The sequence below is a fragment of the Orcinus orca genome, chromosome 11 (genome assembly GCF_937001465.1).
Source record: "Orcinus orca chromosome 11, mOrcOrc1.1, whole genome shotgun sequence".
Taxonomy (NCBI): Eukaryota; Metazoa; Chordata; class Mammalia; order Artiodactyla; family Delphinidae; genus Orcinus; species Orcinus orca.
In genome coordinates, this window is record NC_064569.1 from 40,222,386 (window position 1) to 40,509,334 (window position 286,949).

The 286,949-nt window shown below is 43.4% G+C and overlaps 7 protein-coding genes, 1 long non-coding RNA gene and 1 other non-coding gene across 36 annotated transcripts; 4 read left to right on the forward strand and 5 right to left on the reverse strand.

Annotated features, from left to right (window-relative positions):
* Positions 1-1,226: 1,226 nt before the first annotated feature.
* Positions 1,227-34,783, reverse strand: RACGAP1 (Rac GTPase activating protein 1). 14 transcript variants are annotated; one of them, XM_049694333.1, is made up of 18 exons: positions 34,665-34,780; positions 29,688-29,803; positions 21,268-21,352; positions 15,404-15,606; positions 14,244-14,380; positions 13,220-13,289; positions 11,495-11,548; positions 10,723-10,803; positions 9,827-9,944; positions 9,221-9,351; positions 8,409-8,573; positions 7,116-7,211; positions 6,830-7,028; positions 5,209-5,314; positions 4,901-5,033; positions 4,651-4,786; positions 2,679-2,787; positions 1,227-2,372 (listed from the first exon to the last, which is right to left on the reverse strand). In XM_049694333.1, the coding sequence occupies exons 3-18, from the start codon at positions 21,350-21,352 to the stop codon at positions 2,297-2,299; spliced, it is 1,899 nt and encodes a 632-aa protein (XP_049550290.1). In that variant the 5' UTR covers positions 29,688-29,803; positions 34,665-34,780; the 3' UTR covers positions 1,227-2,296. The 14 variants fall into 14 exon arrangements, with proteins under 14 accessions (XP_049550290.1, XP_033292226.1, XP_033292227.1 ...); XM_033436335.2 differs by having other exon boundaries at positions 21,268-21,356; XM_033436336.2 differs by lacking the exon at positions 34,665-34,780 and adding an exon at positions 34,218-34,301 and having other exon boundaries at positions 21,268-21,356.
* Positions 34,784-51,774: 16,991 nt separating this feature from the next.
* ASIC1 (acid sensing ion channel subunit 1) lies at positions 51,775-76,552 on the forward strand. 2 transcript variants are annotated; one of them, XM_004274348.3, is made up of 12 exons: positions 51,775-52,431; positions 53,271-53,648; positions 54,229-54,424; positions 70,913-71,063; positions 71,707-71,834; positions 72,130-72,280; positions 72,657-72,713; positions 73,180-73,333; positions 73,736-73,827; positions 74,025-74,104; positions 74,193-74,297; positions 74,454-76,552. In XM_004274348.3, the coding sequence occupies exons 2-12, from the start codon at positions 53,287-53,289 to the stop codon at positions 74,556-74,558; spliced, it is 1,581 nt and encodes a 526-aa protein (XP_004274396.1). In that variant the 5' UTR covers positions 51,775-52,431; positions 53,271-53,286; the 3' UTR covers positions 74,559-76,552. The 2 variants fall into 2 exon arrangements, with proteins under 2 accessions (XP_004274396.1, XP_004274395.1); XM_004274347.3 differs by lacking the exons at positions 51,775-52,431; positions 53,271-53,648; positions 54,229-54,424 and adding an exon at positions 66,989-68,447.
* A 940-nt stretch (positions 76,553-77,492) lies between these two features.
* On the forward strand, positions 77,493-89,233 carry SMARCD1 (SWI/SNF related, matrix associated, actin dependent regulator of chromatin, subfamily d, member 1). 3 transcript variants are annotated; one of them, XM_012534666.3, is made up of 13 exons: positions 77,494-77,876; positions 78,529-78,716; positions 78,998-79,040; positions 79,137-79,259; positions 79,746-79,868; positions 80,940-81,056; positions 82,348-82,449; positions 82,740-82,901; positions 82,982-83,079; positions 84,312-84,447; positions 86,041-86,163; positions 87,287-87,388; positions 88,638-89,233. In XM_012534666.3, the coding sequence occupies exons 1-13, from the start codon at positions 77,700-77,702 to the stop codon at positions 88,686-88,688; spliced, it is 1,545 nt and encodes a 514-aa protein (XP_012390120.1). In that variant the 5' UTR covers positions 77,494-77,699; the 3' UTR covers positions 88,689-89,233. The 3 variants fall into 3 exon arrangements, with proteins under 3 accessions (XP_033292215.1, XP_012390120.1, XP_004274390.1); XM_004274342.4 differs by having other exon boundaries at positions 77,497-77,876; positions 87,520-89,233; XM_033436324.2 differs by lacking the exon at positions 79,746-79,868 and having other exon boundaries at positions 77,493-77,876; positions 87,520-89,233.
* On the reverse strand, positions 89,148-99,814 carry LOC117203008 (uncharacterized). 3 transcript variants are annotated; one of them, XR_004485568.2, is made up of 5 exons: positions 99,658-99,814; positions 95,640-95,901; positions 95,153-95,338; positions 94,267-94,371; positions 89,148-93,852 (listed from the first exon to the last, which is right to left on the reverse strand). It is a non-coding gene; the product is annotated as an uncharacterized LOC117203008 (long non-coding RNA). The 3 variants fall into 3 exon arrangements; XR_007470032.1 differs by lacking the exon at positions 99,658-99,814 and adding an exon at positions 99,514-99,650; XR_007470031.1 differs by lacking the exon at positions 99,658-99,814 and adding an exon at positions 99,456-99,631.
* GPD1 (glycerol-3-phosphate dehydrogenase 1) lies at positions 92,076-99,173 on the forward strand. Of its 2 annotated transcripts, none has more exons than XM_004274344.4 (8): positions 92,076-92,209; positions 92,742-92,919; positions 93,748-93,888; positions 94,484-94,622; positions 94,862-94,974; positions 95,661-95,894; positions 96,119-96,225; positions 97,154-99,173. In XM_004274344.4, exons 1-8 carry the CDS (start codon positions 92,169-92,171, stop codon positions 97,248-97,250), a joined length of 1,050 nt encoding a protein of 349 aa, XP_004274392.2. In that variant the 5' UTR covers positions 92,076-92,168; the 3' UTR covers positions 97,251-99,173. The 2 variants fall into 2 exon arrangements, with proteins under 2 accessions (XP_004274392.2, XP_033292216.2); XM_033436325.2 differs by having other exon boundaries at positions 95,769-95,894.
* Positions 99,815-99,999: 185 nt separating the features above from the next.
* On the forward strand, positions 100,000-104,717 carry LOC101283419 (cytochrome c oxidase assembly protein COX14). Of its 2 annotated transcripts, none has more exons than XM_004274341.4 (2): positions 100,000-100,171; positions 104,308-104,717. In XM_004274341.4, the coding sequence occupies exon 2, from the start codon at positions 104,316-104,318 to the stop codon at positions 104,487-104,489; it is 174 nt and encodes a 57-aa protein (XP_004274389.1). In that variant the 5' UTR covers positions 100,000-100,171; positions 104,308-104,315; the 3' UTR covers positions 104,490-104,717. The 2 variants fall into 2 exon arrangements, with proteins under 2 accessions (XP_004274389.1, XP_049550096.1); XM_049694139.1 differs by lacking the exon at positions 100,000-100,171 and adding an exon at positions 100,223-103,634.
* A 13,363-nt stretch (positions 104,718-118,080) lies between these two features.
* Positions 118,081-153,311, reverse strand: CERS5 (ceramide synthase 5). 5 transcript variants are annotated; one of them, XM_033436323.2, is made up of 12 exons: positions 152,932-153,302; positions 151,969-152,116; positions 151,314-151,384; positions 128,780-128,885; positions 128,038-128,168; positions 127,355-127,412; positions 125,431-125,481; positions 124,648-124,740; positions 122,884-123,012; positions 122,676-122,782; positions 121,714-121,870; positions 118,081-118,966 (listed from the first exon to the last, which is right to left on the reverse strand). In XM_033436323.2, exons 2-12 carry the CDS (start codon positions 152,056-152,058, stop codon positions 118,790-118,792), a joined length of 1,170 nt encoding a protein of 389 aa, XP_033292214.1. In that variant the 5' UTR covers positions 152,059-152,116; positions 152,932-153,302; the 3' UTR covers positions 118,081-118,789. The 5 variants fall into 5 exon arrangements, with proteins under 5 accessions (XP_033292214.1, XP_049550081.1, XP_004274387.1 ...); XM_049694124.1 differs by lacking the exons at positions 151,314-151,384; positions 151,969-152,116 and adding an exon at positions 120,536-120,644 and having other exon boundaries at positions 152,932-153,311; XM_004274339.4 differs by lacking the exons at positions 151,314-151,384; positions 151,969-152,116 and having other exon boundaries at positions 152,932-153,298.
* Positions 153,312-156,327: 3,016 nt separating this feature from the next.
* LIMA1 (LIM domain and actin binding 1) lies at positions 156,328-239,452 on the reverse strand. 4 transcript variants are annotated; one of them, XM_049694097.1, is made up of 12 exons: positions 239,315-239,397; positions 236,654-236,687; positions 210,723-210,864; positions 198,791-198,836; positions 188,809-189,273; positions 177,682-177,766; positions 176,408-176,556; positions 173,444-173,551; positions 169,190-169,247; positions 167,537-167,649; positions 160,172-160,305; positions 156,328-158,670 (listed from the first exon to the last, which is right to left on the reverse strand). In XM_049694097.1, exons 3-12 carry the CDS (start codon positions 210,839-210,841, stop codon positions 157,662-157,664), a joined length of 2,286 nt encoding a protein of 761 aa, XP_049550054.1. In that variant the 5' UTR covers positions 210,842-210,864; positions 236,654-236,687; positions 239,315-239,397; the 3' UTR covers positions 156,328-157,661. The 4 variants fall into 4 exon arrangements, with proteins under 4 accessions (XP_049550054.1, XP_012390065.2, XP_033292211.2 ...); XM_012534611.3 differs by lacking the exon at positions 236,654-236,687 and having other exon boundaries at positions 239,315-239,452; XM_033436320.2 differs by lacking the exons at positions 236,654-236,687; positions 239,315-239,397 and adding an exon at positions 214,996-215,015.
* Positions 199,183-199,255, reverse strand: TRNAG-GCC (transfer RNA glycine (anticodon GCC)). Its single transcript has one exon. It is a non-coding gene; the product is annotated as a tRNA-Gly (tRNA).
* Positions 239,453-286,949: the final 47,497 nt, after the last annotated feature.

Genomic DNA, 286,949 nt, shown 5'->3' on the forward strand with positions numbered 1-286,949 from the left:
ATTTAATTAAGAAAGCCCTCGAAATTCAAGCTGTTCCACATGAAGTACTGTTAAAGAAGCTGAAGGTTGGTACATATTTCCCTCTGCCAATATCAGAATTATTTTCATGGCTAAGGTCTCGGCCTAGCCCAAAAACTGAGCAACTGGCTGCCAACACTTGACACACAGGACCATTTCCTTTTTCGTTAATGGGCCATCAGTTCCTGCATAGCATCATCTTGCCTTCACTGACATTATACAATCCATTTACTTCCTCTACATTAGTGACTTAAAATGCACCTTGGGGAGATACCACAGAACAGCAAATATGGAGCCAGGCCAACACTAGGCTTGCAGAGACATAGGAGATGGCATCTAGGACAAAGTTAAAAAAAAAAACAAAACGTAACAGTCCTGTGTGTGTGTGTGTGTGTGTAAAAGGGGGTAAGGGTCTCGAGACGGGACCCAACTTCTGTCAATTTGCTGAGGCAGATGGGCCCTGCTGCGAGAGCTGCCACCTCCTGGGAGAAAAGCCAGTAGGTTGCCTCCTCTCTCTATTAAGCCTGCCACTGTTTACGTTCAATCTCAGATACATTCTGTTCACCAGCTTCAGAGTTCCAAGTGCAGGTGCCCTCAGTTAATCATCCCAGCTCACTCCAGAGTCACTTCCAGCAGTGAAGGATGTTCCAGGCAGTGAGCCAGACAGAATCGTTTGGGTTGTTGCTGTTGTTGTTGTTTTTCTGCACCATTCTGATCCCTAAAGACTTGTTTAAAAAGTTTGTTTTTTGTTTAAAGTCATTTCTTCAAACAAGAGGGTAAGGGCTTCCCTGGTGGCACAGTGGTTGAGAGTCCGCCTCCCGATGCAGGGGACACGGGTTCGTGCCCCGGTCCGGGAAGATCCCACATGCCGCGGAGCGGCTAGGCCCGTGAGCCATGGCTGCTGAGCCTGCGCGTCCGGAGCCTGTGCTCCGCAACGGGAGAGGCCACAACAGTGAGAAGCCCGCGTACCGCAAAAAAAACCCAAAAAACAAGAGGGTAAGAGTCAGGAAAAATCTAGGACTTCAGTTTGGACAATGAAAGAGACTGAAACGAAGAAACAAACTCCTGGTGGTGGTGAAGTTGGGAGAAGGTGGTGATGGGGGAGGGGATAAATGAATGATAGACTCATGACACTTTGAGGAAAAATATTTCCTAAAAAAAGGAATTTAAGGTTACCTTCCAGGACAAGAAAACCAACCTTACATTCATTTTGAAAAAAAACTATTTACTTTTTTCCAAATATTATTCCAAATACATGTTTTATAGGCCACTATGGGTCATAAACATTCTATAAAAGAAAGCATTTTGATAGACATTGGAAATAATTTTAATAGAAGAAAAAGCTCATATTTATCTAGATGTAGCTATGTTACACAGGAAGATTTCAGTATCCAAAGTGCAAAGACAAAATGACTGTGGCTTTTCTTGCCACTCAAAATATTGACAATCCTCCCTTATAGCCTACTCTTAATTGTTAGTTGAGTGCCAAACAGATGGTACACTGACTTTTAGAAGCAGGGCTTCTAAATGGACAAGGGGGTGGGGGGTGTCAAGCATCAGAATGAATTCAACTTAAGAACAAACTGGCTTTGACCCCAACCAAACCCAAAGTCCAGCCAGAGGCCCATTAGAAATAAATATAAATTGTAGTATCACTTTTACAAGGTTGTGCCACTTAACACTATTAAACCTAATCAATCCAAATTAAAGCTAAGCACACTCCCACTATTAGTTCAGTCCTCACCGTACCCCATTTCTATGAAGGCTCCGTGTTATAGCTCAGTTCATAATGGGGGAAGGGGAATTTCCAAGTTCTCGAAGGAGCCATCCTAAATCTTCTGTCAAAACCTTTCTTTACCCTGCCCTCCCACTCCCCACCCTGAGACAAGTCAATCTTACCAAAGAGGTAGGGCTTCTACCACTGTCTCATGGAAATTACACCAGAGAAAGGTCATTACATGAGAGAATTTGGCTTTAAGGCAAAGGGATGTACCCCCAGCCCCCAAAAGAATCACAACGAATTTCATATCCCACTTCTACCCCTGTAAAGATCTCCCATCTAAAAGCTCCCGATGACAGCACAAGGTGTTGATATTACATTACTTGAGGAGAAGGAGATATAAATAGTTTTCATAAAACCCCCATGCACAATTAAACTTGATTAAAAGCCTGGAGAATGCTAAAAGTAGTAATGAGTACAGGAGGCTGCAGAGCAGAGAGTACAGGTGTGCCCTTCCTTGTAGTTGGTAAACGCTGGCAAGTAACAGGAGATGTGACTTCACTTGAGCATTGGAGAAGCAAAAAAGTTGCCTTGTCGTCCTAGGTTGGTGGCAGACTTGCTTTTGCTCCCAAATCTAAAGAAAAAGAGAATGAACTGGAAAAGTATTCTATAAAAAATGATAAACAACTGTAACATTACTTGACATAATCAGTTAAAGTAGGAAACCCTCAACAACTACTCTGTAAGCTATTCTTTGTCACCTGAGATGAGGGAGAGGAAACAGTAAAGACCTTCAGACCCTTTTTAAAAAGGGGCTTTTAAAGTCGAGCTGCTAGCTAAGATCTAATTCAATTTTTCTTTCAGTAAGCTTCAGCATGATGGGAAAGAAGTCTAAGGAAGCAGTCATTTTTTACTTCCTGAGCAGACCAATTTTGCATACCTGGGAGTGTTCTTGGTGAGGGTGGAGCGGACTCTCTGTGACAGGGAGCTGGATGAAGGAGTCTTGAGGAACTGATGCTCAGGAGTGGTCACAGGCCCCAGTAAACTCACTTCAATCAAAGGTAAGACATATTTTTAAAGGAAGGGAAAAAAGAAAGCACTCTTGCAGGCAGCCAGTATTAAGCTGAATATCCTGTGAAACACTTAAGAGCTAAGGTTAGAGACCTAGCAAAGTCCCAGAGGTCAGTTTTGTCATCATTTTATAACACACCAGTATATATATATATATATATATTTTTTTTTTTTTTAATTTTATTTATTTATTTATGGCTGTGTTGCGTCTTCGTTTCTGTGCGAGGGCTTTTTCTAGTTGTGGTGAGCGGGGGCCACTCTTCATCGCGGTGCGCGGGCCTCTCACTATCGCGGCCTCTCTTGTTGCGGAGCACAGGCTCCAGACGCGCAGGCTCAGCAGTTGTGGCTCACGGGCCTAGTTGCTCCGCGGCATGTGGGATCTTCCCAGACCAGGGCTCGAACCCGTGTCCCCTGCATTGGCAAGCAGACTCTCAACCACTGCGCCACCAGGGAAGCCCCAGTATATTTTTTGAACTATGCAAGCAACTGCTCAGTGAGTAGTTGACATTCATTTTCTGAGTTAAGCCATTCTCACACTCATTTTCTGAGTTAAGCCATTCTCACACTCCAAACTTCACAAATCTAACATCATTTGATTTTTCCTATACTAGAAAAAACAATATGCTCCCTTAAAAAGGAACTTGCGGGGCTTCCCTGGTGGCGCAGTGGTTGAGAGTCCGCCTGCCGATGCAGGGGACACGGGTTCGTGCCCCGGTCCGGGAAGATCCCACGTGCCGCGGAGCAGCTGGGCCCGTGAGCCATGGCCGTTGAGCCTGCGCGTCCGGAGCCTGTGCTCCGCAACGGGAGAGGCCACGACAGTGAGAGGCCCGCGTACCGCAAAAAAAAAGGAATTTGCAATAATGAAAGAATAGGTCTCCGAAGCCAGTGAAGTTGGAATGAAACCAGCCTCATATATTTTTGGTGGCAGTACAAACTGGCAAAAGCCTTTAAAAAATCAAGTTGGGGCTTCCCTGGTGGGACGGTGGTTAAGAATCCACCTGCCAGTGCAGGGGACACGGGTTCAAGCCCTGGTCCAGGAAGATCCCACATACCGCGGAGCAACTAAGCCCGCGAGCCACAACTACTAAAGCCTGTGCACCACAACTACTGAAGCCCATGCACCTAGAGCCCATGCTCCCCAACAAGAAAACCCATTGCAATGAGAAGCCCATGCACCGCAATGAAGAGTAGCCCACACTTGCCACAACTAAAGAAAGCCCGCGCGCAGCAACGAAGACCCAATGCAGTCATAAGTTTAATAAATAAATAAATAAATAAATACATTTATTTTTAAAGTCTATATTAAAGAAAGAAAGAAAGAAATCAAGTTGGTAAAACATACCAAGAAACAAAAATGTTTAAAACTTTTAATTCAGTAATTCCCACTCCTGGGAATTTATCATTAGGAAAAAAAAGGTACATACACATAATGTTGATGGCATGACTATATGTAATTATGAAAAGTTGAAAAACAACATCAATACCTAATAGAATATTTAAGCAAATTCTAGTTTACAACCATAAAAATGATAAATAAGATTATATAGTAACAGAGAAAGTTCTCACAAAATGCTAAGTAAAATAAGAAATAATTATATCTAACAGTCTATCTATATTTTTTAAAAATATCCATATGGGTAAAGAAAGGAGAATATGGAAAAGTGAAAAAAAAAATAGGATGGAACTGTACAAATTTTTCTTTAACATTCTCAAAATTATTTTAATTTTATTGAAGAATATACATTTCAAACAGCTCTAGCAAAGGCAAGGAGAGGGCACCTGACCAAAAACCAGAGAGGGAGTCAGGCCCTTTAAAAAGCACACCTTAGGCCTTGCCTTACCTTTAACATCTGGGGTCTGTGGTGTTGAAAAGGCATTTGAGTTTTCGATGACATGCATGGGGTCAATGTTCTCTTGTTCCACCATCATGAACTGACTCCAGTATTCCAGGGGTAGTGAAAGCAGGCGCTCTACCACCTAAATGCCATCAAATATGTTAGCAAACTTCCAATGCTCAGGGCTTTTACCTCTCACCATTCTCTCCTGTTATGTTACACAAGTTCACGTATATAGACATACATGCTTGCTTACCTTGGGTTGACGCTTGATGTCCTGTAACATTATCACTGGATCTGGATTGGGCACAGCATGGGCAACTATTGTAGGGCCAAAGACTTTAGCCAGATTGGCAACATCCATTTTAGTGCTTGGGCTCTGAGCCACTCTAAGTAAAAGAGCATTAAATTAGAAGACTTGTCCCTCTGCTTAAAAGCAGATCAAAATATAAGATCTATAGGAAAACAATTCAGCCCTCACATTCCCTCTCTAACACCCAACCCCATTCTCTTCCCCTTGGCAAAATTCCCTGACTCCCAGAGACAAATTTCTGCTCTACTCACCTCTGCAAGTGAATCATGAGGAAAGCTAATGTGTCTCTGTTGGCCTGGGGCAGTTCACCAACAGCCTGGTACATGGCAGCTATGCTGTTGTCCTCATCTGTGATTTCTATAAATGAAAAGAAAGTACCAAGAGGCCTAGACTTCTTTCCTTTGACAGCGGGCCTTCCAAGTTATCGATCACAAAGTCTCATCTATACAGTAAGCTTCTGAAACTTCTGATTAGGTTCATGACTGCACCAGACTCTAGTTTCATTAACAAGCAGGATATTGGCCAACAGCTCAATATTAGAAATCAGAACTCTTAAAAAACCAGCTCTTGCAGTTAGGAAAAGCAGCTGGAAACTCATGTTTCCAGGAATGCAGACATATAAGTGCAGTGACTACAATTATTAAGAAGGTATTCGTTCACAAAACATGTTAAGAGTCTACTATGTGCCAGGCACTGTTCTAAGTGCTCAGGATCAAGCAGAACTAAACAAAGGACCTTGCCTCATGCTACCGGAGGAGTCAGTCAAAAAGCAAATACCTATCAGACAGTGATACGTATAATAAACAGTAAGGCAGGCAAGAAACTAGAAAGTAATGGTAGCTGTTCTTTCTGACAAGGTGGTCAGGAAAGGTGTTTCTGAGGACAAGCTATCCAAAAAGAAACCTGAAAGGAAATAAAGGAGCAAATCACTCCAGGCTGAGACAACAAACATGATGGCCTCGATGGGAGTAAGCTTGGTTATGTTCTAAGAACTGCAAGAATTCCAGTGTAACTAGAAAAGAAGAAAGGAGGGGAAGGGTGTTGAAAGAAATGATGTTGCCAGGACCCAAATCATGTGGGGTCTTTGGGGCTTGTTAAGGACTGTGGATTTTATTCTGAGACTTTTGGGAAGACTTTGGAGAACACTGAGGACAGAAGGGACATTACCTAACTTAAATTTTAAAAGGACCACTCTAGCTTCTGTGTGAAGATTATACTGTAGAGGGCAAGAGTAGAAACAGGAAAACCAGTAGGTTCTTACATCACTCCAGGGTAAGAGAGGTCAAGATAATAATAGGAATGACACAGTTTAAATTTAAGATATATTTACAGGGCCTTTGTTGACATGATTTGCCAATGGATTAGATGCTGGGCGTGAGGTAAAAAAATCAAAGATGGCTCCAAGTTCAAAAGGACAACCTAAAACTTGACCAAAAACACAACACAAAGCAACAACAAAAAAATCTGTTAGGACCCTATACAGTTTAGACAGGAAGAGGATAGCCGTGGGGAACGTGGATAGAGTTATTCATCCATCAAAATATCTGAGCAACTGCTATGTTTCAGGCACGTACCAGGCAGGGGATAAAACAGAAAACAGGAAACAGAAAAGTCAAAAATTCCTGCCCCATGGGACTCACATTTAAGGGTTTTTTTTTTGTTTTTTAAATTCATTTGGCTGCACCGGGTCTTAGCTGCGGCTGCTGGGTGCAGGATCTTTGTTGCGGCACGCGGAATCTTTTAGTTGCAGCATGTGGGGATCTAGTTCCCTGACCAGGGATCGAACCCAGGCCCCCTGCATTGGGAGTGAGGGATCTTAACCACTGGACCATCAGGGAAGTCCCACATTTAAGTATTAAGATCTGCCCTTACCTGCTGCTTCCATAAAGGTCTTGTTTAGCCGAAAGGTCAGAAGGGGTTCTTTGAGGTTTCGAAGGAAGTCTTTCAGGAGGCTACAGATAGCATGGATGTCATCCACTTTGCTGAGGAGGGGTACAGTTTTCACTCTGAGGAATTTCTCTTTCAGCTCTTTTACTGTCCGGTCACAGCCTGAGATCCGATACAGGCCTGTCTATTATCAAGATGACACTTTCAGTTAAAAACCTCTTAATTACTGACACAAGTAACAAATTCACCCTCTCCAAGGGTGGACTCTTACCTCGGTCAGCCCTCTCTGCTCAATCTCATTTACACAGTGGACAACAATTGAAGGGATCATTGGAGAAGTCTGGGACACATAATCTGCCAGCATTCCCTGAAAAAGGCGAGTTTAAAATTAGTATTTACACCACTTAGACCAGCAGATGAAGACCAATGGAAAGAGCCATCCCCAGACTAATATTCAGGCTGGGACATCATGTTTACTTTTAAATTCCTCTTCCCAAAGCATGTATTAAAACAAAGACTCAATTATTTTCCTACCTCCCCACCAGGACTGATTTATGGTCACATATACCACACTCTTGCATGAACAAGTAATAAAAGACCACTAGCTACAACTCTGCCCCTGCTCCTCTTATAGTCAAGGGCATCAGAAAGAAAGCAATAATGAGATCACAGGTATGGAGTATAATATAAACTAATTTATTACTCTAAAAAAGAAAGCCTTTTCTATACTGTAATTATTCTTAGTAAGAAAAATTATTTAACACAACTAACTCACAGTTGATCATGACACAAACCTATCTGTAGGAGAGAACTCCATGGTTCTATATTAGAATACAGAAAATTTGTAAAAAATTACATGCATGGATAAGAACTCTTAAGATTAAAGAAAAGTAACCTTTGATTTGCTGGAGGCTGGGTAGCAGCATAGCCATTTTGTTTTGATTCTTGCTTCTGTTGCTTATAACAATAATTTCTTAATGAATCAAACTTTAGAAATAATCTAAAGAGCATAGTATGGAATATCTCTAACATAAGAAAAAGAATAGTCAAAGATGAAATTACATGATGGCTGGGATTTGCTTCAAAATAATTCACTGAACAGGGTGAAGAGTAGATGGGGGTATTAATAATCAAGACTGGACACGAATCAGTGATCGTGGAAGTTGAGTGATAGGAGCTAGGGTTAGTTATACTAACCTCTCTACTTTTGTATATGTTTGAAATTTTACAAAATCGGATGGGATGGGGAGGGGAAGGAGGAGGCAGAGAAAACGAAGCGGGGGAGGGAAGGGAGAAGGAAAATAGGATGAAAACAAGGAAAGGGAGGGAGAGAGAAAGGGGAAGGGAGGGAAGGAAAAGGAAGAGGAGTTTGGTTTAGAAAGGTTACTAAACAGACAGACAAACCCAAATAGGATTCTGCTGCAGGTTAACATTTTACAATTTCTATTCATTATTTGTGGGAAAAAATATACGTGGCATCATTAATTTTTGAAAAAAATGACCTAAAGCTTTTAAAAGCTAAAGAAGCCATAACACAATGATGGTTCCCACAGGTCATACATACTTCTCCGATCTTGACAGGTGTCCCTATCAGGGTAGGAATGCAGGGAAGGGGACAGCGGTCCCGACATTCTGGATGAGAGACCACACGACAGTCTCGACACTTCAGAGACAGCTTGCCAAACTTTATTCGCTTTCCACATGGTACACAAGATTCGGGTTTAATAACCTGAGGATGAAACAGGAAGTAGTATGAATTAGAAAATTATCATCATATCAACCGATGTTTATTAAGCACTTAGCATGTGCCAAACAACTTCCTCATCCCTTTACACATATTTACTTGTGTAATTCTCACAATAATCCTATAATTTTTCTAAGATAAGGAAACAGAAGCAAAAGGTGGCTAAGTAACTTGCATAAGGGCATCCAGCTGCAAGGGATCACTGTACAGTAGTGGAAAGAATTTGTTGGCAAGGAGTCAGAAAACCCCCATGTTAACTTTGCTACTTACTATCCTGTGGCTCAAACAAGTCAGTTAATTCCTCTGAGCCTCAGTCAGTTTGCTCGGGTTTTTAGGAGTAAATCAAGTGGGACAAAGTTAAAACGTGCCATGTTCAAGCATGAAATGTAAATACATGTCACTAAAAAGCATAAACAACTGCTTCTGAAAAGTTGCTTTCTTTTAATTTAATATTACTCACAGAACGGAAAGATACACACCCTCTGTAACCCTGGAAAGTGGGATAAGGAGGAGGAAGGAAATTCGACATTTAACTTTACAACACTAAAGTATTTAAATTTGTTGCTAGTAAATATTACTCCCACAATTTAAAAAGTAGATGTGCCCAAGAGCAGCAGCAATCCCAGATTTACCGTCTTAGAGACAAAGTCATGCAGGCGCATCCCTCCATTGCTTTGTGGAGTGCTGGAGCCGTCTGTGTCGGTTTTTGGCTCCAGCTGCCTGCTGCTCAAGGTGGAGTCACTATTCCAAGGCTGTAAAGTACCTAGAAAGCAGGCAACTCTAAGCTTTGTGTCTTAGGTATTTTGTTCCTTCTGAATTTTTTTTTTCTTTTTGTTGCGCTGCATGGCTTGTGGCGTCTCAGTTGCCCGACCAGGGATTGAACCCGGGCCCTCGGCAGAAAGCGCAGAGTCCTAACCACTGGACCACCAGGGAATTCCCCCTTCTGGATTTTTAACCCCAATTTTAATATAACTGGTAGATAACCAGTAATCTGTAACAATAATCAGAAATGAATACAATGGCTATGCAAAAAACTGTTTCCAGAGAAACAAGTTATATAGTGGTGTAGGCCAGGCTAGCAAGCCAAAGGCAGGGCATGACACAAACAGTGCTCTGGCCCTCAGTAAGCAACTACCCAAAACATCCAACCCCTGCCTCATGAGGGTTCTAAGAAACCAATTCTCCCCAGATTTTACCAGTTGTTTTACACAGGCAATTCAGCCACAAACCCAGCAGACCTGTTTTCCTTCGGCTCCTGGTCCAATATGGCATAGTCTCAATAGTGGACACAGCTTCAATGGGCCCGCCATCATTGGGAACAGTAACTGTAGTTTTTGCAACTATGGATTCATTTCCCTGAAACAAAGGTTGTAATGAGGGAAGGATAAATCTAATTTCCCCTCTACTATAGGTGTTTTGGAATAGTTAAAAAATTCCTGAGTCTCAGGAATTAGGTCAGGACTTAAGGACTTAGCTCAGGTCAGGACTTAAGCCCCCAGCCCCAAACACTCTTAAAGTTGAAATCTCATACTTTCAAATAGAAATACAGGTCACAGGAACACACATACAAACAACTAAGAACCACACATAAAGCTGACAGCTGTTTACTACTCTATTCATATGGATGATAAGGATCCTATTACACAGAAAAACGCTCACTGAACATCTCTCTCAAAATAACACTGCAATGTTGACTTAGGATTTTTAATGCTTGGGGCCGCTAAACTTTGATGTGTTCAAGACCACAATTCTCTTGGCCTGGCTATTCTTTTATGTATTTATTTATTTATGGCTGTGCTGAGTCTTCGTTGCTGCGCACAAGCTTTCTCTAGTTGCAGAGAGCAGGGGCTACTCTTTGTCGCAGTGCGTGGGCTTCTCATTGTGGTAGCTTCTCTTGTTGCGAAGCATGGGCTCTAGGCGCGCAGGCCTCACTAGTTGTGGCACTCGGGCTCAGCAGTTGTGGCTCGCAGGCTCTAGAGCATAGGCTCAGTAGTTGTGGCACACGAGCTTAGCTGCTCTGCGGCATGTGGGATCTTCCCAGACTAGGGTTCGAACCCATGACCCAGGGTTCTTAACCACTGGGAGATTCTTAAACACTGTGCCACCAGGGAGGCCCTGGCCTGGCTATTCTTACCTGGTCTGCTGTGGAGCCAATGGAACGAGTTTTCTTTACAGGTCCGGGGGGACCATCAATGAACTGTCGGCTACTAGAGCGCTAGAGACGGGGCAAAAACCAAGAACTTTAGTGCCAAATAGAAGATCTGAAGCACAAAAGATAAAATTATTCCATCGGATAACTTGGATGCAAGTCCTAGGTACCAGGACTGCAGGAAATAACAATGTGCACTCTCTCACTGCCTATTTCCACATGAAGCTTAAGTTGTACCAACACAAAAATGCCCTCAGTGCCCTATAAGAAACAAGCAAGCTTTGGAAAAATTTAGATGACAGCACCAGAAAAAGCAGAGTGGAATCCTATCGAAGGACATGAAGTCTTTGGAAACATATTAAGGACCCTCAACAAGCACAAAGATAGATCTCTGTATATCCCATTATACACACATTTCATCTGAAACTTATATCAGAGCACAAAAGTCCTGCATAAAAATTCATATGACAACTCAAACAAACTTAAATATATCCTTTTACTCTCCATGAATGAACTGAGAGCAGCCCAGAAGAGTGAAACAGGATGGGATCCCGTCCTGAGTTAGGACATCAAGGAACATCAATTACTGCCCCTGCAACATGGATTCTCTTGTAATCTGTGTTTAACAACAGCTAGAGCAACATGTCAGGAATGCAGTACAATGGCAACATTTCTGGAGAAAAGTCTTTTATTGTTACTTTGTAAAACCAAACAAACAAACACAAAAAAACCCCAAAACTAAACAAACCACACATACCCTCTTTTCTCTCTTCTTCAGTTTAAAAGTCTTGACCAAAGAAGAATCCCAATCCTGTTGACAATTAAACTGTATTAATTTCTTTCTTTGGTTAGTCCTCCCCTAAACCCTGTACAAATAAATTTACAGAGAATTTTAAAGGCCTCTTGAGTCAGAGTACCTAACTCACAATTTGGGGAGACAGAAAGGGAGGGTCTCAAATGTTATAGCTATAGAGCTGTAGTGAGTTAACATGCTTTCTTTCCAAAATTGAAGCTATTATAATAGAATCAGGAATCAATACCAAAGAGGCAAGAAAAGGTTAAAGAATCAACTTCTGTCGTGATTATCTTCGGTGCCCGGTCCTTTATTTCTGATTATTTTTGTAATTAGTTTTAGAACTTACAGAATGTTGGGCACTATACTGCTGGCGTTAGATGTGAGCCTTACTCTTAAGGGATTGCTATCGTCTAATCAGATGTTCTGTACAATGTAGCCACTTTAAAAGTTCTAATTTAGGTTTTACATCTCTCAATCATCCCTCCTCCTTGGGCCCTAAAAAAGACATTCATGTGGACACTGAAGAATTATTTGTCTTTCACTGTGGTCTAGTTCACTTCGCTCATTTTAACCATTTGCATTCATTTTTAGTAGCTACCTATGACCTCCTGATCCTGATCATCCCTGAAAACACAAAATCCAAAAACAGTCGTATATAGCTTAGCTAAATAAATTTAACCTCTCCAATTTATGGTCAAGTAATTTAGCTACTGGTTGTTTGATTCAGCTTCAGTTACAACAGATATCATATCATAGGTCTAGCTCTAAAATCAGCCAGTAGTATATTCTAGTTTTATTACATATCCCAGACTATGTCATTCCTTATTTCAAAAAGGTGATACCTAATACTAATATCTACAAAACGGCAATTATTTCCCTAGTCAAACTCTGACAATTTGGACATAAAACCCTGCCTATGTAACAAGTAGTTGTCATTTATTTTGCTATCATCAGAAAACCAACTACTAATAACCTCCTGATTTATTGTTTTGTTTGCTAGCTTCCAGCCAGTAAAATAGGAGAGATACATAAACCAATAAACTACAAGTCTCTGGAACATCAAAGATTGAAATATCAGGAGATGACCTTTTATGGAGAAACACCACCATAAGTTACAAGAAGGGTTCTGCCCCACAAAAGCAGGGTAACAAACAGCTTAAACAGGTGAACCACTGTTCATCAAAGCATTATCTAGTGCCTGGAAACTTTCATCAGTCTTCTGGCTGAAGTTTCAGGGCACTGGTTTCCTTCTAATTGTGAAGTATGTCTAAGTTTTCCTCAAGAACCAGTTTAATTTAGAAATAAGGCACAAGTCTATTCTCCCCAGAGCAGCAAATAAACCCTGGCTGGATAGAGTCTTGCTAATTATTATTATTATTTTTTTGCTAGCTGGGGTTTTAATAAGTCAAGATGTAGTAATCAATTAATACAGGCAGCTCACAGATCCGTTAAATAAATTTAACCTCATGCTAAATCCTAAATTCTATATTCTCACTTCCAAAAATTAAATATATAAGCCAGTCTCTTACAGCTTATATTTATATTTTTAAATGCTAGTCAGTATCTATAACATATCAACTAATAAAATAGTAATAAGGGAATTTTAGAAGAGAGGACAGGAGAGAGATTCCTGAGGGAGCAGGGTTAAGAAAAATAGATAACTCTCAGAAATCAAGTGTTCATTACCAGCGATTCATCAGTCTTGTCAAAGCTGATATCTGATAAAATGGAACCAGATTCATCAATGGTTGACAGTCTAAATGAGTGAAACAGTAGTGTTAGAAACAAAACTGGAAAGTAAAACCCACCAACACCAGAACAAGTCACACTTGTCAGGTAACATCAGCAATTTCACAGTAGCATCTTCCCTGTGGAGATAACTACAAGCTCAAACCCTAGCTGTGGTGGGTTGCTTTTTATGGTTTTCATGGGGGACTATGTGTGTGTGTGCAGGAGCACACATGCAGCACAGTTGCTATTTCAGCTAAGGCCTTATAACAGAAGTTGAAAGTTACATTCAGGGGTATGGGTGCTATTCCCTGCTGAGTCTGTACTACAGGCTACTAAAAATCCACAAGGCAGAAGAGCGAAGTTTAATTTGATCCCAATTGTGGTTGCTTTCTACAAGAGAGAGTATTACCCAGCATTAGCTTTTTAAGAAATTAAGCCTGTACATCTTCTTATTTATAAAGATTCCCCATAAAACAACCAGGCAACAAAATAAATAGCTCTAAAAGAGTGCTGACCTTTCCCTACGTATTGTATTGGGGGTGTTAAATTGAAAGCCTGGTTGAGACTATTCTAAATAGCGATGCAGTGGAACCAAAATTATTGTCTGGTCTTGGCTCACAGAAGGCCCTTCTAAACCAGAAGAGCTACGAGAGCTCTATAGAGAGTAAACACTGGAAGTATTGCTGAACTGCCACTTCCACCTTTAGGTTTCTTAGCAATGTGCAAGATTAGTTATTGATGTGCAATTCAGCATCAACATGAAATTTTACCCATGATGAAACATCCTAAGGAAAAATAAAAAAATAAAATAAAGAGGGAGGCCTCTGCGCCTTTATTTCCCACACACCCTTCCTCCAAAGTCTTTTTCTGCTTTATTCAGCACACATTCCAGAAGCAGTATATCTAAGACTTTAGATAACAAGAACTTATGACAGCTGTGTTGCTGATGATCAGATAACAACAGATGCAGTTCCCCCACCTTTTGTTCCCAGCATTGCCGCTGGATGGTTGGCCTCTGTTGAGAAAAGCCAGAGCTGATCTTTGCTCCTCGCTTAGTTGAATGCTGCCAGATGTGTCACACATGAGCATCTCTCGAATCAGCTGAATCTGTCTTTCCTACAGACCAAAGCAGAGTAAAACAGCCTAACTAACCAGGGGAGAAAGTTTCACCTCAAATTTATGGGACAGGCAGACCAGAAGACATTAAAATACAGCATTATGCAAATGAGCCTTCAAGAAGGCTGCTACACCAATAGCATATTAATTCACAACAAGCCCAGGTTGTGTCTCCGATTTCTGACTGGTAAAATGAACTCCATCTAGAATAGTGGGGTTTCTGCTATAGGACTTTTGGATCAAACCGCTAATCCAAGAGAAGACAGTACTGCAAAATGAGAGTCCCAAAATAGATTTCACATAGCAAAAACACTTTAGTGTCAGCTAATTAGGACAATTATTGGCTTCTTCTACAGCTCAAAGCAGCCACCCACCTTTCTAAATGGTGGAGCAAATGCATTAAAATGGATATAAAGCTGTGATGCACTGGAACCAGACAATTTGAGCTTACTGAGGCATCTAACGCTGTACGAAGATGAATTAGTCCCTCCTAGCAAAGGCTTGCCTTTGTACCATGACCCACCCTGGTACATCAGAATGATAATGCTCTATGTTCTAGTGTTCACATTGGTTGAATACATCTATCCCTTTACCCTAAATTAAGAGCAGTGATGAAGGAAAGACTTAAGAGTTGTCCTGCCTATATCAATGACAAAGTACTAGCTATTGACATCTTATATGAGGATGTTCTAGGTAGCACTTATAATCAACAATGAGACAGATCAAATATGCTAGGATTTATTTCTCTGCCTTTCCCCTTAATTTTAATTCTTTAAATTCTCATTTGAAATCTGTCTATTAAGTAAAAGTTTCAGGTCTAAAGGAGAAAAAATTTTTTAAATTTAAATTTCAGCCTATGGAGAATAGGATTCCTTGGCTGCAATTTCAGCTCCAATCATAGACAAACTGCTTTTAGTTCTTTAATGTAGAAGAAACTGGGTATACCTGGGCAAGTGGAAACATTACCCATTGATCTTCCCCCGTCCCCACTGTCACAGTTCTAGCATAAAAAACAATACACACCAGCTTTTCACAGTCAGCCTCAGCTCGCTGTCTCCGTTTGATCTCTACATCCACCTGATTGCGTGCATGCTTCAGCTTAACATCCAGAGCGCTACGCTCAGTCTCTACTTTCATCAAAAGATCCTTGTATTTGCCCAGCTCGTGATCTGTTCTCTGCCACTTTTTACGGAATTCTTCAAAGTCCTTGGCCAACTGGATAAATTCTAAGAAAAGGGGGAAACTTTAATAATTCAAGCACCAAACAGAGTATAAATGCTCTAATAAATGAGTCCTCTGGTTAGTTTTACTCCAAATGCATAATTAAGGGACCAGATGAACTATGGGCAAATCCATCTGAAAATAACCAGGAGCAGATCCTGGATATATGTCCATCACTCTGGATGAGAGCTTTGTGGGGAGCAATTCCTATTTCAATAGGCCAGTTACTTTTGGCTTAGCCAGTGGCATCAGCTATGGAATAAGTAAGTCATTAGTCACCTGGCTCCAGATATAACACTAACAGTAAAAGCTCCTGAACAGAAGGCAATCAAAGGGGATACCTTTGGGGTAGCTGTCACCCACCAGGACAGTTACAGCTATAAAACAAAAACAGTCTCCTTTAGAGTCACGCATTGCTGTGCCAGAGAGGCGTTAAACAGCAAATTCAAATGTAACTGTAGTATGCTCCAGTAGATATAGATTAATATTACAGATGTCTAGGCCTACAATTGCATTCAGCTATATAATTATACAAATACTGATTTGAAAGTAAAGAGCCAATTTGCCTTTGCTGTTTAACACAGCCCTGAAGGGTATGTAAACATTCCAGTTGGAAAGACAGAGGAAGAGAAGATCATACTAGCTTTGGGTGAGTCACTGATAGAGGAACGTGGACTCTTTTCAAATGTCTGCAAAGAAAGTATCCCTTCTAAGGAAGGCAGCACCTCAAAGCATGATAACCCTGGTGGCATCCGTTCTTATCACCTGCTACTGGCAAAGACTATTCTATAATGCCTTACTATTCTAGTTAACCTCAATCTACCTCTAAGCTTCACTCCACCAGCATCATGGAGGAACTTTCCAAGGTGTACATCTGCTGCAGGTGAAACTAACCCAGTTTACGGCTGAAACTAGGCCAAATTCACACAAAGCTAGCAGATTCTCAGGTAGTAAGGGTACTTTCCCCATTTGAATTTAACCTGAGAGCATAGAAATAATATAGTGCTTTTTTAAAGCAATTTTAATAATTTGACTAAATTTCAAACTTACAAATTAGGATAACAATTCAATCTAGAGAAACCAAGTCTGATACATATGGAAACAGGTTTTTAGTAAACAATCGATTTTAGCAAAACAGGATATTATGACTTAGTTATCTTAGACAACGCAAATATCAAGGATCTCAAAAAATAAAATATATTATTACAAAATTCAAATAGTTTTAAATGATATACTGGTTTAGTTAACAGTTTGGAACACATTACTAAGGGTTTTTTTCTCCTTAACTTAAACAAAAAGAAAACAAACAACATATCCTTTTGCAAATTTAACTATTTCAAAATTACAGATTCATAAGAAAAAATTAAAAACAAGAGCTGGTTCTTAGCCATGTTTACTCTCGCGATTCACCAAGCAATGCACTTATTATTTGTGTACTTTTCGATGTATGTGATACTTCCATTTTAAAGAATAAAGAACAGGAAACACACTTTTCAACTACACAGTCTGAAAACTTTCTAGCTCCACACTGTGGTCAATTAAATGTTTCTAAATATAGTGTTGCCTACACACTCAAATACTTACTGAATTGAAAAACAATTCTGAGAATGAAAAGATTTTCATTTGACCTAATTTTGCTGGCTTGCTTGGTCCTTAGGATACTCCTTGAAAAGTCTTATTAAATTGGGGTTTTAATTCCCATTCGTTAATTGGCATACGTTACAGGTCTAACTGCATTGGATAACAGAACTGAAACCAAATAAACTATCAGTTCATTTCAAGGAAGGAGTTCCTATTTTAATAGTACAAATGGTTAAATTACTAGTTTAGTTTGTTAGACCAAAACCAGAGCATTTGCATACATAATTAAGATATTACTTTTATGTACAATTCTGTTATGAACTAATTGTGCTAGCATGGGTCAAAAAGGCACTTCGGACCATAGACCAGGAAAAACTTTGATGCTGGCGATCAATAAACACAAATGGCATTTTTTTGGTCAGTGTGTGAATCACAATTTAATTTGGTACTAGCCCCTGTCATGAAGTATACATTCAAAAGGTTTATTAAATTCAAATTGTCTCTTTAAAAAAGTTATGTGTATATTAAATTACAAAATGCATCTATCAAAAAGGAGAAAGGAGAAGGGAAATTTCCTTAAAACAAATTAAGAATAATCCTAGATCCATTAAAAAAAAAAAATCAGGACTTGGTTCATAGTTCAGCAAAGAGATTAAAGCAGCTCCAGAAATCCTGTTTTTTTCAGCTCACTCCTGCTAAGGCCTTTGTAGAGGCTCTTGTCTTTCTCACTACCTTCTAAGCTTCTTAAGGGCAAGGACCCTGTGTCTCTTCTGCTTTTTTATCCCCAGGGCCTTACACTCTACCCAGCACATAGTAGGCACTTAAATATTAAATGAGTGACTGAGCAAAATTGTTGTTCAGATCAAATTTAAACTCCAGGCATCCAGGCCCACCTCACCAGTCTGATCAAACTTCCCATCACTACCCAATATCCTCTTTCTAGCTAAACCAATTTGTCCCTGCCCCAGGAAAGACCTGTATTCATTTCTGTCTTCTCACTTAGGATCAAGCTATGCTCTCCAAATGGAATGCCCTACCTACTCTTCTTCTTCTTCTTTTTTTTTTTTTGGCTGTGCCACGCAGCTTATGGGATCTTAGTTCCCTGACCAGGGGTTGAACCCGGAACCACAGCAGTGAAAGCACTGAGTCTTAACCACTGGACTGCCAGGGAATTCCCCACTCTTCTTTATGTACCCATTTTTCTAGTCCCAACTGCTCTATGAATCCTTTCCTAATTTGTTTGCTCCATTTTTCTATACTTCCCCAAAGCATACATTTTTATACTTGTATTATCTTCTGTTTCATGAGACAGAATCCTGTCTCTGAAACTTAAATACCTTAATCTTCTTGAAGACAGGCACCATGTCACATACACTTTAGTATCACCTACTGCATATAGCATAGCACCAACCTAGTATGGTGTTGGCACACAATAGGCACCTGATAAATATTAAGTTATATTTATTCCTAATTTACACACCAACGTCAAAAAAGTTCAGGCGTCCCATGATAAAAATAGAAGATAAAAATCATGTAGACTGGGGAAAACAAAGATAAAGTATCTAGGTTATTAAAGTCATTTTATTTGAATATTAACTTTCACTCTGATCTTTCGGTAACCTTGGACTTAGCTTGAAAAAAAAAAAACTATAACTATACAAAAAGGAGAAAGAGGAATGAAGTTATTATGATGAAAAGCAAGAGTAAGGAGTCAGGGGACACGGAGGGATGGGAGGAATTCCTAGGATCTAAGAAGAGGACATACTGGGGTGGTTGCAGAAAAGGAAATTCTAGAGTCTAGAAAACACTAAGCCACTTTAGTTCCTCAAAAGCCAACATTCCGGGACTTCCCTGGTGGTCCAGTGGTTAAGATTCCACACTCCCAATGCAGAGGGCCCGGGTTCGATCCCTGTTCAGGGAACTAGATCTCACATGCTGCAACTAAGAGCCCACATGCTGCAAATAAGACCTGGCAGAGACCAAAAAAAAAAAAAAAAAGCCAACATTCCAAGTTAGGGATTTGCAGAGGGGACAAAACGTACCGCTGGGCTTCCCTAGTGGGGCAGTGGTTAAGAATCCGCCTGCCAATGCAGGGGACACGGGTTCAAGCCCTGGTCTGGGAAGTTCCCACATGCCGGGGAGCAACGAAGCCCATGCTCCACAACTACTGAGCCTGCGCTCTAGAGCCCGCGAGCCCCAACTACTGAGCCCGTGTGCTACAACTACTGAAGCCCACATGCCTACAGCCCGTGCTCCACAACAAAGAGAAGCCACGGCAATGAGAAGCCTGCACACCTCCACAAAGAGTAGCCCCCGCTCGCCACAACTAGAGAAAGGCCGCGCGCAGCAACGAAGACCCAACGCAGCCAAAAAAAAAAAAAAACCAACAAAACCAACGTACCTCTATTTTATAACAGAAATCAAGGGAAGATAAAAATTTGCTTATAAAATAAAGGTTCTTGTAAAAATAATATCTTGTATTTTGGGGGGCATAATTATTTCAAAAGGTATTTTCACAACTAGTATCTCATTTATCTCGAAATCCTCATGGCAAAATTCCTTTTTTACAGATGGAGAAACAGACACAAAAATAACAGTTAAAAGCCAGCAAGAGTTACTGAGACTCCAAACCTCAGGTTCCTCCCTCTGCCCCCAAATACTATCAGCTGCCTCCTCCTAGAGATCTTAATCACAATCTCTTCCACCCATTTCTCCTTATTTCCACCTTCACAATCACCACTCCAGTTGGGGCTCCCCATTGCCTCTTTCCTGAGCTATGGCAACCATGTCCTAATCAACCTCCCAGCCTCCACTTCTGATGCAGCCTCCACCTCTGCCAGGGTAACCTTCAAAAAGCACGGTTCTGATTAAACCACTTCCCCTTACTCTTATTCCCCTCACACTCCACACCCTCTTGTCTCCACTCAGGTGGCTCCCCTGACCCTAAATGCCTTCTTTCATGTCTGTCTGTTGGGATCCTACCCTATACCTAATCTAAGGCTCAACTCAAACCCTACTTTTTTCCATAAAGCCATTATTTGCTGAGTGAACCTGAATTTTAAGATCTCTTATTCAATACTCCTCCCCACTAGACTCCAAAGCAATCCATCTTCTGAGATGATGTGACCTCAAAGAGAAGCCTAATTAGTATGCCATCATGGTTATTGAGTTGGTACCAGACGATAGGGTCATGCAACAGCTATTAGAGAGAGAAAAATAGAATATTGTTTTGAAAGACCTGTAAGTAGATGAGAGCTATCAAAAACATGAATCAAATTAAAGAAAATATTGAATGGCACAAGCAAGACACCATTACTAAGTACTATGGAGATTGTTTTCTTTTTAAGTTTAAGACACAGTTCTTGCATTACTTTTGTACCAATGAGACTGACTTAACAGCAACACCCGCTAAATTAGGTATACATGAAAACCTGAAATAGGAGAGCATGGTAACACAAAGAAAAGCTGGTAAAGAAAAATTCCCTTACATCACTTAGGTCAGTGCTATCAGCCCCACCTTTCTTTCTCACTAATCTACTTCCCAGAAGACTACTGTGTCACCACCTTTTTCTTCCCAGCTCTCCACCCAACCTTAACCCTTTATTACTAAGCATCAAATAGGTAGGTGAAAGCAGATGAACTGTCCCTCCTTCAAAAAGAAACTGTCATTTTTCTCCTCTTCAATTGAAAATGTTTTATAGAACACAGGGAAAACCCAGGATAAAAAATGTAGACAACTACTACTCTGAAGAAAAAAGGCAACATCCTTAGAAATTCAGTAGATTTTGCCCAGTTTGTGATAAGAAAATAAAACTGACGACTAATGCCAACTATGTAGTGAAAAGAGAACCCTGATAATGAAAAAAGTCTGGGTAAAACCCATTTAAAAACAACTACAGAAAAATAAGTGACCATTTAGAATGAGTGTCCATTAAGCTTTGACCATAGATAAGTGACCATCATTTTCTTTTTAGATAACTCAAGTGAAAAACAATTTTAGGATTGGAATACACTTTGGCTTTGCAGAAGACCGAAATCTGAAATCTGTTTTTTCTCTTCACACAGGCCAGCTCAGAATGACTTACGGACTTCATTTCCTTCACTGAGAATCTCCATCCGGCGTACAAGCTGCTCAAACAGATTCCGCATATTCAGCATCAAAGTATCCATCTTTCTGCCAAGAAATCAAATATACATTAGGGGTCCTGCCATCTCCCCCAGACAAAAGATTCAGGAGCAATCCAGTACAGTGATCAGTGACTAATATCTGGACTCTTCCATGTGTAGCTACCACTATGAGAATCTCGAGCTAACAACTGATGTTTTTTGTAATCCTTATTATAAAAACAAAGTTGGAATGTTTAAGACTCATTTGAAAATTACAAACGCATTTCAGTCCCCTGAATATAACACCCCTTCCTGCCTACTTCTTTTCCTCCACTCTGCAATCACTCTGGAGCTGAGAAGCAATTAGGGACAAGTATGTCAGTTGATTGCTAGGTGACCAACTACTTAGTCAAGCCTATCAATATAACATTTTTGCCACTTTAATCCTGCTGCACTTTGGAGACCTTCCATGTAACTTAAAAGGTTTATTTTTAATTTCATCTTTAGCTAGTACCCCTGTTGCAACTGTCTTTTAAAACGCAGTACATGGTCAGCACATTTCCTACCAACAGCGCAGATGACGTCACACAAGTGATTAAGTGGGGAAATTGCCAGCTCAGCAGCTCAAGAATTATTTCTGTAATGCAGGGCTCTCTGCTGGACTGCGTGCAGGGACTATGTCTAATAAATTTATACTAAGTATAGGCAAAGGATTATGTTGTACCATATTCTGGCATCAAGGAGACAATACACCACCTTCACAGTTAGAAGGGCAAAGGAAAAATCATTTGCTACTGTGTTCTGTAATAGTGAATTTCAGGCTTCATATTCCCCCCCGCAAAGACTTGCTGATATTACATTAAAAATGGTGTCCTTACAGGCAGTTCTATTCCAAATAGACTTTAACTGGGAACACTTTAAGGAACTAAGATCTTCAAAAAAGGAAGAAATCAGTGGGATTTTATGAAAATTATCAAGGAAATGAAATTAAAAAATCAAGTTTCATTTGAAAATTGAATGTTCTCAGAAACACCATTAAAGGATTCTTCTTATGTTTCTCCTAATCACCCCTTCAACATTCTAGTCCAGGCCCTTTTTTCATGCATCTAAATAAAATTTTAAGAACTCTTTTATGAAGGTTTAGTGATTTTACAATGTTTGTAAGATTGTACCATAAGCTATGAGGGCAAGAAAGGGCAGAAAAAACACAAAGGAAAAAGGAATATATAAACATAAAGATATTTTCTATTAAATGCTATAGACTTATTCATCTGTACTTGTATGATGGTTGCTCTAATAGCAAAAAAGCTTTCAATTCCAAGCTTGGATGCAATATATACATGAATCAGGGCTGGAAACCAAGATTTTCAAATGGCAATGTATCTGTTCCAAGCTACATAATCACGGCAAGCTGCTAAGCAACCAGACCAACAAATTTATTACAAAGCTCTTCCTCTAAACTAAGAACCAAACTAAAAGAATAGCATTAAAACTGGTAGGAAGAGATGTGGAAGTCATGGAGATGCCCATGGGTTTTAACAATATGACAAAAAAGGCAAATACTTCTAAGTGCTACAGGACAGAAAACAGGGGCAGGGCATTCAGTAGCCTATTCAAATGATGATTTCCTTTAGCTCCCAATAAAAATGAAAGACAGTGATCAGTTTTGTTTTTGTTTTTTTTTTAAACATTTATTGCATCCAGCATATTTTGGGGGGGCCGCACCTTGCAGCATGCAGCATCTTAGTTCCCCAACCAGGGATTGAACCCGAGCCCCCTGCAGTGGAAGCGCAGTGTCCTAACCACTGGACCACCAGGGAATTCCCAGTGATCAATTTTTTTATTTTTATTTTTTTGGCTGTGTTGGGTCTTTGTTGCTGCGTGCAGGCTTTCTCTAGTTGTGGCCAGTGGGGGCTACTCTTCATGTGGTGCACGGGCTTCTTATTGTGTTGGCTTCTCTTGTTGTGGAGCATGGGCTCTAGGCATGTGGGCTTCAGTAGTTGTGGCGCATGGGCTCAGTAGTTGTGGCTCTCATGCTCTAGAGTGCAGGCTCAGTAGTTGTGGCTCACGGGCTTAGTTGCCCTGTGGCACGTGGGATCTTCCCAGACCAGGGCTCAAACCCGTGCCCCCTGCAGTAGCAGGCAGATTCTTAACCACTGAGCCACCAGGCAAGTCCCCCCAGTGATCAGTTTTAATATGGGGTAGTATTGGTTTCTATCATCTCTGCACTCATCTGTATATTCTGAGACTATAAGACAGTGAGCTCAGTACATAGGGAAACTTTTATCTGTCCAGGAATGCAGAAAAGGAAAATGTGACAGTGCAACTAGGGAACTGAAAACTGGTTATTTTAAAAAAAAAGAAAGAAGGGACTTCCCTGGATGGCGCAGTGGTTGAGAACCCGTCTGCCAATGCAGGGGACACGGGTTCGAGCCCTGGTCCAGGAAGATCCCATGTGCCACAGAGCAGCTAAGCCTGTGCGCCACGACTGCTGAGCCTGCGCTCTGGAGCCCGCAAGCCACAGCTGCTGAGGCCCGCATATGCCTGGAGCCCGTGCTCTGCAACAGGAGAAGCCACCACAATGAGAAGCCCGCGCACCGCAGCAGAAGTGGCCCCCGCTCGCAGCAGCTGGAGGGCCCGCGCGCAGCAACAGAGACCCAACACAGCCAAAAAAAAAAAAATATATATATATATATATATATACACACACATATATAAATGGCACTACCCTTAAACACACACACACACAAAAAAAAAAATTCAGAGGGTTTTTATGTCTTAAATGACAATACAACAACCTGATTCCTTGTCTCCTTTAAGAGAAATCCCTCATTTTCTCAAGTTCCTCTATTCTTCTTTCCTATTTTCTTTGTGCATACCACTCCCTAGAGTGAGTGCTGTGGGGAGGTACTTTCTTGAAAACACAACCTGATTCCTGAAAACACTATAGACACAGAGTACCTACCTGTGGACATCTCACCATAGTAACTATTATCTCATAGAACTACGTCGATCTACATTGTTCTCCTATCATGATGCCTAGTACCTAGGAGAGAGCTGTTTGACTAAACATATCAAACTATCCCACCTTAGTCATTACATCTCTACAGACAACTCATCCATTTCTCTCTCCAGCCCTCAGCTCTCTCCTAAGTCAATCTTGTAACTCTCAATTTGTTTTGGATGCCCTGGATGTTGAGCTCGATTTTGAGACATCATTCTAGCCTTCCCCCACACGTCATCAACTACTTTACCCAATGACCTACCATACTCCCTCTCCTACCGACACCCAACTTTGATTTCCTTATTTTTATCATTCTCCCAGTCACTCAGTTCCAAACCTCAGAGTCACCTTAAGTTACTCCCCTTCCTACAAGTATAATCACCAAACTCTGTGGATTCTTCTCTCATGTGTGTCATACCCAGCCCATCATCACTTGCAGGTCATTAACATTCACTTCAACTGGCCTCCCTGGCCCCAGTCTTTCCCCAACTACTTTGCTCAATTGGCACTCAGACACCTTATACTCTAATTTAACTTTACCATGTTTCTATCCTATGTCCCAGCTAAACTGTAGATTTGAGAGGAGAAACCTTACATTTGGCACCGCTGTATTGCACAAAGACTCAGTACTTTTAAAAAATACTTGATAAATCGAAGTCAGAGAACAAACACATGAACGAACACACACACACACAGACACACACACACACAGACACACACACGCCCCCCCCATGATTCTGTCAAAAGAATTTCCATTGTACCTGAACATCACGTTTAATATAGATGAAAACAGAACAGTTAAAAGAAAGGTGAGGGGGCAGAAGCCCTAGGATATAATTTTAGTTCCTCTATTTACCCGTTGTATAACCTTGCGTAAGTCACTTAAATTCTGAGAAACATCTATAAATGGGAACGATAATACTTGTCCTATTTACCTCACAGAATATTACAAATTAACGTAGGTAAAAGTTTTATACCGTATAAATTGAACCTCATTATAAGAATATAGGGTATTGGACTTCCCTGGTGGCGCAGTGGTTAAGAATCCACCTGCCAATGCAGGGGACACGGGTTCAAGCCCTGGTCCAGGAAGATCCCACATGCCGCGCAGCAACTAAGCCATGCGTCACAAGTACTGAAGCCTGCGCTCTAGAACCCGCGAGCCACAACGACTGAGCCCACGTGCCACAACGACTGAGCCCACGTGCCACAACTACTGGAGCCCGCGCGCCTAGAGCCCGTGCCCTGCAACAAGCCACCGCAATGAGAAACCTGAGCACCACAATGAAGAGTAGCCCCCACTCACCACAACTAGAGAAAGCCTGTGCACAGCAACGAGGACCCAACGCAGCCAAAATTAATTAATTAAAAAAAAGAATATAGGGTATTATAGTGGGTATACATTTTTTGCTTTTGTTTTGGTCTGATTGTTGTTATTTACATCCCAGAACAGTGATTACCAAATCATAGCTGGAACCCAGATCAAAAAGAAGGGAGGAGATAGCAAAACTTGACCTTGTCTAGGCTCTTAAACAAGCTCTTCTACATGAGGCTCATAGCATCTGAGAAGAGTTAATTTTTCCTCTAACATAGATTTACTTTGGGCAATCCAAAAACAGCACTAGAAAATATAATCCTCTTCTCTTTATATGCTAAGGGACCATGCATTTTTATTAACGTGCTACAGAAGTGACTCTCAGGAATTATTTATAGATGCCAAAAATATCTTTCTGTATCAGTACTAACTCTGATATCTCAGCCAAATTGTAGCTTGAAAAGCTAAAATTTACTCATCCTATTCAATGTCAATTGAAAATGGCCTTAATTTTCCTGCTGGGTCACATTTTTTACCCTCATGAATACTTCTTTATTTCCCCCCCTTTATTATTTAGCTCATAGCTAGGAGATACACTAATGTGAAAGGAAACAAAAACAAAGTCATATTGCAGTACATTGCTTTGCAGCTGTAAAACAGATGTCACTTTTCCACTACAGAGGCGGCTGCCTTTCGGGAAAGCTGAAATGATCCTTGTGTGTAGCAAGGAAATCAGATTGTTGAGTGCTTTAAACAAAAAGGTGCTAGAGAATCTCAGCTGTTATTGATGAGAAGCCCCAGAGGTGGAGAAGTCACTGTGTTACAGATTCCCAATCTGTGAGTATCCCTAAGGGAGCAATTTGGCATCACCAGGAAAGAGTCTCAGCTTGATGTGATTGCTTTGAGTCCCCAATTTAATTTCAATCACCAGCCAAGAGAACAGAGATCATCCTTCAGAATAACAGACTATTACAGATCTTACTGCAGAGTATCCTGGGAAAAGTCTCTAGCCTCTTCTTCCTCCCCTTACAAACAACATTATTAAGAGACCTATACATCAGGCTTTAGATGCATTGAGGGTGTTAAATTCTGTCACACAAAGCAGTGCGTTTTTCAGGGAAGAGTTTTAATGAAAAACATTCTCACAAACATTACTAAATCTGGAGAGTCCCAAGAAATCAACAATACAGGTTCTCTGTTCTCTGCTGCCAAGAAAAAACATTCCCTAAGACTGTCTCAACACTACAAGATTCTTTCAAATGAAAGCATTTCGGAATAATTCTTTTTCCCAAATGTCCAGCTTCTGCTTCACCATATCAAAGCCTCTATTCAACTGGCAGGCAGAAGGAATATCTTGAAACCGAATGTTCTCATGAGCAAGTCAATTGCAGAAAGAGTAAATAGAACATTCTCAGTCCAACATGAATGAAGATTAAAGTACGGAATGGGAGGGAATTCCCCAGCAGTCCAGTGGTTAGGGCTCTGCACTTTCACTGCCAAGGGCCTGGTTCGATCCCTGGTCGGGGAACTAAGATCCCACAAACCCCTGCAGCACGGCCCAAAAAACAAAACGAAACAAAACAAAAAAACGAAATGGGACAAGTTGAATTACTATTTTTCAGAAAATGATTACCAGTTCGTTATACTAAGTTCTCCTCTCATTTTTTCTTCTGTGAATTCCTTCCATTCCAAACTGTTCCATTCCTCAGGGTCTAGTATAAGTCTTACCAACTCACTAAAGCATTCCCTAACCATTTTAGTCCAAAATAACCTCTTTATTATCTATAACACTCATTTGGTAGATATAAAACACTGCCTCATACTGTTAATTTTCTATGTTCAAAAAAAAAAGGACATCCCTGGTGGTCCAGTGGTTAAGACTCCGGGCTTCTACTGCAAAGGGTGAAGTTCGATCCCTGGCAGGGGAACTACGATCCCCGCATGCTGCAAGGTGTGGCCAAAAATTTTAAAAAAAGAAAAAGAAAAAAAAAGTTATTTAATGGTGAAACTAAAACCTCACCACCCTAAACAACTATATGCACCTCCCTATCTAATCTTTGCCCATTATGCACCCATATTTCATCGAATTGCAATCATAGATTTATATATAATTTTGTGTTTTACTTTTTTTAAATCATGTTTCCATTAAGTTACAAAAAGTTCATGAACATTTATTTAACTGTTCTCTTCCTTGGACATTTAGGTAATTTCGTTTTTCTGTTACATCTACTTAGAACCTCTCACATGGTCACTCCCTCACTTCCTTCAGGTATTTATTCAAATGTCATTGCCTCTTACAGATGGCCGATAGGCACATGGAAAGATGCTCAACATCGTTAATTATTAGAGAAATGCAAATCAAAACTACAACGAGGGGCCTTCCTGGCGCAGTGGTTGAGAGTCCACCTGCCGATGCAGGGGACACGGGTTCGTGCCCCGGTTCGGGAAGATCCCACATGCCGCGGAGCGGCTGGGCCCGTGAGCCATGGCCGCTGAGCCTGCGCATCCGGAGCCTGTGCTCTGCAATGGGAGAGGCCACAACAGTGGGGGCCCACGTACCACCAAAAAAAAAAAAAAAAGTCTGCAAATAAATGCTAGAGAGGCTGTGGAGAAAAGGGAACCCTCCTACACTGTTGGTAGGAATGTAAATTGGTGCAGCCACTATGGAAAACAGTACGGAGGTTCCTTAAAAAACTAAAAATAGAGCTACCAAATGATCCTGCAATCCCACTCCTGGGCATATATGTGGAGAAAACTATGATTTGAAAAGATACATGCACCCCAATGTTCACAGCAGCACTATTTACAATAGCCAAGACATGGAAACAACCTAAATTTCCATTGACAGATGAATGGATAAAGAAGATGTGGGGCTTCCCTGGTGGCACAGTGGTTGAGAGTCTGCCTGCCGATTCAGGGGACATGGGTTCGTGCCCCAGTCCGGGAAGATCCCACATGCCGCAGAGCGGCTGGGCCCGTGAGCCATGGCCACTGAGCCTGCGCGTCCGGAGCCTGTGCTCCGCAAGGGGAGAGGCCACAACAGTGAGAGGCCCGCGTACCACAAAAAAAAAAAAAAAAAAGATGTGGTGTATATATACACAAATAGAATACTACTCAGCTATAAAAAAGAATGAAACAATGCCATCTGCAGCAACATGGATGGACCTAGAGATTATAATAAGTGAAGTAAGTCAGAAAGAGAAAAGACAAATATCATATGATATCTATATGTGGAATCTAAAATATGGCACAAATGAACTTATTTACGAAACAGAAACAGACTTAGACACAGAAAACAAACTTATGGTTACCAAAGGGGAAAGGGGGTGGGATAAATTATGAGTTTGGGATTAGCAGAATCAAACTACTATATATAAAACAGATAAAACAACAAGGTTCTACTGTATAGCACAGGGAACTAGATTCAGTAAACTATAATGGAGAAGAATATGAAAAACAATATATATATAAAACTGAATCACTTTGCTGTACACCAGAAACTAATACAACATTGTAAATCAACTACACTTCAATTTTTAAAAAAGTCATTGTGTCATTCTTAACCACACTATTTTAAATTGCATCTTTCCCCCCAACACTTCTCTGCTTTATTTTGCTCAAAAGCACTCATCTCCATCTAACGTACTTATATATTAACTTACTTATTTTGTTTATTGTCTGTCTCCCCGATAGTTTAAGTTCCAAGAAGGCAGAGATTTTTGTTTGTTCATCGCTGAGCCCCTGGTGCCTAGAACAGTGCCTGACACTTGGCAAATGATTACTAAATATTCACCAAATAAATAAATTGAACATCACCGAGGACAGTGTTTTTCTTCAGGTGGCCATGTGCCTTAAAATGGATTTCCAAGGCTGGGATTACCAAGTCAGAGGATGAAAACCTCTTATGACTCTTGATAAACAGTGCCAAAATATTTTCTAAAAGGGCTGTACTGATGTACAGTACTCTCCACAGTGTAAAGGCCTACTAAAGGTAACACAATCTGTTACCTTTCTAAGTTCTATTAACCCAAATAAACTGCAAGCTCCTTTAAAGCCAAGTAAGATTGTCTTGTACTTACATTTTGCACTTAATAAGTGCCTGTTGAATGATTAAGCTATAGGAAAAGCGTCTTCTCTGAACACTTTCAATAACTCGAAAAGCTCACCTTCCACATTGAAGAGTATGATGACGTTTCTTTAAAAGAAAGAAAAAGAAAAAAAAGCTTATCTTCCCACCCACCCCACGTTCCTATGCACTCCCTCTGCCGAGGAATGAAATCCTGAAGAGGGATGTATGTGAAATGGCCTCGTTGTTACCAAGGCTGGGATTCAGGACGGGAAGGGCAAGATGTCACTGCCTACCTAGACACACACAGCCCACTAGGGAGAGGGGCACCACTCGGAGCCGCGCCGGCCTCTCAAACACCAGGGCTTGCTTTTCCCTTCGAAAAGGTCTTGCTCCTCTGTGGAGAACGGTGGTGGTAGCCCACCCACTCCCTAACTCTGTCTTTAGGTGAGAGCCACTTCTCTGGGGTGGCTCCTGCCTTGTTCAAGCCACCATCTCAAAGAGAGGCCCCCGGCTTTCCACAAAACACGGCGCCAAGAAAGAAGCCACCCACTTCCCAGCCATCGCCCCCTCAGGCCGCCCGCGCCCCCGGCCCATGGAGAGCCTTCAAAGGAGGGGCTGTAGATGCCGGCCTCCACCACAACCCGCGAGCGGGCCACGGCTTCACAACTGCGGACGCCTGCCTCCCACCACAAACCCAGCTCCAGAACCACCTTTTCTCGCAACTCCCAGCACCCACTTGGCCGGGTCCCCCGGGTCCCACCTGGGCGGACTTCCACTTCCCTCCGCGCCTCACCCAACGGCAGAGAAGCTCCTCGCCGCCAGCTCGTGTTTGAAATCCGGCACCAACCAATCACAGAGAAATTTATTCCTCCCGCGCTGTCCCCTTACGTTGCGACGCACGCGTCGGGGCCACGGGGTGGGGGCGGGGACAAGGCTGCGCATGCGCGTTCTGATAGAGCGAAGCCAAAGGCAGCCATATTGACTAAGGTCAACCTTTTTTGTTGTTGTTGTTGTTGTTGTTGTTGTTTCCCCCTTCCCCTCACCCCCTCCGGAGCCCTTTCCTGAAGCCATTCACGATACCATGTTGACTAAGGGCAAGTGATACTTCTTGAGTGCAAATTATTCTTGGCCTTACTGTTTTCTCCAGACTGAGAAATAGGACTTTTGGAAACTGTTAACTGAACAGTGTCTCATCTCTCGATTGAATAGGAAGAATTCCGGAAGGAGATAGAACAGCAGTCATTTACAACCATATATGCTGAGCTGTACACTGCCTTCATTCATTCCTGCATTCCAGGTTTTCATTTGACACATATTTATTAATTGCACCAAATTTGTAACAAGGACTCTCCTAGGAACTGGAAAAATAAAGATGACATATCTGCTTTCCAGTAGCTACACATCGGGAAAACAAAAATAAATATAAAATGAAAGTGCCATGATTTCATTTAATAAACGTTCATTTAGAACTTGGCATAGTGCTAACACGGGGCTTTCATACTTTCTTTTAATCCAAATCCACAGTGAGAAACAGATTTTACATTACAACCACGTAGTACAGAACTCTGCTTATCCTTACTCCATGAATGTATTCTGAACTATTTTTTTCCTATTCTCTTACCACCACCCCTGCCATGTTGGTTGTCCCTACCTCATTGAATTTATTAATGATTAGCTACCTGCAACTTGAAAAAAATACTGGCTAATGCATGCAAGAAGCAGTGTGGTTTAAAGGGAAGATCACAGGTTTTATAACCAGAAAACTTGACTCCATTTAAACAAATACTGTGGAGCACTTTTGTGCCTCCGCATACTGCTGAACCAGCCGCATCATCACTTTTTAACCCTTCTGTACTTCAATTCCTCCAGCTATAAAACAGAAATAACAGTATCAATCCTATCTCACAGGCTTATTCCTAGATCAAACAGGAGAGTATGTGGAACACTATCAAAGTTTACACTTTCTAAACTGTAATAAAGATTTTTATTATTAGGAAAGAGATGAAGAAATATTAACTGTACACATATTATCCCATTTATTCCTTCCCACAACCCTTCAACGTCAGGAGATCTCATTTAGTTGATTGCATTAGCCTCTGCCTCCTACACCTATAATACAGTTAAACATATACAAGAACAGAATATGTGTAAAGTGCTTTAGAAGCACAGATGAGGAAGCAATTAATCCTATCAGGGGGGCGGGGAGTGTTAGAAAAGCCTACAGAGACTTGTTATCTGAACTTGGACTTGAAGTATGAATAGGAATTTACCTGATAGAAAGGAGAGGCAATTCCTGCCAATGTGACCTCTCAGAAATGAGTCACAAGTATATATAATAAATACACAAGCAAAGGATTTGTGAAGGTTTAGTGCTGTGAAGGAATATTTACCTTAACATGCAGGTAACTTTGGGGGTTCAGTGGGTGTGACACCTCTTGTGCAGCTTGGGCCTGAGGAGGGGAAGAAGCTAGCAAAGAACGACCAGACTAGGAAAGAATGGGACTTTATCCTGTAATTGACAAAATGACAAGACAATGGGGCCTGGGTTGACTCCGACTATGTTTGCATTTTACATAGGTCGTACCCGCAAACGGCATGGAGGATTGTCTGGAGAGGGGAAAATCTGAAGGTAGAAAGACTCTTGCTTCATTGTTAGGGAGAGGACCTGAGCTGAATCAGGCCAGTGGCAGCGGGGATGGAAAGGAGGGGACGGGTGGGAAAGACATTCATGAAATCAAATGAATTTATTAAATGATTGGATCTAGCGGTTGAAGGAGAGAAGGGGGTATAAAATGACTCAGCTTTCTCCCCCTCCCTTTCACCCCTTATCCAATTACTTAGCGCAGCTCTTAAGTATCTCTTGTATGTACCCACTTTACTTCTTCCTACCTTCACCACCCTAATCCAATTCAGTGGCCAAGCCATCAGTGAATCTGTTTACCCCTCACTTGCATTCTTTACACCCTGAATGATCTTTTTTTTATTTTAATTTTTTAATATTTATTTTATTTATTTGTTTGGTTGCATGGGTCTTAGTTGTGGCATGCATGTGGGATCTAGTTCCCTGACCAGGGATTGAACCCGAGCCCCCTGCATTGGGAGTGAGGAGTCTTACCCACTGTGTCACCAGGGAAGTCCCCCGAATGATCTGTTAAAAATGCAATTCTAATCATGCCTCTCTTTTGTTTAACACCATTAATGACTTCAACTTCCTCCTCAGTAAAGACCAAAATCCTTAATAAGGCTCTCCTAACCTGGCCCTGGCTTGCCCCTTGAGCTGCATTTCCTGACCCTCTGGCGTTTGCAGTTCCTCTTCCCCACCCTTACAGCCTCTTTACCTGGCTAAATTCTACTCAGCCTTTTGGGCAGCTGAGAAGTTTTCTGCCTTGCTCAGGGAGGTCTCTGAGGCCTAGAGCCATGCTTTTGCTACAAGCTTCCCCATCATCCTCTTCCTCCCGTCACACATGTCAGCTCATCTGTTTCATCTTCCTGGTTCTTCTAGTCACCAGCTATATGGCCTTTCAGAAGTCATCTGTGCCTTTGCTCACTCGTCTATAAATGTAAATCATAATAATACCTATTTCATAGAGTTGTTGAGAGGAATAAGTGAGATATCCATGTAAAGCGGTTGGCACACAGGACTTCCCTGGTGGTGCAGTGGTTAAGAATCCGCCTGCCAATGCAGGGGATACAGGTTCGAGCTCTGGTCCGAGAAGATCCCACATGCCGCGGAGCAACTAAGCCCGTGCACCACAACCACTGAGCCTGCACTCTAGAGCCCGGGAGCCACAACTACTAAGCCTACGCACCACAACTGTTGAAGCCCATGCGCCTAGAGCCTGTGCTCCGCCACAAGAGAAGCCTGACCACAACGAGAAGTCCAAGCACCACAAGGAAGAGTAGCCCACACTCCCAGCAACTAGAGAAAGCCGGCGGGCGGCAACAAAGACCCAAACGCAGCCAAAAATAGGTTAAAAAAAAAAAAGTTCGCACAGTTCCTGGCACAGAGTAAGTGCTCCGTAAATATTCCTGATTTTCCCTACTAGACTGTAAACTTCCAGAGAACAGAGATGGTACTCCTCTCATTTACTGCTATCATCTCTTGCTTTTGCAGCTCCAATAAATAGTCCTTTGGGTGAGCGGAGGTGAGTTCAATAGGACGGTGGAAGCATTCCACTCCATCACCCAAATTCTGTCCCAAATGATGGATGAGGGTTGGTGACACTGCCCCCCCCCCAATTCCTCCCTCCATCCAAAGCACCACCACACCCCTCCCATTCCACTCAACCCCCTTCCCTGCTGCACCAGCCCGGTGAGAAGCACAGGAAAGGTGGGGGGGGGGGCGGGGGCGGGGGGGTCTTAAACCTCTTTCTTCCCAAACTATACTCTGGGTAGAGAGGCATCCTGGGGCTGCACCTGTAACGGAAAAAGCATGAGAACTGATGCCAGAAAGCATGGATTCGATTCCAGCTCGGCCACCTATTAGACACGAGATGTTGGCTGGTTTTTTAATCCCTCGCATTGGGAGAGCCCCACGCACCGGATGGTTCAGGGATGCCAGCGAGATAACGATTGTAAACGGGCCTCTGTCAGCCGGAACGCGCCGTCGGAGGATGCGTTAGCACCGCTGCGCCCGCCCTCGCCGCCGCACGAGGCAGAACCCTCACCCCACTCCGGCGCGCGGGAGCAGCTAATGGGATTTATGCTAATGTGAGGACGCGGATGACCGGCCGAGCGCGCCGCCCCGCCGCCACCCGCGCCCCACCTCTCGCCCGGCGGGCCGCCTGCCCAGAAATCGCTACCGGGGAACGGGCACCGTCGGTCGCTGGGCAGTGGGGGGCCTGGCGGGGCGGGGCGAGACTGGGCCCGTGGCGGCGGGCCGTCTAGTCGCCGCCCAGTGTTTGTCTTCATCCTCTCTCCCCCTATCGGTTTTTATCTCCCAGTTCCTTCTCATTTGCTCTCCATCTCTAGAGGTCTTCCACCCTACCTCCAGTCGAGAATTACTGTTCCCTCCGTCAGTTACACCAGGACGTCTGGAGCACTTCCGCGTTCCAGGCAGTGCGCTCAGCACCGGCGTGGGGTGGGGTACAAGCGGCGCAGAGTGCGGAGGTGGGGACTGTGTTCTGGGGATTCGGGGGAAGCAAGCCCATTTTTGGCTGGGAATCAGAGAGGAAGAGGCGTCAAACCGAGCTTTGAGGAATAGATAGGATCCCAACGGGGAGGGGAGTGGGAAGTGAAGTAGTCAGAAGGGTTAAGAGAAAAATGGAGGGGACAGCCCTGGTGGCGCCGTGGTTTGGGAGTCCGCCTGCCAATGCAGGGGACACAGGTTCGAGCCCTGGTCCAGGAGGGTCCCACGTGCCCCGGGGCAACTAAGCCGGTGGGCCACGACTACTGGTCATGGCCCTGCGCTCTGGAGCCCAGTGAGCCACACTACTGAGTCTGCGTGCCACAGCTACCGAAGCCCGCGCGCCTGGAGCCCGTGTTCCAGAAGAGAGGCTGGCAGCAGCAAAGAGTGGCCCCCCTCGCTGCAGCTGGAGAGGACCCGTGGGCAGTAGTGAAGACCCAAGACAGCCAAAAATAAATAAATAAAAATTTAAAATAAATAAAACAGGAAAACTGACATGAGACCCAGCAATTTCATTAAAACAAAAGAAAAAAGAAAATGGAGAAGTAAATCCAGCATGGCCGAAGTGCAAGGATCTTGAAGGGGGATGGTAAAGACTGGAGGGAATTTTGAAATCACAGTATGAGAGACCTTGAATACCAAGATGAATAAATTAAGATGAATTCTCTAGGCACTAGTGAGCCATTGAAGGTTTTTGAGCAAATGGCAGGTGAGTACTTCCTATTCTCTAAGAGAAGGAGCAAAGCATAGTGGTAAAATGCATGGGCTCTGGAGTTATACTGGCCCTGGCTCAAGGTCTATCTCTATCACTTATGACCTGTGTGATGGGCAACTTGATTTATCTGTGCCTCCATTTCCCTATCTATTAAATGGGGATGATAATTATAGTCTAAAGGGCTGTTGGGAGGATTAAATGAGACAGTGTTTGCAAAACTCTTAGCACAGTGCCTGGCACATAGTAAGTGCCCCATAAGTATTAGTTATTATTACTTTGTGTCTCCCTGTCTTCTCTGTTTCTTTCCTCTCTTTCTTTTGATTCTTTCCTCCGTCTCATTGAAAAAACAGAAACAAACAAAAAATCTTCCTGAATCCGTGGTTTCCCTGCCCCATGCCTAGGAATCACCCTCTCACAATGAATAAAACGTTCAATTAAATCAGACTCTAGTAGAACCAAGTCCCCTTCAGAAACACACCTGTGCCTCTCCCAGGTGCCCAGGCTCAGCAGAGCCTTGCTTGAGGGAGGAGGTGTAGTTATCGAGGTCCTGAACTCATCTCTACTAGATTCCAGGCTCCTTGAAAGTCGAGACCACAGCTCATCCACCCTAACCTCGTCCCACTTCTAACAACGTACCCGACGTTCAGTAGGTCCCTGCTGTAGACCAGTGGTTCTCAAGCATGCATCAGAATCCCCTCAAGGGTTCTTGTTAAAACAGATTGCTGAGCACCACTGGTCATTAGGTCTTTGGTGGGGCCTGAGAATTTGCATTTTTAACACATTTCCAGGTGATGCTGTTGTTAGTGATGTGGGTACCACACTTTGAGAAGCACTGCTCTAGAATGGCTACCTCCAAGAAAATAAAGTAGCTTCACCACCCCTTTCCTATGCACAGCTCGTCATGAGTATCCAAAATATGGATCCAAGGCCTAAAATCATGAAGAGTGAGACTCAGGAATTTTCTAAAAACTTCCCAAGTGATTCTGATGTGCAAACAGGTTTGAGTTCCACCAGCCTTGTATTGCCCCCCTGCACTCTCCCCCCGCTGACACTCCTGTATTCCCCTCCTCATTGTGTCCACCTCAGCTAACCCTGACCCAGCAAGGGCTACTGCCTGCCTGAACTTTACTCAGAGGACGCTCGGCTACTCGCGTTCAAGGTGGCTGGAACTGTAGGGAGACAGGCTGCGAAGAGGAAAGTAGCTGGTTCTGAAAAAAGACCAGAGATTTATGTAAATTGTAACAAGTAGCACTTACTACTAACTCTTAACCCTAAAAGTTAAGTCAAGAACCAGTGATCGGAGTCAGGCCTGGAATCAAATCTGGGCTCTCTCCCTCTCCGCTCAACTTCTGCTGTCTCCCGTGTTAAATGAGAATAACAGAACCTACTTCACAGGATCGATTTGAGGATTAAAAAGGAGATTATGGATGCAAAGTTCCCTTCCTCAGTTGTTGCTATTTATCCAGAATTTTCACACACATTTTATTAGATTCTCAACAGTCCTGTGAAGCAAGAAAGGCATTATTCCCACAGGGAGGGGAATGTTCAACTGCTAGTTCCCTCCCATATTACACATGAGAAAGCTGAGTCTCAGAGAAGTTAAATGACTTGCCTGGAGTCTGTGCGGTTTGGGTAAATAGGGGAAGAGCTGGAAGCAGAGCGGGCTGCTCCTCTCCACTTAACTCTCTGTTTGTTCCTTTGCCATCTCCTTCCCGTGGGCCCCATTTACATCTCCTCTAGGTGTGTTTTACCAGAGCTGAACGAAAGGAAGTGGGGGCGGAGTTCTCTCTGCACCTCTCGGGGATGGTCCTGCTCTCCCGCCCACCACCCAGCCCTCTGCCTGCAGCCTCCTCCCTATTTCAGCCCCTATAGAACTGATACTGGCAGTCTCTGTGGCAAATATCTACCCTGAATTCAAATTCTGGTGCAATCCCCTCATGAGTTGTGTGAATTTAAACAGATCTCTTCCCCTCTCCAGGCCTGTCTTCTCATCTGTGACAGGAGGAGTGGTTTAAATCCATGGTTCCCAAATTTAGAGGCCTTGGAGTGATCACAGGAGACTTAGCTCCTGGCTCCATAAAGACTGTGAGTAACCCATCTGTGTGTAATTAACTGACTGTGTAACTCTGTGATTGCTGGGGGATGAATAAAATACAAATGAGCTTTAATGATGAGATCCAGAGCTCAGTCATTATGTGTTTTCTCAATCAACAGATATCAAAAATACAACAACTGGAATTCCCTATCAGACCAGTGGTTAGGACTCAGCACTTTCACTGCCGGGGGCCTGGGTTCAGTCCCTGGTCAGGGAACTAAGATCTTGCAAGCTGCGTGGAACGGCCAAAAAGAAAAATGCAACTACTAACATGTCAGGGCCTTGGAAATGTTTTGGAATGAAAAAGTTTGGTAATCCTTCGGAGGCCCTTGGAGCTGCCACGCTACAAAGCTACAAAAAGAGAAGGGGCTTTCCGCCACCAGGGGGCGCTGCATCCCGGTACTACATGGAAACTGAGGGCCGCGCGTGAGAGGGTGGTTCCAAACTGGGAGAGGGTGTGGCCTTGGGTCTAGAGACCACAACTGAGACCTGTTACACATTAGGCTCTGTAAGGGAGTTGTACCTCCAGAGCTGGGGGAGGTAAGGGACCCAGAGGCGACTCAGCACAGTGCAGACACCTAAGTTCCATCTAGTTGCACCTTGAGCTCCAGTTCCTGGCCTGGCACATAGAAAAATTCTCACATTTCACCTCAGCTATCTTCAGGCAAGGGAAGGGACTGAGGAAAGAAAAGGTACCAAACACGGCACGGATGGCCATCCCGAGTGAGTGGTCTTGGCACGAACCTCAGGAGTGTGGGGAACAGGTGGAGATCTGTGGAGGCAGGGAATGCTTTCTGAAGGTGGAGTTGGGGGCAATCAGGGAGGAGCAGAAAGGTCAGCAGAGGCGTTCAGTCATAATCCCACAGATGGTAGCTTCAGGCAGAGATTCTAAGAAAGGAATCATTATGAGAAGACCTTTGCTGATATGTGGGCCTGCCTCGCCTGGCAATAGGAATCAGCAGCTCACAGCCAGAGGGGAGGACAGGAGAGGCCGGCACCCTCCTCCGCTGTCACCCTCCCGCCCACCCCACCCCAAATCTGCTGAACCCTGGGCAGAGTTCTGACCCAGCTCAGGCTCTCCAACCAGGAATTTCTCCCTGGCAAGGGCCAGAGAACCTTGAAGAGAGAAGTAGGTTCCCACACAATATACCCCAGAGGCTGAGGTCCTGTCACACTCATAAACTGTCAGGATCCAGAAAAGTTTCCAGCTCAACCTGAAGGTGCACACTGACAGACAGGTGCTCACCTTTACAAACTCTACCCTGCCCTGGGACAGACAGACAGACAGACACACACACACACACACACACACACACACACACACACGCACACACAAGCTCAGGCTTGATTTTAGCAGAACAAATGAAGGACCCAGAGCCAGGGCACTGCCTCACTGCCTCACTTCTCCTCCCTGGCCGAGCTCCACTTACCTGCTGTTCCCTTCTCGGGGCCGCCAGTGGGCTCTGAGCACCAGATTCCTTCCCACAGTCACTCAGCCTACCTGACCCCTTTCCCGCTCTGCCTGGGCTCTGGACACCAGCCCTGACCCCCAAGCTGAGTGTCTCTCAAGCACTACTCCTCCTGCCCTCCCACACCTCTGGCCCTCCCAGGATGCCTTATTGAGGTTGCCAAGCTTGAGTGCCCATCTAAGCAGGGAAGACCAGGGGGAGAGGCTTCTTGGGCAGCAGAGTGGACAGCAGGATGGACAGGGTGGACTGGCCACTCTGGAGAGGGTGGGCATGCCCTGCCTTGCCCCATCTCAACAGGACCATCTCCCAAGCTTACTCACACACACACACACACACATACCCAGGCCTGTCTGCTCTGCAGAAGTCTGTTTCCCTGGGGCTCTAGGCCCTGTTTCTTCATTGCCCACCAAGCCTTTCCCATCTGCTTTCCCAGGGGAACCCTCAGTGATGGGTCCCCCCGCAGAGATCTCCAAATTTTCTAGTCTCTTTCAGCCTTCCGGAGGAGATAAGGCATATCAAATCTGCGATCACTGCAGCTGCCCCATTACAACCCAGCCCCTACACTTCCCACCTCGGTGCCTCCCTCCTGCCTCATGAAGCCTTCAAGGCTGGGAGGGAGGTCAGAATGGAGCCCATCCTGGCAAAATGAGAAAAGATTAGAGCAATACATTTACTGTCAATGGCAATAAGGCTGCCTGAACAGGGGAGGAGGAATATTTGATTTCAGGCTCTCCGGGGTCTCGATAGAGGAGCCCTGGCAGCCTGCAGCCCCAGGCCTGATGGAATGGGGAGGGCTGGTCCCAGCCCCAGCCAAATGGGGACCCTGGTGCCCCAGCCCTCCTGTCTCTGTAAACGACCCCATCCTCCACAGTCACCTGCTGGGTTCCAGTTCCCTCCTCTCCCCTCCCATCATTTCTCCCTTTCCACTGCCAAACTTGTTTCCCCGCAGCAGTTCTACTACTGGCGCAGGGTGATGGAGCAGAAAGAACACTGCTCTAGGGGCTGGAAAGGAGACCTGGGCTCTAACCCCCCTACTGCATCCAGGCCGAGAGACTTCCTGCAAGTCACTGAGCATCTCTGAGTCTGGGAACAGAGTGGGCTGGGGGACAACATGGCATTTGACACCCTGAGGTCACTCAGCCATCCATGGCTTCAGTGGTCTTGGGCAACATCACTTAACGTCTCTGAGCTCCCATTCATCTATAAAGTGGGGGTGAAGCAAATAACAAGACCTAACTATTTCCCAGGGCAGCAGTGATATGAAAGCTGTAAACAATTGTGAGGGTTGCGATGTCTTGTTTACGTGGAATTCGTGGTATGTTCCCTGGCTGAAGAATGGGACTGAGCTTCGACCAGATGCTCCAGATGGTTCCTTCCGGCCCTAGGATCCTGGCTCTGGGCCCTGCCCTCCCCAGTGAGTGGAGGGTGTAACTTCTCTGGGAAGGCACCTCAGGCGATTTCTTGGTCAAACAGGTCTGAGCTGAGGGGTCAACTGTCCTGGACCAGTCCTGAAAGACATTCTGGAGGGGAAGATTTTAGAAGCAGCTGGTCAATAGTATCTCTTTCCTAGCTCCTCCTAGCCTTGTGTCCACATGTGAATGGCGCCCCCTGGAGTTGGGCAGCGTGGCACGTCTGCCTAGATGGGAGTGAGACAACTGCGGCCCAACCTCCAGGTGATGGACAATGTGCGAGGCAGGGAGGCTAGGGGATGGACTTAACATTTATTTCTAGGCTGCCTGGAAACACATGCAGTGTTTTTCATTTGATATGTGGTCTACACAGCAGCCTGAGAGGCAGGTCTAATTGACACGGAGGTTGAATAACTTGCCCATTGTTATCTGCTGGAAGGAACTCTGACTTGGGTCTGCTGGGTCCCATCACTCCACACTGCCTCCCGCTGGAGCAGAAGGCTCGAGGCTTCAGCCTCAGTCCTGGCTCGCCATGGCCGAGCTGGGAAACCGGGCAGATCTTTAAGAGAATGGCACGTAACCAACTTAGCACAGAGACTGCCTTGGAAAGTGTAGAGCTCAAATGCCTCAGACCTCCATGTGCTTCTTTTCTGGTTCCAACCTCATTTCCCACCCCACCTCCTCTGCGTGGTCCTCCCCTCTGGCCAGATCTCCTCACTTCATTTTCCACCTGACACGTCACGCTGATTCCTCTCTCCCCCTCCCCCTCTACCCATCCAGATCTCACCAATCCTTTGAAGCCTAGATTAGGGGCCTCCTCCTCCTTGAAGCCTTGCCTACCACCAAAAGTGGCAATAAGCATAGACTTCCTCAACTTACTAGTCACTTTTTATGAATGTGTCCTGATTCCCCAAGGGAGTCCCCAGCGGATTCTCCGAGGGCACAGACTATGTGTCCTACCTCTTTTTAATCTTGGGGCTTGCCTAGACTCTGGTACATATTGGGTGTTAAAAAGACTTTTGTAGCTGAAGGTGATGATTGTGGTGATGGTGCTTATGACAGAATTCACATTTGAGTTTAAAGTAGAGGTGGGGGGACTCCCCTGGTGGCGCAGTGGTTAAGAATGCGTCTGCCAATGCAGGGGACACAAGTTCAAGCCCTGATCCGGGAAGATCCCGCATGCTGCAGGGCAACTAAGCCCGTGCACCACAACTACTGAGTCTGCACTCCAGAGCCCTCGAGCCACAACTACTGAAGCCCACGCACCTAGAGCCTGTGCTCCACAACAAAAGAAGCCACCGCAATGAGAAGCCCACACCACAATGAAGAGTAACCCCCGTTCGCCGCAACTAGAGAAGGTCCGCGTGCAGAAACGAAGACCCCATGCAGCCCAAAATTAATTAATTAATTTTTAAAAATAATAATAAAGTAGAGGTGGGGATAATTGTGACAGTGGTGATGACTGTGACGGCAGTCATGGTGGTGAGTTTGAGAGCATGGTGGTGTTGGTAAGTGACGGTGGTGATATTGATGATTTGAAGATGGTGGTAGTGATGGTGACAGTGGCTGTACTAATTATCTATCGCTGCATAGCAAATTACTCGCAAAACTTAACAGTTCAAACAACACATTTATTATCTCATAGTTTCTGTGGATCAGGAATCCGGGCATGGCTTAGCCGGGTACCTCTGGTTTCAAGTCTCTCACAAGACTGCAACCAAGTTGTTAGCATGGGTTGCAATCTCATCTATAATCTCTACCGGCGGAGAATCTGCTTCCAAGTTCACTCATGATTTTTGGCAGGATTCAGTTCCTCTTGGGCTCTTGGATCTTGCCGGGTGTTGGCCTGAGGCCTCCCTCAGTTCCTTGCCATGTGGGCCTCTCCACAGGGCAGCTGGCTTTCCTCAGTGCAAGAGGGAAGCCACATCTTTTTGTAGCCTCATCTTGAAATAACCTTCCATCACCCCTGCTGAGTCCTATTCACTAGAAGTGAGTCATTAAATACAGCCCACACTTGAGGGGTTAGGATTACACAAGGGCATGAACACTAGGAGGCAGGGGTCACTGGGAGTCACCTTAGAGGCTGCCTACCATGATGGCTACGGAGGTGATGATGATAGTGGAGGAGGAGGGTTGGAGAGTGGTGGTACTGATGATGGAGAACGCGATTGGATCAGGATGGCAAGGTATCTGAGAGTGAAAGTATTGGTGTCCAGTCCATATCAGAGTTGGAAAGTAGTTCCTCCAAACAAGATCTGAGCAGAGGGGTCCAGCTGACTAGAGCCAGTTATACAAGACCCCTCTCCTCCACCACACTGCAGTCCATTCCAGGTCCAGGTCCATGTCCATTCCCCTAGAGTCCTCCTTCGCCATGACTTTCTTTGCCAATCACCCCACCCTAGGCTGATGTCCTTCTTTAGGCAATTAATGAGCTAAGTAATTGTCAAATGGAGAGCAATAACCACTAGCAATCGAAGGGAGGAGGGAAAAGAGAGTGGTCAGAGGCCCAAGGGAGACAGAGAGGTGCTGCCAGTTTGGGGACTGGGCTGTGGTTCTTTCAAGTTGGATAAAGCATCCACCCCATCCTGTACTGAATCCTCACGTCCTTGGTCTCCAGCTTCACATCCCCACAGGTCACAACCCACCACCACCACCACTTTATCTTCTCTCTCTCAATCCTTCACATAGGCTTTAGGCCACAGCTTCCCTGAGCCCAGGGCAGCCCATCCCCCTGCCTCCATCTCCTGCCTCTAATCTCTCCCTACTTCTGACTACCTGCTGTTTCTTAAAATCCCCCCAACATCACTCCTGTTCTTTAATAAGCACAGAAGGAGCTCACCTTTTTTTTTTTTTTCTTGACCTCGCCACGTGGTGAGGCTTGAGGGATCTTAGTTCCCCGACCAGGGATCAAACCTGGGGCCCTGGCAGTGAGAGCACAGAGTCCTAACCACTGGACCACCAGGGAATTCCCAGAGCTCACCTTTTCTGATGCTTCGTACCTTCAACGACCACCACCAAGCCCCTTAATCCAATGCCAATGCCAGGGTTTTCAGGTCTGGCAAGGCAAAATAAAGCTTACTTCTCTGGAAAAGTCTCTTTAGGCAGCCATGTGATACTGGGTGTCACGGGACCAAGTCCTCCTCCAGTAGGATCACCAGGTTGAGTGACAGGGATAAAATAGATTAGCTTGGGAGTCGGGAGACCGGGACTCTAATCCCAGCTTTGTCACTCACTAATCATTTATGCCACTTGGGCTTTCTGGTCTCAGTGTCCTCATCTGTTTCCTGGTGGTAGTTGAAGGTGAGGGGTGGATTAGGTGACCTCTGAAGACCCTGTCGGTTCTAAACTTTGATGCTTCCCATGAGAAGGGCGGAGGGTGAATGGATGGTGACAGCTATGCCGGAAAGCCTAGGGCCACGTGGCTGAAAAGTAGTTTCAGTTTGCAGAGGCTCATCAAACCTGGTCACAGTGGAGAACCTTCATCCTGTGCATTGTAGGAACCCAAGGCAACCCCAACCTTCCTTTTCTGCCTCTTCCCAGACTCCCCACCCCCAAGTGCACACCCTCTGCATCGCCAGCTTCCCCTCTGGTCCCTCTTCAGTACAACCAGGTAGTAGCCATCTGCCAACCCTTTCTATAACTCACCTCTTTTGTTTCCTCTCCCGCTCCAGACACACCTGTACTCTCCCCACCCTTATTCAGTCCTTTGCTTCTTCTCTCCTGGACCTCCGTAAGACACCTCCCACCCCCTTGGTCTATGTGACCTCTCTCTCTCCTGGTTCTTCCCTTTGACCAATCTTTCTCAGTTCCCTTTGTCTTTCAGCCTCCTTTCCTGCCTCCGGTCCTCCGTTCACCCCTTAAACTTGTGTGAATTCCCTAAGGCTTCGTCCTTAGCCATCTCATAAAGGTACCACAATAACAAAAGCAAAAACAACTAGGATTTAATGGTGCTTATACTGTTCAAAAGGGCTTTCACATGTATTTTCATTTGATTCTCCGAGGTAAGCCATTCTCTCCCATTTAATAGAAGTCAGTTTTGCCTTCACAGAGTGTCTGGAAACTGTCCTTTCTTTTTTATTCTCTTTGCCACTGCCCTAATTCAAGCCCTTAATGCCTCTTCTTAGACCCTCGCTTCAGCACCTAGCTGACAATAGTGTAGGTCTTAGCAGCCTATGAGAAGGAAAGGATGTAGTCCCAGTTAAACAACTGACCAAGGGCTTTAGACTTAACTGAACCAGACCAGGCCCCACTCAGAACACAGTGGGCTGTACTGTAAAGATAAGGCAGTCAGAACCAGAGTCATTTTGGGGAAGAGATTAGGGTCACACACGAAAATTCAAAATCTATGGTTGGCCCAAGTGTAAAGAGGAAAGTTCCTGATGAAACAAGCAAAGGGCTGCATAATGAAGTCTAGGAGAATCTCCCTGGAAGCCCCACCTCGCCAGGACCTTTGTGCCCGGTCCCAAATCATCTCTAATCAACCCAATCTGTGGCCTCAGCCTGCTGGAGCAGGTAAACCTTGACTCTCTAGTTTAAGTCAGGAAAATCCTACCCCAGGAAGGAAAAAGAATAAGAATAAAGAAAATAATCTCAGAAATATTGAACAAAGAAATTTAAATGCATGATATTGTTTTTGTAATGGCTTTTTGGGGCAATTGTTGTAATACTCTTCTTTTTGCCTGCTTTTAAAGATGTTTAAAGCTTTTAGGAAAACCTGATTTATGAAGAGTTTGATTTCGTTTGCAATCAAGGTTTAAATATTTGGGGAAAGATAATTTGCCAAATTTATAAGTTTTTGGTATATTGGTTGTATAAGTAGTAGGAGAATATTTAGGGGAATGTTAATAATTGAATAAAGATTAACAAATTGGACATCAAAGTAGAAAAAATAATGAGTATTTCTCTCCACGCCCCAAAGTGCCTAAGATATTAAAGAATTTATCATCTTAAACTTCCCATCTGTGATTTCTGCTGTCTTCAATCAATTCCCATTCTATAGCAAACACCTCTGTGACCCCATTTCCTCATCTATAAAATGGGATGGTATCATTACCTACTAAGAGAGTGGTTGTGAGGATTTAATGAGAGAATTCCTTCCATAGACTTAGAACAACACCCAGTACACAAACTCAGTAACGTTGGCTGTCTTTATCTTTCCCCAATACCACTTTGATCTTGCCACCTCCTGCTGAAAACACTTTAGTTGCTCCCCAGTCACCCCAGACAAATGTAAGCTCCTCTACATGATGTCAGGAACCTCTATGTCCTTGCCTCTCCCTGCTTTGCTATTCCCCCACACCTAACAGACAGACAAAGTTATCATCTCTTTGCTTCACCCTGGTCCCTGTCATCATTTCTTCCATACTGTTCCTATTCCTGAAATGCCATGCCTCCCTCCCATGCCATTACAGCCAATTCAGACTCCTACCCATCCTTCAAAACCCATCTCAAATGCTACATCTCTCAAGACACTTTCCTGGTCATCATCAACTCTCTCCCTGCCTGGAGCACTTTATTTATTGTTTCCTGGCAAACATCACATTCAGTGTCATGCATCAGAGTCAATTACCTATGTGTCTGGTCATCCCAGGTGGGCCAGAAGCTCCTGGAAGGCAAGATCCACTTCTAGGTGATCTTGGGGAACACACGGCTGCCCTGCCCAGGTCCTGGTGTGTAATAGGTGCTCAACTAACTAGAGGTGGATTCCTCTAGTTCTCGGTAGTTGTGTCAGCTAAGCAGAAGCGGCAGGGACCTTGGGGGACAGGAAACGGAGGCAGCCAGCAGTCTTCGTGGGCCAGGGCCCATGGGGCAGATGGAAAGATGGCAGAGCCAGATTCCAGGAGCATGTGGAGCTGTGTCTGCTTAGTTCATCAACATTTCCCCAGACATTCAGCCCCTCAGTCAGTCAACATTTTTTTTAGACTCCTCTGTGCCAGGTCCCGTGTGAGGTGTGGCACAGCCAAGACTGTTGCCACTTCCTGAAGCGGTACGCGCATGTGCCCGAGCTCCTGTGTGTACACATACATGTGCCCATGTGTGCCCCGCACGCAGCCTGAGTCCTTCCTTGCTCCTGACCAACCCAGCGTCTGTGAGCCCAGGCTGAGGGCCGCTTTCCCCCTGTTTCCAAACAACCCCCCTTTCAGCGCCAGCGCCTACCTCCTCCCCCTGTTGGGGCTGCCGCTGATGATGAAATCTGGCTTGCAGCACCCTCTTCCCCCCCTTCCCGCAGGCCTGGGAGAGGATTAAGCCGCTGGAGTCTGAAATCGGAAAGATCCCAGCTTCTGCTCCCCAGCACCTCACACGCCCCCTCCCCTCCCTGCCCATGCAAAACCAGAAAATTAATCTCCCCCTCTGCCTGTGATATGGCGGGCTGCATTACAAGCTGGGCGTCGAGATAAAGCGAGGAGCTGCGGGACGGCGGACCAGTGCTGGGGCCCCGGGTGGGGCCGGCCTGGGAGATAAGGGCCTCCCAGCCCCATGAATTATTCACCGGCACTGCCTCCTCCGGCTCGCAGGCTGCCCGGGGCGCTGAGATTGCGCCTTCCAGAGAAGCCTGGTTAAGGTGGGAGGAGGGTGGGGGGCAAGAGGGGAGAGAGGAAGACTGTTGTAAGCTGGGGACAGCTCAGAGACACAAGCGCCCTGCAGGACCAAGTGATGCAGAGAGAGGAAGATGTCTCCAGCCTAGGGAACCCCCAGACCCAGCCATGAGGAGTGCTCCTCATTCATGCAACTCACTAAACACTATTGAGCAGCTGCGACGGCCAGGCTCGGGCCAGGTCCCGACATCCCAGAGCTCGAGATGCAGTCCCTGCCCTCAAGGTGCCCAGGATCCAAAGCACATACTGAGTGTGGGCAGAGCACAGTCTATGGCCAATTGCCTGGTCCACAATCCTTCCCCTTCCCCTCTTCTGGAGGTCAAAATAGCCGCTGCCCGCTATGGGGGAGCACCCTGCCTTGGGAAGATGGTGTCAAGGGAGGACAGAGGACAGACCTGCTCCCAGAGTAACCAGAGCCCACAAAACAGAGAGAAGGCAGCCGGTGCAGGAAGGAACTGGAGATCAGGGGTGCGTAAAGGACTAACCCGGGAAGTGTCCTGGAAGAAGAAAACCCCAGGTCCTCTGTGGGTCTTTTGTTTCTCCTTTGTTCACTCTTCTCAAAGGCCCAGAATTTTAAAGCAGTGAGGGATCTTAGCAGTCTCTTCCTTATTTCCAATTCTCTATTTCTCCATCTCGTTACCTTTACTCTCTGTCTTAATCTCTCTCATCCTCCCTCCCCACATCTGCCCTTTTAATCTCTGCCTTGGCTCCAGTTTCTCTCCCTCCTTCTTGCTCTCTGCCTTTCTCTGTCTCCTAATCTATGTTTTCTCTTTGATCATCCCTTCCTTCTGAAGCCATGACTCCCCAAATGACATGATGACACACAATTTGGGACGTGTGATGGGAGAAAGGTGGCCATCTGCCGGACCCCCAGGGAGGAAAAAGAAGTGTCCATCGTAGTCCTGGATGTGCAGATGAACTGCCAAGACCCTGAGAGAGAGGCAACAGTAGAAGTATGGGGAGAGAGCCCCCAAAGGTGTACTTGTACAGGAAAGAGACTAGGCTACCCAGAGAACTGGGAGTGAGAGGTGCTGGGAGTGGGTGAGGATCAGAGGAGACCCCTTTCAGACAGCAGTGGTGGGACCCAGCGTAGCAGGCAACCTTGAACCCACTGATTCCTGTAGCAGATATGGTGCCCAGTGAACAAAGCACTACGTTCTGAGACCCATATTATGCTGGAGAGAGAGGGGTGATGTGGGGAGAGGGGGAAGGTGTGGAGAGTGAAGAGGGGCCAGAATGAGAGGAGAACATGGAGAGGAGAAAAGGCTGAGTCCCCAAAAGATGAAGAAAGCAGTGATTTGCGGGAGGGAAGGGAGGAAAAGCTAAGTGGGGCACGGGAGAGATTAGCGAGAGGAATGGGGAAGAAGAGAGGACAGGATAGGATAGGCAGGGGGTGGGGGGTAGGGTAAAGGCAAGGGTAGCAGAGAAATGAGGGAGGAGGTGACATGACCACGTGGACCAGGGTGAGAAGATGAGGGTCAAGGGGCAAAGTGGAGCCCGGAGGGGTGGGGGAGAGGTGTGTTGATGGGTCTCATCAGCCTCGGGTCCACAGCCCCTTCCCACTGTCTGCTGATTAACTCCTTAACTGTCTCTGCATTTGCTGAGCTCACAGATGTAGTGGTTGCAGACAGATGGGGGTATGTGTGATTTCAAGCACGGGGAGCAGAGAAGAGCTGACTAGGAGTCCCAGGGGGCCTTGCCCCCCCCTTTGCCCTCCCCCTTATCCCCCTGTCTCTGAGAGGCTGGAGGGTGCTTCTGCACCTAGAGCAGATGGGGCCATCTGCCAGGGAAGTGTCCATGGGGAATTTGCCCCATCAGCCTCTCAGGGATGAAAATAATACTTGCCACTATTGATGAAACACCTACTGTTTACCAGGCAGACATTTTTCATCACTGTGGGCATTAACCAGATTTTATGGTTTGTGGAGAAAGGGAGGCTCAGACAGGTTAAGGAACCTGCCCAGGATCACACAGTGCTGGTGTGACAGAGGTGGGATTTGAATCCAGGTCAGCATGATGCCAAAGCCCTGGGTGGGTCCTAGCCAGATGCCTCATGCAGTGGAGGGCGGGAAATCTCCAGGCCTATTTCTCTCTCAGCCCCAGGAGAGAAAGGGTACTGAGGTCTAGGGACTGCAGTGACCAGAGAGGAGGGAAGTGTGGACAAGAAGCTGGGAGGAGGCTGAAGGAGCTAGGATCTGTCAAGGCCTGAATAAGAGGTAGGTGGGCCCAGAGAAGCAGAAAGGAGCAGTGTGACACTAATCACAGCCCTTGGATCCCTCAAGTGTCATCTTACCAAAGCCAACTTCCCCTTTTCCTCATCCCTGTGCTGCAAACCCCTGTCAGTATGACTGGCCCCTCTGCCACTCGATGCTGTCCCATCCCTCAATTTCCCTCGGTTTTTGCTAGACTAGATTCAGGTGGGTGTCAGCATGTTCATCTCTCCTCTGAAACCGAGAGACTTTGGCCCATGTCTCTGGGGCCAATCCTGGGGCTGGACACAGGAAAAGCCTCAGTGGAGGTTTGCCGCAATGTACAGGGCAGGGATGGGGGGGATGTGTGCAGCGATCCATCTCACCTCAAATGAAAAGGAAACAATAGCAAAAGGGACTCAGGTTGTACCTGAGAAAGAACTTCTAAAGCTGGGGCCTGACACACCAGGAATCACAACTGAAGCCTCGATTGAGACCCGAGAATTCTGAAGATCAAGGTTTCTCAAGACTGACTGCTCTATATTACAGGTCTTGAAAAGTTGGGAAATCTGGGCCCCACCTCCGGAGATTCTGATTTAATTGGTCTAAAGCAGGGCTACAGCAGCAGCAGTTGAAAAAGCTCCACAGGTGATTCAAATGTGCAGCCTGGGCTGAGAACCGCTGTCAGATTCTGCCCTGAGTCGGCTGCACTGGTGGCTTTACCGCTAGATTCAAACACTAATGCTAATAATGATAATTATTACTTATTGAGGATCTACTAAGTACAAGTTAATGTACTAAGCAGTTTCTATGCATTAGCTCATGTAATTCTCAGAAGTTCCTGTGAAATAAATATTATCCCCATCTTACAGATGAGGAAACTGAGCTCAGAGAGGTCAAGGGACCTGCCCATGCTAATGAATGGCGGGACCAGGTCTGGAATCTGAGATTGCCTGATTCTCTCTTATCTTCCCCCAGACTCCTCCTGAGGCTGCTCCTTGGCCTCAATCAGTCCTTGCCTGCCTCCACCTCATCTCATCGCCTTCCTTCCTCCCCCGCTGCTCCCTCAGTAACATCCCAGGTGACTGAAGCAATTTGCAGCCATTTGAAGAAGCTCCATGTGTCATTCAACCTGCAAGGGTGGGGAGTTAGGGGAATTACAGATGCTCCAAAATGGTCCACCCCTCCTCCCGAGGACACTTGGAATTCAGGAATCAGACTCTGCCCAATGCTTCCTCAGGTCCCCCTGCTTGGGGCCCTCCCAGGCTGAAATCCCACTCCCAAATGCCCCTTTTGGTTGATTCTAAGTACCTGGGAGGGTGCTGCCACCCAGTGGCTACCCAGGGACATGGCAGCCCTCCGGAAAGGCCTGGTGCTGCTGGACAGCTCCCCAATTCAAGAGGAGAACCTAAGATCCTCCCTTCCTTTTTTGGTAGCGCCTTGCCCAGGTACCTAGTTAATGGATCCTACTCTCCCTCCTCTGCAGCCCTAAGCCACCCCTCCCTCGAGGGATCTCCAGCTCCCTTCCCTGGCTTCCCATGTGCCCCGTGGCCCCAAGCCCTCACAACTTCTCTTCCAAATTCTTTCTACTGTGCCAGCCCCTTCTCATTACAGGTTCTCATTCTAACTTAAAACCCTGGGAACACACCTCTCACCTTCCTCTCCCTGAGCTGCACCAGCCCGCAAGTGGAGTGAAGGAGTGGTTAGAGATAGAATTCTGGTCCCGCCGGCCCCCCCCCATCATCTGACACCATCAGACCTCGACGGTCTTCGTGCCAAGAGCCCCTAATGAGCATCAGCAAATTAACAACTTCCCTTTGATTGCTCCTTCTCTGTTAATTGGATAGGGAGGGCCCCCCAAGACCTCTTAGAGAGGGAGGAGGAGGAGAGAGGTGCGAGCTAGAGGAGAAGCACCCCTACCCCCAGGCCTGGTCTCAGTGCCTCAGAATTCAGCTCCATCCCTGAGTACAGCTCCCCCTTCCATCCCTTCCTCATCCTGTCCACCTCCCCCCAACCCTACGCCCTCCTCCCGCCCCGCGTTCCCTTCCCTTTCCCTGTTTCTCGACTTCAGTCCAATTTTCCTTCACCTCTGGCTGTTTCTCCCTCCTTCTCTCTGCTCCTTCTTTAGAGGTTTGGCAGTGAGGAGCTGCCAACCCGCCCTCCCCAAGTCAAGGCCAAGGCTACAAGGATGGGGTTTGGGTGGCCGAGGCTGCGTGTTTGTTTATATATGTACATGTGTGTACAGTGTCACATGTAGGTGGGGAGCAGGGATAAGCGCAGGTGAATACTTGTAAGCTCTTGAGCTCCTGCCCTGTGGGCCAGGCTTCTGGGGTGTGTGGGTGTCTGTGGGAGGTGCGTGGGGCTGTGAGTGACGTGGTGTGACTCTGGTCTGTATATGTGTGTGTGTCTCCACACGGGCAAGTGCTTGAATCAGTCAAGTGTGACTCGGAGCTTGCCTCTGTGTGTGTGTGTATGTGTGTGTGTGTGCGCGCGCGCGCGCGTGCCACCAGAGGAAGCAGCAGCAAGAGGCAGGAGCATCGATCCGAAGGAGACAGCGCAGGGAGGGGGACGCTGGGGGCAGACACCTTCCCCCCCGCGCGCGCGCGCGCACACAGACACCACACACAGTCACACACAAGCCATAGGGCCTCGCAGGCAGGGGGACGGCTCCGGGACCGAGGGAGGCAGCGCCGCCAAGAGCGGCCGGGAGGAGGGGGCGAGACAGCGGGGGGAGCCCTCGATCCCGTTCCCCGGTCCGGGGGCCCCGCGCGCACACCGGCCCAGAGACAGCCTCGCAGACACTCGTAGGCGCGCACGCGCACCCTCTCCCTCCCCCTCTGCCTCCCCTCCCGCCGCCTCCCGGCCGGACGATGGATCCCTGCAGATCCCGGGGCTGAGAGCACCGCACACCGCGCACCACGCCAAGCCCGGGCGGACCAAGCCAAGGCGAGCGAGGGAGCGCGCGCGGCGGGCGTACGGAGCCGAGCCGAGCCGGGCCGGGCGGGCCGCTCCCTGCAGGGCTCTGCGCGGCGTGCCGCGGCGGCCGCCGGCTCCCGCTCCGGGCCATGAGCCCCTCCGAGGCTAGCCGCTGAGCCCGCGTCCGGCCCCGCGCCCCAGGACCCGCCGCCGGTTGCCGGGTTCCCGAATCCCCCTCAGGTGGGTCTCCGATTCCCCCTCCTTTGGCTGCGGGACTCCCCAGCGCCCCGAAGCCGGGACTTTCCTCCCCTCTAGCTTTCCCCAGCTTCTGGGGCGGCTCAGTGGCTGGGGAGGGGGGCGGGGGCCGAGCAGGGGATCTGGCTGCGTCGAGAAGCTAGAACGGGGTGGGGGAGCGTCCGGGGCGGGGACAGCTCGCTGTCAGAGGGAACCGCGCCCCCATCTCTGTGCAGCCACCTCGGGTTGCCCTCTGTCCCCCCCCCCCACCCCCACCCCAAACATGCACACATACAGCCTGCGCCGTTCAGAGAACCGGAGACACCCGCAGGTGAGGACTCGGGTGGGCCCCTCCCCACCTCCCTGGGCCCCTCCCCACCTGCCTGGGGGGTTTCTGGCCCAGGTCTAGCTCATGGGGGCGAAAGCCCAGTCCTGGGGACACCCTTGACCGGGAACTCTTGACCCCGGGTTCAGCCCATTTGGGGGAGTTTTCCTGTCCAGGATGGGTGGACATTCCTGTCCCAGAGGGACCCCACATCTGGAGGAAACTCCTGTGCCTGCCTGGGGGAGCACTGGGACTTCCCTCTCACCCTCGGGTGACTGCATCTGGGGTCTCCCCTGGCCTGGGAGTCTTCCCTGCGAGAGCATTCTCTTGGCCTAGGCTAACTCCCAAACCCCTGCATTCGGAGGAACCCTCTTCTGAGAGTGTGTCCCCCAGCCAGCCACCTCTGGGCTTGCACACCAGAGACAGTGACCTCTGGAGATGGGGATGGGCACATCTGGAGGGATGCTGTGTGTACTCTCATCCCAGGACCATGACAGACTCCCCCATCCCCTTCCCCCAGGATCCCCTCGGCCAGGATGGAACTGAAGGCTGAGGAGGAGGAGGTGGGTGGCGTCCAGCCGGTGAGCATCCAGGCCTTCGCCAGCAGCTCCACGTTGCACGGCCTGGCCCACATCTTCTCCTACGAGCGGCTGTCTCTGAAGCGGGCGCTCTGGGCCCTCTGCTTCCTGGGCTCACTGGCTGTGCTGCTGTGTGTGTGCACCGAGCGTGTGCAGTACTACTTCCACTACCACCACGTCACCAAGCTCGACGAGGTGGCTGCCTCCCAGCTCACCTTCCCTGCTGTCACGCTGTGCAACCTCAATGAGTTCCGCTTTAGCCAAGTCTCCAAGAATGACCTGTACCACGCCGGGGAGCTGCTGGCTCTGCTCAACAACAGGTGGGAGGTTCCTACCCATCCCAGCTGCCAGACCCTCTGTCAGGGTGCTTCCTCTCTAAGCCACCATACAGCCCATACCACCCTGCCCTCCAGCCCCCCAAACCTGCCACTCACAGCAAAGAGATCGGGGTACTGCCAAGCACTCAATTAAGGGCACCCAATCTCTGACCCCAGCTGTGAGACATGGCCACACTCCCTGGAGTGATCTCTGCCCACCCTCCCGCCACTATGTCTCGATATTCTCCTCCCTTGGGGGATCCGGGCATACCATCTTTAAAGGGTAGAAACTATGGTATAAAAGCCATAGTTCCCGCCCTGATCTCTCTGCCCACCCATGCTTACCCACGTGCTCAGATGCCCAGCCCCTGGGCAGCCACTGCCATCCTCTGCCTTCTCAGACCCCACGGGGCAGATCCTCTAGACACCGCCCAGCTCTCCTTTCATGCCTCTGTCCAGGGCTGGATGCTGCCCTCCCCGCAAGGTTGGGCATGGGACACCGGAGGCCAAATGGAGGCAGGAACTGAAGGTCCTGCCGATCCATGCACTGCTCACACCCCCACCACACCCCACCCTGCTCCAGGTATGAGATACCAGACACACAGATGGCAGATGAAAAGCAGCTGGAGATACTGCAGGACAAGGCCAACTTCCGCAGCTTCAAGCCCAAGCCCTTCAACATGCGCGAGTTCTACGACCGCGCGGGGCATGACATTCGAGACATGCTGCTCTCCTGCCACTTCCGGGGGGAGGTCTGCAGCGCTGAGGACTTCAAGGTGGTGAGTGAGCCCCCTGGCTGGTGTGGGGTGTGAGTCAGCCAGCCCCCAGAGGAGGAGGAGACTAGGAGCGGGCGGACCTCTGGGGAGGAAGTTGTGTGTCCCTAGGGTTCGCTTCTGGCAGGGGGGTACTTTGTTCAGCTCAGGGACGCATTTGCTCTTTGTGAGGTCCTCGGCTTCAGCCTTGTGTCCACGATGGCAGGAAAGAGAGGCTATAGTGCGCGCGCGCGCGCGCACACACACACACACACACACACACACACACACACAGCCTGGCAGGGCCCCTGACCCCATCAAGCTTACCTTCTGGGCCACAGGTGTCAGAGCTGGGGGTGGTGATGGGTAAGCTGCAGCCTTGTTACTCAAAATGAGGTCCAAGGACCATCATCTGGGACCTTGAAAGAAATGTAGGACTTTGCCTCCCCACTTCTCAAACCTACTGAATTAGAACCTGCAGTTTACAAAATCCTCAAGTAGTCTGAATTAAAGTCTGAGAAGCACCATGAAACATGGGAAGTAAGGGAAGTTTTCTCTTAAACGACTGGACAGGTAATTCTCTCTGTGCCACCCGTCCCCTACCCCAGCCATTTTACACACACACACACACACACACACACACACACTGTCTGATTGGGTTCCCCCCTTGCCAACCCACAGAGTCAGGGTCTGAGGAAGAAGAGATGACTTGGGGTACACAGTCATGGCTGAACTGGAGACTGCGTCTTAAAATGGAGATGCCCCACAGATACTCATGCCCTCCACACACAGATGGGGCTGCCTCAAAGCCAGCACCCCAGGGAGGGTTAGGGGAACTGACTGGCATCTCATGTGCCAGGTGATCATGGGCAAGTCATACAGGTTCTTGGTGGGTTAGAAACAGGCAGGGACTGTGGAAAGGGGCCAGAGGACCTGCAGCCATGTATGCAAAAGTATACCAGATGTGAGGGTGATGCTTGGAACTCTTCCAAATGCTTTCTAGACTGTCCTTCAATCCCCTGGATGAATAGTCATATTATCTCTATTTAACAAGCTGAGACACAGAGGTAGAATGAGTTGCCCGAGCTCGCAGAGCTGGTTAGTGACAGACGCAGGATTAGAACTCATGTCTCATTCAGTCCCAACGCAGTGTGCCCTTTGCGTTAATACTGCTGACCCTGGAGTCATCATGTCCACTTCCAGTTCTGGCAATTGCTCTCGAAAACCCAGGCTCCCCTAGGACTCTTTTTCTGTCCATACCTGCCCCCAGTTCTCCACTCTCAGATCCTCCCCTTTTCTCCCACACTTGCTTGCTGCCTCCCTAGCATTATGGGAGCATGAACTGCATTTGTCTGTGTAGAAAGGCTGGAACCACAGTTATGCTTGTTTTTTCCTGCTGAAGTTACACACGACTTCCCAATCTCTTTAAGCCTTTATCTGAGACCAGTTTCATGGGTCAATACTGCTGGACAAAGTTTACATAGCCACGGTCCTTGCTAAGCGAAGCTCATAGGGAGCTTAGCATGATGCAAGAGCCATTTCCTTCCCACTTTTCCTTCCTCAAAACAGGAGAAGGCTGGATTCCCCAGGGCCCAAGACCAAAGTGCTCCCAGGCTCACCAACTATATTCCCAAGGGTAGTAGAACTGTAGTTGACGGTGGAGGTGAAAGCCAGAGCCCTCCTCCTCTGCAGCATACCCCACACGCAAGCAGAAGGAACCATCAAGAAAGATAGAGAAAACCCATTAGATTGAATGGTTTGTAGTGTTTGGATGAGGAAGGGAATTGCTTGGCTCGACCTGGGAAGGGGCTAAGGAACAAGGTGGAGTTCATAGAAAGTATACAGTTGAGGCTCCATCTGTCCCTCACATCCAGAAAGATTCCAAGTGGTGATGCTAAGATATGTTTTGTTCATGGAAATGGAGACCCTGAAATGTGATTGGTCCATGTTGTCTGAGGGGACAACCCTACACAGTCAGACGGAGATATGATTGGTTCACAAAGTTCTGGAGCAGTGTGAGTTCTTTCTCTTGCTGGGGGAGAAATACATGGCTAGGCTCCCACAGGCCCAACACTGGCGCTTCTTGGTTCTGGGTTGTCAGGGACCAGGTTTTTGCTGTCTCTGAGCCCATGTCAAAGGCCTGACCCTGAATGTAGCTGGACCCAAACCTCTCAGACCTTCCTTCTGCCCTCTCAGGTTGACCTCAACAGCCCCTTTCTACTCTGCCCATAAGAGATGTCCCTACACAGATGGGAGTCTCATTGTGAGTCCATGTCTGACATCTCCCTGGTGGAGAAGAAGAGTGCTGGCACTCTCCTCCAGCTCCCTGGTCCTAAGGGGCACAGATACCCCTTCCCTGACGCTTCACCTTCTCCCTCCTCTCCCTGGTCCCATAGTTAACATCTGCCTCTCCATCCTTGCTGGTCTCTGCTAGGACACGAGGCGTGTGTCTAGCCCCTGGACGGATGAGGCACTGACAGAAAACATCTCTCTCTCAGGTCAGAGCTTAGGGGAGACCATCTTGGCATCTTCTGCTGCCTTGAGAGCAGAGGTTCTTAACTGGGGGTCCGAGTCCAGCTCAGCGTGTTTGCAGAATAGAGTGTGCACAGGCACACGTGGACTCTTTTGTGGGTTCCAAGTGCGACCATCATCCAACAATAGGAATCTTGCTCCTGGAGGACAGTGCAGGGGGCATAGGAAGGGCATCCTCTGGTCCCTTAGACACCTCAGCTCCCATGGTGGGGGTCAGCAGCGACACACATTCCCCGCAGATGTGCTTCTGAATCCAGCTGAACCTCAGGGGATGAACATGGTCCAAGAGGTGTTTGGCCAGGTCCATCCCCCAGCTGTGGCTGGGTCAGCTTGGGAGAGTGGGGGGAACCTGGGCTGAATCTGGGAGAAACTGGCTTGAAAACCCTTTGGGACTGAAGAGGCAGAGGGCAATGGGAAGGGTGTCCCCCCAGCAGCCCAGTTGGGTGGGCCTCAGTAGCTCTCTCCTGAGCTACCAAAAGAGCTACCAAAGGCCCACCCACAGGCCCCCTCTTCCCTCCTCTTTCCCTTCTCGGTGGGGTGCTTGGTTGCCAGGGCAACAGGGTCTGAGGATCCACTCTCCCACCCCGCTTTGAGGCCAGCCAGGCCAAGGCAGGATAGGGGTTCCATGGAGGGGGCCCAGGGGTGCAGCTGTCTGCCGAAGCCTGGGTAGGGGTGGGGTGTCAGGGGGGTGAGCACAGTCGCAGCTGGTGCCAGCCTCCAGCTGCACCTTATCTGTCCCTGGCAGTGGGAGCTCCGATGTGGCTTGAATTCTGAACAGCACCAAGGGGAGGGGGCTGGCAGATGGTGGCCTAGTCTGCCCTGTGCCACCCCCTCTTCCAGCTGAGTCCCAGAGCCTTTGCCTGGGGGAGAGAAGTGGGAATTCATTTCTGAACCCTGGAAGGGATGGAAGGGGAGGGCAGAGAATGGAAATCCTGGGGGTGGGTATGCAGTGGGGATAGGATTCTCTCAGGAGAGGGTGGAATTGGGGGACAAGGGATAGGAGGACAAAAGTCCAGGGGACCCTGGAGTGGGGGCAATCTCCCAGAGGAGAGGTGGGCAAAGAAATCCCCCCAATGTTCTGGAGGTGGACAGGAATCTTCTGGAGCACCTGGAGGAGGTGAGATGCTGATAGCAAAGAAGGGTGATCCTGAGACCCAGAAGTTGGAGGGAGAGGTCATCTTAAACAAGAAGAGCCAGGGATGGCAGGTCCCAGGGAGAGCCAGGACTAGCAGTGGGAGCTTCCTTATCACACCACCCCACAGCAGCTCAGACCTGGGGAGGGCCCGACCTCACTACCTGCGTCTGTTCCCTCCAGCTAGGCAGGGAGTGGAGGGGCTGCTGAAGGGAAGGGCTGCCCACACTGCTACACACAGAGAAGAAAGGAGGGTTTGGGGCTACCCCACCCAGAAGCCCGGCGGTCTTTGTATGGGGTTGTCGTGGGGTGTGGACGGGGGAGCATGCAGGGGGTGCAGAGGGATAGGAGAGGCTGGAGTGGAGAGGTTAGCGTGGGAAGAGGGGCACCCTGCCCTAGCCGCTCTTGGATACCTCCTCCAGCCTTACCCTTCCCTTCTCTCCCTCCCTCCCTCCCTCCCTCAGAAGTGCCTGAGGTTGGAAGGAGACTGGAGTAGAGCCAGTTGCAAGAATCCAGGGGACCCTGCATTGGGGTCTCTCTCTCTCTCTCTCTCTCTCTCTCTCTCTCTGTCACACACACACACACACACACACACACACACACACACACACACCTCCCTCAGGTGACTCAGTTTCCTCTCTCACCTCCTCCCTCTCCTCCCCCATCCCTTGCCGTTTCTGACTCTGCCCCTGTCCTAGACTGCTGTCAGCTAAGAGGCTACTCTCAGTTAATTGACCTCCGGCTGTTGGCTAAAGTAATAGGGAATTGATGTAAGTAAGCGGCTCTGGGGGCGGAGCCGGAAGTGGAGGGGTGGGAAGAGTAGTGCTTCGAAGCCTCGGGCTTTCTCCGGTCCCAGCCTGCGGAGAGCTCCGTGGTAGGGCCGCCACTGCACGTGGTGTGCATCCAGGAAGCAGAGGGCGCGCCTGCACAGAGGTCAGAACGTTTCTGCTGTGGGTGGAGCCGGATTGGGAGCATGCTTCAACTTTGTGGAAGGCAGTTTCAATTCCTGGGGGATGGTGAGGGAGACTGAATAGTAGGCACGAGGGGCTGGGGGTGGGAGTGCCGAGCTCCACTTGATTCCTTCTTCCCGTCACCGACAGAGGCCCGTGGAAGTGCCAAGCCTCGTGCTGGGCACCAGGGGGCGGCGGTGAACAGGCGGAGCCTGTCCCTGCCCTCAGGAGCCTCAAGCCACGTGCAGTACTCCCGGGAGGCTCAGAGTACAGAGGGTGGTACTAAGGGAAGCCGAAGGGCTTCGGAGCAGAGAATCACGTGCCAGGGATGAGAGGACCCTCCACATCTAGGTGGGGTCCTTCCAGTCTCCCCAGCTCAGCTATTCAGAAACGCCAGTTCTGGGAATTCCCTGGCGGTCCAGTGGTTAGGACCCCACGCTCTCACTGCCGAGGACCCGGGTTCAATCCCTGGTTGGGGAACTAAGATCCCACAAGCCGTGCGGCGCAGCCTAAAAGAAAGAAAGAGAGAAACTTCAGTTCTACAGAATGTGTGGTGTCTCCCCCAGCCCAGCCTCTCCCAGCTGATGACCAGTCTAGTTCTCTCCAGCAAGGGTCATGGTCTTTGGTCAGGTTCCCGAGGCACAAGCCTTCCCTTACTGTATGTCTGTACCCAGTATGTCTGTACCCTCTGGCTGAGAACCTTCTGGTCAGAACTCTGGCGTGGGGATTCTGGGAGGCAAAGCAGGGAAGGAGACAGCTCGAAGGAGAATGGAGCCTGGTTTGGGTGGAGGATGCGTCTGGGACTCCTGGGTTCTATTTTGGGCATAGTTTCCTCTGGCTCCATTTCTCAGCTTCTAGGCTCAATTTCCTGTGAGCAAAGGGGGCTGTAAATAGATTTGTAAATTATTCTTTGCCGAGGGGCAGCCTGTCCTTCAGCCTCTGGGCCACTCTGGCTAAGCCCTCCCGCTGGCCCATGTGTAGAATGGGTGTGCAGTACCGTTTCCTGGACACATGCATCAGACATCTTCCTCGTGGAAAATTTTAAAGCAAACATGAAACTGAGGTGTAGTCACCTTGAGGGAAAGTTCCCTTAAGAAGCTCTAAGGACAGAGACTCTCACTCCAGGCTCTCTAAGGCCACTCCTGAGGGAGAGGGAGGGCAAGTTGTGATTTTTCTGAGCTCCTATGAATTCTTGGAAAGAAAACCCTTTCCCACTCCTCTCATCTGCACCCCCTTGACGTGGCTGACAGTCCTGGAGGCCTGGGAGGTTGGGCTGTGTAGCTGAGTATCGAGTGTCTCTGATCGCTGTGTCGGCTCTTCGTGTCTGGCTGGGAACATCCCTCGGGGAGAGACTGCTGCAGTGGCCTTGACCATGGAGAGCAGCCAGCTCAGGCTTCCTCACCACACACTGCACGTGTGCCCCAGGTGTGCAAGCACACATGTGCACCTCCCTGTGCATGTCTGAGAGTGGGAGAATGCAGACGTGGACCAGGGTGTGACGTGGACACAGGGATGGATGTGCACAGGGGCACACACAGCTCTCTTCATGTGTCTGCAGGAGAAGCTCGTGTGCCCACGAACCTCTGGCCCCACGCAGAGCACATACCCGCCAAATTAATCTTCTCTTTCTGTCATGCTTTGCAGTTTACAAATTCCCTTTACTTCAGCTCCTGTGATCCTCATAATTCTGGGAGGCAGGAAGATGTTAATATCTTCATTTGAAAGATGAGGAAACTGAGGCTCAGAGGTGTTACATGACTTGCCTGAGGCCACACAGCGAGTAAATGACAGAGTGGGTGCCTTGACCTCAGATCTTCTAAGCCCGGGTTCTTCGTGTGTGTGACCATAGGAGCAGGGATGTGTGGTGGAGGAGGGTGCCCGGCTCCCCAGCTGCCCATGCTCTGTAAAGAGGTGGTGTGATGAGGCAAGAAGGGAAAAAAAAAAGGATGCGAAAGAGAAGAACCCCAGCCTCAGTTTGAGCACACCATCTTGTAACTTCTCTGCCTCTTCATTGCACCATTTAGCCAAGTCCCAACCTTAGATGGACCCACCACTGGCTTCCTCAGCCACTCTCTACCAGAGGAAGTCACATGGTTGGAATCACATTGTGTTCATGATCAACATGCCAGTGCTGCCCTGGCAACCCCACTGTGTTTTCCCGTCAACTCGCTCTCCCCAGTGATTACTGTAAATTTTTCTACGCCTCTCAAACCACCACCCTTCCTAGCCCCCTTCTCACCCTCAGCAGATGACCTCACCTCCCACTTCACAGAGAAGATAGAAGTCTCAGACAAGATCTCCCCGCTCCTCTGGGTATCTGCCCCCAGAGGGGAACGTCCATCTTCTCTAGGCTGAAATCTCAACCTGTTCTTACCATCTGATCTCGTTCTATCTTTATGGAAATTTTATCTTAAAGATTCTGCCTCTCCCTCCTCTGTAGTCGGTCTCTCCCCCTCCAGTGGAACCTTCCGATTGACACTGAAACATGCTTAAGATTCTCCCATCTTAAAATGTATAGCTATAGAGACGTCCCTGGTGGCGCAGCAGTTAAGAACCCACCTGCCCTGCCGGCCTGGACTGACTGCGCGGAGGCACTTGGCCATGTGGAAATGCCTGATTTTGTTCCCTGCACACAGAGGAGACACAGCTACTGAAATCTTACTGGGTAAATTCCCAGGTACTGTGAAGTTCATAGATAAGAATCAGCCCAAGTCAGCTTTAAGGGATTTACCGTGACATTGAGAAGAAAAGACCGGGCTTCTAAAAAAAAAAAAAAAAAAAAAAAAAGAACCCACCTGACAATGCAGGGGACACGGGTTCGAGCCCTGCTTCAGGAAGATCCCACATGCCACAGAGCAACTAAGCCCGCGCGCCACAACTACTGAGCCTGTGCTCTAGAGCCCGCGAGCCACAAATACTGAAGCCCACGCACCTAGAGCCCGTGCTCCGCAACAAGAGACGCCACTGCAATGAGCAGCCCGCGCACCACAGTGAAGAGTAGCCCCCACTCGCCGCGACTAGAGAGAGCCCGCACGCAGCAACCAAGACCCAACACAGCCAAAGATAAATAAATAAATTTTTAAAAGATGTATAGCTATAATGACAGTTAATATTTATTGAGCACTTACTATGTACCAGGCTTTAGGTTAAGATAAAACCCAATAAACAAACGTCTCTCAACTCCACAGCCCCCTCCAGCTCCCACAGTATCTGTTTCTTTTCCCAGACAAAATTCTTTAAATTGATGTATAGATTCCGCTCTCTCCATTTTTTTCTCATCTCCATCTCACTCTCTAATCCACTCGGGCGGCCTTCCTCCCCCGGCCCCAGCACTCCACCAAAATGGTTCTCGCTAAGGCCGCTAGTGACCTCCATATTTCCAAAACCCACAACCATTTTTTATCCTTGATGTCTCAAAATCATTCAAAATGTTTGACCACCACCTCTGTTCTGCACTATTCTCTTTCCTAACGACGGTACTCTCCCGATTTTCCTCCTTTGTCTAGCCACTCCTGCCTCTGTGCCAGTTCATGCTCTTCCACTTGGCCGTTAAATGTTCGCACTGCTCAAGTCTCAATCCCAAGCTTTCCTCTTCTCTTAAATTGTGCGGCTGTGATTTAATGGGACAGCTTGATGCATGTTTCATTAGCATATTTTTCCATTGGTGTATCTTACACTGTAATGTTTTACATATTACATCGGTATGTATTTACACTGGTATAAAATTGTAAAACATTTCTAGTGTCCTGGAAAGTTCCTTCAGGCCCTTTTCTAGTCAACAGTACCCCACAGGAATTAACCACGTTCAGGCTTCTGTCAGTAGAGATAAGTTTCACCGGTTCTTGAACTTCCTAGACGATATGTATCCTCCGTGCAGTGTATACATGTCTGTGTCTGTCTTTTTTTTGCCCATGACTATGTCTGTGAGATTCAGTCTCGTTTTATATAGCAGTAGTTAGTGCTTTTTCAATGCTGTGTAGTATTGCCTTATGTAAATAGAGCACAATTTGTTTATCCATTCTACTCTTGCTAGACATTTGGGTTGTGACTAGTTTGGGGCTATTACAAATAAATCTACTATGAACATCCCTGTTCATGTCTTTGGGTTGCCATGTGCACTCATGTCTCTTGGGTATGTAACTAGGAGCTGTGGTTAAGTCACAGGTTAGGATTCTGTTTAGCTTGGGTGGATACTGCCATATCAGGCCATTTTTCTTTCTAGCTCTTCTAAAAAAACTTTATATTCTATTCCTGAGCAGTCTCATCTTCACTCGTGATTTCAATTACCATCTACACACCGACGACTGCCAAATGTCTGTCTCAGCCCGGCTCTCTCCTCTTAGCATCAGTTCAGTGGCGAATTTCCCACTTAACATCTCCACTTGGATCTCCCCAAGGCTCTAAGAAACCAGCATGTGCCAAACCAAATTCATCTTAGCTCCCAAACTAGTCCTGTACTTGTGTTCCTGATCTAGTGAGCCATTCACCCACTTATGCAAACTAGAAACCATCCCTGACACTCCATCTCCCTCGCCTCCCTTACCAGGTCTGCCGGTGTTGACTCCCAGACATCTCTACTCCATCCCCCTGTTCCAGGCCACCCCAGTGCTCCATGTCTCACCTAGACTGCTGCAGTGGCTTCCTAACAGGACTTCTAGAATCCCTCGGGCTCCTCCAGAGTGGTCTCTTCAAAACAGTGCTCTGATCACTTGAAATCCTTCCATGGGGAATGGGACCAGAATCCTTACCCAGCCTTCAAGGCCCTAAGGGCCTGCTCTCCGTCTATATCCTCTTCTTCTCAGCTCTCTCCTCTCAGAGCCTTTGCACTGACTCTGTTCTCTGGAATACCGCCCACCCCCCAACACATACACACACAGACCTTTACCTAATCACTCCTCCTTATTCTTTAGATTGCAATTCAAATATCACTTTCTCAGAGAAACCTTCCTCAGTTTCCAGTCTGGTTCAGATCCCCCTGTCATTCACCTCCATGGAACCGTATTATTTTTTTCATAGCACTTATCATAGTTTGCAATTAAATATTTATTTTTGTGATTTTAAAAAACTCTCCGTTAGATAATAAGCTCCGCAAGGACCCAGTCCCTTATCTGTTCTCCACGTGTCCTCAGCACATGGACACTCAGGAAATATTTGATGGGTAAGTGAAAGAACGGAGAAGAAGGAAGGGATTGATTTAGAGAGGGATGACCTACTTCCAGTCTCAAGCCTACTACTTGCTCTCCGCGAGACTTGAACAGGTCATTGTGCCTCGGTTTCCTCATTTGTCAAATGGGGTGAAATTACTCAAACCTGCTTATTTTGCTGGGTTGTATACGAATTCCCTGAGGCATCAGTTGAAAAGCAGGAGACATTCCACAGATGTGAGGGGTGACCTGAGTTCAGAAAGAGACGTGGAGAAAGTCAGAAAGCACTGGGTGGCCACACACAGCTTAAGAGACGTACTGGGGAGGGAGTGATGTGGGGAGGGGTCGCATCTTTGGATACAGTGTTGTTCTGCGAGCGTGTCTGCTTGGGTACTTCTCCTCTGTGTACGCTCCGGGGTCTGTGTGTGCTGCTTGATCCTTTCCTCACCTCCCCATTACTGTGCAAAATGTGGATTTGTCTACTAGATCGAGATGAGGAGGAGAGAATGTTAGAGGCTGGAGGAGGGAGGAAGTGCAGTTGGGGTGTGTGTGTGTGTCTTCGTTGCCCACAAGAGGGCTGTGTGTCTGTGTGTAGTGCTGTGTAGGTGTGCAGTGTAGGTCTTTGTGTCCGTGTGGGGAAGAAGTGTCCAGCCACACCAGATTTGCTGTCCTCTGAAGCTGCTCCGTGTGTGCACACCCTACTCTCTGCTGAAGCACCCGGAGCTTCCCAGCCTTAGTTTCTTCCCTCTGGAAGTCCAATCTACTTCCTCTTCCAGAAAGGCTGCGGGAGGGGAACGATGCCCTTTAGTGGGTGTGGGGACGCATGCTGCAGCTTTCCCAGCCCAAGCCTCAACCTAGGCTGGCCCACCTCCAGCCCAAGTCTGGAACCCACCTCTGAAACGCATCCTGGGGATGCGCAGAGCCCTCCAAGAGCTGAGGTCCCGTAGGCAAGAAGACAATGCACACGGGACAGGAAACAGAAGAAGAACCCACGGATTCATACAGGAGAAGCCTGAGGACAACAGCTGAAGGTGGGAGGTCTCTCCTCATCTCTGCAGTGATTTATCTCTGGTTCCTGTTTCTCCACGTGGTCCCTGGGTCCTGCTCTTTCTTTCTTTCTTTTTAAATTTATTTATTTTTGCTGCGCGCGGGCTTTCTCTAGTTGCGGTGAGCAGGGGCTACTCTTCGTTGAGGTGCACAGGCTTCACATTGCAGTGGCTTCTTTTGTTGCGGAGCACGGGCTCTAGGTGCACAGGCTTCAGTAGTTGTGGCTCACAGGCTTAATTGCTCCGTGGCATGTGGGATCTTCCCTGACCAGGGCTCGAACCTGTGTCCCCTGCATTGGCAGGCAGATTCTTAACCACTGCGCCACCAGGGAAGCCCCGGGTCCTGCTCTTTCATTCTCACAGTCCCTGTCCTTAAGGAGCTACTGATCACTACTCATGCTTGAAGGGAGTTGAGCAGAACTGGACCCTGCAGTCTGTTCCCTGAGTGGGCACTAATTATGCCCTGTGGAGTCAGGGAAGGCTTCTCGGAGGAGGTAACCTGTGAGTAGGGTCTTGAAAAATGAGTAGAAATTCTCCAGGTGGAGTCCAGGGAAGGCATGGAACTGAGCCTCGTGTGTCTGTGGAATGGGAGAAGGACATGGTGACTGGATGCTGGACCCTGGACTAGGTGGGGTGGAGGGGTGAGGCTGGAGGGTGACTTGCCAAGGCCGTGTAGGTCCCGGGTGGCGGGGGTTGAATTTTACCAAGAGGCACTGGGGAGTGAGAGAAGGTCTTTATGGGGAAGGGTGGTCGGAATTACATAGCATGGACTAAAGGTGGGGAGAAACTGCAGGGAGGCAGGGAGTTAGGGAGACCAGCTGGGAGGCGGTTGTTTAGATAAAAGAGTGGGAGACCAGTCTGAGGGCAATGGCATAAGGAGGGAGAGGGACCAGATCTCAAAGGCTGCTCTTTTTCCGGGGCCTCTGTGTCCCTGGCAGCAAAGCTGAGGCCAGAGGTCCCACATCAGCCAGTTCTGCTAGAACCTGGCACCCTGCCTGCCATCCCCAACACACTCCAGGCTCTCTGTATGCAAACGGAGGAGGGAAGAGATGTGGGAGCAGGGAGGGGGGAAGGAAAGGGGGGCAGGAGCCTGGGGCTGTGGGATGGTTAAGGAATGGAAAGGCCCAAGTAGACTTGTCTGACCCCCACTGGTCCTCCTCTGGCTCTGTGGAGGAAGGGTTAATAGTTTCCCCTCACTCCCTCCCCTCCTCTCCTCCCCTCAGGTCACCTTCTAGGCCCTGGAGACTTGGCTGCTGGCTCAAGTTCCTCAACCAGTGGCCCTGAGTAATCAGAGTACACAGAGGGGCCAGGGGCCTGGGGGCAGGGACTGATCAACTGGGAGCGAGAGGGGCCTCAGAGACTGAGGGGCTGGGGGGTATCTGCGAGGCTGAGGGTTTGGGGGTACCTCAGGTTATTCCCAACACTCTCCACCTGACCCAGGACCCTGTACCGGTTCTGAGCTCAGTTTCTTCCACCCACCGGAAGAGAATTCCTCCACCTGCTCTCCTGGACTGTTAGGGGATGGGCAAGATGGGAGAGGGAGCGGTGATCTACCAGGAAGCTTTTCAGCTGCAAGAGACAGGGTGCCTCCCCCCAGTGCCAGGAACTGGCCATAAGTGAGTCTGTGGTCAGTGAGAGACCTCTGCTAATGGAACCTGGGCTGCCCCCCAAGCCACAGAAGGGAGTGCGGCTCAGCGTGGTGGGGGTGGGGGGTGCTGACTGAAGTAGAGTGGGGGGTGGGGGTCAGGGGAGGATCGATGGTCTCAGGGACAGCTGGAGGGAAACCGGAGGTCAAGGGAGAGAGTAGGGGTTCGGGGCAGCCAGGGGTTCAGGAAGTAACTGAAAGTAAGTTGTGTCAGCCCAGTGATCAGAAGGGAACTGAGGACCAGAGGAATATTTCGAGGGGAACTGCAGTGTAAGGGTGTATGGGGAGAAGTGGGGGGGCTCCATAAAATAATTGGGGAGATTCCAAGTCAGGGGGAATTAGAGAAGAATTAGAGGCTAATTAGAGGTGCCTAGAGAGTGTGGGGCTCAGATAACTCAGAAGAATGACTGGACCAGGTGGGAATGAGGGCAGAGGACTCAGAATTGGGGTGGGAAGGCGAGGGGCAGGTGGACTGGAGGGTGAGAGGGAGCCTGAGGGTGTGTGTCTTGGGGGATGGGCAGAGACCCTTGCTGGCCCACGTCGTGGCAGTGAGAGCAGAGGACTCTGCTAGGTCCCATCTCCCCTGGAGCCCTCGGGCTTTTCAGGCGTTTCCACTCTGTCCTCGACCCTGTCTGTCCTGCTGGAGTTGGTGACGGGGAAAGGGGCTCTGGCCCGCTCCTCTCCATCTCCATCGGCCTCCCTTTCCCACAGCCATCAATTATTCATCGGCTCAGACAGCCGCCTCCCTGACAGGGCAGGCTGGTCCTCCTCTCCTCTCTAAGCCCCTCCCCACCTCAGCCACACTGCCACAGAGGCCCTGGCAAGGGAGGACGGCCATCCAGGCAGCACAGACCTGGCAAGAGGACTGCCGGACCCTGCCTAGGATCACGCCTCCTCCCCCGTTCTCCTGCCCACCTCCCGGTGCCAGGAAGCCCCTGGAGAAGATGCCCATCCAGATCTTCTGCTCTGTGTCCTTCTCCTCTGGAGAGGAGGCCCCAGGGCCCTTGGGAGATGTTTGGGGTCCCCACCAGCGGCAACAGCGGGACAACTCAGAATCAGAAGAGGAGGGAGAAGAGAAGGAAAAGGAGGCAGAGAGGAAGGGGGCCAGAGAGGGGGACTTACCGATGGACTTGGTGGCCTTTGCCAACAGCTGCACCCTTCATGGAGCCAGCCACATCTTTGTGGAAGGGGGTCCAGGGCCACGGCAGGCCCTGTGGGCAGCGGCCTTTATCCTGGCACTGGGTGCCTTCTTGTGCCAGGTCGGGGATCGAGTTGCCTATTACCTCAGCTACCCACATGTGACTCTGCTAGATGAAGTGGCCACGACGGAGCTGGCCTTCCCGGCGGTCACCCTCTGCAACACCAATGCCGTGCGGCTGTCCCAGCTCAGCTACCCCGACTTGCTCTACCTGGCCCCCATGCTGGGGCTGGATGAAAGCGATGACCCCGGGGTGCCCCTCGCCCCACCGGGGCCCGAGGCCTTCTCTGGGGAGCCCTTTAACCTGCACCGCTTCTACAATCGCTCCTGCCACCGGCTGGAGGACATGCTGCTCTATTGCTCCTACTGCGGGGGGCCCTGTGGCCCTCACAACTTCTCAGTGGTGAGTGGGTGCCCAACAGTGTCTGCCATGGCTCACCCTGAGCGTCACCTCCTGGGGCTGGTAACCATCCTGCCTCCCCCCCACCTCACCTGGACCACCCACCCTCTGTGAGAGAGGCCTGGCCGGAGCTTGCCTGGGAGCCCCAGGGTCTGCAGCTGGGCTCTATTTCCAGGGCTGTGCCAGTACTGCCCTCCCTGTTAGACTCTTGAAACACATAGTTGGTAATTAGTTGCTGCCCTGAGGCCCCTGGTGTCTCCCTGAATATCCTCCAGCATGTCCAGCCCTTTCCCAGACCTCTCTGCGATCCAGCAGGGTCGGCACCTTAATCTTTCGCTGAGGTCAACCTTTGATCTGGTGGTGGGTGCCTATGCTTGGCCTTAACAATGTTGACTATCACCCCTGGACTGGAGCTGGGGCAGGTGCCCCCTGGTCTCTGGAGGTGCAAGAGAAGGGTGTGGAAGGGAGGCAGAGGGCTGGGGATATCCCCCCTCCACCCCAGCATGCCTGTTAGCAGCGTCCTCATGTGGTCTTCCTGTGCTCCTCCTAGTGTGTGTGTGTGTGTGTGTGTGTGTGTGTGGTGAGGGAGAATAACAGGCCTCCTCTAAATCCTCCCCACTCCCCCTCCAGCTCTAAGTGGCCAGGGACCCTCTTCCCAGGGGAAGCCCTCACTAGGAGAGTCTAGGGCCTTCCCTGCTGAGGGACCAAGCAGCACCCCATCCTTTCCCCAGTTCAGCTTCCAGTTCCGTCTGGCCCAACAGGTCCCCTTCTGTCCCCTACAAGTGCCAGATGCCAGGCCTTCCCTTCCCATACACCCATCTCTCAGTCCCCCACCTTTTCCCTAGTGGAGGGGCAGGTGGGTGTCATCATATCAGTGCATCTTGGACTGACTACAGACAGACAGGAACATGGAGGTTTTGGCCACTGGGCCTCGGACAGGCCAGGAGGTAGAGGAACATGGACCAAGGAAGGGGTCAACCTGGCTTTCTCGGGATCTAAGGCTAGAGCAGGCACTTCTCAGGCAGCACCACCAGGTGGCAGCACAGCCCACCGACCAGCAGCACAGCCCTCCGAGCCAGCTCAAGGTTGCAGCTCCCGGCTGGCCTCAGCCACCAGGAGTCCCTCACATCCCCAGGAGGCGGGTAGGCAGGGGTGCGTGTCCAGCCTGGACCCTGCGGCTGAAAGCCACAAAGCCTGGTAGTGGAGCTGGGGGATTAGGAGTTCTCTCTCTACCTCCTCTCTGGACTTCACCCACAAAATGGGGGATAGCACTGGTTTTCTTTTCCAGAGGGGGAAGGAGGAGGTTGTTCTAGGAAGGGGGAAGGGGGCAAAGACTCTATTGACTAGTAACCCCTACTGCCTCCCTGTTCAGTCTAGCCTGACACTCTGTCTCTCTCTTTCTTTGGGCTGTGTCTGTATTCACCTCATGACTTGCTTGGTGGACTCTGTCACCATCTCTCAGTAGTTGAAGCACACTCACCCCATTTGTGGGAACCTGGAGGCATTCTGGGAAGCTGTGGGGAAAGGGCCATAAAGAATAGCTTCACTTTTCTCTCCATGGCTGTGTACTCAGGGCTGCAATAAGGGCTGCTCTGTGGCATGGAGTCGGGGGCCTGTCCCCAGAGCTGAGATCCCTTCTGCCGCCCTTATAGTTCTGCGCCAGCATTGACGAACATGCCAGGTCCTGGATGTTCAGGTTCTGGTGATAAGGGAACAGTGATGGACATAAGGGACTAATGGCAGAGGAAACTATAAAGCATAGCTTGGTCTTGGGGAGAGCAGGATTCCAGATGCCCGGGGTGAAATCCAGGAGAAGAGAAGAGAAGTCTCAGAAGGCCCTGGGCCTGAGGAGAGGGTCCCAAGGAGGGACCAGGCAGTGAGGGGCTCCAGGTGATGGAGGTGTGTATGTTAGGGTCCCAGCGGGAAAAAGGTTAACACTTGGATAGTTTAGTCGAAAAGACTAACAGAGGGACTGTTTATAGAGTTGTGGGCAGAGTTAAGGAAACCAATGAGGGGGACTGAGGCACCTAGAAATAGTGGGAAATTGTCATATTCAAGCTAAAGGAACACCAAGAGGCAACAGTGCTATGCAGGGAGCCCTCTTGGCAGAATTTGTGGTCAGAGAGGGTCTAAGCCACCTTGAGAACACTTGCAGATAAATACCCTGGTCTCTCCCTCCTTCTGTCCTCTGAGCCTTTACTGATACCTCCCATGGGTCAAACCCAACCCGAAGCCCATCCAGGTGGCAAAGGAGCACAGGCAGTGCACCCCACAGGGATCAGCCTTCCAGGGCACACAGCAGGGAAAAGGACAGAATGGGTGAGAAGGAGAACAAATGGAGAGTGGGCTGCTCAGGAGGGGTCATTCCTGCTGGGTTGAAACTCCACCAGTTGGAGGGTCTGGAGACAGTCCCTGGTGGGCAGAGGGTACTGGCAGGACTCTCAGGCTCTCTGCTCTGCTCCCACCAGGTCTTCACACGGTACGGAAAGTGCTACACGTTCAACTCTGGCCGAGATGGGCGTCCCAGGCTGAAGACCATGAAGGGTGGGACGGGCAATGGGCTGGAGATCATGCTGGACATTCAGCAGGACGAGTACCTGCCCGTGTGGGGGGAGACCGGTATGTTGCCTCTCTCAGGGGGGCCCCTCTCCCTGTGGCTCCGGGCCTCAGCCTCCGTTGGGGGGCTCCTGGGCTCTACTGTGGGCCTGAGGCAGGGCGTGGGCTCTCCTTGCGTCCTCCCATCCTCCCAGCATCTTGCCATCTCCACCTCCACTCTACCTGCCTGCCACACTCACATTACCCTGGCTCCCACTTCCTGGCTCAGTTACTCTCCAAGGTAACCAGCCATCCCTTTCCATTCGTGGCCACCACTCACTCTATAAATAACTCCGTCTCTTCTTGGGCTGCCTGCCGTCTGTCTGGTCTCAGGGGCCTTGGGACAGAGAGACGTGGGGGAGAAGGGAGAAAAGGAGGGGGAGAGATGGAGAGCCTCTGAGACAGTGAGAAATAATTTGAAACACCGAGATGCGTAACTGAAGCCAGGTAAGAAAAGAAGTATGTAGGATTCAGGGGTCAACAGGGTAGCACGGGGCTGGTGAACCCAGAAGGAGGCTGGGGATGGGCCAGGGGCCCTTGGACTAACTACCCTCCCCCAGTCTCAGTGTATGTTGTGGTTATTTCAGGAGAGGTAGGGTGCCCCCAGCTCTGAAGGAGGTTAGGGAGTAAGAAGCCCTCCCAACACACAGCGCTCCCATTCCCCTAGATGAGACGTCCTTCGAAGCGGGCATCAAAGTGCAGATCCACAGTCAGGATGAACCTCCCTTCATCGACCAGCTGGGCTTCGGTGTAGCCCCAGGGTTCCAGACCTTCGTGGCCTGTCAAGAGCAGCGGGTGAGAGGGCCACAGGAGGCCAGTCCCAGGGTGGGTGGTTGGAGGCTCATGATGGAGGTGGAGTGGTGGGCAACCAATAATGGGAGGGATGGGGGAGCTAGGGCCTGGGTAGCCATCTGACTAGTCAGAGCATGAATGATCTAACGGATGGGATGCTCCGTAAACTCGGAGACCCTCAGAGGCTGCACAGGGAGAGGGGGCAGGACTCCTGAGTTCTGCATCGTGTCAGACAAGTCCATCAAGGTGACTCGGGGAGAAGTCCCCACACCCCCCAGCTCCCCGGCTCTCCCAGCAGCTCATCTACCTGCCCCCGCCCTGGGGCACCTGCAAAGCTGTTACCATGGACTTGGATTTCTTCGACTCCTACAGCATTACCGCCTGCCGCATCGACTGTGAGACCCGCTACCTGGTGGAGAACTGTAACTGCCGCATGGTGCACATGCCAGGTCAGGCCCCAAAGTTCCCAACACGGTCCTGGGCCCCTCAGCCTGCACTGCCCCTCACCAGCACCCCGTGCATGTTAACCTCCTGCCAACATGCAGGCAAGACCAGCTGGCTTCTCTCCACCCCAGTTCCAGCCCCAGTCCATACCCATAGGCTCTTGCCTCTCTGACCTCAATTCCTGCCCGGACCCATGGGGAAGGGTCAGAAGGGTCCAGGGGGTATGGACTTTGGGGTAGGTCACTTCCAGGACAGACTGGGGGCTGACTATTCCTACCCTCCCACCCTCTCCCAGCTTCCAGCTTTTAGGCCTTCGGTACCACCAGCATCACAAGACCCCTTTAATCTCCATCCTGTACCACTGTCTCTTCTCCTCTCTAGGGGATGCCCCATACTGCACTCCAGAGCAGTACAAGGAGTGTGCAGATCCTGCCCTGGGTGAGCGCCCCTGTCCCAGGGAAGTCTGCGGGAGGGAAGGAGGCGCTGCCAGCCATACGCATAGGGGTCTCAGGGCAAGCTCCCAGAAGCTTCAAATCACTCCTGGATCAGGCTTCACCTGAACTCTCCTGTGTCTGACTTTAGCAAGGCCGGGAATAGCATCTCTAGAGGTCCCTGTGGAAAATGAACAGGGGTCATCTGGGAGGGGTGGCCTTCATCTGCTCCCATAAGCACCTCAGCTGGTTGACCCTGGAGGGCCCCGAGAGGATGAGATATAGGATTAAGGAATATCCATGGAGAGGCCGGGTGAGGACCAGCACAGCTGGGCACAGGGCCGAAGTGAAGGACGAGTCAGAAAAAGAGGAGGGGGCTCAGGCCTCTTTTGGGCAGGGCCAGGACGTGCGTGTCGGGAAGGTGCTGGCAGAAGGGCATCACTCAACTGGCACCTCTCACCTGGCTGGCACAGACTTCCTGGTGGAGAAGGACCAGGAGTACTGTGTGTGTGAAATGCCCTGCAACTTGACTCGCTATGGCAAGGAGCTGTCCATGGTCAAGATCCCCAGCAAAGCGTCAGCCAAGTACCTGGCCAAGAAGTTCAACAAGTCTGAGCAGTACATAGGGTAAGGGCTCTGACTGTGAAGGGTAACGGGCGGGCTCTGATGGGGGTTGGCAGACAGGAGGAAACTGGGATAACATGGGGGAGGCAACCAAAGAGTCTGAGGTGGGCATGGAGGGAAGATCAAGCCAGAACAAGCAGGAGAAGCACCCCTTCCTCTTTCCTCCTCTCTTCATCCTCATTGCTTGTAACTGGGATCACCTCGCAATTGCTGGTGCGTGGAGCGTCTTTTCAATTACACCATCGCGTTTAATCCTCACTCTAAAAGGCAGGTATCCACATCAGCATCTTGTTTTATAGATATTGGAGACTGAGACTCAGAGAGGATAACTTGCGAAGGTCACCCAGCTAGTGAGGGACGGAGATGCGACTTGATCCGAGGTCTCCTCTCCCAACCCCTTTGCAGGGAGAACATCCTGGTGCTGGACATTTTCTTTGAAGTCCTCAACTATGAGACCATTGAGCAGAAGAAGGCCTATGAGATCGCAGGACTCCTGGGTGAGCTGCTGATGGCATCTGTCCCCTTCCCATGCCATGGGCATGGTGTGACACCTTACCACCCGAAGCAGGCTGCTCACCTCCGTCCCACAAGGCCTCCTCCCCTGCCAGCCCCAGGGGCCTTCCCCTGCCCCAGTGAGCTCTGCCGCTCCCACTGTGTCCTGACCCCACTGACCTCCCTGTGGGCCCCCCTGCAGGTGACATTGGAGGCCAGATGGGTCTGTTCATCGGGGCCAGCATCCTCACTGTGCTGGAGCTCTTCGACTACGCCTACGAGGTAAGTGGGGGCGGGGCGCCTGCACGGGGCCACGGGAGGGGCGGGGTTCAAGCCCGCCCACCTGCCCACCTCCCCTCCTCCCTCCCAGGTGATAAAACACAAGCTGTGCAGACGAGGGAAGTGCCAGAAGGAGGCAAAACGGAGCAGCGCGGACAAGGGCGTGGCCCTCAGCCTGGATGACGTCAAAAGACACGTGAGGGAGCGAGAGAGGGGCGCCCTCCCGCCCCATCCCTTCCCCGACCACCCCAGGACCACCCCCTTGCCACCTTTTCTCCTTTGCCTCCCCCATGCCCCAGCGGCACCTGTGGCCCTTACGATAACCAGTGCCTGTCCTGTGCCGTTCCCCCAGAACCCGTGTGAGAGCCTCCGGGGCCATCCTGCCGGGATGACGTATGCTGCCAACATCCTACCTCACCATCCGGCCCGAGGCACTTTTGAGGACTTTACCTGCTGAGCTCCGCAGGCCGCTGTACCAAAGGCCTAGATGGGGAGGGCTAGGAGAGCAAGGGGGCCCCCAGCTGCCCCGCCCTGGGGACTCACTCCCCCCTCCAAGGCAGCCCCCCACTCCTGGGCGGTCCTTTCCTCTTGTCTGTGGTGAGGAAGGAGTCTTGACCGTAGAGTCCTCTCCCTGCCTCTAACCCATTGTTTTTTTTGTTGTTGTTTTTTTAACAAAACTAATCTAAAACAGAAACTAAAAAGAGAGAACTGGGCGAGTGACCTCAGGCTGCCCCTCTCTGCTCCATGCTGCCTCCCACAGCTCCCAGCCTGAATTCTGTCTGTCTGGCTGTCTGTCATCTGAGTGTCCACCTACATTTTGCTGCCACCAGTCACCAAAGCCCCCTCCCAGTGGGGGGTGGAGGGGATCCTCGGGGTCTGGAATTTGGCCCCACACCAGAGAATGTACCTTGAAGGGGAGGGCTAGTAGGGGGGGCTTCCCCAGCCTTAAGAGACCCTCTCAGCCCAGTGACCGCCCCCAACCCCAAGTCTCCAGGCAGGATCCCGAGTCGTGTCTGTTCCCTCCCCACCACCCCACACAGTGTGAAGTCTCTAGGGAGGTAGGGGTGGGGAATCCCCTGAAGAAGTGGCACTGGGGACAAGCTGTGGCCCTGGTGCTGTAGGCCACATCCTGATACCTACAAGTTCACCCCCACCCAGAGCTGCTGGAGAGATATCCCAAGAGGCGGCCCTCCTCTGCCATCCCATAAAAGATTCAGCTGGTTGGCTTCCAGGTCAGGGAGAGGGGCACTGGTGCCTAACCTCACGGGTCCCTCTCCCAGGGGCCCCTGCAGAGGGCCACATCCATAAATTTTCTTATGGAACTCTCCCAAGTCCTCTCCCGAAACGTCATTTGCTTCTCTCAACAACTTCATCTGCATTTTCTATTTCTATATGATACAGACTCTATATTGCTATATCTCTGTATATACTTTCCCCTGACTCTGTCTCTACTTCATCCCCTCTTGTCTCTAAGAACCACCCTCCGACCCCAAGTTCCCCTTCTGTGTTTCCACCCCCTCCCTGGTCTCTGAATGCCTTCGCCTGTATAAAGAGTTGGATTCTCCCCTGGTGTCTGTACTGTGTACACACATCCCTCTAAGAAGCACAAGGAGACGACACGCGCATTGTAACCTTCGCACTGTCTCGGTGGCGACATAAAGGAAGCTGTGAATTACAAGCTCTGCCTCTTTCTGGCCTCACCTTCTCTCCCCAACCTGGGTACCCTTTGCCCTCCCTGCAGCCTTAACATTCCCACCCCTGCTTCACCCACCCCAATGTCCTTTGCCTAGCTGACTGTGGCCTCCCCATGGAAGGGGGTTGCTACAGAGAAAGCCCCTACCCATGGGATTGAGATCTGCAGAGACAGAGGGAGCTGTGGGTTGATGACTTCTGCAGCTGAAGCAGCGGGGTGCTGACAGGCAGAGGCTGAGGTCTTCAGTCAGTGGCCTTTGCCTCCTTCTGGATGCCCAGGCCTCTTTGCTCACCTAATACCCAAGCCCACCACTTATATTTTCTGGTAAGGTACAGTTTGGTAGTGGGAAGAAAGAGACAGGCCTAGAGGGGAAGTTGAAAGCTCTGCCGTTCTGTCCCTCCCTTCCTACCTTAAAGAGAAACCAGCAAGGTAGAGTACCTGCCATGCCCCCTCCACCAGGCATTCCTCCCAGGCCAGAGCCCTGCCCCTTCACAGGCCTTCTCTGCCCAGCTGTCTCAGTCTCCAACCCCAGAACAAGACCTGTGGCAGGTCACCTGTGCATTGGCCTGCAGTTGGAGAGTGAGGATATAGGATCCTTGGGAATTCTTGGCTCCTAGGAGTTCCTTAGAGATCAGACTTCTCCAGAGGGAAGCAGGAGCAAGGCCAAAGGGTGTGTTCCGGATGGAGAACAGCAGGCAGGGCTATGGGTGACGCATGCCTCTGGTCTAATAAACTGGGTTTTAACTATCTCCTCTTCAGTGTCATTCTTCTCTTTTTTTTTTTTTTTTTTTAGCGGTACGCGGGCCTCTCACTGTTGTGGCCTCTCCCGTTGCGGAGCACAGGCTCCGGACACGCAGGCTCAGCGGCCACGGCTCACGGGCCCAGCTGCTCCGGGGCATGTGGGATTTTCCCGGACCGGGGCACGAACCCGTGTCTCCTGCATTAGCAGGCGGACTCTCAACCACTGCGCCACCAGGGAAGCCTTCATCCTTCTCTTATTTGAATAGTATTTAGGCCTTCCAACTAAGTGCTTAGAGCCGAGCTTGGCTTGGGGCCAAACAATCAGGGCCGGAGTAAGGAGGCGGGAGCAGGGATGCTCTGGTCTTCCTGGGATAGGACAGGCTGACCATCACACCAGGAATGGTTTGAACCACTGCGCAGGGGAAGAGGAAGAGGTCAAAGGCAACAAAGATCCCAAAGAGAAGTCCTAGCACAAAGGATTCTTTGGAGAGGGGTCAGAGTCAAACTTCAAAATAAATTTAAAATCTAGAAGCAGGTTAGGTTAAAGGTTTCGGGGAAAGTTGGGTTTAAGTTCGAACGTGAGGTAGTTATTGAGGCACTTTATCTATGGAATGAGCCCCGGACTATCAACCAGAAGATCTGGATTCTATGTTTCGACTTCTACTGCTAACTTGTTGGTTGACTTTGCCAAGTTATTTACTCTCTGAGTTCATCTCTCCTGTTTGTAAAATGGAGTAAACAGTGCATACTCCTCTTCAGCGCGCTGGCCTTAGAGCAGGAAGAGAAGGAAAGGAAAATCAGCGCTTTGTAAAGTTAAACGCATTGCGCCAAGATGAAGCAGTTACTCCATCACCCTGAGCTGTGGTCCCCCTTTCCAGATCCTTGTCTTCCTCCGTCGGCCTGGGGGCGCCCGCTCGCAGGGCCTCTCTATCCCAGAGCTCCTCTCTATGGTTTTCCCCTCCCGGACCGTGAAGGCTGGAGGGAGTGGTCACACGCCTTTTCCGCTTGTCCCCCCCCTCCCCCTAGCCCACAGTCTCGCTGCCCCGAGCCTCCCGTGCCGGCGGGCCGGCCGGGCGGACGGGCGGGCGCGCGGGGGGCGCGTGGGGGGCGGGGGGAGTTCCGGTTCCGGTTCTTTGTGCAGCTGCAGCAGCGGCTCCGGGAAAGATGGCGGCCCGGGCGGGTTTCCAGTCTGTGGCTCCGAGCGGCGGCGCCGGAGCTTCAGGAGGGGCGGGCGCGGCGGCTGCCCTGGGTCCGGGCGGGACTCCGGGGCCTCCGGTGCGAATGGGCCCGGCGCCGGGTCAAGGGCTGTACCGCTCCCCGATGCCCGGAGCGGCCTATCCGGTGAGTGCGGCAGGAGGAGGGGCGCGCTGGACGGGGGCGGGGCCGTGCGGGGGCCTGGGAGTGACAGGGGTGGGGGGAGGAGTAGGAGGGACTCGCCTGGGAGGGATTCGGGCCGTGAGTTGGGGTGCAGGGAGGTAGTGCGGGGAAGGGAAGGGAGGCAATTAGCATCCTCATCTGCTCCCAGGGGCATTGTTTTCTTGGGGAGTCAGGGTGTACAACCAGGGTGGACGAAGAAGTGGGGCGAAGCATGGGCCTGTGAGAGCTTGTGTGCAAAAGGGCCTAGGCAGCTCCAGCGCCCAGAGGAACACAGAAGGTGTAGCTGGCAAATTGAGGTCAGCTTCTGAGGAGACAGTAGCTGGCAGTACTCTCTGAGCAAATGTGGAATTAGAGATGTCCAATGCGCCAGATACAAAATAGACTGGGGAGAATTTGAGTGTAATCTAGCTGTCTTAGCTTTGGGGCTATATTTGAGGAAGCTCCAGTTATCTAGATTTCACAGAGATAGAGGGCTCTCCTCCCAGCCCACCACTGTGCTCCACCCCACCCCCTCAGCCTTGTTTCATTCAAAGAACTCAGGCCTCCCCCACTTTGCCTTTCTTGGTGGGGTTTGCAGGGGAAGTGATGACATCTCTGGGTCCTCTCCCCTGTATAGAGACCAGGTATGCTACCAGGCAGCCGAATGACACCTCAGGGACCTTCCATGGGACCCCCTGGCTATGGGGGGAACCCTTCAGTCCGACCTGGCCTGGCCCAGTCAGGGATGGACCAGTCCCGCAAGAGACCTGCGCCTCAGCAGATCCAGCAGGTCCAGCAGCAGGCGGTCCAAAATCGGAACCACAAGTAAGATGACCCCAGGGTGGAGGGAGGGAGGGAGGGAGGGAGGGAGGAGGAGGCCTGTGAGGATGCAGGTGGTGGGAGTCCCTCAACCAAAAAGTGGTGGTGCTGTGTCAGCAGACGGTGCTCATTCTTGAAAATTCTTTGCGTTTTTGGGGGATGGGGGTGTCTGACTTGAGACAGGCTTTGCAGTTCCTTCACTTCACTATAAACGGAGGTGTGGACAGCCTGTCTTCATGTTCTGGCTAGTTCCATCCCATCCTGATAAGAGTGTTTATTCCAAACAGTGCAAAGAAAAAGAAGATGGCTGACAAAATTCTACCTCAAAGGGTGAGTCCAGGCTATATAGGTCTTCTTGAAGGTATGCTGAGCTTGAGAATAGAGGTGGTCAGCTCTAGATCCCAATGATATCTTTCTGCTCCTAAGATTCGTGAATTGGTACCAGAATCCCAGGCCTATATGGATCTCTTGGCTTTTGAAAGGAAACTGGACCAGACTATCATGAGGAAACGGCTAGATATCCAGGAGGCCTTGAAACGTCCCATCAAGGTAACAACGCAGGAGAGTGCAAGGCAGAGAGCCAAAGGAGAGGACGCGGGAACCTTCAGCAGGCTTGGGATGGGAAATCAAAGGCGTAGCACAGCTCTCCTTGGCATTTAAATTACATCTCTCCCTTCTGCCTACGAACTGAGAATTACATTAGAAGCATAAGAACAGAACAGCGAAGGGGGAGGGGCTTTTGATATTTCTTGCACCAGAAATATACCCTGTTGGTGTTTTTGCTACAACTGCTCTGCCACCTTGGGAACCTGGCAGCTTGCATGACTCCGTCCATCTGACATCCTGGTGAATGCACTTGCACTCAGGCCAGTGGCCTGTACTTTTCTTCTAGGTGGAATCTCCATCCACCCACCCCAAGGACTGGGTAGACAGTAAGCCAGTCTGTTAGGAGTCATTTTCAGGTTTGGGGAGACCCTTGTCTTCAACATCAAACCACTGAAGCCCCACTATCAATCCTGTTTCTGCCTTCCTCAGCAAAAACGGAAGCTGCGAATTTTCATTTCTAACACTTTCAATCCGGCTAAGTCAGATGCCGAGGATGGGGAAGGGACGGTGGCTTCCTGGGAGCTTCGGGTAGAAGGACGGCTCCTGGAGGATGTGAGTTCAAGGTCCACTGTGGTCGGCATTTAGGGTGGGAGCTGCTGGGAACAAGCAGTATTGTCTGGTTGGCAGGAAGCCTGACTGGTGCTTACGGCTCCTGTTGGGAACAGCAGGGAGAGGGTCACTGTGTTCCCTGTACTAAAATACAATGGTTCTTTGTTTCTGGCTCCCACGGCTTGGCCCCCTCTGTGGTATCATATCGAGAACCTTATTGTCGTGGGATTTGATTTGTTGTTTACCTCCTTCCTGATGCTGCTAGCCATTGGACTTGGCAGTATCTGCAGATTTTTCAGTTAGTTTTTTTTTTTTTTTTTTTAAACCAAGTGAGTCTGCACTTAGCATTTGGGCCATGCTTTCCTCTCTGAGTCCTTGAGGTCCTCGATCTCCACTGTGGCGTCTCCATCTTCCGAGCTTCCATTGGAGACATTTCACAGTTTACGTGGGGTAGATTTCTCTGACAGGCTCTTCGTTGCTTCATGGGAACATCAGCTGACTGGTGATAGCCCCCAAACTTCCCACCCCAGAAGCTCCTTGGAGAAGCTCACCTGCCATTTCCTTATACTCTCTGGCTCTCTATTTTTAGCTGTTCACAGGCGAGCCAGCATGAATGCATTTTTCAGGAGAACCAGGGCTGAGTGTCAGAGCCTCCTTTTTCTCTGTATAGGTCCGGTCCATCTCCCGGTGGTGGCATGTGATCCAAATAAAGCTGTTTTTGTTCTGGCTTTTTATTACCTGTGATTCATTTCCCCTGTAGAGTCAGACTTTTCTCTGTTTAGACTCGCTTTATTATGTGCAGAGGTTTGGCTTAACTTGCCCCATTTCCCTTGGGGAAATGAGGTGGGTACGTCAGTCACCCTGTATGTGTTATAGGCTGCTTCTTCAGGGTTCATTGCTACTGTGACTTGTTCAGTATCCACAGGCAGCTACCTTGCCACCTCCTAAGAGGTTCTCAGAAGACATTTCTGAGTTTTTTTCCCATTGCTTTTGTGGGTTCCTTTATTATGGGACTTTGTTTTGGGGAATTTCTTCTGGCCTTTTCTAACGTGACCTCTCCTCTCTCTCCTCTAGTCAGCCTTGTCCAAATATGATGCCACCAAACAAAAGAGGAAGTTCTCTTCTTTTTTTAAGTCCTTGGTGATCGAACTGGACAAAGACCTGTATGGGCCAGATAACCATCTGGTGGAAGTGAGTAGTTCTGTCCTCTAGGCTTTGCTTTGACTTTATGACTGGAGGATGATGGACTTGGGAGCCAAACATTAATGTCTAGGGAAAGGGGAAGGTATGAATAAAGGGTTACCCCAGGTGTACAATTCCTCCAACGCAGTTTGCACGTTGGCCTCCAGGTGGCACTAGCTGTTCAGTTCTGGTACTGTTTGGACCCAAGAGCTTTTGCAGTCTGACTTGTCCCACCTTTTAAATTTTACTATCTTGGTTGCTGCCCCCACTTTCAAGGGAAATTCTGATGGAGGCCTCTTACAGATGCCAAGCCATCTCTGCATCTTGCTTATTAAAAATGGTGAGATGTAGTTATCCACACACCATTCAACCTTTTTCCTGGTGACAAGTGCTGTGATTAAGGGGGTTAACTAAGGGTTCTAGTCCTTGTGCCAAGGCTACTTTTACAGATCTGGGACTTGCTTTTGGTTCCTGCTCTGTTTAGATTCACATTCCAAATCATCAAAAATTTTTTATGGTAATGCCTGGTTACATAGTGTTCTGAAGACTATGTCAGCAACAGTATTCTTTGGGATATAGTCAAAACCAGAATAAGACAGTCCAGGGCTCCAGGTGAACTTAACCTGCTCCTTTCTTTGCCAGTGTAGCTGCAGCCCCTTAACCTCAACCACTAAGAGACATGGGAAGGTCTTTACCATCTAATAAGGGAAGTAAGTCATAGAATCAATAGAAATTTGTAAATATATTGAACTTAACTTTATAGCAGTAGAGCATAGTGGCTAAGAACGTGGACTGTAGAATCTGACACACCAGAGCTCAGATAGCAGCTCCACCACTTATTGGCTGTTGACGTTAGGCAGCTTACTTCACTCTTCTAAACATTAGTTTTCTCATCTGTAGAATAGGTTTAATGGTGCCTATCTCATATGGGTGTTTTGGGGATTAAATGTGATAATCCAAGTAAATGTCTTAGAATACTCCTGCACATAGTAAGTACCCAATCGATGACAGCTATGTTATTTTACTATACACATGTATATTATCCATTTTTGTGGATAAAATTATCACTGAAAGATCAGGCTAATTTAAATGTGACCCTGAGCAGTCATAATGAAAAGGTCAATCGACTTATAGACAGGAATCCCAAAGTCATGTGCAGTTTTTTAAAATGTCTCATGCTGTTGCTCTTCTCCAGTAGCTTCAGTAATCAAAGTTGAATATTCAGTCATTACAGAAGCTCTTCCCTCCCACTCCAGCTCTTCCTCTGGGAGAGCACCCCCTGACATCTTCCTCTCTGTAGTGGCACAGGACCGCCACTACCCAGGAGACAGATGGCTTCCAGGTGAAGCGGCCAGGAGACGTGAATGTACGGTGTACTGTCCTGCTGATGCTGGATTACCAGGTATTCTGTGTGATGTGAGGGGGTCCAGCTTTCACAGCCAATCCCATCAGCAGTCTGACATTTAAAGGTTTAAGTCTAGTTGTGGGTAATTTGCCGCCAGACTGTTGCCTCCCTAAATATAGGGATAGGGTCTTGGTCATTTCTGAGTTCCTGTTAGTGTTCTTCTGCCCCAGGGAAAGCACCGCATTAATGCCTGTTGACTGGCTTGAATGTATGGCCATGCCAGGCACCTCATAATGCACATAGACTCAGCTCATTAGCTTCATCCCAAACTCTTTGGTTCTCTGTAGCCTCCTCAGTTTAAATTAGACCCTCGTCTGGCTCGGCTGCTGGGCATCCACACCCAGACCCGTCCAGTGATCATTCAAGCACTGTGGCAATATATCAAGACGCATAAGCTCCAGGACCCACACGAGCGGGAGTTTGTCATCTGTGACAAGTACCTCCAGCAGGTAAGAAAAGGACCCATTCTTTTGCTCAAGTCCACTGGAGCACTAATTGTGCTCTTAGCTGCTTCTCCTCTTTCCCGCAGATCTTTGAGTCTCAGCGTATGAAGTTTTCAGAGATCCCCCAACGGCTCCACGCCTTGCTTATGCCACCAGAGCCCATCATCATTAATCATGTCATCAGGTAAGCATGTGTGTGCAAGGCAGTGGTGTGCTGGAGCTGGCTTGCACCAGCTGCACAAGTCAGTTCTCAAAATCTTCAGGGATTTTGCAAGCAGGTTGTTAAACACAGTCGTTATTTAAGGTTAAATTATACAAACTTGCAGTTAAATACATTATATTAGAAATAAGGGTAATATATACTCAAAAATTTATCATCTCTGAATTATTATATTAGTTTACTGGTGTTTGTATTATCGAGGTTACTTCTGTCTGTTGTGTCTGTATGGTAGAAATACCATCTAATGATGTGCTACTGCACATCCCTTCCCAGCTCCTTGATCAGTGATGTAATGTTGGCATCTTGAAATCAATCATGTCGAGAATATTTAAAACACAGAAATCAGCAGATGCTACAAGTCAGGGCTTCTTGTTCTTGTTCTTGTTCTTCTTCTCTTTTGGAGAATCAGTTATTAGACATTTACCAGCTCATCACTGATGAGCTACTGTCTTTTCTCTGGGTGGTAGGACATTCCAAGCTGAGACTCCAACTCCATTACCTCCATCTGCTTTCTGCTCAGAAGATGGATGAGCAGGGCATCTCTAGGCAGATATGGAGTGAAGGAAGGCACCTTCTCCTCAAAGCAGCATGTCTTCTGGCTGGATGTAGTCTTTGCCTTCTTTCCCTTATTCCATATTAATTAGCCTTCCTTTCATTAGACCCTGAACCATCATCACTCAGCCAATAGTAACTCCTACAACCTATACACTGGGTCAGTAGAAGCTAGTTTGTCCCGTATTCATGGGCTTAAAGTTAGGCCACTTTTTATTTTGCGTGGTATGTGTTTTATTTGAATTCATTTTCAGGGTCAATTTTAGTTTAATAAGGGGAAAGATACAGAAGATACTGTAGTGATGGTCTCCTTGTGGGGAGGGAGAAACTTACTTTTCATTGGATATCTTTTGTAACATTTGAATTTTTACCATTGAGTTTTTAAAAAAAATTAATTCTGTTGAGGTTTATATGCAATATATTACACCCACTTAAAATAAAATTTGATGATTTTTGGCAAATGTATACATCCTGTAGCTGTCACCACAAGGAACGTACAGAACCTTTCCGTCACACCGAAGAGGTCTCTTGTGCCCTTTTGCAGTCAGCTCCTTGCCCTTCAGTCTTAGACCATCTTTTTGACCCTGTGTAATTAGGTCTTAGGGGACAAGCCCTTTACCAGGCCCCTTTGGTTTCCTCCCCAGTGTTGACCCGAATGATCAGAAAAAGACAGCTTGTTATGACATTGATGTGGAAGTGGATGATACCTTGAAGACCCAGATGAATTCTTTTCTGCTGTCTACTGCCAGCCAGCAGGAGATTGCTACTCTAGACAACAAGGTAGGGACCATGCCCTGGGTAGTTGGGTGCCACCAGCCCTCTGTCACAGCTTCTTGGCTTCTTTTGATTCTTGATATTCATTCAAAATGTACTGCCACCCAGTAAATGCTAGGCACTCTGTTTGGTGCTGGTTGGAGCCAGACACACATGAGTTCTGATCCTTGGCTATACCTCTTAATAGCTTTGAGCCTCAGTTTCTGATCTGCGAAATAGAGACCATAATACGTATTTTTATAAGGTTGCTATGAGATTAAATGAGACAGTGTATGCAAAGACATGACATTGTATCTGGCACATAAAAACAAGTGGCAGCTGCTGCTCCTATTGTTATTAGCGATACCATTATCAGACATAGTCCATGCAAGTAAAGCCAGAAAGGCTCTGGGAACACAAAGGAGAACAGGGAGGCCTTCCTGGAAGAGCTGATGCCTCAACTAAATCTTGAAGGACGACATGGGAGTCAAAGGGGAGAAAGGAGGATGGTGCTTAGGGGCTTGGGGGGCAGAGGCCATTCCAGAAAGAGGGAGCAGGGTATATGAAGGCCCAGAGATGAGCAGAGAGCCTGGCATGTTCAAGAAGTACAAGCTGCTTACTGTGTTAGATAAAGCTCGGGGTGCTGGGGAAAAGAAACTGGATAAGGAAGCAGAATCCTCGTCATGAAGCAGCTTTGCGGGGAAAACTGGCTTAGACTTTGTCCTGAAAACTGGAGGGCCTGGTGCTCTTTGCATTTAGAATGATCACTGGCAGGATGGTGGGGAGTGAACTGTAGTGGGGGCAGATGTGGAGGAAGGAAGCCCAGTTAAGTGGCTGGTGCAGTGATGCCTGTGAGATGTGTCGAGGGCCTAAACTTACGGTCCTGACAGTGAGGATGGAAATGAGTAGGTAGATTTGGAAGGTGTTAAGGTGAATTTGCAGGGATTTGGACACTGGATGGAGACAGTGGGGTGAGGTGTGAGGGAGAAGAGGCATTACAACGACCCTCAGGTTTTCAGATGAGGTGTACAGTTGTAGTTATTCAGATTGGGAACAGGAGGAGATGCAGGTATTGGGGAAAGGTAGTGAATTTAGTTTTGGAGAGTTTAAGGTGCCTTGAGATGTCAAGCAGGTGGATTGGTTGGAGTTTGGGAAATGGATTCTGGTCTGCAGACTGGGGACTCATTACCTTGTCAGTGGTACTGGAAGACATACAAGTAGATGAAACCGCCAGGAAGAGTATAGAGAATGAGAAGAGGACAAAGAACAAAACCCACGGACCACAGCTTTTGAGACAGCTCTCTGTACCACTTCTTTTCTACCTGAGAGTGTTTCAGGACCCATTTATGCTGTGGATTAAATATTTAGCATGTAGCCTCATCCACAGTGGACATTGTGGAGACTAAAAGGAAAACTTCCCTCACGTGGGGTGTATAGAGACACGGTGCATATCACCTACTAAGCGAATGCCGAGCGCCTGAGCAGGTGGGGCAGCAGTGCCATTTGTGGGCTGCACTCTGTTCTTAGGTTGGCAGCGGCACAAGAAGTCACACACTGCCTGCCATTTAACTTTGCATTTCCCCAGTGTGAAAATGTTACGAGCTTCCTTCTTCCTTTCAGATCCATGAGACGATAGAAACTATCAATCAGCTGAAGACCCAGCGAGAGTTCATGCTGAGCTTTGCCAGAGACCCTCAGGGTTTCATCAATGACTGGCTTCAGTCCCAGTGCCGGGACCTCAAGGTAAAGAACCTGGGACAGGTGTAAAGAGACTTAGATCCGTGAGGCATACATTTGCTCTGTTTCCGTAGCATGAGATGGAGAGCCGGGGGGAAGTGAGGGACCAGACTTTCTTTAGTGTGTTCCAGGGCCCATTTTACAATTAAGTAGGGAAATGGAGGTGGAACCATCAAATGTTTATCTAGTACTTACTATGTGCTGTCACTGTGCACCGTATTGGAGGCGATACAGAGTGGAAAACTTGATCTATTTCAAAGTAGCACACATTCTGTTCAGAGAAACCATGTTACTGTGATTTAAAAAGTAGTAAATCATGTAAGACATTATTGGAACTCACCAGTATCAAAAAGGTAATACAAAGGAGAACGGAGATTGATGAGGCTAGAATAGCTAGGGAAGGCTTCATGGAGAATTTGGGATTTGAGTTATATCCCAGAGAGGGGAGCGCCAGAAGCTCAGGCAGGAAGGTAGGAAAGAGCGCAGAATGTGTGAGATGTGTCCTCAGTGCTCGCCTGTTCTGTGGTGATTGACTGCAGGTAGCCCGAGAAGAGGAGCAAGGGACAGGGGGTGCCTGAAAGGATCCCTGAACAAGGGAATGACTTGTTGACAGCAGAGGCGACTTTGGGTGTTGTTTTAGTGGTTTGCTAGGGCCGCCATAGTAAAGTACCACAAGCTGAGTGGCTTAAACAAGGGAAACGGTATTGTCTCATGGTTCTGGAGGCTAGAGTCTGAAATCAAGTTGTCAGCAGGGTTTGGTTCCTTCTGAGGGCTGGGAGGGAGAGTCTGTTCCAGGCCTCTCTCCTAGCTTGTGGTAGCTTCAGGCATTCCTTGGTTTGCAGATGGTGTTCTCCATGTGTCTTCATATCATCTTTCCTCTCTGCATGTCTGTCTCTGTGTCTTAAGTTTCCTCTTTTATAAGGACACCAATCATACTGGATTAGGCCCACCCTAATGACCTTATCTTAGCTTGATCATCTGCAGAGACCCTATTCCCAGATAAGGTCACATTCACAGGTACTGGGAGGGCTAGGATTTCAACATCTTTTAGGGGATACAATTCAATCCATAACAGATGCAAGAAAGGAAACCAGTCTCTTCTGTGTCTTCCCCCTCCCATCTCCCTCAGACCATGACTGATGTGGTGGGTAACCCAGAGGAAGAGCGCCGAGCTGAGTTCTACTTCCAGCCTTGGGCACAGGAGGCCGTGTGCCGATACTTCTACTCCAAGGTAGGCACCTGGGGTGCACAGGAGAAACTGACAAAAGGCAGGGGGTCTGCACCCTTGATGGGGGTCAGTGGTGTTAGGTACCAGCTTCTGGTTTGTCTCATCTTCCGCTCCCTCCACTATTTTCTCCTTAGGTGCAGCAGAGACGACAAGAATTAGAGCAAGCCCTGGGAATCCGAAACACATAGGGCTTCTCCCACAGCCCTGATTGGCTGCACCGATTTCTTTATTGGGGCCCTGTGCTGCCTGCCTCATAGCACCTGCCTTGGTCTTGCTTGGGGCCTTCCAGGGGATGCTGTTGGTTCTAGGACAACACCAGAATGAAGAGGGTCTCACATGATACCTGTTACCCTCTTCTTCTCCCACCCCATCCCTTCCTACCCCCAGCTTCCCTTTGCCCCACAAAGTTCCCATGTGCCTGTACCCTCCCCTGGTCTGCATAGGACCTCTAGATAGTATTAGAGAGAGAACCCGTAGTGGTAATCAGTGCATTGAATGGATTGGGCCTAAGGCCAAGTGGTCTTCAAGGGGACCAGCTACACTGATCCTGCCCTTCAGAGACCCAGGAGGTGGGAGCTTTAGCCCCTTCTCCGAGACTCAGGCCTGGGGGCACTCTATAAGCTAGTTGATCTCGGCTTTCCTGATAACAGAATCCAGTTTCCTACCTTCCCTCCACAGGTTTGGAGCAAACTGTCCCTTCACTTGTTGCCCTCTAGCACTAGAGGAATCCTGGTTCTTGGGCTCCACTGAGCCCCAGGTCAGTCCGCAGCCCTCTGGATTGGCCTGCTGACTCAGTGCTTCTCTTACTCCCTCGTAGGGGGTCCACATCAGTATTGGAGTTTGTTCTCTTAGTATTGCTCCCTCTCACCACACTCCCTGTAGCTGCTTCTTAGGATTCCCTCCTACCTGTCCTAACCCAGGGCATTTGAGTGGGGGAATCTTGCCTTTCCCTGTCAGAGCCCCAAGGGCCCTCACCTAGGGTACTGTCATTGCTGGCAGAGGCTGTTCCTTCCTGCTGTTGCTTGGAGGTGTGACTCATTCATTCATTCCACCCTGCCTCCCCCATCCTTTCATGGAGAAACAGGCCTAAAATCAAACGGGTAAAAGCCCTGGGCCATCCCTGTCTTCCTGTCCCTTGTCTGCCCAGTTGACACCCACTGGTGACTTCTAGGGCACTGAGGAGTGAAAGCGCCTAGGGCTGGAGAATAGCTCTGAGTTGGGTTTGTGACTCTTCCCTCTCCCTGCCTCACAGGATTGTGACTACCCAGCCCCTGCCCTCAAAAGCTTCAGACCCCTCAGGTAGCAGCAGGACCTTGTGATCTGGGCCCCTTGCAACTGAGATGGTTTTGCATCTTTCCAGGAGAGCCTCAAATTCTTCTTCCAGGTTGTATCACCCCTGAGTTAGCATGTCCCAGGCTCGCAAGACTCAACACAGCAGGGTGGGAGACAGCTGGGCACAGAGGGGGAATTCCGTTCAGCATGGGCTCTAAACCCGCAGAACTGACAAAGCCCCTGCTTCCCCACCCCCTCCTCAGGCTTCTGCGAGCACATGCCCCAGCCCTGTATCCCTGACTGTCCCACACTGGGAACAGCAGAACTTCCTCCCTGTCTTCCCCTTCCTGTCATTATCCCATCCCTCCCTTGAAAGGTTCTCCCCAGAGTGACACTGGACAGACAGCCTCTGTCCCTGGGGCTGGAACCATGAGAAGGAAGCTCAGCACTCCTCCACAGTGTCCCTGAAGATAACTTTTTATTAATTGAATTACTATGTTTTTTTCATGGACCAAAATTTTTTTTGTACTGTCTCCTTATCGATGTCACCCAGTTTTAATAAAAGAATCTTCTGAAGGATGGGTCCCCCTACCTACTGATGGAGAGCTCTTCCCTGAGCTTTCTTCTTCGATACCATTAGCCATGCTCATGGTGTTTGTTCATTTTATTTGACAGATATTTGTTGAGCACCTGCTGTATGCCAGCTGTGGTTCTAGGCACTGGGGATATGGTGAAAAACAAGATTTCTACCCTGGGGACCTCAGGTTCTCACCTTAGAGCTTGTTCTGTCAGCCCCAGTGCTCCAAGCAGGCCAGGTGCTGGTTGGGAGTAGTGGGCTTCATCACTGGATCTGAGAGTCCTGTCCTCAGTTCCCGTTAAGGAAGATTCTAACAAGACAGTGGCACTGCCATTCTCTCCCTTGTCCTTCTGAACTCCCCAGGGCACCTGCTGGCTCGAGGGTGCTGTCCTTGGGTACCTGTGGTCCCTTACACTTGATGAACTTGAGCCTCCTCTAGGATTCCCAGGGCTCCTGTCTTCCTGCGGGCCAGCGCTGTGTGAGGACTGAAGACGTTTGTGGTCTGTGTGCCTGCCATTCTTTAAGGTTCCACTTTCTCAACCCCGAGTAAGATTTTAGTTCCTGAGACTGGCGTGGAAGTGCTGCACTGTCATCCTCGTGCTATGGACAACCGAGCCTTCACTGGTAGAGTTGAGAAGACTTTGCTCAGGATTGGGTCCCATTAGCAGAAGCATGAAATTCTGCTGCAGTTTCCATCATATGCCTGCTTCCCACCTGGTAGTTCTTTACTTTCCTCCTTTGTGCCATTATCTAGCTTGGTTCTACTCAAGAAGGGGGTTTAGAACACAGGGTGAAGGCAACTACATTCCAAAGTTGTAGTTAAAAAATTAACTTTTGCCTCCATGCATGTGAACACTCAAGTATTGCGTATATGCAGTCAAACCCACCAAGGATACAACCACTATTCCCAATCTGGAATGTGGGAGTTTATCAGACTTGAGTGGGGAAAGCAGAAGAGTGTGTGTGGGTGATGATAACTTGGGAGTGGAAACAATTGATGTCAAGGACATTGAAATGGCATCTGTTTTCACCCAGGCTAATTACATGTGTAATGAACGGCTGATGAACCATTATTAATTTCAAGCAAATCTGCAGTTTGCTCTTGGGAAAAGAGCCCTAGTGGTACAGATAATTGGCCTGTGACAGGCCAGTTCTGAATCTCTGCACACTCTTTATTCCTATATAAATGAACAAATTCTTTGTCTCCGTACTACTTTAAATGATCGTAGGGACAAAAAGATGGAAGCATTTAGGCAAACACAAGAGGTTATTTTATGCACAAACATCCGTTCTTTGGGGTTCTCATCCTGTGTGCCAGGGACAGAAGCATTCTTTCTCTTCCATCACCCATAATCAGTGGTCCCAGCCGGCAGCCTGGCACTGGTGCCTTTGTCGCAGTGCCAGTGCAATAACAGTGGTCGTTGGGGGGGCTGGCTCTGTAGTAGGCATAATTTTGTTCCTAAGAGAAGCAATCAACTGCTGATTTCACGTATGTTCCCCTAAGGGAACTCCCTGGCCATGGGAGTAGAGTATGGTGGGCTTTTTCCCAGGCAGTCCTTAGAAGTTAGGAAACCATTTCTCCCCAGTCTTGACCTCAGGGCCACTTAACCCTTACCCAGTGATTGCACACAAACTCCCCTCTGGCCCAGTGCTTATCACTGTTTGCAGCCAGCAGCAGCCCAGGGGGATGGAAACACCCACTCAGCAGTTGGCCCGGCCAGGAGGTCAGCACGTGAGCACACAGTGCTATCTGCTTTCCAGGCCAAGGTGCACAGACAGCTGGAGTGTAAGGGGCCTTTGCCCCACTCTCCACATCAGCCTAGAAACTAGAGTTCCCCCTCGTAGTTAAACAGGTTGCTGTGGGCGATGCAGAGCCCTGAACTGCACTGTGCGTCCCTTCCATCCTCCCTCCCCCCAGAAGCGCACACCCCACTTGCTCTTGATTACAGCATCTGAGACCACAAAGCTCTACAGAGGTCACAACTGCCCCAGGTCCTGCCTCCCTTCCCTTCTGGCTTCTGCAAACTAGCCACTAACCTGAAGGCGCCCCTAGTGTGGGGTTAGCCTGGAAACCCAAGAAAGAAGTGAAGGAAGCTCAGTACCTCTCAAGGACAGTGAACACTTGGGCTGCCTTCTTTTCTCTCCTATCCTCCTCCTCAAGCCCAGAGTCTGCAAAACACCTGTGGGCCACTTGGCATCAGAGCCTCCAACTTTGGGCTTTCCTGCCCCCCTTCCTGGGAAACATTCAGGTGAGGAGAGGCCCACTGGTGTGCTTTGTTTCTTGGGCTCTTGGGGTCTTATCCTTGGGCTGGGTTGCCCCCAGAGCAGGTCCTTACCTCTTATGTGCTCTTATTTAAAGGAGCCACACCCACCCACCTCACTCACCCACAGCCCTGCAGTGGGGCAACACGTGACCCGTCATCGCCAGAGGATGAACCCATAGAGCAGCTTTCCGGGTCCTGGGGGGCACAAGTGGGGCGGTTCCTACCTTGGAAAAGAAGGCATGCCTGGATCTGCTGCTGGGACTGAATACAATTTATTCCAGTGCTAGGGGACGGGAGTGGGGGGGGACCGGGCACTCGCTCCTTATCTGGGCCCGGTCTTGGCAGAACTTAAAATGAAACCATTGCGGAGAGGGAGGGGTTGAGGACCTGGGCTGGGGCCGAGGGAAGCAGCGTGCCAGCACCGTCAGCGGGCAAACCTAAGAGGAAAAGCAGGCCTGGTCTCGGCCCCATTCCTGTTCCCCACCTGTCTCTACCCTTTTCTTCCCTTTCCCTGGCCCTGCCAGACTCTGTCTCCCTGGGCGCCCGCCTCCCCTCCCCTGGAGGGCGGGGCTTGGCGGCACCCACGTGTGTTGGAGTTATATGCTCCCAGCCGGCAGAGGAGCTGGGGAGAGTGGCACCCAGCTGGTGGCCCAGGCAGCGAAGCGGCACCATGGCCGGCAAGAAAGTGTGCATTGTAGGCTCTGGTAACTGGTAAGCGGCTCTGTCAAGGAGTACTGGGGGGGGGGGGGGAGGGGGAGGCTCCCTCAAGTATACAGGAGGTTAGGGAGGGAGGTTTGGTGGGCAGGAGGCAGTCGGTGGGGAGGAAATGCCTCCAGCTTCTGGCCCACCCCTGTTGCTGTCTTCTCTGCCTACCCCGGCAGGACAGACAATGCCCAGACCGCTCCTGGCCCTTGCGTCTCGGGCAGCAGCACCTGTTCGCCACGGGAAGGGAGCCTCCAGAGTGCTCCCTGCCTGAAAGGCTGCCTGGGTTAGGGGGTGGGGGGGAGATCAAGAGGCTGGCCCCCTTCTCCAGCAGCAAAGTGTGAGGGAAAGGAAACTGAGTCTCCTTTCTACTGCTAGGTCAGGAGAGACGCAGCGTCACGGGGAGGGGGTGACAAGGAAGGTGGCAGGTAAATAATCCAGTGGCTTCTGTGACATCCTGAGGGGGAGCACTGTCCCCTCCCGCCACTGTTCCTCTCTCACGCCCCCGCTCCTCCACTTTCTGTGCTCCCCCTCCTGCCAGGGGCTCAGCCATCGCCAAGATTGTGGGTGGCAACGCAGCCCAGCTGGCACGCTTTGACCCACGGGTGACCATGTGGGTGTTTGAGGAAGACGTCGGGGGCAGAAAGCTGACAGAGGTCATCAACACACAGCATGAGAATGTCAAATACCTGCCAGGGCACAAGTTGCCCCCCAATGTGGTGAGCCCCAATGCCCCATAAGAAGGGAGAGGGAAGTGGAGGGGGTGCTTCCTGCTGGGAGGGGGCCACTTCACGTGCCACCTGTACTTGAGAAGCATCTCAGGAGGGCTACTCCAGGCACAGGGCGTCCCTGGGCACAGCCCCCAAACTGCTCCCCTGAGCACTTCCTGGGACTGGGGAGAACCTGAATGCATCTCCACCCCACCCCGTGGGCTTCCAGGCAGGAGAGGGACGGGGAGAGGATGAGGAAGTTGGTCTCTGTGGCAACCAAAGACAGGTTCTCTGGCCCCCAGACTTGGAGTCTGGGTAGTGCCTGCCTCGGGCTATAACCCTGTTACTCATTCACTGGGTTATTAGTAGATGTGGAGACTGCTCCTTGGACTTAAGGTCTTTGGTCAGATCCATGTGGCTTACTCCCCACCTGGAAAGGGGGAGCAGGAAAGACAGCAGGAAGACTGGGGCTCTCCCTTCCCAGTTGGGAGCCCTAAGGAGCAGGGTGATGAAATCTTACTTGGCCTCTTCCTCTTGCCAAGCCCAGACCTCCTTTGGCCTCCCTCACTATCCCACAGCCAAGGGCTAGGAGAGTGCTGAGAGGAGGTTTCCAGGAGTCCTCAAGAACCCAGGACAGCTGGAACCTAGAGGGAATGATGGCTAGGCGGAAGGAATAGAAGTGTCTTGTTCCTCCAGGTTCAGCCCTTCCAGATTCAACCCCCAAACTGCCCTCCTTCTTCCCCACCAGCCTCACCCTGTCTCCTAGATCTCCTGCATGGGGCTCCACAGGGGCTAGAAGCAGTCCGTCAGGCCCATGAACACTGGTCACCCCCACAGGTGGCTGTCCCAGATGTGGTCCAGGCTGCAGTGGATGCTGACATCCTGATCTTCGTGGTACCCCATCAGTTCATCGGCAAGATCTGTGATCAGCTCAAGGGCCACCTGAAGGCAGACACCATTGGCATATCTCTTATTAAGGTGCCAGGGACACCCTCCTGTGGATGGGGATGCAGCTAACTGCTGTGGGGCTCAGGGTGGGTGAAGTGCGACAAACAGAAAAGAGCAGAAGTAGGCCAGGAGTTTTCTGAAGAGAGGAGCTGGCTTTGGGGAAGCTTGAGAAACAGATGCGGGGGGCCACTGGGAAGGGGAGGTTGGTTGGGGAGTAGATAAGAGATGAGTTTGGAGGCAGATGTCTTGGGGAGTTTAGGAGGTGTACAAGGGATGCCTAGGGGATACAAGAAGTGGGCTTGTTTGAGGAGTTGAGAAGGGAAGCTGGTTTGGAGCAGTGGCTGGGATGGAAGTTGGTTGGGGGTACTCAGGAGTGGGCTGTTTAGGGATGTGGCGGGGATACATTACCTTGGAGAAGTAGGTTGTGGAAGGAGAGTTTTCAGATGGATTCGTTTTCACATGTTATCTGCTCTCCTCACAGCTAGCTTTGGCTGCACTGGAATAGGGGAGGACCTTTGGGGAGGGACATTGATGAACAGTGAATTTGCAATGGGCAGGATTTCTAGGTGGGAAGCCCTCAGTTGGGGATAAAAGGCACCTGGCCTGAGCTCCATCCTGTGCCCAGGGGGTAGACGAGGGCCCCAACGGGCTGAAGCTCATCTCTGAAGTGATTGGGGAGCGCCTTGGCATCCCCATGAGCGTGCTGATGGGGGCCAACATTGCCAGCGAGGTGGCTGATGAGAAGTTCTGTGAGACAACCATTGGTGAGACCCCACCACCCACATAGATAATGCAACTCCAGTTACATCGCCTCCCCAGGCTATATTCCCCACCCACTTAGCCATCTTCTCCCCATAAGGCAGGTGAAGGAAGAAGATCCCAGCATCAAAGGTGAGGGGAGTTGGGGCACCCCTACGGCAAGAGCTGTAGGTCCTGCTTAGGGCAGTTGTGGGAAGAAGAGTCAAGAGTCCCTTCTTAAAGCCTTATCCCCTCCCTACTTTAGGCTGCAAGGACCTGGCCCAGGGACAGCTTCTGAAAGAGCTGATGCAGACACCCAATTTCCGCATCACGGTGGTGCAAGAGGTGGACACAGTAGAGCTCTGTGGGGCCTTAAAGGTGAGAGGGCTTCAGAGGCAGCTATGGGGTGGGGAGAAGGCCCTGAAAGAGGGCCTGGCTTAGCTGTACAAGGTTGCTGGGACTCCAGGCACTCACTGCCCTTCCCCACCAAGTCTCATACACATGGGAAGAAGGGCAGAAGCAAGGCCAGGCTCGCTCAGGTCTGCCGATTACTTACCATCAGACATTGGGCTTCCTTCTTCCTTTCCCCTATAGCCCCTTGTGGGACATCCCTGTCCCTGGCTCCAAAGGTTGGTCCAGGGGGAAGAGGAGATGCCCAGGGGGAGCACTCAGGCTAATGGGAGATAAGACGTCCAGGACACCCAGACGGATTGATGGCCAGAACTCTGGATCCTGGACAGACCTATGGATGGATATCGGGGGCATAGAACAAAATAGCCGTGGTTGGGAGGGCGAGGTAGAAGACTGGTTTTCAGGAAAAGTCCTCAAGGATGGAGTATAGGGCAGGGTTGGGGAGCCAGAAAGCACAAGCCCAGGCTAAAAGAAGGGAGTGCAGCAAGTGGGAAAACCAAGAGGTGAAAATAGTTGAGGAGCCCACGCACCTTCCTTCACTTATTCAGTGAGCGTGTCATGGCTGATGGGAGGGGCATGAGGCAGGTGCCGAAGGCCCCAAGTGGGGCCTGCGGGAGGGGATCCTTTCTCACCCGTGACTTCACTCTTCAAAGAATATAGTGGCCGTGGGGGCTGGCTTCTGTGATGGGCTGGGCTTTGGCGACAACACCAAGGCGGCCGTGATCCGACTGGGGCTCATGGAGATGATCGCCTTCACCAAGCTCTTCTGCAGTGGCCCTGTGTCCCCTGCCACCTTCTTGGAGAGCTGCGGTGTTGCTGATCTCATCACTACCTGCTACGGAGGGCGGAACCGCAAGGTGGCCGAGGCCTTCGCCCGCACAGGAAAGGTGGGCCCTGGGGAGAATGAAGAATGGAGGGTGGGCCCTGTAGGTGTTCAGGGAGAGGAACGTGGCTCGAGGCATCTCTTGAACACAGACATTAAGATTGTTGGGAACATTCCCAGCCTTTCTTTCCTCTTAAGACCCACCTCCTCCCAGAGTCCCAGACTCTCTGTCTCACACTGACAACCCTCCTCTCCCATTTCCATTTGCCTGTCCTGTTTTCTTCACAGTCCATTGAGCAGCTGGAGAAAGAGATGCTGAATGGGCAGAAGCTGCAGGGGCCCCAGACAGCCCGGGAGCTACACGGCATCCTCCAGCGCAAGGGCCTGCTGGACAAGTAAGCGTCTGCCCCAGCCCCACTGATGGAGGGAACCACCGACAGAAGTGCTCTCCCCATTCATCTTCCTGAACCCTCCTCAGTCTGTGAAGTGGGCAGAGAGGGAAATGTTACCTTATGTCTACAGACAGAGCCTAGAGCTTGGCCAGGGTCTGGTATGCCCGCTGTCCCCCAGCTCGTTCGTTGTCTTTGAATTCTTTCCAGTCTAGTGCTCTTTATACCACATTGCTTGGACCCCTCTGCGTGGCCGCTCTCTGTCCTTTCCTCCTTGTCCTCTGCTATGGGGGTGGACAGGAATAAGCTCCTCTGACTGTTCTGCCTCTTTGTCCATCACCCTCAGTCTAAGCTGCTCCCCCAAGGCCAACCCTTTTGTTCCGTGAATCCTGTCCTGGGTGCTGAGGTGTGAGGAAAAGGAAAGTCTCTGCTTCAAGGTGCTCCTTTTCAGGGAGCACAAGACAGCAGGGGTGATGGGCTGATCAGAGCAGAACTCGGTTGATCTGGGAAAGAATCCTAGAGCAAGAGAGTACGAAACAGGCTCAGAAGATCGGCTCGCGGCTGGTCAGGGTAAAGCCTCCTGGTAAAGGGAGCGGCCTGGGCAACAGGCTGGGAAGAAGGAAACTGGCATTTATTGAGCACCTTCACATAATTCATAATCACTTCTTCACTACTTTGTTATATTGACCCTGTTTTACAGCTGATGTTACTGAGGCTTGCCTAATTGGAACAAAAAGTTCATGCCAGGGTTCAATACGATAGGGAGCAGGGCAATAGAAACCTGACCCTAAACCCCGGGGCTAGGAAATACACATTCTCAGCGATGGGAAATTGAGAGCCAGAGTCCGCCTGAGCTCCAAGGCGGGAGAGTAGGGAGTGGAGGGTTAGGGGATTTGCCTGGAGGCCCAGCTGGTTCTGTCCTTCCCCATTCTAGGTTCCCTCTGTTCATGGCTGTGTACAAGGTATGCTACGAGAACCAGCCAGTAGGTGAATTCATTCGCTGCCTGCAGAATCATCCAGAACATCTGTGAGCAGGGCTGGGGCCCAGGCCAGGCAGCCTCTTTACCCCAGCGGAGACAGGCAGAAGCTTGGGGTGCCTGGCCACCACGATCTCTGGGACTCCCCACACAGCAGCGTCTTCTCAGCTTTTCACTGGAGGACAGGTGCCTGTGGGCCCGGCCACCTGCCTGGAGATCTTGAAGCACAAGCAGCCCGCAGCCTCCTGCCACCTCATCGCACCAGAAGTGGAGTTGGCTAGTCCCTCTCCATATGTGGGGCTTTCTCCCTGTCCTCTGGGAGGGGTAGAATCAGCCCCAGTGCTGCCTGCTTTGAGTATGTGGGGGGAGGAGGGGAGGGGAGGGAGGCAAGGCAAAGAGGCCTCACACAGACCAGGACTGCTGTCCTCAAGCCCAGTTAATGGCTAAAGAAGTACCTCAGCTGCAAGAGGGATGAGGCGAGGGCTGCAGGGAGGGGTCTGGGCTTTTGGGCTGATGTAGACCTCTGCCAGGCCCCACATGGCATCAATGGATCTCTGTTTGTTCGCAAAATACAACCCCCTTCTAGCTTCTCCTAGAAACCTCAGCTTCTTCTGAGGTTTCCTCAGAAACCTCTGGTCATCCCCTTCCCCCTCCCCCAGGCTGCCTGGCACCAGAGTTGCTGCCACGCTGGCATCTCTGGCCATGGGGCTTGTCATTCTCTCTTGGGACTTCCCAGTTCCTAGTTCTTTGCCAGCTCCACCCCACCATGTGTGACCTTTCCAAGGCTCTCTCACCCTCCCTGCCAGCACCCTCTCTGGGGAGCAGAACTTAATCTGCTGACAGAGCTACACCTCTTCACAGCAGGCTCAGATCACTCTACTCCCTGTGACCTTTGTAATTGCCCTGCCTCCCTTCTCAGGAGCTCTAGTGGGGGGAGGTGTCAGCTGGGTCCCTCCTGCTGCTATCTCCCCAGGACATCTTGGATCCACCCCTTACCTCCTAAACCCTGTCCCTAGTTCTCAGCTACCCCCAGAGCAGCCAGGGCAGCTAACCAGTTCCTGTATCTGCAGGCCAGGGGGCCAGAGCGTGGGTAAGGGAGGATGAGCAGGTCCCCATCTCTGTGGTGTGAATTCCAAGGCTGGCTCTCCTTTGTCACCTGAAGGCCTTCTCATGAGGTATTGACTACTTCAGCACCTCAGGAGCTGGGAAACTCGTGGAGGAGGAAAAAAATTCAAGCCTCCGTACCAGCTGGGGTGAGGGAAGAACAGGAAGGGGAGGAGGGAGAGGAGTGTGCTTTGCAGTGGCCTTGCTCCAGGATGGAATGGCAGCCGGAGAATGTCACCGGTCAGCAGCTTGGACCCCTGGCTATAAATAGAGGCCGAGGGCTCCTGTCACATCCAGCAGAGGGTCTCAGCTTCCTGTGTGGCAGCATCTGGCATGCTGTGGCTCTGGCCAGCATTATGTTAACCCTCCCTTACTCCTGGACAAACCAGGGAGGCAGGCTCCTCTCAGCCCCTAGCCCCTGAGAAGTCAGTCTTACCAGTGAAGGGCGGAGCTGCCTGGATCAGGCAGCGAGAGTGAGGGGCACAGTCACCCCAGATCTGGCTGGGCTCAGGAGCTGCTTCCCCAGGAGGTCAAAGTCGGGGCAGAAAGACAGCTCCCTTCCCTAGGCTGCAGCTGCGACCCTCTTAGATAGTCAAAAACCTTTGCCTACTTTTTTTTTTTTTTGCTGTACGCGGGCGTCTCACTGTTGTGGCCTCTCCCGTTGCGGAGCACAGGCTCCGGACGCGCAGGCTCAGCGGCCATGGCTCACGGGCCCAGCCGCTCCGCGGCATGTGGGATCCTCCAGGACCGGGGCACGAACCCGTGTCCCCTGCATCGGCAGGCGGACTCTCAACCACTGCGCCACCAGGGAAGCCCCCCTTTGCCTACTTTTGCTCACTCCACAATTAACTGAATCTGAGGCTTTCGAACCAGGCTTACTTGTCTACCTAATAAAGCGTGGTTTTTGCATAAACAAATTAGGGAAGGGCGCTTAAGTGCATGTGGTAGGGCGTATGCAAGTACATGTTTTCACTCATGCCGGAGGAAAAACGAAAAAAGGAAAAGAAATCCTTCGTCGATCATTCCAGCCACTCCCGGCCCCTTGCAGGGGTGCCCACGCAGTCCCCCTTCCCCCAAATGGCACCCCCTCCCAACCCCTTCCCGGCGCTTCTTTGGGGCTTTATCAAGCCGCCTGCAAGCGGGGAGGTCACATACGGGACAGAAACATTACGGAGATTCGACCCTCGCGCCTACTCCGTGGCTATGGCCAAACCTGCCGCAATCCTCGGCGGTCCAAGCCTCGCAGGGCGGGTCGGGTTCCTGAGCTCGGCTGAAGGCCTGCCCAGGGTAAGAGGGCAGCTCCAGGCTGTAGGGGCCGCGCAGCCCCCTCCAGAGGGCGGACTCCGAGAGAACCTACCCAGCTACCGGAGACGTCACCGCGCCGCAGGCTGGGGATTGGCCGGCTCTCTTCTGTGGTGACTGAGTATCCTAAAAGTTCCCGTTCCAGAGTTTGGGTCGCCAAAGACCCTTTCTCAACGGAGAATGACTACAACCCCCAGAAACCAACGGGCCTCTCCGAGAGGAAGGCTCGTCTGAGGATGCGTAGTAAGGGCGGCTGACCCGGAAGCCGGATGTTCAAAGGCAGCAACCAGTCGGAGCTGCAGCCGGCGCGGGCTCTCGTCTCGGTGGGCGGGGTTATGCTGCGTCTGGCGCGAGGGGCAGTACCTCGCGTCGGGAGCGGAATCCTAGAGCTTTAGCGGAGCGTGGGGGTGCGAGAAAGGGTGGCGTTCCGCACCAATAGCGCCTCAGCGTTCAGGGTTGTCCCTGGGCGGTACCCTCACTCTTCTGGACCCGGGTGCTGCTTCCGGCTGAGCTAGGAGGTCGCGCAGGCAGGAGGCCTCGGTCGGAAGGGAGGGAGCGGCAGCATCCAGGTACGGCGTCTGCCAGGCCCGAGCCTGGGCCGCCTGTCCGCAGAGGCGCGCCCGCTCGGGCCGGCCTTTGCTTTCCGCATCCTCCCACGCCCAGTCTTCGGGCTTCGGCGCCCTTGAGGTTGCCGCGTACCCTGTGCCGCGATCTGCGCCGCTTCCAGCCCAGCTAGCTCCTTGCGGCTGTAGGTTCCTGTCACACGGTGACTGCCACCGCGCATCTCGGCCCTCCACGCTCTGACTCCAGTAGCTCTGACCCTTCCTTGTCTTGCAGTCCGCTGCGCCCTGAAATGCAGCTTTCCCGGGCACCCTTCCTGCTTATCGATTAACTGGATCCGCTCCTTTGCTGCTTTCAGTTCCTGGAATGCTCTCCCCCTCCCTCTTCTATACCGGTGTAAATCCTGCCCACCCTTCTAAAACGACAGCTGCCCAACCCCCACACCCCCGTCCCCACCTTTCTCCTGACTTTCCTTGAGCCTCCACCTTGTCTCTGAACTCTCAAAACGCCTCTTCTCTTCTGGTCACCGGCGTCTTCCACTTCGTCTAACAGAATTTTGGGTGCATAGCTTATCCCCATCAGACCATAAGCTCCTTTGAGACACAAGCCATATTCTCTGCAGCCTTTATAGCACGAGTAAAAGGTAGACAGATAAGTGAGTAAATCTAAGCTGAGGTGGATGGATCCATTTGAGGAAATGAGTTTTCCAGAGGAGAGACCTGAGCCTTGAGGTCCTCCCATGTTTAGGGGGCAGAAAAAGAGAAAAGAGCCACAATCTGAAAAGGTTTTTGCAGATTGCACCCCTATGTCATTTCCATTATGGTTCTTGTTTTCTTTTAACTGTTTTTCTGAAACCTTCAGTCTAACCCCATAAAAGACCCAGCCTTGAGCTTTATTGAGAAAATGGATGTCCCTCAGATGAGAATGTTCTCCTGCTAACCTCAAAAGTTTTCTTCATTTCCAAGGTTAATCCTTCTACCTGGGCTTCTAATTTCATCTTTTCCTGGGCCATCCTAGATTTTGTTCCATCCCATCCACCTCACTTTTATCCTCAGTTTAGCCACGTTTCTTCTCCTCTAAAACATAGTCATATCTCCTTATCAATAAGCAAAACAAAAGTAGAATTTACTTGACCTTGTTACCTTTTCAGGCTGCTGCCCTATCACTCCTGTTCGCTTAACCAGCAAATCACAAGAATATCAATTCGTATCTTTGGGGTGAGAGGGAGTTATGATCCTTCTAATAATCTGTTTTTCTGCGTCCTAGAAAAAATGCACAGACACGTGAACCTCGCGGGACGGGGTTCATGGGGCCTGCTGGGGCTCTGGCTAAGAATCCATGCTTTTTACTTAATGCCTGTTCCAATTTAGTGCATTAAATTGACTTCTGTCCTAGGTTTACCTGTGATCTGGTCACCTGTTCCCATCCAGTGATCCCATCTGACCAGTTTTCATGGCACTTTACAGTAGTGTTTCCCAATTTTTATTCTGGCCCAGTACACCCAAAGATACAGCATACCTCTGTCAGTGGTAGTGACTTGATACAGCAGTGATTTTCAACCACTGTTGTAGTTAAATGAAAATGCATCCCAGATGTTTCTGGAATTTCCTACCTGTTTTCTTTCCGTAATTGTTTTCTTTCTTCAAACTGGCGTTCCCTTGGCCTCTTTCTCTTGGGTTTTATCGTCTGTTTCAGTGACACTTGTTACTTCCATATGTATCCGTAGCCTAGCCTCTCTCCTAGGATTTGTTCCAAATTTGCATATCCATGTGCCTGACAGACATCATCACATGAATATTGTATTGAGCATCTTTTCTTTCTTGTTTTTTTTTTGGAGGGGGGCTGCGTTCGGTCTTCGTTGCTGCGCGTGGGCTTTCTCTTGTTGCAGAGAGCGGGGGCTTCTCTTCGTTGCAGTATGCGGGCTTCTCATTGCAGTGGCTTCTCTTGTTGCGGAGCACGGGCTCTAGGCGCGTGGGGCTCAGTGGTGGTGGCTCGCGGGCTCTAGAGCGCAGGCTCAGTAGTTGTGGCGCACGGGCTTAGTTGCTCTGCGACATGTGGGATCTTCCCGGACCAGGGATGGAACCCGTGTCCCCTGCATTGGCAGGCGGATTCTTAACCACTGCGCCACCAGGGAAGTCCCTTTATTGAGCATCTTAACTTTAACATGTCCAGTTCATGATCTTCTTGACTGATGCTTATTGACACCACCATCCCCCTACACACATAGTGACACACACCTGTTTCTTCTTTCTTCTATTAGCAGTATCCCACTCCATAAAGTTTCCTTAGTTGTTAACTTGGAGATATTTTCAGCTTTGCCCTAGCCCATTCAGTTAATAAGCCTTGTTCTACCTCTAGAATAACTTCATCTGTCTTCTGTTTTTCCATTGCCCTGCCTTAGCTCAGGATCTGTGAAAAGTTTTTGTTAATTTGAAAATAGGAGAAATCTCAGGTTGGATTAGACAAGTGAGGAAAATGAGGTTCTAGAAAAATTTCATCTGTCAGTAGATCTGTCAGTCTTCTAGGCAAGATGTACTGTCCTGTCCTTCTTCCTCCAGCCCTGAGAAGAGGTGGTCCTATAACTGGTTAGCATCTGGCCAGGGTAATGGGGGATAGGAGGAGAAAGAATAAGTGAGGGGGAGGTTGAAGGCTGCAGGTCTCTTTGCTGGGAGCTTGTTTATTACCTTAGTGTCCTGCTCTGTGTGTATATGTGTGTTCTTTTTGTTTGTTTTTTTTTAAATAAATTTATTTTATTTATTTTTGGCTGCGTTGGGGTTCTTCGTTGCTGCACCCGGGCTTTCTCTAGTTGCCGTGAGCAGGGGCTACTCTTCGTTGCGGTGCGAGGGCTTCTTGTTGCGGAGCACGGGCTCTAGGCACGTGGGCTCTAGAGCGCAGGCTCAGTAATTGTGGCACACGGGCTTAGTTGCTCCGTGGCACGTGTGTGTTTTCTTACTGTCTCACAGCTTGGGGTCCTTTCAAACCCCAGATAACCTGAATACAACCCTTTCTCATCTTGTCCCTGTGCCATTTGGTTTTCTTCCTCTGACCTTATTTAATGTCACTTTCAATAGTCACTTGGAATTATGATTCAAGGAAGCTGTGCCTCAGTTCAGTGTGGGATCTACCCTCAGGGACTGGCTCAAAGGCAGTGTTCAGCCCATGGGACTTACTCTGAGAAGCACTTAGATGTCACACCCTACCCCTGACCCCCTCAACCAGCTAACCTGAACTTTTCTCCTTTCATATTCTTGACTTTTAAGAAAGAAGTTATTCTCACTAACTTCAGTCTTTTAATTTTAATTCCCTCAACAGAGAGGAGGCTGAGAATATACATTCATAGTCCCAAATTGAGGAACGTTTTGTTCAAGATGAGAGATTCCCATTCTAAACTTTCTCTTGTTCCCTGGCTCAGAATGTCCAGGGAAATGTCCAGGGAACAGTTAAGTTGGAAGTAATTTATCTCATGCAAATGTGAGTTAATTTGCTGGGGACACAGTAAGTTTCATTTTAGCCCTTGGGATAGGTTCTTGGTTTTATGTTTGGAATTCAAGATTAATGCTGTAGAAGGTTATGTCTAACTGAAATAACATAAACATACTGTTGGCACTATTTCAAGTATATTATGGCTTAAACAGATGCTTGAAGACTAACCTGGGAACCTGAGCACCATAAATAAGATGGTTTTATGGGAAAACAAATTGGATATTGCCCAGAAGGCTCCCATTCGGTCCTCCTACAGAGAATAATTCACTGCTAATGTTTAATCTCTGGCTACTTCAATAAATTCCCTACTAGCCAGAAAAACTGATGTATGCCTAAAGTAATATACCAATTAAGAACATTTCTGGGTGGTCCATACCAGTCATGTCTTTCCATAAACATGGAGGGTCAGGTGTTAGCTGTAATGTCATTCAGATACACCTGGTTCCAGCTGTGTTTCTGTATCTCGTATGCAGACTTTATTTGCCCTTTTGAATCTTAAGACTTCCCAAACAATATCTTCCAGTATAAGACTGCATATGTCTAGGGGCCATTCAGAATAGAGTGCAGACAAACTGAGAAGTTATAGAATGGTCTTAAACAGGTAAGTGGGCTGGGCAGATGAGGCCTTATCCTTGGGTCTAAATCTAGTCTGTCTTTGTAGGGGACAACATGCCAACTGCCAAGCAACTAGCCGACATTGGCTACAAGACCTTCTCCACCTCCATGATGCTCCTCACTGTTTACGGGGGCTACCTCTGCAGTGCCCGAGTCTACCACTATTTCCAGCGGCGCAGCTCCCAGCGCCAGGCTGCAGAAGAACAGAAGACCTCAGGAGTCCCGTAGAACTGGGGGGCTTTTTTCCTTGAGCAGAGAGACCTGAGGCATGTTGTGGAAAGACCTCACCTGCAATCATTTCTGAGTCAAGAGGATCAGGGCCTTAATGGTTTTCGAACTCTGCTGGGAAAAAGTGCCCATGTTTTTTCTGGTACAGTCAGTTTGGAGAGGCTATTGAATCATAACAGGAATGGGAGGGTGAGGCACACCTACAGACATTAAATATTTTGCCATGTCTGTGTCTTGGTGTTTTTGTTTACTTGAACAGGGTATGGACTACAGAGGTGGGGTCTTGACTACCAGTTTTCTAGTCACAGACTGGATTTCCATATCTTGAGCTCTTAGCACCCATGAAGTAGGGGATATACAGTTCTAGGAGTAGTAATCTCAGCTCTCCTGATCTCAGAGAAAAGACTGTCCCAGCATCTGTATAAATCTCCTGAGAAGACTCTGTAAAGACCAAAGCTCTTTTGTGGTCAGTGACCATTCCTGGACCAATTAAACTGTGTCCAGGTAATGGAGTTCTCTGGCCAGCTTGGCCACATGTGCACTTCTGAGCCAAGGAGGCAGAGGCCCTTGTTTAACAGCTGTTAAAATTGCACAAAATGGAGGCGGATAGTTCTTAAAATGTGAAGGGCTTTTGGGCAGCCTACAGTAATGCAGTCCATCTCCTTAAGCATAGTGGGTATAGTATTAGCATCAGGGTTGATTTCTCACTGTGCCACTGCACAAGAATCTACCTGCAGGTCTGACTGCAGAGTTGTGAAGAGGATTTGAAAGAAAACGATGCATTCAAGGTAAAATCCAACTATGAAGAGAGATTCTTGCCATCATTTTTTTTTTTGGCCATGCGGCATGTGGAATCTTAGTTTGAACCCGTGCCCCCTGCAGTGGAAGCCCAGAGTCTTAACCACTAGACTGCCAGGGAAGTCCCACCACCATTTCATTTTGAGCTTTGAGGCTTGCTTGTTCACATCATTCTTGGTGATCGCCCAAAATATCAACCCCTTTGGACACCTGTCCTCTCTCATGTACATACTGCTCTGACCTTTGTCCCCCATTCCTAAACCTTTCACCTGAAGGCCCTCTTCCATGATTTAAAAACTCAGCATTCCTATATCCTCAACTCATTTACTCCCATCCTCTCTTGATGTGTTAACCAGGGACTCCACTGCCTTCTCTGCTTTCTCATTTGCCTGTACAGACAGTAAAGTGACCATGCTCTCAGCTCCCCAGTGCCACTTTCAAACAGTGTAAAATCAGTCCTTTTTGAGGAGCTTTCTTATATTCTCATTTTCACTGTATTCGAGAACTTGAATACTTCAAATCTTTGGATTCCTTTTTTTCCTTCCAATCTTTCACCCCCTTTTTGATCTAAACTGCTTCCCTGTCCAGCCTGTGCCCACAGCTGAGCATCCGAACTGCTGCCCTGCCTCCAGCCTTACCCATCTCAACCCCAGACCTTGCTCCATTAGTTATCTAACTCACCCTCTTCCTTCTTTGCAGTACATAAACTTGCTTAAGTGGTAGTTTCTAAGTTAGAAGATTGGTCTGAGATTAAATGAGACAATTCATATTAATACTCCGGTACCTGTCAGCTATTAACACCTGCTGCTGACCTCCACATTTGTATCTTCCAGGTTCACCTTTGGAGCTTCAGATATATCCAGTTGCTTGCTATATCCACTCAAATCCTATAGTCCTCTCTAACTTGTCCACGACTAACAGCATTCCTTCATATCTCCCGGACCTACTTGTTTTTTTCCCCTTATTTTCACTATCATTTAAGTCAGGATTATGGGAGTCTCATTACACTATTCTCTGTACCCTACTCCCAACCAAGTAACTGTCTTATTAATTTCTACCATTTAAACATCCATTCAGTCAGTTCTACCCTTGTCATTTCTTGCTTATACTTTTGCAGGAGCCTTTTAGGGGTCTTAGTTCCAATCTTGACCTCATATTTGCCACATTGCTGTCAGAGACATCTATTTGGAACAGATTCGATTATGGCATTCTGCTTTGGATCCCCTCTGAAGCTCAACCACAGACAATAGGTTAAGAATCCCTGACCTATAAGGTCCAGTCCAGACTCCTTGGTATGGTGTATGAGGTCCTTAAGTCTTGACCCACCTTATGTTCCTACCTCACCCTTTGTGTTCTAGTAAAATCAAATGACCTGTGTGGTTGCACGTTGTTTCTTGTCTCCATGCCTGTTCTTTCTCTCTAAATGGAACATCCTTTCTATCCTCTTTTTCCTAAAAGGTTTCTCTGACTCTTCACGCTCCCATGCTGGGCCAAGTATCTATAGAAGACACCACTTTTTCTCTAAAAAAATCTTTAAAAGCACAGGTATCTAAGACAGTTTTGAAAAGAAACAAAGAAGATGGGTTGGGGTTACCAGATATCAAGACATAGTAGAAAGCTAATAGTAATCTAAATGTTGTGGTACTAGTGCAGGAGCAGACAAATAGATCAATGGCACAGAATAATAAACTCAGACACAGATCAGTGTATCTGTGAGAAATTGAATATGATAGAGGATACATCACAAACCCATGGGGAAATTCATATTCTATGTTGTTATGGATACATATGTGATTATAAAAGTATAAAAAATAGATTGAAAGGACAATAGTAGTCGTTACATTGGGGATGAGGTGAGGTGGAAGAGGGCAGAGGGGGGGTCTTAAATGGAAACTGTTTCCTCTACTCACAACACTTCTACCACCAAATATGTTTTTCCCACACCAAACAATTCTCCAACTCTCCAGACACCAACTATGTCCTGCAGTTCAGTTCTGCCACTAAGCTACGTGGAGTTAGCGCAGACACCACAGGTTAAGGGCTCAATCATTCACAAGTAGTGGGGTGCCCAGGTCACCCAAACTTTGCCTGACAGCTACAGATCCGTTCCCACGACCTCCTCCTCAGGTTTGCTGTGATGGCTCACGTGACTGAACTCAGAGAAACTATTTATTATTACTAGTTTATTATAAAGGATACCACTCAGGAACAACCAAATGGAAGAGATGCATAGGGCCCATCCCTGTATCAGCATCTCTATGTGTTCCACCCAGAAGCTCTCTGAACCTCACTGTTTATAGAGTTTTAATGGAGGTTCCATTATATAAGCATGATTAAATCATCAGCCATTCAATGATTAACCCAATCCCCAGCACCTCTCCCCTCCCAGGAGATCGGGAATGTGGGGCTGAAAGTTTCAGCCTTCTAATCTGCCTTGTCTTGTTCCTCTGGCAACCAGCTCCCAACCTGAAACTATCTAGGGGCCCACCAAGAGTAACCTCATTAGCAAATAAAAAGATATATCACTCTGGAGATTCCCAAGGGTCTTAGAAGCTCTGTGCCAAGAACCTGGGACTAAGACCAATTATATATTTATTATATCACAATGTCACAGGTCTCTAATTTTTTATTTCTTTTAAAAATAAGATTTGAAGTAAGACAAAATGTTAGAGGTATTAATTTGGGGTATTGGAAATATGAGAGCATACAGCATTCTTAATGTTTTTCTGGTTTTTTTTTTTTTCCGATTTCTCAAAAAGTTGAGGGGAGAAAAAATACTTTTGATAGCTTCTTATTATTTACTACAGTAGTTCTCAGCAGAAGTGGCACCCCACACACACAACAGAGGTGAAAGTGTTTTGATTGTCACAATGATTGGGAAGCATCTCTGGCGTCTGGTATGGCGTCTGGTAGGTGGAGGCCAAGGATGCCAGAATTCTCACAATGTCTGGGATAGTCTTACACAACATACTGTCCCAAGTCCTGCACAACTATCAAATGTCTCTATAAATATTCAAGTGAAAAAATCTATAATTAGCTGAGCCTATAACCTCTTTTACCTATAAATATGAAGTATTTTTTGTACAGTTTTTAGTGTACTCTGAATCCTCTAGGCATGCAATTACCGTATAAATGGAGGGGAGATTGTAGTGTAGTTTATTTAGAACTTTTGTTCACCATTTCAAAAAACCATGCCATTGATGGCAGAGTCTGTTCCTGGCATTTGAATCTCTGACACAACACGATAGTATCAGTCTGCATTTGCAGCCACTGTATTCATGGTGAATGTACAGAAGTGCAAGCATCTGAGTGCTAGTATAACTATGCCCAATATTTATATGTGGAAATAATTTTATTATAAATTCTTAAAACATATCCTTTATACTACTATTAGAACATTATGGTGATTTTTAAAAATTATGTGTACAGTAGATAAGTTAAATGTTAATTGCATTTAAGGATAGCAAAGGGAGTGTTACAAATATTTGTAACCACCTGGTTTAGAAATAATCCATTCATATTTGGTCAGCTTTTGCTATGGTGTTGAGGTGATGGTTAATTTTGTTTCAACTTGGCTAGGCTATGGTGCCCAGTTGTTTCATCAAACATCAGTCTGCATGTTGCTTTGAAGGTATTTTTTAGGTGTAATTAACATATCAGCCAACTTGGAGTAAAGCACGTTGTCCTCCATAATATGGATGGGCCTCACCCAATCAGCTGAGGCCTTAAAAGCAAAGACAGAGTTCACAAAGAAGGAATTCGGCATTAAGAACGTAACATAGAACCCCTACCTGAGTTTCCAGCCTGTGGATCTTGGACTGCAACAACTCTTCACTGCATTTTCAGCCTGCCGGCCTGCTCTAAATTTCAAACCTCCCAGTCCCTACAACTGTGTTAGCCAATTCCCTGAAATAAATCAGTCTCTCTTGCCCTCACTCTTATTCTCTCTCTAATGTATTGGTTCCGATTCTCTGGAGAACTCTAATAGAGTAGATAATACGTAATATGCCAATATATATCCGTCCAGTCTTACTCCCTGCCTAGGTTCAGTCCTTTCCTACCTTATTTTCACTTGGAGCACCTACTGTCATTTCAAAAAAGCTTGTTAAAACCTAAACTCAAGCAATTGTTTAGTATTTACTGAGCATGAACTATATTTAATAAAGAAGAATAGACTTATTTGTTGTCAAATTAAGATGAAGAAATATAATTAAGTTCATCGGTTATTACACTAAATATCAACAGACTGAATTCTCCCATTAAAAGACAAAATCTAATAGACTGGGCTAAAAGAGCAAATCCAAAGTATATATAGTTTCTAATAAACATACTCACTAATAAAGAGAAGTTGAAAATAGATGGGTAAGACATACCAGAAATGCAAACGAATGTAAAGCAAGAATGGTAATATTAAGAAAGGTTAACAAACACTAAATGGAATAAAGAGATCATCTGGTAATATAAAAAGACATAAATTATGAAGGGTGGTTATCATAAATTTGCAACAAACAAAGCAATGAAAAAAACTAAAGCAAAAATTCTTAGGAATACAGGAGAACAGGTTAAAAATACAATTATGTTGAGAGTCTACCTTACTTTGTTCAGACTGAACAGCACTAGAAGAATAAAGTAAGGACTGAGAAGAAATGGAAAATACAAACAACAAACCTTATACACACGTGTGTGTATATATAATAAGTATAGAATAGATCTTCTGTGAATATCTACAGTTCACTTATAAACACTGATTGACTATTTAAAACAATTTTTTAACAAATTTAAAAGTAGGAATTTTACAGATTGCAGGAATTTTACAGACTGTATGCTCTGATCACATCCAATAAAATTATAAATAAATAATGATATTCTCAACTACGTGGAAATGGAATATTCCTGGGCAACCCTCAAATCAAAGAGAAAGACCAAAACTGAAATTTCTTACCTTCTTTAAAGCAATAAAACAAAGTATTTCATATAAAATTACAGGACACAGCCCAAGATCATGTCAGGAAATGTATGCCCTTAAATGCCTTTGCAAGAGAAAAAAAAAATGCTATTAGGCTTTTTATAGAGATGAGAACCACTGGCTACTGGGTCAAGGTCAAATTCCCTATCATGATATTTAAGACCTCTTGTACTCCATAACAACCACCCCTTTCACAGCACTTTTAATACTTAAATAATACAGGGCAATCTCTCGTTAATGGCAATACAAGTTTGTACAGTCTTTTTCTATCAAAAATTTAAAGCGTCTATACCCTCTTACCTAGTTATTTCACTGCTAGGACTCTTGCCCTTAGAAACAGTCACACAACTGTACAATATTTTCGTACAAGGTTATTATTTGCAGTATTATGTTAATAGTAAAGAGCCTTAAATAAGCTCAAGAATTAGTTAATGAATAACGGTATACCCATAAAATGGAATGTTATCAGTCAAAACCAGCAGAATATGTATGGTATAATCTCATTTTTGTTTTAAAAGAAACACATTTGTATACATTTGGTTATCTGACAAGTGGTTCTAGAAGGCTATATACCAAACTGTTAATAATGATTAGGGTGAATGGAGATGTCATGTACTTAACATATTTTTACCATGAGCATATGTAGCTTTTATAACAAAAATATTTTTTGAGTTACAAACATATACAAAAGCTGAGGGAATTTAGAAATAAAACCCATATACTTATTCCTGTTTTAACTGTTTTGAACATATTGCCACACTTGCTTCAACAGGTTTTTTGCTTTTTGTTTAAGAAAAAAAATTGTGTTCATTTATATCATATCTACTAGTTTGTAACTCCTTAAGGTCAGGACTCAATACATGAATATATTTTCAATGGAAAATATTTTAAAATACAGATAAATAAAAGTGCCCCTTGTCACTCTGTCCCATCCCAACACCCCTTCCCATTTCCCTACTCAGAAATTGCCTGTGTTAAGTTTGGTGTATTTTTTCTACCATTTTCAATGTGTTTACATGTACATAAAGAAATATATGCTGATTGAATTCTCTTTTTGCTGGTCTCTTCAACTATTCAGAGGCCAAAGACTCAGGAGAGAAGGACTAATGGGCAAAGCTTGGGACACCATAGCTCTCCCCACCCTGTGTTAGTCAGGATCAGCTTTGGTAGCAGGGTTATAGCTTGTCCTAAGAACCTTATTGGAGAGAGAGGACAATGAAGGAAAGAGACCAGCCACAAGGAATACCTCCATAACTGCACGAGCCACAATTCCTTATAATAAATTATTACCAGCAAAGCCATGTTGCTGCTAGAAAGTTTTATATTGTTTCCTAAAAGTCTTTCATAGAAGTCAGTTGAGCGAAAGCAGATCCCAAATCTACTTTTATAGGCTTAGGGCTTGTGGCTGAACTCTTTTTGGTGAGACCTGCCCTATGAGAGACCTTGCTGAACTAGAAAAAACAGAATTGTATGCCGACGGCTGAGGTGAAGGTGGTACAGATAACCCTACTGTGTACTGCCCTATGCCAATTCATAGGCCCCTTTTTAAAAAAGCCATTTTCTTTATCTCTCTTAGGTTACGTTCCAAGTCCTAGGAAAACCCTCTCTACAACTGCTTTTAGAAGACTCATCTTACTGCTTTAAAACTTTGTGGCTCCCATGACCTACCAGCTAAAATTTAACTCTTTGGCCTGACTGTCAAGGTTCTTCACAATCTGGCCCCAAGCAACCTTCTTATTCTCATCTCCTGCCACTTTGATCCAACTGCAACAGATCAGAGTTCCCTGAAAATGCCACATACTTGTTTTTACATTTAAAAAGTTTTTAAAAATGATGAATTATTCCAAACTTATTGAAGAGCACCAGAAATAAAATTTCATACCAAATCCACACCCCCCCCCACTCCATAAAGATAAGCACTATCCATCCTGCAGTTGCTGTATGTTTCTGTATGTCTACTACAGAAGTACCCTAGATATATTTTTGGGTTTAAAAAGTACTGTTGGGCTTCCCTGGTGATGCAGTGGTTGAGAGTCCGCCTGCCGATGCAGGGGACACGGGTTCGTGCCCCGGTCCGGGAAGATCCCACATGCCGCGGAGCAGCTGGGCCCGTGAGCCATGGCCGCTGAGCCTGCGCGTCCGGAGCCTGTGCTCCGCAACGGGAGAGGCCACAACAGTGACAGGCCCGCGTACCGCAAAAAAAAAAAAAAAAAAAAAAAAAGTAATGTTAATTGCATCAAACGGGACATATTCTTTTGCAACTTGCCTTTTTCATTCAACATTATGTTTCTGATATTTATCCTTCACACTGGTTGATTTTATGTGTCGACTTGGCCACTGAAGGCCCAGACAGAAGGTTAAATAGTATTCCTGGTACACCTGAGAGGGTGTTTCTGGATGAGATTAATATTTGAATCTGTACACTGAGTAAAGCAGATTGCCTTCCCCAATGGGTTTGGGCCTTATCCAATCCATTAACAGCCTGAATAGAACAAAAAGGTGGAGTAAGCTCATACAACTCAATGTAAAAAAACAACCCAATGGACAGAAGACCCAAACAGACATTTTTCCAAAGAAGACACACCGATGGCCAACAGGCACATGATGCTCAACAGTGCTAATCATTAGGGAAATGCAAATCAAAACCACAATGAGATATCATCTCACACCTGTCAGAATGACTATCATCAAAAAGTCCACAAATAACAAATGTTGGCAAGGATGTGGAGAAAAGGGACCCCTAGTACACTGTTGGTGGGAATGTAAATTGCTGCAGCCATTATGGAAAACAGTATGGAGGTTCCTCAAAAAACTAAAAATGGAAATAACATATGATCCAACAATTCCACTCCAGGGTATATACCTGAAGAAAATGAAAACACTAATTCGAAAAGATATATGTACCCCAATGTTCATAGCAGCATTATTTAAAGTAGCCAAGATATGGAAGCAACTAATGTGTCCATCAGCAGATGAATGGATAAAGAAAATGTGGTGTGTGTGTGTGTGTGTGTGTGTGTGTGTATGTGTGTATATATATATATATATATATATATATATATATATATAAAATGGAATATTACTCAGCCATAAAGAATGAAAATTTGCCATTTGCAACAACACAGATGGACTTGGAGGGTATTATGCTAAGTGAAATAAGGTAGAGAAAGACAAATACTCTATGTTGGCACTTATATGTGGAATCTAAAAAATATATACCTGAAGCTGATATAATATAAATCAACAATACTTTAATTTTTAAAAAAAGATGGAGTAAGAGGGCAGTCTTTCTGTCTACTTGACTGTCTTTGAGCTGGACACTGGTCTTCTCCTGCCTATGGAGTTGGACTGTGACTTACACCACCGGCTTTCCTGGTTGTCAGGCTTTTGGACTCAGATTGGAACTATACCATCAGCCTTCCTGGATCTCCAGCTTGCTGACTGCAGATCCTGAGATTTCTCAGCCTCCAAAACCATATGAACCAATTCCCTATAATACATTTTTTAAAAATTTATACATAAATATATATATGTCCTACTGGTTCAGACTAATAGATCCATATTAATAGGAAAACTTAGCTCTTCATTTTAATTGCTGTATAATATTCCAATTACATGAGTAAATCAATTTATTCCATTCCTCTAGTGAAAGATCACTGAGTCTCTTCCGCTTTTTCCCTCTTATTAACAGCAATGCAATGAGTATCCTTGTACTAGTTTCTATAAAAGACCAATTACTAATATTTAGCTTTACTAGTTGTTAAGTTGCTTTTCCAAAGCAGTTATGTCAATGTACTCTCACCAGCAACATTTCCTCATTCTGTTGGCGTCAAGGGGTTTCTATTCATTTTAATTTACATATCATGGATTTCCAGTAAGGATGATCATCTTTTTATTGATTATCCATTGGCATACACCCTCTAGGAATTACCTATGCATATCCTTTGCTCCCTCCCCCTCTCCTCTTCTTGCTATTGGGCTTTGTCATTTTTAAAATTATTCATACTCTGGATATTTGTATTTTGTTAGTTATATGTGCTGCAGGTTTGAGGAAATCTTTTGGAACTTTTTTATTTGGTGGGGGGTGCTGGTGGTAGTATAAGAATCCCACATCGTCTGCATCATCATGTACAGGTCTTTCCAGAGCAGTCCCATAGATAATTGATCTGAAATCAGTTTTCCCGCAAGTTCTTACCTGGGGATGGGGTTGGAGGTGTGATGTTTCCCAGACCACACAGGAAGTATACATTCAGGTTCTCAGATTCACATGAAGTGTGGGCCCAGAAATTGAGAAAATTCTCAGGAGCATCCTGACCCCACAAGCCCAAGCATTCAAATTTCTTTGCTTTCTCCTTTTGCCAACTGTGTGAATTTTTGATAGCTTCCCCCTTTTGCTGTTGCTCTTTCCGGGTCCCAGCTTTAACTGGAGGTCTCAGTTTCAGCTTTCTGCATGGGGCCACAATCTTGTCTCTTGTCAGCATTAAAACCCAAGTCCTTAGGGTATATTCTCCTCTCCCTTCAATAACTGCATCAGCTGTTTTGCCTTCTGCTCTCGTTTTCAGTACCTTTGCATCTTTTGTGTCCCTTTCTTGGAAGCTCAGCTGTGCATTAAAGAAAAAGAAAAAAACCACCACAACTTTATCCACCATTCCTGAATGTTTGTCTCAGGTTATTTTAGTCTACATTAAGACAGAACTGATAGCTTTCATATCCTCCCATCTCTTCCAAACATAACACCTTCCTATTCCTGTTTTCCTGGCAAAGCTCTACTCATCTTTAATGGCCCAGCTCCACCTTCAACTTTTCTCCCACCTTGCCAAGAATAATTTAGAATAGTTGTTATCACATTGTATCATTTTTTTTTCCTTTCCTAACTGCAGTCTGAGATCTCTGAAGTAGAAACCAGATCTTGTTCATCTTTGTGTCCCCAGCTTCTCTGCCACAGTGCCTATCATAAAGTAGGCACTAAATAAATATTTTATTGAACTGAAAATATCTTCCTGCAGGCATACTGGACCTAAAGTCTGAAGAACTTGGTTTAAAATCAGCATACTAGGACTTCCCTGGTGGCGCAGCGGTTGAGAGTCTGCCTGCCAATGCAGGGAACACGGGTTCGAACCCTGGTCTGGGAAGATCCCACATGCCGCGGAGCAACAAAGCCCGTGAGCCACAACTACTGAGCCTGTGCATCTGGAGCCTGTGCTCCGCAACAAGAGAGGCTGTGACAGTGAGTGGCCCCCGCTCACTGCAACTAGAGAAAGCCGGCGCACAGAAATGAAGACCCAACACAGCCAAAAATAAATAAATAAAATTTAAAAAAAACCCCAAAAAATCAGCATACTATCACCCACTAACCAAACTCATATGATTATTTTTAGGATTATGATAATGCAAAAGCTCATGATACATGATAGGCAATCTAAGATGTTTGTGTTTTTTGAACAACTTCTGAGACTCAGTTTTCTAACTGTGGCAGACTGAATTTTTCAAAGGTGTATGCAACCATACCTCCCGTTCCCCATGCTCTTCTGCAGTGACCTCGCCACTGCTTCAAGAGGTAGAATCTATCTCACCACCTCCTCGTATCTAGGTGGTCCCTGTGACTACTTTGATCAACAGGATATAGTGGAAGTAATGTGTGCCAGTTCCAGTCAACATTCTCTTTTTTTTTTTTCTGGCCACACCGCTCAGCTTGCAGGATCTTAGCTCCCCTACCAGGGATTGCACCTGGGCCACCAGGGAAAGTGCTGGCGGCTCTAACCACTGGACCGCCAAGGAATTCCCCCAGTCAACATTCTTAATGGTCCTAGTGACTTCTGCTCCCTGCATCATGGAATGCAACCACCTGAGCAAAGCCCAAGGCATGGAGAGGCCACGTTTAGGTACGTTAGTTGATAGCCCCGACAGAGTTCCCAGGGAACAGCCAGCATTAACTTCTAGCCAGACCAGTTAATCATCTTTGACATCCAGCTCAGTTGAGTCTTTAAACTACTCCATTCCCGGCTGCCATCTGACTGCAACCACATGAGATATTTCCAACTGGGCTCATTCAACCAACCAAACCATGAGAAATAATAAATTGTTCTTTCGAGCCACTACGTTTTCAGGTGGTTAGTTACATTGTAATAGACAATCAGAACATTCATTTATGGAATGGGGATAACAATCCCTACTTTTACAGCAGTGTTCTGAAGTTCACTTTTTGATGTTGTGAAATCATCTTCAAAGCACTTAAGCACTATACAAACATGTTATCTTTTCAATAAATAATAAAGTTAAAACTCTTTTACATTCAACAGAGGAGAGGTAATGCCTTGCTTCTCTTACAAATATTCCTAGTTCTTGGGTAGGGATGATGGGTCTGCATCTAACCTGCTCTGCACTGATTTGGGGCCTTCCTCTCAGGCATAAAACCTTCCCAGGCCATCTATAAAACTGGCCTCATGACAGTCTTGCTGCCCCCCCCCCCCCCCCCCCGTTAACACTATTATCTTCCGGCTCTGTATTCAAACTCCCTAGCAACCTCTCTCTCATCTCCCACTCCAGCTATATGCATATAGTTCCTCTTTAGAACAAGACCCTGTTCCTATAACTGACCCTAATCTCAATTCACTCATCCAAGGCTAACTCTAATCAGTCTATGCCTCTGGCTAAATGCTTCTTCAACAACTATTCTTCCTCATATGAAGTCTTGGGAAGTGTTACAGTATAGTGGTTAAGAACAGAGACTCTGAGTTTGATTCTTTACTAGCTGTTTGAATTTAGGCAAGTTAACCTATTTTGCTGTATTTTAATCATATGTAAAGTGCTTAATACAGTACCTGGCATGTAATAAAGAGCTATGTGTTAGCAATTATTACTTTAATTATTATACCACTTGGTTGCATCTTTTGTCAGATTAACTGGGCCAACTAATTCAGATTGTATTTACAAAGCAATTGTTCAAAAGGCAATATACATACCTTGTCTGACTTTCAAAAGCATTTTCATTCATATTTCATAATTACTAATTTATTCAACAATACGGCAAATTGAGGAACTAAATGTAAGACCCTAGTCTTTTAGTCTTCCTGACTAGCTCTGACCAAATAACTATGTAAGACTTTTTAGAACTTAATTTTTCCATGCCCTATAGTAAGTCTTTTTAAAATCCAGCCACTCAGTAAGTTTAGTAGAGTCAATATCCCAATGATGTCAATGAACATCAAATGAGTATCTGATTCTTAGAACAATAACCTACTTCTTTCAATTTTTATCCATCTCCCTAACAATGAAGCACACCATATGTCTTAATGTACACAAGAGCATCTGGAAATATTTTGGTAATCTGAATATTCACTAAATGGAAAACTATTTTAAGAGATGAATACTACTATTAGTAATTTTGCCTTGACCTCAACTAGAGAAAAATCTAGATTAGGAAGACTTTTTCTCCATAGGCTAAAAGAGAAAAACAGAACTAAAAGAGAAAACATCTGCTTAGACTCACTTATCGCAATCTTAAGATGTTAACTGGCAGTCTCTGTATTCAATAAAATGGGAAATACAGGAAATACTCAAGGTGTCTTAGCTCTTCAACCACAGCCTTTGTTGCTTTAGTAATATACATGCTTTCATCTGCTCAGTATTTTTTCTTATGGTCACTACACATGTTTATTTTTTCTTAAAATATAAAGCCCTAAAATGCAGGTGCTCTCTTTCCAGCATGCACAGAAAGGAAAAACTTGGTGTCCAATGGCCTCTAGAATCAGACGTGAAAAAGTTCTTAATTAGATTATGGGTTCAGGGGATTGGGGACAGAGTCACTAAAGAGGTTGAGACAGCAGATGAGGGTTGAAGCACTTTTAATCACAGAAGAGTAAACAATAGTATAAACCGTTAACAACTCACCCAGTGGCTGTTGTCCTCCAGCCCTCAGCTCACCTGTTCCTCCCACCCCCCAACTCCCTGCGTACCACTGAATAAAGAGCAGGGTATCTATCAGCAGCTGTCCATCACTACCAGGTGGCAGGAAGGGGACCTAGCTAGGGGCCACAGCAATCCTGGCCATCCATTCATGGTTGTCTGTTTCTATATAACGTCGTGTGAAATATTCCATCTCCAAAGGAGGAACAGTGCAGAAACCTGGAGTGAACTTAGCTGCTCCATTCAGATGGCCAGAACTTCAAGAGCCATGGGCAACAAGGGAGGGGACTCTCTGGAGCCAGCATAATTCAAGATGCAGCCAAATCTGGGATTGAGGTGGGTTCAAAGGGGACCAGGCTTGTGCTCCAACCTAGGCAACGAAACTCACACATATGCACAAATGCATATGCACATGTGCACACATATGCACACACGCACGCGCACACACAGAGCAAATAACATTACTGAAAGAACCTGGAGGCTATTAAATACAAAATGGCAGAGTTTTTTTAAAAAAGTGAAAATATTTGCTTCTTTGATTCTCCTCAGTGCCCTGCACACGCCCTAGTCACAGGAGTGCAGATGCGGGGAGGCCCAGAGGAGTAGGTTGCCAGCAGCCCTACGAGTCCATCTATGCTGAAGTCCCCATACCAACCACCTTACTCTTCAGCCAGTAGCTGCCTCCCATGTGACCATTCACCCGACCGGCACCATTGCTGGAGCTGCGGCCACAGGGGCCTTTTGTGCTACTGGTCATATCTTCTTCTTCTGAGCTGCTTTCCACATCACTGCGATCATCCTTAGATACCTGGGTGGGATGAGGCCAAAGGTAGAAAAGGTAAGGACAGAACTTTTCTAGAATCATAAGACAGACAAAGCCCACAGAGCCCATGTTTGGGCATTGCTCCCAATCTGGCCTACTTTCTGGTGGCACCTGACTCAAAATACTATCTGGACCACAGAGACTGTTGTGAATATCCTTTGCCTGCTTTCTGGGTTTCTCTCTCATCATCTCTAATTCTGTTCTGAATGGAATAAGTAGCCATCTTGGTAGAGGAGTTTATCTTTCAGGAACAGCCTAAAAGAGCTGAAATCATTCACCCAGTTGTGGTTTAGGTTTGAAGGAAACTCCACAGACACCCTTTCTCCTATTGTACCTCAAGAAAAGAAAAGGCCAACACAAACAATACATATGGCTATCATCATTGCTTCTATCTTCTGGTGGTGTGGCCACTGCAGTTTTGGTTATCCAGAGTTTTGCTTTATCCCCAAAGCTGATCCACAACTGGGCTCTTCCTGGGCTCAACTATTGACACCCTATGACTAGGGTCATAGGGTGTTGATAGTTACTTCTCTTGAGCAACCCCAAGATACACAGTATGGTGAAAAGAAAAGTAGACTGGCAGTCAGTGAGTAAAAAATCCCAGTCCCAATCATGCTACTCTCTATGAATCTTTACCTTTCAAACTCAGCTTTTTGTTCTATATTTTCAAATGAAGGATTTGGATTAGAGCAGTGTTTTTCAATCTAAACTATCCTGCATACCAAGCACAGTATTTCAGATTCTCTACCGTGGACCATAAAAGTAAAGGAGAGAAACCCAGTGAAACCTATGTCAGACTTTTGCCCTCCCGAACTGAAGGATAATAAATGTGTTTTTTTTGTTGTTTTTGTTTTTTTAAAGTAACTAAGAGAAGGGGGTGAGAAGGAAACAAAACTACAATTGCTATTGCCAAGGGGTGGGGGAATTGCTTTGGTTAGCTCTAAGAGTCTATGGTTTATTATAGCTATCGACCTCTGAACCCAGATGAACTGATTATCTGATCTTTAGGAAATTTCCACCAGAGGGCAGTGTGTCTAAATTTGAGGGAAAGGGAGGCTCAAAAAGGAGGGGGGCAGTGGGTGGGTGGGAAGGAAAGGAAAAACAGAAAGGGGAAAAAAAATGAGTAGACTCTAATCTTGCCTCAATTTAGGAAAAAGAACCTGGCAACTTGAGCTCCATTCAACAATGGCCCAACCTGAGCTCCATATAAAATGGCAGAGTTTTTTAAAGAAGTGAAAATATTTTCTTCTTTGATTCTCCTCAGTGCCCTGCACACCCCCTAGTCACAGGAGTGCAGATGCGGGGAGGCCCAGAGGAGCAGGCTGTCAGCAGCCCTACAAGTCCATCTACGCTGAAGTCCCCATACCAACCACCTTACTCTTCAGCCAGTAGCTGCCTCCCATGTGACCATTCACCCGACTGGCACCGTGGCTGGAGTCAGGAGAGATACATGCTCTGATACAACCCAGGGAAACAGAATGGAAAGCAGGAAGGAAGAGAAACACATTCAGACAGACATGCTTCACTGAACACCAGAAGCACAGATACACTTACATGCAAGAGATGAAACTGTCCAGCTCCCACCAGGCATAGAAAAAAGGAAGGAGGTGAGAAAAGAGTGGAGAGTACAGAGTCTGGGTCTAATCCCTCCTGGATAGGTCACCTGGTCAGGAAAGAGCAGGGGAGAAGAGAGATGTCCAGTAGCTACAGCAAGATGCACAGGCACACTAAGCAAGTTCTGAAACCAATTGCAGCCATAAAGAATAGCGACACAAGGGCTTCCCTGGTGGCGCAGTGGTTGAGAGTCTGCCTGCCGATGCAGGGGACACGGGTTCGTGCCCTGGTCCGGGAAGATCCCACATGCCGCGGAGCAGCTGGGCCCGTGAGCCATGGCCACTGAGCCTGCGCGTCTGGAGCCTGTGCTCCGCAACAGGAGAGGCCGCAACAGTGAGAGGCCCGCGTACCGCAAAAAAACAAAAACAAAACAAAAAAAGAATAGCGACACAAGGGATCATATATTCCTGGGAAACATTCCATCCCTTTGTCCTAGAGTCAGTGTATCCTCTACCAGAGCCCCTCCCCTTGGGATTGTGTATTACCGAAGGCTGAATCCCCAGCCCGCAGGCTAACACAGTCTGACTGCTTCAGAATTTGCAAAATTCAGTTATGAGTTTTATCACTGAATGATCTTTCTTTATGCTTTTGGGCTCTTGGCATAAGATGGGTATTTGAAACCCTAAAGACCTATCTCACTTAAGACCCCTGCCTCATACAACAGTAAGGTGAGATCGGTACTTAGTCCCTTACATAAACCATATCTTGAACATCACAGTGTGGCCATCTTGGGGTGGCTTGCGACTTACCAAACTACTCCTAGGCAATCTAACATCTCTGCTTTTATACAGTGTATATCTTGGAGCTCTGCATATGATTTCCTTTGAAAAAAGGTTCCCATGCTAAAAACAAAAATATGAAATCCACAAAGTAGGTAGGTAAGGGGTAGGAAATGGTTGAGGTCATCTCCAAACCTAATCCTGTTTATTATTTTACAATGGTCATTCCTAAGGGACAGGAAGAAGGCAGATCCTTCCTCTGACATCTAAGTCATGTCTTAGATGGCTAAATACTCATACTTAAAGAAAAGATGGAAACTTTGGAGCCCTAGGCTCTTTGCTGGGTAATACCTATTTTCCCACCCAGCCCCAAAGAAAGAAGCCATCTTTCATCCTCACCTTTCCTCGGATCAAGGCTTTGAAAGCAATTCGTGCAATTAGGTAGGACCAGATGACATGCAGAACCTGTAGGATCAGGAGAAGGCCATTGAAGAGCCACCAGGACGGATAGGGCCCGATCATCTCCCAACTCTCAAAGAGGGTCGTGTTCAGAATCCTGTAAGAGGGAGGCCAATGGTCAGATTCCAGAGTCAAAGCCAGACAGATAGGGATGAAGCTGAATTCCCTGGAAAGCAGAACCTTGTGTTTTCTCCCCATACCTTCTATCAGTTGAAGTTCCAGAGATATTCATCCACAGTGAGAAAAGAATAAAGAAAGGGGCCCATGGAGTTTTCTATCTTTAGGGATAAGGAAAGATATAGAAATCTTAGCAACTGATAGAATAAGTCATATTATTAATCACTTCAAATATACAGAGTTTCACAAGTTTGGGACACCAATTTTAATCATAATCCTAGGAATTACTCAGATCCTCAGGCACATATAGGACAGCTGGTAGCTGATTCCCTCAGACTAAGGAGAATCTCCAACCCACAGAGTCAATGACTTTGTATCATAAAGTAGTGAGTGTAGAAGTGAGAGTGGTGTATGTGTGTGTTGGTCAGGGTGGGAGACAGAGTATAGAGCAGGAAAACAAGCAAGAGCCTGAGAATTTTGTAATCAGTACAAAAGAAGGCAAAGGAATTACTTAGGCATAAAATGAAGACTGCTCCTCAGAGATGAGTCAGGCGAGCCACAGCTAAGTGAGTTGGATGCTCTCAGTCTAGATTACACCTCACTAGAAATATTGTGCAAGGGAAATGAGGTCCTTTGAGAGTCCATAAAGGGTCAGGTTAGGTCAAGGAAGAAGCAGAGCAATATTTAGGGTTAGGGAACCTTGGTGGTCTGTTCCCTCAACTGGTGAAAGGTATCACCAGTTTATGGCTACGTATCTACCATAGCTCCACAGCCCTACCACTTACCAGAATGGATAGATTCCTAGACGAGTCACCACAAAAATAGCACTGAAGATCACAAAAAGGGTGTCACAGAGACGCTGATACTTGGCATAATTGGCCAGCTTGGCTGCCTGGAGAAAGGAAGATAAGAATTGAGCTGGGGAGAAAGCCAGTTCTCAGGAGGGAAAGTAAAGAAAGAGGAATAGTGAGGAAAGGGGGGTTGGGGTCTTACCTCCAGCAAGAAGTCTGAGGCATCATGTAGACACATGACCAGAGTTCCCACTCGAACCATGTTGTTGATGTAGGAGAAGGTAATGAGCCCAATGGTGGCCAAGTGATGCACAAACATGATCAGGAAGTCCTAGGAAGGAATGGAAATAAAACAGGCAGGTAAAGGCAAGGCCATAGAGCTGCTGGCCAACTCAATGTCCTGCATTGTTCTCAGAAGGTCTTATTCCACCCCTTAGAAGTTCCATTTTGTTTAAATTCTCCCTCAGGGAGCTGCCTAACATTTGACCCAAAACTCTCTACGTCAATGACTGACCCATAATCTACGTTAATATAGCTCAAAACACAGAAAAGAACAATTTTCTTTGGTAGTTGCAGAACATGTACAGCTTGGATGCTGAGCTGACACTTGGAAATAATTTCCCAGGTGGTAGTCAGGCATACAAGCCTTAGACATTTCAGATATCCTTGAAAGTCTAAGACTCTTCTGCTTTGATGAAGGAAATTTCAACCAAAGGGACCTAACAGAAAGGGGAGGTTTGTGAAGGGGGCAAAGCTAAACTATTCCAAAACATTTCAGAGACATGCTAAACAATCCATCTTACTACAAGCACTTCCTGCTTTCAGATTTAAAGCTCAAACTTCCTCTTGGGTTCAAATGCCAAGGTTAGCTCTGGAGAAATCTCTAAATACCTGAGTTATCAGACATATCTAATAAATACTTCCCAGCCCAGTGAGGGAGAGAGGGTGGGAGAGGGCAGGTAAATCTGCATCAGAGAAGCAAGGATATAAAGTCTGTGCTCTCCACAGAGACAGATACAATGGTACATTTTAGCTCTTGAGTTGGGGATGAGTTTACAAATACACGTTCTAGAATGTTTTAAAACCAACATATGTATTACAAACCTTTTTATATGCGTCATGTATTAAAATAAAATTTTAGTAAGGAGACCTGTGTCTACTAATCATAGGAGGGTGAAAGGCATCTGAATTGTGTATCAAGCTTCTAGGTTACACAACAATAACCCAGATCAATTTCAATCCATTCCCACAAAGGCTAACCCTGATTTTCCTTACCAAAGATAACCACAAGTTAGTGACAGATTAGGGTTAGAGCTGCTGGAACTGCATTATGTCAGGTGGACACCAATAAAAGGTGAAGATTCTGCCCTTTCTGTCTGCTTATAAAAAACTTCAGTCATTTCCAACTTTGCCACTCTGTGGGCAAGTCAACTCACTTCTCTGAATCTTCGTTTCCTAAACAGTAAGTAAAGGGTAAACTAAATCATCCTAAACCCCTTCCAACTGACATTCTTTAAGTAAGTGGGGTCACCAAGAAGGGAGAACAGAGAGGGAACAAGGGTCCCTAATGCCAAACAAAAGCCAGATCTAGCTTTTCTGGAATCAAGGCCTTTCCTGGATCAGGCCTTACTATCCCTACGTTCTGAGCTTAGGAACTAAGCTCAGACTAAGTTTCCTGAGCTTTGTATATGTAAGAACCTTGGAGAAAATGAGGAAAAGGGTATGCTTCTTAGACGGTTAACTGTTTTCATCCTGGGCTGCCCTGAATGCCTCAAATATACTTCATCATTAGTCAGGTCTCACTTCTGAGAACATTACAAAGAGCTAAAAGTCCCATTAAACCTACTTTCTCCCTCTTTTGTGGTCCCAATCAGGGCAGAGAATCTATCACAATGACAATAATGATGATAGCTGCTGGAAAGGAGGATGCAATAAGTCAGGGAGTTGAGGGAGCCAATGTCCTTACCTTTCTTTTAATGTCTGTAAACTGAGAAAACATAAGAGACCAATAGAAAGCCAATTCCATGATATAATAGTAATAAAGCCCATTTGTGAGAGGCTGGAAGAGAGAAAGTAGTAGTTAGAATACCAGCTAGTCAAAGACTCATTCCACCTCCCCAAATTTCTCCCTCTCAGAGGAGCCATACCCCAAATTATTAAATAACCTTCCTCTCCATCATCTTCCAAGATCTGCAATAGCTAACAGACTTTGGATTGGTGCGGAGACTTAAACCTCTTCCCTTCCACATACACATCTTCAGCTCTCATCTTTCAGAGATCAGATAAGGTTAACACATACTATAGCACAACCAAATCAGTGTGTCTAGAATTCTGGGCAATTAGTGCTTTTCAGGGGATTAAATACACTGAGGCCTTTCTTTCTTCTACTCTGTTAGCAGTCCCCTGACATTTTTCTACTATGGACTAGAACCATAGTAGAAAATCTTGAGGGATTCAAAAGGGACACATGAACCAGAAAGCACCTCATTAAGTGCCAGGGAGCTGTTTTTCTTTCCAGCCCAATTAGGGTGAATATAGGAACCTGGAACAAACAGATCACTGGATTTCACTGCTTATGGGGACCCCAAAAATATAAACCTGAATATATGACTCAAAGAGACTCAGTCCCTAATCCCTCAAGAATCCCAAGGAAATGTGCTATCTTCCCTTAGGACTGGCAATGTACTCTCCCCAACCCCATCTTACACACACACATAAGACCCCTGTCTTGAAAGGGCTCAGATCCTACCTGATAAGGGTAACTGTGCCAGCATTGTCGGGTGTCCCAGAACCAAGGCGACTAAGAGAAAACAGATAATCTAAGTCAGCCCTTAGAATTCTCCCCTGGCTCGTCTATATAATCCCTTTCTCTCTATGCTTGGGGCAAAAGAGTTGGGAAAGAAAAAGGAATCCCTCTTGACAGAATTTAGGGTAACTAAATGGCTAGACTTTTCTTCTAGAACAAGAAAGTGTTATTACAAAGAGAGAAACCATGCTTTGAGGTATGTAAGAGCAATGAGAGCTCTAGGATAGTTTCTGGAAACATCACAACCTGGAATATATAGGAAACTGGGAGGCAGGAAGACAATGATTTCATTTAATAACTGAGAGCGAGATCTCCATGCCAAAGATTCACAAGTCAAAAGTAATAATCTCTAATGGAGTTTCAATTAAGTCCATTTCATCTAAGTTGTTGAATTTATTACTGTTAAATTGTTCACAATCTTGTCCTATTATTCTTTCAATGTCTACAGGATATGTAGTGATAGCTTCTTTTTTTTTTTTAAGTTTTGGCCACACCCCACAGCATGTGGGACCTTAGTTCCCCAACCAGGATCGAACCTGCACTCCCTGCATTGGAAGGCGGAGTCTTAACATTGGACAAACAGGGAAATCCCCGTGATAGCCTCTTTTTCTTCCTGATACTGATAATTTGTTTTCTTATTTTTTTCTAAGCGTTTATCAATTTTAATTAAACCTTTCAAAGAACCAACTTTTGGCTTTATTAATTTTCTCCATTATTTGTCTAATGCCTATTTCATCGATTTTTGCTTTTTCCTTTCCTTTAACTTACTTTGGGTTTACTTTGCTCTTCTTTTTCTGGATCTTAAAGTGAAAACTTAGATCACTGACTTTAAAGCTTTCTTCTTTTCTAATATAAACATTTAAAGTTATAAATTTCCTCTTAAGTATGCTTTAGTTGCATGCCACACATTTTGGTATGTTGTATTTTCAGCATCATTCAATTCAAAATATTTGCTAATTTCCCTATGATTTCTTATTTGATCTTCGGGTTATTTAGAAGAGTTGTTTAACTTCCAAATATTTCTCTAGATATCTTTTTATTATTAATTTGATTTCTATTTTAATTCCATATGGTCAGAGAACATATTTTGTAAGATTTCAATATTTTAAAATTTGCTGAGACTAATTTTATGGCCTAACATATGGTTATCTTAGTTGGTGTTCCATGTACATTTGAAAATAATACATATTCTTCAGCTGTTGGTGTAGTGTCCTATAAATGTCAATTAGGCCAAATTGGTTGACTGTGTTGTTTAAATCTTCTACATCTTCAGTGATTTTTGTCTAGTGATTTAGTCAATTATGAAGAGTATTAAAATCTCCAAATATGACTGTATATTTGTCTATTCTCTTCCTTTTCCCTTCTTTCTGCCTCTTTATGTTTCATGTATTTTGAAGCCTCAATTATTGCATTTAGAGGAAAATAGTGTGGTACAGTGAAAAAAAAAAACGGACTCATGAATCAAAAAGCCTGAAATTCTTCTTTGACTCTGACAATTAGCTGAAAAGCAGGAATAATACCTGTTTTACCCACTATAATGAGTTACTGACTTGATTTCTGTAATGTCTCCTCCTTGAAAGAACAGGACTTTTGTCAAGTGCTTTTGTAAACCATCACGTACTATGCTGATTTAATTAATTTTTTTATTATTAGCATTATTTATGGGAGAAACAGTAGAGTCATGAGGTTACTGATGTCAGGTCCCAGACAGAAGACAATCTATTTAGCTTATCACAAGAAAAAAAAAAAATCACAAGAAAAGAAGAAAAGGGAGTAAGGGACAAAATCTAAAGGTATTTAACTCTTATCTCCAGGAATGTAGGTATGATTAGAACCCAACAGAGAACCAGAGAAAGTTCAGACTCACCGACCAGAGAAATCTAACTCCATAGCAGAATATACATAAATAAAAAGTGAATCTCCACCTGGATGGGCAAGAAGTAGAAGTTAGATAAATATTCACTCAAAAGAAAGTCTGTGAAGTAAAGAAGTCAAGAGAGCAGATTTGGGGATAAGACAGTTACTGGTAAGAAATTAAGTTCCCATAATAGGGACAAATACTGTTACCGAAAAAACCAAAGAGATAAAAATCTTCCAGCCTCTGTTTAAAATAGATTTCCACAAGTGTATACTGTCTTTAGTAAACTTTTCTTCCATATTAGACTCCCTGATGATAGTGCCTATTATTTTTTTTTGCATGATAATGAGAAATACAGCACTCGGTGTCCAGAGGATAATCAGCAAAAACCCAGTGAAATGGATTATAGTAGGTATGCATATCTACCTATGTAAGTGCCAGTATAGGAATTCATTCCCAATTTATTTGGGAAAGGGGAACAAAATGGAACTACATCTAGCTTAGGGGCAAGCATGTCCAAGAAACTAAGGGTGATCAGGCTTCCAGTTCTCTTCTTCCCAGCCTATAATAGAGTTAGCCCTCCACATCTATTGACTGTTATCCTAACAAGAGAAGTGATTTCCAAAAAGAAAACCTTAGTCCAGTCATACTCCACCCTTCTCCTCACTCCCCACCTCCTTCTGCACACCTACATGCTTTCACAGAATTTAGTGAGCGTTGGGGGCTTGTCCTGATTCCTCCGATGGCGAAACCAGCATTGGATTTTTCGGACATCCCAGTCCAGTTGCTTTGACAGGCCCTCCAGCCTTTTTTCATCAGGATACTGCAGATGTATGACCAGAGTCAGAACATCCCTTTTTCTTCAAACCTCTCATTAAATCCCTTTGACTAGTTGAGTGGCAAAGCGGCAATAACTATAGTGACTTAAGTAATGTTTTTCTTTCCAGGTTTCATCCCCAAAGTCAGTTTTAGTATGAAGTACTATTTTACACATCAAGGACCTTTACCATTCATCTATACACATCCTTGTTTGGTCTTCTCCCTCCAGCCCAAGCTAAGTAAAAAGAGATATTAAAACCCAACCGCAAAGGCTATCAGTACCATTTCCATTTGATTATGCAACTAGGTAATGACAAGAGCTGGAGCAGGGAAAAACAAAATCAAAATATGATGTGTGTCTGGGGGAGAAGGAGGGGTGGTGGTGACTACTAGGCCTAAAACTCAAATGTATGTAAACTTGACTTATTTAAGGGATCCTGGCCCAAAGGTATTTCCCTGAGTGGATAAAGTTTTCCTAATAGCTCTATGGACTTCCCAAATGTGAAAGATCATCCCATCCTATCCCTACCCTTGGAAATACTTGCTCTTTTATCCTCCCCTGCCCTATGCGATAAACCCCCACACGAATCTTCCTCTGTTTCTTTGCCCACTTACCTTGGTAACAGATATGAACACCTTTTCAAGGATGGCATTAGGTTGGGCCTGATAAGGACCACTGTCCTGGATGCCAACATGGAGTGCACAGGGTTTGGCAATAAACCTGTAATGGAGAAAACCCAAAAGCCAATTCTAAAAATGGTTTGCTAAGCATGAAGCAAAGATCCTGATTAGGGGACTGATAAGAGGAAAAAGGGGAAACACTTGGCTCGGAGCCAGGACTTTTTGATTTAGTCCTGGATTCTGCCATTGACTCACTTGAGAAGTGACCTGTTTAAGAAATATTGGAACATAAGCTCTCTTTCCATTTTTCCCTGGCTTCCCTTATCACATCTTGAGCTTTAGAGTCAGAGAGACCTAGATCAAATCACTAGTCTACCATTTACTGCCTGTATGAACTTGGGCAATTTATTTAATCTTGCTAAAGCTCAGTTTTTTCATCTATAAGATTAAGATTCTTGCTACTCAACATAAGGCCAACAGATAAACAGCATTACTGGTTTTTCCTAGAAGCTTTTTAGAAATACAGAATCTTGAACCCCATCTCAGACCAGCAAAATCAGAATCTGCACTAACAGGATTCCCAGGGGATTCATATTCCCATTAAAATGTTAGAAGCGGGTCTACTTTACATGAATCTTGCAGGTACAATGATATTACATATATGAAGACCGTGACACAAGGAAAGTGCTTAATAAATGGTAATTTTCCTTATATCAGATGATCAAGAAGATCTTAATTGGAGGGAAAGGTAGAACTGAGACTGAGCTCTTCCTAAACACAAATATCCTGGGTCATGGTCACCTTCCTGCCTAATCAAAAGACTATACGGAAATACTTTGAACTTTCAGAAGCTCTGAAGAAAGAAAACTGGGAAACTACGAAGAATGGTAAGAAGGAAATTACCTATTAGTACTCAATTCTAGTCCCAGATCTACCACTAATAAGTCACATAAACTTGGTCAAGTCACTTAATTCTTGGGTTTTGGTTTTGTCATCTAAAAGAAGGGGTTATATGAGATGATGTATAAGATTTTTTTTCTTGGGCTTCCCTGGCGCTGCAGTGGTTAAGAATCCGCCTGCCAACGCAGGGGACACGGGTTCGATCCCTGGTCTGGGGAGATCCCACATGCTGCGGAGCAACTAAGCCCATGCGCCGCAACTACTGAGCCTGAGCTCTAAAGCCCATGAGCCACAACTACTGAGCCCACGCACCACAACTACTGAAGCCCACGTGCCTAGAGCCCATGCTCCGCAACAAGAGAAGCCACCACAATGAGAAGCCTGCACACCGCAATAAAGAATAGTCCCCGCTTGCCACAACTAGAGAAAGCCCGCACGCAGCAACGAAGACCCAACGCAACCAAAAAAAATAATAAATTAAATAAATAAATTTTAAAAATAAAAGATTTTTTTCTCTTTCTAAGATTCCATAGTGATATCATTGATTATAAGTAACATAACTTTAACATCTTTGAAAATTGAGGAATTATTCCTTGGCTCTGCAAGAAAGATCTCTCTGTTCTACACAACCATAGATTTTTATGAGCCTCAGCTCTAGGAAAAGCTTTATGTAGTCACTTTCAGAATAAGTCAAAACCAGTTCTAGCTCTCTTAGCATCTTAGGGAGTCTCGTGATGAAATTATAACGGGGAGGTGTAAGATGGAATGCTCTTGACCTATTTTCTTGATCTGCATTCAAATCCAGAATTTATCTCTAAGGGAGGGACTGAAAACAAGAAACTTTGTTTATTGTCTTCCTCTATGAAAACTTCTTTTACCTTTATCACCAAAGTTCCTGAGCCATGGGGAAACATTGATTCAGATAAAGTAAGCCACATCCGCGACCCATTCTTTTCTCTCTTTTGCACCGGTGGTATAAAAGTTTTATTCAAATGCCAGTGCTAACAGATACTTTAATTTATACTTCCTGGTATATAATTCTGTGTACAAATATTTTAAAGCCCCATTCATGTTTAAACTCCTTGTGAACACAGAGAATACTGTTTTTGTATTTATCAAGGTTCTGTACTCAGTAGTTGCTCAGCAATTGACAAGGAACAGGTCTAGTGAATTCCACCCTTGTTCTGTTGGAGCTCAGTTTGGACGCAGCATTGATCACCATCCAGAACAGTAATTAAGGCAGCCATTCTTGGGACTTCCCTGGTAGTCCAGTGGTTAGGACTCCGCGCTTCCACTGCAGCGGGCGCAGGTTCGACCCCTGGTCCGGGAACTACAATCCCACATGCCGTGCTGTAGCACGGCCAGAAAAAAAAGAAAAAAAAAAGGTAGCCATTCTTTGCTGTTGAGTTGGTGCCTGTATCAGAGATAAAAGCACTGAATCCTCTCTCCCTGTCTCCTCCCACCTACATTAATTGAATGAAGAGGTAGATCCAAGAACAAAAAACTGCCTTTCCAATTCCTACTCTTACTCCCTGATTCAGGCCTCTTCCTCAATGCAGTCAGGTGATTAAAGGCCCTGGGGTTAGACAGATTTTACCAGCTAAGAGACTTTGTGAAAGCTACTCACCTACAGAATGAGGATAATAGTATCTGCTTCACAGGTTTATTTTAAAGATGAGATAACATAATGCATGCCTAACCCAGTACCTGACACTTTGTAAACATGCATTAAAAGGCAGCTATTATTATTTTCACTAGGAACAGATAGTTCAGTGTGGGTACTCCCTGACGGTACCTCCAGCAAAGTGAGAAGAGCAAGAAACCCTCTTTCACACAACAGGGATGGGGTTGTACCCTGATCACTTGGGTGAAGCCAAGATTGCTTTATTATCTAGACCTTGAAGCAGACTTAATATCCTAGAGTTGTCATAAGTTCACATCCTGCCCTCATTAGTTCAGAGTTCAATGAAAGACATAAAGCTATTGGCATCAAGTCAGTGACAGCTGTAAGACTCTAAGAAAATTTGTTTATTTGACAAATATTTATTGGGCACTGATTTTGTGCTATAGCATGAAGCACAAAACCAAATATAAGGGGCTTCCCTGGTGGCGCAGTGGTTGAGAGTCCACCTGCCGATGCAGGGGACACGGGTTCGTGCCCCGGTCCGGGAAGATCCCACATGCCGTGGAGCGGCTGGGCCCGTGAGCCATGGCTGCTGAGCCTGCACGGCTCCGCAACGGGAGAGGCCACAACAGTGAGAGGCCCGCGTACCGCAAAAAAAAAAAAAACCAAATATAAGGACTTACGATTGGAAAAGAATTTTTTTAAAGTATATATTTATTTAATCATTTATTTGGCTGCACCAGGTCTTAGCTGCAGCACGAAGGATCTTCATTGTGGCATGTTTAGTTGCAGCACACGGGCTTCTTAGTTGCGGCATGCGAACTCGTAGTTGCCGCATGCCTGTGGGATCTAGTTCACTGACCGGGATCGAACCCAGGCCCCCTGCATTGGGAGTGCAGATTCCTACCTACTTGACCACCAGGGAAGTCTAAAGAATTTTTTCTGTGATAAAAAAATTCATATCAGGGGACTTCCCTGGCAGCCCAGTGGTTAAGACTCCATGCTTCCACTGCAGGGGGCGCAGGTTGGATCCCTGGTTGGGGAACTAAGATCCCACATGCCATGCGGCACAACCAAAAAAAAAAAAATTCAAATCAGAACTTTGAGAAAGTTCACACCTAGTCATATGTTCATTCTACATCATTCACCTGACATTTAGTATAACTTATAAAATAGGTTGGCCAAACTCCAAAGAGCCTAGCATTAGCATTCATCCTTTCTGTTAAATCAGCTCTCCTCAAAGCATGCCTGGAGACCTCTGAGACCCTTTTCAGGAGCTCTGCAAGGTCAAAATTATTCTCATAATTCTATAGTTTCATAATAATTCTTTTCTCTCTCATTCTCTCATGAGTGTACAGTGGAATTTTCCACAGCTTACATGACATATAGCAACAGATCGAATGCAGAACTGATATGAGACTACAGCTACCAGATATTAAAAAGGCTCACAAAAATGTAAAATAATGCTATCCTCACATTTTTTTTTGTTTTGGAAAAGTAATTTTTCATAAAACGTTAGTTATATTACCAATACAATCAATGTATTGTTATTTATAAGTGAATTAATAAATACAATTTAAAAATTTTTCTATGTTAATTTTGAAAACAGTACATATTGGTAGATATTATCCATATAAGCAAAAACTCTCTGGGGTCCTCGATAACTTTTAATAGTGTAAAAATTCCTGACATCATAGTTTGAAAACTGCTGTGCTGGACGACATCGTCAAACTTATCTTGTGATTTTCTGTCCTCTCCAGTATCAATGTTACCCAAGTTTTAAAATAATTTGTAAGACCAGACTACCCTTTGCCTGCATATCTGAATAAGTAGGCACCTAGTGGTCTATAATGGTAAACTACTCCTTTCCACTTGCCACTCCAGGAACGTAAGTCTAGTGACCCAACCTGATTGTACTGTATCTGTCCTACTCTAGAGAGACCATTTCATTCTGCCCCTTTCCTGTCCTCCAGATACATGGCAGCAGCTGACCTAAGCCTGGGTTAATTAAGATGAAATTACTCACTGCTTTGCTTTTTCATACCAGAGACAAGAGCTATATCAACAATTCTATCTTTGTGACCCACTGTAACATCATTGACGGATGTGAACTATACACAAATATATTCAAAAGTCTAGACCGAGCTTCTCAACTAGTGTGTCATGGAAAGTAACACAGATGGATTATACTTATGTTGAGATACTGCTCTTAGCTCTCAGGGTGGTCCATGGGGTGGGTGGTAGCCAGACACCCTTGTCTGTAGCCTTTGGCCTCATATACCCCACTGTGCATGCACATGTTATTTTCTATGTGTGCAGCAACATGATTGGGTTGGGAAGCACTGGCTTAGATCAATTTCTGGAAAAACATAAAATGTCAAAATTGATATATAAAAAAGAAAAATAACCATCAAAGAAACTGAAATAGAAAACAAGATGAAGAAGGGGAAAATACAATAAAAAGAGAAAGGTCTTATCCAGACTGATGAAGATGGTATATCATTAGGTGAAGAGTATTGAGTAACTAAATATTTTGAACCTGAATACTCCCTCCACCACCCTCCACATAGAGAGACAGACAGACAGACAGACACACACACACACACACACACACACACACACACAAACATGGAGAGAAGATAGCTGAGATATTTAGAAGCAAATGCAGAATCCCATAGAAAACATTCAGAAAGTCCATTCCCTTTACAATTGAATTTTTTTTTTTGGCCACGCCACTCGGCTTGCAGGATCTTAGCTCCCCAACCAGGGACTGAATCCGATCCCTCGGCACTGAAAGCGCAGAGTCGTAACCACTGGACTGCCAGGGAATTCCCTACAACTTAATTCTTAATAAACCAATCACATTAAAAAATGTAAGTGGGTTTCCCTGGTGGCGCAGTGGTTGAGAGTCCGCCTGCCGATGCAGGGGACACGGGTTCGTGCCCCGGTCTGGGAAGATCCCACATGCCGCGGAGCAGCTGGGCCCGTGAGCCATGGCCAGTGAGCCTGCGCGTCCTCCGCAACGGGAGTGGCCACAACAGTGAGAGGCCCGAGTACCACAAACAAACAAACAAAAAATGTAAGTAACTTCTAAGAGTTGAAAGAGAAGGAGAAAGTAAAAAGGACACTCGGGGGCGGAGTCAAGATGGCAAACCAGGAGGATGCGGAATTCCGTCTCCTCACAACTAGGGCACCTACCAGGCACCAGAGGGGGACCACAGACACCTAAAGGGACGGGAGGAACCCCCAGTGACCCGGTAGTGTGTGGGGGGAGTGAAGGGGGAGGAGAAGTGGAGGCCGGACGGGACTGGTGCCCCTGAAGGGTGGCTGGGGGAGGGGAAAACGGGGAAATTGGGGGACCATTGGGAGGGCAGAGGATCAAAAGGGAGTGTGGCTAGGTTTCCCCTGCCCACCTCCTGAGATCCCAGGCCTGATCCTCTGCCCACCTAGGCTCCCTCCAGCCCAGCGGGTCCTGAGGGAGTGAGAGGGAGGGAAGGGAGAGCAAAAGTAAAGTCCAGACCTCCAGCACCAGCACCCCAAGGGGTGGCTGGGGGAGGAGAGGAGTTCCTACACTCAGCGGGACCCACCCACGGTTAGGGGTCCAGCGGCGATGGGGGAGACCCTGGGGGAGACGGTGGGGGAGGGGCACGAAGGAACGGAGCCATTGCTCACCCTGTCCACTTAGGCACCAGGAAGCCTGTTGGGCTCCTGGGCCTAATCCTCTGCCCTCGGAGCCTCCCTCCTGCAGTGCAGAGCCCAAGCCCCGCCCCTACACCCCCACCCAGGGCCTCGACTCTACACTTGGAGACCCCCTCCAACGAGCTGGGCCTAAACCCCACCCACACACCCTCACTCAGCGCCCTACCTCCAAACTACGGAACTTCTCACTCCTGAGGCCCTACTTTGGACATGCTGCCTCTCCTCTTCCCCACAGGTCCTAAGCAGAGGCCACGCCCCATGCTTAAACATCACCCACCTAGGCCCCACCCCATGCTCAAACATCACCCCCCACCCGCCTAAGCCCCGCCCCACCATAAACACCGTCCCTGCCTAAGTGCCACCCCAGCCTAAACTCTGCCCCCATGGCCAAGGCTTTTTTTTTCTTTTCTTTTTTCCTCTTTTAGATTGGGGTTCTGTTTTACATCGTTGATTCACTGCTGTCGATTCTTTCATATTTTTATTTTTCCTAATAAATCTTTTATTTTTCTAATTTTATTTTGTTCTTTATACTTTGTTATTGTTCTCTCCTTTTGGCTTGTCCCCCCCCCCCCACCCTTTTTTTTTTCTTTTTTCTGTTGTGGTTTTATTTTACCTTGTTGCAGTTGTTTCAATTATAGTTTTATTTTTCCTAATATAATTTTTATATTTCTAATTCTATTTTGTTTTTTCTCTTTCATATTGTGCTGCTCCTTTTTTTCTTTCTTCCTTTTTTTTTTTTTTAACCGTGCCACAAAGCTTGCAGGATATTGGTTCCCAGGCCGGAGGTCGGGCCCGAGCTCCTGTGGTGGGAGCTCCAAGTCCAAACCGCTGGACTAACAGAGAAACTCAGACCCCAGGGAATATCAGTCGGAGTGAGGCCTCCCAGAGGTCCTCAACTCAGCACCAAGACCCATCTCTATCCAACTGCCTACAAATTCCAGTACTGGACGTCTCAGGCCAAACAACCAGTAAGACAGGAATACAGCACCACCATCAAAAAAAAAAAAGAAACGACAAAAAAAATGTTACAGACGAGGGAGCAAGGTAAAAACCTACAAGACCAAATAAATGAAGATGAAATGGGCAACCTACCTGAAAAATAATTCAGAGTAATGATAGTAAAGATGATCCAAAATCTTGGAAACAGAATGGAGAAAATATAAGAAACATTCAACAAGGATCTAGAAGAATTAAAGAGCTAACAAACAATGGTGAACAACACAATAAATGAAATTAAAAATACTCTAGAAGGAATCAATAACCGAAAAACTGAGGCAGAAGAATGGATAAGTGAGCTGGAAGATAAAATGGTGGAAATAACTGCCAGGGAGCAGAATAAAGAAAAAAGAATAAAAAGAATTGAGGACGGTCTCAGAGACCTCTGGGACAACATTACACACAACAACATTCGAATTATAGGGGTCCCAGAAGAAGAAGAGAAAAAGAAAGGATCGGAGAAAATATTTTAAGAGATTATAGTCGAAAGCTTCCCTAACATGGAAAGGAAATAGTCAACCAAGTCCAGGAAGCACAGAGAATACCATACAGGTTAAATCCAAAGAGAAACATGCAGAGAAACATACTAATCAAACTATCAAAAATTAAATACAAAGAAAAAATATTAAAAGCAGCAAGGGAAAAGCAACAAATAACATACAAGGGAATCCCCATAAGGTTAACAGCTGATCTTTCAGCAGAAACTCTGCAAGCCAGAAGGGAGTGGCAGGACATATTTAAAGTGATGAAAGGGAAAAACCTACAACCAGGATTACTCTACCCAGCAAGGATCTCATTCAGATTCGATGGAGAAATTTAAACCTTTACAGATAAGCAAAAGTTAAGAGAATTCAGCACCACCAAACCAGCTTTACAGCAAATGCTAAAGAAACTTCTCTAGGCAGGAAACACAAGAGGAGGAAAAGACCTACAAAAACAAACCCAAAACAATTAAGAAAATGTAATAGGAACATACATATCAATAATTACCTTAAATGTAAATGGATTAAATGCTCCAACCAAGACACAGACTGACTGAATGGATACAAAAACAAGACCCATATATATGGTGTCTACAAGAGAACCACTTCAGACCTAGGGACACATACAGACTGAAAGTGAGGGGATGGAAAAAGATATTCCATGCAAATGGAAATCAAAAGAAAGCTGGAGTAGCAATTCTCATATCACACAAAATAGACTTTAAAATAAAGAATGTTACAAGAGACAAGGAAGGACACTACATAATGATCAAGGGATCAATCCAAGAAGAAGATATAACAATTGTAAATATTTATGCACCCAACCTAGGAGCACCTCAATGCATAAGGCAAATGCAAACAGCCATAAAAGGGGAAATCAACAGTAACACACCATAGTAGGGGACTTTAACACCCCACTTTCACCAATGGACAGATCATCCAAAATGAAAATAAATAAGGCAACACAAGCTTTAAATGACACATTAAATAAGATGGACTTAATTGATATTTATAGGACATTCCATCCAAAAACAACAGAATACACTTTCTTCTCAAGTGCTGATGGAACATTGTCCAGGATAGACCATACCCTGGGTCACAAATCAAGCCTTGGTAAATTCAAGAAAATTGAAATCGTATCAAGTATCTTTTCCGACCACAGTGCTATGAGACTATATAACAATTACAGGAAAAAAACTGTAAAAAATACAAACACACGGAGGCTAAACAATACGCTACTAAATAACCAAAAGATCACTGAAGAAATCAAAGAGGAAATCTAAAAATACCGAGACACAAATGACAATGAAAGCACAACGATCCAAAACCTATGGGATGCAGCAAAAGCATATCTAAGAGGTAAGTTTATAGCAATACAATCCTACCTCAAGAAACAAGAAAAACCTCAAATAAACAACCTAACCTCACACCTAAATCAATTAGAGAAAGAAGAACTAAAAAACACAAAGTTAACAGAAGGAAAGAAATCATAAAGATCAGATCAGAAATAAATGAAAAAGAAATGAAGGAAACAATAGCAAAGATCAGTAAAACTAAAAGCTGGTTCTTTGAGAAGATAAACAAAATTGATAAACCATTAGCCAGACTCATCAAGTAAAAAAGGGAGAACACTCGAATCAACAGAATTAGAAATGAAAAAGAAGTAACAACTGACAGTGCAGAAATACAAAGGATCAGGAGAGATTACTACAAGCAACTATATGCCAATAAAATGGACAACCTGGAAGAAATGGACAAATTCTTAGAAAAGCACAGCCTTCCAAGACTGAACCAGGAAGAAATAGAAAATATAAACAGACCAATCACAAGCACTGAAATTGAGACTGTGATTAAAAATCTTCCAACAAGTGAAAGCCCAGGACCAGATGGATTCACAGGTAAATTCTATCAAACATTTAGAGAAGAGCTAACACCTATCCTTCTCAAACTCTTCCAAAATAGAGCAGAGGGAGGAATGCTCCCTAACTCATTCTATGAGGCCACCATCACCCTGACACCGAAACCAGACAAAGAGGTCACAAAAAAAGAAAACTACTACAGGCCAGTATCACTGATGAACATAGATGCAAAAATCCTCAACAAAATACTAGCAAACAGAATCCAACACACATTAAAAGGATCATACACCATGATCAAGTGGGCTTTATCCCAGGAATGCCAAGGATTCTTCAATATATGCAAATCAATCAATGTGATACACCATATTAACAAACTGAAGGATAAAAACCATATGATCATCTCAATAGACGCAGAAAAAGCTTCTGACAAAATTCAACACCCACTTATGATAAAAACTCTCCAGAAAGTGGGCATAGAGGGAACCTACCTCAACATAATAAAGGCCATATATTGACAAACCCACAGCCAACACTGTTCTCAATGGTGAAAAACTGAAACCATTTCCTCTAAGATCAGGAACAAGACAAGGTTGCCCACTCTCACCACTTTTATTCAACATAGTTTTGGAAGTTTTAGCCACAGCAATCAGAGAAGAAAAGGAAATAAAAGGAATCCAAATTGGAAAAGAAGTAAAACTGTCACTGTTTGCAGATGACATGATACTATACATAGAGAATCCTAAAGATGCTACCAGAAAACTACTAGAGCTAATCAATGAATTTGGTAGAGTAGCAGGATATAAAATTAATGCACAGAAATCTCTGGCATTCCTATACACTAATGATGAAAAATCTGAAAGACAAATTAAAGAAACACTCCCATTTACCACTGCAACAAAAAGAATAAAATACGGAGAATAAACCTACCTAGGAGACAAAAGACCCATATGCAGAAAACTATAAGACACTGATGAAAGAAATTAAAGATGATACAAACAGGTGGAGAGATATACCATGTTCTTGGATTGGAAGAATCAACATTGTGAAAATGCCTATGCTACCCAAAGCAATCTACAGATTCAGTGCAATCCCTATCAAAATACCAATGGCATTTTTCACAGAACTAGAACAAAAAAATTCACAATTTGTATGGAAACACAAAAGACCCTGAATAGCCAAAGCAATATTGAGAAAGGAAAACAAAGCTGGAGGAATCAGGCTCCCTGACTTCAGACTACACTACAAAGCTACAGTAATCAAGACAGTATGGTACTGGCACAAAAACAGAAATATGAATCAATTGAACAGGATAGAAAGCCCAGAGATGAACCCATGCACATATGGTCACCTTATCTTTGATAAAGGAGGCAAGAGAATATAACGGAGAAAAGCCAGCCTCTTCAATAAGTGGTTCTGGGAAAACTAGACAGCTACATGTAAAAGAATGAAATTAGAACACTCCCTAACACCACATACAAAAATAAACTCAAAATGGATTAATGACCTAAATGTAAGGTCAGATACTATCAAACTCTTAGAGGAAAACATAGGCAGAACACTCTATGACATAAATCACAGCAAGATCCTTTTTGACCCACCTCCTAGAGAAATGGAAATAAAAACAAAAATAAACAAATGGGACCTAATGAAACTTAAAAGCTTTTGCACAGCAAAGAAAACCATAAAAAAGACGAAAAGACAACCCTCAGGATGGGAGAAAATATTTGCAAATGAAGCAACTGACAAAGGATTAATTTCCAAAATATACAAGCAGCTCATGCAGCTCAGTATCAAAAAAACAAACAACCCAATCCAAAAATGGGCAGAAGACCTAAATAGATATTTCTCTAAAGAACAAACAACCCAATCCAAAAATGGGCAGAAGACCTAAATAGACATTTCTCCAAAGAAGATATACAGATTGGCAACAAACACATGAAAAGATGCTCAACATCACTAATCATTAGAGAAATGCAAATCAAAACTACAGTGAGGGGGTTTTCCCTGGTGGCGCAGTGGTTGAGAGTCCGCTTGCCGATTCAGGGGACACGGGTTTGTGCCCTGGTCCGGGAAGATCCCACATGCCGCGGAGCGGCTGGGCCCGTGAGCCATGGCCGCTGAGCCTGCACGTCCAGAGCCTGTGCTCTGCAACGGGAGGCCACAAAAGTGAGAGGCCCGCGTACCGCAAAAAAAAAAAAAAAAAGAACTACAGTGAGGTATCACCTCACACCAGTCAGAATGGCCATCATCAAAAAATCTACAAACAGGGCTTCCCTGGTGGCGCGGTGGTTGGGAGTCCGCCTGCCGATGCAGGGGACACGGGTTCGTGCCCCAGTCCGGGAGGATCCCACATGCTGCGGAGTGGCTAGGCCCGTGAGCCATCGCCGCTAGGCCTGCGCGTCCGGAGCCTGTGCTCTGCAACAGGAAAGGCCACGGCAGTGAGAGGCCCGCGTACCTCAAAAAAAAAAAAAAAAAAAAAAGTCTACAAACAATAAGTGCTGGAGAGGGTGCGGAGAAAAGGTAACCCTCTTGCACTGTTGGTGGGAATGTAAATTGATATAGCCACTATGGGGCCACTATGGAGAACAGTGTGGAGGCTCCTTAAACTACTAAAAGTAGAACTACCATATGACCCAGCAATGGGTCATACACCCTGAGAAAACCATAATTCAAAAAGAGTCATGTACCACAATGTTCACTGCAGCACTATTTACAATAGCCAGGACCTGGAAGTAACCTAAGTGTCCATCAACAGATGAATGGACAAAGAAGATGGGGCATATATATACAATGGAATATTACTCAGCCATAAAAAGAGACGAAACTGAGTTATTTGTAGTGAGGTGGATGGACCTAGAGTCTGTCATACAGAATGAAGTAAGTCAGAAAGAGAAAAACAAATACCGTATGCTAACACATATATATGGAATGTAAAATAATAATAATAATAATGGTTCTGATGAACCTATGGGCAGGACAGGAATAAAGACATGGACATAGGGAATGGACTTGAGGACACGGAGAGGGGGAAGCTTAAGTTGGGACGAAGTGAGAGTAGCACTGACGTATATACACTACCAAATGTAAAATAGATAGCTAGTGGGAAGTAGCTGCATAGCACAGGGAGATCAGCTCGGTGCTTTGCAACCACCTAGAATGGTGGGATAAGGAGGGTGGGAGGGAGATGCAAGAGGGAGGGGATATAGGGATATACGTATGTATATAGCTGATTCACTTCGTTATACGGCAGAAACTAACACAACACTGTAAAGCTGTTATACTCCAATAAAGACGTTAAAAAATAAATAAGGTTTTAAAAGTTAAAAAAAAAAAAGGACACTCAGGCTGAGGGAACAGCATGTACTAAATCAAAGAGATAAGAAAGCGCTTAGAGAAGTATGCAATGTACAAATCGGGAATGGAGGTGGTGATAATGACAGGGGAAAAAACTATACAAGTAGTTAGGGGCCAGGTCACAGGTACCTTGCATGTTATGCTAAGCTTGAACTTTATCCTGTAGTTAATGGAGAGTCACTGAAAGGCTTTAGGCTATTGTAAAAAAAATCCATGCTATAAGTACCAAAGCACTGAACTAAGGCTATAGAAATGGAAAGGCAAGGTTAGATTCAATTGATGGTGAGAAAGTGAAACTGATAGAACTTGGTGACTGGATAGATGTAGGAGGCAAAAGAAAAGGAAAAATCAAGGGTGCCTTCTATGTTTCCGGATTGGGAAACTAAGTTGATTATGGAGCCTCAACCAAGTAGAGAATAAGATAAGAAAAGCAAATTTGGGAGTGAAAGATGAGTTGTGTGTATGCTGAATTTGAAGTACCCATGTAACATTGAAATGCAACAGTCTAGTAGGCAAATAAGCTTGGAAGAAGGGCTTAAGATACATACACACAGGCACAGACACAAAGATATGAGAAAGAAAAAAGAGGAGAAAAGAGAGTGAGAGGATGAGAATACAGGTGGTAGCTAAAATTGTGAGGGTAGATGTGACTACATAAGAAAGGAATCTAAACTAAAAAGAGAACCAAGGTCAGAATACTGGGAAACACCAACATAAAAGGTGAATTTAGGGGACAGGAATGTCAGAGTTGGAGTTGTATCAAATGAGGTAGAGATTAGGTAAGACAGGGATTTCAGTATCCAATGGATTTGGCAATTTGAAGACTGGTGGTAACCCTCACCAAAGAAATTCCAATAAAATGGAGACTCAAAGATAGTAATGAGTTATAGCAGCGAAAGATATAAAGAGGAGGAAGAAAGAAGTGGAAATAGCTAAGACTCTCAAGAATCTCCGCTGAGAAGGGAATGCCTTCACTTCCTGCATCAGAACCACTTTATCTAAAACTAATATCCCTGTGCTTTATATCCATTCTCTTCCTGATTAGAAATTTCATTCTATTTATTCCTATTTTTTTCTATTACCTTTGGCTTCATTCTCTACTTGTTTCTTCTCATCAGACGTTGAACATGCTCAAGTTTTCCCACCTTAAAACAGCGCTTCCTGTCCCTCACACCCTCTGGCTCTCACCCACCTCATAACTAAAGTTCTTGAAAAAGTTCTCTTCTCATGACTTCTCTTCTAACTCCCACTCATTCCTCAACCTTCCTCTCTCTCTCATCTGGCTTCTGTCCCTACACTTCACTGAAGCTGCTCTTTGCCAAAGTCGTCAATGATCTCCTTATTGTGAAATCAAATGGATGCTTTTCAGGCCTGCATCTTACCTGACCACTTAGTGCCATTTGACATTATTGAGCATGTTCTCCCCCTTGAAATGCTCTTTCCTGTTAGCTTCCTTTCTGTCACACTCTTCCTAGTTCTCTCCGTCTATCTTTCTGGCAGTAGAACTAGACTTCTTGGTGTGCACTGCTAGTTGGGTCACCTTGGACAAGTTACTTAACTTTCTCCTTGCTTCAGTTTTCTCATCTGTAAAATGAGGATAACCACAGTATCTACCTACTTCATAAAGTTACTGTGAAGATTCAATGTTTAGTACTTAGAACAGTGCCTGGGATAAAGTATGTACTTATTAAATGCTAACTACTGATATTATCAAATACTCTATGGCTGTCATACCTCTTATCTTCTTTGGGGTTTCTTTTTCCTCTGCCTTTTCCTAAAACACAGTGTTTCCTCACGGTTCTATGCAGATTCTTACCTTACTTTACACTCTCAGCCCTGGGTGATCTCATTCAATAACGGCAGAGGGTCTGTATGGTCCACAGACCCCAGAGCATCCCTGAGATACTCTCTGGGGGCTCATAAAGTCAAAACTATTTTCGTAATGATATTAAGACATTTGCCTTTGTTATGGTGTTGATATTTACAATGATGATGCAAAAAAAGCAATGGTGGGTAAACTTATGGAAGCTGAGCACAAATCAGGGCAGCGGCACCAAACTGCAGTAGTAGTTATTGTATTCTTTCTTGCTATAGCCTCTTACTTAACAACAACAACAAAGCCAGTTTCACTAAAGAATGTTCTTGATGAAGCAATACAAATGATTAATTTTATTAAATGCCAACCCTTGAGTACATTTCTAAAAAGTATTCTGTGATAAAATGGGCAGTACACATAAAGTACTTTTATTGCATACCAAAGGATACGGTGGTCTCAAAGAAATGCACTTGTTTGACTGATTGAGTTGTATGCTAAACTAAAATCACTTTTTACAAAGAACACCATTTTTACCCCAAAGAATGACTGACAGACAAACTACGGTTATTCAGGAACTGGGTATTTCAGAGACATTTTCTTAAAAATGAATGAAATAAGCCTGTCACTTCAAAAAACAATCTTGCCATTGATAAAATTCAAGCTTTCAAGTGAAAATTAGAAGTTTAGAGACCATATATCTGCCTTTAAGCTTGACAACGTCCCAATACTTCAAGGTTTTTCTGATGAGATTGTTACAGTGAGATTACTATGATTTTTTAATACTGTATAATGAAATGTATTGACATTTAGGATATTTGTATAACTTAGTGAACCAGTATTTTTCAAGTGACCAATACATGATGTCCATTCAAAGTGTAAGACACCAGTGGATTTTAACATGAATGGAAAGCTCATTGATATGGTTTCAGATTCTAACCAACCTTTAAGAAACTACTCCTTGTGTTTTGGTGTAGTAGCAAAGATAAAATACTTCCCCCTTCCAATAACATATCTGTGTAAAGCCAGCTTTTATTTATATACTTCAACCAAAACAACATATCAGAAGGGATTGAATGTAGAAGCCTGCAAGGAGAATCCAGCTATCTTCTACTAAGATATTAAAGAGATATGCAAAAATATAAAATCAATGTTTTTCTCTAAATATTTTTTTGTTTAGAAAATTATCTTTCAAAAATATGTTATTTATGTTAACATGTAATAGGCTTTTTTTTTTTTTTTAATTTATTTTCGGCTACTTGGGTCTTTGTTGCTGCGCGCACGGGCTTTCTCCAGTTGCAGCGAGTGGCGGCTACTCTTCCTTGAGGTGCGCGGGCTTCTCATTGCGGTGGTTTTTCTTGTTGCGGAGCACTGGCTCTAGGCACGTGGGCTTCAGTAGTTGTGGCGCACGGGCTTAGTTGCTCCGCAGCATGTGGGATCTTCCTGGACCAGGGATCAAACCCGTGTCTCCTGCATTGGCAGGCAGATTCTTAACCACTGCGCCACCAAGGAAGTCCTATTTTTGTTATTTTTAATGAAATAATAAATATATTTCTTAAATGTCTCGATTTCAATTTCAAATATGAAAAAATTGAGAGGTATATGTAACCTACATCTACGAAAACTCCTTGGGATCCTCAATAATTTTTAAGAGTAAAAAAAAGAAAAATGCTGAGAACAAAAGATTTAAGAATTACTAAGTTATACTATTTATTCACTTATGTGCTGTTGATTCCCAACCATATATTATTTTGTATATTCCCTATACATATGCATGCACATCAGTGTATTTTTTCTGAGTAAATTCTTAAGAGGACAGAATTTGCTATGTACAAGCAAATGTGTTATACACATTTGTTGTACACATATGTGCCTGTTGTGTACGAGGTACTACACTTCTCAAGGACACCTATACCACCAAATCCAACATTTCTTGCATGGTCGGTGTGCAAGTAATCTTTGCAGGTTTTTTTAAGGACTATTTTTTTTTAATTGGCCAATTTGCTCTTAAAACAAAGCAGAAACAAACTAAAAAGAAGAGAACCTTTATGCTATCCTAAGCCATGACAAGGCATACACTGTGGATTTATACCAGACTATTCTTCACTCCTTCTCCCATTTCCATCAAAGTCATCTTCACTTAGACCTATAAGAGGGCCTTAAAGAATTAAGATGACTAATAACTGTGCAATCTGATGAACCTACTTGGTACTGTGATGAGAAAGAAGGATCAGCATTCTGCTTACACCTTACCTTATTATGAGAGAAGTAAGTCGTGAGATAATAAGAATTACTTAGAGTATATAAGTATATTAAAATGCTTCACAGACACAAACTAATTTAAGACTAACTTGTAGTTTTATTATACAGTAGCTAATGAATACTTTACTTGCTATAGAGCAGCAAGTAGCAGCAGTTCTCCAAGTATGGCTGGAGAACAGCTGGAGGTCCCTAAGATTCTCGTTGTTAAAGAACTCCTCTAACTACCTACACACATTTCTTTCATTAAACATATTTATTTTTTAAATGGGTGAGTAATTATACTACTTAATGCATTTGCTTAAAGTAGGAACATAAATGCATGCATGTTGAATAAGAGGTGGATTAGAGAAAAAGGTTAACAAAAAGCTCTTTCTTAAGAAGTTTTTACCATCCTTCATAATTCAAGAAACAAGTGTTTGTTAGTGGGACATTAAGCCTGTATTTCAGTTAATAACTGTTAAAAAGAACCGAATCCACCTCTTCCAAATTCCCATGACTTAACCTTGTGCATGCATTCATTACACTCTATTTTAACCACTGGTTTTCTTGCTCTCTTCCTGCAGGTAGACACCATGACTTACTTTTTTACCCTTGGCACTCAGTTTGATATCTGGCATATACTAAGCTCCCAAAAAATAATTGTTGAAAAATGAACAGATGAACAAATGGGTAAAAACTTAATTCTCAACTAAAAGGTAAAGCGTTTCAAGGAAATGTGGCCACCTGTCCTCCTGGGTCATCAGATAACCTACCAGCTACATGTAGGAGGTCAATGATTTCCGGAGAATCAGTAGAAATTCAAGTTAACTAACTTCAGTCTATAACTGGAGATTTCCCCAAGAAGTATTAAAACACAACCACAACAATCTGATTTAGTTTGAGACCCTTTGTGCCTATAATTGAGACTTCTTACCAATGCTGACACTACCCCAGAACTAAGGACTACAAGATATATACCCTTTTTAAGAAACTCCATAGTTTTGAGAAGAATACAATAGTTTGATTATTCTCATTGCCTTATCAGGGCTGTGTAGCACCTCATGTACAATGAACTACTTGACAAACTTGTTTACACATCATTAACTACTCGACTGAGGAAATATATGCAGAAGAAAAAAACTCCAGAGCAATACTTGGCTAGAGGGCACTGTTAATCGACAGTTACTCAAAATAGACTGTAACTAGTCATTTAAATCATTCAGAAAATGATTTACATTTTAAAAATCCCATTATTACTATAATTTTTTAGAAAGCCCCACTGTTTAAAACCTGGTCCAATATACTCAGAACTAATCACCTTCTGGTGCTTAAAAACAAGATCAGGGACTTCACTGGTGGGCCAGTGGTAAAGAATCCGCCTTCCAATGCAGGGAACGCGGGTTCGATCCTGGTCGGGGAACTAAGATCCCACATGCTACGGGGCAACTAAGCCAGCGTGCCACAACTACTGAGCCTGTGTGCTTCTAGAGAGCCGGCATGCCACAAACTACAGAGCCCATGTGCTCTGGAGCCTGCGCACCACAACGAGAGAGAGAAAACCCACACACTACAACTAGAGAGAAGCCCGAGCACTGCAGTGAAAGATCCCGCAGGCCGCAACTAAGACTGATGCAGCCAAAAATAAATAAATAAATAAATATTTTTTAAAAACACAAATAAAAAATAAATCAAATGTGAATCTACGGGCTTCCCTGGTGGCGCAGTGGTTGAGAGTCTGCCTGCTAATGCAGGGGACACGGGTTCGAGCCCTGGTCTGGGAGGATCCCACATGCCGCGGAGCAACTAGGCCCATGAGCCACAATGACTGAGCCTGCGCATCTGGAGCCTGTGCTCCACAACAAAAGAGGCCGCAATAGTGAGAGGCCCACGCACCGCGATGAAGAGTGGCCCCCGCTTGCCACAACTAGAGAAAGCCCTCGCACAGAAAGGAAGACACAACACAGCAAAAATAAATAAATAGTTAAAAAAAAAATGTGAATCTACATTAAAATTCTCTTCTTGGTTATTAATACTTATTTGAATCACTATCATCAGCACTGCTCAATAGAAATAATGTGAGCCACATATGTAATTTTAAATTTTCTGATAGGCACTTTAAAAAAAGTGAAAAAGAAACAGGTGAAATTAATTTTGATAATATACTTTGTTTAACCCGATATATCCAAAATATTATCATGTCAATATGTAATCAATGTTAAAAATTGAGATAGTTTACATTTTTTTCCCCTGCATTAAGTCTTGAAAATCGGGTGTGTATTTTACACTTAGAACACATCTCAGTGCTGACCAGTCACAGTTGAAATCCCCAAAAGCTAGTAGCTACTGTGCTAGCTAGTGGCTCCTATACTGGAAACCACAGTACTAGATAATTCAGAGAGAATTCTTCATATCTAGGAAAACTGCCTTTGCATCTAGGAAAATGAGTTTCAGATTTTTTTTTTAGTTAGAAGTGACTATGGTTAACTCCTTTTGCAGCAACACCTCAATTAACTTCCCCAAAGATAAAGTAGGAGTGGATTCAACCACAAAGAGCCCAAAACTCAGTGAATTCTTTAGAAAGCAGCTTTATCTGCCTAAAACTACCTCTGGTGAGGAAGCCAAAACAGGTACATCTCCCCCTCCCCACTCTATAAGGAAGGTACAGAGTTCACTTGATGCCTCCTCTTCTCCCCATTAATTTCTTCTTTACCCAGCTAGGAGACCCTAGTTTTCTGAATCAGGAAGGGGCTAAAGCAAAAATATCTGACATGTTTCTTTTCTGTGACAAATATATTGTCTCCAGGGGTAAGCCAGGAACCTGACCTCAGTCACAACAGTATTCAGGGTTGTCTGCAGAGCATCAACACCCACTGCACAGAAAGGGCTAGGGAAATTTTTCCAGGAGAGAGGAGGGACACATAAGGCTTCTGATCATCTGGAGCTTATTAAGAGGTGGGTTCTTAGATAAGGGCAGAGCCATGTGACCATCTTTTTCAATCTCACTCTGCTGGATCTGCAAACCTGACTTAATTCTGTGATTTACAATTCAGTAAGGCCCAACAGAATACCTTTAGGGATGTAGTGGAATGGGCAATCTCCCTTACAACCTAGTCAGCAGCTATGTCCATTCCTCCCAACACCTCTCTCCAGTCTGGAGGACCTACTAATACTGGGTCACAATGTTGTGACATGACATGGACCTAGAAGGAAGGCAGCAGGTCTGTCAGGAAGAGGAAAAAGGTTCTTCTTCCTCCACTTGGCAGAAGTGGGGAAGAACAGGAAATAAAAAAAGAAAAAAAAGGCAGCAAGCAGCAGAGTTAGCAAGGTTTACAAGAGGAAGATGAAATGAGTGGTTAAGAAATGTGCACAAAAAAGTGAGTCACTGCTCTTGTTTCTAGTTATAAGATAGGCCAGTAAGTGAGTCTGTTAGTCCCCTGTGCCAGAGAATGGTATTGAGAAAGTTCCTTAGACATGCCAGTGAGGTTGCCTTGGAAGTAACAGGAGAGAAGAGGGGACTGGAATAATGAATGAGCAGTAAGGAGAGCTCTAATCTATCTCCTGTATAATTCACCAAACAATTTTCTCCTGGCAACATAAAGCTCCTATTGCAATACCATATTCAAAATAAATGAGCCTATGTAGCTCTGATGATATCAATATTAAGTCTCAAGCTTATACTTGATCCCAAGGAATAAGTGCTCAGGGACTAGATATTAAATTTCAAACAATTTTATCTTTAAGATCCAATTTAAGTAAGACACGGCACACCTAGCTTGGACTATTCATTCCCTCAGGTCTCAATCATCAATGTAATATTAAAAGAAGTTTTAAAGAACAGGTGGAAGAGTTTCTTATCTCTCTTTTGATAGGGTATAGGGTAGCATGAGTGTGTGCATAGGGGGTGGGGAAAAAGAAACTGCAGAAAGGTGCACAACATGCAAATATTGTGTGGTGAAATTTAACAGAAACAAAGGAATTATAGTTTTGTCTCTCTCAGTCTAGCCAAACATCTATTTCATGTTGAAGATCTAGATTCCAGTTACTCCTCTGGGCATCTGAGTAGATGAGGGTGGACCCTTCTCAAACATTCAATCAGAATTTACTGACCATATGCCACATCGAAGGTATTTTGCAAGGTGCAGGCCACCATAATGCAACCACTTAGCAGAGGCCCACAAAGGAAAAGCCTCTATTCTTGGGTAGGTAATAATCTCCTATCTGCAGTTCTTTAGCGAAATAGCTAGATACATTAATATATGGTCAGGTGGCTTTTCAAATCGTCCCTATCAGATGAGGCTACAGCTCTCCAGGGAATGTGGGAACTTAAAGAATAAAATGGGGACTTCCCTCGTGGCACAGTGGTTAAGAATCCGCCTGCCAATGCAGGGGACACGGGTTTGAGCCCCGGCCCAGGAAGCTCCCACATGCCGCGGAGCAACTAAGCCCGTGCACCGCAACTACTGAGCCTGCACTCTAGAGCCCTCGAGTCACAATTACTGAGCCCACGTGCCACAACTACCGAAGCCCGCACGCCTAGAGCCCGTGCTCCGCAACGAGAAGCCACCGCATTGAGAAGTCCGTGCACCCCAACCAAGAGTAGCCCCCGCTCGCCGCAACTAGAGGAAGCCTGCACGCAACAAGGAAGACCGAACGCAGCCATAAATAAATAAAAATATAAAATATTAATAATAAAATAAACAAATGCTTGGTGTGGTTGATAAGAAAGAGAAAGTAAGGATAAACTGTAAACTCTATATTTTTTCTTTAGGATATTCTTAAAACAACACAGAGATAATTTATCAAAGGGTATAGTGTAAGACATTAATATATGCAGAACAATTTGAAGCAAAAAATGCAAATTTCAGGTCAAACACATTATATTAAATAACCAAGAATAAGATGTACATGGATTTCTTCTCCAAATCCTAGAATAGTAGCAACGGCAGGTTAAATCTTAACTCTTGAAAGGGGGTTTTAAGGAATATGAAAAGTGGCCACACCATACAGTGGAAAGAGAATGGGGCTGGGGAAAACACTCTGGATCTTGGTTCTACCTCCTCCCCCAGGTGAGCGTGCAGCCTCTGAAAAGCTGCAAAATGTTTCTAAGCCTTAGTTTACTATTTATATAAATGGAGGTTGGAGTTCTAGCTCTTACAGTTCATGATTATTATATGAATCACTTTTTAGAAACTAAGTAGTTAGGATTTGAGAAAGGAGAAAATGTAGGAAAGAGAATAAATGAACCAATATTTCTGATATCTTTTTCTATACTCTAAAAGTGACTTCTATTACCTTTATGGAAGTCCAGCACAGTAAGAGAAGAACTGGTAATCCAGCTGTAATTTCTATTGCTAACTAAAGTCGTAGGTCTTAAAGAGAAACAAAGTAGCAAGACTGCTTCTAGGCTTAAACTTTCCTAAGGTCAAACATGACATGAACAAGGTACATGTCCTTACTAGCCAAGGAATACCATGCTAGAATGCTTTCACATCAGTATTCCCATCCATCCCTTCTCCCCTGACACTGGAGCACCACAGAAACATTCAGATAGAATTCCCACAGGTAAAAAGGATCCTTTCCAGTGGCTGTGCCAGGGGATATGTCCGTCTTCACAGTCACCTGGGAGTACTCCTGGGAAATATGAAGATATATGCAAGCTTATATAAAATGAGTGTTTAGAAGCAACAAGCTAGTTCCTCTTACCACTAACTTGGGGAAATTTCCATATTAGTATATATTTATATGAAAAGCAGAGAATCTTTTCCTAAGACAATGAACTTTTTTTTTCTCTCCTGAATTGTGTATTTTCCTTTTCAGTCATTATACTGTCTTTCTCTATGTTTTTTTTGCTCTCATATACAGATGCGAAGGTGGAGAGTACCTGGACCTAGGTTACTCCTAAGAGGGACAAGCGGTTTGTGCCTCCACCCCAGGAATACTTAATACAACGACTATACTTAAACTTCTGGCACAGCACTTTGACGACAATACATAAACACTGTTAAATAATGGATGAATGGTGGGAAACATATATATTTTGAAAGATTTTTGTGTCAGAAATAGTAGGAAAATCAAAGAAGTAATCCAAAACAGATAATATTAGATTTTCAGACAGTAACAAAGTAGTCTATCTGCAATATAGTCCCATCCTCGAAAGGGCATTCCTGCTCTATAGGCCAAAGGAACAAAAGATGTCAAAGTGCCATCCTCGTTACCTGAGACCTATGCAGAAAGAAGTCACCTTTCCCGGGCTGTGAGTAGACTCGATCAAGATCACTCACAGCTATAAGTCCACATTGTAACATCACCACAGCAAGTCCTCAATGGATATCTTTATCTTCGACAGCAGACAGGAGCCGCTCACTCAATGAAAAGTGAAAACACTTTTTGTCAAGAACACATGGTCACTTAGAAGCTGGCTCAATACAGCTGTTGTCTCAATACAGCTGTTGTCTCATACGCCCTAAGGCTCTCCATCCTTTCAACATGACCACTCCTCCTTCCATTTCAGGCCTCCAAGGCCTGTTCTGCAACTAATTTGACACCTTTCCATACTCTGGAAGCCTCAGGCTCCACCACACCCTATCCCTACCAGATTTCTACTCTCTTACGGGCTCTGGCAGAATTTTATTGAAACACACACACGCGCGCGCGCGCGCGCGTCCATGCGGTGTGACGAACCAAGGCTTAGGGCCTAACTAATCCTGTGCCCCTCAACTATCTGGAACTAAAGTGCCCTCACAAATCTTATCTTCCCATGAACCCATTTCTTCGGCTTGGAACGTCTGGCTCTTGAGCCGACCCTTCAGTTTCCATGATCCCAACTAGTCCTGGTTCTGGCAGCCCTTTCTTGTTTCCCGCCTCGGGTTCTCGGTCGCAGCTCGCAGTTTCTTGGTCTGCAGAATCCTTGGAGGTTGGGGAGAGGCCCATGAGACACCCACCCCGGGCTCTCAAATTGAATGGGTCCAGTGTCCCCTTCGACTCTCACTCTTTCAATGTCCAAGCCCCAAACTCGCCCCTCGGAGCATCCCGCGCGCGGCCCAGGGCTCTCCCAGCCTCCTGCTTCCGGGCTTTCCCTGCAGCTCGTCTTCCGGTCCTCGACCTCCGCCTCTCCCCCCGGGCCGGTTTCACCAGCCCGCGCCCACAGCCCTTCGCGCCGCTCGCCCGTGGGCTCTCACCGCTCGAAGAGCAGCCTCACGGAGAACACGCCCGCCGCCAGCGGGAACACCGAGAGGATGTGCCGGGCCCGCGGGTAGCCGTAGCCGTCGCCTGGCCCCTCGAGGTCGGCCCAGCTCACGTTCTGGGGCAGCCAGAAGCGCTCGCTCCACAGCCAGCCCCACAGCAGGCCCAGGGCTCCCGCCACCGCTGTCGCCATCTTACGCCCACCCCGCGGCCACCGCCGCCACAGCTTCAGCTGCCGCCACGGCCAACAGAACCCGCGGGGAGGCGGCCCCGGGGCGGGGCCGGACCGGCGGCCGCCCGCTTCCGGCCCCTTCTTGTCCCCGTCACGTCTCAGTCCGCCTTCTCTGAGGGGCCCAGCTTCTTCACCGCCCATCCCGCCTCCCCGCCCACCTCCCTCACCGCAGCCTCCCCGGCCGCCTCTCCTCGGGACTCCGCCTCCCGATCCCGGCCACGCTCCTCCTTTTCCCGCCCCGCCTCCACCCAGCCCTGGTCCCGCCCCGCACAAGCACTCAACGCTCGTGCCGCCCCTTTTTGCTACCGGTTTCGGCGAAGATTTTCCTCCTCCCTCACTCTCCCGTCCAGCTACGGCTACACCCCTTATTTCAGGCATAGCTCCCTTATGGGGACATTCTTCTCAGTCCAGCCAGCTTAAGCTGTTCCTGCTCCCTGGAAGGCCATACCTCTCTCGCGCTCTCTCTCCCCCCTCCCTCACAGCCCCCATCTCTCACTAGGGTTTATCGCCATCTCAGCTGGTCCCGCCTACTAGCAGCGTTCTTTTTGCTCCCCACCCTTTTTCTCTCTTCGTGCCCCTCCGTGATCTCAACCCCCTGTCCTTGTATATCCCTCAAAATTGACTTTTAAAAATCCTTTTATTCTTCTCATGGGGAAAGGAAATGGAAGATATCCAAAGGAAAATATTAAAGGAAAAAGAAAAGTAGATGATGGCCAATGTTTAATGAGGTTTACTATATGCCAGGTACTGCCCCGAACATTTTACACACATTATTTAACTTCCTCATTCTGTGAAGTAGGTATTTACTATTTTATGGATGAGTTAACTGAGGTCCAGAGAGCAGCTTGCCCGAGGCTATATAAACAAGTGGTAGAGCTGAGCTTCTGAACTAGAAAGTCTTTAGATTCCAGAGCCCTGAGGCTTTATCCTATAAAACTCCTTAACTTTAGATGTCCGCATTGAACATTGAACTCTTTTGTGGATCTACATAAACAGGGAGGGGAGCCATAGACAAGAAACCTTCAAAACATTGAATTCTAAATTGTCCCTCAACCGCTGGAGAACGCTGAACCCTGGGTGCCAACCGTTCAAACCTGGCTACAAGGTTAATTACCACAGGCTACCTAGAATGATCTGAAAAAAGATTAAAGAACTAATCTTGTCCAAGGACAGAGTATCTTTATACTAGTAGGCATGCTTGCGGCAGAAGATAAAGAGTTTCAAAGGGAGAGAAAGAAGAGAAAAAAGGAGCCGCCTTAAGGAGTAGACTAGAAGGTCTGCTTGAGGTCAGTGGTTCTCAAACCTTAGTGTGCCACAGCTCAGACATTAGCTTCTCTCATCTCCCACATGGAGAGTTTGCTAAAAGTTTTCTGGGCTCCATCCAAAGAGATTCTGATTCAGGAGGTTCAGGGTAGGCCCATGGATGTGCATTTCTCATTTCTAACAAACTCAGAAGTCATGCCACTGCTGCTGGTCTGAGAACCACACTGCCTGAAGCCATTTTCGTCCAAACCCAGAAATAGCTTAATGGTAACTACCCTATATTCAAGATACGTTTTAAAAGAAGTAAACTCACAGGACCTCCCTGGTGGTCCAGTGGTTAAGACTCCATGCCCCCACTGCAGGGGGCATGGATTCGATCCCTGGTTGGGGAACTAAGATCCCACATGCCGTGTGGTGTGGCCAAAATAAATAAATAAAAGAAGTAAACTCTCTCTGATCCCATGGGAATTCAAAGCAGAGCCCCAAGGAACAAAGAACATGCTAACTTAGCATGCAGAGGCCAACACACAATGATCTTGGTCTCAAGATCTATTCCCAGAAAAACACATATGTACCATTTCTCAACCTCTTGATTGTTAGAAAACATACTGCTGACGAAATACGTAATAAAAGCAAATTTAGTACAGGTTTCACTTTGGCCAGGAGTGATCTGACCAGCAAGCTGGTAAAAGAACTAAGTTGGCCCCTGTAGCAGTCATGGACAGAGTCTCCTTAACCATCTCAAGTCCCAAGCTGGCCCCTTTTCCTGCTTTACCAACAGAAAAATTCACATCATCCTATTGTCAACATTGACATAGTCCAACAAGTTGCCTTCATTTAGAGAACTGAGAGAATAAATGATAAGCACTTTTTATTTGGCTGTAGGTTCTTTTGTTTAGTGTTATCTGGTCATTCTCTTGATAAGAATATCCTTTTATTATATTGATTATGGAGCTAATTCTTGTCTCTACGGTCTGTACCTATGTCTACCTTAGCCCTTGAAAGGCACAGAAAGGAGTTCTTCCAAGGGTAATCTCAGCCCCCAAGTACCTGATATACGGTGACATACTCAACTGATACCCATTAATGCCACCCATAGGCACTCAGACTTTTTGTATAAGGTTAGTAGATATAGGGAGTACAATGTGGATGGGTTAGAGCAGCAAGCAGTGAGTCACAGAGTAAAGGTAGCTAAACTCAAGCCAAGATTGGATATTTTATAAATGTCAGCAGGAACTTCTGGATTAACTGTTCAGTGAACAGGGCTTTCTAAATGACTTCAGCCTGTGTTGGGGCCAAGAGCAGATAGTAGTACCCGGACAAGCACTTAGAAGACCAGGCAAGACGCTGGAACACACAGTGACCCTGGAAAATGTTAACAGATGACTCAAAAAGCATTTCTATCTCCAAGGAAATCTACACTCCCATTAAAAAAGGTACCTTAATTGGGGCAGTTGCCTCTGCAAGCAAGGAAAACAAACAACCAACTATGCCTCTGCCCAGGGTAGAAAACAAGTCCATTTTCAGCAGAGGCATTTGGAAATTCCATTTAGCATTTAGGTATACTTGTAAGGTAAATTATTAAATGCGGAGTACAATTAACAATTAAAAAAAACCACTGCATTTTGAATTGGTAAAACAAACAGCTCATTTTGAATGTACACAATAATTCTCTTGCCAAGTTGCTTTCAATTTTCAAGAAAAATGTTTTCTAGGCGGATGAAATCCTAAGATCAGCCCAACACCACCACCTAGTGGTGAGAAGTATACATTGCATGTCTCTTCACTTGATACCCATCAGATCCATCTGCTTTTTCTACCCAAACTGCTAAGGTAAAAGCAGGTCCTGAGAGACTGTAACAATGTAAAATAATAATGGAAAAGGAACATTGAAAAGTTCAAGTGTAAATTAAAAGCTTTATTGAATAAAAATGTTTCAGAGTAAGCAAGACTGTAAGAAAGCAGAATATTTTACATCTCTAAAAAATATCAGAGCTAAATCTCTAAAAATGCAGTATAAAGAAAAGCCTATACCTTAAAACACCTCTCTCCCCCAACATAGAATTTGGAATATCAATTATGTACAACAACTGTACTCAAGTTTATATTGTTCCAAAACCTTAATACTAGAAAACCATCTCCCACAAAAGGCCTATAACTGGTTTAATTGCACCCTAGGAATACTGTCTGCCATAAAAATCAATACATTTCAGAGCTTATAAGTATTAAAACACTAGTGTCCCAGAAAGGGGATATCAGAAGTAGAATATAGGGTTTGGGGATCTGAGCTCAAGTGGTTTAAGGCTTTTTTTTTTTTTTTCTGTTATTCCTCCTTTAAACTCATCATTTTGCTCTAATATGCAACATGGCAAATACAAAAGATCTTATAAAAATATTGCAGCTTACAGTAAATTATGAGAAGCACAGATACCACCAGAGAAGAAAGCAATCACTTGGGGGTGTAGTCAAACGCATTGGCAAATACCATAGCTTATTTGGGACACAATGAATCTCTCCAAGCACTAAGGGTGCTCAAAAGGTGCTCCAAAAAGATGGTTATGCTATATCTCAATAATCCAGTTCAGGATGTTGTTTAGAAAGCAGGAGGCAATAAATTCCCCATATATATCGGAGCAAGCAGTAAATTCCCCATATATATCAGAGTAAGAAAATTAACCTAAATTTTTTTTTAAAGACTAAATATTTGATCTCTTAACAGAGGAATACTAAACAATAAATTGGTATTCATGTAAAAATATACAAACTGTGCCCTTTATACTAAAGTGCATTCAGTCACAATGTTTAGGCCCCTAAATCCCTTCTGCATGTTTCCTAATTCCACAATTGAATTTTTAGTGTAACAATGTACTACTAATCATCTCTCCATTTTCATATTGTCTTTTGGGAGTACAATGGAAGCTGGACCATATCCGTTGGAATATTCCCCCCCACACACACACATACACACTCCCAACCCCCAAAAGACCTTAAAGCAGTTGTGTATATCATCATTGCTAAAAGAGAGGATTTAAGTAATGTTATCTAGCATTTAGAATTGGTTCACTTAAGCTGCACAGTATGGGATTTTTTTGAAGCAAGAACTCTTTTCCAAAGTTACTTCCACATAAATTACAGCTCATGCTAAGACAGCTGTTTTGTGCATCACTTTGATAAAGGGCAGTGGCTCACTAGCACTAACATAAATTTAAGGCCCAGCATCATTGCAATTTGTTATTCCTCATCTTCATCCTCATCATAGTACCGATTTCTCTTTATCTGTTCCTCCACAGAGAGCTCTTTGACTACTTCTCCCTCCCAGAATCCCACATCCTGGGATGTCTGATTCTGAGTAGTGAATTCTTTAGTGGAGGTGTTATCTGCAAAGGTAGACCAATTTTTAGAGTTGGGTTCTGGTGAAGACTGCTGTGTGAGAAGGTTTCTATCACCTTCATCTAAGTTTGCACCATTTTCTATAAGATTTTCACTCCCCATCTCAAAACTGTGAACTTCCTTACTTCTCCTTCCTGCCTCCTCTCCTTTAGATCCCTTGTTTGGCCAGGTTGTTTTTTCCACACTCTCATTCTTCTCGGAGGCGTTGGCATTTTCCGTTTGTTTCCTTTCTGCTGCTACACCTCCTCCGAACTCCTCACTCTGCTCTGACATGCTCCAGCCTTTCCTGATAGATGGGGACAAGGTTTTGGGGCTCTTGACTGAAGAGGTTCGAAATGAAGCTGCTACAGTGAACGGGCGGCTTCTCTCCTTCAGTGAAGAAGTTCGTCTTAGCTTCTTCAGATCCAGATCTACATCCTCAGGAGCTTCAGGCTTGCTGATTTCATCCTCAGGAGGCCACTTAGGCTTCGATACTTTGATCCCTTCCTCCAAGGCACTTCCTGAACTGCCAAGTTCAGTAGGGGGCGGCCAGGCAATCCTCAACTTCTTGGTTTCAGCTGGCTTGTCTTCTTTCTCCAGCGGGGATGAGGCCTTGGCTTCCATACTTGCAGTCAGCACACCAACCTTAGCAATGGGGGCATCTTCTACCCCTGGGCTCTGAGGGGTCTCCCCTGCATTTGGAAGCTGGGCTGGTCTCTCCAATGTTTCTTCGTTTTCATTTTTGCTCGCCCACAGATCCTTGTGTGGTCTGTGTCCAAAGCCTTCATCATAGTTGCCTTTAGATTTAAAGAGTTGATTGAAGTGAGGCTTGCAATAGATTCTCCCATGTAAAGAGGCATATGTTCCTAGACTGTTGTTTTTAAGAAAAAGAGCATAAAGTTAACAAATATGTATTCTCTTATTTACACCAGTAGGCTGAAACCTGGCAACTCCAGTATATTCAGAAGATGCTAAGTGAGAAAAATACCTTTAAAAACACATCAGTCACTGAGGGTGTCCTTTTAAGCACATTTGTTTTATTATCCTTATAAAAAACATGCTCAGTTCTAGGTCTGAACCTTCACAAGACATTCTTCCACCTGGTACATGCTCCCATTTTCAAGTGATTTCACTCCCCTCTGTCAAAACTGTTGAAAAAGTTACTTCTTCCAGGAAGTCTTCCCTAGGTAGTCCCACCTAGTTCTGATCATTCATATATTTCCTAAGTATTTCTAACTTATAACTACTTTTAATGATATTCCTTTGTAAAAAGTTGCATCTTTTCCCTCCTAGTTTCCCATTTGTGTTATAATTTAAAAGCATGTTTTTACAGGAATGGGTATAATGCTCTCCCAACGCTTGGCACTGAGTAGACGTCAGTGATTAAATAAAGGAAAGCTATGGTTAATAGGAGAATGGTGAGCAGTAGCCAGAAGTCGGTCTACCCTAACAAGAGTGCTGGACAGGCCTTTAGGACATCTGGTGTCTCTCGCAGGGTTAACACATTTTAAAGGGGGGTATAAAAACAACAGCATTTCCACAGAAGAAATATAAAAATTCAAAAATTTAGAAAAATGTGCTCTGGAGAAAAAAATACAGTGGGCAGAAAAAGAACCACTGTGTGGAAGTTACAGAGGCACATTTTGGCTCAACAGGAGGGAAAGTTTTCAAGCTAGCGCTAACGCTGGAACTAGCTGTAGTGGGGTATTAACCCCCGCAGAAGCGCCACGCAGGTGCCAGGACATCTTTCAACAGTATGCTGGAAAGGGTGCTTGCTCTGGAAGGAAGGCTGGAGGAAATGACATCCTGGTTACTTCCTCCTCCAAGGTTCTACGGTTAAAATGAGTTAATACGGAATATTTCCCCAATTTGTCACATTTATATCCATACTTTGAGTAACTTGGAAGAAATGATACATAATTATTTTCTCAAAAAAAATGAAGCAATATACAGAAAAATATATGCCCTTCAGGATCTATTATTATTGCTATTTTTACCATTTATATAGTGTTTGGGATAATTTCAAGGGCTTCAACAAGTATCCTCTTGAGATTTCTTAACTGTATGATTCTATGATACCAAGGGAAAACATTCTACTAAATTAGGTCACAGGGGCAGTTACCTGCAACTTACGTGATTTAAGCTTCGGTCCTAACATGTAAACTAACATGTGAGAGTACCAAGAAGTTCTAAACACCATTATAATTTGATATAAAATGCCTGTCATTAAATGGTACTTTTTACTTTCTTCAGAGGTCCTCAACAGCACACACTATTAGCACCACAGATTTTAGTACCAGTGTTCTAAAAACCAAAGACTCCCTCTGGAGGTCCAACCACACAGAGAGATGGCTTATTTTGGTCTGGCTTACCTCAGTTTGTTGTTGCAATAGGAACAACGGAAGCAGCTGATGTGAAACACCTGCTTGTTGGCCAAGAGACGCTCCATTGAGTAGACTGTTTTCTGACATTCCACGCAGGTCTCTCTTGCAGGTGCCTGAAACTTCTAGGAAAAGCAAAGGACCACTTTAGCTAGCAAAGGCAGTGATGAGTTAGTACTCTGCTGAAGTGGGCCCTGGGATTTACTTTGTTGTCTAAGGGCTCCCTTACCTGGTCTGTCAATTCTCAGAGGAACAGTAAGCCTACTGCAATTCTATCGGTTGACTCTCTAAAGCCAAGAGGGTCTCCTGAATTCCTTACCCAGATTGTCTGGCTGCCATAAGTGCAGCAGCCACTGAGGATGGGTGGAGCTAGGGCTGGACTGCAGAGAAGGGCTTAGACAAACCACCACACACACACACACACACACACACACAAGTACACACAAAATGATTCCACGCACAGGAAATGAGGAGAAAATGTCATCACATACAGAAGAAAGAAGTTTGATGGTTTGATCCAAGTGCCAAAGAAGAAGCAGAACAGACTTTTTAAAGACCAGATTCTGAAGGGGGTAACTTTCAAGGAGAGAAAGCATTTGGCTTTGGGAAGTAGGAAAAGACTTTTAAAATCTTTTTATTTATTTATTTATTTATTTTTACTGAAGTCGAGTTGATTTACCATGTTGTGCCCATCTCTGCTGTACAGCAAAGTGACTCAGTTATACAGAGACATTGTTTTAAATATTCATAAAAGACACTTTGATAAAGCATCTCTCAGTCCCCTCTGTATATAATCTTGACTTGCTCAATCCACTAGACATAGCATTTTTAAATAAAGCAAAATTGACACATAAATGGAACATTTTAAAAGACACACAAACTATTTTATTAGGATTCCAGAAGAAAGCATAGCCCAATAAAGCTACAGGTTCTATAATCTTTTTAAAACACCAAATGGAGAATAAAACTAATGTACTGGGTAGAGGGGGTGAGTCACAACGGGGATTCATGAACTGTTTGTAAAGTGTGGAATATGGGCGGGGTGAGCACAGCTGTTGCTGGTAAACTCAGTCCTAAACTACATAAAGTAGGTTGTATTAGCACTGATGAAAGCTAGAATTCCAAAACCATAAGTTTTTACATGATAAGAAATAGTTACATGGCCACTAGGGGTGGGGGTAAGAAGTCCCTAGGTGTGTGTGACTCCTGACTTGTCCCAAGAGAAACAGCTCAACCAGTACATGCAGAAGCAGCTTTAGTTAAGGTGGCCTGGAAGCTCTTTCGGGCACCTTGGCGGCCTCTGCCACCAAGACCGGTATGGTGGTAAATAATACAATTTAGTCCCAAAGCCCAGGGCCTGAATGGTTAAGGTAAGCCTAAGATAAACCAGCTTATGGGTAAGACAGAATTTTGATTAAAAAATCCGAATAGACCCATAAAAAAAATTCAGACTGCTGGTTCACTTGCCACATGATTCACTAGGAAGTAAAGCAAAAATAGGAATGGTTTTCCAAGTAGATGTGGACAGAAAATGAGAGTAGAAAATGGAAGTAAAGGTTAATATCTATAAAAGGGAGTTTAATAAAATTAGTGCCCCCAAATAGCACCAAAGAATTTAAAAGTGAAGGAGGAGGGCTGAGTGTTAACAGCAGCCCCTCCATTCCTAGGGTTAGAGTAGAAGAGAAAAACTTAAAGAATCAAAGACCACAGCTACAACTTAAGTTTACCAGGCATAAGGGAGGAACTTAAATATGATCAAATGTATTGTACTGAATGCTGCTGGCAGATATTAGGGCGTTATTTGGAGCTCAGAATTGTTTTTTCTTTTTTTAAAATTTATTTTATTGAAGTATAGTTGATTTACAATGTTGTGTTGGTTTCTGGTGTACAGCAAAGTGATCCAGTTTTACATATATATAGTCTTTTTCATATTCTTTTCCATTATGGCTTATTACAGGATATTGAGCATAGTTCCCTGTGCTATACAGTAGGACCTCACTGTAGAATTGTTTTTTCTTTCTCTCTCTTGCTTTTTTTTTTTCCTTTGGCCGCACCTCATGGCTTGTGAGTTTGAACCCAGGCCCTCAGCAGTGAGAGTTTGGAATCCTAACCACTGGACTACCAAGGAATTCCGAAATTGTTTTTTTCTTATATGGATGGACACATCTAACAAGATAGGACCTAAGTGGAGATGTCCTTGCATAATTTAATTAGGTTTCTCTAAAAGGACTAGGTCCTTGTCTAGCAAGCAGGAAATCCATTAAAAGGCAGAATAAAATTTGGGTATAATAGTACAACTGGAGCCACTGGAGAGCAGCTGTACAAATCACAATTCAGACAATGTAAAAGTAATAGGACAAATGTATTTACTTATCAGATTGAAAATCTTTTTCAGTTGCAGGATGAATATTGTATTTGTAATACTTAGGAGGGTAAGTGCTCATTCTGGTCGCTAAAGACAGAGCAGGAGACAGAAATTTCCCATGGTAGAGGAGGAAATGGGTATTATTCTGCTAAAGGGGACTGGAAGCCTACAGAGCATGCCTCTGTTACACACACACACACACACACACACACACACATACACACACGCACACAGAGAACACACGGTAGGAGAAGGGTGCAGCCCAGTGAACAGAAAGGAAAACCTGAGAGAAAGCTGCAAGTTGAGCTCACATTAGGAGGAAAGTGGAGGCAGGAGCAGAAATTAGGTACCGGGAGCAGGAAGCAGAAGCTGGAAGAGACAAACAGGAACCTTCAATGAATACACAGCATTTGGTGTGCCCTGGAGGGCTTTTTTCTGCAGCTGAGCTGAAACTCAGTTACAGACTCATATCCAAGAATAAGACCACAGTTTCTTTCTTTTTCAAGTAACTGCTAATCGTGGCAAAATCAGCCTCACTCACATCTACCTGAGGCTAGATCAGAGTACCAGCTCAGAAGAGAGAGCTTTTATAGCCTTCACCCAAGGAGTGTCTCATTAACAATTCTTTAGTGTCTTTCTACCTCCCACACCTGACACCCCCCCACCCCGTGGCTCCCTCTTGAACGGAGCCTTCCACAACAAGTGAAAAGGCATTCCTCCCCTTAACATCAAATTAATGGACTGCTAGCTCAAATATCTGACTAACCACAAGCTTCTACCTCACCAGACCTACCAGATTCCCATTACTCCTCTTCCTTTTTTCCATACACCCTTTTCAAATTATTTAATGAAGGTTAATACGGCAGCTGCCCAAGGGCCCTTATAGCATCATAAAGACAAGAGGAGCCCAACATGGTAATATGCCAAGTCAGAGTGGTTGTGGCTGTGCATTCCCTTTATTTCCTCTGTCCTGGGCTCTCAGCCACTTTTCTGTAATCGCCCCCATGTCTATTCAGACAGCAGGAAGCACGGTCAGTGCCCAAACCTCTACCATTATGGTAGGCCTGGCCCACACCCTGTCCAGGCCGTCATGGCACGCCTGAACTTGCATAGCCACCTTTAAAACACTGCCAATATTAGACGGTCAGACATTTTTTATCTTTCCAATATATTTTTTCAGTTAGTAAGATGTTTTTTCATCTCCCCTCCCTCACCATTTTTCAAATGTAGAAACTAAGGTACCAGGATGTCAGATGCGTTACAGAAGTTTGCACAGTCAGTAAAAGAATTAAGATTAAAACTCAGAATTCCCGACTCACAACCCAATAGAGTATTTTCTCAATTGTCCTGGAATAAATTTCCATAACTAAAGGAGACGCTTTGGGGAAGGGAGCAGATGCTAACTAACCCAAATGAACATAATTTCACCACAGCATTTTGAACAAACGACAGTCTTCACTTTGTTTCAAATTAAAATATGCAGATAATATCTTCAGGATATTCAGGAATGAGAGCGATAATATATAAGTAATTGATGTCCCTAAACACTGTCATGCCTTTCCCATCTGAGGGATGTTACAGGCCTTCTGTAGATCAGCATCTACTTAAAGCTTTTTTACAATAAATTTTTATGACTTCATCTACATTCTTTCACTCTCTTGTCTCATATATATTTTTTAGTCTAATGAAGGCTCCAGTTGGGGTACACGTCTGTGTGTGGGAGGGGAGCAGGTAGCAGCTGGCCATAAATGGTGAAGCTAATTAGCCTTTAGACACAGTGAAATCAAAAGAAAAATCTGTATTGATGTCAGGCCTCCATTCCTCAGATAGAACACTATAAAAAGCCTTTCATTTCCTCCTTACAATTTGTACAAAATATCTGGGTAATTAAATTGAAATTCTTCACCATATAGTAAATGGTTGGGCTGGCTCTGAACAGCCTTAACCCTTCCCCTAGCTTTCTGTGAAAGCATTTTGGAGATATTCACACCTTAAACAGATCGCTCTACATGTAGAGGAAAGGTTAGTGCTCTGAGAAAGCAGTAATGATGTAGGCAGTGAGAAAAGATTCTAGATGCCCTTCTAGCACAATTCTGGTAGATTTGCAAAATAGCATAAAACCTCTTACCCTGTCCATGGAGGAAGGGACAGGGCACAGAGGGTACAGCCTCTCATGCAGGCTGCCATGTTTTCTCTATACATCCATCAGCAGGACCAGCCTAGGAACCTGGGATAGGGCTATCCTAGACCAGTAGCTGTTCCCAGGGCCAGTCACATCTCCTTCCTTATCATTTAGGGAGTAACTTATTTCAGTGGGAGAAACATTTAGGGAGTAACTTATTTCAGTGGGAGGGCATAAAGCTTAAGAGATCTCTGGGTCTCTTGAGTTGAAAGGTTCTGATCCTTCCGAAAGGGCCCACTGAGCTCTAGACCCAGAACATCTATTTTGAGAAGGAACCTGCAACGTCAACTTCATTAGTGCCAAGTCTCATCAACTGAATTATCTAGCCAGTGTTCAAAACAGATAAAATCCTTACTTTTAAAGACCAGTATCATTTATGGGGTGTTTTTTTGTTTTCTGTATTTTTACTTTATTAAGCTAAAATTTGAAATGAATTGAGTCTTTACCTTAGATGTCCTGTTTTCAATAACAGACAGGAAACAAGGAGCAGTTTTACCAGGACGTGTGGGACCCACAAATCTATTCTGAGTGAACAAGTTCATTCTTAGCTGTATGTAATTTCCCAGACTTGAGAAACAACTTCTGTTGCATGGTCTATAGCCACAAGACCAGTTATGCCAGCAGGTCTTCCTATAAACACTAAAGTATCTATATACTTGCCTGCAGAAGGTAAAGAGTAACTTTGAGGAAGAGAAAATAAATGGCCTGTAAATAAAGTGGAGATGTGATTGGGTACCACCCTGAGCTCTGTACACCATAACCATTTGAGCTTTGGACCATGGGCAAACACAGGCAGTGAGGCCAGTTTAACCCCAGTCTTTATACAATGTTCAAAACCTGAGGTGTATGTCTGGTGCAAGCAGGCTTGTCTGCATTCTACTGCTGGGTGACCAGAGCCAAAAAGGCAGGCATGAATCTGGGGCAGGCGCAGAGGGAGCTTTTCTTCCATCTCCTCTCCCTGGTGTGCCAGGAAGACCTAAGTGAGGTGCATTCCTTTGCACACTGCTCATCAGCTCAGACCCTGGAGTATGAATCCGGAGGAGTCCCAAAGGTCCAACCCAGGACCAGGAGATCTGGCCCAACAGTTGAGGGAGGTAAGCAAGACTGGACTGAGAATTCAAATATACTTGAGAACAGATTTTAGTTCTTAGATCAGCCACAGAATTTCCCTAGTCCCTCAGTCACACAGAATCCATGGCCAAGTCAGCTTTGTTAGCTGTTCTTCGTCCAGAACCACAACCCAAGGACTCACATCTGGGCAGGGTTGCTGTTGGAGAGGAAATTAACCCCGTGGCATTTGCTACTTTGTTGGACTTCAGATACTGGAAAAAAAAAAAAGTGCTGATGCCAGCATGAGCAGAACTTTGAGGCCAGAAGAGAGGGTCATGTTAAGTACATGTGCAGATTCCATCACGCAGCTCAGTTCTTTCTCCCTCATTTACTTGCTTTCTCTTGCTACTTTCTTCACTTTTTGTTCCTTTCAATAAACCTTACTCCCCTCTTACATCTCTGCTTCCTCTAAAATTTTCATGTTTACCTTCTTCCCCCGACCTCCCCTTTCCTGGATTCTCCCCTTTCCTCCCTTTGTTCCAAACCCTCACCTATGTCTTACCTCCATCCTTTCTTTTTTTTTAAAATTAATTTTTATTGGAGTATAGTTGATTTACAATGTTGTATTAGTTTCTGCTGTACAGCAAAGTGAATCAGTTATACATATACATATATCCACTCTTTTTCAGATTCTTCTCCCATCTAGGTCATTACAGAGTATCTCCATCCTTTCTGTGCATTAGAACTTTCATCAAGAGACCAATCATGCCTACAGTTGTGCGATAGAAACATGGCAGATGTGTGCATGAGGTTGAGGCAGTACAAACCACCTTAAAACTAATTCTACCTATTGAGTTTCTCTCAAATGTTAAAACCTTTGAAAGAAAACCCAGCTACTTAAGATAGCACCAGAGGAGGAAGACACTAAAGAAGTATAAGATATGTTTGTTATTAACCAAGTGGGTAAATCAACACTGCATTAGCAAAGCATTCAATTAAAACAAGTTAGGTGAGCAGTCTAAAAGAGGTGTTGGATTTTTTTTTATCTTTGTTTATTTTTATGGGAATATTTACTTATTCATAGAAAGGGAAAATACTGCTTTTAAAAATTAGTGAATGAAAAAAAATAATTAGTAAATGAAAGGAGACCACAGATTGAGTAGCCTAGTAAAATTTTCCTCGGGTACAAACATTTTGGACATTCCTTAATATCTAATATTATAACCTAGTGTAAGTGTTATTTGAATGGCCATTTTTATAGCAAATGGACTGGTCAACCCCCACTGGAATGCACACATTCTTTCTTTAAACGCGCTGACCACCAATCATGTTATGGTCAAGTTCCTCAGACCAGGGAGCCACTAAATCTGTAACACTGCACATTCCCATCCGATAGGCTGATTTTAACAGATTTTTCATATTGCTCTTTTTATAGGTTTTTACCCATTCATAGATTTACGAATTTGGACTTAACAAGAAAAAAAGTCAGGTTATCTTCTTTAACTTTGGGTTTTCTTTCATGAGCTTTCCAGATTTCAGACTGGAGCGGTATCAGTGAGGCATCCCACTCCTGGCTCAAACACCTAAGCAAGAGCAGCAAGATTTCCAGGGAAAGTGACTGGCTCACGTGTGCCCTTATTTGGCATTTTCATCCCCAGGAAAGCAAAAACAGGTTATAATGAACATAAAGATAAAAGATGCAATGAGCTCTACTAGTAAACCAATGTCTACAAGGCTCCAAGAGAAACTACCATCATACCTTCACTGCTTTGGGAGGAGAACTTTCAGAAAGGCCGGAAGCTCTGGCATCTGGACTTAGTGGCTTGGGATGCACAGGCTGCTGGAACTCACTCTTAACCTGGGAGTTACCTGCTTGAGTTACAGAAGGAAGACATTTTATAGTACCTCAAGGGAAGGCTCAGAAAAGGTTCCTCCCCAAAGCAAATTTTAGGCACCTCCACTAAGGACAGGTCCTTTCAACACCAGGAAAAACATAGCTTTTCTGTTGAAGAAAAGCATTATTCTAATGCTAAAAACTATGCTCTTACGTTCTCTGGTCTCTGTTCTCTCACAAGTGTCAACTCAGAGGCTTTCTCACCCTTTGCCACATGCAGCGGGAATCCAAACCTCCCTACATAAGGAAACTTCTGCCCTGTAGCATTTGTCATTTTTTAAGGCTGTTTATAGACTTTGATGGCTTTTTGGTAGTTAGCAACCCCAGCAACTCCTTCTGGGGCGTTTCAACTGAACTTGGGAAAATGGGGGAATGTGAGGGGAGAAATTTCATAAGACAGGCTCATGTATATGAGTGTGTATAATCTGACACCATCTTTTTGGGACTCAGTCCTATGGCGAACATCCATGGATGAAGATTATGGAAAAAGACTCCATAAAGTTTTTTTCATAGTCATTGACGTGTCACCTGCATAAGTTAATTTCCTGCCAATATATTTGTTTTATGGAAAACTCAGAAGAGGCACAGAGAAGTCATTCACACAGTTGCTAAGGAACCATAAAAGATTCCCTAAAATCTAGAGTTATGTCAACAAAGTACTGAACGATTATGGCTTATTTTTCAAAAAAGTGTTTTGCAAACCTAGTCAAAACTCAGAAAAATTTCTAGTCCAAGGAAAATGACTGCAAAAGGAATGTTCTTGGATTCAAGCAGCAAGTTTCTAAAATTTTAAGGCAGGGTTTACTAGAGATCTGTTTAGCTGATACTTCAACTTCTTGCTGAGTTTTCAATGTCTAGTAAACTAATTAACCTGAGGAGAAGCTAGACATCCATATATATTTAAAAAAATAATACACTGAACATCAGAATCAAAAGTGGACATAGTATATTAAAAAACAAAGGTTTCTGTCTTTGGGAGAAGAGAGGCTCAAAATGATTCCAAAATAGGATGAAAAGGCGATCAAATTCAGCACCCACAGGAAAATGTCTAGAATCTAGCCAGAGGGAGGATTATAGTATCTATTTAGATAAATAAGAAAAAGATATTTTTTAAAGGTTACTCAAATACCAATTCTTTATTCCTGTAAATGAATAAAGTCCTTCTTGGCCAACCTTCTATTAAAATGAAACTTCAAAATTATAGTTTTTATAGCATTAACCCTGAAAAGGTTTGGTACAAAAGACAGGATAAGTTCAATGAGAGAAGCATCGAAAGTATTCAGCTGGCCACAAGTTAATCATATTTCATTGAATTTAACTTCTCTCTTAGGCATGGGATGTGTGAAGGGTACTCAAGCATCAGTCCTTAAAACCAAGTGAAAGATCTGATCAGCTACATTACTGGGTTTAACATGTTACACATTCTCAGCACTGACAGAACTGGGGACCACCCCCGCCAACCAAACAGGGGCTAGAGAACAAGACCCTCTTCCACCAGACCTAAGAGTGAAAGCTTACGGGAATCATCCTCAGCAGGTGCGGAACGGGCTGCCAGACTATTCTCAGATGCAGAAACCTAGAAAAAGAAAGGCGGGGTGGGGGTGGGGTGGGGGTGGGGGGGTGGGGGTGGGGGGGGTGGTGGGGGGGTGGGGGTGGGGGGGGTGGTGGGGGGGTGGGGGTGGGGGGGGTGGTGGATTAAGAATCACATTAAAAACAAAAGAGCAAACTGCTATTAATGCCATTAAAACCTGCTGACTCCAGTCAGTCACTGGCTGCCTGGGGGAAATAATGGCCCCCAGAACAGCTGAGCATTTAAACAAGAGGCAGCAAAATGTCTTTTATGAGGATATTAACATGCCTCTCAATTACAGAGTAACGCAAATAACAGACTGCAAGCAACTGCCCAAAGTGTGCATTATCTTCCTTTATAAAAGAAGTTCTAAACCATATCTTTGTACTCTCAAAAAAAAGGCGGGAGCGGGGAGGGTACAAAACAAAACCCTCTATCAGGGAGAGCAAAGCTCCTCACCACAAACCACAACTCGTGTAACTGTAACTCACTCCAAGGCAAGATAAAGTCTTTACATATAGGAACTATTCTTTTATTTTCCTAACTCCTTATTTCCCAAACAAATGCATTCTGCTGAAACAAGCTTGCTGGTACAGAAGACCTTCTGATAGCTATAAAACAAATTTATCTAAAACCAACCTTTGGTATTATCTTCAAGGTTAGTTTCCCTTTTTAGTTCTGGTCTCAAAATGGCAATGTTTAACAAGATGGCAAATCTTACGTATAGGTGATTATTTTCCCCATTTGGCATCAAATTTAAATAAAAGTACTTTCTACCAGCTCTCTCTCCTTTCTACTGGCCCCTAGGCCTTCCTGGTATCTTCCTCCACACTCAAAATCATGAAGGGTCGGGATTTCCCTGGTGGTCCAGTGACTAAGAATCCGCCTTCCGATGCAGAGGATGTGGGTTCGATCCCTGGTCAGGGAACTAAGATCCCACATTCCACAGGGCAACTAAGCCCGTGCAGCCCAACTACTGAGCGTGCGTGCTCTAGAGCCTGCGCGCCGCAACTAAAGAAGCCCACGCGCTGCAACGAAAAGACTCCACATGCCGCAACAAAGATCCCACGTGCTGCAACTAAGACTCAATGCAGCCAAATAAATAATAAATAAATATTAGGGAAAAAAAAGAAAGAAATGCAGAGAACTTCTAGTGAGGTTATGAGGAAGGAATTCCACCCCCCCCCAAAAAAAAATCATGAAGGGTCAAGAGGTGACCCAATGTGCACTCCTCGTGAATATTCTTTCATTCAGATGTCAGGGATTTTATGGGTGATGCTGAGTGTTTATATCAGGATGTCTAATGTACTGAATAAATTTACAATGGAGATTAGGTTGTTGGCTGACTGCAGCGTAGTCATTTTTTTCCCTTTATTCTCTGTTCATTACAGGAGTTGTGACATGGTATAAACCAAACCAGTATAATAACAGTTAACATTTATTAAATGCTTACTATGTTCCAGGTATTGGAATGACCACTTTACATGCGTTATTTCATTTAATGATACGAAATAAATTTTCTGAAAGTTGTGCATGGCCATAAAAAGCTCTTCAATTCTTGCTAAATTAGGAGGTGCACCCATCCCAGGATGTCCTTCTTTCACCTCCAATTTAGTCACCTTGAACCTGCAGGGTAAACTTAATGCCAATCATGACATCATTGCACACGCCCAACCAGATGACTTCACTGCAGGAAGAGCCAGGAAAGAGCATGTGAGATTTTGCTCAAACACTTCATTAAAGAAAAGCACAAATTCATTCACAAGAGGAGAACGGGAAGACAATACCTTGACAAAATATTCTATTTCAGGCAAGTTTACCCTGGCATTAATGTCCTTTTGTAACAAACTGAAGTTCAAATAGTTCTTAGGTATTGGTTAACAAAAGCTAGGCAAAGAGTCAAAAGGAGAGCTGAAGCTCTGAAAAAATTTATGAATTTTAAGGCAGCCAAGGGTTCATGAACCTACAGTATATACTTGAAGACTATGTACTATCTTTATCTCCTCTCTGACCCACCCACTTCCCAATTTGTGATTCAGCTGCAATGATACCCTTTTAGGCTATAATTAAAATGTTCTGATCCTCCAATTCAGCTCAGAGTTCCAGGTTCAAATCAATACGAAGACAATCAAGAAGGAAACATGAAATTAGATATAGGGACAATCCAAGCATGATTTTCCAGATGATCATTCCTCAAATTATGCTCCAAGGACAGATGGGAGGATTTCAATGCTGGGAATATTTTTTTCTCTTAAATGTCTTTTTTACAGTATATAAGAAAAATTCCAAACATATCACTTATACATAAGATATAATCTCCCACTTAAAAAATGGGAAAACCAGGCAGTCTAATGAGAGAACTCACTTGATACATGACATGTGACATGGAAATAATGCCTGAGCCCACTGTTTCAAGGATGTATGTAATTTGATTATTTTATGATTATGAAACACATTACTGCCATGTAGTTTGTCTTATTATCTCAAAATACATTTGTGATATAGTTTTGTAAAATAAAGCGATTTGATGTTCCTAAATTTTTTCCTATTCTATTCTTTGAGTCTAATATTGTAGCCATTAATCTGAGACTATTTTTCTGTGTGCCTCCTTTGGTCCAAGTGTGTAGTATATCTCATGAGTTCCTGTTGGTATGCTGTCAATATATCTATTTTAAAGTCTGTTATAATCAAATAAGTTTGAGAACTATTGCTCTTAACCCATTTTAATTATCTCCTCACCTTTTGTAGAATGGCCTCAAGGGTGTTAATATGTGTAACAGAAACAATGACTATACTCCTATTAGTCACTGTAATAGACTTGAAAGCTCTCTCCTCATCTAACTTAACATTTGATTATCATATTGACAGAAAGACCAACGAGACTGGGTAATGGATTGGCAGAGAAAATGATAAATTCACCTGACATATATATTGTTACTTAATCCAACTAAGCCATCCATCTAACCATAAATGTATAAAACCTGATTTGCTTAAAACCTTCCCATGGCTTTCCTCCGACGCAGGACTACAATCATACTCTTAAGGGTTTTTCAAGACCCAACCTGGCCCTCTCCCTCCACCTGTCTCTTGCCATTGCCTACAGGTACTTCATGTTCCAGACAAGTCATCTTGGTTGGGTTCTCTGGTTTCCAAACCTCTGTTGTTTCTCCCTTCTCTTTCTTTACTCAACCGTCCCCTTATTCACTTGGCCTATTTCCACACATCCCTCAAGACTTGGCTCAGATATCACCTTCTTTTTTTTTTACATTTATTTATTTATTTTTGGCTGTGTTGGGTCTTTGTTGTTGCATGCGGGCTTTCTCTAGTTGCAGTGTGCAGGGGCTACTCTTCGTTGCGGTGCGGGGGCTTCTCACAGCGGTGGCTTCTCTTGTTGTAGAGCACAGGCTCTAGGCACACAGGTTTCAATAGTTGTAGTGTGCAGGGGCTCAGTAGTTGTGGCTCGCGAGCTTTAGAGCACAGGCTCAGTAGTTGTGATGCACGGGCTTAGTTTCTCCACAGCATGTGGGATCTTCCCGGACCAGGGCTCAAACCCACGTCCCCTGCATTGGCAGGAGGATTCTTAACCACTGCGCCACCAGGGATGTCCCAGATATCACCTTCTTGAGGAAGTCAGGTTAAGGGTCCTTAGTCCAAGCTTCCACGGCCCCTCATAGCCCTTTCACGGCACTTGTTATACTGTTTTACAATAGCCAACCTACACTCATCTCCCTCCTACTCTGTTAGCTTTCTTGCAGGTAAAGACCACGTGAAATGGTTTGTTCACATTTAGTTGCTAAGCTCAGCATTGCCTGTGCTTAGCATAGTGCCTAGCTTTCAAAATACTTTGAAGTGAAAGAATGACATTTTCTTACATAAAATGTGTTAAATTAATAATATACAAATAACTTTGAAGATGATATCTCTATTCAAACCAGGTTTTTAAAAATTACTTAAGCTCTAAGTCCTCTGAGCATTTGCTGGGCAAAAGAATTTTCCAGTGAAGGTTCATTATTTGGTCAGCTATAAGTTGCAGAGCTCCCCAATCAAAATTATGTGACCTCCAAAAAAGACAATCTGTCCTGGCAGCTGTTACCAAATTCCCAGACACTCTACAGCCTAGAGTTAGAATCGTTTCTAATTTTAAGCATCTAATTTAGAACACATGCTTCCCTGGCAAATGGACATCAGACTTTCCAACCCACCTTTTCTCCATCCTGATGGGCGATGCAGACCTCAGGACCCGGGGGCACATTCTCCTTTTGCTCCAATTTATGAGTTTTGATTTCACCACCACTAGCTCTCAACTCATTCTACAAAATAAAAATAGTCTGTGAATTAAAAAAAAAAGTCTCACGATTCTCTTCATAGCACATCTATTAAATAAACTTGGAATGTTAAAAAAGAAATTATTTTAAGAGGCTTTAAGTCAAATCAACCCCCTAACTCTCACAAGCAAAACCCACTGACTTGTGAAATGACAAAAGCAGCTTTGTGGACACATACCTCAGAGTTAAATATTTATACAACTAGTCTAAAACTGGATGCTCATTAGAATACAGACACACACACAGACCACCCCCCGCATACAATGTTCTCGTGATTCACTCTTCTAGCAGCAGAGCTTGTGGGAATGCAAAGCTGGTGAGTTTTACCAGAAAAGACCATTCTGGAGCAGGGGAAAGGAGATGCCAAGTGCCAATAATTAAGAAAATATACTGACCATATATATATAAATGCCCGGCCTGGAAAGAGAGACAGCAATGATGTATACATATAAAAATTGAAATTATACTTAATGATACCATAAAACAGCCTTTCTTTGTGAGACTTTCAAAGACATGTTTTTAGCATAAAATTCATTCAGTATACTAAAGACATACCTTATTTTACTTCTCATAATAGAGCTTCAACATAAAAAAACAGGCATAAGGAATCAGAAGGAGTAAGTGTAAACATATTTGTTTTCCTTGCAAAGAACACTTGGGGCAAAATATTAAAATTGACTTTATTACTAGATCCATAATCAGTACAGAGGTAGATGAATGCGGACATTTCCTACCTTTAGTCTGCTAGTTATCTACTACCCTTCTGTTCTCTGTGACTCCTTTAGGCATGGGGAGAAAAAGAGCGATTTATGGCCACAAGGCCGACGAAGGGAGTGTGAGTGCAACTGACTCAGGTGTGGAATTCCAGGTTGAGCCCTACAGCTCTGGAGGTGCGTCTATGAGGAGGAGCTGGCAGCCAGCACTACAGAAACCAACAGTACAAGAGCCCAAAACTCATTTGTGACCCCATCTCAAAGCCCAGCCTCCGGAATCATTGCCAGAGAGAGTGCGCCTTGCTACAACCATGCTCTGTAAGAGGCCTGAGAAATTCTTTGGGGATGAGATAAAACGTGCTTTTTATAAGAATTCCTTAAGACTTCTCAACTCTTAAAATTTACAGAGCAGGCGAACCGCAATGCAGAAACTCTTATTTAGGAGTTAAAAAAACAAAGTCACTGAACAGGTTTTTCCACTTAGGGAGTCACCTGGTAAGAATGTTTATAGCAGGAGGGCACTGAGAAGCAGCAAAATCCTGTAACAGAGGGAATTAAGCTCCACAGATCATCTGTTTGCTGTATCTCCTGACCTGCCTTTTAAGAGAAGTCTAAATTTGCTGATTTTTCACACTCCCAGTGAATAACAAGCCTGTGATGTTCCACTTCGCTACTGATTTACACACAATATCTCTTCTTAAATCGATACTGAAAAATCAAGATGAGATTACTCACTGCCTAGAGACTTAGTCCACCAATAAATACTATTGGAAAATGCATACTTCATAAGGTGGGGGAAAGAAGGCTCAGCTCCTGGAATACACACTGTGATTTCTAACAGGCACTAGTTCAGCCTGCCAAATAAAAGTGAATACTGTTCTTCCAATTTTATTAAAAAATAACAATCAAGAGATTAATAATTTGTCATTTGAAATCTTAGAAGGAACAACTGTTTGAAAGATATATATGTATGTGTACATGTGTATATATGTGTGTGTACTTATGAATAAATGGCATTTAAAAGGCAACTTCAAATAAACAGTTCAGGGCTTCCCTGGTGGCACAGTGGTTGAGAGTCCGCCTGCCGATGCAGGGGACGCGGGTTCGTGCCCCGGTCCGGGAGGATCCCACATGCTGTGGAGCACCTGGGCCCGTGAGCCATGGCCGCTGAGCCTGCGCGTCCGGAGCCTGTGCTCCGCAACGGGAGAGGCCCGCGTACCACAAAAAATAAAAATAAAAAAAATAAACAGTTCAGTTGTGTCCTCCTGCCAGTTAAGCCTAGGAAAGTATAAAGTGGAAAGACCCTCCATGCTACTTAGAATACATTTTTGTGCTTACTGAGTATGTCATCTTCCTGTCATTTCTCCCCCTTTTTCCTATCCACTATTCTATTTGTTTAGAAAATTATTACATCATAAGAAGTGAAGATTAAGTAGACCCTATGTTGTATGATTTCATTTACATGAAATGTCCAGAACAGGAAAATCCATAAAGACAGAAAGCCCCTGGGTTGCCAGGGGATGAGGGAAGTGGGGAATTGGGAATCACTGCACAGGTATGGGTTTCTTTTTTTGGGGTGATGGAAAATTTCTGGAATTAGACAGTGGTGATGATTGCACAACCTTGTGAATATATTAAAAATCACTGAATTGCATATTTAAAAATGGTGATTTTTATGTCAGGTGAATTATATATCAATAAAAATTGCAAAAAACACCCCATCCCACATTAATGTTGAATATATTCAATATTTCTCTCCAGTATTCTCCCTTTCTTCTCTCAAAAACAAAAATAAGTGTATATGTTAAAACTAATAAAATACTATCAATACTTCTTTAACAACAAGATTAAGTAAAAGCAACAGGAAAATTCTCAATGACATTACTGGATGGTAACATCACACAAAAAAATGAGTGGGGTGGGAATGAGGCCTAGGAAAGCAAAGTCAGGATTAGAACATGGTGAGGATTATGAATGAAGCTAGGGTAGGATTTATGTGAAGAGAGAATGGCTGGGGACCAGTAAGGAGCCAAGGCTCACAGGTCAGGGTCTGGGAGACACTTTTAGTTCCCGTGCTCAGTGACCATTTGCTGGATGAGTGAACGAATGAATGATGCTGAACACATACTGTATAGTTGGTGGAACTGCTTTGTTTGGACACAGCTGCCTGGTACTTGGCCATTCGATCCTTTATGGAGGTTTCTGACAGGCGTGGGAACTCCAGATTTCGCCTACTCTCGCTTTTCTCTGAGTTGAATGATGAAGGTGACAACTGACCTGCAAGCATTGCAAACAATGTGCTTTATTAGAAGATAAAATGTGATTTGGATGATTTCAAGATTCTAAATTTTGGGCTATTGTAATCTAATATAATCAACCTCTTCTATTAAGAATACAAAGAAGGGGGACTTCCCTGGTGGTGCAGTGGTTAAGAATTAGCCTGCCAATGCAGGGGACACAGGTTCAAGCCCTGGTCTGGGAAGATCCCACATGCCGCGAAGAAACTAAGCCTGTGCGCCACAACTACTGAGCCTGCGCTCTAGAGCCCGTGAGCCACAACTACTAAGCCCACGTGCCACAACTACTGAAGCCCATGCGCCTAGAGCCTGTGCTCTGCAACAAGAGAAGCCAATGCAATGAGAAGCCCGCACACTGCCATGAAGAGTAGCCCCTGCTTGCCCCAACTAGAGAAAGCCCATGCAGGGATGAAGACCCAACGCAGCCAGAAAATAAATAAAATTAATTAATTAATTAATTTTTAAAAAAGAACACAAAGAAGGAAATCAGGATTATAACTGTCACTTACAAGGTAACATTCACTTACTTTCCCAACATTAAAAGGAGAACCCTTACCATCACTGAGTGTTATATATTTTAAAATTTTTGTTCATTTAACATGTGAAAAAATTAGATGGCAATGCCATTTTAATTTGCATTTCTTTGATTCCTAGGAGGCTGATGGTTTTCCTATATTAATTGATTTTATTTTCTTTTGTGAAGTGCTTGTATATGCCCCCTTTAAAACATAATAATTCTGCTCTCAAGGTGTTATGTTAGCATCAGTAATACAGGATAACCAATCTTGACAGGGGATAATGTCCATCCATGGGAGCCCTCAAGCCCCAGATGACCATGGAGCCAAAACTGTCGGTAACAGTACTTCCCTTATAATCCTGCAAAGTTACCCTTTGGTTAACACAGGTTACTGTTGATAAAGTTGGATTAAAAATACAGAGAAGCTATTTGGAAAAAGCAATGAGATTTGGGAATGGCTTGTATCTAGCAGCCTTTCTTTTCATTTGTACCACTCTTCCTTTAAAAGCATCAGCTTCGAGGTCAAAAGGTATTGTTACTAATGAGTACTTCCTAGAAAATTTCCCACACATGGAACTCTCTGCTTACCTGGGCCTATTTCCAAGTCATCCAGAGAATAGCTGTTTTCAGAGATCTTTCTTCCACCTGCGCTTCGGCTTTGGGCCCGAAGAATCTGTTTGGAAGACAAAACCCAGCAATAAGCTTTGCAGTGAGGATGGGAAATCTTGATGCAATGTTCAAAAAGGAGGCCTGCAAATCTCCTTTATAAATAATATCCAGTAGAGATTAGATTTTATATTAGTTTTTTGTTTTTTTTTTATTGCCGTACGCGGGCCTCTCACCACTGTGGCCTCTCCTGCTGCGGAACACAGGCTCTGGACGCGCAGGCCCAGAGGCCATGGGCCACGGGCCCAGCCGCTCCGCGGCACGCGGGATCCTCCCGCACCGGGGCACGAACCCGTGTCCCCTGCATCGGCAGGCGGATGCCCAACCACTGCACCACCAGGGAAGCCCGTTTATATTAGTTTTTATATACAACAGAGTGTGTTTTTAGTATTATAAATATCAAGCACTACATATTCACAGGTGCCCAGGGGAAAATAAGTAACTCTATACAGGTAATGCTTTCTGTGAAATATCACTGCCTAACCACCTTAACCAGAAAGCCTCAGAATTTAACAATCATTGGAGCAGAATCCTCATGTCCCAGATGAAAATGATGTCTCTCCAAACTGCCAAGTCCTGATGGCAGTATCTTCTGTTGGCCTTCTCCATCCCATTTTATCCCTGCTGTTGCTGCCTGGTTCATGTCTTCATCATCTTTTCCCTGGACTACTACATTACCTTTCTTTCCTTTTTTTTTTAAAGGAACATTTATTTATTTATTTTTTGGCTGTATTGGGTCTTTGTTGCTGCATACGGGCTTTCTCTACTTGTGGTGAGCAGGGCTACTCTTCATTGCGGTGCACGGGCTTCTCACTGGGGTGTCTTCTCGCTGCGAAGCACAGGCTCTAGGTGCGCGGGCTTCAGTAGTTGTGGCTCATGGGCTCTAGAGCGCAGGCTCAGTAGTTGTGACACATGGGCTTAGTTGCTCCGCGGCATGTGGGATCTTCCTGGACCAGGGATCGAACCCGTGTCCCCTATGTTGGCAGGTGGATTCTTAACCATTGCACCACCAGGGAAGTCCTTGCATTACCTTTCTAATTGGTTCTTCTGCCTTCCAATCAAGGCTCTATGATGCTGCCATTATCCCAAGTAAAACAAAAAAATTATCCCCAAATATAAATCTATGTTACTTGACTTCCCAGGTGCACAGTGGTTAAGAATCCGCCTGCCATTGCAGGGGACATGGGTTCAAGCCCTGGTCTGGGAAGATCCCACATGCCGTGGAACAACTAGGCCCATGCACCACAACTGCTGAGCCTGTGCTTTGGAGCCCGCGTGCCACAACTACTGAAGCCCACGCGCTTAGAGCCCGTGCTCCGCAAGAAGAGAAGCCACCGCAATGAGAAACCTGTGCACTGCAATGAAGAGTAGCCCCCACTCGACGCAACTAGAGAAAGCCCGCTCGTAGCAACAAAGACCCAATGCAGCCAAAAATAAATAAATAAATAAAATTAAAAAAAATCTATGTTACTCTCTTGTTCAAAATTCTTTAAGGATTCCTAATCACTCCTTGAATTAAATCTAAAGTGCTTAGTATGTCACAAAAGACCAGTTCTAGATCTGGTCCCTTCCTACCCTCTCTGGGTATTCTCTTCCTTACCGCTTACCCTCCAGGAAAAGCAAACCACTGGGAGGTCCATGATATTGTAAATGAGTTCCCTCTACCTGGGTTACTCTTTTATCCTTCTATGTCTAACAGTGCCTGTTCCTTCAAGACTCAGTGTAAGCTAAGCAACAGTCCCTCTGCATCTGCCCTACCTCTCTTCCATAAATCTAAGTAGCCCTTTCTCTGTTCTCAAGGACCTGGTCACACTTCCATTACAATGCTTAACAAATTGTTGCGCATCCCTCTACTGGACTGGAATCTTAGTTTACTGAGGGCAGAGACCATGCTTTTATTTTTTTAATTAATTAATTAATTTTTGGCTATGTTGGGTCTTTGTTGCTGCGTGTGGGCTTTCTCTAGTTGCGGCGAATGGGGGGTACTCTTGGCTGTGGTGCGCAGGCTTCTCATTGCAGTGGCTTCTCTTGTTGCTGAGCACAGGCTCTAGGTACGCGGGCTTCAGTAGTTGTGGCACGTGGGCTTAGTAGTTATGGCTGACGGGCTCTAGAGCTCAGGCTCAGTAGGTGTGGTGCACGAACTTAGTTGCTCCGCGGCACATGGGATCTTCCTGGACCAGGGCTCGAACCAGTGTCTTCTGCATTGGCAGGTGGATTCCTAACCACTGCGCTATCAGGGAAGTCCTATTTTTTATTTTTTAAATAGAAAAGTGGAAGGTACAGATTTATTTAATAAAAAAATGATTCCCGTAAATGACTACATTTGTATCTCTCAAATTTAGGGTAGATCTCTAATGAAAGTTCCAAATTCTAATTTTACGACTAGAAAAGTAACTGAAGAAAGCCACTTAGTAAGTATCAGAGGATGTTCCCAGACATAAAACACAGACAGTATGTCATGTTTATTCAGCTTGCCATGAGAGCCTTCAAGCAGATCCTATCATTGAAATCTCAGTTTATTTCCAGATAACTTAACGTGGAAAAGATGTGTGAAATCCAATATGACAGGAGACAAGAGTAAAAAAGATTTAGCTCCCTTTTGAATTCAACATTAATAAATAATTATTAAACCTTTAAGTTCAATGGACTAATCAACCAACAATCAAGTTTAATACAGTGAACTATCCCTTTTTCAAGTCCTCCCCACGCCCCCGCCCCCCAGCCCTCTCTCTCTCTCCTTGGAGATAGAAAATATGCCACTTCAGAAATCAGAGCCAAGGATTTGGTTTGCTTGTACCCTACCAAAAAGAATACAGTTTCTAGCAAATTCGATATATATTTAATGTACTGCATCTCCAGTCATCTTTGCTATTTACATTATTGGTTGAATCTATTTACAAAAAAAAAAAAACTAAAAGAAGCTGTAGCAACTCTAACCTTGCCACATCATACTCAGGTCAGCTGCACCAACATCAGTCACATCCACATGACTCCTATGATGCAACACATTTTTGCTCTGGGAACAGCCTACCATTTGGAAATGAAGATTATCAGCCAAAGTGAAAAGATAAGTTTGGCAGAATACCCTCCATCCACATTTTTCTGTTTTTAAAACATTTCTCATTTGCAGATAGTTAAAGGAAATTCCAAAGATTTATTCCAAACGCTGCTGCACTGTAAAAAGATCATTATAAAAACTAAAATTTTCAGGGCTCAAAAAGGGAGAAAGCCTGGAAATATACTTTTTTTTTTTTTTTTAAACCAAAAGGGAATGGGTTCTGCAGTCTTAACACTGGAGCAATATTTCAAATATTTACATTCTGTCAAAGGTAAATTTCAAGCATAATTCCAAGAGTATGTGTTACATGTTGCAACCTGCTAGGAGTTTAGTTTTCTGTTTGTGCTTGAAGTTCCTACACTGGTGTTATTGAGAGCAAGACCATTTAGAACCAGAACACATGCCCTGCAAGGTTCTTTGGTTTTAGATGCATAAAATTTCCCATCTTCACTAGCTTTTTATTTAAATCTTTGGGTTAAATAGCCATTTCCCCCCCCCAAAGAATTCATGAGGGTTCAATACTCTGAATTATTTTCTTTCAACTATTAAAAAAGTGAATCTGCAAAGTCTTTTGGTCTTAGAGAAAAACAGAAAAACGTCTCTGGAAATCAAAGCTATACTGACACTGGTTCTGAGGAGGAATACAGCTCGGAGATTAGATGGCTTTTAATGAGCTCCCGGGTGAAGCACTATGCATTTCTTTTAATACCTTTCCACCTCCAAACCACTCAAATATAAAGAATGACAAGATCCCTGTATACCTGAAATGAACACAATACTGTAAAGCAACTATACTTCAAAAAAAAAAAAAAAAAACCCCAAGATCTCAAATTCATTTACTATTCATTTTTGATCCTCATTTTACAAGTGGTAATCTGAGGTTCAGGAAAAAGGTGGGGTTTCCTCCAATATTTCTCAAGGAAAGTAAAGGAGTACAAAAAGAAAAGAAAAGGAAAAAAAAAAAACCAAACACCAGGAATTCTGATACTGAAATACTCTTCTGTAACACATTTTTATTACATTTCAATCTTTTTTATTCAGATGCCTGAGGCAGCCTTAATCATCATAATCTGTTAAGAGAGAAAAGATACGACACTTTAAGACTTTCTGGAATTTCCTAAGGCTTGGCCTCACCCCACCCCACAAGTCCTCCTTCCTGTCAGCTGACTGCAGCAACTCTCATTAGTGTGACCACCCCTTAAATATTTTCATTGAATCCATAAACCAAATGCATCAACATTTACCGGTAAGAAAATAATAGTCTGGGGCTTTTAGCCAGTAGTCTGTAGAATTTCTTTTCTCTGCAAAGTTTTCTTTAAGAAATAAAGTAATTTAGGTCCCAAATGTCAAGTAAAAAGCAGGATTTCCTGTCCTGTGTATGCTTATTTTCAGGAAAAATTCTCTTTAAAAGTTGATTCTCAACACTTTAATTTACTGAGAGCCATTTCCTTCAACCATTCAACTTTGACCTTCCTTCAGACTCTCTCATCCCTCCAAAGTCAAGCGTGGAGGAAGAATGACTTTTAGGGAAAAATGGGACTTTGCTGAACTATGCATGGAGATCATATGGTGTAGATAAAATCTGGCCTTAATTTCTCAAAATACTGAGAGAGAAACATTTCCTTCTCCAGGGACCCTCGCAGAAAAAATACAGCTCATTTAAGTACAAAATACACACAGAAGGAGCACTTATCTCCAGGCAGGGGGATTTCTCTCTCTCTCTCTCTCCATATATATGTGTGTGTGTGTATATATATATATATATATACACACATACATATACGTATAAATAAATATATATATATATATATTTTTTTTTTGGTTGCACTGCGTGGCTTGCGGGATCTCAGTTCCCCAACCAGACTGAACCCGTGCATGGCAGAGAAAATCCCCCCGAATCCTAACCACTAGACCACCAGGGAACTCCCATATTTTGTATTTCTAAGTGTTCTATAAAAATTATGTATTACTCTTACAATTAGGAAGAAAAGAAAGGAAGGAGAGGTAATACTTCATATTTTAAAATTAATATAAATAGGTAAGAATGATAAAACCAAATGCTGATGAGGAACTGCTGGGGAATTAAATATGCCCTTAGATTGTGCTAGCAGTGTTACAGAATTATGTCTTTTGACCACGTAACATCATTCAGTAATATAGCCCCCCCCATAACTAAAAATAAAATGTTTCTGCCAAGATGCTTAGAGCTTTTTCATTAGGCTGGAAGAGAATCTAATTACTGGGGAATGATTAAAAAGTATAATGGGGCTTCCCTGGTGGCGCGGTGGTTGAGAGTCAGCCTGCCGATGCAGGGGACGCGGGTTCGTGCCCCGGTCCGGGAAGATCCCACATGCCGCGGAGCGGCTGGGCTCGTGAGCCATGGCCGCTGAGCCTGCGCGTCCGGAGCCTGTGCTCCGCGGCTGGAGAGGCCATGGCGGTGAGAGGCCCCTGTACCGCAAAAGAAAAAAAGTATAATGAAGTAACATATTGCCATAAAAGGATAACTACATGAACTAGGAAGATACAAAGGAAGGTCTATATAAAAAAGACCAAACCAAAGATAAAGCACTCAAAACAGTGAGCACACAATACCTAAAACCATGTAAAATCTAGTTATGCAACGATAAGGATACCATTGTGCACAACTGATAAAGGTTACTCTTTTTTCCAGGCTTACTTGGCCTTTTCTGGTTTACTGTGTGTGTGTGTGTGTGTGTGTGTGTGTGTGTGTGTGTGTGTGTGTGTGTGTGTGTGTGTGTGTGTGTGTGTGTGTGTGTGTGTGTGTGTGTGTGTGTGTGTGTGTGTGTGTGACTGTTCAGATGACTAATTTATATAAGAAAAACAAACCTCCCAAACTCACAAGCTTCTAACTCAAGAGTTTCAGTACAAATCTCTTGCATTCCAGTGTATTCTCTTTTTTTTTTTTTTTTTCCAGGGTATTCTCTTCATTGCCCTGATGTTTTTTACTCAGTAAAAAGACTATAAAACGTAGGAAGAGGACAGATAGAAAGCTAAAGTCTTTGAGAAGACAGCTGTTAATATGTTTTAATTCTTTCCTGGTTTCCTTAGATTTCAAAAATACGTAAGGCCAGATGTTTTTATCTAATAAATAGCTATTATAATATCCATGAAGATAGTGTTTATGGTAGAAGGGGTACTACACAATTTCAGTTCTTGTTCTGATATTAATTAGCCACATGACATCGGGCATATCAGTTAATTTCTCTGACGTCAGCTGTTTCCATCTGTAAAATAGGGATTTTAATATCCTGCGAACAATGAGCTGAATTAAATAACATTTTACAATCACTTATAGTTCTAGGATTTCTGTCAACGATCTTGATAGGGATTTCTCACTCATTGTAACTCCTTAATGAATTAGAAGGCTAAAGGAAATGACTAATAAATTTATCTGGATACACACCTATGTTGTTTAATCCAGGAGTGAGTCCAGTAGCAGAAAGAAAAGGTGATTTTCTGGGGCAAATGATGTCTTTCTGGCCCCTACGAACTCTAATGTAGCCAACCAATGCTTAGAGAATATTCCAGTCTCCTGATATTACTTTTCAACATATTTTATTTTAATGGAACCGGATAGAAACCAGTAAGTAGTTAACTGGCATGAAAATAAGCAGAAAAGAGATGACTGGTCTCTAACTGACATATCAAAGACAGCCATTTAGGGCAACAAACAGAAAGATCACGATTCCCTGACTGGCATCTTTATATCTGGATCCATTATTGTCTTACCACAAAAGACCAAAGGTTTACTCAGAGTTACTAACTAAGGTAAATAAAACTTAATTTATACGAGTAGGAGGTCTTTACAAGAAATGTACCGCTACAGAGAGGTCAAAATAACACTGAGAACTTAAGAGTTCATCAACAGATGAATGGATAAAAAAGATGTGGTGTGTATATATATATATATATATATATATATATATATATATATATATATATATATATAGGTTTAATCCTGACCCAAGCAAAAGACAATACTTTAAATAGGTGATGAAGGTAGAAATACACCTTCCAAATATTTGGTCTGTATTCTCCTTTCCAAGGATTTGTGTGAACCAGATAAGTTAGGAACCAAACAGAAAGAATTGAGACTTAAGGAGCCTGTCCCTACATTGTTTGGTGATTTGAATAACTGCATCAAGGCCTTTGAAGATTATGGATTCAAATGTCAACACGATGAAAACTGAATATTGGTTATAACTTCTTGATCAGCTTTCTCATAAAAGAATGCCCGGAATAGTTACTCTGGCTACCTAAAACCCAGATCAACATACACATGGAGCTAGGGATGCTAAGCCACATTCAATGTATGTCACTGGGGGGTGGGAGGGGGGCTTCTTTTTCCTCATAACTTATAGGTTACATTCATCCATCCACTGCTCATTTGCTCATAGGAATTAGAAGTATCATGTTCGACTAAAACATCTGACCAGAATAACCTATCTATTCACCAAAGGTAGAGGATAAGTGAGGAACAGCCTTTAATCAGTTCTCATTATTTATAAGTTATTTGAGTTCTAAGCTTCTTTTCTCCTTTTTACTAAATAAACACTAGGAGCCAAGTCATTGTGCTGACCACTGGGAGATAAAAGCATCATTACTCTGAAAGAATTATAGACTGGGGAGTGTACAAATTCATACATGACTATTAAAGAAAGCATGATATAAGTGACCAAAGAGAAGTAAAAAGAAAATTCTACAGGAGGGTCAGGAGGGTGAAGGTAATTTCATCTGGGAAAAAACTGAGGTAGGTCTCACAGTCTTCCTAGACCTTGAGGAGTAAGATTTCAAGAGGTAGAAATTAGGGGAAAGATATGACTGATTTAAAATGAGGAGTAATCCAGGGTTTGAGTATAAGATTGGCTATGAGACTGGAAAGGTAGGTTGAGCTCAGACTGTAGAAGACCCAAATATTAAATATGGATTAATTCTGAGACATCCAAAGTTTCTGATCAAGGGAATGACATAATTTACAACTATGCTTAGAAAAATAAATAGCAACAGTATGGAGGATGGAAGGGAAGAAAAAAATAAGAGGCTAATAGGAAAGGTTGCAGCAATACCACAAGGCAAGATGTAATAAGGCTAAACCATAGAAGTAGATGTGGGACCTCTTGGAGAGAATGGCCCATACTTGAGAGATGTGTAGACTTATGTAGATGGCTTAGTAAGTGACTGACTGAGAAGAGGCAGGCACAGAGAAGAACTGATCCCAAGCTTTACAGACCAGGAGATGTGGTGAATGGTGATGCAGTAAGGGACACCAGGGGTAGCACAGGTTTTGGCTGGAAAGATAATGGATTCTTTTTTAGCCTTCTTGAATTTGAGTGCTTAAGGGATATTCACAAAGAGATGTGTGATCTGGCAGGCAACCACAAAATTGGGGCTGAAGCTTGGGTTAAGAATTCAAGATTAGAATCTAGTTTTGGGATACGTCTCTTGGAGTCCTGGAAAGAGATGAGACTACACAGGGAGGGAGAAAAAAACAGGACTGCAGAGAAGAGATCAGGAAGAAAAGTGGACAAGAACAGAAACCATCTCAGACAAAAGGGAGCAAGAGAGACTAAGAAAAGTAGAACTCAAGCCAATTAACTTGGCCTCCTGTAAATAACTCTGATAAAAAGATTTAGGAGATAAAAGATTTAGATCATGCATTTCCATTATCTATGTGCTCCCTGACCCTGCTCAGCTAGTTAGTTGAGATTTAGTCCAGTTCTTTAAAATTCTATTATGGAGACAAAGATTCACATGATTTGTACCTAATATATGCATTTGTCTCACAGAAGTACTAAATTTTTAGCTCTGAGGTAATCATTCTTACTTGTATACTCTTGCTCCGAAAAGGACTGCTAGTGTCTCCACCATATTTCTCAGAGCTTCCTTCCAAAGATCCAATTATGTAACTTCCTGATTAAAGCCTTATCCATATTAAAGCTGAAATTATGATAACAATAACCATAACCTAGTTTCAAACTGATTAGTTATTCATTAAACTAAGGTAGACAAAACTTTTTTTTTAAACAGTTTTACTGAAATACTAGACAAACATTTTTAAAGTAATCTAGACTGTTTCCAACATGGGTAATGATGCTTATTTAGAAGCAGCTATAAAACCAAGGGCAGTTGTGTTTTACATTCCCTAAGCAGTCCATTAAACGACAAATGACTATTTAATCAGGAAGTTTAAAAAGTACCTCCACCCAAAAAAAAAGCCCAGGTCAATCTTAGAACCCCTCCATCTTCTTAGACTGTTAGCAATCAGGCTGAGTGCCAGTCTGATCTGGTAGGATCTTTCTTTATATGAGAATTTTTTTCTCTGCTTTGACCAGCCACAAAGAGACAGGCTTATTCTGGCCCATCTTTCACTAGACATTTACGAGAAAAAAGTCTCTCACCAGATCCTTACACATAATCAGCATTTTGTTTGCTGCAGTCCCAATCATTTCCTACCTTGGGCCAGTTTTGACATGTACCAGCCTTTTGCACTGAATCTACATTGTGTGTGCTGCCATGACATCAGCCATCCTGCCCCTAACAGGGTCTGAGAGGAGGAGACTTACAATGGTGCTTTGACTCACAACAAAGACCCTTCCTCTCTATTTAGGATTTCTGACATTTTTTCCCTCCATTTAAAATTCTTCTTCCCATTTAAATTTTTTAAAGTTTTTTTTTTTAATTTTTATTAAGACCATAAAGGGGAAAGAGGGAGTTGGCAGGCCTAGAGGACTCAAAATTGAGAGGGATGAGAGTTTAAGAAAAGTCATAAAATGCTTTGTGGTTACATCTCTTGCCAACTGCTTTCAGTGTTAAAACAGAGTAAAAACTCATGCAGAGAAAAGGGTTCTAGCTTTGCAAATCTTTAAAAATTCTTTCTATTGATAACATCCTCAAACAGATGATCGCTGAACACTAAAGAACTTTTCCAGGTAGAAAAGTAACAGGCACCGCAAGATACAAGACGAGATGGCTACATCACACCAAACATAACTGAGGATTCTAGGATAAGTTATCTAATTTTTACCTCAGAAGAAATGCTTCATACCATTACTTCACAAATGTAGAAATTTGGGCCAATACTTAGCTGAAAAAAATCTGCTTTCCCATCTAAAGGGAATCTAGAGTAAATGAGGGCTTTGCTCCCCATCAGATCTGTTTATTTCATTATAATGACTGTTGTAACAAACCAACCCCATGTACAAAGCCAGATATGCAGGAAAGTATGAGAAAACTGGAAAAATTTACCAGCTCTGTGGCCCCTGGATTGTGTTATAAGTCACCAGCATATGTAACTCATTTTCTAGTTAAGTAATTCCCTCTGGGGACCTGGTCTGCACTCCACATGAAGGATCAAGTTTCATTAGCAGTTGTAGGAAAATGCAACCCTCTGTATTTGCAAGTCAAAACTCCTGAAGGCTACAGCTAGTCTGGCTATCTTCATTGATTTTTCCTGGGATAGGATTTTAGCTGATAGAAAACATTTGTTGGAAGGCACAGATGAGGAAGTTGAGAAGAGAAAGGATTCAGCTAGCAAGGAGACAACTAAACCTCAGTCTTAATGTTAAACTCTGGCCTTAACACTCAGCCTGCAGCTGTGTCCAGGCAGAGAGAGATTCAGCAGTAATTCCACCCCCTCCTAAAGCTACAAATGACAAAAGGCACAGGAAGACAAATTAAAAGGGCAAGCATACAAAAACACATAACCCAATCAGCATCAAACTCTTCATTTCTCGATATTGACCTGAATCCCAGTGTGCACTTGATTTCACGTGAAATTGGGTCACACTCACAAATCTTAGCATCTCTGTAAATAATTCATTTGAGACTTTTTATTAACTACTCGTCTAACTTGAATCAAAAAACATACTGACCACATACTCACCATTACACAAACTGTCTAGACTAGAAAAACAGCTTTGTTTAGCTACTTGAATTGGCTTTTTCAAGCTTTAAACCCACCCAGTCCTTACCTTGGTTTGAGTTGGTTCACCTTTCTCAAACATCATCTTAAGCCTGTTCAGCGGAACATTGTATTTCTCTATTTTGTTTGCAGCTTCTGCATTTTCACTTATTTCGGGTTTTCCTTCTTCATGCCTGGATTCTCCCAGACAATTTTCCATTTTTTTACTTTCTGCTGATTGGTCTTTAAGATGCTCACTGTCCTCGATGCGGGGGTACGGATACTGAATAAGAGCTTCAGGAGGCGATTTGATTCTAGGTCTGGGGTGGACTCGTTCCTCTTGGTCAGCCTCGACCCCAGAGGCAGAGCTGTTTGCCACTTCAGCGGGAGGAGGGTCGCCTCTATGCCTGACCTCGGTGCTGCTGTTTCGCACGGAGTCTGGGAGAGAGTCTGCTCCCAGCACTGGGTTCTCCCACTTCTTCTTTAACACGGTCAGGTTCCCCCTTCTAAAGTGCTGGGGGAGATTTTCAGTGTTCTAGAAGAACAAAAAGTGAATGCCAGTTATAACTTGCCTGCTGAAACATTCAAACATGCTGTTCTTTGTAAAATGAAAGTTAAAACTCCAAGCTGCTCCCGGTCCACTGTCGTTTCAGACAGCTGTGAACAGTTACAGCCCTGCCACATGGAGAAAGCATCCACCGCAAGAGAGGGAGAGGGGAAGAGAGAAAAAGTCAGGAGCTAAAGCAGGAAGTGATAAAACAGGATAGCCTTATAAGGACAAAATGAGAAGAAAGGAGAGCTCAGATCTAATGATAGTTACATTGGAGACAAGGGATTTTTATCCAGAGATTAATGGGGAAAACAGAAAGAAAAAGCAAAATACCAGTTACTTTAAACCCTGTAAATATGCACTAATGAAAGTTCATCATTGAGATATGGGAACATATGTATATGTATAACTGATTCACTTTGTTATAAAGCAGAAACTAGCACACCATTGTAAAGCAATTATACCCCAATAAAGATGTTAAAAAAAAAAACAAAAAAGTTCATCATTACGTGCCACAAAATCACATCCTGGCTGGGTTTTTTCCTTCTAAATGAGACAAAGATGCAGTATAGCTTAAACTATACAATACCAATAATTGTGGACAGTAGCATCAAGAATTGAAACTCTTTGTGGAAATTTAAAGCAGCCACCAGACTTTTACATGTATATATCATCATATCCGACATAATTCACATGAACAGTCAAATTTTATTTTTTACATAAGAACCTAATCCTTTTCCCCCCCTGTACTTCTCTACATGTTTGTCCATGTATAAATCCTCAGTTTTCAGAAAATTCACTATTTTCCAGATCCTTTGGTTGAAAAATACCCAGGCTTCATATGAAACACTACTACCACCCCCTCTCTTGATGGAAGGACACACATTTACACATCTAAGACAGTTCTCTTTTGCGTGGGTCAAACTGGAATTAATTTGTACATATAAGACAGATTGAAAACAACCTGGAAAGTGTCAACGTTGTTCCGCAGTAATAGAGGAGACATGCTGGGTGAAGTAAAATTCAATGTCCCGGACTCTGAAAGCACTCCTAAATAAATTAAGCAGCAGCACCTTCCCAACAAATCACAAACTCCAGTACCTTCTTGCCCTCCATTCCTGCAGCCTGTGGCTCGCCGGTCTTTCAACTAAGAAAGGACAAACCACCTAGGACTGAAAGACTCTGGGGTATTAAACAGGATTAGCAGCTATATTGGGAATTAAGTCTCTCACCCTATTACTCTTCTGAATACACTCTGAGAGCCACTTCATCAAGTAGGACCAAGGCATGGAAAAAGGAAAGTTACAGAAGAACAACTGCTTGATATTTGTGTTTAAATCTTAGCTGACAAGATGCTTCATTGGGGGAAGCATGTATGGACCAGAAATTTAAGCAGCAAGAAAAGTTTTCTTGTTGGAAAAGAGAAAATTTAAAAGCTGGTGCTACCTTAACTGCCAGAAGCACTCTTGGCTCTGTGCACCCTCCTGAGACACAATGGATGAGTCATCTGGGTCTCCAACTTCACCTGCTCTGCCCTGCCTAAACAGGAGCCTTGAGAATCAAAGTGGCATTTTGCCTTGGTAACTGGACACTACTTTTTTCAGAGACATATCATGTGATCGAAGTATATTTATTGACATGCAAAGATGCTCATAAGATACTTTTGAGTGAATAAAGCTAATTATAAGACATCATGGGGGGCTTTCCTGGTGGCGCAGTGGTTAAGAATCCACCTGCCAATGTAGGGGACACGGGTTCAATCCCTGGTCCTGGAAGATCCCACACGCAGTGGAGCAACTAAGCCCACGCACCGCAACTACTGAGCCTGCGTGCTATAACTACTGAAGCCAGCGCTCCTACAGCCCATGCTCCGCAACAAGAGAAGCCACCACAACGAGAAGCCTGCACACCGCAAAGAGTAGCCCCCGCTAGCCACAACCAGAAAAAGCCCGCACGCAGCAACGAAGACCCAACGCAGCCAAAAATTAAAACAAATAATAATAAAATTAAAAATAAACTTAAAAGAAAAGAAAAAAAAAACACAGCATGGGGAATTCCCTGGCAGTCCAGTGTTAGGACTTGGAGTTTTCACTGTTGTGGGCCTGGGCCTGGATTCAATCCCTGGTCGGGGAACTAAGATCCCCCAAGTCGCGGCCAAATATTAAAAAAAAAAAAAAAAAGACAGCATGATCCCATTTTATAATACACATATATGTTTCTAAATATAAACATAGAAAAGTAGTCCGGAAGAAAAGACATCAGGATGTTAACAGGTTGACACGGGCATTTGTATTTTCTTCTTCTTTTTCTTTTTAGGATAAATGTGCTTTCATTGTGTAATAAAAATGAATACAAAAATAAAATTATGCATCGTCTTCATATCACAAGAAAAAGGTTCTATGGAATATCAAATAATTTTGATGTTACTTGTAAACAGCTTGAAAGCTGTCATCTCTACTTTACTTGTCATGACCTGGAAGAGAGGGATTTGTGTGACGGAGTACCAGCAATGTCCCAAACAAGGACCTGGGTGGAGGACATCCCTTAGCGGGGCATCTTAACAGAGGCGTGAATGTGCTCTTTTATTAAAAGGAGTTCTTAAGGATACAAGTTCAAAAGTGCTGGGGTGGGGACAAGTAGGGGAGGGGTAGCGCTGTAAGGTCTGACAGCATTAAAGGCCCCAGAACTTGCCATCACTCCTGGCAGCACCACCCAGGTCATGCCAGCTTTCCAGGCCTTTAGAGCTTGAGGCAAGCAAAGATGGGGCAGAAGCAGTGGCTACAGTCTTTCTGGGGAAGAAAGAGAAGGAAGAAGGCACAGAACAAAAGCTAGAGCTGAAAGCAGACCAGGCAACACAATGAAAAGAGTACTGGACTGAGTTAGCCTGGGTTATCATTGGATAGTGGATTATGGGCCACTTACATTTTCTTCTATTTCTTTATCTGTATTTTCTTTTTAATTAATTTTTAATTGAAGTATAGTTGATTCACAATATTGTGCTAGTTTCAGGTGTACAGCAAAGTGATTCAGTGATTTTTTTTTCAGATTATATTCCATTATAGGTTATTACAAGACACTGAGTGTAATTCCCTGTGTTATACAGGAAGTCCCTGTTACTTATCTATTTTATGTATAGTATCTGTATTTCCTACAATGAACATGCATTACTTATATAATCCAGCTCCATCCAGCCAAATGACCCTGGGCAAGTTTCTTAATTTCTGGAAACTTCCATACAGGGCTACTGTGGAGAATAAATGAGATTATATTAAAGCACATAATGTAGTATTTGACCAGTAGCGGTGACTATTGTTAAATGAGTGGCCCTCCCCACTCCCCAGCCATACCTCACAGCGGTGATCAACCGCAGTAGCCAGTCATCTCCCAAATCCTGAACTTGGGTTCCAGTCACTTACTGTTGTTTCTACTCTCTCTACAGTGTCTACTGTTTCAGAGTAGGGCTGGGGTGGGGGACGGGGGGGTACAAAATAAGGTGAAATTTTAGTCGATGTCATTTGTGTCAGGGTTTTAACTTTTTCCCAAGTATTTTCCTAGAAAAAGGCAGTGGGAAGTCAAGGAGGGTACAAGTTTTCAAGGGCCCCATTGGTTGCTGGACTACCACATCCTCCTTTTCAAGGTGACATCCAGCATGCTGCTCATCCTATCCAGCAAGGCTGAGAATCTCTGCAGACATTGACTCTGGACCATAACCGGCTGCCTAAATCCGGATCAGACACACTCAGGAGATGCAACGCAGTGTCCTTTCTGCAGGAGCATTCAACTTGGAAAGGGCCTTAGATAAGTCCCTTCCTCTCTTTGGGTCTGTTATTCCACCCACAAAATGAAGAGGCTGGGTCAAATGAGCTTTAACATTGAAATCTTGGCAGGGGAATCTTCATCTTAACAGCAGGAGGATACTTGGTAGGATACAGCAGTGGGGCTAGAAACACGGACTACCTGGATGTACAGACTCCAAGGAAGGGAATAAATTCCTAGGCTAAGAGCTTCTCAGAAAAGTGGTAGCCAGTCATTATGGCGATGAATGCCCAAACAGCACAGATTTCAAGAAGTGGCACATCCCATGCTTAAAAGGAACCTGAAAATATAACTGATGGTCGTATTAATGGTCTGTGTTTCTGTGTCCTAGATGCAAGTGGAAGAGGAAGAGAAAAGGAGGGCTGAATTTCTGGGAATCCAAGCTATCACGTAACCTGATCCTAGTATTTGCTAAAGGAACAAATTTACCCACCTGCTCCTGAATGTTTCTCTACCGTGCTTTCCATGAATATTCTTTCACCTGGAGTATTCAGGTGAGTACTCTTTCACCTGGAGAGTCACCTCTGTAAATTTATATGTACATTTCTCCCTATTCTTCAGGAGACAAATTAGGTCTCTTAAAAGTCTGGTGGATCTTAAAAGCAACTGTCTGTCATTAATGGAAAAACTGGTAAGATTTGAATAAAGTCTGTGGTTTAGCTGATAGCATTGTACCGATGTTAATTTCTCAGGTTTTATAAATGTAGCACAGTTATAGAAGATGTTAACATTAGAGGAGGCTAGGTGGAGGTGCACGGGAGCTCTCTGTACTATCTTAATAACTCTACTGTAAATCCAAAATTATTTTAAAATAAAAAATTTGTTAAAAAAAAGAACCATCCTTCAACTTTGTCTTCTTCCAGCTATTGCTGTCTCCCTCCCACATTTCACAGTTAAGAGTGTTGAAAGCACAGTCTTGTGTAATTGCTATTTCCACTTGACTACTTTCCATTCCCTCTAATTCTACTACCAAAACACTTCTGAAGTAGCACCAATCAGGATCATCAATTACTTCATTATCTTTTTTTTTTTTTTTGCAGTACGTGGGCCTCTCACTGCTGTGGCCTCTCCCACTGTGGAGCACAGGCTCCGGACGTGCAGGCTCAGCGGCCATGGCCCACGGGCCCAGCCGCTCCGCGGCATGTGGGATCCTCCCGGACCGGGGCACGAATCCATGTCCCCTGCATCGGCAGGCGGACTCTCAACCACTGCGCCACCAGGGAAGCCCCCATTATCTTATTTTTAACTTATTACTTTTCTCAATTACAAAAGTAATTTAAAAAACTTATTGGGGCGGGGAGGGCTTCCCCAGTGGCACAGTGGTTAAGAATCCGCCTGCCAATGCAGGGCACGTGGGTTCGAGCCCTGGTCCAGGAAGATCCCACATGCGGCAGAGCAACTAAGCCTGTGCGCCACAACTACTGAGCCTGCGCTCTAGAGCCCGCGAGCCACAACTACTGAGCCAGCATGCTGCAACTACTGAAGCCCGTGTGCCTAGAGCCCATGCTCTGCAACAAAAGGAGCCACCACAATGAGAAGCCCGCGCACCGCAACAAAGAGTAGCCCGCACTTGCCGCAACTAGAGAAAGCCCGCACGCAGCAACGAAGACCCAACGCAGCCCAAAATAAAATAAATTAATTTAAAAACCCCAAAACTTATTGGGGGGGAAGTCATAGTCAATATAAGAATGTATATTTGCCTTGAATATTTGCTTTAATTTTCCCTATTTGACTCCCCCATTCCTCCCAGCCAAGATATCCACTGCCAACAGTTTGGTGCACATGCTCTCAATTTTTTCCTTATTTTTATACACTATCTGCAATGTTTTTCTACAAAATCATACTATAGTTACTATTCTGCACCTTGCTTTAATAATTAATGTGCTTTTAAGACCTTTCCACGTTACACAAAATCTTAACCACATAGTATAATATCATATATAACATATACGAGGACTTCCCTGGTAGCACAGTGGTTGAGTCCACCTGCCAATGCAGGGGACACGGGTTCGAGCCCCGGTCCAGGAAGATCCTACGTGCCGTTGGAGCAACTAAGCCCGTGTGCCACAAGTACTGAACTTGTGCTCTACAGCCTGCTAGCCGCAACTACTGAGCCTGCATGCTGCAACTACTGAGCCCACACGGCTAGAGCCCACGCTCCGCAACAAGAGAAGCCACCGCAATGAGAAGCCTGCGCGCCACAACAAAGAGTAGCCCCCGCTCACCGCAGCTAGAGAAAGCCCGTGCACAGCAACGAAGACCCAACACGGCCAAAACTAAAATAATCAATTAAAAAAATTATATATGATATATTAGTATGATGGATGTAGGTACCATAATTTACTACTACCCCACCGATGGATATTTGCATTATTTCAAATGTTTAAGTATTACAAAGAATCCTGTAATAAATATCCTTTTACTTTTATTTTATTTCACTAGTGAGTTTCTCTCAATGATCAGTCCTAGAAGTAGAATTGCAGGATCAATGCGTACTAAACATACTTAATATTTTAATAGGCATTGCCTAATTGACTTTTCACTAACAGTGGATGAGAATATTCCTCACATGCCGAATATTATCGATCAAAAACATCTGCCAACTGTTTAGGTTACAATTTATATCTCACAGTTGCTTTACATTTGATTATTAGTGAGGCTAAGCATTTTTTGTATATTTATTGTTTCTTCTTTGATTACCTGTTCACACCCTTTTACCTTTTAACTGCCAATTGCAAGGGGCACTTCTGTTTTATTTCATTTGATCTCTCTATAGCATCTGGTGTTACTGACCACTCCCCCCTTTAACAAAATTCCTTCCTTCCATGGTTTCTGTGACATCCCTTTTTCCTAGATTTCTTCCCATTTCTCTGGCCACTCTTCAGTTGTTTTTTTTTTTTTTATAGGTTTCTCTTCCTCAGTCCCTCCCTGAGGATGGGTGGCGTCTCTCAAGGTTCTGCCTTAGGTTATCTTCTTTACCCACTTTATGTATTTTTCTATAGATGACGTCCTCCTTCTGGTTTCACCCACCAGCTGTCTGTTGATGATTCATGCCCTATTAACTCTAGCCAGAAATCTCTCCTTACCTCTCAGTTCTACCTGGAAATCCTATAGACATCTTAAATTCATCCTTGTCTAAAGCTGAAGTCTCGCCTCTCCTCCGTTCACTCCTCACTCTCTAATCTGTTTCTTTTCCTGAATTCTCCATCTTGGTGAATGGGACAATTATCTTTTCAACTGTCCAATGTGCCTGTTCTCTTATGCCTCCATGCTGTGCACGTGCTGCTTCCTCTGCCACTCCTTTTGCCCCCTTTGCTTAGCTAATTCCTAGTCATCCTTCAGGCTCAGTCAGGCACTGCTTCTTCTGGGAAGTCTTCCTTGACACGTCATAGTCCAGGTTATGAGTTCCTCCTAAATTCTCCCCCAGCACCTTGAGTATTTCTTTAATATGGTACTTATAACACTGGGATTATAAATTCTACTTTCCAAACTCTAAGCAGTTCCCTGAAGGCAGGGACCACATCTTATTCCTCTTTGTGCCTTCAGCACCTGGCACATAAAAGACGCTCCATAAATGTTCATCCATACTTGTGGTATCAACTTTTGTCATCCTACTGTCTTGAACCTAGTCCAATCAGGCCTTTATCCCATCACTCTCAAATAGTACAAAGTGACCGGTGGCCTTCATATTGCCAAATCTGATGGTCAGTTCTCAGCCTATCTGTGTGTTTGACTCTGTTGATAACATGTCTTTTAGAAACACTTTCTTCACTGGACATCTGGCACTCCGTTCTCTTATTGCCACTGCTATCTCACCAGCTGCTCCCTCTCAGTCTCCTTTGCTGGTTCCTCCTTCTATCTCCAACCTTTAAACAACAAGGTGCCCCTGAGCTCCGTACTCAGACCTCTTTTCTAGCTGTGCTCACTCCCCAGGTGATCTCATGCATCTCTTATCTTTACAGACCACTGATACTTTGATACACACACATCTCATCTCCAGCCTGGATCTCTTCCAATTCCAGATTTGTACATCCAGGTTCCTATTTGACTTCTCCACTTGGATGTCTTAATAAAGAATTTTACATTTAACATGTCCAAAACTGAGCTTCTAATAAATATTTCCCCTTCTCTAAACCTGCTTTTACTGTCATCTTCCCCATCTCAATGGCATGTTTCCTGGTGTTTGGGCCAAAAGCATCGTTGCCATTCTTTTTCTCTACCTTCACTATAAATCCTGCCACTTCTCATCACCTATACAGCTACTATTCCAGTCCGATCCATTATCATCTTTTGCCTAAATCACTGCAATTGTCTCGTAATTTGTCTTCATGCTTCTGCCATTGCTCCTCTAGTCTCTTCCTCCTCTTTTTAAAAATTTTAGTTAGATCACATTACTCCTTTGCACACAAACCCTCCAAAGGCCCCCATTCGATCAGAGTTAAGGTCCAGGTCCTCACAATGGCCCTACATGACATTTCCTTTCCTATTCCTCAAATACACTTAGAATGTTCTTGCCTCGAGGCATTTGCATGTGCTCTTATCTTCTGCCTGAATTATTTTTCTCCCTAGCTCATGTCCTCAGACCTCTGCTCAAATCTCTCCTTGACCACTATACTCATCCTCCTTACCTGCTTCAGGTTGTTTCATACCTGACACATCTTTATTGTCTGCCTCTCCCACCAGAATATAAACTCCATGGTGGCAGAGATGTAGTCTGTATTAGTGCCTAAAGCAGTGCTTGGCATATAGTGGGTGCTCTATTAATACTTGCCAATTGAATAAGTGAAAGGAAAAAAAGAAGGAAGAAAAGAGAAAGGGGAAAAATAACACGCAAGAGAGAGAAGGAGGAAAGAAAAGAAAACAGCAGCTGAGTGAAATGATGGTAAGTTTTCTTACAGTGCACCAGAGGGGATCCATTCTCGAATTACAGGAAAATTAAGTCAAAGACCGTCAGCATTGCCTCCTTAGAGAAAACAAAGTGACAGGGGCATGTTATGTTCTAATTTAAATAGGTTAGGTACTGAAAGCTGCCAGGAGGATGTTTTTGTAATGCCAGCCAAATTAAAGAATTCTTGCCCAAATATGTGAGGTTTTTTTCCCTCGTACCATTAAATCAAGTAAGATCTCAAAAGAAAAACACTATCCAGCCCAGCTGGAAGTTAGCCAGCGGGAGAGTACACATGGGTATGAGCTCAGGGCTGGTTCTGAGGTTTTCACCTTTGGTGGATCCTGCAGCTAAGAAACTTGCTAACTAGACTGGGTCAAGAGGTTTGATTTAAACAAAGAACCCAGGGGGAAATGACAACAGCTGCACAGCTGCTACCACTTAAATGCAGAGAAACATTCTGGTTGTTTGATTTGGAAAAAAGGAAACAGCCTGGGAAGCCCTGTAGCCTAATTTGAGCAGAAGCAGTAAGCCATTTTATAACCACAAGCAAAGTACTTGGCTTTCTATCCTTAACTCAGGAAAGAAAAAGTGGCTCAAAAGGAGAACCTCAGGGAAAAAATAAGAGTCTCTGCACCTGAGCCAAGTTCTCCTGAGCAAATGATTCACCAGTCAGACCAGCTGGCACACATGCCCGGCTCAGCTGACTCGGAGCCCACGCCCCGCAGAGGCTGCAGGTGGCTGAGCCACGTGGGCTCTGCCTGTGAAGTTCCACATGTCCGGGGCCTTCCGAATACTTACACTTCTCCTCTTTTCCATGTTTGCTTCTTCAGCTGCTTTCTGGTACCTTCAGAGAAGAGGGGGAAAAAAAGAGAATGTCCTCAAATTAAATTTATATTTTTACTCTTCCAAACTTTAAGAAAACCACTTCTGCACACCTATCTCTGCCAGGGATTATCTTTAATCAACTCTATCAGAAGAAGCCGAGAATCAGAGCAGCCCCTCACTTCCTGCACTGTTGCAGTCATCTGCTCTAAGAGAAAGATCCAAAACAACGAGGTCAAATGCTGGTAAACAGCTGGATAGAACAGAAAGCCTGGGGCTTTTTTCTGTTTTTTAATATTTATTTATTTGGCTGCGCTGGGTCTTAGTTGGGGCCTGCAAGATCTTTAGTTGTGGCATGCAGGATCTAGTTCCCTGACCAGGGATCGAACCCGGGCCCCCTGCATTGGCAGCACAGAGTCTTAACCACTGGACCATCAGGGAAGTCCCAAGCCTGGGGTTTTGAAGTCCCAGTTTCATCACTTATTCACTGTGATCTCGGGCAAGTCAACCTCTCTAAGCCTCAGTTTCCTTATCTAGAAAATGATGTACTATAAAGCTGGGAAGATTAAACAAGATCACATGCATAAAAATGCTTTGGAATTAGTCAAAGGATATAGCATTGCATTAGTCCTAGGTTGCGCATTTCCCCCTCATTCATGACTCTGAAATCTTACATTCCTGTCGGCCAAATGATCAAGAGGTAGTCACACTGCCTGTATGTGTGTGAGCTTAGTCTATGCTGTTGGTACTGTTGATTTTGCTCAGCTAAATGTATTTGATGATATTATACATGTTTTAAATGCCACTTAAATGTCTTTAGAGAGATTACACTACGATTTGCCATTTAAAGAAAAATTGTTTTACTTTTTATAACTTATGCGTAAGAGTGATATGTGAGAAAAGTTTCTGTGCTAAGCAAGCATTGGTCCTTTTAATTAGCAGTATTTTTTCCTTAGTGATGCATAAAATAATGGCCCAGCCTACAGTCAGTGGCATCTTAGAGTTGATAAACAGGCTTATATAATTTTATTATTTTAATTTTATTATTACTTTCATCATTTTATTTTATAATTTTTGTTACTTGCTCAGAAGATCCCTGAGAAACAACTGAAGTCCCAGGGCTTTTCAGGGGGGATCAGGTTTTCTCCATTTGAAGACAAAGAAAGCTTGGGAGATCCAGGTTACAGCGAATCTCCAAACCACTAAAAACCATCTTAACCTGGCTTCCTCAGAGCCTCTGAGTCAAGCACTGAAGGCAGCACCATCACGTGGAGAATCCCCACCGTGTGCCTTCCTTGGGCCTGCGTGCCTAGAACTCACCAACCCAACCCTAGAAAAGGGCACATTCAACGGGCCATTTGTTCCTGCCTTAAGGTAGAATTTCAGAACTCACAAGGCATTTGGGCAAGGAAAAGGAGATGAGACAAAAAGGTAAAGAGCAGTATGGGAAAGGGCCCATTCCTCTACCAAAACCAACGTTCAACTCATAAATACCTTCACAAGCTCAGAACTTCCTTATTGTGTGTGTTAAACAGAACAACCTCATCCAAAATGGAAGCCAGAGGAAAGTCCTAGATCTGGCACCATTGCTCACCTGCTATGTAACCTGGGCTATATCACTTCATTTACTTGGGCCTCGTTGATGAAATTAAGTGTATCTGAGAGGATTTCTAAGGTCTCTTCCAGTCTTATTATTGTTTAAATTTTAACAGTAATCAGATATCAGTGTCTCATTCACCAAGCTGGGTAATACTCTGAAACTGAGCAGAACTTTCTTATAGGGTAGGGTGAAAGGACTTCCAAAATTTTCTGGGATTTCATTGACCATAGGTTATGGAAGAAAATGGGATTAGAACTGCTATAAATCAAATGACAAGCTAGTAAGATATTTGAAACTTACATTACAGACAAAAGGCTGATTTCCCTAAAATACAAAGAACTCTTACAAATCAATAAGAAAATGATAAACAACTTAATAGAAAAATGGGCATGGCCATAAACATACAGTTCACAGAAAATATCAAATGACTCTTAAACAAAAAATAAGGACATTCAGCCTCAAAACAAAAATGCAAACAACACTAAGAACATTTTTTTATCCATCAAGTAGAAAAAGCTTTTAAAAAAAAAAAGCTAACATACTGAGGGTAAATTAATAAAACCTCTATGGAAGGCATTTTGTCAATTTACAAGAATTACAAAATTACAAAAGCACAAATGTTACGATTCGCCAATTTTATCTTATAGGTATACTCACACAAGCAAAAGTGACTTTTACATTACATTATTTGTCATAGCATTAAATGTGATAGCAAATGACTGAAAACAACCTGAATGTCCATTAACAGAGGACTGGTAAATAAATTATAATGTATTCATGCAATGGAATACTATGCAACTATATAAAGAACAAAAGCACGGTGGTAATGGTTGCACAACAATGTGAATGTACTTAATGCCACTGAAACGTATACTTAAAAATGGTTAAAATGGTATATTTTATATGTTAATATAAAAGGTAATATGTTACGTCCATATTACCAAAAAGGCAATATGTTATGTACATATTACCAAAATGAATAAAACAACCCAGTGTGATACTGGCATAAAGACAGACATGTAGATCAATGGAATAGAATAGAGAGCCCATAAATAAACCCTCACATATACGGTCAAAGGATTTCAACAAGGATGCCAAGACCATCTAATGGGGAAAAGACAGTCTTTTCAATAAATGATGTTGGAAAAACTAGATATCCGCATGCAAAAAAAAGACCTAAGTATAAAAGTTAAAACTATAAAACTCTTAGAAGAAAACAAGGGCAAAGCCTTATGATATTGAATTTGGCAATGATTTCTTGAAATAACACCAAAAGCACAGGCAACAAAAGGAAAAATAGATAAATTGGACTTCAGCAAAATCTGTGAACCAAAGGACACCATCAACAGAGTGAAAAGGCAACCCATGCAATGGCAGAAAATATTTCCAAATCATATATCCGATAAGGGATTAACATCCAAAATATATAACATTTTTTAAAAATAACAAATATTGCTCAAGAAATATGTTCTAGGGAATTCTCTGGTGGTCCAGTGGTTAGGACTTGGCCCTTTCATTGCCAGTGGGCCCGGGTTCAATCTCTGGTTGGGGAACTAAGATCCCACAAGCCATGCCACGAGGCCAAAAAAAAAAAAGAAATATGTTCTAAGCACTAGAGAAATAACCAAAAGAGACATAGTTCCTGCTCTCAGGCAGCTTACAGCTTAAATATTAAACACGTACATGCACACAGACGCACACACACAAATATATACACATACACACACATATATACTGTAAATCCTTCAAAGAAAAAGGAGTATTATTATTATTAACTTTTTTTTTTTTTTGGCGGTACGCGGGCCTCTCACTGTTGTGGCCTCTCCCGTTGCAGAGCACAGACTCCGGATGCGCAGCCTCAGCGGCCATGGCTCATGGGCCCAGCCGCTCCGCGTCATGTGGGATCTTCCCGGACTGGGGCACGAACCTGTGTCCCCTGCATCGGCAGGCGGACTCTCAACCACTGCGCCACCAGGGAAGCCCAGGACAGAATATTTAAACAACCTAACAAAGGAACCAAATTGAGAAGGTGGTGGGTGGGGTGTGTATATGTGCGTGCGTGCGTGCGTGCGTGCGAAGGAAAGTCTTGCTGAGGAAGTGACCTTTAGGCTGAGATCTGAAGTTTGATCAGAAGGAGTCAGCCAAGCAAAACGAAGCAAGAAAAGCATTCCAGGCACAGAAGAAGAGCACACAAAGTCCCCAAGGCAAGACAGTGTCTCATGTGTATAAGATATACAAAGAACTCCAATGTTGCTGAAGCACTCTGAGATAAAGGCAGAGGTCAGGAGATGATGCTGGGAGGCAAGGGCTTTGCAGGCTATGCTAAGGATTTTGAATGTAATCTTAGGTACAATGAATGGTCACTGACCCAAGCCATGTTTTTAAAAGAGCAGTGGATGCTGTGTGGAGAATGGACTGGAGGGGGCTGAGAATGGAGGCAGCAATAGTGAGAGAAGATGCTGGCTTGGTCCAGGGTGGTGGCACTAGAGATAAAATGAATAGGTTTGAGGTATATTTCAGAATCAACAGGATTGGTAATGAGGAAGACGAAGTCAAGAATGACTCCCAGGGGGCTTCCCTGGTGGCACAGTGGTTGAGAGTCCGCCTGCCGATGCAGGGGACACGGGTTCGTGCCCTGGTCCGGGAAGATCCCACATGACGCAGAGCAGCTGGGCCCGTGATCCATGGCTGCTGAGCCTGCGCGTCCGGAGCCTGTGCTCCGCAACGGGAGAGGCCACAACAGTGAGAGGTCCACGAACCACCCCCCCCCCAAAAAAAAAAATGACTCCCAGGTTTCCGGCAGATGAGTCAATGGAAGGAGAAGCAAAGTTGGGGATGGGGAAGACGAAGAGTTCAGTGTTAGCCGTGTTAACTAAAGCATCCACTTGGTGGTGGCAGTGATTAGATACGTGTGTCTAGAGCTCGAAAGAGAGATCTGAGCTAACAATATAAATTTAGGACTTGTCTGTCCACAGATGATACTAAAGCCGTGAAAGTATATGATATCATCTATGAAGAGTGCGTAGTGCAAGAAAAGGCCCAGAACTCAGTCCTGGAGACTCTAACATTTAGCAGTCAGAACCTGAAGAAGAGGCGATAACAGAGAATGAGAAGGAACAGATGGAGGTAACAGGAAAACCAAGAGACTCCCAGAGAAGCCAAGAGAAGAAAAAATGTGGGAGGAAGTGGTAAGGGGTCATCTAAGACAAAGGCTAACAAACATCTCCTTGATTTAGCAACGTAGAAGTCCTTGGTAACCCTGGCAGTCCTCTTCCATTATAAATATAATTTATTAACCCATAGTCCTTTTAATGGGCATTTGGATTATTTCCAGTTATCCATCATTACAAATAGTGCTTTGGTGAATGGCCCTGTACATATATTTTTTTCCCCACTTGTACTACTGTATCTGTCTAAGAGTCCCTAAAAATGGAAATGCAGAAACACAGTGGATTATAGCTAGAAAGAAACTTAGAACTGGCCTTGAACTTATGTTTCCACACCCCTTGGGTAATCATCTACAGTATATTACAGCAATAATACAATATATGAGAGCTGGAGCCAATCAGCAGACAGGTTTATTCTTAGCCAATTGTTCTCCAAGGCAAGGAGAACAATTTACACTGTGATTAGTTGGATAAATAAGCTCAGAGGTTCCCTTCCCTTTACTGTCTTAACAGAAACGTATATTTAAAGAAAGATCAAAATAGTTTCCATCTTTAGTCCTACCCTTTTAGCACTGAGGCATCTGTAAGACACAGGTGTATACACCGATGGTTGTCTTGAATTGTTTTGAAACTCCCACTCAAATATCGCCACCCTTTATTTGTAATGAAGTACTTGCTAAATAGTAGATACACACCACTACTAGTGGTGTGGAAAGGTTCCACACCACTGCTTTCTTCCAAGTTAGGTCCTTGGTACTTTTACATTTTGACTCTCAGAATGCTAAGAGATGCTGAGGGTACAGTACTTCCGAATTAAGTGTTAGGTCAGGATTCAGGCCTTAGACTTTCCTCAAAGACGCTCAGAGCAACTAGCATTATTCTGACAAAAAATGTGAAGGTCACTGGACAGGGGGAGAAGTGAAGGCATTTTAAAGATACAAATCTGAGGGAAAAAATATTTGCCATGAGATTTCTATAATTAAAATCTTATCCCTCTTCCCTTCCCAGATTTTCTTGTCCTCCAGTCTCCTCTTCACACACAGAATTTAATCTTGCAACTGCTCCTTAATGCTCAGCTGTGAGGCAGGCAGCTGATGGAGGATGCTAAAATTATCTGGGGAGTAATAACAGTGTCTCAACCTTTTCTAAGACCAGAAAACAGAGTTCCTGAGCCATGACTCTTGCTTGTATGCCTTCAAATAGAGCAAAGGTCTCACTGAGCCAAAAGAGGAAAAAAGAAACTCCCAAGTTTTAGGAAATGTATTTTCTTCTAGAATAATTTCACCACCAAAATGTTACAGAGAAGCAAAGAAGTTAACCAGGGAGATCTGAGGGTCAAATTTTTTCTTAATGAAGGAAGAACAGTCACAGAAAACTAAATATAAACCCTGTTCTTTCTTGGGACTGTGGAATGGGTAAAGTTATAACAAGAGTGGGAGAAGCAGCGACAGGAGGGCAGGCACGGTGGTGGAGGGATTAAGTGTCCTGGATTAAGCTCTGCCACTATCTTGGGATGTGATCTTTAGTCGTAATTGCTGGACCACAAGTTCCTTATTTGTCAGAGGAATGGGACAAAAGTTAGCAGTAGTTCTTTTTTGTCGGAGAATCCTCTTTTCAAATGATAACTTAGAACCTCACATATAAAAGGGATCAAAGCAGGACGGCTGGGGTGGAAGGTCACAGGCTCTTCCCGTCTTCCCAGAACTGGCCCCTGAGGTTCCTCTGAAGAACTCAATTAAGATAGTTTGAAAACCACTGGGCTAGATTCCCTTCAGCTCCCAAAATACATAAGTCAAAGAGGAACCTTCTGCAAAGAAACCGAATTCTACCAAAAGAGTCAAATTTTAATCAAGCAAAGGATTATACTACGCTGCCGTCATTTGTGAGGGAAACCAAAGCTAGCTGTTCAAACTGACTGTTCAAGAGCATCCTCCTTGCTCAAACTTAATGCTTTATATAGTATAGAGGTTTAGTAAAAGAAATAAGTCTGGAGTTATAAAGCACTCATAAGACACAAACTGTGATGCTAGAAAAATCACTCTTATGTATACATCCATGTAAAACATTATCAACAGTTAGAAAGTAAAGCCCAGCTAATCTTACAAACAGCAGAGCCAGATTAAGCTTCCTCCAAATACCATTTTTATATTAGTCTCTGGTCACAAACCTCCCGAGGTTTCCTACAGTCTCTTAACTAGGCTTGTATAGGATTTATTAATTCCAAACCCCATAATAGAGATCGTTACAAAATAAGAGAAAATCAGGTCCGTGGTGTTAGAAGTAAAATTAATGTATGTTTTGTGGAAAACAGTCCTGCAATCTGCTTTGGGAACCTACTGTGTGTGAATCCTCAAAGCCTTAAGCAGTGTCGGCAATATGTCTCCACCAAGTACGAAACCTGGAGAAGGAATCCAGGCTGATTCTCTGGTTTTCACTGTCTTAAGTGCACATCATGTCCTGTCCCATTTCTGTGTCTTACCTCCTATCACTCCCCTTCCTCCGCAATGTCACCACCATCGTCCCGGCCTACCAAATAAAATTCTATTCATCCTTCAAAACCAGTTCATTAGTAGGACCTATGCATCAGAAGAAACATACTAGACAGAAAAAAATCAAAATATTAACTTGGGCAGGTTACTCTCTACCCCTCAGTGTTCTCAACTATAAAACAGGGATAATATCCCTTCCTCACATAGTTTTTTTGTTTTATTTTGTTCTGTTTTGTTGGCCATACCATGCAGCATGCGGGATCTTAGTTCCCCAACCAGGAATTGAACCCGAGGCTCTTGCGGTGGAAGTGCGGAGTCTTAACCACTGGACCACCAGGGAAGTCCCTCCCTCATATCGTTTTTATTAGGATTAGAAATAGTATCGATTTCCATCAAGAGTCTAGTGTAGTACCTGGCATATTGATTCTGATTAATGGCTTCAGGATTTACGGTTTTGCGTAACTGCCATTTGCCTTTATAACCTTTGTGGAGAAAAGACAGTCACCCTACTATTCTATGAGAAGGTGGCCTCTTAAGGTCCCTTTGCACCTTTTCTCTGCAAGATTAAGAAGCCCCTAAAATGAGCAGCTTTTTCCTACTTCCTCTCATCAGTGCTACTACAGGACCCAAATCCTCTATCTTGAGAATTGGCTGGAATGGACAATGACAGAATAAAACAGGGGGATGCGAACTGAGGAAGGGGAGAGAGTTTCACTGAGGTGACCGACCGAGTTAGGCAGGGAAGGAAGTGAAGCCAGGAAGGGGACTGACATCCATGGCCTGGGTGTCCCGGTTTGGCCAAAGAGCAGGGTCAGTGGGAATAAGAAAGTGGAACAAGTAGAAAAGGAGGCTCTAATCAGAGAGTAGGTTTTCCAGATGCACATTTCAGAGATGGATTCTGGGTGACGAAAAGGTTGGGACTAGATGCAGGGGCATGGGAGACAATGTGCAGGTTGAAGAAGTAGGGAGGATCAAGAAATGACAAGTCCATGGGAATTCCCTGGGGGTCCAGTGATTAGGACTCAGTGCTTTTACTGCCAGGGCCTGAGTTCAGTCCCTGGTCGGGAAACTAAGACCCCGCAAGCCATGTGGCATGGCCAATAAATAAATAAATAAGAAATGATGAGTCTAAAGTGTCAGACAGGTCATTTATGTAGGCCAGTGATTCTGCACTGGGGGCACTACTGGCCGGGACATTTGGAAATGTGTGAGAATCTTATTGGGGTCTCTCCCCAACTTTTTTTTGGTTGCCACAATATCATGGGGTACTACTAGCATTGGGAGGAAGGCAAGAAGATGAACATCCTGCACAAGGAGGATCTGCCTAATCCAAAATGCTAATAGCACCCCCATTGAGAAACACTGAGGAGAAAATGAAGCTGGAAGCTAGTGTCCCCAATGAAGGCAAGGAGCTTGGCACACCACTGTCCTGAAGGGGAGCATAAGAATGCTATGATTAGATGTGAGCTCAAAGCACAGGTTTACAACCTCAGAACTAGGCAAAAAAAAAACAATGGATGGGAAACAGTAGCGGAGATGTAGCACCCCTGACTCCTGGCCCCAGAATATTTCAGGGAAGCATGTGCAGAAAGAGCAGGCGCTACTCAGAAACAGAATGCCTGGCGAGGGAAAGCCAAGTTCAGTGAAAGAGAGGTGGGGCTAGGGAGGGTGAAAAGGGTAAGAATGTGGAGAAGTTTCTCTGCAGAACAGGGAGTTTCCAAGTCCCATTAATCACAGCTCAACACTGTCTCAAATCCTTCCCTTCCTTTCCACTCCTCCCGCCCCCCACCCTCAATAGCTTTCACTTGGGTTCTCAAGGGAGCCTCAGAATTTGTCTCCATGCTATCAATCTGTCACCTTTCCAATATACCTTTTACATTGTTTCCAGAAGCATCTTTCTAAATACAAGCCTGATAGAGACTTCCCTAGCAGTTCAGTGGTTAAGACTCCACACTTCATTGCAGGGGACACTGGTTTGATCCCTGGTCAGGGAACTAAGATCCTGCATGCTGCAGCCAAAAAAAAAAAAAAAAAGAGGGCACTAAATACAAGCCCGATCATAAAAACTTTCCATTGTTTCTGTTGTTTATCTAACTAAATCCTAAACTTAGCATGGCACTCAAGGCCTTCCAGCATCTGGCCCTAACTGAACTGTTCCAGTCCCTTCTCCCTTCTGTATTTCTCCATGCTCGACTGACTCCTTGCTTTCCTATTCCCTTTATTCATGTTCAGCTTCCACAAGCCTTTACTTGAACGTTTACTTGAACCAATAAACCTTATTTGTTCTGCTTTACATTCAAGTTCACGGCTTTGAGTTCGTAAGTCCCTCTCTTCCATTACCAGTGCTTCTTAAACTTCCCTGAAGGTAAAAATTACTAGGATACTTGTCAAAAACACAAATTCCTGGGTCCCATCCCAGATACACTGAATCAGAATCTTTAAGGGAGGAGCCTCAGAAGCCATTTAGGATGGTTTTAAAACATGTCCCCCCAAATCTCTGACATTTCTCTCACCAAAAGGTACAGTCAAATTCCCCTCCCTCTGAACATGAGCCAGCTTTAGTGACTTGGTGCTAATGAAGAGAATGTGGAAAAAGTGATACTGTATAACTTCTGAGGCTGGGTCATAAAAGGCTACACAACCCCTGGCCCTGACTCCCTTCCTTCTTTGTTCCCTCCTTCCCTCCCTCTCTGGATGCTTGCCCTTGGAACCCAGCCAAGCAAGCCAAGCAGCCACATGGAAAAGCCATATGTAGGTGTTCTGATCATGGCCGCAGCTGAGATCCCAGATGACTGCCAGCATCAACCGCCTGACTTGTGAGTAAGCCTTTAGATGACTAGGGCCCCCAGTTCTGAGATACCGGGGATGGTGAGGGGAACAGAGGCAAGCCCTGCCAAAATTGGAGATTCACAGTAAAATAAGTATTGTCATTATTGCAAGCCACTAAATTTTGAAGATTTTTTTTCCTGTGTAGCAATAACTGGAACACCATATTATTCCCCCCCACCTTTTTTTTTTTTTTTGGCCACGCCACTTGGCTGGTGGGATCTCAGTTCCCCAACCAGGGATTGAACGCGGGCCGTGGCAGTGAAAGCCCGGAATCCTAACCACTAGGCCACCAGGGAACTCCCTGGAACACCATATTATTAACAGGTACCTCATGTGATTCTTAAGATGAAGGAAGTTTGGGGACTTCCTCTACTATACAAACTATACTAAACTATAGTATTACATTCCTTGAGGTCAGGAATTAAGTCTTAATAGCTTTCCAGAGCTTGATCCCTTTTTTCTGAAATAGCTCTATTGATTTTCATTTTTTGATAAGAATAATACATTTGACATAAAAATTAAAGCAATGTAAAAAGCATAACGTAGAAGGTAAAAGAGCTATGCGGTCTCACCCCCCCTCTATGCCACCTTAAGTGATACCCATGGTCAGCAGGATGGAAGGGCAGTGTTTTCCACAGAGCAGGTGGTTGATGGATTTGTCACTGAAGAAAAGGTGACAGTGCAGATTACAGAAACTTCCTACTGGTATTTAGCTGTATTCTAGATATAGCTCCAGAATCACTTTCTTCAAATCTTTACCATCTTTCTTCTCTTACATGTATCATAGCTTCCCATTAATTAACAAACTCTACTAGTGAGGTAAGCTCTGCCCTAAGCTCTATGGCATCTCTATTTGAGTGAAGTTAACGTGCTTACCATCTCTGGTATATTATTAACATACCATTCCCTCAACATTTGTTGAGTGCCTACTATGTTCTAATCACCATGCTACACACTAGGGATATAAAATGCGCAGGAAAGGGGCCCTCGTACCAAAAAACTCATGGTCCAGAGCAGGGGTCAGCAAACTTTTTCTTAAAGAGCCAGACAGTAAATATTTTAGACTTTGAGGGCCATATGGTCTCTGTTGCAACTCTGCTGCTGCAACTCTGCTGCATGAAAGCAGCCATGGACAATACACAAAAGGACATGGCTATGTTCTAATAAACCTTTATTTACTAAAACAGGCAGCCAGTAGGCTGTAGTCTGCCTACATAGTTTACACTGTTCAACAGAACCTTATGCAATGGTGAAATGCCTCTGTGATGTCCAGTATGGTGGCCACCAGCTACATGTAGCCATTGGCACTTGAAACGTGGCTAGTGCAGCTGATGAACTGAATTTTAATTAATTTAAATTTAAGTAGCCACATATGTAGTGGCTACCCTATTGGACCATGTAGGCATAGAGTGCACCTAATACTCCCTTCAAGTAAAAACCTACCTCAAAATTCATCTCAACCAGAAAGCCTTCCTGACTAGCTTCTGCCCACGGTATTCACTCTCTCTCTCGTATTTTATATCTAGTCCTTACTCCTGTTCATTCTGGACTTGCTGACATTTTGCTTAATAACTAATGTGTTTTATAATTTCTTTTGTGTTTATAATTCTTTCTTTCCCCAACTGAACAAAAAGTCAAGTACAGAGAATGTGTATCCTGATTATCATCATCTTCCTTCTCCACAGAGCCTTGTGTGGTACTTAAAATCCAGAAGGTGCTCAGAAAAGCCATTTTACACCATGTACTTCCTTTACCAATCTCCCTGACAGGTGGTAATGTTTGCTCAAGACAGATGGTCCTTTTGGACCAGGATCAGCACTTACTTGGAGAATATTTCTACAATAGCCGATGACTTGTTCTTGTTGACAAGAGAAAGTTCTTTGGCCGTAACCCTCAATGATAGTGAAGTCCATTGCCGTCTATTAAATGGAGTTGATTCCATCTTGTCTACAGATATTGAAATACCTATGTGACAAAGAAAGTCAGAATATCAGACACAGAAGAGGATTCTCCAGCATCCAAGGACTGGCAGCAGTGTGGTGTTAAGTGAGCGAGCAGAGAGCCCTGGAGCAGCAGACTGTAGTCCTCTACCGGTTCTCTCAAAAACTGTAACCTTGGTCAGATGATTGAATTTGGGTTGTAGTTTCCTGTAAAATGAGAAGGTTAGATCAGGTAATCTCTAAGGTCCCTTTCAGTTTCCATCATTTTATGACTGACCCCACTGTGCAAACAGTGATTGGCCTTTCCCTGAACTTAAGCCTGTTCCAAAGTCACATTTGGAGTGAAATGTCCCACTCTTCTGAGTTACATCCCAGGGGAAGTACAATTGGCATCTCTGTAGAGTCAGGTCCAAATTAGGTTCTACCTACATCCAAGTTTTTTTGGCTGCCTTCTCTCCCCAAGTTCTGTAGCAATGACCACTTGGTGCTGGGGAGAGAGCTGTGGATACAGCATAGAATAAAACAAAGAGCATGGGCTTTAAGGCAAGGTAGACTTCAAATGAAATCAAAATTTTGTAACCTTGAACAAATTATATAACCTTTTCAGTTTTAGCTGCCTCACTGTAAAATGAGAATACCTACCCTTACAGGGTTTTTGATGTGGGTTTTAAGGAGATAATATACTTAAAATACTAGGCATTAATTATAGTAGTATGAAGAACATTTTAAGTATAATATATTAGTACTGGCTTCAAGTCAAAGAATATATACAGCCATGCCCTTGACATCACCTAGACCCTATCCATTAACTGGATTATTTGTTTTTGCCCCAGTAATTATCAAAGGAGTTCCAACCTTTGTTGGAGGTGAGATTAGAAATGAGTCAATAGTTTCCTTATTTGAAGATTGAACAATATAAATGAAAGTGCTACTTGTAGCTCTCCTGACAACCACAGAGCATAACTTATCTGGTAGAAAATATGGTTCATCAGGCACTGCTTCCAACAGCCTTGACAACAGCAGAACACACAATGTGCTTAACCAAGCAATGTGGGCTACCATTTCACCCTAAAAGTCCTGTGATGCAAAGTAAGTGATAAGTGACCCAAAAAGACCACACTACTTTTCCATTTGTAGTACCTGTTCTCCCCACTAAAGCCTTGTCTGAAAACAACATTAGTTTTGTTGTTTTTGTTTGTTTGTTTAAATCCCCATGTTGTAAGACAACATTGAACCCTCTTATGGTAAGGAGCTCTGATGTCAAGAGACACATGTACTAAATGGGAGTGTTGGCCTCATTACTTAAAGCTCTGTGTCCCTCCCTAAAACTCAGATTTTTCATCCATAACAACAGTACTTACTGCATGGTATCTTTATGAGGAATAAATAAGATAAAGAAAAAAAGACCCTGACATAGAATAAGTAAGCAATAAATGTTAGTTTTTTGTATTATCTCTTCTCCCTGGATAAAATAACCTTAATTCTACACACGTTCTTTGAAATAAACCTGCGTGTATCAAATAATATATGACATTTGTCTATCTGCTTTCCAGTTTGTAACTGACAGACCTACCAGACCTTGGCAGGCGTTTCTCTAACAAGAAAATGACACAGCTGTTTATTCAGCTAAACGTAATTATGTATAACCACAATAATGACCCTTTAAGCCAAGTCCACGAAATACCGAACAACACTTTTAGACATTATTTGGTACAATTATGCTTCCAATGTAAGTACAGGTATAAATTTTGTCAGTTGTAAAGGGATCAATTATGGATCAAAAAAAAATACAGAATATATGTTCTCATACTTGTTCATTAAAAAAGGAAAAGCATTAATGGAGTTAGACTCTAGATGCAAGAGAAGTTAAAGTAGGGAAAGACAGAATGAGGACACACTGGGAACAGCCTTGAAAACCATGCTAATAGGATTCCCCGGTGGTCCAGTGGTTAGGACTCAGTGCTTTCACTGCCATGGGACCGGGTTCAATCCCTGGTTGGGGAACTAAGATTCCACAAGCCGAGCGGCATGGCCAAAACAACAACAACAACAACAAAGAAAACCACACTAAGGAATCTGGACCATATTCCAATAGCAGAAAGAACTAGCCTGTGGGTGAGCAGAGATGAGATCTAGTTGTCATGTGTCATTCCCTAGCACATGCGTGACCTTTATGGCAAATGAAAAAAAGGATTTCCCTGAGCCTCAATATCCACATCTGTAAGAAAAGAGCTCTGTAGTGGATTACCCAGTCTCAATGGTGGAACACTGGGAGTTTCTGAAAAAGCAAGTAACATCATAAAAGCCATGTTTTAAAAGCTGATTCTGGGACTTCCCTGGTGGTGCAGTGGTTAAGATTCTGTGCTCCCAACGTAGGGGGCCTGGGTTCGACCCCTGGTGAGGGAACTAGATCCCACATGCATGCCGCAACTAAGGAGCATAGCTCCCACAACTAAGGAGCACGCCTGCCCCAACCAAGACCCAGCACAACCAAATAAATAAAATAAATATTTAAAAAATAAAAGCTGATTCTGCAGCAGTGTGTAACTTGATAAGACAGGAAAAGCTTGGAGTCTTATTTACTAGTCAAGAAGATCCTAAAACTGTCTAAGTGAAAGGTAATCAAGGTTTAAATTAGCATAGGTGGGAATGGAAAAGTGGGAAGAAAGAACTGAGAGTTCTTAGAATAAAACGGACTTAGGGTGAGAGAAGGAATCAAAGGTGGCATCATCGAACTTGAACCATTAGAAGGTTGTTGATGCCACTAACAGAGAGTAAATAGAGGAAGAAGAGGAGGAATGAAGAGCTGTGCTTTACACATGTTGAGATCTACATGTCAGCAAGAAAAATCCTAGTGATACACAGCAGGGAGTTGAAAGGTTAAAAATCAGACTCTTAGAAGGAAAGGAACATTTTAAAACATCTAAAAACATCTAGTTACGCAAAGCACGTCTCAATCCTCACAACCACTTTAAAAGACTGGTTTTATTAGCGTACCTTTACGATGAAGAAACTGAGGTTCAGAGATATTAAATAACTTTACAATGATTACTTAGCTATAAAGTAGCAGAGCTGGAATTCAAATCCATATTCTGTCTGATTCCAAAGTCAATTTTCTTTCCACTACGAGTATGAGTAATGGTTAAGACCATCACCTTTAGCCAAGGTCGAAAACCGGGCAGCAAAATCTCTGAACTCACCTAGCTGCAACCCACACAAATGATCTTTCGGTAAGAGTATGGTGGCAAGTATATTCCCAGAATGGTTAGCATCAGAGATAACTTTAAGTTTAGCATCAGAGGTAACTTTAAGTTGCTCTGAAAAGAATTTCAGAGCAACTTAAAAGTTACCTTGGGCCTGTTTGAAATACTCTCCCATCATGAATATCTTGGCTTTCTGGGCCTGCATTAAATGTGTGATATCTCCCCCAACTCACCCACTCTGTCTCAGATGACAGTCCCATTCTCAGACTTCAGGACAACTTCCTTAATCCTAGAAATCCTGTTAAGAGTGAAAAGGGCATGTACAACACCTAAAAAAACTCTTCCAGAAGGATGTATTCGGTTTGGGCTACAATATCCTTGAATATTTTTTCCAGAGGCCCAGTGGATTTTAAGATCCAATCCATCGCATTGTCATATACAAATAATGACGGCAGCTATCACTTATCGGGCACTTACTAACTCTAATTCTTACAACACTCCTGGAGATAGACTATTTCCGTTAAAAAACAAACACAAACAAACAAACAAAAAAGCCACCTGTGGTTTATTGAGGTTGAATAATTTGCCTACGGTCATCTAGCTAACATATGGCCCAGGCAGAATCCAGTGTTCAGACTCCAAAACCCAAACTTCAACTGTGAAGGAAGAACTGCTGGATTGGTAGAACTTTGTGCAAGAGTTAAAGGAAACAGATGTAACAAAAATAACTCTAAGATTAACCTAGCCTCAGAGACTGGGACAGTGGTACAGCAAGTAATAATGCGATACATAGAAAGGGGAACTATTTGCTAAGAGGAAGATGCCTTCAGTTTCAGGTACATATGGCAGATTTTTACATCAAGAGAGAAGCTTAGAAATCAAGTAATCAAATCCCCCTTTTTACAGTAAGGGAATTAAGCCACATAAACACCCAATAACTCTCCCAAACTCACCAGCTAGTCAGGATGAGAGCCAGAGCTATTCCCAGTTCAAAGTTGTTTTATCACACCAGGTAGCTTGAGGTGGAACAGCTAAACCCCTTTGGGTGAGCTATAGCCTGGATATAAAGATCTCTGAACAAAGGTCCTTGAAAATAAAGGGTTGGGCAATGACACACTGGGAAATTTGGCCCCAGGTATCTGCTTCCTCAAGAGATTGCTTAGGGTGAGGCCTGGAACTGCTTGGGAAACCAGCTCTAATAAATTCATCTACAGCTTTACCTAACCAAGCGAATTGTCTCCCGGAAACAAGGCTGGGACAAAAGCAAATGAGCTGCCACTAATAAAATCCTGTTCTTAAAAATCCAATCTCATGGGATTGACATATATACACACTACCATGTGTAAAACAGACAGCTAGTGGCAACCTGTTGTACAGTAGCACAGGGAGCTCAGCTTGGTGCTCTGTGGTGACTTAGATGGGTGGGATCAGGGGTAGGGTGAGAGGAAGGCCCAAGAGGGAGGGGATATATGTATACATATAGCTGATTAACTTTGTTGTACAGCAGAAACTAACACAAGATTGTAAAGCAACTATACCCCAATTTAAAAAAAAATCCAATCTCAGTCATACCTTTCTTGCTCTTTTTTTTTTTTTTCCTCCTGAGATGGTTGCTTGTGCAACAGGCATAGTTGCTTGAACATAACCTCAAAATAGAGAACAAAGTACAAACTCACTTGTTAAGAAAAAACGTTATCTTTTAGAAATAGATTGTAGACTTAATTAAAAGGAAAAAAAAATCTTAAAAAATTCAAGGTGCAAAGGGAAATTCTAAACAAAAGCAACATGAAATGTGTTCCCACATAATTTTTTTTAGAATATAAACTACATTTATCTCTAAGGGTATATTTTTGTACAAAAAATAGTGACTAGGGCTTCCCTGGTGGCACAGTGGTTGAGAGTCTGCCTGCTGATGCAGGGGACACGGGTTCGTGTCCCGGTCCGGGAAGATCCCACATGCCGCGGAGCGGCTGGGCCCGTGAGCCATGGCTGCTGAGCCTGCGCTTCCGGAGCCTGTGCTCCGCAACGGGAGAGGCCACAACAGTGAGAGGCCCGCGTACCGCAAAAAAAAAAAAAAAAAAAAAAAGTGACTAAATTCACCCGGGCCATGCGGCATGTGGGATCTTAGTTCCCCAACCAGGGATGGAACCCTAGTCCCCTGCAGTGGAAGCACAGAGTCTTAACTGCTGGACTGCCAGGGAAGTCCTGATGTTGAAGTAATTTTAGATTTACACAGGAGCTGCAAAGATAGTAAAACGTTTCCATATACTTTTCATCTAGCTTTATCTTACATTACCACAGTACAATTATCAAAATTAAGAAATTAACATTGGTACAGTACTACCAAATAAACTATAAACTATATTCAAATTTTACCAGTTTTTTCATTAATGTCCTTTTTCTATTCTAGCACCCTATACTGCACTTAGTTGTTGTGTCTCCTTAAGGCTCCTCCAATCTCTGACAGTTCTTCTGTTTTTCCTTGCCTTGAATGGCCTTGACACTTTAAAGACTACTGGCAGATATTATGTAGACTGCCCCTAATTTGGGTTTCTTGGTTTCTCGAATAAAAAGAACCCGGGTTCCTTGGAGAAGTGGTTGATACAGAGCTGGGGAAGGGCAAATACAAGATAAGCCTGGACAGGGAACTATCCTCAGTATCTAATAATAATCTATAAGGGAAAAGAATCTGAAGAAGAATCAACATTATATGTAAATGTATAACTGAATCACTTTGCTGCACACCTGAAACTAACACAACATTATACATCAACTATAATTCAATTAAAAAAAAAGAGATGGGGACTTCCCTGGTGGTCCAGTGGTTAAGAATCTGCCTTCCAGCTGAACTCGGGTCGATCCTTGTTTGGGGAACTAAGATCCCACATGCCGGGGGTGGGGGGTGGGTGGGGAGGGAGCGGGCAACTAGGCCCACGCGCCACAACAAAAAAATCCCGCATGCTGCAACCAAGACCCAACACAGCCAAATAAATTAATTAATTTTTTTAAAAAGAGATGAAACAAAACAAGATAAGCCTGGAACATCTCTCAATTCTTAAAAAAAAGGTTTTTTTTTTTTTAAATATGATGTTTTCTCAGATTAGATTGAGGTTATAGAATCTGGGGAAGAATACTACAGAGCTGATGTGCCTCCTCAGTGCATCATATCAGAGGATACATGATTTTGATATCTTATTACTGATGATGTTAACCTTGATCACTTGGTTAAGGTGGTACCTGCCACGTTTCTCCACTGTAAAGTGACTATCTTCTTCCCTTTATATCCCTTAGTTCCCCGACCAGGGATCGAATCTGCGCCCCCTGCAGTGGAAGCACGGAGTCTTAACTACCAGACCACCAGGGAAGTCCCATACTGTGGTGTTCCAATGGTGATTTTCTGTTGCCCTCATTCCTTCTACATTTATTAATTGGAATTATTATATAAGGAAGAATTATCCTATAAGGAGGAATTATCCTTTCTCCCTCATTTATTTATTCAATCATTTATTTATACTCGTACAGACTCATGGATATTTATTTTATTCTCTGGGTTATGATAATTCCTGGATTATTTTATTCCCTGGGTTATGTTATTTTGTTGCATAGATTATTCTACCTTGGCCATTTGGAGCTCTTTCAGCTTGGCTCAGGTGTCCTTTCAAGATGCCACCAATTTTTTTTAAGCACTTCCTCACTTTCTAGCTCTGTAAGATGTTTCAGATTCATCTTGTGCTTGCCCTGCCCCAGCTCTGGAATCAACAACTTCTCCAAGGAAGTCTGGTTCCTTTTATTGGAGAAACCAAGATCTGGACATTAGGTGTACTCATTGCTACAGAGATGTCACTGCTTCTAGGCTCTCAGGGGACAGAACTAGGAATATATGTATGTATATTAACCCATATATATATACACATCTATATTTCTATATTTATCTCTATATCTACCTATATATATTTATATATAAATTTATAAATATATACATATATATTTTTAAACTATAAATTCATAGTGATACTTCTGACTCCAATCTAGCATCACAAAATTCATTCCAGTATTCCCTTTCATTTATTTGTAACTTCTTTCTCTGAGGGTGAGAAGCCTAATTTCATAGAATGTGGAGAGAGATCTAGAATCTCCAAAATGATGCCATTGCCAGTTTCTACTCCCTTGATACACCATATATTTTTTCTTTACACTTAGACTGTTATCCCTTCCTCAATATATTCACCTTTCAAGACTCAAGTGAAAAGACTACCTCCTCAAAGAACCCTTTCCTGAACTGCCCTAGCCTTCTCCCAATCAGCATAGGTCACTTCCTCTGCCTTATAATAATTTTATAAATCATACTCAATAGAAAGTTTCTTGAGGTGAGAGGACAGATCTACTTTGCCTCTTGCCTTCCTAGTATCTTGCTTTTTTTAAATAGAAGGAACTCTATAAATATGTCTTGAATAAAACTGCATGAAGGTTTCAATTTTATCCAAAACACTATTAGTACAAAAAATGACTGCCATTATATAGTCCTAAGGCAAGTTGAGACGGTAAATATCATTTTTCAGAACTGTGAATTAGTAATTTTAGCTTATTCAAACTCTGAGATAAACTCAAATGATATGAAAAAAGAAAATGGAACCACTAAATAACTTCAAATACTATGCATAAAAGGCTCACTACTCTATTATTCAGCAACATGGTGACATACAAGTCTATAGCATGTTAGAATAATCATTGCTACTGTTCTTGGAAGAGCTTCAGCCAGGTCTCTGTAGAAACATATATCCTAGACAATAGGGAAATTGTAACAATGACCAAATTCCCCAGGGTCAGCAAGGATATAGATATTTGCATCAGGTCAGAGTTACCAATAACATTTGTCTCTTTCTTATCTCCTCTATAAGAATATTTTGTTCTTAAAAACACTAAGAGGGGGCTTTCCTGGTGATGCAGTGGTTGAGAGTCCGCCTGCCGATGCAGGGGACACGGGTTCGTGCTCCGGTCTGGGAAGATCCCACATGCCGCAGAGCGGCTAGGCCCGTGAGACATGGCCGCTGAGCCTGTGCGTCCGGAGCCTGTGCTCCACAACGGGAGAGGCCACAACAGTGAGAGGACCGCGTACCGCAAAAAAACCAAAACAAAACAAAATACTAAGAGGGAGGGCTTCCCTGGTGGCACAATGGTTAAGAATCCGCCTGCCAATGCAGGGGACACGGGTTTGAGCCCTGGTCTGGGAAGATCCCACATGCCGTGGAGCAACTAAACCCGTGCGCCACAACTACTGAGCCCGCGCTCTAGAGTCCGCGAGCCACAACTACTGGGCCCACGTGCCACAATTGCTGAAGCTCGCGCGCCTAGAGCTGGTGATCCGCAACAAGAGAAGCCACCGCAATGAGAAGCCCGTGCACCGCAACGAAGAGTAGCCCCCGCTCGCCGCAACTAGAGAAAGCCCCTGCACAGCAACGAAGACCCAACTCAGCCAATAAACAAATAAATAAATAGACTTTTTTTTTTAAGTTGTTTTTTTTTGTTTTTTGTGTTTTGTGTTTTTTTTGCGGTACGCTGGCCTCTCACTGTTGTGGCCTCTCCCGTTGAGGAGCACAGGCTCCGGACGCGCAGGCTCAGCGGCCATGGCTCACGGGCCCAGCCGCTCTGCAGCATGTGGGATCTTCCCGGACCGGGGCACTAACCTGTGTCCCCTGCATCGGCAGGCGGACTCTCAACCACTGCGTCACCAGGGAAGCCCCCAAAAAAGTATTATTAAAAAACAAAACAAAACAAAACAAAACACTAAGAGGGAATTCCCTGGCGGTCCAGCGGTTAGGAGTCCGCGCTCTCACTGCTGAGGGCCGGGATTCAACCCCTGGTCGGCCCTCAAGCTGCATGGCGTGGCCAAAAAACCCCAAAACAAAACAAAACAGAAAAACACTAAGATTCAGGGCAAAAGTAATGAAAAAAGAAGTTGTAAAACTGGGAAGCAATTTCACTGGAAACTGCTCATCAAAGAATCAGAGCAATCTTCACTAGGCAGTTACAAATATCACCCTAAGCAATTCACATGTTACTATTCCAGAGATAAAAGAAGAAGAAAGTACCCTCAGATATAATCTTTCCCCCTACCTGGCCTATGTCAGGAGAAAAATAAGTGTCACAATACTGACTCTTCTATCTTCCCCAGACCCTAACTTTACCTCCACCTCTGACTTTGCCCTAAAAACATGCTCACATTTCGGGGGTGTGTGTGAGTGGAAATTTGTATATATGGATTAAGGAAATAATCCTTTTTTCTCTTAAGCCCTTTCCCCCCTCAAACTACCATCTCACCTTGCTCCCATCTTTAGAAACTTAGTTTCCGGGTCCTCATTGTTTCCACTTCCTCATCTTCTATTCATCCCTCTGCCCACTTGGGTGTAGCTTCCACTCCCACCATCCTGTTGAAATTATTCTCCTGAAGACCTCTTACTATCAAATCCAAGGACCATGTCTCAGTTTTTATCACTCTCTGTTGACATTTGAGTTGTTGATTAATCCCTCATTTTCGAAATTATATTTCTCCTTTTTTCTTAAATGGAACTCTCCTGCTTCCTTTCCTATCTTTTAAACCATTCACAATTTTCTCATGGAATCCTCTCTCCCTCTCTCTCTCCACTCCTGTTCCTAGACATTACTCAAAGGTCAGTATCTCTCCTCTCTCTGGGTAAGCTCACCTATGCTGAAGTCATCAAAGGTCACTTACACCAAATGATTCCCAAAGCTGTATCATAAGCCCTAACCTTCCTGACTTTCCACTGTATGATGGATAGCTTCATGTGTCACATAAATACACAACATAATACAGCCTAAATCATATGTATCATCCTCTTACCATTACCCTTCAAATTAAGTTTACTTAACCACAGATAATTTTTCTCCAAAGATGAGCTGGCATATGAATTTTTGCTTATATAAAATAAATAACATAGCATGAAAGACAGTATAACGGTAACAAAATGTGTACAAGGTCTGAAGTCAAAAAGAGGACTTCCAGGGTCTCACTCTGCCTCTTTCTAATTGTGTTGACCACAGGCACTTGATTCAACTCTCTGAAGAGTATACCATCATTAACCTTAGCTCATCAAAAATGCCTAACATGTGACACATAGTGAAGAGAGAATGGCATAGGGGCTAAGAGCCTGGGCCTTCCTCCGTACATGTTGCTCCCTCTGTCTGAAAATACTTCAGACTCTCCCTGGCCTTATGATATAGGTCCCAGCTTAGATGACACTTTCCTCCAGATGCTTTCCCTAACCCCGAAGACTGGGCTAAGAGGTTCCTCTTAAGTTTCCAAAGGACTAGATCTACCCCAACATTGATCACACTGTATTTTTTGGATCACATTGTATTTTAACTCTCAGAACAGTGCCTGGCACATGGGTGGGTACTCAAGTATTTGTTAAATGAAGGGAGGTTTACCAGGTATCTGAAATCATTTGTTGGATTCACCTATTTTTATAAACTAGCACTTTGGGGGGGAAAGAAAGTGAAACAAAACAGTGGGTTATGTCTGTTTATTCCGAGATAAATCATTCCAAATAATGGGAAACCAGAGGATATAGCCACCGAAAAAATGGTCTCTAGCATTAAATTCAGTCATAATAAAACGTAACCTTATCTATACAGATTGTTTTAGTTCACTCCCTCTGTTGGAATATTTCAGGTATTTTCTTACAAATGCTATTTCTTACAAATAACTGCCTCTTCAGGTAATAAAGCTAAATAGTAATTCTAGAAACTAAAAGAGAGCTAAGATGAGAAATAAAGAGGGGGGAGACTTAATTCAGTAGGTCACTCAAGTGTTCGTAAGAAGCACCCAGGAAGCTTGTTTAAAATACAGATTTCCAGGTCCCATGCCACGATTCTGATTCATTAGGTCTGGAGTAGGGTCCAGGAAGACCACATCTTAACAAGAACCTTGAAGTGATTCTAGTGTTGGAAGTCTCTCCCCATCATATGCTGGAAAGCACTGAAATAAAAAGGTCTAAGATCTATACGAATTCCAAGAAAAATGGAAAAACAGCAGCATAAGATGTTTTTATATTGTTCATTTCAAATTTTGCATTGTCATTCAAATTTGGCAGTGTAAAAAAAATGGCTGCCCTTCAAAGGTTAACTGAGGTTTGGACAAAATGAACCTGGGTCACTGAACTGATAAATTTGTTGCCCATCATCTAGGTTCATCTAGAACTTCCCTGCCCAGATGGCACAAAATTACTGTGCAGGGACTCCCCTGGTGGTCCAGTGGGTAAGACTCCGTGCTCCCAATGCAGGGGGCCCGGGTTCCATCCTTGGTCATGGAACTAGATCCCACGTGCATGCCGCAACTAAGAGTTCTCATGCCGCAACTAAGATCCCACGTGCTACAACTGGGAACTGGCACAGCCTAAATAAATAAATAAATAAATAAATAAATAAATAAATAAATATATATATATATACACACACACACACACACACACACATATATATATATATATAGTGCAGACCAATAACTCATGATAATAAAATTGAGTTCTTTTTTTTTCTGAAGATTTTTTTTTAACGGCTTATTTATTTATTTGCCATGCCTTGAGGCTTGTGGGATCTTAGTTCCCTGACCAGGGATCAAACCCAGGCCCACCGCAGTGAAAGCACTGAGTCCTAATCACTGGACCACTGTGGACTTCCCAAAGTTGAATTCTTTTTACTCTTTTTTCTCTAGATTGGTTTGTTGCTGAATTTAAAACGTTGCTTGAGAAAAATATACATGGTTAAAAATATGGTATCTGAATAGAAATTCCAATTTATTATCTACTGAATATGAGGGTAACTAAAATTTATTGAGATGTTAAAGTTAAAGCAAGAAGCCAACAGGCTTGAGCTCTAATCTTTATTTAATCTGCCACTAATTAACACTATCATCTGCTTAACAAGTCATCTCTCAAGGCCTCAATTTCCTCTTGTGTAAAATGAAGGGGTTAAAATAGCCTAGTTTTTCTAACTGCGGGTCACAATTAATGAGTCATGAAATCAATTTTAGTGGGTCAGAACCAGCATGCTTGTTTGTTTATGTTAATGAAAAATGGAATGAAACAGAAAATGTTAGAGTGCATCACACATAGGAGAGATAAATATTCTTTTATACAGCTTTTGTTTCAGTTTGTATGTGTATAAACTGGGTAAGAATGTAAAATAGTTCCCACTGTGGCACGTGGTTAAAAAAAAATTATAGTTTGACAAGTGTCGGCGAGGATGTAGACAAAATGAAACCCTCATACACTGCTGATGGGGATCTAAAATGGTGCAGTTGCTTTGGAAAAGAGTTGGCAGTTCCTCAAAAGGTTAAATATATAATTATCGTATGACCTAGCAATTCCACAATTCCAATCCTAGGTAGGTATGTATGTATGTATGTGTGTGTGTGTATCTCCAAGAGAAATGAAAACACATATCCACATATAAACTTGTCCACGAATGTTTCTGAAAGTGGAAACATTCCCATTGTTCATCAACTGATGAACAGATAAACAAAATGTGGTTTATCCATATGAAGGTATATTATTCAGCCATGAAAAGTACTGATACATGCTACAACATGGATGAACCTTGAACAAATTATACCAAGTGAAAGAAACCAGTCACAATAGAGTACATATTGTATGATTCCATTTATAGAAGATGTCTAGAAGAGGCAAATCTATAGAAACGGAAAGTAGAGTAGTGATGGCCTACCACTTGGGGGTGGGGGAGAAGGGCTGACTGCTAATGGTTATGGGGTTTTTCCAGGAAGTGATGAAAATGTTGTAAAATGGATTGTGGTGATAGCTGCACAACTCTGTTAATATACCACAAACCATTGAATTTTACACTTTAAATAGGTAAATTGTATGTTACATGAATTATGTTTCAATAAAACTGTTACTTTAAAAAATTATAGTTTGAAAGTCACTAGACTAGATGACAGATATCACTGAGGTCCCTGAGAGTTCTCAGTGTACCCCCATACAGGGCTCACTTCACCCATCCTCCCACAATGGTTATCTGGAGGCAGGGCAGTAAGTTATCATGGAAACACCAACTGACTCCAATTCTGATTCCAGTGCTAACCAGATGCATGGTGACCTCTTTGTACTACCCTCTTCTTCTACATAAAATGAGGATGATAACCTACCCTACAGGGTTGTTCTAAACATAAAAGGAGATAATAAATGTGTACCATGCCTAGCACATAGCTTGAGGTCACAGCCCGATCTTGTCAGTCTCCATATGCCTCCGTGTCTAAGACACATTCAATAAACATTATTCCAGAGGCTTCATTAACAGGATACACATTTGGGCTTAGTTTACTTGTCACATTGTCTTAAGGCCTATGTCATTAGACTCTGATAAAAAATAATTCATAAATGTAATTTTTGCTTCAGCTGTTTGACTTTTTTTTAGTGCAAAAATTACTCTCTTTATAATATTGTATAATGGAAAGAAATTAGTGGTCTCTTTAAAACATTGAAATTTTAATTACATAATTATTAGAAAAGCTACCCATCTCTTCTCAAATGTTTGTTTTGGGCACTTTGAGCAATTACTTTTTGTAGTTTCTATTCAGAGGTCAAATTAGGGGAACCCCCTGGCGGTCCAGTGGTTAGGACTCCGTGCTTGCACTGCAAGGGGCATGGGTTCCATCCCTGGTCGGGGAACTAAGATCCCACAAGCCTCACGGCGTGGCCAAAAAAAAGAAAGTCTATTGAGCACTTGAAATGTGACTAGTTTGTATTGAGATGTTCCGTAAGTGTAAAATACATACCAGATTTTATTTAACAACCTAAATGGGAAAAGAATTTGAAAAAGAACAGATACATGTATATGTATAACTGAATCACTTTGCTGTACACCTGAAACTAACACAACACTGTTAATCAACTATACTCCAATATAAAATAAAAAGTTAAAAAAGTCAAATTAGGGGCTTCCCTGGTGGGGCAGTGGTTAAGAATCCACCTGCCAATGCAGGGGACAGGGGTTCGAGCCCTGGTCTGGGAAGATCCCACATGCCGCGGAGCAACTAAGCCTGTGCGCCACAACTACTGAGCCTGTGCTCTAGAGCACGTGAGCCACAACTACTGAGCCCGAGTGCCTACAGCCCATGCTCCTCAACAAGAGAAGCCACCACAATGAGAAGCCCACGCACTGAGACGAAGAGTAGCCCTCTCTCACTGCAACTAGAGAAAGCCCACATGCAGCAACGAAGAGCCAACGCAGCCAAAAATAAAAATAAATAAATAAATAAAATTTTTTAAAAAATCAAATTAAACATTATTCACTTTTTTAGTATAAACGTAACTAAACTGCAAAAAGGATAAGTCCATATATAAGTGTTGGAATGTGCAATCAAAATTTTTTTTCTTTAATTAGGTCAGTAGTTTTCAAAAATAGTTCCAGCAGCCAAGGTGTAATCCATCAGCGTCCCTCCCATTTCCCCACACCGCCACCCTCCTTCACCCTCCTCCTTCCTTCTGGGGAACGTCTCCTCCGCTGGTCTCAACAAACACTTCAAGCTGCCATTTTCTTCACTGTCTAGCTTCCTTGGTCAGAGTGACTGGTCAAAGGATGAGCCTGCTCATCATAATCAATTAGGTGGAAATATACAATACACAAAACAGAAGCCTCTACCTGCTCTTGTCCACCCCTTCTCCCAAGCCAATTCTACTTCCCAAAGGTAACCTCTGTCACAGTTTGGAGTAAAGATTTTCTGATATTGCCTATACATGTTAATAACAGCAAACATATAGTACTATGTGTCAGTCACCATTCTAAGCATTCAGTATACATTATCTCATTTTATCTTCACAACAGCTCATGAGGAAGCTATTATCACTATGCCTATCTTACAAATGAGAAAACTGAGGCACAGAGAAGTTAACACATGTCACAGGTGAACACACATTTTTAAAAACTGTAATGGTTTTATGTTGATGTGCTATTCAGTAATTATTTCTTCTTGGACAGCTTCCCACATTGAGATGTACAGATCAGATCTACCTCAACCTTTCAGTACCACATACTATTTCATTCTGCAATAGTTTATGACTTATTGAATGAAGCCCGTGTCAATGAACATTTATGTGGTTTTAGGTTCTTCATTTTTAAGAACAAGACTGCAGTGAACATGCTTCTACTATTGCCTACTTTCAGGTGTGCATCTAAGGTGTAACTTCCTAAAACAGCATTTCATAGGTTCAAAAGACTTATGTATTAAAATTTTTAAGAGACATTTCCAAATGTTCCTCAAAAAAAGTTGCCTCAATTTATATATAATTTTGCATCAATGTATATTTGAACTATTAGCTATATGAGAAAGCTTATTCTCTACATCCTTGTCAATGTTGAGCATTATTTTTTTTAAGATTTTTTTTTATGTGTACCATTTTTTAAAGTCTTTATTGAATTTGTTACAATATTGTTTCTGTTTTATGTTTTGGCTTTTCAGCCACGAGGCATGTGGGATCTTGGCTCCTCCACCAGGGATTGAACGCCCACCCCCTGCACTGGAAGGCAAAGTCTTAACCAGTGGACCACCAGAGAAGTCCCATACTGAGCATTATTAATCACTTTTATTTTTTCCGGTCTGCTAGATATGTGAAAAATGGTACATTATTGTTTTAGTTTTTATTCTTTTAATCATAAGGAAGGTTGAGCATATTTTAAAATGTATATTGGCCACTTAATACACTTACTTTTTGAAACTACATTTATTTTTAAAAGGTCATTTATAAATTGTTTATTATCTCTACAACTTAATTACTTTTTAAATTTGCACAAGGACCTTCTGAATATCATGTGTAACTCCTTGTACAATTCAAATTGCCTCTCACAGCAGCTGTCTTTCCTGGTGTCTGATTCCCATCCAGATCTCATTAATATTCTTTCCAAATAGAAATGTTGCTTCACTATACAGATGAGACCTTCGTTTCTGTAGAGTTCTCTTCTGTAGGGTACCCACCCCTTGATTGCTCATCAATATTCCCAGCACAGCACAACCCTGTGAGAAGTCTGACTGACACTATGTGACAATCCAGGCATTAAGATCACTCTGTGGTTATGCTTCAGCTGCTACCCTCAACTAGCCAGTCTAAGGCTTCTTAGTCGTGTGAGGGGAAGGGTGCTCTGAATATCAAGATCATCTTTGGAATCTGAATCTCTCATGCGGAGTCCAAACACGTCTAATTTTTCTGAAAAGGGTCCCCTATGATTCCAATGTAAAAACAGCTTTGGGAGTGCAGTTTTGGCTTGATCCCGGGGTCATTAGGCCGGAGCAGGGAGGCGAACATAGACCCTAATCACCTACCATCTAGATGACTGTGTCAGAATCAGGTAAAAGTTTGAGCCACCTTAGCATAGGGATCAGTTATATGCAAAGACATTCATTCCATTTGATCTTATTCACTTAATCCTTAATGATACCATGAAATAAATACTATTCTCGTCTTTCAGAGGAAGAGGCTCAGAAAGGTTAAATAACTTGCTCAAGGTAACACAGCTAGTAAGTGGCAGAGCCAGGATTTGAAAAAGTGTGACAGACCCTAATGTCCGTGCTCTGATGATTTACTGAAAATCACATCCTCCCTGTATCTGGGGGTGGTCTGGGCCACTCTCAAAGTGTCTCAAAACTAGAAATGGAAACGGCTGGGCCACATACCCCAGCCTGTTCCACCTCTAAGGCAATTCTGCCCCAGTTTCTTTCAGCTCAGGTCCACATCTTGAGTCTACCACTTATCTATTTATTTATTTATTTTTTGGCCACACCACCCAGCTTGCGGGATCTTAGTTCCCCAACCAGGAATTGAACCCGGGCCCACTGGCAGTGAAAGCACCAAGTCCTAACCACTGGACTGCCAGGAATTCCCAACCACTTATCTATTAAGTAAAATTAGGAAAATCACTCTAAGCCTTAGTTTCATCATCTCTAAGATGTTCCTTTAGCTTAGTGCTAAAATAAGTGCTTAATAAATATTGACAGTAGTGGTGGTAATAACAATAGCTAACATTCACTGAACATTTACCATGTACTAGATATTGTTTTAATTGTTTTGCAAATGTAAATTTATTAATCCTCATAGTAACACATTCAGAATAGTATTGTCCCACTTTACAGATGAAGAAACTGAGGCCCAGAGAGGTTAAATAAATCCTAGCTCTTACTCATTTTTTAGAAGGCTGGGATGGAAACAATGATCTCAAGCACAAAGGATAAACCAGAAATGCAGTTCCAATGCACACTGTACTTCATGGTCTACTTATTTTTGTTAAATCAGCAATTTAAAAAAAAGAGCATCTCTGATGTTGTCTCCGAGAAACTGGTAGTTACAACCAGAAAAACTACAGCTGCTCAAAACCCTGACGCCATTTCTCTGCACCAAAAAGTTTAAACCTCTGTCAAATTATACCTTGAAAGGGCCAAATTTTAGGTGTTCTCAACACCTCTGTAAAAACTCTAAGTTGAAGATGATATAATTATCATTTTCTTACATGCTTCTATTACTTTATTCATTCATTTGAATATCTTATCTTCTTGTACTTTTGAAACCCACATTAGCTTTTTACATAATTGTGGTAATCTTCACAAAGCTTATTTAGACAGTTTAAAGAGTAACCCCTAATTATGGCCTTTACAAACTGACTTCAGTCTAAAATTTTCAGGTCATGAAGAACCGACCAAGAACCTTTCTGATCTTTTCTTTTTCCTTTAAATTAAGGAATTACCAGATCTAATCCAATTTTAATTCTATCTCTTCTCTCAAATCTAATTTGTTACTTATTCACTAGGTTCTTCTTCCCCCTTCCCCCCAGTTGATAATTAACTCACTGTAAGGACAAACATAGTCCAATGCAGTGAGGTTTTTTCCCCAGTATTTTTTCACACATAGCAAGGAAAATCTCTCCAAGTAAGTAAAAAAAAACCCAAACAAACAAAAAAACCCAAAACAAAACAAAGCCCCCACAGATAATGATGTCAATAACTTCAAATTTAAAGTGAAAATTAGAGAAAAGTATAGTTAACTGGAAAAAGAATATAGAAATTTAGAGTTGACTGAGGCCATTACACAAAACATGGATTTACTCTGAATTCCTGTTTCTTCTTTAACCTTTGTACCATTTCATACTTGAACATCAGATGCATCAAATATCACTTCCTGGTACAGTGCAGGAGCTCAATAAATATGTTATATGAATGAAAAACAGTATTATCCAAGTTCTCAGTTCCCACATATCTTGACAAAGACCCACCTGCATAATTGAGTGTCTGCCTATGAACTACATACTCCCAGGTCTTGAAAATTACATGCTAATTAAGACAAAGTGGCTAATTAAAGAGTCTTCTTTGCAATGTCAAAGCAGAAGAAATATATACACTTATTTAAGAAGGCTGCATCTGTTAAAGATATAACCTCCTTATACCAGTCCTTTGTCCTTAATAATTAATCAAGTTTTCTCCAAATACAGGGCTTCTTAGTTTCACTCCTGGCCATTTCCAGGAAGGGCCTGGCTTCCATTCTTCTTATCTGAAATTTTAGATGATGTATTTTTTTCAGGACTTGCTCAATCTTAAAAGCCAGTTCAGATCAATTTAACCAATCCCTTCAAGTAGGAGAATTAAAACAGGTTTACTGAAAAGTGACTCTTCTCTAGGCAAGTTCTCTAACCTTTCCTTTCTGTAAAAATCTGAGAAGCTAACCCAGAACAATGCTTTAATCAAGGACAAGCATAGCCGAGGCTGGTCACATAAAGAATTACCAAATCACACAGTCACAGAAGTGATACAATTTTGCTACTTATGTGAACCAATACTATGCATCATATTTCTTAAGGACTGGTTACAAACATATTAATGTTAATGATTTAATTACATTTTAATGTTTACCTTCTAAAATTACATCAAATTATGGTGCTGTTTTTAAAAAGCCATTGAGAGGCATTTATTGAGTAGTGGTCTTTTATTCTCCATGGGAAAGTCAATCAGCTTCTTTGGGTAGGTTTCAGTTTCTTTATCTCAAAAACAGATAATAATTCACAAGGGATGGTTATGAGGATTAAGTGAGAAAATAAAAGTATAACTACTTTGAAAAGTATAAATTGCTATAAAACTATTATAATTTTTAATAAAATTTCAAGCCAGTTTCAAGGAAAAAAATTAGTGGGATTAAAAATTATTCTACCCAATGAGGATAAATTGGAAAAAAATTAGAACTGATTACTTAACATTGTCTGGTTTGGCTAGATGTTAACAAGAAACCCCTTGGTTAATTAAGACTGTTGCTAAAAACTTCTCTAATCAATACACTGTCCTATTTCAGGGCATGTAGTAAGTATAATGAAAATAATTTCATCTTTCCTTGAGGATTCTAGGTAGCTTTCTTATTTTTCTCCTAGAGAAGGAAAGCAGAATAAAATTTCTGATTGCTTGAAAATTCTAGTCAGTTGGTTCTAGTTTTGCTATACTTGCTTTTAAAAATGTAATGAGAGCTAATAGACTAGTATTGGCCAGCAGTAATAACCCTGAAAGTAGATGCTGACAGTGGTAGTAAAATAGTGGCCTGGATCCTGGGAACATCTTGGAAAACCTGCACTCAGGTGGAACTGAATCCTGCCTATCACAGTATCCAAACCTTTGTCCTGCTACCTTCAGAAATCCTCAGAGACTGCTACCTGATTTGAACCCTGATGGAAATATCTCAAGCTGTTGTCCATTAAAAAAAAAAAAACCACAACAAAACTTTGGATTGCAAACCAAAACAAGACTTGTTAAAAGAAGTCTCTCTTCAAGGCTCATTCATTCATTCAACAAATATTTGAGCACTTACCATGTGTCATGCAGTGCTCTATTTGCTCAGGATATAACACTAAAAGTGACAGACAAGGTCTCTGCTCTCATGAAGCTTCCATTCCACTGGGGAAGCTGGACAATTAAACACTGTGATTAGTGCTGTGAAGGAAATACAAAGAGAGTAACTGGAGTGGTGGTAGGAAAGGGGGCAGATACTTTAGATACTGGCCAGGGAAGGCCTCTTTGAGTGAATGACATTTGAGGTGAAACCTGAATGATGGGGAGGAGACAGGCAGCCAGCCAGGTGAAGAGAAGAGATGGGAGAGTTTTCCTGGCAAAGGAAATAGCAAATGCAAAGGCCCTGAGGCAGGAATAATATGGCTAGGGAGTGAGAAGTATGAAATGATGACAGAGCCAGTTTAAATAGGATTTACAAGGAATGGTAGAAGATTTTAATTTTATTCTCAGTGTGATGTGATGTCAAACATTGTTAGACAATAGTGTTTGCAACATGAGATATATTTAATGTATTCTATGAGTATTTAATTGCTTATTACATGTATAATGGTTGCAAAATGAAAAGGAAAGGCAAGGTTCTCACACTTAGAAGGTTTACAATCTATTAAGGAAGCAATAATTCATAAACAGTGACAGCACTAAGGTAAAAAATGAAGTAAAAATAAAGTGCCAACTGAAGGCTGGGGAGGGAGCCACTGATTCAAATAGAAGACTTTAGAAAAGGCTTCATTTTTTTAAAGTAGCATTTAATTTGAGCTCTTAAGGAAAAAGGATTTAAGGGGGGCAGGGGGGGGAAGGGGGGAGTCTGAGGCTGTGGGAACTGCATGAGCAAAGGCACAGAGGCAGGAAAGGACAGGGTGGGTCCAGGAAACCGTGAATCATTGTATGGCTACAGTGCCAGGTGGGTGGGTAGTGATGTGAGAGATAAGCCTGGAAAAATAGACTGTCAGGGTGTGGAAGTTGGGGTCTTGAATGGCATGCAGAGAAATTTAGACTTGATTTACTTGGGCTTTGGTTCCCCTTAAGTATGTAAAAGAATCTCTTCAGGTACTTAAAACTGCAGATTCCCATGCCCCATCCCTCCAGATACACTGATTTGTAAGTCTAGGTGGGACCTATGAATCTCCTTTTTAAACCAACACTCCAGGTGATTCTGAGACAGATAATCAGGAAACCATACTTTGAAAATCAGTGTTCTATTTTTTTATGACAAGTCTGGACTGAAAGGGAAAAACTGAAGCCAACTCTAAGGATTGCTCAAGAACTCTAACAAAAAAGGGGGAGCTGAATTAGAAGAGCCATTATCACTGTTGGGATAGTATCAACCAAAGCTGGTGATTAAATGTGGGAGGAGAGAAGGACGGAAGTGTTCAACACAACTTCTATCCTTGTCCCTAGGGAAATTAGGTGGACGCAGGTACCTGGTGCAGAGGGACCATCCACATGGTCTACCAGGTGTTGGAAATATGGATCTGGGCTCAGAAGATATGCAAAGGCACTAAACATACTGGTTAGGTACTCCAAAGTAAATTCAAGACAAATTAAAGAATATAAAAAGTAAAACCATAAAATTTAGAAGGAAATTGAAGTGAATACTTAACCCATCTCTGGATGGCAAAAGACTTCTGAACATAAAAGCAACAGAAAAATCCCGAAGAAAAAGATTTATAGATAAGAAATAATATACCACGTACGAAATTAAAATAACTAAACATTTGACCATAGAACTAAGAATTAATATTCTTAAAACGAAGAGCTTATATGGGAATTCCCTGGTGGTCCAGTGGTTAGGACTCAGCGCTTTCACTGTCAGGGCCAGGTTCAATCCCTGGTTGCGGAACTAAGAGTTAAAGACAAACAAACAAAAAACCGAAGAGCTTATACAAATCACAAAGAAAAAAACACGAAGAATAGTTTCTGTATGGAATAGGGGAAGTTATTAAATAACTTGGCTTGGTAGCTTAAACATCTTGTCATAAAGAGACTTGCTTTATATGCACTAGAGATGATCGGGCTTTGTGGCATAGATCAGCAGGGCTCTTTCGATGTACTTTACCAGGTAATCAAGTGTCAACCTACGGGAGTGCCTAAAAATACCGATTGTTGTAATTTCTATTGTCTTGAGAGTACAAATACATTAAATTGCCCCCAGGCTCCACTAAGCCTTGACACCCCTAGGGAAAATGCCTTTATTGCATCCAGTCTTTCCTTGGCTCTATGTATTTAAAATGTGTGCCGGGTTAGGGATGGGACAGAAAATAATTTCACAATGTCTAGTGAGCAGTGGTTCATAAGTCATCCTTTCGATACATAGGTTGTATGGATTTTGGGATCAATAGCCCAACCCTCTCATTTTACAGATGAGGCTCAGAGAAGATGAATGACTTGCCCAAGATCATCTAAGTGATTGGTTCCCAACACTAAGCTGGGAATCCTGACTCTTAAGCCAGCACCCTTTCCATTTTGCGGTGCTGCTCCATCCATCACAAGCTCTGGATTCTCAAAATAATGGACATGTAAAACACCATAATGTCAACTTCTATACACTTTCCGCTTTAATCACTCCACTCATTCAGTTTGGCCTAATAAAAACCTGTACTCCCTCCCCCAAAGCCCCAAATAAATGAAAGAACTCCAAACAAACAAATAAAAAACATAATTAAAATATTAAGACATTTGGGCTTCCCTGGTGGCGCAGTGGTTGGGCGTCCGCCTGCCAATGCAGGGGACACGGGTTTGTGCCCCGGTCCGGGAGGATCCCACGTGCCGCGGAGCGGCTGGGCCCGTGAGCCATGGCCGCTGAGCCTGCGCGTCCGCGTCCGGAGCCTCTGCTCCGCGGCGGGAGGGGCCACAGCGGTGAGAGGCCCGCGTACCGCAAAAAAAAAAAAAAAAAAAATTTAAGACATTTAAAAATGAGAACAGATTAACCAAAAGACAATTCACAGAAATGGAAATGAAGGTATGAAAAATGTTCACTCTCACTAGTAATTAGAGAAATACAAATTAAATCACTTTTGCTTATCAAATTAGTAAAGATAAAAAAATAAGATTCAGTGTTAACGAAGGATGCACTAAGAGGCCCTCACAATCACCATAGGTGAGAATATTGATCTAGTCCTTATGAAAACACAATTTGACAGCAGTACTTTTTAATTTTCATGCCCTTTGACCCAGTAATTAAACTTCTGGGAATCTAACCTAAGGAAATAATGAGTGATTCGTACAAAGATTTATGCATAAATTTGTTCTCAGTTTTTTCACTTATTAATAATGGTGTAAAAATCAAAACATCCAAGTACATAGTTAAATTTTGCAACATCAATACAATAGGGTATTAAACATCCATTAAAATTGTTTTCAAGTAATTTTGATGCCATGGAAAATCATGGAATAATGTAAAGTGGAAAAGCAGATACAAAACTCTATCTACTGTAAGAAAATGAACCCAGTTACCTGTGTGTTTATGTGAGTGTGTTTGTGTGTATCAAAGGAAAAAAAAAAAAAGACTGAAAGGAAATACACCAAACAGTACTTCTCTGCAGAACAGATTATGGACTATTTTGTCTCCTTCATAATTTATTTTTTTCCCAGGTCTTCTGTAACTAGCATATATAATTCTTATTTTCAAAATATGTATGGATGTTTGTATATGTGAAAATAAAACAAGAATTATATATATAATATGAAAAGAGGTTTTAAAGATGATTAATTTGTAAATCACTCACATTCAGGTATCAGTTGAAGTCATGGAAATAGATCAGATTGCTCGGGGAGAGAGTATAAGGAGAACAGGATGCTGGACAGGTCATGGCCAACACACACATTTAAGGGGCAAAAAGACTGTGAATTAGTGAAGGAGCATGGAAGGAAATGGTTAGATGGAGAACCAGATAGAGTCACATCAAGAAAGCACATGAAAGTGGACAGAAAAGTTGTCCACTTGGTCAAATGTTGTCAAGTGACGAGGAGGAGGCCAGTGACAGGGCCATTAGAGGGAAATCACTGGGTACTACGCATGGACAGATCAGTTTCCTCTAGTGCTGGTGGTGGAAATCAAATCTGAGCAAATATTACCTGTTCAATAAAATTGACTGTGAGGAAAAGAAGTCCTGTGCTTAAATTATTTGCTTAAGCTTCAGTTTATGGGGGAAAAAGGTTGTGGAAATCTAAAACCAAGTAAAAGCATATCAGGATGACTAATCTATGGGTAATGAAACAAAAATTGGCAATACTTTGGTGTACAAGAAAAAACATGTTTGAGGGATTGTAAAGTTTCCATTTAGTGAGCTCCATTATAGGATAAATACGGGAGAAAACAGCTCCACACTTGTTACCAGAAGTACAAAAAAGCTGTTGTCTTTTTTCCCCAAACATGCAAGTTCTTAGTTTCAGAGCAGTATTAAAGAAATTCTTTAAAAATAAAAATAATGTAAAATTTCATAGCATCATGTTAACTTTTTTTTTTTTTTGGCCATGCCGCACGGCTTGTGGGATCTTAGTTCCCTGAACAGGGATTGAACCTGGGCCCTCGGCAGTGAGAGTGTGGAGCCAAGGAATTCCCCATGTTAACTTCTTATGACTGGACATGTGAAGTTTCTAGAAACATTTTCAAATATAAAGAAATCATCTGACATGCTAAATAATGGATTTATTGTTGGGTCAAACCTTGTCCTGTTTATGAAAAGAGGTCTGCATTAGCACAATAACTTGACTGAGTCTCAAGGACTTTCCCTCCAGCCACAGAATAAACAAATCAGTATAGCCCTACCAAGAGTACCATTTACCATAGAATCTCAATTCCACAACCATTAAGTAGAAACTACTCAACTTACAACCGCTCATTTGTTACTAAAGAACCTTGAAGAGTCTGTGTTAAGTAATTTAACATCACCTGGAGATTACTGTACACAATCCAAAATAAAGTACTTAAACTTCCTATCAAAAAACATACAGTGAAAGACCATACCAACCTTAAAAAAAAAAGTCTTTTCTTATGGAAATTCCTGACTTAGGAACCAAGGCACACTTTTTCCTATCTGCAGAAAGAGTACAATTCCAATCTCAGTGAAAGTCGCCTACTTATGAGTGTATGGAATTTAGAATGCCTGAAAACTAGTTTTGCTGTCAACATAAATAATGACAAATTCTCCCAATTTGTGGTTAGGTGGCCTTTTATGGCAAAGATGTCTAATGATCTCCCACACTCTCAACATTCTTTTGTGTCTGTGTTGTATATATGTCTTTGATGAACCTTTCTGATACAGAAGCTCTAAATGTTGAAAAATACCAGAGGAGGGACTTCCCTGGTGGAGCAGTGGTTAAGAATCCACCTGCCAATGCAGGGGACACAGGTTCGAGCCCTAGTCCGGGAAGATTCCCACATGCCGCAGAACAATTAAGCCCGTGAGCCACAACTACTGAACCTGCGCTCTAGAACCTCAAGCCACAACTACTGAAGCCCATGCGCCTAGAGCCTGTGCTCCATAACAAGAGAAGCCCCCGCAATGAGAAGCCCGCGCAACGGAATGAAGAGTAGACCCTGCTCGCCACAACTAGAGAAAGTCCGTGTGCAGTAACGAAGACCCAATGCAGCCAAAAAAAAAAATAATAAATAAATAAATTTATTTTAAAAAAAAGAAAGAAAAATACCAGAGGAAATCCAGATATTTGAAACCCTAAGAGGAACAATAATTAAAATTTGTACTTGAAAACATAAGTAAACAACAAAATCATTGTAGATACACAAAATACATGCAAATACCTACTGTCTTTCGAAAAATTCCTGGTGGGACCACTTTCCTAGAGCGTGAACAGAGAGAAACAATGTCAAAGGAGGTAAGAAATGTGTTCATCAAGTACCATGGCTCATTGCCAAATGAAACAACCATCATCGGTATTATTAACTCAAAATCTCTATTTTATTTCTTTTAACATCTTTGTTGGAGTATAATTGCTTTACAATGTTGTGTTAGTTTCTGCTGTATAACAAAGTGAATCAGCTATATGTACACATATATCCCCATATCCACTCCTTCTTGTGCCTCCCTCCCACCCTCCCCATCCCACCCCTCTAGGTGGTCACAAAGCACTGAGCTGATCGCCCTGTGCTATGCAGCTGCTTCCCACTAGCTACCTGTTTTACATTTGGTAGTGTGTATATGTCCATGCCACTCTCTCACTTCGTCCCAGCTTACCCTTCCCCCTCCCCGTGTCCTCAAGTCCATTCTCTACGTCCGCGTCATTATTCCTGTCCTGCCCCTAGGTTCATCAGAACTATTTTTTTTTTTAATCTCTATTTTAAAAATGAAAAACATAATCATATAGAAGGGACTGTGGCATGTTCATCCTCTATATACTAGAACACTGGCACACTGTAGGCAGTTACTAAATGCCTGCAGTTTATGAAGAACACTGCAGACTACCACAGACTTCAGATCATTAAAATGCTGCAAAGAATCTTCAAACATTTCTGACCCTTTCCTCCTCCACCCTGTCCCCTGCTCCAAAAAAAAAGAAAAGAAAAGAAAGAGAAAGAAAGAAAGAAAAAGACATTTTGATGGTACCTTAGCAAGAAAAAGTATCCTCTGTCATCAAGATGTGCTGTTAATAGAATTGTTTTCACTTCTGAAGCTTTCTTTTCTTATAATTATTAGGTGGTTAAAATTTGGCCCACCTTTAACCAGAATCTGGAACAAAACTTGAATGTATCAAGCTAAACAAAGTTACACAATGGACCAAGTTTTACAAAATGGCACTGCTTTGCTAATGTTGCCAATATACTATTCTCTTCCCAGAGGCTCTAGAGTTCAGGGACTACATGATAACAACACTTCTAGGCCCAATTCAGAACTGTGAAAATAGCTCCACCAACTATTTACTGAACTACATAGAATTAATGACAAGTCCTAATCCCATTATCAAAAGGCCATAATGTTGACAGAACATAAGGTAAGGAATATGACTGACACAAATACATGGACTGAAGAGAATCACTCACTATTGCTCAAAGGTTTTTGTTACTGTTGTTGTTTATTTTGTTTTGTGTTCAAGGAAAAGCAGAAGAGGGAATTTTTTAAAAACTGTATTCTCTGTGCTCCTACAGCACTCTGGGTTGATCTCTAGTATAGCACTGGCCTCACTAATACTCTAAATTGTATCTATTGACCTGCCTAACCCATTTGATTTTAAGCTATTTTAGAGTAAGAACATTTAGAACTTTGAATCCACAGGACTGACAATACAAGAGGCACTCAATAAATGTTTTGTCCAAAAAAATGAAATGAGTTCTTAAAGTGATTACCTAGTACGATGTTATGTGTTGTTCTATCAATGCAAAACAAAGAAATACATATGTACACACTCGTTTTTGAAGGTCTACCTAAAACATGATCATCCTTCTTCCAGGCTATAACTCCACAGGAGCTTAGGAAATGCTCATTGAGGGTCATCTTCTTTTGTGCCTACATCAGACCTCAGAAAAAAGTGTTATTTCATGGTTTCTAAAATACTTATTTGTGAATAGTATTAATAACTATGCAAAGGAAAAGTATTCCATTTAACCACTTAAATCAAGAGCAAAAGAAAGAACACCTAATGCAAAAGAAGACCTCTCCCCTTTTAAAGGGTCACTGTCTTAACGGCTGATAACTCCCTAATTATCTTTGACTAACTTGAAAAGTCAAGTCAATAGAACCATCTGGATTAGGCAGACTTCTGAAAGCTGGAATTAGGTGAAAGATAATAGTATTTCAAATATCTCTCACCAGGATTGTAAGCACCAGTAAGGAGGTAAGGAAGGGTGCCAGATGGTTAGCTCCTAGCACCTACAGCTTCAGGCTTAGTAGGTGTAGCCAGGGGTGTACAGTTACCTTATATTAACACCTACGTATTGACAGGTGCCATATGTACACGATAGCGATTCTGGGGTGACACATCCAGCTGTAAGGACTGCTATATTATCAACATATCTCAAAAGGCTGAATGGAAGGGGAGAAAAATCGAAGAGGGAGGGAATGGCTAAAAATGGAGAATGGAAAAGAGCAGTTGAATTATTAGAATATTTCCCTGGGAGACTATTTTGAATTTTGATGAACTGCCGCTTTCCTCCACCACACCAAAAAAGTATATATTGTTACATATAGTTAGAAAGGAGTGTTCCAGTTGGAGGAGGAGGGGATCCTATCAGTTCCCGCCCTCAGGCAGCAAAAGCTCCGCTCTACATAATTACTCCAACCCCAGCGCAGTACCCAGAAGTGGAAAGAGCAAAGGATCAGCAGCTCCTCCACTCCCTCTCTCGAGGGGGAGGGGTTCACGCTCCTTGTGTTCCCCCCACCCCCAAAAGTCCCGGGAGAAAGAGGGTGTGGAGGGAATTCGAGGTCTCCGCGCACTCTCCAGCTGTGGAGGATGTGGAGAAAGAAGGCCCTTACCTGGCTAACAGCGGTCTTTTCTCTGCGCTGCTACCAGCCCTGGTACGGGTCCCTGGCGCTTTGCCTTGCGCACCTGTCGCGACCCAGCTGCAACACCTACAGCTCCCTGCGGCCCCGCCCCGGTCCGGCTCAGAGCCCCGCCCAAGACCCCGCCCACCGACGCGGGGGCGCGCACGTCAGACCGTCTCCCGCGCGGCCTCGGGGAGAGCGTGCGCGCCGCCGGCTGCGTGCTCCTCCTCACGGCTGCTCGCGTTGCTCTGCGGTGCGGCGTCGGCGTGGTGAGGGGCGTGGCTGCTTTTGCCAGGGGCCGTGTCTCGCCCTTTGTTCTTTGAGGGGTCTACGCTCTTGCACGACGTAGAGTTCTGTGCTTCTGTACTTTGGCTTTAACCTGCTGACTCAGAGCTTCCACAGTTTGACTCAAGAGCGATTAGGAGATTTGTCTTAGGTTCAAGTGTAGGCCAGTCACCAACCAGGTTCCTGGTGCTTTTGGGGTAAGTTCTGTGCAGGGAGGGTGTTCTAGAGGAGGCCGTGGGGTGTAGTGGAAAGAGCTATAAATTCATCCTGGCTCCACCGCTTGAAGTTCAAGTCGCCTCACCTCACTAGAGCAGAGTTTCTTCATGTAAATGAAGGGGTTGTACAAGGGCAGGTCTCCAAGTTCTCCAGCAGCTCTAGCCCTTATCATTCCTTCATTTAGAGCTGTGCTCTAAAGGTTTAGAGTACGTTGGGAGGCCTAGCACTTGGCCATCCTGCCCGCACATTTTGCCCCAGGTACGTGTGGCTGTATGAGAGCCCTTCGAGAATGTCCTTTCCTTTTCCTTTGCGTGCGCCCCACGTGTAGTAAGGTTTCAAACCACAAGTTTTCTTAAGCTTTTCAGAATTCATGTAGGTCGATAAGCACTATATGGGGCTCATGGTAGTAAACACCTGTATTTACACTTCCTAAAGCAGTTAACGAAGATTTCTAATCAATTTCCAACGGCAAATGATGGATAGACCAATCAGTTGTTTTCTTATTCCTTCAGATACCCAGCCCAGACTAGGTATCAAGCATCGAGACTCATATTCCCGTGCTGCCTGCCAGTTTTGTTAGAGACTTGTGGCAAATATATAGGATGGTACTGCAGAAAATGCATTCTATTACCTGTGGAGTTCCCCTAGTATATATCACTCCCCCCTTTTTTTTTTTTTTTTAAACAAGCCAATAAAGGCCCTTATTCTCTGCTAAGAAGATTAAGAAGCCGAACCGGAGTCAGAAATTTGCACCTAGATTTGAATCTTGACTCAGCCACTTGTCAGGCAAATTACTCCTTGTTCTCCTGGCCTTTTGAAAATAGAGCTAGTAGTACACCACAGTTGGCTTTTACCAGTTTGCAAGGCTGATTGCTATTTGGGGGGGGGGGATTTTATGAGCTAGTTGTTAAGCATAACCACTATTAAAATCAAATTATAGGGCTTCCCTGGTGGCGCAGTGGTTGAGAGTCCGCCTGCCGATGCAGAGGACACGGGTTCGTGCCCCAGTCCGGGAGGATCCCACGTGCCGCGGAGCCTGCGCGTCCGGGGCCTGTGCTCCGCAGCGGGAGAGGCCGCAGCGGTGAGAGGCCCGCGTACCGCAAAAAAAAAAAAAAAAAATCAAATTATATAAATTAACAAATATGTTAAAAACAGGTAATAAATACTCAAAACGTCACTTTTTTTTTTTTTTTTTTGCGGTACGCGGGCCTCTCACCGCTGCGGCCTCTCCCGCTGCGGAGCGCAGGCTCAGCGGCCATGGCTTATGGGCCCAGCCGCTCCGGGGCATGTGGGATCCTCCCGGACCGGGGCACGAACCCATGTCCCCTGCATCGGCAGGCGGACTCTCAACCACTGTGCCACTAGGGAAGCCCTCAAAACGTCACTTTTTTAAACTTCATTTTACTAATTACTCTTAAGGTTGTCTATGGTATCTGTAGGATGGAAATACTATATTATGCTGTATGTATTTCTGTCCAACTCTGTTCATGTTTGTATGTTTGTCACATATGTAGCATGAAATTGGCTGCAATAGGAGTATTTACACCATGGAAATTGGCAAATGCTACAAATCAGGGCTTGGCTTATTGTTTTGTTGATTTTCTAGACCAAGTGTTTGCAATTTTTTCTGTAAACAGCCAATTAGTAAATATTTAAGGCCTTCTAGTACATATGGTCTTTGTCACAACTGCTCAACTCTTACATTAAAAGTGGGCATGGCTATGTTCTAATAAAGCTGTATTTATAAAAACAGGCAGTAGGCTAGTGGAGAAAATATTAATAATGCAGAACTAAACAGTGTATCACATCTGTGGCCTTGACGTTGTGAGTAGCACAAAAGGTGAAGAAAGTATTGTTCCAGTATTCAAAAACTGTCATCCAGTTCAGTAAAGAAGTTGCTTACATCATTGACATATGAATGAAGTTCCAACAGTGAAGTTCACTGTTTTGCTTTTTTCTTACTACTTAATTAAACAAAAATATCAATCAGCATCCATGTCCAAACTACACTTCTTTGGCAATGATGTGAGCATCTTTTTTGCTGAATCAAATCATAATCAAGATTTTTTACTTTTTAGGATTCGTTATACTATTACAGTTGGGTCTTACTATAGAACATAATCAAGAATTTATTCATAGTCTGATTTTGTGAGATATTGTTGGAAAAAAATTAAAACTGATAGTAGATATTCAAGAAATAGCAAGTCACACTGAAGGTATAGGTAAACACCGAAAAGCACAGTTAGTATTTTTGTTTAAAATTCATGCTAAAGACTCCACTAAAACACAAAGTCTGTTGTGTTCCTATACAGTAGCAATGAACTATCAGAAAGAGAAATGAAGAAAACAATCCCATTTACAACTGCATCAAAAAGAATAAAATACTTAGGAATAAATTTGATCAGGAAGGTGAAAAACCTATATATTGAAAACTATAAGACATTAATGAAAGAAATGGAAGAAGACACAGATAAATGGAAAGATAGTCCATGCTCATGGATTGGAAGAATCAATATTGTTAAAATGTCCATACAACCCAAAGCAATCTACAGATCAGTGCAATTCTTATCAAAATCCCAATGGCATTTTTCAAAGGAATAGAAATAATCCAAAATTTGAATGGAATCAAACAAAACAAAACAAAACAAACAAAAAACCTGAATAGCCAAAGCAATCTTGAGAAAGAAGAACAAAGCTGGAGGCATCACACTCCCTGACTGTATTATAAAGCTATTGTAATTAAAACAGTATGGCATTGGCCTAAAAACATACGCATAGATCAGTGGAACAGAATAGAAAGCCCAGAAATAAACCCATGCATATATCGTCAATTAACATATGACAAAGTTACCAAGAATATGTAATGGGGAAAGGATAGTCTCTTCAGTAAATGGTGTTGGGGAAGCTGTCTTACACCATAAACAAAAATTAAAGGGATTAAAGACTGGAATGTAAAACCTGAAACCATAAAACTACTAGAAGGAAAAATACAGGCAGTAAGCTCCTTGACATAGGTCTGGTGATGATTTTTTGAATCTGACACCAAAAGCAAAAATAAATAAGTGGGACTATATCATCCTAAAAAGCTTCTGCACAGCAAAGGAGACCATCAACAAAATGAAAAGGCAACCTACTGAACGGGAGATAATACATATCTGATAAGGAGGTAATATCCAAAGTCTATAAAGATACAACTCATACAACTCAATAGCAAAGAAAAAATCCAATTAAAAAGTGGTAGAAGATTTGAATAGACATTTTTCAATAGAAGACATACAGAAGGTAAACAGGTACATGAAAAGATGCTCAACAGCGTTAATCATCAGGGAAGTGCAAATCAAAACCACAATGAGATATCAAAAGCTCACACCTGTCAGAATGTCTGTTATCAAAAAGACAAGAAATAACAAGTATTGGTGAGGATGTGGAGAAAAGGGAACCCTTGTACACTGCTGGTGGGAATGTAAATTGGTGCAGCCACTGTGGAAAACAGTATGAAGATTCCTCAAAAAATTAAAAATAGACTTACTGTATATTACAACAATTCTACTTCGGAGTATTTATCCAAAGAAAATGAAAACACTCAAAAAGACATATGCACCCCCATGTTTATTGCAGCATTATTTACAAAAACTAAGATACGGAAACAGCCTAGGTGTCTATCAATGGATGGATGGATAAAGAAAATGTGGTATATATACAATGGAATATTACGCACCCATGAGAAAGAATGACATCTTACCATTTGTGAAAAGATGGATTGAACTTGAGGGCATTATGCTAAGTGAAATAATACAGAAAAAGACAAATACTGTATGATCTCTCTTACAAGTGGATCTTTAAGGGAAAAAAAATGGAAAAACAAGTTCATAGATATAGAGAGCAGATTAATGGTTGCCAGAGGTGGGAATAGGGGACAAATGGGTGAAGAGGGTCAAAAGGTTAAAAAAAAAAAAAAGATGTAAACCAGGCATATATATGCATATTTATATATACACATATTTTTATATATACTAATGTATATGACATAGGTATATAATATATATAAAAACACAGATGCGTACCTATTATTTCTAAAATAATGGAAACAAAATATCACTTTCTACATCTTTTAGATGAAACCAAATATTAGCATATTCTTAGAAGTTTGCATTAAAAAAATTAATACCAAAAGCTAAGAATACCATCTGTGACTTATTTTTACCCAGCTCTACATTTATAAGCAGGGTACAAAATATTGGTTTAGCTAATTACAATGTAGTAAAAAAATTTTAATTAAAAAATAAAATGTATGCTATTTCTAAAATCATATTAAAATTATTTTAAAAAATTTTGTTAACGCCCAAGTAGTATTGTGAATTTTACTAACTTAAAATTATTTTTCAGATTCAGATCCCTAAAATGCCAAAGTAACAGAGTGACTTATTAAGTTTTTTAAATCTGATGAAGTTTAAAACAGACACAGAAAATGATAGGAGTGAAAATTGTAGGATACCTAAGCTAATGGAAAAAAATTTCAAAGTTGTTGAACAACTAGTCATTGAAGAAACACCATCATGGTTAGCAAAGGAGGTAGATAACCTTGTGCTTCCAGATTGTTGGAATGAAAAGACAAGTGTTTATGTTTTCAGAGCAGTACAAATTGCTTGAAATAAAAGAATATAAACTAATATATAAGGATTGTTTGATATTTCAGCGTTAGGGAGGGAGAGAAAAAAAGCATGTTCATATGTCCAAGGAATGGAGGGCATATGGAGTAACCCCAAATGGTACTAATAAAACTACTAGGCACACTTTTCTGAAAAAAAAAAAAATTAAGGAATATGATTTTCCTAAAGACTACTAAAATTCACGATTTGTTAAAAGAATCAACTAATGACTCAATTTCCAATTTAGTGTATAAATTAAAAGAATATTGATACTATCATAGATGTTTTTAATACTCTTCACAGTTTAGTAAAACATAGTAGGCCTTTATCTGATAGTGAGGGCAGCAATAAAGTTGAAAGAGGAGAATGGAATAGACACAGACAATTGTTTACATGCAACAAGAACAGCAGACCATATTGCAAAAGAAATTATATGAAGATATTTAAGAATATTATAGAAGAGAATGCCAAATAGGTACTATAATTGATCAGGCATCTACACGTTTGAAGAAAAGAGCCTAGTGATTTATCTGCAGTGCACGGTTGAATCAATTTCTGTATTGGTAATTGTATTTGTTGCTTGTGTCAGCCACAACAGAGTGTATTTCTAATACATTATTGTCTACTTTAAATGATTGTGGCCTTGATAATATTTGAAAGCGAACTTAATTGCATTTTGTTCTAATGGTGCTTGTACAATAGTGGAAAGGAAGTCTGGAATAGCTGCAAATTTGTTAGAAAATTTTCCTGAAGCCATTATTTGGCACTAAGTCATCAATTGCAATTCAGTATCTGAAATGGAAGTCAATTGTTTAAAAATATTCTGGATAAAATTTATTCTATTTATCACCAATCTAACAAAAATAAGATTGATTGGAAACTAGCTAAAGAACTTGAAATTGAGATTATTAAAACTGGTCTATAACACCACATTGTAAATCAACTACAATTAAAAAAAAAACTGATCTAGTACTGAGATTGAGATAGGTGGCATGTAGTTTACAAACTGCTGCTGCTGTATGTCAGGCATATACTTCATCATATATACATTTTTCTCATTCTTTTTATTCTGGTTTGGCAAAGAGATTAGCTAAGATTACTTTCTTACAAGACCTTGTTTGTTTTTTATGAATTTTATTTTATTATTATTATTTTATACAGCAGGTTCTTATTTGTTATCTATTTTATACATATTAGTGTATACATGTCAATCCCAATCTCCCAATTCATCACACCACCATCCCCACCACCCCCCACTTTCCCCCCTTGTTGTCTATACGTTTGCTCTCTACATCTGTCTCTATTTCTGCCTTGCAAACTGGTTCATCTGTACCATTTTTCTAGATTCCACATATATGCGTTAATATACGATATTTGTTTTTCTCTTTCTGACTTACTTCACTCTGTATGACAGTCTAGGTCCATCCACGTCTCTACAAATGACCCACTTTTGTTCCTTTTTATGACTGAGTAATATTCCATTGTATATATGTGCCACATCTTCTTTATTCATTCATCTGTCAATGGGCATTTAGGTTGCTTCCATGATCTGGTTATTGTAAATTGGGGTGCATGTGTCTTTTTGAATTATGGTTTTCTCTGGGTATATGCCCAGTAGTGGGATTGTTGGGTCATATGGTGATTCTATTTTTAGTTTTTTAAGGAACCTCCATACTGTTCTCCATAGTGGCTGTATCAATTTACATTCCCACCAACAGTGCAGGAGGGTTCCCTTTTCTCCACACCCTCTCCAGTATTTTGTTTGTAGATTTTCTGAAGATGCCCATTCTAACTGGTGTGAGGTGATACCTCATTGTAGTTTTGATTTGGATTTCTCTAATAATTAGTGATGTTGAGCAGCTTTTCATGCACCTCTTGGCCATCTGTATGTCTTCTTTGGAGAAATGACAAAACCTTGTTTTTTAAAATTTATCTTTGGCTGCATTGGGTCTTCGTTGCTGTGTGTGGGCTTTCTCTAGTTGCGGCGATCAGGGCTACTCTTCGTTGCAGTGTGTGGACTTCTCATTGTGGTGGCTTTTGTTGCGGAGCACGGACTCTAGGTGCACAGGCTTCAGTAGTTGTGGCGCGTGAGCTCAGTAGTTGTGGCTCGGGCTCTAGAGCGTAGACTCAGTAGTTGTAGTGCATGGGCTTAGTTGCTCCATGGCATGTGGGATCTTCCCGGACCAGGGCTTGAACCTGTGTCCCCTGCATTGGCAGGCGGATTCTTAACCACTGCACCACCAGGGAAGCCCAAGACCTTGTTTTAATGATTGATATTCTTTGAAATTTTTCATTACTTTCAGTTGCATTGCAATGAAGATCAAGTACTATTCAGAAAGTTAAAAAAAATTAAGTGTGTCGTAAAAGCTTTAGAAAATTTCAAATTGGTATTACAAAGCATGAATCTCATGTCAGAGATTTAAGTCAGATAAGTTTAAAGACATTCCATTTATTTTTTTCAACTTTTTTTTTTTTTTGGCTTCATGGCCTGTGGGATCCTAGTTCCCCCACCAGGGATCGAACCCACACCCCCTGCTCTGGAAGCACAGAGCCTTAACCACTGTACCGCCAGGGAAGTCCCAAGACATTCCATTTAATAAAAATAAATTTGAAGCTCTGCCTAGAAATGTGTTACTAAAAAGTAATGAATTTATGTCTTTTATTAGAAACAAAGCATTTTGAATTATTTTGATTTATTAGAACCATCTCCTTGGCCTTGTGAGGAACTAACTTCACCATGGATCGCTGGTAGGGGGAAATGGTATTATTTAAGTGAAATTTTAAACATGAACTTTTCAGGGATTTGTAGATAATAATTAAACAATGTTACACTCCCTGCAACTATTCAAAAAGCTAAAAAAAAACCCACTATTGCAGTCAATAGTGCTAAAGCTGAAAAAAGCTTCATTTTAATGAATTTGTACCAGGTGAGAAATGGTAGTTCAGTAGTAGGTCATGTATCAAATTTAATGACAAGAAATTTATTGGGAAAAGAGTTAGCAGATTGGGATCATCAAATGATGGTTATACCATGACCCTTTGGTTTCTCCTGTATTGGGTCCTTCGTTTCTTCACTCCTGATTTCTCAACATTTGCACCACTGACATTAATTATTTATTCTTTATTGTGAGGCACTATCCATATTCATATGTGTAACTAATTCATTTTTAAATGCTTTGAAGTATTCCATTGAAACATATATCACTGCTGGATATTTACATTATTTCCATTTTTTCACTTTATAAACAGTGTTAAAAGGACATCCTTGTACTTATATGCTAGAATTGCTAGGTATATGCCTCCAGTTTATCCTTCCATCTGTAGTGTGAGATCTCATTTCTCTACATCCTTGCCAAAAGTTGGTATTAACAGACTTAAATCTTTGCCAGTTTGATGGGTATGGAATGACAGTATCATTGGTTTAATTTGTACTTGTCTAATTGATAACAAGAATAAATATGTTTTTTCATGCTTATTGGCCATTTGAATTTCTTTGCTGTGAATTGCTTATTCAAATCCTTTGTTCATTTTCCTCCTAGTTCATTTGCTGTGGTTATCTTTCTATAGTTCCCCCTGGCACTTCTGCATTGGTGTATGTATTTTCCATTGCATAAATACAATCTTTATCTTGTTTCCCTTAACTTCATTCAACTTCTTCTAAGTAAAAGTCATTCATTTTTTCATTCAATAAATGTTTATTGAGTGCCTATAATATGCTAGGTACAGTGCCAAGCACTGGGGAATTCACTGGAGAACAAGACAGTGATTCAGTGGGTTAGGGTTAGTTAATAAATTAATAGAATACTTTAGATAAGTATGTGATTGGGAAAAATATAGGAGGCTGTTATAGCCCTTAGAAAGGTTTGGGACTCAGAAGTCTTCCTAGTGGAATTTATGTCTAAACTGAATGGTAAATAAGAATTAGCAAGGCAGAGGGTTGTGTGTGTTTGATTGGTTCACTGGAAGGATAGATAGATTGGATGGGATCAACTGGGGAGAACAAAGCATAGTTGGGATATGCTTTCTTTAGAAATGGGGAAATGTTCAATATAGCTTAACCCTAGAATACAGGAAGTAGTAGTCACATGAAACCAGAAAGGTAAGCAGGGCCCAGATTTTACAGGGCATTGGAAGACATGTTAAGGAGTTTGAACTCCACTATAGGAGTACTGGGGAGCCATTAAACATTGTGCCTTAAAGTACAGATTACCTACATCAGAATCACCTACAAGTCGTATTAAAATTGCCCACTCCTATATGCTACCCCAAACCTATTGAACCAAAATCACTGGGGTAGGGATTTCCCTGTGGTCCAGTTGTTAGGACTCCGCACTTCCACTGCAGTGGGCACGGGTTTGATCCCTGGTCAGGAAACTAAGATCCTGCATGCCGTGGGGCCCAGCCAAAGAAATAAAAATAATAAAAAGTTAAAATCAGGGTAAAGTTTCCAAATCTATGTTTGTTTGTTTGTTTGTTAACAACAATGCCAAGTAATTTCTTAGGCATATTGAAGTTTGTACAGAGCCCAGGGAGTGATATGATCAGATGCATATTTGGTTGCAACATGAAGAACAGTTTAGAAGGTGGCAAAACTGGAGGCTAGGAGACCCATTAGGTGACTGTTGGAATAATCTAGGTAAGAGAAGTTGATGACCTGAACTAGACTGGGATTGGAGTTGGAGAAAAGTAGATGAACGAGAGAGATGTGAATGTCAGATTATTTGGAAGATGAATTGTCAAGACTTGATGGTTTGCTTGGATATGGAGGTAACATGCAGCTGCATGAATGCTGGTGTATTTCCTGATCTGGAGAGAATGCAGGAAAACTAGCAAGCTCCTTATGGTAGTGGTGGAAGAGTAGAAAGGAGAAACCAAGTTCAACTGTGGGCCTGTTAATTTTAACGGAGGAACACAACATTGTAAAAGCAACTATACTCCAATAAAAATTAATTTAAAAAATTTAATGGGGGACTTAAAAGGAGAGATATCCAGTAGGCAACTAGAGGATAGTTCAATAGTCGCTAAGAGAAATATCTGGCTGTAAGATACAGCTATAGCAGACGCAGATTTGCTGTGAAGCTGATGAAGTTACTCCAGGTCTCTTTTGCAAAGTCTCCTTTCAAGGCTCTGAGACAGGCGCTAAGAATTCTATATTTGAAGAGCTATATTAATTTTCTTAAGTTGTGTGAACTTAATTTCCCGATTGTGTAAGCTTTAGGCCTCAGAAAACCTTGGATCTGTTTCTGAGCTATATAGGTCAAAATTATCAGTGTACATGATGGTAACGAAGTACCCTGAGAAGACGAGATTGCCTTAGGAGAATGTATAGAGTAAAAAACAACAGAGATCTTAATATGTTACGCATTGTTTTCCAGGAATAACTATTATTTTAAATTAGGTATAGAGAAAAATCAGGGGAAAAAAATCTTAAAAAACAATGTAAAAAAGTTTGTAGTCGTATGATACACTATGATTTAATTGAACTTAAAAGCTTTATATATTTAAAGTATTATATAAATTTGCCATTTTGGGTAGGCCCATAAGGAATCATTTTGATAACTGTGAATGAAAAAATTAAACTCTCAAGAGTAGTTTTTTTCTAAATCTTAAAAGAAGGATGAAGATTTAAGTTAAATATTGTGGTTCTTATCTAAATACTTTTCAAATCACATAAATATCTACTATTTAATGTGTAATAGATCATATATATATATATATATATATCACATATAATATTGGTTTGGCCAAAGAGTTTATTCAATTTTTTCCATAAGATGGCTCTAGTAGCACTTAGTTGTCTTTAACTTCATTCGAAACAATTTTGTTAGATTGTATTGTGACAGCTGTCATATCAGCGTGCATAAAAAAAAAAAATCAAAATTGGTGAATTTTTGTGGAGCTATTTTAACATTGAAGATGGAAGAAAAAAGCAATATTTTTGGCATATTATGCTTTATTATTTCAAGAAAGGTCAAAATGCAACTGAAATGCAAAAAAAAAAAGGTTTGTGCAGTGTATGGAGAAGGTACTGTGACTGATCGAACATGTCAAAAGTGGTTTGCAAAGTTCCGTGCTGGAGATTTCTCGCTGGATGAAGCTCCACGGTCGGGTGGACCAGTTTAAGTTGATAGCAATCAAATCGAGACATTAATTGAGAACAGTCAACTTTAAACCATGCGGGAGATAGCTGACATACTCAAAATATCCAAATCAAGCATTGAAAATCATTTGCACCAGCTTGGTTATCGCTTTGATGTTTGGGTTCCACATAAGTTAAGCGAAAAAAACCTTCCTGACCGTATTTCCTCATGCGATTCTCAACTGAAATGTAATGAAAATGTTCCGTTTTTAAAACAAATTGTGACGGGTGATGACAAGTGGATACTGTACAATAATGTGGAACGGAAGAGATCGTGGGGCAAGTGAAATGAACCACCACCAACCACACCAAAGGCCTGTCTTTATTCAAAGAAGGTGATGTGTATATGGTGGGATTGGAAGGGAGTCCTCTATTATGAGCTCCTTCTGGAAAACTGAACAATTAATTCCAACAAGAGCTGCTCCCAATTAGACCAACTGAAAACAGCCCTTGACGAAAAGCGTCTGGAATTAGTCAACAGAAAACACATAATCTTCCATCAGGATAACGCAAAACCGCATGTTTCTTTGATGACCAGGCAAAAACGGTTACAGCTTGGCTGGGAAGTTCTGCTTCATCCACCGTATTCACCAGACATTGCACCTTTGGAATTCCATTTATTTCGGTCTTTACAAAATTCTCTTAATGGAAAAAATTTCAATTCCCTGGAAGACTGTAAAAGACAGTTCTTTGCTCAAAAAGATTAAAAGTTTTGGGAAGGTGGAGTTATGAAGTTGCCTGAAAAATGGCAGAAGGTAATGGAACAAAAGGGTGAATACGTTGTTCAACAAAGTTCTTGGTGAGGGACTTCCCTGGTGGTCCAGTGGTTAAGGCTCTGTGCTTCCACTGTAGGGGGGCTGGGTTCAATCCCTGGTCAGGGAACTAGATCCTGCATGCATGCCACAACTAAGAGTTTGCATGCCCAACTAAAGATCCTGCATGCCGCAACTAAAAGATCCCAGGTGCTGCAACTAAGACCCGGTGCAGCCTAAATAAATATTTTAAAAAATAATAAAGTTCTTGGTGAAAATGAAAAATGTGCCTTTCATTTTTACTTGAAAACTGAAGGCACTTTTTTGCCAACCCAATATATAGATAAGTGTATCATTTACTCTTTGCCTCAAAAAAAATCTATTCTAGTTCAATCAATGGCCTTCTCATCTTCATTCTTAAAAATTGCCAAGGAAAGGAAATCTTTATAAATTTATTTATTTAATTTATTTTTGGTTGCATTGGGTCTTTGTTGCTGCGTGCAGGCTTTCTCTAGTTGTGCAGAGCAGGGGCTACTCTTCGTTGAGGTGCGTGTGCTTCTCATTGAGGTGGCTTCTCTTCTTGTGGAGCACGGGCTCTAGGTGCGCGGGCTTCAGTAGTTGTGGCATGTGGGCTCAGTAGTTGTGGCTCGCGGGCTCTAGAACGCAGGCTCAGTAGTTGTGACGCACGGGCTTAGTTGCTCCGTGGCATGGGGGATCTTCCCGGACCAGGGATCGAACCCATGTCCCCTGCATTGGCAGGCGGATTTTTAACCACTGTGCCACCAGGGAAGTCCCAGGAAAGGAAATCTTCAATAATGTCCCATGATCAGAAATCCCTTATGTCTAATCTAAATCTCTGATTCTCATGCAGGAAGAGGACCATTTTTTAAAAATCAGCTTTATTGGGCTTCCCTGGTGGCGCAGTGGTTGAGAGTCCGCCTGCCGATACAGAGGACACGGGTTCGTGCCCCGGTCCAGGAGGATCCCACATGCCGTGGAGCGGCTAGGCCCGTGAGCCATGGCCGCTGAGCCTGCGCGACCGGAGCCTGTGCTCCGCAACGGGAGAGGCCACAACAGTGAGAGGCCCGCGAACCGCCCCCCCACAAAAAAAAATCAGCTTCATTGAGGTATGTTTTACATACATTAAAATTCATCAATTTTAAGTGTACATTTCATTGTGTTTTTGACAAATGTGTACAGCAGTGCAACCACCATGACAATCCAGATATATAATATTTCTGTCACCCTCAAATGTTCCCTGTGCCCCTTTGCCATCAGTCTCCCCCACAATCTCTCACCCCTGCCCCCGGCAACCACTAATCTGTTTTCTGTCATTGCAATTTTGACTTCACCAGAATTTCATATAAATGTCTACAGTCTTTTGTGTCCACCTCTGGCTTCTTTCACTTAACACAATGCTTTTGAGATTATCCATGTTGTATCAGTAGTTCATTCCTTTTTAATGCTAAGTCGTATATTCCATTGTATGGATATATCACAATTTATTGATTCACCAGTTGATGGACATTTCAGTTGTTTCTAGTTGGGGCTATTATGAAGAAAGCTGCTATGAATGTTTACATACCAGTTATATACCAGTTCATATTGACATCTGTTTTCATTTCTCTTGGGCAAATACTCAGGAGTAGGATTGCTTAGGAGTGAGTTGCATTGCAATGTGCATTTAACTTTTTAAAAAACTGCCAGACTTTTCCAAAGTCAATGTAATATTTTGCATTCCCACCAGCAATGTGTTAGTTCTAGTTGCTCCCCATTCTCTGCTGCACTTAGTATTGTTAGTCTTTTTAATTATAGTGATTCTAGTGGGTGTAGTGATATCTCGTGGTTAATTTGCATTTCCTTAATAACTAATGATGTGAATCTTTTCATGTGCTTATTTGCATTTCATATATCTTTGTTGATGGAGTATCTGTTCAAATCTTTTGCCCATTTATTAATTGGATTATTTGTCTTATTGAGTTGTAAAAATTATTATATATTCTGGATACAAGTCTTTTATCAGATACATGCTTTGAAAGTATTTTCTCCCAGTCTGTGGCTTATTTCTTTTTCTTTTTTTAAAAATTAATTAATTTATTTATTTTTGGCTGCGTTAGGTCTTCGTTGCTGCCCGCGGGCTTTCTCTAGTTGTGGTGAGCAGGAGCCACTCTTCATTGTAGTGCGTGGGCTTCTCATTGTGGTCGTTTCTCTTGTTGTGGAGCACAGGCTCTAGGCACGTGGGCTTAGTAGTTGTGGCTCGCAGGCTCTAGAGCACAGGCTCAGTAGTTGTGGTGCACGGGCTTAGTTGCTCCGCGGTATGTGGGATCTTCCCAGACCAGAGCATGAACCTGTGTCCCCTGCACTGGCAGGTGGATTCTTAACCACTGTGCCATCAGGGAAGTCCACTGTGGCTTATTTCTTAATTTTTCTTAAGTGTCTTTCAAAAAGCAGAAGATTTTTTTTCTTTTTGGCTTTTTTTTTTACTTGTCATACCTTTTATTTTTTAATTGAAATATTGTTGATTTACAATATTATATAAGTTGCAGGTGTACAACATAATGATTCATGATTTTTAAAGGTTATACTCCATTTATAGTTATTATAAAATATTGGCTATATTCCCTGTGCTGTACAATATATCCTTGTAGCTTATTTATTTTATACACAGTAGTTTTTAGCTCTTAATCCCCTACCCCTATCCTTCCCCTCTCCGCTTCCCTCTTCCCACTGGTAACCACTAGTTTGTTCTCTCTGAGTCTGTTTCTTTTTTGTTATATTCACTAGTTTGTTTTATTTTTTAGATTCCACATATAAGTGGTAACATAAAGTATTTGTCTTTCTCTGTCTGACTTATTTCACTAAGCATAGTAACTTCCAAGTCCATACATGTTGTTGCAAATCGCGAAATTTCATTCTTTGTTATGGCTGAGTAGTATTCCATTATATGTATATGTGTGTGTATATATATATATATACACACACACACCACATCTTCTTTATCTTTTCATCTGTTAATGAACACTTAGGTTGCTTCCATATCCTGGTTATTGTAAAGCTGCTATGAATGTTGGGGTGCATGTATCTTTTCAAATTAGTGTTTTTGTTTTCTTTGGATGTATACGCAGAAGTGGAATTGCTAGATAATGTGGTAGTTCTATTTTTAGTTTTTTGAGGCACCTCCATACTGTTTTTCACAGTGGCTATACCAATTTACATTCCCACCAACAGTGCAAGAGGGTTCCCTTTTCTCTACATCCTGACCAACATTTGTTATTTGTGGTCTTTTTGATAATAGCCATTCTGACAGGTGTGAGGTTATATCTCATTGTGGCTTTGATTTGCATTTCTCTGATGATTAGTGATGTTGAGCATCATTTCATGTGCTATTGTTCATCTGTATGTCTTCTTTGGAAAAATGTGTATTCAGGCCTCCTGCCCATTTTTGGATCAAGTTGGTTTTTTTTTTTGATGTTGAATTGTATAAGCTGTTACGTATTTTGGGCATTATCCCCTTATCAGTCATATCATTTACAAATATTTTCTCCCATTCAGTAGGTTGTCTTTTCGTTTTGCTGATGGTTTCCTTTGCTGTGCAAAAGCTTTTAAATTTAATTAGGTCCCATTTGTTTATTTTTGCTCTTGTTTCCTTTGCCTTAGGAGATAGAGCCAAAAAAATATTGCTGTGATTTATGCCAAAGCCTGTTCTGCCTATGTTTTCTTCCAGAAGTTTTATAATTCCTGGTCTTACGTTTAGGTGTTTAATCCATTTTGAATTTATTTTTGTATATGGTTTGAGAAAATGTTCTAATTTCATTCTTTTACTTGTACCTGTCCAGTTTTTCCAGCATCACCTATTGAAGAGACTGTCTTTTTTCCATTGTATATTCCCAGACAAAAAGAAATAAAAGGAATCCAAACTGGAAATAAATAAATAAAACTGTCACTGTTTGCAGATAACATGATACTATACATAGAAAATCCTAAAGACACCACCAAAAAACTACTAGAGTTCACCAATGAATTTGGTAAAGTTGCAGAATACAAAATTAATATACAGAAATCTGTTGCATTTCTATGCAGTAACAACGAACTATCAGAAGGAGAAATTAAGGAAACAATTCCATTTACAATTGCATCAAAAAGAATAAAATAGCTAGAATAAACCTACCTAACGAGGTAAAAGACCTGGACTAAGAAAACTATAAGACACTGATGAAAGAAATTGCATATGACACAAACAGATAGAAAGATATACTGTGTTCATGGATTGGAAGAATTAATATTGTTAAAACGACCATATTACTTGAGGCAATCTACAGATTCACCGCAATCCCTGTCAAAATACCAATGGCATTTTTCACAGAACTAGAAAAAATAATTTAAAAATTTGTATAGAAACAGAAAAGACCTGAAAAAGTCAAAACAATCTTGACAGACAAGCACAGAGCTGGAGGTATCACGGTCTCTGACTTCAGACTATACTACAAAAAGCAGAAGTTTTAAGTTTTGATGAAGTACAGTTTATCAGCTTTTTTCTTTTATGGCTTTGTGCTTTTTGAATTCTATCTAAGAAATCTTTGTCTAATCCAAGGTCACAAAGATTTTTGTCTATGTTTTGTAGTTTTAGAAATTTTGTAGTTTCATCTCTTACCTATTCTTTTATGATTCATTTCAAGTTAATTTTTTTGTATATGGTGTGAGGTAAGGGTGAAGGTTTTTCCACATGGATATCTAGATGTTCCAGCACCATTTGTTGAAAAGGTTATCCTTTCCCCCATTCAATTACTTTGGCCCCTTGGTTGAAAATTAAATGAATATATTTGTGTTGGTCTATTTTTGGACATTCTATTATATTCCATTTAACTGTATGTCTATGATAATCTTTTAGTAATGAAAATAATTTATTTTACTTTGGTGGAAAGTATTCTCAAGTTATTCTTAGATATTATGAGAAAGGGCTGAATCCTATACATGTGAAAAATTTTCATTCTCCTCAAACACCTATTACTCGAACTGGAAATGTATATGTGTACTAAAGGATTTTCCCATAAGTACTTCCTAGGATAGTAAGTTATTGTAGGGAATATACATTTTTTTATGTAATAGACGTAATTAGGCATTTTTTGTTTGCTTATAGCTTCATTTTCTCAGAATGTAAAAAAGAGGGTAAAGTAAACTCTTGTCATGTGGAAATCTTTAAAATAACCAAAACTATGTTCTGTTAAGAAAAAAATGAAAAAAATATTGAAAATTTCAAAGAATAAAGCAGAATAAACCTGTTCTTTGGGAATAATAGCAACATAAATACTACAAATCAAGGAAGGGGATTTCCTGACTTCTGCTTCCAAGCAGTTCCAATAAATGAAGGAGGAAGTTATTTTCCTTTTTAAAAAAACTTATTGTTGGCAGGATTAGTGTACTTCCTTTCACTCTTTTAGGACTTTAAATACATATATACTAATGTTACTGAACTTCATAAACCTTTGGGATTTTTGTCAGATTCTTAGTTTGCAGAGTCTTAAATTGTTTCAGTAAAAAGTCACTTTGTTAAAAAAAAAAAGTCACTCTGTTGTGGAAAAGTCCAGAGCCAGGGAGATGATGCATTACCAAGAGGAACGGAAACACTCAAACATTAACAATTGACTTGGAGGGTCCCTTGCTCTGGTGAAATAAGCATAGGCTTTGGAACCAGAATACATTTGCATTTAATCTCTTTGACTTCTTAACATGAGTTAGGGGTGGGGGCAAGTTTCCTAACTTCTTCAAGTCTCAGCTTCATCATTGGCAATAATAATACTTGGTTGACATTGTTGTCATGAGGATTAAATTAAATGACCTAGTACTCTGCTTAGCATATACTACACATTCAGTAAATATCAAATCCCTGTCCCTCTTCTCCCAGTCCTTCCTCATATAGGTTGAGAAGTTTTCTGGAGGTAAATTGTATACCCCACATCAGAAGCTGATCTGTTTGTTCTTCCTTATTTTTTTGGTAACAGACTGACAGAAGTTTGAAAATTACTGGGGAACAGGAGAACAGATGAGCTCAGGGATCAGACTCTAGGATAAGAAACTAGTTCAGCAGGAAGTTTGCACTGTCAGCCCCTTAAGGATCATATGCTCAAGGTGTCTAATCCCATCTCACATGTTTAATACCTCAAATGTCACTTGATGGTAGAAGACTCTCTAGGGAATTCTGTGAGAACAGTACCCAGCTGTAGTGGAAAGCTGACCTGAGAGCACCTTTTAGTCTTTCTCTATCCTTCTTTGTCCTAATGTAATTTAATTATGTCCTCTCTTGCTTCAGCTTTTAAATTCAAAGACACTTATTATTAGAGTTTGTTACCTTAAATTACCAGATTCTGGCCCTCGTCATCTCCTCCCACCTTGATCCTATGAAAGAGACAGTGGCATTGCCTAATTTAAGTTGCTTTTGGTTCCTCTTCCCTGCTTCCCCACACACCTGCCCTTTCACAATTAATTTCATTTCTAAAGGCAGGAAAAAACTTTTCAAAATGCCCCAGCTACTTATTGTGAAGACCTCCATATCCCTATAGCAAACAACAGATCCTCAATTATGTGTGCAGATATCTTAATGTACTTTTTTGGGGATATTGCAGAAAAATTATCAATTTTTATTTTGAGAATATCTGCCAAAACTCAAAACACTCCCAATCAGTTAGACTGATTACACTAACTTACTGTTATGTCTGTATCACTATTCCAATTCTAATGAAGAACAAAATGAAGATTAGACTTTCTATATTGTTTACTCACTGTATTAGACCTTGAGAATATAAAAAGTACAAGATTTGGACTTCATACTTAAGTCACAGGGAAGGCAAGCTAAGATTAGAATTCAAAGGCCCTGGGCTTCCCTGGTGGCGCAGTGGTTGAGAGTCCGCCTGCCGGTGCAGGGGACACGGGTTCGTGCCCTGGTCCGGGAAGATCCCACATGCCGCGGAGCGGCTGGGCCCGTGAGCCATGGCCGCTGAGCCTGCTCATCCGGAGCCTGTGCTCTGCAGTGGGAGAGGCCACAACAGTGAGAAGCCCGCGTACCGCAAAAAAACAAACAACAAAAAAAAAACAAAAACAAAAAAAGAATTCAAAGGCCCTAATTCTGTTTTCTGGCATGTACAGAAATTCTATTGTATAGTGCATTGGATTTATCTCAAGCATAAAAATACGCAGAGCTCTTCCTCTGATTCTATATATAAGATATATTCACATATATGTACATATATTTAACTTAGACTATAACACCTATCAAATAATATTTCACACTAATTGGTTGACTTCCAAAAGCTCATTCTTTTCTCTGCTCCTTTTATTCATGCATAGATTTGAGCCTGCTCAGATATATATACAAACTTTTTTACACTTTCTGTTACAATATCACTCAGATGTAGCAACATCATGAGTAAGAAAAACACTCAGTCATTAAACACTCTTTTCTGGAAAGAGTTCTTGTTAGAAGAAATAAGTAAAGGTCTTTATGTTTAAGCTGTTGCTACATGGATATTCTGGTACGTGCTGCTGAAAGCACCATTGAAGAAATTCAGTCTGTAGTTAAAGCATCTGACCTAGATAGGTGTTCTTCCAGATTTTCAAAAACTAGATCATTTAAATCTTACGTAAACATTTCAAGAAATAGAAAAAGTAGAAATACTCTCCAACTCTTTCCATAAGACCATGATAGCCTTGATACCAAAACAAGGAAAGAAAAAGGCCAATCTTATAAAAATTCTAAATAAATTATTAGTAAATTGAATCTAGCAGTGAGGATCATTTCCAACATTAAAATGTTACAAGAATTCTCTCTAAAACCAGGAACAAGATAAAGATATCTACTATATACCACTTCTAATGAGTAGTTTATAGAAAGTCCTAGACAGTCCTTAGTCCCATAAGTCAAGGAAAAGAAATAAGAGATAGGAGTAAATCTAACAAAATATATATTAGATACAGAGAAATTTTAAATTTTATTGAAAACATTAAAGAAGCTATAAATGAATAGAGAAATATCCCATGTTCATGTGTAGGAGGACTCAATGTCAAAACGATACTCATTTTGGGGACTTCCCTGGTGGTCCAGTGGGTAAGAACCCATGCTCCCAATGCAGGGGACCCGGGTTCCATCCCTGGTCAGGGAACTAGATCCTGCATGCATGCCGCAAGTAAGAAGCCCGCATGCCACAACTAAAGATCCCGAATGCAGCAACGAAGATCCCGAGTGCTGCAACGAAGACCCGGGGCAGCCAGAAATAAATATTTTTTTAAAAGATACTCATTTTTCAAAATTTATCTATAAATTCAATGCAATCCAATCAAAATCCTAACAGTATTTTTCTAGGAACTTGACCAACTGATTCTAAAAGTTATAGTAGTTAATACACAATATGGTATTATTGGTGCTAAGATTGATAAATCAATGAAACAGAATATAGGGCCTAATAACAGATTCCTACCTATAAGGATTAATTTGATATATGATTAAAGATGACATTTCAGATCACTGGCTGATGAGGTGGTCAATAAAGAGTGTTGGGATAATTGACTATTCATATGGAAAAATAGGAAATACTGTCCTATTCACATCAAAATAAATTCCAGGTTCAGTAAAGTTCTAATATAAACAGCACTACAAAGCAGAGAATGGAAGGATGTGGAGCTGAGAGACAGTAACTCAATAACTGGTACGTACATCCCACCTGGTAACAATTGGAACCAGTACATTCCATCTCTCACCTAGATCATGGCATGCACAACTTCATTAGCCAGTTTCCCTATGTCTTGTCTTCTGTCTTGTCCTCCCCAGTCCATTCTCTATACCAATAGAGTATGTGCTCTAAAATGAAAATTTTATTGTTACTCCCCAGCTTAAATTCCATTCATGGCTTCTCATTATCCTCAGTATAAAATCTAAAACCCTCAACATGTCCTGAAGCCTGCTTATATCTTTTTTTTTTTTTTTGCCTGCTTGTATCCTTAGCTTCATCTCTTAGTTCTCTACCTGCACTCTCACTTCCCTGCAGGGTAGGTCCCAGCTCTTCTGACCTTTAGTTCTTTAAGTACGATACTCTGTCTGGCCTCTGCATCTTCTCATGACATTCTCTTGAACTTGGAATACTTTTTCTTACCCTATTTCGCTTGATTAAATCTTCTTTCTCCTTCAGTCCCATCCTAGGAGTCATTCCTCAGGAAAACTTCCTCTGACATACCAAATTTAGATTAAGCATCCCTTCTAAAATATCCCTTATTAACCTGTAAATTTTCTCATTATTATTGCATTTATCAAACCGTATGGTAAATGCTTATTTGTTCCCTTGCTACTTTCTTCCAATTCATGAAAGCAGGGATTATTTACCTAATTGATCACCAGTGCTCAGCACATTGGTGTATAGGCATTCAAATACTTATTAAATGAATGATCTCAAATATAATTTCCTCATTCTTTTTCTTTTGCCCTTACCTGTCCGTAATATGGCTTTGAAGCATATACATTTTGATTATTATATTTATCAAAAAATGTTATTTCTAGGGAATTCCCTAGAGGTCCAGTGGTTTGGACTATGCATTTCCACTACAGGGGCACAGTTTCAATCCCTGGTCTGGAACTAAGATCCCGCATGCTGCAGAGAGTGCGGCCAAAAAACAAAAAATAAAAATAAAAAAAATGTTATTTCTAGTAATGTTTTCATGATAGCTGAATCCACTAACACATGGGTCAGCAAACTATTTCTATGAAGGGCCAGTTAGTAAATATGTTAGACTCTGTAGGCCACATACAGTCTCTGTTACTTCTCCTCCTTCCTCTTTTTCTTTTACCTTTAAAATTCTTTAAACATGTAAAAACTATTTTAGCTTGTGAACTATACAAAATAGGCCGTGGGCCAGATTTGGATCACATGTTACAGGTTGCCAACCCTTGCATTAAAACATACAATTTGAGTTCTGTAGATTTTGTTAAAATTAACTCAGCCAATTGTCATTCATTGTTTATTGTAACCTGATGATTTAGATTGAATATTACTGTTGCCACTTTAGAAATTGGAAATTGAAGCAAAGAGAGATTAGATGACTTACCTAAGATCATACTCTCTGTGTAGTAGACCTCAAACATGTTATTCTCTTGTATCATATGTGTCTTAAATTGGTCCTAAAAATATTCTACCTTTGTAAATAAACTGGGAAAAGTGGAGTAAAAGGAACTAAAAGTTTTAGTTATTGTAATGGTCAAAAATATTATTAACATTTTCTAGATCCTAACATTGAAGGAACACCCTAGAACTTGGTCCATTGGATAAGAGGATGTTGAGGAATATTGTATGATTAAAGCATGCCGAAATAAATACGTAATGATGCCTTCCCAAGGAGTGAGAAAAGGTCAGCAATCTCCTCCAGGCCATAACCTTATGGGAACTGACCTCATCTAGAAGGCAAACTATTTATCCCAATCATTTAAATGTGATGGAAGTTCGTGATAATTGAATTCTGGCAGTTGGTTCTAAATAGTGATCTACAGATTTTTTACCCTAAAAGAAGTCCCAGATGTGTTCAATTTATTTCCTTTCATTGGGAGATTATTTTCATTAGATTTATTAGAGAAGTATAGAATTGTGCTTTAGGGTTGCTTGATTGATTTTGCTTTTTAAGTATGAGTGCCAGGATCTTTAGTAAACCAGAGTTTTTAAGTAGAAGATGAATTAGAACTATGAACTCCAATTAGCTCGTTTACCTAGCAGAATTGGAAGTCAGGGCTTTTGTTTCAGCACTCTTGTAATTATAGATTAGTACTTAAAAGACTGACCATATTTCTTTATCTTGATTTCTGTTAGGTTACTCATTTGTTGAACAGCTAAACTAGATAGAAAAGAAAGGGAGAAAAGAGATGGTCCTTCAATAACTTCTCTGTTGGCACAGTGGACAAGACTCAGCACTCCCAATGCAATGGGCCCTGGTTTGATCCCTGGTCAGGGAGCTAGATCCCACATGCCTGCCACAAATAAGAAGCCTGTGAGCTTCACCTTCACAACCAAATAAATAAATAAAGATACTGAAAAAAAAAAAAAAAGGATATGGTCCTTCATAAGTAGCTTTTTTTGTGTGTGGTTCGCGGGCCACTTACTGCTGCGGCCTCTCCCGTCGCAGAGCACAGGCTCCGGACGCGCAGGCCCAGAGGCCATGGCTCACGGGCCCAGCCGCTCCGCGGCACGTGGGATCTTCCCGGACCGGGGCACGAACCTGTGCCCCCCGCATCGGCAGGTGGACTCTCAACCACTGCGCCACCAGCATAAGTAGCTTTTATCCTACTTGGAGGTACTGGAGATAATCACAACTTGTATATTTATAGTTATCCTCTCATTTTGTCCTCTGCTTGAGGCTCTTGATCAAGGCAAAGCCCTTTAAACTCACACAGGACCAGGTCCAAAATCTTAAATTGCACTATCCTTAAAAGGTATTTGTCTTCCAAATAAGTCAGATAGTGGAGCTTCCCATTAGTGAGTCATGCTGACCAAACATAGTTTCTGTGCTTTTCTTGCCATAACCTTTTAATCTTCCCTTTCTTTCTTTCCTATGCCTATTGAATGACTACTGTGAATGCACGACTCAAAACAAGTTCTTGCGCACAGTATTTTCATGATTTAAGACATTTCCGTGATCTAGGCATTGACAGCAGACTATATATTCAAAGAACAATTTTTTATTTTAGTAGAAAAACAAGTTTTTACTTTTGGTACACTATCTGTGGTGGTTTTAAAACATAATTCACAATTTCTTTGATATTCCTCCCTTCAAAATGTAGGGCCCCTCCCCTGAATAAGGATAGTACTTAGGGACTTGCTTCTAATGAATAGAATGTGACAGAAATGACAGTGTGGTATTTTTGAGACTAGGTCATAAAATGGCATTGTGGCTTCATCCTTTCTGTCTCTCTTGGGTCATTGGTTCTGGGAGAAGCCAGGTACCATGTCCTGAGGATACCCATGAGGCTCTGTGGAGAGATCCATATGACTTCAGCCAACAACGACTGAGTGAACCAATTTGAAAGCAGGTCCTCCAGCCCTAGTCAGGCCTTCAGATGACTGCGGCCCCAGGCAACGTCTTGACTGCAACCTCATGAGAGACCTTGATCCAGAACCAGCTAGCTAAACTGCTTCTAAACTCCTGACCCACAAAAATTGTGAGATAGCATATGTGTGTTGTTTTAAGCCACTAAATTTTGGAGGTACTTTGTTATTCAGCAATAGAGAACTGACATGCCATCATGTAATATTTTGTAGTAAAAATTTTGATAAACCTTTTATCTGTCTTATAGATAAGCCAACCAACATTGCTTTTAGTTCTCCTAAATTCTTACTTTTTTGTTATTATTTCTTTGGACTTTCTTGGACTGAGAGATAGGCATTAAAGTCGTTATTAGCATTATTAGCATTTTTCTGTCTATTTCTCCAAATTTCTCCTGTAGTTTCTACTTTACAAAAATTGTTGCTGTATTATTTGTTGCATAGATACTTGTAACTATTATATCTTCATAGTGAACTGTAGCGTTTAGCACTATAAAGTGTCCTTCTTTTTCTCATTTGATGCTTTTTTGCTTGAATGTTACCTTGTCTGGTATTAAGATTATAACCCTTGCTTTTTAAAATTTGCCTTTACCCAGTACATCTTTGTTTATTCTTTTATAAATTTATTTATTTATTTTTGGCTGTGTTTGGTCTTCATTGCTGCGCACGGGTTTTCTCTGGTTGTGGTGAGCAGGGGCTACTCTTCATTGCGGTGCGCTGACTTCTTACTGCAGTGGCTTCTCTTGTTGTAGAGCACGGGCTCTAGGCTCACGGGCTTCAGTAGTTGCGGCACTTGGGCTCAGTAGTTGTGGATTGCGGGATCTAGAGCACAGGCTCAGTAGTTGTGGAGCACAGTCATAGTTGCTCCATGGCATGTGGGATCCTCCCCAACCAGGGCTCGAACCCATGTCCCCTGCATTGGTAGGCGGATTCTTAACCACTTCACCACCAGGGAAGTCCGTCTTTGTTCATTCTTTTAGGCTCTCTTATATCAGCCCAGAATTAGGTTCTATTTTGTGAGTCAATCTGAAAATCTTTTTCTTCTTATAAGTGATTTAAGCCCATATATATGTGTGTGTAAGCCCATATGTATATATGTGTGTGTATACACACACACACACACACACACACACACACACACAACTGCTATGTTTGATCTCAATTATGTCATCTTTATAAATACAAAACAATTTATGGTCTTCCAGAAAACTGTGTTCGGTTTTCTTTGCTCTTTCCTTTATTTGTATGTTCTTCTCTTGATATTTAGGAAAATTTGTATTTTTTGTTCTAATGATTTCCTTTATACCAGTACTCATATAATACCTTGGTCCTCTTTTTCTTTACACATTGACTATTAGTCTCCTGCCTGGAGCAATAATGAACGAACTTGAAACCGCCTTCTCTTTCCTGTGTGCCCTCCACCATCCAATTTTAGTTAATAATGTTACTTTTCTTAATGTTTATTTTTGTCCTCCTAAATATGTTATGGTTTATAATATTCAGTAGTTGGCTTTAAATGACATCCTTTAACTCCCACTTTAAAATTTTTAGACAATCAGTGAGATTATTCTACTCTTTTCTCTCTCCGCCATCTCTCTTTTTTTTTTTAGTTATGACTATATTGTCAGAGCATATAAAATTTATATACTATTCTTATTCCCACCTTTGTTTTAGTCTTAGATATATAGCTAAATATATAATCTCTTTGTTTCACCATTCTTATTTCCATCCTCTGTGTCCTAAATGATACATTTATTCCTAGTTGCTCTTTTTTGTTGTTTTAGGTTGCATTTCCTGGGACACAGACTAGACTCTGAGACAGAGATTTGTATACATGAAGTTTACTGGAGAGTACCTTTGGGATCAACACTTGTGACAATGTTAAGGAAGGAGTATTGGACAGTAGGAGGAGCTGAGCTGCAATGAATGGTATGCTGGTGAAGGTTTAACAACCAGTTCTCAAGGTGGGTGGGAAGGCGGGGGCGGGAAGCCCTGATTTGCAGCATTTCCAGCATGTAAATACTTCCATCATGGCCAATTTTAAGCTACCAACATGAGTCACTGAACATGGATCTGCATAGTAGCACCCATACAGATACAATAGATATAACAGGAGCATAGATAATAGTAAATGTAGTAAAATAATTAGGAAGTAATGAGTATTCATTACCTTGGTTTTGAATATAATTTATTTAATTTTGTTTTATATAATTTGTTTTAGTAATGGCTATGGTTAACAACCTGCTTGCAAAATTCCTTAAAATGTTAATTGGCTCTCACAAGCCAGTAAGAGCCAGCTCCAGCACATCACTGACCATGACCAGTCACAACAAAGGTCTTAGCCCATATCATGAAGAGCTTTGAAGTTGGAATGGCCCTTCAGCATGTTCCTCCTTGAGGCAAGGGCCTGTTCATCTTGTCATTGGAGACAGGTGGACCCTGGGGAGAGGGTTAGACCTTGGGTGAGGGAGTTTTCTTTGGCTAAAGGAAGTACTCAGAGAAGGATTCAGCTTCCAACATTCCAGCAACTTGGGGTATTATGGTGTCAGTCCTAAAGTGGGTATCTGGGGAGCACACCACAAGATCCACTACACTTGCGTCTTGTAGTTTAGTCTTGGTTTCTGTTTTGCGACAGCATTTTTTTCTGGTATACTTTCATCTGTCAAAACTTGTGACTTGTTTCTGTTTTTTGTTTTTTTCTTACAGTAGTTTTGTCTGGATACTGATTTTTTTTTGGTTACTGTTATTCATGTTCGAATATGTTGGATTTTTCTGGGTCAGCTTTTACAGATGGATCTTTTGGAGAGAATGAAGAGGGGTTTGAGTGCCTTTCCTGGTTTTTCAGCTCAAGTGCTCCCTCTTCTGTTGCTATAGTGAAGAGCAGTTTTCTTAATTATAATGTGTGCGGGGCGTGGGGGGGGTGTTGGTGTTTTTTTGTTTTGTTTTGTTTTTGTAATCAGACTTCTGACTCTCCTATTCTTTTTTAAAGTGCACTACTTATTACCACTAACTATTTTTCTTTCTTCCAATTACCCCGGGCTGCTGTCTCCGAAGAGCATGACTTTCTTTCCAAAGTGCCTCTTTATCCTTAAAGCGGCACTTCTCAAGACTGCCACCTTTGTTCCTATGAATTTTTCGAGCCCTATGTTTTGACTTCTCTTGCCAGTGCTGCTCTGCCAATTTTCAGACCACATCTCAGCTATTCCCACTAAGGTTTGGGTGATTTCCTCCTGGACGTGAATCGTTGATGTTACTGGGTTCTACCAACACTAAGACCCTCCATGTTCCCTTACTCTTTCAAACAGAGTCTGTGACCACAGATACACTTGTGGAGATTCCAGATGGTCCCTACTGTATTTTTCCCAACCTGCATGTAAACTGGAGATTGTAGGATTTTTTTTTCTTTCTTTCTGTATTTAGTATCAGTTGTGGGAATTTTTTTTTATATATGATTACTTCTCTAATTTGTTTCACTTTATTTATTTATTTTGATAATCTTTGTCAATTATTACTTGATATAAAATGGGATACTGAATTATATTATGCTTACTTAAAGCAAAGCAAAACAAAACAAAACAGTAATTCCTATATCTCCATTAATTCTTTCCCAGGAAATATTTACTAACATAATTTTGAGTCATACAAACAGTTGTTGATGTTATTTTCTAAGCAGACTTATTTAGGAGTAATTTTACATCTTTCACTCTTTGATAGCTCATCTTAATTTTAAAAAACAACAAATAACAAGCAAACAAAAAATTCCCTAAGTATATTCATAGAGTATGGTATTGCTATATTGTAATTTTTTTTTAAATCAACTCATTTTTACTTTTTATTTTTAATTAATTAATTAATTAATTTTTGGCTGTGCTGGGCCTTCGTTTCTGTGCGAGGGCTTTCTCTAGTTGTGACGAGCGGGGGCCACTCTTCATCGCGGTGCACAGCCCTCTCACTGTCGCGGCCTCTCTTGTTGCGGAGCACGGGCTCCAGACGCATGCAGGCTCAGTAGCTGTGGCGCACGGGCCTAGTTGCTCCGTGGCATGTGGGATCTTCCCAGACCAGGGCTCGAACCCATGTCCCCTGCGTTAGCAGGCAGGTTCTCAACCACTGCGCCACCAGGGAAGAGCTGTAATTTTTATTTTAGTCTTAGCAGACAGTTTATATCCTACAATCATTTTTCAAAAATAGGCGAAATTGTTGTTAATATTGTGGAAAAAATGAACAATTTTCTGATATCATTTTTTATATCTTTCAAAGGAAATTTTACCAACAGCACAAGAATAGCCTCACAGTATATATCAGATAGCCCTATACATCACTGAACTTCTTGATCTCTTTGTGGCATCTGTTATTTTCTAATCTTGCTTATTGCCTGTCACAGAATTATTCAGTCTTCTTTTCCTCTTGCCATCTGTTATCTGGCTCATTCTCTCTTTTTTTCTTTTTTTTTAACATCTTTATCGGAGTATAACTGCTTTACAATGTGGGGTTAGTTTCTGCTTTATAACAAAGTGAAGCGGCTATATGTATACATATATCCCCATATCCCCTCCCTCTTGCGTCTTCCTCCCACCCTCCCTATCCCAACCCTCTAGGTGTTTGCAAAGCACTGAGCTGATCTCCCTGTGCTATGCAGCTGCTTCCCACTAGCTATCTGTTTTACATTTGGTAGTGTGTATATGTCAATGCCACTCTCTCACTTCGTCCCAGCTTACCCTTCCCCCTCCTTGTGTCCTCAAGACCATTCTCTCCATCTGCCTCTTTATTCCTATCCTGCCCCTAGGTTCTTCAGAACCATTCTTTTTTTTTTTTTTTTTAGATTCCATATATATGTGTTAGCATACAGTATTTGTTTTTCTCTTTCTGACTTAACTTCACTCGTATGACAGACTCTAGGTCCATCTACCTCACTACAAATAACTCAATTTCATTTCTTTTTATGGCTGAGTAATATTCCATTGTATATATGTGCTATATCTTCTTTATCCATTCATCTGTCGATGGACACTTAGGTTGCTACCATGTCCTGGCTATTGTAAATAGTGCTACAATCAACATGGTGGTACCTACTCTTTATGAATTATGGTTTTCTCAGGGTATATGCCCAGTAGTGGGATTGTTGGGTCATGTGGTAGTTCTATTTTTAGTTTTTTAAGGAACCTCCATACTGTTCTCCATAGTGGCTGTATCAGTTTACATTCCCACCTACAGTGCAAGAGGGTTCCCTTTTCTCCACACCCACTCCAGCATTTATTGTTTGTAGATTTTTTGATGATGGCCATTCTGACTGGTGTGAGGTGATACCTCATTGTAGTTTTGATTTCCATTTCTCTAATAATTAGCGATGTTGAGCATCCTTTCATGTGTTTGTTGGCCATCTGTATGTCTTCACTGGAGAAATGTCTATTTAGGTCTTCTGCCCATTTTTGGATTGGGTTGTTTGTTTTTTTGATATTGAGCTGCATGAGCTGCTTGTATATTTTGGAAATTAATCCTTTGTCAGTTGCTTTGTTTGGAAATATTTTCTCCCATTCTGAGGGTTGTCTTTTCATCTTGTTTATGGTTTCCTTTGCTGTGCAAAAGCTTTTAAGTTTCATTAGGTCCCATTTGTTTATTTTTGTTTTTATTTCCATTTCTCTAGGAGGTGGGTCAAAAAGGATCTTGCTGTGATTTATGTCACAGAGTGTTCTGCCTATGTTTTCCTCTAAGAGTTTTATAGTGTCTGGCCTTACATTGAGGTCTTTAATCCGTTTTGAGTTTATCTTTGTGTATGGTGTTAGGGAGTGTTCTAATTTCATTCTTTTACATGTAGCTGTCCAGTTTTCCCAGCACCACTTATTGAAGAGACTGTCTTTTCTCCATTGTATATTCTTGCCTCCTTTATCAAAAATAAGGTGACCATATGTGCGTGGGTTTATCTCTGGGCTTTCTATCCTGTTCCATTGATCTATATTTCTGTTTTTGTGCCAGTACCATGCTGTCTTGATTACTGTAGGTTTGTAGTATAGTCTGAAGTCTGGGAGCCTGATTCCTCCAGCTCCATTTTTCTTTCTCAAGATTGGTTTGGCTATTCGGGGTCTTTTGTGTTTCCATACAAATTGTGAAATTTTTTGTTCTAGTTGTGTGAAAAATGCCAGTGGTAGTTTGATAGGGATTGCATTAAATCTGTAGATTACTTTGGGTAGTATACTCATTTTCACAGTGTTGATTCTTGCAGTCCAAGAACATGGTATACCTCTCCATCTGTTTGTATCATCTTTAATTTCTTTCATCAGTGTCTTATAGTTTTCTGCATACAGGTCTTTTGTCTCCTTAGGTAGCTTATTCGTAGGTATTTTATTCTTTTTGTTGCAGTGGTAAATGGGAGTGTTTCCTTAATTTCTCTTTCAGATTTTTCGTCGTTAGTGTATAGGAATGCAAGAGATTTCTGTGCATTAATTTTGTATCCTGCTACTTTACCAAATTCATTGATTAGCTCTAGTAGTTTTCTGGTAGCATCTTTAGGATTCTGTATGTATAGTATCATGTCATCTGCAAACAGTGATAGTTCTACTTCTTCTTTTCTGATTTGGATTCCTTTTATTTCTTTTTCTTCTCTGATTGCTGTGGCTAAAAGTTCCAAAACTATGTTGAATAATAGTGGTGAAAGTGGGCAACCTTGTCTTTTTCCTGATCTTAGTGGAAATGCTTTCAGTTTTTCACCATTGAGAACAATGTTGGCTGTAGGTTTGTCATATATGGCCTTTATTATGTTGAGGTAAGTTCCCTCTATGCCTACTTTCTGGAGAGTTTTTGTCATAAATCGGTGTTGAATTTTGTCAAAAGCTTTTTCTGCATCTCTGGAGATTATCATATGGTTTTTATCCTTCAGTTTGTTATTATGGTGTACCACATTGACTGATTTGCATATATATATATATATATATATTTTTTTTTTTGCGATACGTGGGCCTCTCACTGTTGTGGCCTCTCCTGTTGCGGAGCACAGGCTCCAGACGTGCAGACTCAGTGGCCATGGCTCACGGGGCCAGCCGCTCGGTGGCATGTGGGATCTTCCCGGAACGGGGCACGAACCCATGTCCCCTGCATCAGCAGGTGGACTCTCAACCACTGCGCCACCAGGGAAGCCCTTGTTTTGCATATTTTGAAGAATTCTTGCATTCCTGGAATAAATCCCACTTGATCATGGTGTATGATCCTTTTAAGGTGCTGTTGGATTCTGTTTGCTAGTATTTTGTTGAGGATTTTTGCATCTTTGTTCATCAGTGATATTGACCTGTAGTTTTCTTTTTCTGTGACATCTTTGTTTGGTTTTGGTATCAGGGTGGTGGTGGCCTCATAGAATGAGTTTGGGAGTGTTCCTCTCTCTGCTCTATTTTGGAAGAGTTTGAGAAGGATAGGTTTAGCTCTTCTCTAAATGTTTGATAGAATTCACCTGTGAAGCCATCTGGTCCTGGGCTTTCACTTGTTGGAAGATTTTTAATCACAGTTTCAATTTCAGTGCTTGTGATTGTTCTGTTTATATTTTCTATTTCTTTCTGGTTCAGTCTTGGAAGGTTGTGCTTTTCTAAGAATTTGTCTATTTCTTCCAGGTTGTCCATTTTATCGGCATATAGTTGCTTGTAGAAACCTCTCATGATCCTTCGTATTTCTGCAGTGTCAATTGTTACTTCTTCTCCTTTTTCATTTGTAATTCTGTTGATTTGAGTCTTTCCCTTTTTTCTTGGTGAGTCTGGCTAATGGTTTATCAATTTTGTTTATCTTCTGAAAGAACAAGCTTTTAGTTTTATTGATCTTGGCTATTGTGTCCTTCATTTCTTTTTCATTTATTTCTGATCTGATCTTTATGATTTCTTTCCTTCTGCTAACTTTGGGGATTATTTGTTCTTCTTTCTCTAATTGCTTTAGGTGTAAGGTTAGGTTGTTTATTTGAGATTTTTCTTGTTTTTTGAGGTAGGATTGTATTGCTATAAACTTCCCTCTTAGAACTGCTTTTGCTGCAATCCCATAAGTTTTGGATCGTTGTGCTTTCATTGTCATTTGTTTCTAAGTATTTTTTGATTTCCTCTTTGATTTCTTCAGTGATCTCTTGGTTATTTAGTGGTGTATTGTTTAGCCTCCATGTGTTTTTATTTTTTACAGTTTTTTCCTGTAATTGATATCTAGTCTCATAGTGTTGTGGTCAGAAAAGCTACTGGATATGATTTCCATTTTCCTAAATTTACCAAGGCTTGATTTGTGACCCAAGATATGATCTATCCTGGAGAATGTTCCATCAGCACTTGAGAAGAAAGTGTATTCTGTTGTTTTTGGATGGAATGTCCTATAAATATCAGTTAAGTCCATCTTGTTTAATGTATCATTTAAAGCTTGTGTTTCCTTATTTATTTTCATTTTGGATGATCTGTCCATTGGTGAAAGTGGGGTGTTAAAGTCCCCTACTATGGTTGTGTTACTGTTGATTTCCCCCTTTATGGCTGTTTGCATTTGCCTTATGCATTGAGGTGCTCCTAGGTTGGGTGCATAAATATTTACAATTGTTATATCTTCTTCTTGGATTGATCCCTTGATCATTATGTAGTGTCCTTCCTTGTCTCTTGTAACATTCTTTATTTTAAAGTCTATTTTGTGTGATATGAGAATTGCTACTCCAGCTTTCTTTTGATTTCCATTTGCATGGAATATCTTTTTCCATCCCCTCACTTTCAGTCTGTATGTGTCCCTAGGTCTGAAGTGGGTCTCTTGTAGACAGCATATGTATGTGTCTTGTTTTTGTATCCATTCATCCAGTCTATGTCTTTTGGTTGGAGCATATAATCCATTTACACTTAAGGTAATTATTGATATGTATGTTCCTATTACCATTTTCTCATTTTCTTAATTGTTTTGGGTTTGTTTTTGTAGGTCTTTTCTTTCTCTTGTGTTTCCTGCCTAGAGAAGTTCCTTTAGCATTTGTTGTAAAGCTGGTTTGGTGGTGCTGAATTCTGTTAGCTTTTGCTTGTCTGTAAGTGTTTTAATTTCTCCGCCAAATCTGAATGAGATCCTTGCTGGGTAGAGTAATCTTGGTTGTAGGTTTTTCCCCCTCATCATTTTAAATATGTCCTGCCACCCCCTTCTGGCTTGCAGAATCTCTGCTGAAAGATCAGCTGTTAACTTTATGGGGATTCCCTTGTATGTTATTTGTTGCTTTTCCCTTGCTGCTTTTAATATTTTTTCTTTGCATTTAATTTTTGATAGTTTGATTAATATGTGTCTTGGTATGTTTCTCCTTGGATTTATCCTGTATGGACTCTCTGTGCTTCCTGGACTTGATTGACTATTGCCTTTCCCATTATAGGGAAGTTTTCAACTATAATCTCTTCAAATATTTTCTCAGTCCCTTTCTTTTTCTCTTCTTCTTCTGGCCTCCCTATAAGTTGAATGTTGGTTCATTTAATATTGTCCCAGCGGTCTCTGAGACTGTCGTCAATTCTTTTCATTCTTTTTTCTTTATTCTGCTCTGCAGTAGTTATTTCTACTATTTTATCTTCCAGGTCACTTATCCGTTTTTCTGCCTCAGTTATTCTGCTATTGATTCCTTCTAGAGAATTTTTAATTTCACTTATTGTGTTGTTCATCATTGTTTGTTTGCTCTTTAGTTCTTCTAGGTCCTTGTTAAACATTTCTTGTATCTTCTCCATTCAGTTTCTAAGATTTTGGATCATTGTCATTACTCTGAATTCTTTTTCAGGTAGACTGCCTATTTCCTCTTCATTTGTTAGGTCTGGTCAGTTTTTACTTTGCTCCTTCATCTGCTGCGTATTTCTCTGTCTTCTCATTTTGTTTAACTTACTGTGTTTGGGGTCTCCTTTTCGCAGGCTGCAGGTTCATAGTTCCTATTGTTTTCGGTGTCTGCCCCCAGTGGGTAAGGTTGGTTCAGTGGGTTGTGTAGGCTTCCTGGTGGAGGGGACTGGTGCCTGTGTTCTGGGGGATGAGGCTGGATCTTGTCTTTCTGGTGGGCAGAACCACATCTTGTGGTGTGTTTTGGGGTGTCTATGAACTTATTATGATTTTAGGCAGCCTCTCTGATAATGTGTGGGGTTGTGTTCCTGTCTTGCTAGTTGTTTGGCATGGGGTGTCCAGCACTGGAACTTGCTGGTCATTGAGTGGAGCTGGGTCTTAGTGTTGAGACAGAGATCTATGGGAGAGCTCTTACCACTTGATATTATGTGGGGCTGTGGTGTCTCTGGTGGTCCAGTGTCCTGAAATCGGCTCTCCCACCTCAGAGGCTCAGGCCTGACACCTGGCTGGAGCAGCAAGACCCTGTCAGCCACACAGCTCAGAAGAGAAGGGAGAAAATAAATAAATAAATAAATAAATAGTTATAAAATAAAATTTAAAAATTATTAAAATACAAAATTTTTTAAAGTAAAAAAAAAGAAGAGAGCAACCAAACCAATAAACAAATCCACCAGTGATAACAAGTGATAAAAACTATACTATGATAAACATAAAAATCAATAATTAGTCTGTCGCATACAGCAAACCCCAAATCTACAGTTGCTCCCAAATTCCACCACTTCAATTTTGGGATGATTCGTTGTCTATTCAGGTATTCCACAGATGCAGGGTACATCAGGTTGATTCTGCAGATTTAATTCACTGCTCCTGAGGCTGCACGGAGAAATTTCCCTTTCACTTCTTTGTTCTCACAGCTCCTGGGGTTCAACTTTGGATTTGGCCCCGCCTCTGCATGTAGGTCGCCCTCTGGCGTCAGTTCTTCACCCAGACAGGAGGGGGTTAAAGGAGCGGCTGATTAGGGGGCTCTGGCTTACTCAGGCCCGGGAGAGGGAGGAGTATGGAATGCAGGGCAAGCCTGTGGTGGCAGAGGCCGGCGTGACGTTGCAACAGCCTGATGTGTGCTGTGTGTTCTCCTGGGGAAGTTGTCCCTGGATCACGGGACCCTGGCAGTGGCGGGCTACACAGCCTCCCAGAAGGGGAGGTGTGGATAGTGACCTGTGCTTGCACACAGGATTCTTGGTGGCTGCAGTAGCAGCCTTAGCGTTTCATGCCCGTCTCTGGTGTCCGCACTGGTAGCCACAGCTCGCGCCCATCTCTGAAGCTCATTTAGTTGGTGTTCTGAATCTCCTCTCCTTGCGCACCCTGAAACAATGGTCTCTTGACTCTTAGGCAGTTTCAGACTTTTTCCCCGACTCCTTCCTAGTTAGCTGTGGCAGTGTAGCCCCCTTCAGGCTGTGTTCACACAGCCAACCCCAGTCCTCTCCCTGGGATCTGACCTCCAAAGTTGGAGCCTCAGCTCCCAGCCCCTACCCACCCCGGTGGGTGAGCAGACAAGCCTCTCAGGCTGGTGAGTGCTGGTTGGCCCCGATCCTCTGTGTGGGAATCTCTCTGCTTTTCCCTCTGCATCCCTGTTGCTGAGCTCTCCTCTGTGGCTCCGAAGCTTCCCCCACCCCCACCCCACCGTCTTCCATCAGTGAAGGGGCTGCCTAGTGTGTGGAAACTTTTCCTCCTTCACAGCTCCCTCCTAGAGGTGAAGGTCCCATCCCTATTCTTTTGTCACTGTTCTTTTTTCTTTTGCCCTACCCAGGTACATGGGGAGTTTCTTGCCTTTTGGGAAGTCTGAGGTCTTCTGCCTGCGTTCAGTAGGTGTTCTGTAGGAGCTATTCCACATGTAGATGTATTTTTGATGTATTTGTGGGGAGGAAGGTGATCTCCACGTCTTACTCCTCCACCATCTTGAAGGTCCTTCACCTGTTTATTTGTTCTTTTGTCTCTATCTTGTTGTTGCTGTTGTTTTTAAAATTTCTGTAGCGTGCTAGGTCTTAATAGTTTGTATTATTATCCTCTTTCTAATTTTCTTTTTCAAAACTGACTCATCTTTTCATGGGCTACTATTGCATATACATTTTATTTTGGCTGCGCAGCTTGTGGGATCTTAGTTCCCTGACTAGGGATTGAAACTGGGCCCTTGGCAGTGAGAGTGCAGAATCCTAAACCCTGGACCACTAGGGAATTCCCTCCATATCTATTTTAGAATGAGCTTGTCAAGTTTCTAAAAAGTTCCAGCTTACATTTTTAAAAAGATTTGAACTAATTGATTAATTTGGGAAGAGTTGACGTCTTTACTAAGCTAAATTGTTTTATCTAAGAATGTAGTTTATCTATTTTTTCCGATCTTCTTTTATATCCTTTATTAAAGTTTCAAGTTTTTCGGGGAAAAGGTATTATGTCATATTTGTGGATTAATTGTTAAATATTTTATAATTTTTAGCGCTGTTGTGAATGGTAGCTTGCCATTTCTGGTTTGTTATTGCTAGTGTAGAGAAATAATATTTGTTTTTCTGCAGAAATTTTAAAATAAATGTTTAACTTTATTACATGTTTTATTCTGCAAGTTTGGGGATGAATGTGTGATTTTTTTCTCCTTTAATTCATAGATATGGTCAATAACATTGATAGTTTTCTCATGCTAAGCCATTCTTGTGTTCCTGGAAGAACATCTTGATGGTTGAATTTGGTCATATAATATTTATTTGCATCTATTTTTTAAAATCTATTTTCATTAGTGACCTGGATTATGATTCTGTTTTCTTGTACTATCTATCTGAGTTTGGAATAATTTTTTCCCTCTTTTCCTATTTTCTGGAACAATTTAATTGATAAAAAGATTATTGTTTCCTTGAAGGCTTGGTAAAACTCACTATAAAACCATATAAGCCTGAGGCTTTTTTCTAGGGATAAGGTCTTAATTACTTTTCAATTTATTTGTAGGTATTTGGTCTGTTCATATTTTTAATTTCTTTTACCAATTTTGGCATTTTATAATTTTCCAAAAATCATCTACTTCACTTAAGTTTAGTGAATGAGTCTATAATTAACCATCATATTCTTTTCTATCTCTGTTGTAGCTGTTGCTAGTTCCCTTGATTTCATTATGTAATTTGAGTATTTACATCTTTTTTGCTGATTAACTCATTAGACAGTTGTCCATCTTACTCATCTTTATAAATAAAATGGCAAAAATAAGTTCTAACATAACTGAAATTATAATAAATATTAATCAGTTAAATCCATCAATAAGAAGACACAAACTCAGATTGGAGCTCAGGCTGGATTTAAAAATTAAGGTCTAGGGCTTCCCTGGTGGCGCAGTGGTTGAGAGTCCGCCTGCCGATGCAGGGGACACGGGTTCGTGCCCCGGCCCGGGAAGATCCCACATGCCGCGGAGCGGCTGGGCCCGTGAGCCATGGCCACTGAGCCTGCGCGTCCCGAGCCTGTGCCCCGCAATGGGAGAGGCCGCAACAGTGAGAGGCCCGCGTACCGCAAAAAAAAAAAAAAAATTAAGGTCTAGCAATATATTATTATGAGACACACTTAAAATGAAAGAGTATGGACAAATTGAAAGTAGAGATATAAGTAGATATTTCAGTCTAATATGAGCAGAAACACCAAACATACAAATGTAAAAACAGATAGCTGTTTTATATAAGGTTCAAGGTACAAATTCAAGGTGAAAAGTATCAGGGACAAAGCATAAGGAGTATGCAGACTATCAGGAGCTTAACCATGTGGTGATATCAAGTGGATAGTTGGATATATAGGACTAAAATTCAGGGGAAAAGTTCGGAAGCAAAATAAAAGCTGAGATATAAATTTGGAGTCATCAGCATATATATGGTATTTAAAGCCATAAGACTGAGTGAGACTATCAAGGAAGTGTAAACAAGAAAAGAGGTCCAAGGAGTAAACTCTGAACCACTCCAACATTCTGAGGTCGGGAGATGAAGAGGAACCAGCAAAAAGTTAGAAGTGGCCAGAAAGATAGGAGCCAAACGAGGAGAGCATCATGTCCTGGAACCACGTGAAAAAATTATTTCAAAGGAAGAGAGTGATTAGCAATTTCAAATGTTGCTAACAGGGCAAATAAGAGGAGGACTGCAAATTGACCTTTGGATTTAACAATCTGGAGGTTGTTGGTGACCTCCCTAGGAGCAAGTTTGATAATGGAGTTGGGGCAAAGACCTGATTAGAGTGGGTTCAAGAGAGGAGAGTAATTTGAGACAGTGAGTTTACACAGGTTTATTTATTTATTAATTTAGTTAGTTAGTTTGGCTGCATTGGGTCTTCATTGCTGCATGCGGGCTGTCTCTAGTTGCGGCGAGCGGGGGCTACTCTTCATTGTGGTGTGCGGGCTTCTCATTGCAGTGGCTTCTCTTGTTGCGGAGTATGGGCTCTAGGCACACGGGCTTTAGTAGTTGTGGCACATGGGCTCAGTAGTTGTGTCTTGCGTGCTCTAGAGCGCAGGCTCAGTAGTTGTGGTGCACAGGCTTAGTTGCTCCGCAGCATGTGGGATCTTCTGGACCAGGACTCGAACCTGTGTCCCCTGCATTGACAGGCGGATTCTTAACCACTGCGCCACCAGGGAAGACCCTACACAGTTTTTAAAAGGAGTTTTGCTGCTAAAGGAAGGAGAGAAATGGGGCAGTAACTGGCAGAGGAGGTGGATCTAAGAGAGTTGTTTGTTTGTTTTTAAGTTAAAAGTTAAGAAAAATAACATCATGTTAGAGAAGCAAAAGTCTGTACTGAGAGAAATGGGAGAATTACTGAACCAATGTCCTTGAACAGAAGAGATCTAGTGTGCAAGTAGAGAGGCTGGCATTAAATAGGAGTCATATAGTTCATCCACAGGTAACAAGAGAGAAAGTAGAATATATAAGGGCAAATTCAGATAATTAGGGAGATGTGGTTAATAATGTGGAATTAATAATGATTGCTTCCATTTTCTCAGTGCAGTAGGGAGCTAGGTCATCGGCCAAGAAAGAAGATGGAAGAGAAGGCTGCAGAGATCTGAAGAGACAGGAGAAAATACAGAATTTTGTCCAGGAAAGTCAGAGTGAATGGATTAGGGAAACATAGTATATTTGCCAGGCAGCATTACGGGCCACTTGAGGTTAATGATTATATAAAGTAAGACCAGTCAGCAAGTTTGAATGTTTTCCTGAAGCTACATTCAGCTTCCAGGGTGCAGCTATGGAGTAGGCAGAGAAAACTGGATTTAAGCTGGGCTGTGGCCAGCCAAGGAGTATTTCAGAGCAAGAGAAAAACAAATGAGTTCGAGTTGAGAGCATATACCAGAAACTGATTATAATTATAACTATGGAATTCTAGCTGGGTTACAAAGGAAATGAGGACATGAAGGGGTGAGAGACAGTAAGAAGGTGGTAGAATTAATGAAGGAAAGGTCTCTGTGGAGTTCAAAAGGATTGTGGAGTTGGGGTACTAGAAGGAGAGAGCTATAAAGAGGTGATGTTTGGAGAATGAATTATTTGAAACCAAGATTATGGAAGGGTTGCAGTTTTCCTTTTATTTTTCCATTAGTCATATCCTTGACAAGGTCAAGGATATGACTAATGGGTAGAGGATTAAATCTCTGAAGGAGAACAGATCAAAGCATTGTGAGGCCAGGTGTTGGAAAGAGCTGTGTGAATATTGAAATTACCAGGGATTATGACAGATGGACTGGATAAAAGTGACAGTGAGCAAGGAGGAGGTAAATGACTGCAACAGAGAGAGCAATGGGTGGTATATAGTCTCATGACAGGAGATTTAAAGCTGAGTCTTCTTAGAGAGTAGGGGAGAATGATCTGGAAGTAGCATTGAGGAATGAGGAAGATCCCTACCTCATTTCCAGGCCAAGTGATAAGGGGGATGTGAAAGTTAAAATAGACATCCTTTGAGAGGGCTCCAAGTGAGGCAGTATTATCAGGGGAGAGCAAGGGGTCAGTTATTACTTCGCATATTTTGAGGATATATTGTTATAAGCATCTATATTAACAATATAGATGTATGATATTATCTTTATATTACACATTTTTGATCTACTGTCTCCCTTTGCCCCTAATGATGCTTCTTGCCTTGAATTCTATTTTTGCCTGTTATTAGATGTATGCTTGGCTTTTGGGGGGGGGTTCATATTTGTCTTTTTCTATCTCTTTGTTTTAACTTTGTCCTGTCCTTTTTAAAAATTTTTATTGGAGTATAGTCAATTTACAATGTTGGGATAGTTTCTGCTGTACAGTAAAGTGAATCAGTTATACATATACATACATCCACTCGTTTTTAGATTCTTTTTGTCCTGTCCTTCTTTTAAGTGTGTCTCTTGTAGACATTATATTGCTAGATCTTGTTTTTAAATTAAATTTGAGAATTCTACCTTTTCTTGGTATATTTAACTAATTTATTAAATTCCTTTTATGTTGAACATTTTATTTCTTCTTAGATTAAATTTTCTTTCATTTTTTCTTGCTTATTTACTTATATTAGTTTTTTCTATGGGTTTGTAAAGTATGCATTTTGTATTTGTTCTTCCACTGGTTATCTTTAACTTGTTACGACTCTTACTTGTATTTATCTTCCCCAACTTTTGAAACTTATCAACACCTATCTGTGTCTTCCTCCATAGTGGGACAAATACTTTAACATACACACTCTTGCCTACCTCTGGATATTGCACTTTGTTATATCTGCGGGTGTGTGTGTGTGTGTGTGTGTGTGTGTGTGTGTGTAGTGTATGTATATTTACAATGCTTTTAGACACCAACAAGCTTTACAAAATTATTTTCTCATTTTTACTATCTTATATTTTGTAGCATTTCCTAAAAGTTTCATTTGATAGATCACTTATTTCAAGAGTATTTTCAAAGAGGATCTTAATGATACTGCTGAGACCTTGAAGGTCTGAGAATATATTTGTTGTACCCTTACATTTAAGCAATAGCTTAGCTGAATATAGCTTAGATTCAAAGTTCTGTTTTCAATATTATAAAACTATTTATTATTTTCCTGTCTCTAATGTTGCTCCTGAGAAGTCTGACATTCTGATTCATTCTGTTTGTGGGTGAGCTGCTTTTCTTAGAATGTTCTCTTTGCCTTTGGAGTTCTTAAATTTCATTAAAATATCACTAAGTATTCATGTTTTCTATATCAGCCCTCTTTATCCCCACTCCCCATATACCCTTCCATTATCAGTCTTTCTTTGGAGGTTCTCACTTGTTTTTTTCATATATCATCTTCCCTCCATTAACTTTTTCTCTCCTGCTGGGACTCGTATTATATAAATGCTGTCTTTTCTATGTCTAGCTTCGTTAATTTGTATATTTTTTCATCTCTTATTCATTCTCAATGTCTTCTGGAAAAGTTTCTTGACCTGATCTTGGGTTATGTTCATTTTGCTGTTTATATCATCTAGTGAGTTTATCTCAATTGTGTATTGAATATTCAGTAATCCTGCTTGGTTCTTCATAATTGTTTGTTTCTGCTTCAGGATCAATATCCTCTTTGGGAACATTTATTTGGCCTGTATTCTATTAATTCTTGTCATCTAGAGTAGGTTATTCAATTTATTGTCTTCCTAATTGTCTAGTTATTTTTTCCTGTGAGGTGATTTTCCTTTACGAGTATCAGTTATCTTGGTGAGTAATGGAAGGAGAAAGCGGTGGGAGGAGTCAAGACCCGCCTTTAGCTTGTACAACTCCTGGTGAGTGGGAGGGTCCAACTTTGAATGTCTTTATATCTATTGCTCTCGTCAGAGGGCTTTGCCCCTTAGTGAAGGTCTCTGTACCCTAGGCTTCGTTCTTTTGTTTATTTTTGGCTGCTTTGGGTCATTGTTGCTGTGCGAGGGCTTTCTCTAGTTGCAGCGAGTGGGGGCTACTCTCCGTTGCGGTGCGCGGGCTTCTCATTGTGGTGACTTCTCTTGTTGCGGAGCGCGGGCTCTAGGCGCACGGGCTTCAGTAGTTGTGGCATACGGGCTCAGTAGTTGTGGCACGCGGGCTCAGTAGTTGTGGCACGCGGGCTCTAGAGTACAGGCTCAATAGTCGTGGCGCATGGGCTTAGTTGCTCCGAGGCATGTGGGATCTTCCCGGACCAGGGATTGAACCCGTGTCCCTTGCATTGGCAGAGAGGATTCTTAACCACTGCACTACCAGGGAAGTCCCCTTAGGCTTTGTTCTTTTCTAAGAATGTATTTGTCTAGGCTCCTGGGTGAAAAGAAAGCCTATGAGGAAAGGTAGGAGGAAACCCTTAGGTGTTTGTTGGCTGAGCCAGCAGTTGCTGGTTTTTTTACCTTACATCCCAGTAGTGTAACCCTATGAACTTGCTTTCTGGTATTGTAGAGGGTGATGGGGAAGGCAGTGATCTACTCTAGGCATGCAGTGGATAGAAAAGAGCCCAACTCAAAATTTCTCCCCAAATCTCCATGTTGGAAGCCGGGCCCTCCTTTGTCTAGGGCTACTATTTCCCTTCTTTATCAAACCATAACCATCTTCTGACCCTCCAGGGGTTTCTGCTGGTTTCATTTTCTTTCTTTCTTTCTTTTTTTTGCCCATTCATTTCTTATTTCTGAGGCATCTTTGGGCGTGAGTTGGGTGGGGGAGGTAGACTGTGCCACTTTGCCATCATATCAGGGATCATTTTGTGATAGCCTACCTCAGTGTTTGTTGAAGCTTTGTGTTTCAAGTAATTTAGAGAAGAAGATGTTCTTTCTTGAGTGGTTATGGTAGTAGTCTGGAAATGAAGATGTTTAACCTGAAGAACTACAGGCAAAATATAAAAATATAGGTTGGACAAAGCAATGTATATACATGAAAGAAAGCAAAATAGACATTTTACTGAAACATTGAAATTTACTTTCCACATGCTTGTGTTTAATTTTACAGTCACTTGGGAATCTTCTTAAACCTGGAAACAAGACGAGAAAATTAATCTTATTACAAATTGCTCTTGAACACATTTGTGGGAAAACAGATGATTCACAGGGAAATTAAGAGTGCCACCAGGGCTCACAATGTCAAACTAGTAAAATTAGTATGTAATCCATATTTATAAAAGTCACCTTCACAAGGCAGAATGTCTCCCAGGACCAAAATCAGGAAGAGCAGAGCCTGGCAATAGTTTATACTTATTAGACAGTATTCTTACACCTAAAGTTAGAACACAGCCTAAATATTGACAATGGTTGTTATTTCTGGGCATGGACTTGTCTGTATTTTCCAAATTTTTTATGATGAACATTCATTACTTTTGTAATTGGAAAAAATTATTTGAATGGAATTTTCAAAGTGAAATCATCATATAAATATACAAACTTGTGCAAGGATATTTGCTGCAGCATTGTTTGCAATGTTGAAAAAGATCCAGATTTCTATCAGTAGGAGAACCGTTCAATAAATTATGATAGATCTTTATAAGAAATATCATGCAAACAATAAAGATGATGATATAAGTCTATATTAACATAGAAAAATTTCAAAGATTTACTGTTAAGTGAAACAAAGTAGGTTAAAAGACATGTCTGAAATGAGCCCATTTTTGCAACCTAAAAGTAAGTGCACAGAAATTTTTTGAAAAGTATATGCAAAAAGTTTCTTCTCAATCTTAACAGCAAGTAAAAAGTTGAGCAAAGTGAAAAATCAACGACTCTTCTTTGATTCTTTGGAGAAGTGAGGTCACAGGGCAAACCATTGCCCCCAAAATTGGAGAGACAGACAGATGATATAGAGAATTACAACTTAACTAGAACAGAAACTCATGAGCAGAAACTTCTGCAGGAACCAGTGCCTGGTAAAAAACCTAAACTGTAATTGATGAATTGCTGGAGGCTCAGTATAAACAAGTCTGAGAGTTAAAAACTCCAGGGGACCTAGTCAAAGGGACCTTCAGAAACTCTACTAGGTCCTGATAGTGAAGATTGGAGAAAAATCCCCTCATGTTTACCCCAGAGGAAGGGGGAAAGTAACCATTCTGAAATACAGCAGAGCATTCTGTTCTTAACAAATCTGCCCTCAGGAGAAACTATTTTACCAGAGTCTAACATGCTGGGGTTTTATCAGGGCCTAACCTACTTGGAGGAAGGGAAATACTCAACTCCAGTCAGCTCTAGCCATCCTGTCCCATCTAAGGTGGAGTGGGAGTCATGGGTACTGAGAAGCACTGGTAAAGTTCATAGTCCAGAGGCATAGGCTCTCCAAAAGACTGAGACCTAATCGTAGAACTATAAAATGTTTCCCCTTCTCCAATACTTCACCACACCACTAAAGGCCTATTTACCAGAGTTTCTTTCACCTAGTATATCATGTCTGGATTTTAATTTAAAAATTACAGGGCACGCTAAAAGGCAAAAAAATACAGTTTGAAGAAGCTGAACACGCATCGGAACCAGAGTCAGATATGGTAGTGATGTTGTAATTATGATAATTATAATCATAATTAACTGTGATTAATATGCTAAGGACTTTGATGAAAAAGTAGATAGCATGCAGGAACATTGGATAATGTGAATTTTCTTCAAAGAAGAACTCTCAAGAGAAATTTTAAAATATTTTGAACTAAATGAAAATGAAAATACATACTTATCAAAATTTGTGGGATGCAGCAAAAGCGGTGTGCTTAGAGGGAAATTTATAGCATTGAATGCACATGTTAGGAAAGAAAAAAATCTTAAATCAATAATCTAAGCTTCCACCTTGGGAAACTAAAAAAAGAGGAGCAAACTAAATCCAAAGTAAGCAGAAGAAAAGAAGTAATAAAAATTAGAGCAGAAATCAATAGAGAAAATCAACAGATTAAAGTGGGCATCTTGCTCATCCCTCAACCATGTGCTTATGTTGTTTAGAGTTACATATATAGTTAAGTATAAAGCCAAATGTGTAGAAATATTAACAGCAAATTCAATATAGTGGTTTCTATGGAGCAAGAAGGAGAAAAATGTCATTGGTTAGGGGTACACAGAGGAATTCACTCTTATGTGTGTTTGTATTATGTATTTTTAATTTTTGCTTTTTGGGTTTTTCCTTTCTTTTTTAAAAAATTTTACTTAAGTTATTTATTTTTGGCTGCGTTGGGTCTGTGTTGCTGCACACAGGCTTTCTCTAGGTGTGGCGTGCGGGGGCTACCCTGCATTGCAGTGCGTGGGCTTCTCGCTGCAGTGGCTTCTCTTGTTGCGGAGCACGGGCTCTAGGTGCACGGGCTTCAGTAGTTGTGGCGCGCAGGCTTACTTGCTCCAGGGCATGTGGGATCCTCTCGGACCAGGGCTCGAACCTGTGTCCCCTGCATTGGCAGGCAGACTCCTAACCACTGCACCACCAGGCAAGTCCTTTCCTTTCTTTTTCTTTCTTCTTTTTTTTTTTTTTTTTTTTTTTTTTTTGCGGTACGTGGGCCTCTCACGGTTGTGGCCTCTCCTGCTGCGGAGCACAGGTTCCGGACACACAGGCTCAGCGGCCATGGCCTCACGGGCCTAGCCGCTCGGCGGCATGCGGGATCCTCCCGGACTGGGGCACAAACCCGTGTCCCCTGCATCGGCAGGCGGACTCTCAACCACTGCGCCACCAGGGAAGCCCCTCCTTTCTTTTTTAAAGAGCATGTTTTATTTCTTTTTCTTTTTAATTTTATTTATTTGTTTAGGCCACGTCTCACGGCATGTGGGATCTTAGTTCCCCAACGAGGGATCAAACCTGCACCCCCTGCAGTGGAAGTTCAGAACCTTAACCATTGGACCACCGGGAAAGTCCCCGCATGTTTTATTTCTTAAGCTTAGTGTTGCATTTGCAGATTTTTGAATATTACTGTGCTTTTAGCTGTCTGAAATATTGATAATAAATATCTTTAAAATATTCTATAGCCCTCTAGATAAAGTCCAGGGAACCTAATATGGATTACAAACACCTTCATAGTTTCTCTGACCCCACTTACCTCTCTAATCTTGCCACTTCTAGTTTGTACACAGTGGTCCAACCAGGCTGACCAATTTTCCTCAAAAGACCTGCAAGCCTTTGCCATTCCCCCTCTCCAGCACAGCCAGCCCTCCTCCCCTTTTCATCCATCTTCCTCTTGTTATTAAATCTTTGCTTAATTGTCCCTAACTTTAGGAAAACTTCTCTGGCACTTTATCTTTGTGTGGGTTGAGTACTTCTTTGTAATTCCAAAATATTTAGTACTTTCACCATCTCTTACCACTTATTCACACCATATTGGAATTGTTGATTTACTTCTCTGTAGCTTCCATTTGAATATAAAAGTATAGAAACTGTCTCATTTATCTTAACATCCCTGGCCTCTGCCTAGTACCTGGCAGTAATAGGCCCTCAGTAAATATTCTTCTAGGAGTCAATTAGTTAGTTAATGATGGGCTGGTTTACTTAACATTCTTTTTTTTTTAATTTTTATTTATTTTATTTTTGGCTGCGTTGGGTCTTTTGTTGCTGCATGTGGGCTTTTCTGTAGCTGTGGCGAGCGGGGGCTATTCTTTGCTGCAGTGCGCAGGACTCCCATTGCGGTGGCTTCTCTTGTTGCAGAGCACGGGCTCTATGCCTGCAGGCTTCAGTAGTTGTGGCACGTGTGCTCAGTAGTTATGGTTCATGGGCTCTGGAGCACAGGCTCAGTAGTTGTGGTGCACGGGCTTAGCTGCTCTGTGGCATGTGGGATCCTCCCGGACCAGGACTCGAACCCGTGTCCCCTGAACTGACAGGCAGATTCTTAACCACAGAACCACCAGGGAAGCCCTACTTAACATTCTTGAGGCATGCTATAATTTAATTTTTAATGTGAACCCTGTTTAATAATCAGTATTTAGTTGGAATCATAAATCTTAACCATCCCATAGTGTGGTTAGAAATAATTACCTGGAAAACAGAAACAAAAATAAAAACAAACAAAACCCAAAACAGAAATCATTACCTGGAATAAAGTTCTCTTCAGTCATTCGTATATCAAAGTTTGGGTTAAACTAGGTCTTGCTTTTGTTTTTTAGGATTAGCTCATAGTAGGTGTTCATCAGATTTTTATTTTTATAAATTCAAATTTGGTGACTATAATAGGTATTACTCTAATGGATGGTAAGTATGATACCACTTGCATTTAATGAACCTAATAAAAATGCCATTGTTACTTATATTTTCTTCTTAGTCTGCTCTTTTGCTTCATTTTCCTTAGAGTCCATGTGCTGCTAACTAAAGATTGTGATTTACGAACAGCTCCTAACCCCGTATGTAAAAAAAATACTTAAAAAAAAATTATTTATTTATTTATTTGGCTGTTTCGGGTCTTCGTTGCAGCACACGGGCTCTTCATTGCAGCTTGCAGGCTTCTCTCTAGTTGTGGCGTGTGGGCCTTTTTCTCTCTGTAGTGAGCTCTGTAGTCTGTGGCTCGTGCACGGGCTCTCTGTTTGAGGCACTCGAGCTCAGTAGTTGTGGCGCACGGGCTTAGTTGCCCTGCAGCATGTGGGATCTTAGTTCCCTGACCAGGGATCAAACCCGCATCCCCTGCATTGGAAGGTGGATTCTTTACCACTGGACCACCAGGACGATATAATATTGTTTTATATCTTAATAAAATAATACAACTTTCCTTTCAAACAAAAGTTATATGCCAAAATATTAGCAGCAGTATTATCCCTGAATGGTAGGGGTCCAAAGTAATTTTTAAATTTTCTTTGTTATACTTTCTTATACTTTATATATTTTTGAA

What these genes read in the sequence shown, in the direction of transcription:
- ASIC1 (XM_004274347.3), top strand. Translation starts at nt 67,791, where the DNA reads ATGCCCATCCAGATCTTCTGCTCTGTGTCCTTCTCCTCTGGAGAGGAG. An exon ending in GCCCTCACAACTTCTCAGTG is followed by an intron (nt 68,448 to 70,912) that starts GTGAGTGGGTGC and finishes TGCTCCCACCAG; the next exon opens with GTCTTCACACGGTACGGAAA. An exon ending in TCTTCGACTACGCCTACGAG is followed by an intron (nt 74,105 to 74,192) that starts GTAAGTGGGGGC and finishes CCTCCCTCCCAG; the next exon opens with GTGATAAAACACAAGCTGTG.
- LIMA1 (XM_012534611.3), bottom strand. Translation starts at nt 210,841, where the DNA reads ATGGAATCAACTCCATTTAATAGACGGCAATGGACTTCACTATCATTG. An exon ending in TGACTTGGAAATAGGCCCAG is followed by an intron (nt 176,557 to 177,681) that starts GTAAGCAGAGAG and finishes CAATGCTTGCAG; the next exon opens with GTCAGTTGTCACCTTCATCA. An exon ending in TATTGCAACAACAAACTGAG is followed by an intron (nt 158,671 to 160,171) that starts GTAAGCCAGACC and finishes TAAAAACAACAG; the next exon opens with TCTAGGAACATATGCCTCTT.
- RACGAP1 (XM_033436331.2), bottom strand. An exon ending in GACCTTTATGGAAGCAGCAG is followed by an intron (nt 5,315 to 6,829) that starts GTAAGGGCAGAT and finishes TTTCATTTATAG; the next exon opens with AAATCACAGATGAGGACAAC. An exon ending in CTCACCAAGAACACTCCCAG is followed by an intron (nt 2,373 to 2,678) that starts GTATGCAAAATT and finishes CTTTTTCTTTAG; the next exon opens with ATTTGGGAGCAAAAGCAAGT.
- GPD1 (XM_004274344.4), top strand. Translation starts at nt 92,169, where the DNA reads ATGGCCGGCAAGAAAGTGTGCATTGTAGGCTCTGGTAACTG. An exon ending in TTGGCATATCTCTTATTAAG is followed by an intron (nt 93,889 to 94,483) that starts GTGCCAGGGACA and finishes TCCTGTGCCCAG; the next exon opens with GGGGTAGACGAGGGCCCCAA. An exon ending in GTTCTGTGAGACAACCATTG is followed by an intron (nt 94,623 to 94,861) that starts GTGAGACCCCAC and finishes TCCCTACTTTAG; the next exon opens with GCTGCAAGGACCTGGCCCAG.
- CERS5 (XM_049694124.1), bottom strand. Translation starts at nt 153,308, where the DNA reads ATGGGCGGTGAAGAAGCTGGGCCCCTCAGAGAAGGCGGACTGAGACGT. An exon ending in TGTTCATATCTGTTACCAAG is followed by an intron (nt 128,169 to 128,779) that starts GTAAGTGGGCAA and finishes ATACATCTGCAG; the next exon opens with TATCCTGATGAAAAAAGGCT. An exon ending in CTAGGAATCTATCCATTCTG is followed by an intron (nt 121,871 to 122,675) that starts GTAAGTGGTAGG and finishes TCCCTCTTACAG; the next exon opens with GATTCTGAACACGACCCTCT.
- SMARCD1 (XM_004274342.4), top strand. Translation starts at nt 77,700, where the DNA reads ATGGCGGCCCGGGCGGGTTTCCAGTCTGTGGCTCCGAGCGGCGGCGCC. An exon ending in TGCTGATGCTGGATTACCAG is followed by an intron (nt 82,450 to 82,739) that starts GTATTCTGTGTG and finishes GGTTCTCTGTAG; the next exon opens with CCTCCTCAGTTTAAATTAGA. An exon ending in GCCGATACTTCTACTCCAAG is followed by an intron (nt 87,389 to 87,519) that starts GTAGGCACCTGG and finishes TTTTCTCCTTAG; the next exon opens with GTGCAGCAGAGACGACAAGA.
- LOC101283419 (XM_004274341.4), top strand. Translation starts at nt 104,316, where the DNA reads ATGCCAACTGCCAAGCAACTAGCCGACATTGGCTACAAGACCTTCTCC.